The 288358-nt window shown below is 38.4% G+C and overlaps 2 protein-coding genes across 2 annotated transcripts; both read left to right on the top strand.

The window, feature by feature from the left end:
- The first annotated feature begins 66362 nt into the window (after nt 1-66362).
- LOC123946517 (ATP-dependent zinc metalloprotease YME1L1-like) lies at nt 66363-80658 on the top strand. The gene is made up of 12 exons (XM_046011879.1): nt 66363-66426; nt 69604-69756; nt 70310-70442; nt 71769-71831; nt 72822-72838; nt 73083-73178; nt 74701-74856; nt 75410-75561; nt 76233-76359; nt 76643-76716; nt 77779-77865; nt 80515-80658. Exons 1-12 carry the CDS (start codon nt 66363-66365, stop codon nt 80656-80658), a joined length of 1266 nt encoding a protein of 421 aa, XP_045867835.1.
- Nucleotides 80659-85204: 4546 nt separating this feature from the next.
- On the top strand, nt 85205-251527 carry LOC123946516 (ankyrin repeat domain-containing protein 26-like). The gene is given in 37 exon segments (XM_046011878.1): nt 85205-85452; nt 88292-88406; nt 88564-88737; nt 91251-91357; nt 93445-93578; nt 95473-95476; nt 95683-95750; nt 103494-103530; nt 116063-116138; nt 118139-118196; nt 118309-118502; nt 122226-122349; nt 122863-122921; nt 126536-126629; nt 129314-129353; nt 129355-129410; nt 130261-130289; nt 130381-130446; nt 135045-135075; nt 135286-135368; nt 137880-138028; nt 153713-153880; nt 155765-155798; nt 156151-156292; nt 157445-157658; nt 159523-159706; nt 160442-160576; nt 161920-162072; nt 176328-176480; nt 190722-190874; nt 205117-205269; nt 219513-219665; nt 234240-234509; nt 235350-235564; nt 236800-237028; nt 250257-250302; nt 251388-251527. Coding segments are annotated over 37 exon segments (4488 nt in total).
- The last annotated feature ends 36831 nt before the right edge of the window (nt 251528-288358 follow it).

The following is a 288358-nucleotide window of genomic DNA, read 5'->3' as shown; positions in this document are numbered from 1 at the left end:
GGAGACTAGTTTCTACTGTATAAATTATGTATCTTATTAACTCTTCTTGTCATCCGTTTTTCTATCTGTTTGTTTTTTCTTAACGAACTCCCCAACGTTTAGTGGCTTAAATAAATAACATTTATTTTGTTGACAAATCTACTGTTAGGAAAAGCGTGGCCAGGACAGCTTGTTTCTCTTCCCCTAGCTTCAGGTGGGGCAGCTGAAAGGCTTGGGGCTGGACCTGTTTGAAGATTTGTTCACTCACATCTGGTGGTGTTGATGCTGGCTATTGCCTAGGGCTATCGTTGGGGCAGGCACCCGAAACACCCGAAACACTGAAGGCACACCTGGACTCTTTGTGGCCTGAACTTTCTTACAAGATGGGGGGCTCAATTCCAACAAAGCTGCCTGAGCTGCAGAGCAAGGCAGAAGCTCTATTGTCTTTTGCAACCTAGCCTTGGAATACACATTGTGATGCTCACAATTCACCATATTGTGTTAGGAGAAAGTCACTAAGATAGGCCCATGGTCTTTTTTTTTTTTTTTTTAATGGAATGAATATGTAAAACCTATGAGATTAAGAGTCATTTATGGTTTTTCTCCCTCCCAATCCCATCTTGTTTCATTTATTCTTCTCCTATCCCCCTAACCCCCCATGTTGGGGGTTGCTGGGGGGAGGTGGGGTTGGGAGAGGGGGAGGGGGTTATGGACATTGGGGAGGGTATGTGCTATCGTGAGTGCTGTGAAGTGTGTAAACCTGGTGATTCACAGACCTGTACCCCTGAGGATAAAAATACATTATATGTTTATTAAAAAGAAAAAAAAGGACAGATGAATACCCAACTTTTGGAGCAACATGGACGGGACTGGAAGTGATTATGCTGAGTGAAATAGGTCAAGCAGAGAGAGTCAAGTATCATATGATTTCACTTATTTGTGGAGCATAACAAATAACATGGAGGACCTTGGGAGATGGAGAGGAGAAGGAAGTTGAGGGAAATTGGAAGGGGAGGCGAACCATAGGCGACAATGGACTCTGAAAAACAACCTGAGGGTTTTGAAGGGGCAGGGGTGGGAGGTTGGGGGAACCAGGTGGTGGATAATAGGGAGGGCACGTATTGCATGGAGCACTGGGTGTTGTGCAAAAACAATGAATACTGTTACGTTGAAAAAATAAATAAGTTAATTAAAAATAGGTAAAAAGAAAACACAAAAACCTATGCACACATTTAAAAAGCAGCGTGATTTACCCACTAGCCACAATTTTTTATATTCCTCCCACATGAAAAATACACTCACCTCCCCACCATACCTCCCATAAATCTCAGTTCTCCTGGCACTGGGTTTAGGCCTGAGTCCAACATCTTATCATCTTAGTCAGGTACAGCAGGGATAAGGTGCCTGAAGTATAGTCCCTTGAGTGCAAGTGAACCCTTGTGAATTAAGGAAGACAGTTCTCTACCACTCAGAATGGAACACTCTGGTAACCTGCTGAGGACTCTCCCATTGAAAGCAGATGGGAGGCACACTAGTCCATAGCAGTTTGGAAACACACCCTGAAGCATGCTGTCAGTTCTTCAGTTAGGACTTGGTCCTAACCACCCGAATGCTTCTCCATGGCTGTTTGCTTTACTCTTTGAGCTCTTGGTTCTGTCCTTTTCCTAAGGAATGACCTGTGTTTGTAGCTGCTTTTTCAGCCTGCTTCCTCCTGGTGGGACTTCTAAGACTCAATGGCCTATTTTTAGTTTGTACTATCTTGGTCTCTTTTAGTCCAAGCTCGCAAACACTGTTTTTGCTACTATAATTCTCTTCGTTTTTTGAGTTTTCCGTGAATATGATTGGATTTCATGCCATTAGAAAAGCCATTCTCCTGGGTCTTTTTGAGATAAGCTTTTCACCTCAGGTTTCCTGTGCAGCTCTCATTTGACAATGCCTTTCAAATTCTCATACTCTTAAGATCCTTAAAGAAATTTGAGGCACATCTTAAATCCTTCTCAAGTCTTAATAAAGGGTTTATAGTTTTGGCTTCACCCATAGGCCGTGTCTTCCAGGATTTGCTTTTATCTCAGAAGCCATTTCTTTATTTTAGCGTTATTTGACAATACAGCATGTGGAGAGGCTGTAAATGAGGAACAGGTAGATGAACCCAGTAAGTCCTGGTTCCTTCATATTGAATAGTCTTTCTTTAGCTTCTCTCTCCTGTCAGTTTTACTTTCAAGTGGTTTGTGGCACGAGTTCCTTTTCCCTCTAGTGTCATTTTCTTCACTTGTCTAGAAGCCTTTGCTGTAAGCCTCTTCAAGGGCCGTCAGGTTTCCGCAAACAGTCATTGGAAGCCCTTTTGGTTTTCATTCTTACTCTTCTCTGCTTCTCACTCTTAGTTTTCTTTCAGGTTCCACCCACCACCTGGTTCAAAGAAGGTTTAGTTTTAGTTTTTTGGGTTATTTTTAATGGCAGCATCCCATTTTAATATCAGTGTCTGTTTCAGTTATTTATTGCTGTATAATAAACCATCTCATAACCTAGTGGCTCAAAACAGCATTTATCTTGTTCACAAATCTTTGGACAAGGCTGAGTAAGGCCAACTCATTTCTTCTTCATTTGGCATCACCTGGGATGACTGGAAGCTGGGAACTAGAATCTTCTAAAACCTCGTTCATGCACATGTTGGGCTATTGAGGCTGGCTTTGGGCTAGGATGTTATCCTAGGATGTACAGTATCTCAGTACTTTTTATACATATATACATAAGTATAAGTATATATATATATATATATAAGCATAAATATATGTATATATACATATACATATATACTTTGAAACATTTATACATTTATACAAACTATACATGGTAGCTTTATATACATTTTAGGCTGGCATAATTTTATTCCTATTTATATAAATTTGAATTTTTAGTCTGAAATCATGTATTCTTATGACCTTTTAATCCTTTGAAGGCCCTTACTTTTCATTAAATCATAATTTGGGACAACTGTGATGAGCTTTAGCAAAACTATATTTGATTTAATCTTCCCACTGCTATTTATAATTTTTTAAGCAATTTTACAAATAATTTGCTCATTTCAAAGCTCAATTACTATCATTTGGGCATAAGTTTGTCCAACACAAGGAGAATTGTAGCTCTGTAATTTATTAATTGGGCATTGGATCTCCATTTTCAGATTAATGAGGGGTGGCAGGATTCTTGTGTAGCAGGAATGGAGGTCAGGGGGAGAGGTGAAAGCCAGGTCATCTAGGGTCTTGAAGGCCATTAGAATGACTTCACTTATGTTCTGAGATAGTTATCTGTTAAAAGGGTTTGAGCAGAGGATTGAACATGTGAGGAACTCTGACATTAACTGAAGCCTCTAATAAAGAAGAGGGAGAACATTTCATACGGTAGAATTTACCAGTGTTAGTCCCACCTATATACCCATTTGTTCTTGAGACTTCAGTCGATTGGGAAGCTTTGCGAAAATTCATCCACAAGGAATGGATAGTGGGGCTGAACTAATTATCTCAGTAACATAATACTGACTAGGCAGGATAACATCTTTTTGTGTCTTTAACCAAATTCATTAAACAGCCATAATGTGTACATGATAGGAAAAGGAGATGAACTGATGTTTGTACTGAAATTTTCCGAGTACATAGGTTAAAGTTATATGTTGTTAACATAATTTAATAGTAAGATGATTTATAAAACCAGTAACAGAAATGTCTTATTAGGTCGCTGTGAGACAACTTCAAGAAGAACTGGCCGATACCCTAAAAAAACTATCTATGTCAGAGGCTTCACTGGAGGAGACATCACGTTGTCGTACGAATTTAGAAGATGAGGTACAGGACTTAAAGAAAAAACTGGCTCAGAGTAGGAATCAGGTATGTATGAAATGTCACATGTCAAGTTAATCTGTAGTTGGTTAAATAATATGAAGTGTTTTAGGATGCTTATTTCCATGGACCACTTCCTTCTGTATTTTCATTATAATTAATTTAATATAATTTTAGTATCCCCACAATGTACTTATTTCTTAAACTTTGACTCTCATTCTGTTATTTGTGTTATACATTTTTCTCTTATAGTAGTTACCCTTAGGAAAGTTGAAACTTACACGTCATTCCTCACAGAAATTGGGACTTTTTTCCTACTAAATAATTTTTCTAAAAGACTTATTTATTTATTTGTGGTGGGGGTGGGGGTCGGAGAGGCAGAGGGAGATGGAGAGAATTTCAAACAGACCCCTTCCCAGAAAGAGCCCCATGCTGGCTTGATTCCATGACCCATAAGATCATGACCTGAGCTAAAATCCCCAGTTGGATGCTTAACCAACTGAGCCACCCAGGTGCGCTAAACAATGTTTTTTAATGATATCTCTGTTATCGTGATGAGCTAAGCCGTGTAAAAGCAGAAGATAATGTTTAATAGAATGTTCCAGAAACTTGTCTTATTTTTCATCTCCACTCTTTTGAATGGATACAGAATCTGTACTGATTTCAGGATAACTTGTATAGAAAAGTGATTTCCCAAACCAGTTGAACTTAGACATTTCCTTTGTTTTCTTTTCCTCTTCAATATATAATAAATGCACAGAAATATTTAGATCATGTATACACCCAAAAGAGAGAATTAAGAAAATTATCTAGGTGTTGCCATTGGATTTTTTTTAAAGCTTTATTGAGATAGAATACACATTCCATACAATTCACCCATTTAATATGTGTAGTTCAATGTTTCTGAGTATATTGATAGAGTTGAGCAACCATTACTGCCATCAAGTAGAACATTTTAATGACCCTGAAAAGAAACCCTTAATCGTTGCCCCCAGGCTCAGGCAACCACCAGTCTACTTCCCGCCTCTGTAGAGTTGCCCATTCTGAATATTTCTTATGTATAGGAATCACACAGTGTGTGGTCCTTTGCGACTAGCTTCCTTCGCTTAATGTTTTTGGGGTTCATCTGTGTCATAGCATATATCAGTGCTTCATTCCTTATTATCAAACAGTACTCCACTGGGGGCTAAAACCCTTGATCATTCATCATTTGATGCACCTTTGGGTTGTTTCCACTTTTTGGCCATTAACAATGCTGCTGTGAACGTTCATTTAGTTCTTGTCTAGACATCTGTTTTTATTTCCCTGCCATCACATTTGTATCCTCTCAGTTAATTGGGTTGATTTCACCATCTCTCAGTCTTTTTTTTTTTTTTAAATTAACATATAATGTATTATTTGTTTCAGGGGTACAGGTCTGTGATTCATCGGTCTTCAAGAATTCACAGCCCTCAGCATAGCATATACCCTCCCCATGTTCATCACCCAGACACCCCATCCCTTGCACCTCCCCCGCTCCAGCAACCCTCAGTTTGTTTCCTGAGATTAAGAGTTTGTCTCCCTCCCCAGTCCCATCTTGTTTCAATTTTTCCTTCCCTACTCCCCCAAACCCCCATGTTGCCTCTCAAATTCCTCATATCAGAGAGCGCATATCATAATTGTCTTTCTCTGATTGACTTGTCTCACTCAGCATAATACCCTCCCTTTAGTTCCATCCACACATCATTGCAAATGGCAAGATTTCGTTTCTTTTGATGGCTGCATAGTAGTCCATTGTGTATATATACCACATCTTCTTTATTCATTCATCTGTTGATGGACATCTAGGTTCTTTCCATCGTTTGGCTATTATGGACATTGCTGCTATAAACATTCGGGTACACGTGCCCCTTTGGATACCTACATTTGTATCTTTAGGGTAAATTCTCAGTAATGTGGTTGCTGGGTCATAAGGTAGCTCTATTTTCAATTTCTTGAAGAACCTCCATGCTGTTTTCCAGAGTGGCTGCACCAGCTTACATTCCCACCAACAGTGTAGGAGGGTTCCCTTTTCTTCACATCCTTGCCAACACCTGATGTTTCCTGACTTGTTAATTTTAGCCATTCTGACTAGTGTGAGATGGTATCTCAGTATAGTTTTGATTTGTATTTCCTTGGTGCCAAGTGATGTTGAGCACTTTTTCATCTGTCTGTTGGCCATTTGGGTGTCTTCTTTGCAGAAATGTCTGTTCCTGTCCTCTGCCCATTTCCTGATTGGATTATTTGTTCTTTAAGTGTTGAGTATGATAAGTTCTTTATAGATTTTGGATACTAGCCCTATATCTGATATGTCATTTGCAAATATCGTCTCCCATTTTGTCAGTTGTCTTTTGGTTGTGTTAACTGTTTCCTTTGCTGTGCAAAAGCTTTTGCTCTTGACGAAGTCCCGATAGTTCATTTTTTGCCCTTGCGCCCCTTGCTTTTGGGGATGTTTCTAGGAAGAAGTTCTTGCGACTGAGGTCAAAGAGGTTGCCGTCTGTGTTCTCCTGAAGGATTATGATGGATTCCTGTCTCTCACATTGAGGTCCTTCATCCATTTGGAGTCTATTTTTTGGGTGTGGTATAAGGAGATGGTCCAGTTTCATTCTTCTGCTTGTGGCTGTTCAATTTTCCCGGCACCATTTGTTTTTTTTTTTAAGATTTTATTTATTTATTTGATAGACAGAGATTACAAGTAGTCAGAGAGGCAGGCAGGGAGAGAAGAGAGGAGGAAGCAGGCTTCCTGCTGAGCAGAGAGCCCGATGTGGGGCTCGATCCCAGGACCCTGGAATCATGACCCAAGCCGAAGGCAGAGGCTTTAACCCACTGAGCCACCCAGGCGCCCATGGCACCATTTGTTGAAGAGACTGTCTTTTTTCCATTGGGCATTCTTTCCTGCTTTGTTGAAGATCAGTTGACCATAGACTTGAGGGTCCCTTTCTGGGCTCTCTATTCTGTTTCATTGATCTATGTGTCTGTTTTTGTGCCAGTACTACACTGTCTTGATGATGACAGCTTTGTCATAGAGCTTGAAGTCTGGAATTGTGATGCCTCCAGCATCAAGCCTTGCATTAGGCTCCCTGCTCAGCAGAGGGCCTGCTTCTCCCTCTCCCTCTGCAGCTCCCCCTGCTTGTGTTCTCTCTGTCTGTCAAATAAACAAATTAAATGTAAAAAAAAAAACCCACAAAAATTTAATTATGTTGAGTTGAGCATCTCATCTTTTTACGTGTGTTATTATCCATTTCTATATCTTCCTTAAAGACCGAATCAATTATTTTGTCCATTTCTTTATTGGATTGTCTTTTCATTATTGTAAGAGTTATTTGCGTATCCTAAATACAGATCCCTTATCAGATATAAGATTTTCAAATCTTTTCTCTTATTCAGTAGCTTGACTTTTCGCTTTATTGATGGTGATGTTTGAAGCAAAGACGTGTTTAATTTTGATGAAGTATACTTAATCATTTTTGTCTTTTGGTGTCATATCTAAGAAACTGTTGCCAAATCCAGTCACAAATGATACACCTATGTTTTTTTTCTAAGAGTTTTATAGTTTTACCTCTTATGTTTTGAGTAAATTTTGTATATATGCCATGAGGTAGAGGTCTAATTTTATTACTTTGCATGTGGATATCCATTTGTCCTAGTACCATTTGTTAAAAAGACTATTCTTATTCCATTTAATGTTTTTATACCCTCGTTATACGTCAGTTCACCATAATGTAGCATTTTCTTTTTAGATTGTCAGTTCTAATACATTGATCTATATGTCTATCCTTATGTCACTGTCCAATCAAATTTTATGAGACATCTTCCCTAGTCCTCTGGTGAATTACCACTCACTTATGTAATAATAAAAGTCACTGTAGTAGAGCTTAACCTTACTCCTGTAGACATTTTTTGCTTCTTAAAAAGGAGACTTTTACCAACTTATGCCTTGCTGACTCCCTGATCCAATGAGAAATTAGGCTCAAAAAGCTAGAGTCCTATTTCTTTTCTCCATTCATATCTCTAGTCTCTCACTCAGTGCCTCGCATATCCATTTTCATCAGATCTTGGTTGTAGGATCTGCTGTCTACTATTTACTTCATTATGTTTTATGAACTTGTTATAAAGTGTAGACTCATCCGTAAATTTCACCATCTAGGACGGAAAAGTTGAACTCTGGGCCTTCAGCTTTCCTGTTTTGAAATCTTGCTAATCCAAAATTGCAACTCACAATTCGATACTCTTTTGACCTGGTTCTTGTGTATAGCACTCGTGTTGATCCTATTCTTGGCACAGATCCTACATTCTCAGAAAACTCAGTTGTCTTTATCCATCTTCTTTTAGTTTAAATAGAAAGATATGTACTTCAATAGCTCAATACATAATTAATGGAATAAACATTTATTACATTATTTCCAGAATACAGCTGTAAATTATCAGGTTTTATTTAATGGAGTTATCAGAGACAAGTAGTAGATAATCAGTTTAAGTTCCAAAAAAAAAAAAAAAATTTCAAAGCCTGTTTGTATGATATGGGAAAGCTTTGTGGCACAACGTAAAGACGAGGTGGTCTTACTTATCTGCCCACATAAACAAGCTTGGAGTAAGATAAAGGAGAAGGTTATATTCAATTTAAAGAATGCCAAAGGATAGTACATTTGGTTTTCTAATGAAAAGATTAAAAATGATTCCATAATGTTCTCTTTATTTCCTCACTGATGAAAACAGAATAAAGATTGAGTGTTAGATTGATTAAAAAATACTCAAAGCTGCCTATTTCTTTAAGAATTTCAGTTAATGGAGATCAGGTAAAAGGTCAGATTTTGGTTATTAAACTATTTCTAATTTTTCAGCTATTATACTTCAAATCACATTGTCTCTCTGCTTGCAAGTTTTTCTTTTCCCCTAGCTTGAGGGGAAATTCTGAAAAGGCGTTCCTGCCAGTTGTAATAATTTGTAATTGAAGGGAATCTTAGAAAAATATCTTAAGAGAAAGGAAGACGGTGGCAGAGTAAGAGGAGCCTAGGTTCACCTAATCCCTGAAGACTAAGAGAACAAAGTCCACTAATAGAGAGAAGAGGCCACATCAAAGAAGGTAGGAAGTACAGAGATGTCGTTAAGGAGAGAAACAGGTCCTGGCTGCTGCAGAGGAGAAGGGAGTCTTGGTCATGGAGAAGGGCAGGAGCGAGACATGGGACTGCACAAAGAGAACATTTCCCTGTAGCCACTGGCTACACTGGAAAGTGAAAGGAGCTTAATTTCATGAGTTCTTACAACCAGGGGGACTTAAAACCTGGACTTATAAAGGTCACTGGGCTTGGCTGGGATAGAGCCTGTAGGGCGCTGTGCTGCTCTTGGAGAGAAGGCAGGCAAACAACCCGGGAACATACAGCATGGAAACAGTGATCTGAATGCTGTCTGGGGCATACAGTAGGGAAATTACTCTTCTCAGAGCATTTCCCTGAGAGGCAGTGTTCACAGAGACCCCTCTATGGGAACAAAGGCCATTTCCCTCCACTGCCTCTCAGCACAAGCAGAGAGCCATCTGTGGGAAGCAGTGCAGCTCGGACACTGGCTGCCTAATCTGCTTACACCGAGCACCCTCGCTTTGCACTCCAGTGGAACTGCCCTGCTCAATCATTCTTGCCTCAGTTCCACCACAGCAGGCCTTTCCCCCAGAAAATCAGCACAAGCCCCTGCCCACACCACATCTGACCAGATTCGGGAGGGCCTCAGTTCCAGTGGAGGTGGTGACAGGTCTCATTTCACAAGCACACCAGAGCACACCTAGTTCAAAGTTGCTACCTTCAGGCCAGGTACCAAACACTGCCCACAGCGCTTAGGGAGAGCCTCTGCAGATATCTGGCCTGAAGGATAGAGCAGCCAGAACACAACAGCAGAGTGCATGCAGCACACACTAGATACTCCCCTAAGCACGAGACCCTGGGCACTACATGATGTCTTTTTACATAAGTCCATTACTTTTGGGAGCAGATGATGTAACTGGCTTTTCTAACACAGAGAAGCTGGTAGACACTTAGATAAAATGAGAAAACAGAGGAATTTGTCTCAAATGAGAGAACAGGATAAGGCCACGGGTCCAGAGATTTAAGTGAGACAGACGTAAATATCATGGCTGATGGAGGATTTAAAGCAGTGATCATAGGGATACTCACCGGACTTGAGAAAAGGATGGACAACATCAGTGAGACCCTTACAACAGAGATAAAAGAGTTAAAAAAGAATCAGAGATGAAGAATGGAATAAATGAGACAAGAAGCACACCTAATGAAATGAACAGCAGGCTGGAAAAAAACAGAGGAACAAATTAACAACTTAGAAGTCAAATTAATGGAAAGCAATGAAGCCAAAGAAGGGAGAGAAAGAAGAATTATGCAAAATGAGACCAGACCTAGGGAACTCAGTGACTCCATCAAATATAATAACGTTCATGTTATAGGAGTCCCAGTAGAAGAAGGGAGAAAAAAGGTGTAAGAAAACTTGTTTCTAGAAATAATAGCAGAAAACTTCCCTAATCTAGGGAAGGCAACAGACATCAAGATCCAGGAGACACCGAAAACTATCAAAATCAACAATAGTAGGCCAACACCAAGACCTACTGTAATTGAATTTTCAAAATATACTGATAAAGAAAACATCTTAAAAGCAGGAAAGCAAGTCAGTAACTTCCAGGGGAAACCCCTTAAGGCTAGCAGGAAGTTTTTCAGCAGAAACTTTGCAAGCCAGAAGGGAGTGGTATTATCTATTCAATGTGGTGAATGGGAAAAATCTGTAGCCAAAAATACTCTATCCAGCAAGCCTATTACTCAGAATAGGAGATATAGAGTTTCCCGGATTAAAAACTAAAGGAGTTTGTGACTGCCACAAGAACTATTAAAGGGGACTCTTTGAGTGGAAAGAAGAGACCAAATGTGACAGTATAAGGCAGGAAACACAAAAGTAGCAAAAAATGAACATTTATATAAAAAATAAGGAACTCAGGAAAGAAGGATATAAAATATAATACCTTACCTAAATCATGGGGAGAAGAGAAAAGAATGGGCTCAAACTGAAAGACCAGCAGCTTAATATAGACGGCTATATGCAGAAGTGGTTATATACAAATTATATATCAGAAACCACTAATAGTGGTGCCTGGGTGGCTTAGTTGGTTAAGCATCTGACTTGATTTCAGCTCAGGTCATAATCTCAGGGTTGTGAGATTGATCCCTGCACTGCACTCTATTCCGGCCATGGAGTCTGCTTAAGATTCTCTTTCCCTCTCCCCACTCCACTTGTGCCCTCTCTAAAAAGAAATCAAAACCACTGATAAACACTCAAAGAGGAGAAAGAAATCCAAATATATCACTAAAACCAGTAAAACATCGAAGACACAAAAAATGATCAGAGAAAATCTCCAGAAACAACCACAAAGCAAGTAGTAAAATGACAAATACATATCTATCGATAATTACTTTGGATATAAATGGGGTAAGTGCTCCAATCAAAAGACACAGGATGTCAGAGTGGATTAAAGAAGAAGGAGAAGGAGAAGGAGAAGGAGAAGGAGAAGAAGAAACAAGACCCATGTATAAGCTGCTTGCAAGAGTTTTATTTTTGTCATAAGGACACTTGCAGATTGGAAGTCAGGGGATGGAAAAAACATGTATCCTGCAAATGGATATCAGAAGAAAGTCAGAATAGTAAGACTTAAATTGGACAAAAGAGAGTCTAAAAGAAAGACTGTAGTAAGAGACAAGAGCACTATATCATAATAAAGAGGACAGTCTGACAGGAAGAAGAGCTATGAATTGTAAATATTTATGCACCCAACATGGGATCACCCAAGTACATAAAACAATTAATGACTAACATAAAAGAACTAATTGATAATAATACAATAATACTAGGGCCCTTTAATTTTATTATATATGTTTTAAATGAAATTCATTGCTTTTATTCCTAATTGCAAAGGTATCCATGAAGACAATGTACAATTCAGATATTTTAGGAAGGAATAGAAATAACCAATAGTTGCGTACTTTCACACACCACTTACATCAATGGACAGATCAGAAATTCAACAAGGAAACGGTGGCTTTATATGATGCACTGGACTAGATGGACTAAAGAGATATATTCAAAATATTCCATCCTTAAACAACAGAATCCACATTCTGGAACATTCTGTAGAATAGATCACATATTAGGCCACAAAATAAGTCTTTTTTTAAAATTTAACTTTATTTTTTTTTTCAGTGTTCCCAACTTCATTGTTTATGCACCACACCCAGTGCTCCATGCAATATGTGCCCTCCATAATCCCCACAACACCGGTCTTAATAAATACAAGAAGACTGAAGTCATACCATGCACCTTTTCTGATCACAATACTATTAAATTAGAAGTCAGCCACAGGAAACACTCTGAAAGACCACAAATACATGTGGGTTAAGTAACATTCTACTAAACAATGAATGGACCAAAAGGAAATAAAAGAATAAATTTTTAAAAAATACATGGAAGCAAATGAAAATGAAAACACAATTGCCCAAACTTTTGAGATACAGTAAATATGGTTCTAAGACGGAAGTATATAGCAATACAGGCCTACGTCAAGAAAGAAGAAAAATCTAAAAACAGCCTAACCTTCACCTAAAGAAGCTAGAAAAAGAACAAGAAATGAAGCCTGAAGTCAGCAGAAGGACGGAGATAATAAAAATTAGAGCAGTAGTAGTAGTGGGTAGCTCAGTTGGTTAAGCAGCAGACTCTTGATTTCAGCTCAGGTCGTGATCTCAGAGTCCTGGGATTGAGCCCTGCTTTTGGCTCTGTACTTAGTGGGGAGTCTACTTGAGGATTCTCTCATTCCCTCTCCATTTGACCCTCTCCCCACTTTCTCTTTCTCTCAAATAAATTTTTTTTTTTAAAAATTAGAGCAGAAGAAAACACTATAGAAACTTTAAAAAGACAAAAATAGAAGAGATCAATGAAACCAGGAGCTGGTTCTTTGAAAAAATGAATAAAACCGATAAAGCTTTAGCCAGAGCTATCAGAAAGAAGAGAAGAAGGACCCAAATAATATCACAGATGAGAGAGGAGAAATAACAACCAACACCACAGAAATGCAGACAATTATAAAAGGATATCATGAACAACTATATGCCAGCAATGTGGACAATGTAGAAGAAATGGACAAATTCCTAGAAACATATAAATTACCAGAACTGAAACAAGAATAGAAAATTTGAACAGACTGAAAACCAGCAAAAAAATTGAATCATTAATCCAAAAACTATGAACAAACACAAGTCCAGGACCAGAGGCAAATTCTACCGAGCATTTAAAGGAAGAGTTAGTATCTATTCTCAAACTATTCAAAAAAACAGAAAAGGAAGGAAAAACTCCAAATTCATTCTATGAGGCCAGTATTACCCTGATACCAAAATGAGACAAAGACACCCCAAAAAGAACTCTAAGCCAATCTCTTTGGTGAACATGGACGCAAAAATCCTCAACAAAATACTCGCAAACGGAATCCAACAATACATTAAAAAAATCATCACGATGATCAAATGGGATTTATTCCTAGGTTATGGGGGTGTTTTAATATCAGCAAATCAATCATTGTGATACACTAAATTAATAAAAGGAGAAGAATCATCTGATCATTTCAAAAGATGTAGAAAAAACATTTGAGGGGCACCTGGGTGGCTCAGTGGGTTAAATCCTCTGCCTTTGGCTCAGGTCATGATCTCAGGGTCCTGGGATCAAGCCCCACATCGGGCTCCCTGCTCGGCAGGGAGCCCGCTTCCCCCCCACCTCTCTGCCTGCCTCTCTGCCTACTTGTGATCTCTGTCTGTCAAATAAATAAATAAAATCTTTTAAAAAAAATAGCATTTGACAAAGTGCAACATCTATTCATGATAACAAAGTAAAACATCAATTCATGATAAAAACCCTCAACAGGGGCGCCTGGGTGGCTCAGTGGGTTAAAGCCTCTGCCTTCAGTTCAGGTCATGATCCCAGGGTCCTGAGATCGAGCCCCACATCGGGCTCTCTGCTATGCAGGGAGCCTGCTTCTTCCTTTCTCTCTCTGCCTGCCTCTCTGCCTACTTGTGATCTCTGTCAAATAAGTAAATAAAATCTTAAACAAACAAACAAACAAACAAAACCCCTCAACACAGTAGGTTTAGAAGGAACATACTTCAACATAATAAAGGTCATATATAAAAAATGCACAGGTAATGACATCCTAAATGGGGGAAAACGGAAAGAAAAACCTCTTAGATCTTGCTTCTGGTTATGGGCTTCTTCTGATTAGCACTGTTTGTCATTATTAAATTAAGCTTAGGAGCACCTGGGTGGCTCAGATGGTTAAATGTCTGCCTTCGGCTCAGGTCATGATCTCCAGGTCCTGGGATCGAGTCCCATGTCAGGCTCCCAGCTCAGCAGGGAGTCTGCTTCTCCCTCTCCTCTGCCTCTCCCCCTGCTTGTGCTCTGTCTCTCCATATCTCTCCCAAATGAATAAATTTTAAAAAATTAAAAAAAATTAATCTTAACATTTATTACTTCCCACTTTAATGGAGACTAGTTTCTACTGTATAAATTATGTATCTTATTAACTCTTCTTGTCATCCGTTTTTCTATCTGTTTGTTTTTTCTTAACGAACTCCCCAACGTTTAGTGGCTTAAATAAATAACATTTATTTTGTTGACAAATCTACTGTTAGGAAAAGCGTGGCCAGGACAGCTTGTTTCTCTTCCCCTAGCTTCAGGTGGGGCAGCTGAAAGGCTTGGGGCTGGACCTGTTTGAAGATTTGTTCACTCACATCTGGTGGTGTTGATGCTGGCTATTGCCTAGGGCTATCGTTGGGGCAGGCACCCGAAACACCCGAAACACTGAAGGCACACCTGGACTCTTTGTGGCCTGAACTTTCTTACAAGATGGGGGGCTCAATTCCAACAAAGCTGCCTGAGCTGCAGAGCAAGGCAGAAGCTCTATTGTCTTTTGCAACCTAGCCTTGGAATACACATTGTGATGCTCACAATTCACCATATTGTGTTAGGAGAAAGTCACTAAGATAGGCCCATGGTCTTTTTTTTTTTTTTTTTTAATGGAATGAATATGTAAAACCTATGAGATTAAGAGTCATTTATGGTTTTTCTCCCTCCCAATCCCATCTTGTTTCATTTATTCTTCTCCTATCCCCCTAACCCCCCATGTTGGGGGTTGCTGGGGGGAGGTGGGGTTGGGAGAGGGGGAGGGGGTTATGGACATTGGGGAGGGTATGTGCTATCGTGAGTGCTGTGAAGTGTGTAAACCTGGTGATTCACAGACCTGTACCCCTGAGGATAAAAATACATTATATGTTTATTAAAAAGAAAAAAAAGGACAGATGAATACCCAACTTTTGGAGCAACATGGACGGGACTGGAAGTGATTATGCTGAGTGAAATAGGTCAAGCAGAGAGAGTCAAGTATCATATGATTTCACTTATTTGTGGAGCATAACAAATAACATGGAGGACCTTGGGAGATGGAGAGGAGAAGGAAGTTGAGGGAAATTGGAAGGGGAGGCGAACCATAGGCGACAATGGACTCTGAAAAACAACCTGAGGGTTTTGAAGGGGCAGGGGTGGGAGGTTGGGGGAACCAGGTGGTGGATAATAGGGAGGGCACGTATTGCATGGAGCACTGGGTGTTGTGCAAAAACAATGAATACTGTTACGTTGAAAAAATAAATAAGTTAATTAAAAATAGGTAAAAAGAAAACACAAAAACCTATGCACACATTTAAAAAGCAGCGTGATTTACCCACTAGCCACAATTTTTTATATTCCTCCCACATGAAAAATACACTCACCTCCCCACCATACCTCCCATAAATCTCAGTTCTCCTGGCACTGGGTTTAGGCCTGAGTCCAACATCTTATCATCTTAGTCAGGTACAGCAGGGATAAGGTGCCTGAAGTATAGTCCCTTGAGTGCAAGTGAACCCTTGTGAATTAAGGAAGACAGTTCTCTACCACTCAGAATGGAACACTCTGGTAACCTGCTGAGGACTCTCCCATTGAAAGCAGATGGGAGGCACACTAGTCCATAGCAGTTTTGAAACACACCCTGAAGCATGCTGTCAGTTCTTCAGTTAGGACTTGGTCCTAACCACCCGAATGCTTCTCCATGGCTGTTTGCTTTACTCTTTGAGCTCTTGGTTCTGTCCTTTTCCTAAGGAATGACCTGTGTTTGTAGCTGCTTTTTCAGCCTGCTTCCTCCTGGTGGGACTTCTAAGACTCAATGGCCTATTTTTAGTTTGTACTATCTTGGTCTCTTTTAGTCCAAGCTCGCAAACACTGTTTTTGCTACTATAATTCTCTTCGTTTTTTGAGTTTTCCGTGAATATGATTGGATTTCATGCCATTAGAAAAGCCATTCTCCTGGGTCTTTTTGAGATAAGCTTTTCACCTCAGGTTTCCTGTGCAGCTCTCATTTGACAATGCCTTTCAAATTCTCATACTCTTAAGATCCTTAAAGAAATTTGAGGCACATCTTAAATCCTTCTCAAGTCTTAATAAAGGGTTTATAGTTTTGGCTTCACCCATAGGCCGTGTCTTCCAGGATTTGCTTTTATCTCAGAAGCCATTTCTTTATTTTAGCGTTATTTGACAATACAGCATGTGGAGAGGCTGTAAATGAGGAACAGGTAGATGAACCCAGTAAGTCCTGGTTCCTTCATATTGAATAGTCTTTCTTTAGCTTCTCTCTCCTGTCAGTTTTACTTTCAAGTGGTTTGTGGCAGGAGTTCCTTTTCCCTCTAGTGTCATTTTCTTCACTTGTCTAGAAGCCTTTGCTGTAAGCCTCTTCAAGGGCCGTCAGGTTTCCGCAAACAGTCATTGGAAGCCCTTTTGGTTTTCATTCTTACTCTTCTCTGCTTCTCACTCTTAGTTTTCTTTCAGGTTCCACCCACCACCTGGTTCAAAGAAGGTTTAGTTTTAGTTTTTTGGGTTATTTTTAATGGCAGCATCCCATTTTAATATCAGTGTCTGTTTCAGTTATTTATTGCTGTATAATAAACCATCTCATAACCTAGTGGCTCAAAACAGCATTTATCTTGTTCACAAATCTTTGGACAAGGCTGAGTAAGGCCAACTCATTTCTTCTTCATTTGGCATCACCTGGGATGACTGGAAGCTGGGAACTAGAATCTTCTAAAACCTCGTTCATGCACATGTTGGGCTATTGAGGCTGGCTTTGGGCTAGGATGTTATCCTAGGATGTACAGTATCTCAGTACTTTTTATACATATATACATAAGTATAAGTATATATATATATATATATAAGCATAAATATATGTATATATACATATACATATATACTTTGAAACATTTATACATTTATACAAACTATACATGGTAGCTTTATATACATTTTAGGCTGGCATAATTTTATTCCTATTTATATAAATTTGAATTTTTAGTCTGAAATCATGTATTCTTATGACCTTTTAATCCTTTGAAGGCCCTTACTTTTCATTAAATCATAATTTGGGACAACTGTGATGAGCTTTAGCAAAACTATATTTGATTTAATCTTCCCACTGCTATTTATAATTTTTTAAGCAATTTTACAAATAATTTGCTCATTTCAAAGCTCAATTACTATCATTTGGGCATAAGTTTGTCCAACACAAGGAGAATTGTAGCTCTGTAATTTATTAATTGGGCATTGGATCTCCATTTTCAGATTAATGAGGGGTGGCAGGATTCTTGTGTAGCAGGAATGGAGGTCAGGGGGAGAGGTGAAAGCCAGGTCATCTAGGGTCTTGAAGGCCATTAGAATGACTTCACTTATGTTCTGAGATAGTTATCTGTTAAAAGGGTTTGAGCAGAGGATTGAACATGTGAGGAACTCTGACATTAACTGAAGCCTCTAATAAAGAAGAGGGAAAACATTTCATACGGTAGAATTTACCAGTGTTAGTCCCACCTATATACCCATTTGTTCTTGAGACTTCAGTCGATTGGGAAGCTTTGCGAAAATTCATCCACAAGGAATGGATAGTGGGGCTGAACTAATTATCTCAGTAACATAATACTGACTAGGCAGGATAACATCTTTTTGTGTCTTTAACCAAATTCATTAAACAGCCATAATGTGTACATGATAGGAAAAGGAGATGAACTGATGTTTGTACTGAAATTTTCCGAGTACATAGGTTAAAGTTATATGTTGTTAACATAATTTAATAGTAAGATGATTTATAAAACCAGTAACAGAAATGTCTTATTAGGTCGCTGTGAGACAACTTCAAGAAGAACTGGCCGATACCCTAAAAAAACTATCTATGTCAGAGGCTTCACTGGAGGAGACATCACGTTGTCGTACGAATTTAGAAGATGAGGTACAGGACTTAAAGAAAAAACTGGCTCAGAGTAGGAATCAGGTATGTATGAAATGTCACATGTCAAGTTAATCTGTAGTTGGTTAAATAATATGAAGTGTTTTAGGATGCTTATTTCCATGGACCACTTCCTTCTGTATTTTCATTATAATTAATTTAATATAATTTTAGTATCCCCACAATGTACTTATTTCTTAAACTTTGACTCTCATTCTGTTATTTGTGTTATACATTTTTCTCTTATAGTAGTTACCCTTAGGAAAGTTGAAACTTACACGTCATTCCTCACAGAAATTGGGACTTTTTTCCTACTAAATAATTTTTCTAAAAGACTTATTTATTTATTTGTGGTGGGGGTGGGGGTCGGAGAGGCAGAGGGAGATGGAGAGAATTTCAAACAGACCCCTTCCCAGAAAGAGCCCCATGCTGGCTTGATTCCATGACCCATAAGATCATGACCTGAGCTAAAATCCCCAGTTGGATGCTTAACCAACTGAGCCACCCAGGTGCGCTAAACAATGTTTTTTAATGATATCTCTGTTATCGTGATGAGCTAAGCCGTGTAAAAGCAGAAGATAATGTTTAATAGAATGTTCCAGAAACTTGTCTTATTTTTCATCTCCACTCTTTTGAATGGATACAGAATCTGTACTGATTTCAGGATAACTTGTATAGAAAAGTGATTTCCCAAACCAGTTGAACTTAGACATTTCCTTTGTTTTCTTTTCCTCTTCAATATATAATAAATGCACAGAAATATTTAGATCATGTATACACCCAAAAGAGAGAATTAAGAAAATTATCTAGGTGTTGCCATTGGATTTTTTTTAAAGCTTTATTGAGATAGAATACACATTCCATACAATTCACCCATTTAATATGTGTAGTTCAATGTTTCTGAGTATATTGATAGAGTTGAGCAACCATTACTGCCATCAAGTAGAACATTTTAATGACCCTGAAAAGAAACCCTTAATCGTTGCCCCCAGGCTCAGGCAACCACCAGTCTACTTCCCGCCTCTGTAGAGTTGCCCATTCTGAATATTTCTTATGTATAGGAATCACACAGTGTGTGGTCCTTTGCGACTAGCTTCCTTCGCTTAATGTTTTTGGGGTTCATCTGTGTCATAGCATATATCAGTGCTTCATTCCTTATTATCAAACAGTACTCCACTGGGGGCTAAAACCCTTGATCATTCATCATTTGATGCACCTTTGGGTTGTTTCCACTTTTTGGCCATTAACAATGCTGCTGTGAACGTTCATTTAGTTCTTGTCTAGACATCTGTTTTTATTTCCCTGCCATCACATTTGTATCCTCTCAGTTAATTGGGTTGATTTCACCATCTCTCAGTCTTTTTTTTTTTTTTTAAATTAACATATAATGTATTATTTGTTTCAGGGGTACAGGTCTGTGATTCATCGGTCTTCAAGAATTCACAGCCCTCAGCATAGCATATACCCTCCCCATGTTCATCACCCAGCCACCCCATCCCTTGCACCTCCCCCGCTCCAGCAACCCTCAGTTTGTTTCCTGAGATTAAGAGTTTGTCTCCCTCCCCAGTCCCATCTTGTTTCAATTTTTCCTTCCCTACTCCCCCAAACCCCCATGTTGCCTCTCAAATTCCTCATATCAGAGAGCGCATATCATAATTGTCTTTCTCTGATTGACTTGTCTCACTCAGCATAATACCCTCCCTTTAGTTCCATCCACACATCATTGCAAATGGCAAGATTTCGTTTCTTTTGATGGCTGCATAGTAGTCCATTGTGTATATATACCACATCTTCTTTATTCATTCATCTGTTGATGGACATCTAGGTTCTTTCCATCGTTTGGCTATTGTGGACATTGCTGCTATAAACATTCGGGTACACGTGCCCCTTTGGATACCTACATTTGTATCTTTAGGGTAAATACTCAGTAATGTGGTTGCTGGGTCATAAGGTAGCTCTATTTTCAATTTCTTGAGGAACCTCCATGCTGTTTTCCAGAGTGGCTGCACCAGCTTACATTCCCACCAACAGTGTAGGAGGGTTCCCTTTTCTTCACATCCTTGCCAACACCTGATGTTTCCTGACTTGTTAATTTTAGCCATTCTGACTAGTGTGAGATGGTATCTCAGTATAGTTTTGATTTGTATTTCCTTGGTGCCAAGTGATGTTGAGCACTTTTTCATCTGTCTGTTGGCCATTTGGGTGTCTTCTTTGCAGAAATGTCTGTTCCTGTCCTCTGCCCATTTCCTGATTGGATTATTTGTTCTTTAAGTGTTGAGTATGATAAGTTCTTTATAGATTTTGGATACTAGCCCTATATCTGATATGTCATTTGCAAATATCGTCTCCCATTTTGTCAGTTGTCTTTTGGTTGTGTTAACTGTTTCCTTTGCTGTGCAAAAGCTTTTGCTCTTGACGAAGTCCCGATAGTTCATTTTTTGCCCTTGCGCCCCTTGCTTTTGGGGATGTTTCTAGGAAGAAGTTCTTGCGACTGAGGTCAAAGAGGTTGCCGTCTGTGTTCTCCTGAAGGATTATGATGGATTCCTGTCTCTCACATTGAGGTCCTTCATCCATTTGGAGTCTATTTTTTGGGTGTGGTATAAGGAGATGGTCCAGTTTCATTCTTCTGCTTGTGGCTGTTCAATTTTCCCGGCACCATTTGTTTTTTTTTTTAAGATTTTATTTATTTATTTGATAGACAGAGATTACAAGTAGTCAGAGAGGCAGGCAGGGAGAGAAGAGAGGAGGAAGCAGGCTTCCTGCTGAGCAGAGAGCCCGATGTGGGGCTCGATCCCAGGACCCTGGAATCATGACCCAAGCCGAAGGCAGAGGCTTTAACCCACTGAGCCACCCAGGCGCCCATGGCACCATTTGTTGAAGAGACTGTCTTTTTTCCATTGGGCATTCTTTCCTGCTTTGTTGAAGATCAGTTGACCATAGACTTGAGGGTCCCTTTCTGGGCTCTCTATTCTGTTTCATTGATCTATGTGTCTGTTTTTGTGCCAGTACTACACTGTCTTGATGATGACAGCTTTGTCATAGAGCTTGAAGTCTGGAATTGTGATGCCTCCAGCATCAAGCCTTGCATTAGGCTCCCTGCTCAGCAGAGGGCCTGCTTCTCCCTCTCCCTCTGCAGCTCCCCCTGCTTGTGTTCTCTCTGTCTGTCAAATAAACAAATTAAATGTAAAAAAAAAAAACCCACAAAAATTTAATTATGTTGAGTTGAGCATCTCATCTTTTTACGTGTGTTATTATCCATTTCTATATCTTCCTTAAAGACCGAATCAATTATTTTGTCCATTTCTTTATTGGATTGTCTTTTCATTATTGTAAGAGTTATTTGCGTATCCTAAATACAGATCCCTTATCAGATATAAGATTTTCAAATCTTTTCTCTTATTCAGTAGCTTGACTTTTCGCTTTATTGATGGTGATGTTTGAAGCAAAGACGTGTTTAATTTTGATGAAGTATACTTAATCATTTTTGTCTTTTGGTGTCATATCTAAGAAACTGTTGCCAAATCCAGTCACAAATGATACACCTATGTTTTTTTTCTAAGAGTTTTATAGTTTTACCTCTTATGTTTTGAGTAAATTTTGTATATATGCCATGAGGTAGAGGTCTAATTTTATTACTTTGCATGTGGATATCCATTTGTCCTAGTACCATTTGTTAAAAAGACTATTCTTATTCCATTTAATTTTTTTATACCCTCGTTATACGTCAGTTCACCATAATGTAGCATTTTCTTTTTAGATTGTCAGTTCTAATACATTGATCTATATGTCTATCCTTATGTCACTGTCCAATCAAATTTTATGAGACATCTTCCCTAGTCCTCTGGTGAATTACCACTCACTTATGTAATAATAAAAGTCACTGTAGTAGAGCTTAACCTTACTCCTGTAGACATTTTTTGCTTCTTAAAAAGGAGACTTTTACCAACTTATGCCTTGCTGACTCCCTGATCCAATGAGAAATTAGGCTCAAAAAGCTAGAGTCCTATTTCTTTTCTCCATTCATATCTCTAGTCTCTCACTCAGTGCCTCGCATATCCATTTTCATCAGATCTTGGTTGTAGGATCTGCTGTCTACTATTTACTTCATTATGTTTTATGAACTTGTTATAAAGTGTAGACTCATCCGTAAATTTCACCATCTAGGACGGAAAAGATGAACTCTGGGCCTTCAGCTTTCCTGTTTTGAAATCTTGCTAATCCAAAATTGCAACTCACAATTCGATACTCTTTTGACCTGGTTCTTGTGTATAGCACTCGTGTTGATCCTATTCTTGGCACAGATCCTACATTCTCAGAAAACTCAGTTGTCTTTATCCATCTTCTTTTAGTTTAAATAGAAAGATATGTACTTCAATAGCTCAATACATAATTAATGGAATAAACATTTATTACATTATTTCCAGAATACAGCTGTAAATTATCAGGTTTTATTTAATGGAGTTATCAGAGACAAGTAGTAGATAATCAGTTTAAGTTCCAAAAAAAAAAAAAAAATTTCAAAGCCTGTTTGTATGATATGGGAAAGCTTTGTGGCACAACGTAAAGATGAGGTGGTCTTACTTATCTGCCCACATAAACAAGCTTGGAGTAAGATAAAGGAGAAGGTTATATTCAATTTAAAGAATGCCAAAGGATAGTACATTTGGTTTTCTAATGAAAAGATTAAAAATGATTCCATAATGTTCTCTTTATTTCCTCACTGATGAAAACAGAATAAAGATTGAGTGTTAGATTGATTAAAAAATACTCAAAGCTGCCTATTTCTTTAAGAATTTCAGTTAATGGAGATCAGGTAAAAGGTCAGATTTTGGTTATTAAACTATTTCTAATTTTTCAGCTATTATACTTCAAATCACATTGTCTCTCTGCTTGCAAGTTTTTCTTTTCCCCTAGCTTGAGGGGAAATTCTGAAAAGGCGTTCCTGCCAGTTGTAATAATTTGTAATTGAAGGGAATCTTAGAAAAATATCTTAAGAGAAAGGAAGACGGTGGCAGAGTAAGAGGAGCCTAGGTTCACCTAATCCCTGAAGACTAAGAGAACAAAGTCCACTAATAGAGAGAAGAGGCCACATCAAAGAAGGTAGGAAGTACAGAGATGTCGTTAAGGAGAGAAACAGGTCCTGGCTGCTGCAGAGGAGAAGGGAGTCTTGGTCATGGAGAAGGGCAGGAGCGAGACATGGGACTGCACAAAGAGAACATTTCCCTGTAGCCACTGGCTACACTGGAAAGTGAAAGGAGCCTAATTTCATGAGTTCTTACAACCAGGGGGACTTAAAACCTGGACTTATAAAGGTCACTGGGCTTGGCTGGGATAGAGCCTGTAGGGCGCTGTGCTGCTCTTGGAGAGAAGGCAGGCAAACAACCCGGGAACATACAGCATGGAAACAGTGATCTGAATGCTGTCTGGGGCATACAGTAGGGAAATTACTCTTCTCAGAGCATTTCCCTGAGAGGCAGTGTTCACAGAGACCCCTCTATGGGAACAAAGGCCATTTCCCTCCACTGCCTCTCAGCACAAGCAGAGAGCCATCTGTGGGAAGCAGTGCAGCTCGGACACTGGCTGCCTAATCTGCTTACACCGAGCACCCTCGCTTTGCACTCCAGTGGAACTGCCCTGCTCAATCATTCTTGCCTCAGTTCCACCACAGCAGGCCTTTCCCCCAGAAAATCAGCACAAGCCCCTGCCCACACCACATCTGACCAGATTCGGGAGGGCCTCAGTTCCAGTGGAGGTGGTGACAGGTCTCATTTCACAAGCACACCAGAGCACACCTAGTTCAAAGTTGCTACCTTCAGGCCAGGTACCAAACACTGCCCACAGCGCTTAGGGAGAGCCTCTGCAGATATCTGGCCTGAAGGATAGAGCAGCCAGAACACAACAGCAGAGTGCATGCAGCACACACTAGATACTCCCCTAAGCACGAGACCCTGGGCACTACATGATGTCTTTTTACATAAGTCCATTACTTTTGGGAGCAGATGATGTAACTGGCTTTTCTAACACAGAGAAGCTGGTAGACACTTAGATAAAATGAGAAAACAGAGGAATTTGTCTCAAATGAGAGAACAGGATAAGGCCACGGGTCCAGAGATTTAAGTGAGACAGACGTAAATATCATGGCTGATGGAGGATTTAAAGCAGTGATCATAGGGATACTCACCGGACTTGAGAAAAGGATGGACAACATCAGTGAGACCCTTACAACAGAGATAAAAGAGTTAAAAAAGAATCAGAGATGAAGAATGGAATAAATGAGACAAGAAGCACACCTAATGAAATGAACAGCAGGCTGGAAAAAAACAGAGGAACAAATTAACAACTTAGAAGTCAAATTAATGGAAAGCAATGAAGCCAAAGAAGGGAGAGAAAGAAGAATTATGCAAAATGAGACCAGACCTAGGGAACTCAGTGACTCCATCAAATATAATAACGTTCATGTTATAGGAGTCCCAGTAGAAGAAGGGAGAAAAAAGGTGTAAGAAAACTTGTTTCTAGAAATAATAGCAGAAAACTTCCCTAATCTAGGGAAGGCAACAGACATCAAGATCCAGGAGACACCGAAAACTATCAAAATCAACAATAGTAGGCCAACACCAAGACCTACTGTAATTGAATTTTCAAAATATACTGATAAAGAAAACATCTTAAAAGCAGGAAAGCAAGTCAGTAACTTCCAGGGGAAACCCCTTAAGGCTAGCAGGAAGTTTTTCAGCAGAAACTTTGCAAGCCAGAAGGGAGTGGTATTATCTATTCAATGTGGTGAATGGGAAAAATCTGTAGCCAAAAATACTCTATCCAGCAAGCCTATTACTCAGAATAGGAGATATAGAGTTTCCCGGATTAAAAACTAAAGGAGTTTGTGACTGCCACAAGAACTATTAAAGGGGACTCTTTGAGTGGAAAGAAGAGACCAAATGTGACAGTATAAGGCAGGAAACACAAAAGTAGCAAAAAATGAACATTTATATAAAAAATAAGGAACTCAGGAAAGAAGGATATAAAATATAATACCTTACCTAAATCATGGGGAGAAGAGAAAAGAATGGGCTCAAACTGAAAGACCAGCAGCTTAATATAGACGGCTATATGCAGAAGTGGTTATATACAAATTATATATCAGAAACCACTAATAGTGGTGCCTGGGTGGCTTAGTTGGTTAAGCATCTGACTTGATTTCAGCTCAGGTCATAATCTCAGGGTTGTGAGATTGATCCCTGCACTGCACTCTATTCCGGCCATGGAGTCTGCTTAAGATTCTCTTTCCCTCTCCCCACTCCACTTGTGCCCTCTCTAAAAAGAAATCAAAACCACTGATAAACACTCAAAGAGGAGAAAGAAATCCAAATATATCACTAAAACCAGTAAAACATCGAAGACACAAAAAATGATCAGAGAAAATCTCCAGAAACAACCACAAAGCAAGTAGTAAAATGACAAATACATATCTATCGATAATTACTTTGGATATAAATGGGGTAAGTGCTCCAATCAAAAGACACAGGATGTCAGAGTGGATTAAAGAAGAAGGAGAAGGAGAAGGAGAAGGAGAAGGAGAAGAAGAAACAAGACCCATGTATAAGCTGCTTGCAAGAGTTTTATTTTTGTCATAAGGACACTTGCAGATTGGAAGTCAGGGGATGGAAAAAACATGTATCCTGCAAATGGATATCAGAAGAAAGTCAGAATAGTAAGACTTAAATTGGACAAAAGAGAGTCTAAAAGAAAGACTGTAGTAAGAGACAAGAGCACTATATCATAATAAAGAGGACAGTCTGACAGGAAGAAGAGCTATGAATTGTAAATATTTATGCACCCAACATGGGATCACCCAAGTACATAAAACAATTAATGACTAACATAAAAGAACTAATTGATAATAATACAATAATACTAGGGCCCTTTAATTTTATTATATATGTTTTAAATGAAATTCATTGCTTTTATTCCTAATTGCAAAGGTATCCATGAAGACAATGTACAATTCAGATATTTTAGGAAGGAATAGAAATAACCAATAGTTGCGTACTTTCACACACCACTTACATCAATGGACAGATCAGAAATTCAACAAGGAAACGGTGGCTTTATATGATGCACTGGACTAGATGGACTAAAGAGATATATTCAAAATATTCCATCCTTAAACAACAGAATCCACATTCTGGAACATTCTGTAGAATAGATCACATATTAGGCCACAAAATAAGTCTTTTTTTAAAATTTAACTTTATTTTTTTTTTCAGTGTTCCCAACTTCATTGTTTATGCACCACACCCAGTGCTCCATGCAATATGTGCCCTCCATAATCCCCACAACACCGGTCTTAATAAATACAAGAAGACTGAAGTCATACCATGCACCTTTTCTGATCACAATACTATTAAATTAGAAGTCAGCCACAGGAAACACTCTGAAAGACCACAAATACATGTGGGTTAAGTAACATTCTACTAAACAATGAATGGACCAAAAGGAAATAAAAGAATAAATTTTTAAAAAATACATGGAAGCAAATGAAAATGAAAACACAATTGCCCAAACTTTTGAGATACAGTAAATATGGTTCTAAGACGGAAGTATATAGCAATACAGGCCTACGTCAAGAAAGAAGAAAAATCTAAAAACAGCCTAACCTTCACCTAAAGAAGCTAGAAAAAGAACAAGAAATGAAGCCTGAAGTCAGCAGAAGGACGGAGATAATAAAAATTAGAGCAGTAGTAGTAGTGGGTAGCTCAGTTGGTTAAGCAGCAGACTCTTGATTTCAGCTCAGGTCGTGATCTCAGAGTCCTGGGATTGAGCCCTGCTTTTGGCTCTGTACTTAGTGGGGAGTCTACTTGAGGATTCTCTCATTCCCTCTCCATTTGACCCTCTCCCCACTTTCTCTTTCTCTCAAATAAATTTTTTTTTTTAAAAATTAGAGCAGAAGAAAACACTATAGAAACTTTAAAAAGACAAAAATAGAAGAGATCAATGAAACCAGGAGCTGGTTCTTTGAAAAAATGAATAAAACCGATAAAGCTTTAGCCAGAGCTATCAGAAAGAAGAGAAGAAGGACCCAAATAATATCACAGATGAGAGAGGAGAAATAACAACCAACACCACAGAAATGCAGACAATTATAAAAGGATATCATGAACAACTATATGCCAGCAATGTGGACAATGTAGAAGAAATGGACAAATTCCTAGAAACATATAAATTACCAGAACTGAAACAAGAATAGAAAATTTGAACAGACTGAAAACCAGCAAAAAAATTGAATCATTAATCCAAAAACTATGAACAAACACAAGTCCAGGACCAGAGGCAAATTCTACCGAGCATTTAAAGGAAGAGTTAGTATCTATTCTCAAACTATTCAAAAAAACAGAAAAGGAAGGAAAAACTCCAAATTCATTCTATGAGGCCAGTATTACCCTGATACCAAAATGAGACAAAGACACCCCAAAAAGAACTCTAAGCCAATCTCTTTGGTGAACATGGACGCAAAAATCCTCAACAAAATACTCGCAAACGGAATCCAACAATACATTAAAAAAATCATCACGATGATCAAATGGGATTTATTCCTAGGTTATGGGGGTGTTTTAATATCAGCAAATCAATCATTGTGATACACTAAATTAATAAAAGGAGAAGAATCATCTGATCATTTCAAAAGATGTAGAAAAAACATTTGAGGGGCACCTGGGTGGCTCAGTGGGTTAAATCCTCTGCCTTTGGCTCAGGTCATGATCTCAGGGTCCTGGGATCAAGCCCCACATCGGGCTCCCTGCTCGGCAGGGAGCCCGCTTCCCCCCCACCTCTCTGCCTGCCTCTCTGCCTACTTGTGATCTCTGTCTGTCAAATAAATAAATAAAATCTTTTAAAAAAAATAGCATTTGACAAAGTGCAACATCTATTCATGATAACAAAGTAAAACATCAATTCATGATAAAAACCCTCAACAGGGGCGCCTGGGTGGCTCAGTGGGTTAAAGCCTCTGCCTTCAGTTCAGGTCATGATCCCAGGGTCCTGAGATCGAGCCCCACATCGGGCTCTCTGCTATGCAGGGAGCCTGCTTCTTCCTTTCTCTCTCTGCCTGCCTCTCTGCCTACTTGTGATCTCTGTCAAATAAGTAAATAAAATCTTAAACAAACAAACAAACAAACAAAACCCCTCAACACAGTAGGTTTAGAAGGAACATACTTCAACATAATAAAGGTCATATATAAAAAATGCACAGGTAATGACATCCTAAATGGGGGAAAACGGAAAGAAAAACCTCTTAGATCTTGCTTCTGGTTATGGGCTTCTTCTGATTAGCACTGTTTGTCATTATTAAATTAAGCTTAGGAGCACCTGGGTGGCTCAGATGGTTAAATGTCTGCCTTCGGCTCAGGTCATGATCTCCAGGTCCTGGGATCGAGTCCCATGTCAGGCTCCCAGCTCAGCAGGGAGTCTGCTTCTCCCTCTCCTCTGCCTCTCCCCCTGCTTGTGCTCTGTCTCTCCATATCTCTCCCAAATGAATAAATTTTAAAAAATTAAAAAAAATTAATCTTAACATTTATTACTTCCCACTTTAATGGAGACTAGTTTCTACTGTATAAATTATGTATCTTATTAACTCTTCTTGTCATCCGTTTTTCTATCTGTTTGTTTTTTCTTAACGAACTCCCCAACGTTTAGTGGCTTAAATAAATAACATTTATTTTGTTGACAAATCTACTGTTAGGAAAAGCGTGGCCAGGACAGCTTGTTTCTCTTCCCCTAGCTTCAGGTGGGGCAGCTGAAAGGCTTGGGGCTGGACCTGTTTGAAGATTTGTTCACTCACATCTGGTGGTGTTGATGCTGGCTATTGCCTAGGGCTATCGTTGGGGCAGGCACCCGAAACACCCGAAACACTGAAGGCACACCTGGACTCTTTGTGGCCTGAACTTTCTTACAAGATGGGGGGCTCAATTCCAACAAAGCTGCCTGAGCTGCAGAGCAAGGCAGAAGCTCTATTGTCTTTTGCAACCTAGCCTTGGAATACACATTGTGATGCTCACAATTCACCATATTGTGTTAGGAGAAAGTCACTAAGATAGGCCCATGGTCTTTTTTTTTTTTTTTTTAATGGAATGAATATGTAAAACCTATGAGATTAAGAGTCATTTATGGTTTTTCTCCCTCCCAATCCCATCTTGTTTCATTTATTCTTCTCCTATCCCCCTAACCCCCCATGTTGGGGGTTGCTGGGGGGAGGTGGGGTTGGGAGAGGGGGAGGGGGTTATGGACATTGGGGAGGGTATGTGCTATCGTGAGTGCTGTGAAGTGTGTAAACCTGGTGATTCACAGACCTGTACCCCTGAGGATAAAAATACATTATATGTTTATTAAAAAGAAAAAAAAGGACAGATGAATACCCAACTTTTGGAGCAACATGGACGGGACTGGAAGTGATTATGCTGAGTGAAATAGGTCAAGCAGAGAGAGTCAAGTATCATATGATTTCACTTATTTGTGGAGCATAACAAATAACATGGAGGACCTTGGGAGATGGAGAGGAGAAGGAAGTTGAGGGAAATTGGAAGGGGAGGCGAACCATAGGCGACAATGGACTCTGAAAAACAACCTGAGGGTTTTGAAGGGGCAGGGGTGGGAGGTTGGGGGAACCAGGTGGTGGATAATAGGGAGGGCACGTATTGCATGGAGCACTGGGTGTTGTGCAAAAACAATGAATACTGTTACGTTGAAAAAATAAATAAGTTAATTAAAAATAGGTAAAAAGAAAACACAAAAACCTATGCACACATTTAAAAAGCAGCGTGATTTACCCACTAGCCACAATTTTTTATATTCCTCCCACATGAAAAATACACTCACCTCCCCACCATACCTCCCATAAATCTCAGTTCTCCTGGCACTGGGTTTAGGCCTGAGTCCAACATCTTATCATCTTAGTCAGGTACAGCAGGGATAAGGTGCCTGAAGTATAGTCCCTTGAGTGCAAGTGAACCCTTGTGAATTAAGGAAGACAGTTCTCTACCACTCAGAATGGAACACTCTGGTAACCTGCTGAGGACTCTCCCATTGAAAGCAGATGGGAGGCACACTAGTCCATAGCAGTTTTGAAACACACCCTGAAGCATGCTGTCAGTTCTTCAGTTAGGACTTGGTCCTAACCACCCGAATGCTTCTCCATGGCTGTTTGCTTTACTCTTTGAGCTCTTGGTTCTGTCCTTTTCCTAAGGAATGACCTGTGTTTGTAGCTGCTTTTTCAGCCTGCTTCCTCCTGGTGGGACTTCTAAGACTCAATGGCCTATTTTTAGTTTGTACTATCTTGGTCTCTTTTAGTCCAAGCTCGCAAACACTGTTTTTGCTACTATAATTCTCTTCGTTTTTTGAGTTTTCCGTGAATATGATTGGATTTCATGCCATTAGAAAAGCCATTCTCCTGGGTCTTTTTGAGATAAGCTTTTCACCTCAGGTTTCCTGTGCAGCTCTCATTTGACAATGCCTTTCAAATTCTCATACTCTTAAGATCCTTAAAGAAATTTGAGGCACATCTTAAATCCTTCTCAAGTCTTAATAAAGGGTTTATAGTTTTGGCTTCACCCATAGGCCGTGTCTTCCAGGATTTGCTTTTATCTCAGAAGCCATTTCTTTATTTTAGCGTTATTTGACAATACAGCATGTGGAGAGGCTGTAAATGAGGAACAGGTAGATGAACCCAGTAAGTCCTGGTTCCTTCATATTGAATAGTCTTTCTTTAGCTTCTCTCTCCTGTCAGTTTTACTTTCAAGTGGTTTGTGGCACGAGTTCCTTTTCCCTCTAGTGTCATTTTCTTCACTTGTCTAGAAGCCTTTGCTGTAAGCCTCTTCAAGGGCCGTCAGGTTTCCGCAAACAGTCATTGGAAGCCCTTTTGGTTTTCATTCTTACTCTTCTCTGCTTCTCACTCTTAGTTTTCTTTCAGGTTCCACCCACCACCTGGTTCAAAGAAGGTTTAGTTTTAGTTTTTTGGGTTATTTTTAATGGCAGCATCCCATTTTAATATCAGTGTCTGTTTCAGTTATTTATTGCTGTATAATAAACCATCTCATAACCTAGTGGCTCAAAACAGCATTTATCTTGTTCACAAATCTTTGGACAAGGCTGAGTAAGGCCAACTCATTTCTTCTTCATTTGGCATCACCTGGGATGACTGGAAGCTGGGAACTAGAATCTTCTAAAACCTCGTTCATGCACATGTTGGGCTATTGAGGCTGGCTTTGGGCTAGGATGTTATCCTAGGATGTACAGTATCTCAGTACTTTTTATACATATATACATAAGTATAAGTATATATATATATATATATAAGCATAAATATATGTATATATACATATACATATATACTTTGAAACATTTATACATTTATACAAACTATACATGGTAGCTTTATATACATTTTAGGCTGGCATAATTTTATTCCTATTTATATAAATTTGAATTTTTAGTCTGAAATCATGTATTCTTATGACCTTTTAATCCTTTGAAGGCCCTTACTTTTCATTAAATCATAATTTGGGACAACTGTGATGAGCTTTAGCAAAACTATATTTGATTTAATCTTCCCACTGCTATTTATAATTTTTTAAGCAATTTTACAAATAATTTGCTCATTTCAAAGCTCAATTACTATCATTTGGGCATAAGTTTGTCCAACACAAGGAGAATTGTAGCTCTGTAATTTATTAATTGGGCATTGGATCTCCATTTTCAGATTAATGAGGGGTGGCAGGATTCTTGTGTAGCAGGAATGGAGGTCAGGGGGAGAGGTGAAAGCCAGGTCATCTAGGGTCTTGAAGGCCATTAGAATGACTTCACTTATGTTCTGAGATAGTTATCTGTTAAAAGGGTTTGAGCAGAGGATTGAACATGTGAGGAACTCTGACATTAACTGAAGCCTCTAATAAAGAAGAGGGAAAACATTTCATACGGTAGAATTTACCAGTGTTAGTCCCACCTATATACCCATTTGTTCTTGAGACTTCAGTCGATTGGGAAGCTTTGCGAAAATTCATCCACAAGGAATGGATAGTGGGGCTGAACTAATTATCTCAGTAACATAATACTGACTAGGCAGGATAACATCTTTTTGTGTCTTTAACCAAATTCATTAAACAGCCATAATGTGTACATGATAGGAAAAGGAGATGAACTGATGTTTGTACTGAAATTTTCCGAGTACATAGGTTAAAGTTATATGTTGTTAACATAATTTAATAGTAAGATGATTTATAAAACCAGTAACAGAAATGTCTTATTAGGTCGCTGTGAGACAACTTCAAGAAGAACTGGCCGATACCCTAAAAAAACTATCTATGTCAGAGGCTTCACTGGAGGAGACATCACGTTGTCGTACGAATTTAGAAGATGAGGTACAGGACTTAAAGAAAAAACTGGCTCAGAGTAGGAATCAGGTATGTATGAAATGTCACATGTCAAGTTAATCTGTAGTTGGTTAAATAATATGAAGTGTTTTAGGATGCTTATTTCCATGGACCACTTCCTTCTGTATTTTCATTATAATTAATTTAATATAATTTTAGTATCCCCACAATGTACTTATTTCTTAAACTTTGACTCTCATTCTGTTATTTGTGTTATACATTTTTCTCTTATAGTAGTTACCCTTAGGAAAGTTGAAACTTACACGTCATTCCTCACAGAAATTGGGACTTTTTTCCTACTAAATAATTTTTCTAAAAGACTTATTTATTTATTTGTGGTGGGGGTGGGGGTCGGAGAGGCAGAGGGAGATGGAGAGAATTTCAAACAGACCCCTTCCCAGAAAGAGCCCCATGCTGGCTTGATTCCATGACCCATAAGATCATGACCTGAGCTAAAATCCCCAGTTGGATGCTTAACCAACTGAGCCACCCAGGTGCGCTAAACAATGTTTTTTAATGATATCTCTGTTATCGTGATGAGCTAAGCCGTGTAAAAGCAGAAGATAATGTTTAATAGAATGTTCCAGAAACTTGTCTTATTTTTCATCTCCACTCTTTTGAATGGATACAGAATCTGTACTGATTTCAGGATAACTTGTATAGAAAAGTGATTTCCCAAACCAGTTGAACTTAGACATTTCCTTTGTTTTCTTTTCCTCTTCAATATATAATAAATGCACAGAAATATTTAGATCATGTATACACCCAAAAGAGAGAATTAAGAAAATTATCTAGGTGTTGCCATTGGATTTTTTTTAAAGCTTTATTGAGATAGAATACACATTCCATACAATTCACCCATTTAATATGTGTAGTTCAATGTTTCTGAGTATATTGATAGAGTTGAGCAACCATTACTGCCATCAAGTAGAACATTTTAATGACCCTGAAAAGAAACCCTTAATCGTTGCCCCCAGGCTCAGGCAACCACCAGTCTACTTCCCGCCTCTGTAGAGTTGCCCATTCTGAATATTTCTTATGTATAGGAATCACACAGTGTGTGGTCCTTTGCGACTAGCTTCCTTCGCTTAATGTTTTTGGGGTTCATCTGTGTCATAGCATATATCAGTGCTTCATTCCTTATTATCAAACAGTACTCCACTGGGGGCTAAAACCCTTGATCATTCATCATTTGATGCACCTTTGGGTTGTTTCCACTTTTTGGCCATTAACAATGCTGCTGTGAACGTTCATTTAGTTCTTGTCTAGACATCTGTTTTTATTTCCCTGCCATCACATTTGTATCCTCTCAGTTAATTGGGTTGATTTCACCATCTCTCAGTCTTTTTTTTTTTTTTTAAATTAACATATAATGTATTATTTGTTTCAGGGGTACAGGTCTGTGATTCATCGGTCTTCAAGAATTCACAGCCCTCAGCATAGCATATACCCTCCCCATGTTCATCACCCAGCCACCCCATCCCTTGCACCTCCCCCGCTCCAGCAACCCTCAGTTTGTTTCCTGAGATTAAGAGTTTGTCTCCCTCCCCAGTCCCATCTTGTTTCAATTTTTCCTTCCCTACTCCCCCAAACCCCCATGTTGCCTCTCAAATTCCTCATATCAGAGAGCGCATATCATAATTGTCTTTCTCTGATTGACTTGTCTCACTCAGCATAATACCCTCCCTTTAGTTCCATCCACACATCATTGCAAATGGCAAGATTTCGTTTCTTTTGATGGCTGCATAGTAGTCCATTGTGTATATATACCACATCTTCTTTATTCATTCATCTGTTGATGGACATCTAGGTTCTTTCCATCGTTTGGCTATTGTGGACATTGCTGCTATAAACATTCGGGTACACGTGCCCCTTTGGATACCTACATTTGTATCTTTAGGGTAAATACTCAGTAATGTGGTTGCTGGGTCATAAGGTAGCTCTATTTTCAATTTCTTGAGGAACCTCCATGCTGTTTTCCAGAGTGGCTGCACCAGCTTACATTCCCACCAACAGTGTAGGAGGGTTCCCTTTTCTTCACATCCTTGCCAACACCTGATGTTTCCTGACTTGTTAATTTTAGCCATTCTGACTAGTGTGAGATGGTATCTCAGTATAGTTTTGATTTGTATTTCCTTGGTGCCAAGTGATGTTGAGCACTTTTTCATCTGTCTGTTGGCCATTTGGGTGTCTTCTTTGCAGAAATGTCTGTTCCTGTCCTCTGCCCATTTCCTGATTGGATTATTTGTTCTTTAAGTGTTGAGTATGATAAGTTCTTTATAGATTTTGGATACTAGCCCTATATCTGATATGTCATTTGCAAATATCGTCTCCCATTTTGTCAGTTGTCTTTTGGTTGTGTTAACTGTTTCCTTTGCTGTGCAAAAGCTTTTGCTCTTGACGAAGTCCCGATAGTTCATTTTTTGCCCTTGCGCCCCTTGCTTTTGGGGATGTTTCTAGGAAGAAGTTCTTGCGACTGAGGTCAAAGAGGTTGCCGTCTGTGTTCTCCTGAAGGATTATGATGGATTCCTGTCTCTCACATTGAGGTCCTTCATCCATTTGGAGTCTATTTTTTGGGTGTGGTATAAGGAGATGGTCCAGTTTCATTCTTCTGCTTGTGGCTGTTCAATTTTCCCGGCACCATTTGTTTTTTTTTTTAAGATTTTATTTATTTATTTGATAGACAGAGATTACAAGTAGTCAGAGAGGCAGGCAGGGAGAGAAGAGAGGAGGAAGCAGGCTTCCTGCTGAGCAGAGAGCCCGATGTGGGGCTCGATCCCAGGACCCTGGAATCATGACCCAAGCCGAAGGCAGAGGCTTTAACCCACTGAGCCACCCAGGCGCCCATGGCACCATTTGTTGAAGAGACTGTCTTTTTTCCATTGGGCATTCTTTCCTGCTTTGTTGAAGATCAGTTGACCATAGACTTGAGGGTCCCTTTCTGGGCTCTCTATTCTGTTTCATTGATCTATGTGTCTGTTTTTGTGCCAGTACTACACTGTCTTGATGATGACAGCTTTGTCATAGAGCTTGAAGTCTGGAATTGTGATGCCTCCAGCATCAAGCCTTGCATTAGGCTCCCTGCTCAGCAGAGGGCCTGCTTCTCCCTCTCCCTCTGCAGCTCCCCCTGCTTGTGTTCTCTCTGTCTGTCAAATAAACAAATTAAATGTAAAAAAAAAAAACCCACAAAAATTTAATTATGTTGAGTTGAGCATCTCATCTTTTTACGTGTGTTATTATCCATTTCTATATCTTCCTTAAAGACCGAATCAATTATTTTGTCCATTTCTTTATTGGATTGTCTTTTCATTATTGTAAGAGTTATTTGCGTATCCTAAATACAGATCCCTTATCAGATATAAGATTTTCAAATCTTTTCTCTTATTCAGTAGCTTGACTTTTCGCTTTATTGATGGTGATGTTTGAAGCAAAGACGTGTTTAATTTTGATGAAGTATACTTAATCATTTTTGTCTTTTGGTGTCATATCTAAGAAACTGTTGCCAAATCCAGTCACAAATGATACACCTATGTTTTTTTTCTAAGAGTTTTATAGTTTTACCTCTTATGTTTTGAGTAAATTTTGTATATATGCCATGAGGTAGAGGTCTAATTTTATTACTTTGCATGTGGATATCCATTTGTCCTAGTACCATTTGTTAAAAAGACTATTCTTATTCCATTTAATTTTTTTATACCCTCGTTATACGTCAGTTCACCATAATGTAGCATTTTCTTTTTAGATTGTCAGTTCTAATACATTGATCTATATGTCTATCCTTATGTCACTGTCCAATCAAATTTTATGAGACATCTTCCCTAGTCCTCTGGTGAATTACCACTCACTTATGTAATAATAAAAGTCACTGTAGTAGAGCTTAACCTTACTCCTGTAGACATTTTTTGCTTCTTAAAAAGGAGACTTTTACCAACTTATGCCTTGCTGACTCCCTGATCCAATGAGAAATTAGGCTCAAAAAGCTAGAGTCCTATTTCTTTTCTCCATTCATATCTCTAGTCTCTCACTCAGTGCCTCGCATATCCATTTTCATCAGATCTTGGTTGTAGGATCTGCTGTCTACTATTTACTTCATTATGTTTTATGAACTTGTTATAAAGTGTAGACTCATCCGTAAATTTCACCATCTAGGACGGAAAAGATGAACTCTGGGCCTTCAGCTTTCCTGTTTTGAAATCTTGCTAATCCAAAATTGCAACTCACAATTCGATACTCTTTTGACCTGGTTCTTGTGTATAGCACTCGTGTTGATCCTATTCTTGGCACAGATCCTACATTCTCAGAAAACTCAGTTGTCTTTATCCATCTTCTTTTAGTTTAAATAGAAAGATATGTACTTCAATAGCTCAATACATAATTAATGGAATAAACATTTATTACATTATTTCCAGAATACAGCTGTAAATTATCAGGTTTTATTTAATGGAGTTATCAGAGACAAGTAGTAGATAATCAGTTTAAGTTCCAAAAAAAAAAAAAAAATTTCAAAGCCTGTTTGTATGATATGGGAAAGCTTTGTGGCACAACGTAAAGACGAGGTGGTCTTACTTATCTGCCCACATAAACAAGCTTGGAGTAAGATAAAGGAGAAGGTTATATTCAATTTAAAGAATGCCAAAGGATAGTACATTTGGTTTTCTAATGAAAAGATTAAAAATGATTCCATAATGTTCTCTTTATTTCCTCACTGATGAAAACAGAATAAAGATTGAGTATTAGATTGATTAAAAAATACTCAAAGCTGCCTATTTCTTTAAGAATTTCAGTTAATGGAGATCAGGTAAAAGGTCAGATTTTGGTTATTAAACTATTTCTAATTTTTCAGCTATTATACTTCAAATCACATTGTCTCTCTGCTTGCAAGTTTTTCTTTTCCCCTAGCTTGAGGGGAAATTCTGAAAAGGCGTTCCTGCCAGTTGTAATAATTTGTAATTGAAGGGAATCTTAGAAAAATATCTTAAGAGAAAGGAAGACGGTGGCAGAGTAAGAGGAGCCTAGGTTCACCTAATCCCTGAAGACTAAGAGAACAAAGTCCACTAATAGAGAGAAGAGGCCACATCAAAGAAGGTAGGAAGTACAGAGATGTCGTTAAGGAGAGAAACAGGTCCTGGCTGCTGCAGAGGAGAAGGGAGTCTTGGTCATGGAGAAGGGCAGGAGCGAGACATGGGACTGCACAAAGAGAACATTTCCCTGTAGCCACTGGCTACACTGGAAAGTGAAAGGAGCTTAATTTCATGAGTTCTTACAACCAGGGGGACTTAAAACCTGGACTTATAAAGGTCACTGGGCTTGGCTGGGATAGAGCCTGTAGGGCGCTGTGCTGCTCTTGGAGAGAAGGCAGGCAAACAACCCGGGAACATACAGCATGGAAACAGTGATCTGAATGCTGTCTGGGGCATACAGTAGGGAAATTACTCTTCTCAGAGCATTTCCCTGAGAGGCAGTGTTCACAGAGACCCCTCTATGGGAACAAAGGCCATTTCCCTCCACTGCCTCTCAGCACAAGCAGAGAGCCATCTGTGGGAAGCAGTGCAGCTCGGACACTGGCTGCCTAATCTGCTTACACCGAGCACCCTCGCTTTGCACTCCAGTGGAACTGCCCTGCTCAATCATTCTTGCCTCAGTTCCACCACAGCAGGCCTTTCCCCCAGAAAATCAGCACAAGCCCCTGCCCACACCACATCTGACCAGATTCGGGAGGGCCTCAGTTCCAGTGGAGGTGGTGACAGGTCTCATTTCACAAGCACACCAGAGCACACCTAGTTCAAAGTTGCTACCTTCAGGCCAGGTACCAAACACTGCCCACAGCGCTTAGGGAGAGCCTCTGCAGATATCTGGCCTGAAGGATAGAGCAGCCAGAACACAACAGCAGAGTGCATGCAGCACACACTAGATACTCCCCTAAGCACGAGACCCTGGGCACTACATGATGTCTTTTTACATAAGTCCATTACTTTTGGGAGCAGATGATGTAACTGGCTTTTCTAACACAGAGAAGCTGGTAGACACTTAGATAAAATGAGAAAACAGAGGAATTTGTCTCAAATGAGAGAACAGGATAAGGCCACGGGTCCAGAGATTTAAGTGAGACAGACGTAAATATCATGGCTGATGGAGGATTTAAAGCAGTGATCATAGGGATACTCACCGGACTTGAGAAAAGGATGGACAACATCAGTGAGACCCTTACAACAGAGATAAAAGAGTTAAAAAAGAATCAGAGATGAAGAATGGAATAAATGAGACAAGAAGCACACCTAATGAAATGAACAGCAGGCTGGAAAAAAACAGAGGAACAAATTAACAACTTAGAAGTCAAATTAATGGAAAGCAATGAAGCCAAAGAAGGGAGAGAAAGAAGAATTATGCAAAATGAGACCAGACCTAGGGAACTCAGTGACTCCATCAAATATAATAACGTTCATGTTATAGGAGTCCCAGTAGAAGAAGGGAGAAAAAAGGTGTAAGAAAACTTGTTTCTAGAAATAATAGCAGAAAACTTCCCTAATCTAGGGAAGGCAACAGACATCAAGATCCAGGAGACACCGAAAACTATCAAAATCAACAATAGTAGGCCAACACCAAGACCTACTGTAATTGAATTTTCAAAATATACTGATAAAGAAAACATCTTAAAAGCAGGAAAGCAAGTCAGTAACTTCCAGGGGAAACCCCTTAAGGCTAGCAGGAAGTTTTTCAGCAGAAACTTTGCAAGCCAGAAGGGAGTGGTATTATCTATTCAATGTGGTGAATGGGAAAAATCTGTAGCCAAAAATACTCTATCCAGCAAGCCTATTACTCAGAATAGGAGATATAGAGTTTCCCGGATTAAAAACTAAAGGAGTTTGTGACTGCCACAAGAACTATTAAAGGGGACTCTTTGAGTGGAAAGAAGAGACCAAATGTGACAGTATAAGGCAGGAAACACAAAAGTAGCAAAAAATGAACATTTATATAAAAAATAAGGAACTCAGGAAAGAAGGATATAAAATATAATACCTTACCTAAATCATGGGGAGAAGAGAAAAGAATGGGCTCAAACTGAAAGACCAGCAGCTTAATATAGACGGCTATATGCAGAAGTGGTTATATACAAATTATATATCAGAAACCACTAATAGTGGTGCCTGGGTGGCTTAGTTGGTTAAGCATCTGACTTGATTTCAGCTCAGGTCATAATCTCAGGGTTGTGAGATTGATCCCTGCACTGCACTCTATTCCGGCCATGGAGTCTGCTTAAGATTCTCTTTCCCTCTCCCCACTCCACTTGTGCCCTCTCTAAAAAGAAATCAAAACCACTGATAAACACTCAAAGAGGAGAAAGAAATCCAAATATATCACTAAAACCAGTAAAACATCGAAGACACAAAAAATGATCAGAGAAAATCTCCAGAAACAACCACAAAGCAAGTAGTAAAATGACAAATACATATCTATCGATAATTACTTTGGATATAAATGGGGTAAGTGCTCCAATCAAAAGACACAGGATGTCAGAGTGGATTAAAGAAGAAGGAGAAGGAGAAGGAGAAGGAGAAGAAGAAACAAGACCCATGTATAAGCTGCTTGCAAGAGTTTTATTTTTGTCATAAGGACACTTGCAGATTGGAAGTCAGGGGATGGAAAAAACATGTATCCTGCAAATGGATATCAGAAGAAAGTCAGAATAGTAAGACTTAAATTGGACAAAAGAGAGTCTAAAAGAAAGACTGTAGTAAGAGACAAGAGCACTATATCATAATAAAGAGGACAGTCTGACAGGAAGAAGAGCTATGAATTGTAAATATTTATGCACCCAACATGGGATCACCCAAGTACATAAAACAATTAATGACTAACATAAAAGAACTAATTGATAATAATACAATAATACTAGGGCCCTTTAATTTTATTATATATGTTTTAAATGAAATTCATTGCTTTTATTCCTAATTGCAAAGGTATCCATGAAGACAATGTACAATTCAGATATTTTAGGAAGGAATAGAAATAACCAATAGTTGCGTACTTTCACACACCACTTACATCAATGGACAGATCAGAAATTCAACAAGGAAACGGTGGCTTTATATGATGCACTGGACTAGATGGACTAAAGAGATATATTCAAAATATTCCATCCTTAAACAACAGAATCCACATTCTGGAACATTCTGTAGAATAGATCACATATTAGGCCACAAAATAAGTCTTTTTTTAAAATTTAACTTTATTTTTTTTTTCAGTGTTCCCAACTTCATTGTTTATGCACCACACCCAGTGCTCCATGCAATATGTGCCCTCCATAATCCCCACAACACCGGTCTTAATAAATACAAGAAGACTGAAGTCATACCATGCACCTTTTCTGATCACAATACTATTAAATTAGAAGTCAGCCACAGGAAACACTCTGAAAGACCACAAATACATGTGGGTTAAGTAACATTCTACTAAACAATGAATGGACCAAAAGGAAATAAAAGAATAAATTTTTAAAAAATACATGGAAGCAAATGAAAATGAAAACACAATTGCCCAAACTTTTGAGATACAGTAAATATGGTTCTAAGACGGAAGTATATAGCAATACAGGCCTACGTCAAGAAAGAAGAAAAATCTAAAAACAGCCTAACCTTCACCTAAAGAAGCTAGAAAAAGAACAAGAAATGAAGCCTGAAGTCAGCAGAAGGACGGAGATAATAAAAATTAGAGCAGTAGTAGTAGTGGGTAGCTCAGTTGGTTAAGCAGCAGACTCTTGATTTCAGCTCAGGTCGTGATCTCAGAGTCCTGGGATTGAGCCCTGCTTTTGGCTCTGTACTTAGTGGGGAGTCTACTTGAGGATTCTCTCATTCCCTCTCCATTTGACCCTCTCCCCACTTTCTCTTTCTCTCAAATAAATTTTTTTTTTTAAAAATTAGAGCAGAAGAAAACACTATAGAAACTTTAAAAAGACAAAAATAGAAGAGATCAATGAAACCAGGAGCTGGTTCTTTGAAAAAATGAATAAAACCGATAAAGCTTTAGCCAGAGCTATCAGAAAGAAGAGAAGAAGGACCCAAATAATATCACAGATGAGAGAGGAGAAATAACAACCAACACCACAGAAATGCAGACAATTATAAAAGGATATCATGAACAACTATATGCCAGCAATGTGGACAATGTAGAAGAAATGGACAAATTCCTAGAAACATATAAATTACCAGAACTGAAACAAGAATAGAAAATTTGAACAGACTGAAAACCAGCAAAAAAATTGAATCATTAATCCAAAAACTATGAACAAACACAAGTCCAGGACCAGAGGCAAATTCTACCGAGCATTTAAAGGAAGAGTTAGTATCTATTCTCAAACTATTCAAAAAAACAGAAAAGGAAGGAAAAACTCCAAATTCATTCTATGAGGCCAGTATTACCCTGATACCAAAATGAGACAAAGACACCCCAAAAAGAACTCTAAGCCAATCTCTTTGGTGAACATGGACGCAAAAATCCTCAACAAAATACTCGCAAACGGAATCCAACAATACATTAAAAAAATCATCACGATGATCAAATGGGATTTATTCCTAGGTTATGGGGGTGTTTTAATATCAGCAAATCAATCATTGTGATACACTAAATTAATAAAAGGAGAAGAATCATCTGATCATTTCAAAAGATGTAGAAAAAACATTTGAGGGGCACCTGGGTGGCTCAGTGGGTTAAATCCTCTGCCTTTGGCTCAGGTCATGATCTCAGGGTCCTGGGATCAAGCCCCACATCGGGCTCCCTGCTCGGCAGGGAGCCCGCTTCCCCCCCACCTCTCTGCCTGCCTCTCTGCCTACTTGTGATCTCTGTCTGTCAAATAAATAAATAAAATCTTTTAAAAAAAATAGCATTTGACAAAGTGCAACATCTATTCATGATAACAAAGTAAAACATCAATTCATGATAAAAACCCTCAACAGGGGCGCCTGGGTGGCTCAGTGGGTTAAAGCCTCTGCCTTCAGTTCAGGTCATGATCCCAGGGTCCTGAGATCGAGCCCCACATCGGGCTCTCTGCTATGCAGGGAGCCTGCTTCTTCCTTTCTCTCTCTGCCTGCCTCTCTGCCTACTTGTGATCTCTGTCAAATAAGTAAATAAAATCTTAAACAAACAAACAAACAAACAAACAAACAAAACCCCTCAACACAGTAGGTTTAGAAGGAACATACTTCAACATAATAAAGGTCATATATAAAAAATGCACAGGTAATGACATCCTAAATGGGGGAAAACGGAAAGAAAAACCTCTTAGATCTTGCTTCTGGTTATGGGCTTCTTCTGATTAGCACTGTTTGTCATTATTAAATTAAGCTTAGGAGCACCTGGGTGGCTCAGATGGTTAAATGTCTGCCTTCGGCTCAGGTCATGATCTCCAGGTCCTGGGATCGAGTCCCATGTCAGGCTCCCAGCTCAGCAGGGAGTCTGCTTCTCCCTCTCCTCTGCCTCTCCCCCTGCTTGTGCTCTGTCTCTCCATATCTCTCCCAAATGAATAAATTTTAAAAAATTAAAAAAAATTAATCTTAACATTTATTACTTCCCACTTTAATGGAGACTAGTTTCTACTGTATAAATTATGTATCTTATTAACTCTTCTTGTCATCCGTTTTTCTATCTGTTTGTTTTTTCTTAACGAACTCCCCAACGTTTAGTGGCTTAAATAAATAACATTTATTTTGTTGACAAATCTACTGTTAGGAAAAGCGTGGCCAGGACAGCTTGTTTCTCTTCCCCTAGCTTCAGGTGGGGCAGCTGAAAGGCTTGGGGCTGGACCTGTTTGAAGATTTGTTCACTCACATCTGGTGGTGTTGATGCTGGCTATTGCCTAGGGCTATCGTTGGGGCAGGCACCCGAAACACCCGAAACACTGAAGGCACACCTGGACTCTTTGTGGCCTGAACTTTCTTACAAGATGGGGGGCTCAATTCCAACAAAGCTGCCTGAGCTGCAGAGCAAGGCAGAAGCTCTATTGTCTTTTGCAACCTAGCCTTGGAATACACATTGTGATGCTCACAATTCACCATATTGTGTTAGGAGAAAGTCACTAAGATAGGCCCATGGTCTTTTTTTTTTTTTTTTTAATGGAATGAATATGTAAAACCTATGAGATTAAGAGTCATTTATGGTTTTTCTCCCTCCCAATCCCATCTTGTTTCATTTATTCTTCTCCTATCCCCCTAACCCCCCATGTTGGGGGTTGCTGGGGGGAGGTGGGGTTGGGAGAGGGGGAGGGGGTTATGGACATTGGGGAGGGTATGTGCTATCGTGAGTGCTGTGAAGTGTGTAAACCTGGTGATTCACAGACCTGTACCCCTGAGGATAAAAATACATTATATGTTTATTAAAAAGAAAAAAAAGGACAGATGAATACCCAACTTTTGGAGCAACATGGACGGGACTGGAAGTGATTATGCTGAGTGAAATAGGTCAAGCAGAGAGAGTCAAGTATCATATGATTTCACTTATTTGTGGAGCATAACAAATAACATGGAGGACCTTGGGAGATGGAGAGGAGAAGGAAGTTGAGGGAAATTGGAAGGGGAGGCGAACCATAGGCGACAATGGACTCTGAAAAACAACCTGAGGGTTTTGAAGGGGCAGGGGTGGGAGGTTGGGGGAACCAGGTGGTGGATAATAGGGAGGGCACGTATTGCATGGAGCACTGGGTGTTGTGCAAAAACAATGAATACTGTTACGTTGAAAAAATAAATAAGTTAATTAAAAATAGGTAAAAAAAAACCACAAAAACCTATGCACACATTTAAAAAGCAGCGTGATTTACCCACTAGCCACAATTTTTTATATTCCTCCCACATGAAAAATACACTCACCTCCCCACCATACCTCCCATAAATCTCAGTTCTCCTGGCACTGGGTTTAGGCCTGAGTCCAACATCTTATCATCTTAGTCAGGTACAGCAGGGATAAGGTGCCTGAAGTATAGTCCCTTGAGTGCAAGTGAACCCTTGTGAATTAAGGAAGACAGTTCTCTACCACTCAAAATGGAACACTCTGGTAACCTGCTGAGGACTCTCCCATTGAAAGCAGATGGGAGGCACACTAGTCCATAGCAGTTTGGAAACACACCCTGAAGCATGCTGTCAGTTCTTCAGTTAGGACTTGGTCCTAACCACCCGAATGCTTCTCCATGGCTGTTTGCTTTACTCTTTGAGCTCTTGGTTCTGTCCTTTTCCTAAGGAATGACCTGTGTTTGTAGCTGCTTTTTCAGCCTGCTTCCTCCTGGTGGGACTTCTAAGACTCAATGGCCTATTTTTAGTTTGTACTATCTTGGTCTCTTTTAGTCCAAGCTCGCAAACACTGTTTTTGCTACTATAATTCTCTTCGTTTTTTGAGTTTTCCGTGAATATGATTGGATTTCATGCCATTAGAAAAGCCATTCTCCTGGGTCTTTTTGAGATAAGCTTTTCACCTCAGGTTTCCTGTGCAGCTCTCATTTGACAATGCCTTTCAAATTCTCATACTCTTAAGATCCTTAAAGAAATTTGAGGCACATCTTAAATCCTTCTCAAGTCTTAATAAAGGGCTTATAGTTTTGGCTTCACCCATAGGCCGTGTCTTCCAGGATTTGCTTTTATCTCAGAAGCCATTTCTTTATTTTAGCGTTATTTGACAATACAGCATGTGGAGAGGCTGTAAATGAGGAACAGGTAGATGAACCCAGTAAGTCCTGGTTCCTTCATATTGAATAGTCTTTCTTTAGCTTCTCTCTCCTGTCAGTTTTACTTTCAAGTGGTTTGTGGCACGAGTTCCTTTTCCCTCTAGTGTCATTTTCTTCACTTGTCTAGAAGCCTTTGCTGTAAGCCTCTTCAAGGGCCGTCAGGTTTCCGCAAACAGTCATTGGAAGCCCTTTTGGTTTTCATTCTTACTCTTCTCTGCTTCTCACTCTCAGTCTTCTTTCAGGTTCCACCCACCACCTGGTTCAAAGAAGGTTTAGTTTTGTTTTTTTGTTTTTTTTTTTTTAATGGCAGCATCCCATTTTAATATCAGTGTCTGTTTCAGTTATTTATTGCTGTGTAATAAACCGTCTCATAACCTAGTGGCTCAAAACAGCATTTATCTTGTTCACAAATCTTTGGACAAGGCTGAGTAAGGCCAACTCATTTCTTCTTCATTTGGCATCACCTGGGATGACTGGAAGCTGGGAACTAGAATCTTCTAAAACCTTGTTCATGCACATGTTGGGCTATTGAGGTTGGCTTTGGGCTAGGATGTTAGCCAGGGCAGTCTCAGCTGGAATATTTGCATGAAGACTCACTAGGTAGCCTGGGCTTTCCCGCAACAGCTGGATTCTAAGGGTGAGGTTTCCCAGAAGAGGAAAGTCAGATGGAAGCTTTATCACATTTTCTAACCGAGCCCTAAAAATCACACAGCAGCTCTGCCATATTCTGTTCACTAGGAACCAGTTTCTAAGGCCAGCACATATGAAGGGGAGCGATTGTCATGGGAGAAGTGTCAATTTATAAAACCACCACATCCACTCACCTTGTCTTTCCAATCCTATCTAAAGGAAAGGAGTTCTTCCCAACTCAGCATCACCGAAACTCCTGCAAGTTTTTTGGTTGTTTTTATTGCTTAGCATATTCTCTTATTTTGTGGGAAGTAACAAAGGATTGTAACACTGTCGAGTTAAGGAATTTTTTTTTTGGTCCAAAAATATATGGATTATCTCACTAAATTTTTCCCCACTAATTTTTTTTTTTTATTGAGAGATGTGATTTCTTAACCTTGTGAATCATTTCTCCTTAGAATGCAATTCAAATTAGCATTAAACATTTGTTAATTCAGAAAAAGGCTGATGGCATTAGAATCAGTATTTATAGATTCATTAATTAGAGTCTTATTTTCAAAGTCTTATTTTGGTAAGCATTTACTGGCTCAGACCTACATAAGTCTACATGGTATTCCTAAAACTTCTTTAAAAATTATGGAGTATGAGGGCACCTGGATGGCTCAGTTAAGTGCCTTTGGCTTGGGTCATGATCCTGGGAAGCTGGGATTGAGCCCCATGCTGGGCTTCCTGATCAGTGGGGAGTCTGCTTCTCCCTCTCCCTGCTCTTGCCCTCACTCTCTTGCTCTCTCTCCCTCTCAAATAAATACATAAATAAAATCTTTAAAAAATTTTGGAGTGTTAAGATGAGGCAAGGGTTCAGAGACTTTCTACTAAGATGTGACTTACAGTTATTTTATGGAGGAAAAATCTGAAACAATCATAGAAAAAGAAAAGTATAAAAATATAATACAAATGTGTGGTAAAGAGGATGATAGCAGAGATTGATTTTAGCAACTCCTAGTGGTTGTAATTTTGTTCTTGATTTTCTGAGTTATTTGAGGTTCCACATTCCAAGACTGTACTACGATATAGATAACATTTTGTTGAAAATGAACTTATTTTAAAATCTGAGCACCTGGCTGGAGCTGTCAGTAACGTATGTGACTCTTGATCTTGGGGTTTTGAGTTCAAGCCCCATGTTTGGTGCAGAGATTTAAAATCTTTAAAAAAATTTTGGGTCTTAGCTTTGCATTAGACTCTTTTCACTCTACTTCCAAACTGTATTATTTTATTCATGCAGGTTGATGACCTTACAGTAAAACTGGAAACTGTGTCTTCAAAAAACCAGGTTCTTACTCAGGAATTATCATCTATGAAAGAAATACAGACGAAATGTGAAAAACTAGAGAAGAATACAAAGATGTTGGAACAACAAGTAGTAAACCTCAGAAGTTGTGTAGAAGTCAATATAGTAGAATACAGTAAAATAGAACAATATAAACTGGAGTTCGAAGAAAGGACAAGATTGAACGTAAAAGAAAAATTAAAAGAAGTGGATCTATTTTTAGAGGTTAATTTATTTGTCTATAAAATGCTTTAATTCATTTCACTGCAAATTACATTTTGGTTATATGCACTGGAGATTTTTCCTCTACTTCCTTTATGGCCATTTGGTAAATTTCTGGAAACATTTGTTCCTTCCCTTTAAAAATTTCAGTTTTCATCATTATTCACACTAAATTGATCTTTCAGAATGATTTACAGTAGAAAGTCATTTTATTTTTTAAGACCAGTTAGTATAAAACAAGGTTATTGAGAGGAAAAGAAAAAATTGTGCTTTAAAATTTTTTACCATGGGGTACATGGGTGGCTCAGTTGGTTGCTTGTTTGGGCTCCATTCTGGGCATGTCTACGTAAAAGAAATTGTATCATACTTAGATCATTCCTTTTTTTATATTAAATATCTTATTTATTTATTTGGAAAGCACAAATGGAGGATGGACAGGTAGAGAGAAAATTCCAGGCATACCTCATGCTGAGTACGCCACAGGGCTTTATCCCAGGACCCTGAGATCACTATCTGAGCAGAAACCAAGAGTCAGGCACTCAGTTGACTAAGTCAGCCAGGCACCCCATGTACCTCGATTATTCTTAAGTTGTATTGCTCACTTTTTAAAAATTTAAATGATTTTATTATTCTTTGAATTGTTTTTTGATAGGAATGTGTTAAATGTGTAGATTGTTTTTGGTATCAAAGGCATTTTAACAATATTTGTTCTTCCAATCCATGAGCGTGTGATGTCTTTCCATTCTTTGTGTCATCTTCAGTTTCTTTCATCAGCTTTTTATAGTTTACAGAGTACAGACCTTTCATCTCTTTGGTTTATTTCTAGGTATCTTCTTATTTTCATTGCAATTGTAAATGGGATTGTTTTTTAAATTTCTCTTTCTGTTGCTTCATTTTTGTTGTATAGAGATACAACAGATTTTTGTGCATTAATTTTGTATCCTGCAACTTTACTGTATTTGTTTATCAGTGCTAGCTGTTTTGTGGGGAGTCTTTTTGGTTTTCTATATATAGTATCATGTCATCTCCAAATAGTGAACGTTTTAATTCTCCCTTACCAATTTGGATACTTTTTATATGTTTTTGTTGTCTGATTGCTGTGGATAGAACTTCCAGTAATATGTGTAAAAAAGGTGGTAAGTGGACATCCTTGTGTTGTTTCATAGCTTGCCTTTTGTTTTGTTGTGGTTTTCTCTGCTGCACAGAGCTTTTTCTTTTTTGATTCTTTAGAAAAGATTTTATTTTTAAGTAATCTCTACACCCAAAATGGGGCTCAAACCTACAACCCCAAGATCAAGAGTTGCATGCTCTACTGACCAAGCCAGCAAGACACCCTTGCACAGCGTTTTCTGGTGTGATGCATTCCCATACATATATTTTTCATTTGTTGCCTTTGCTTTTGGTATTAAAAAAAAAAAGTCGTTGCCAAGACATTAAAGAGCTTACCTCTTATACTTTCTTCAAAGAATTTTGTTGTTTCAGGTCTTACCTTCAAGTCCTCAATATTTTTTGTGTTGATTTTTGTGTATGATGAAATGAGTCTAGTTTCATTCTTTTGCATATGGATATCCAGTTTTCCCAGTATCATTTATTGAAGAGACCATTTTCCACTATTGTATATTCTTGATGTTTTGTCATAGTTAGTTGACTCTAGGTGTATGGGTTTATTTCTGGGATCTCTTTTCTGTTCCATTTAAATGCCCATTTTTATGATAATACTACACTGTGTGATTACTATAGCTCTATTACTACATATAGTTTAAAATCAGAAAGTCTGATGTCTCCAGCTTTGTTCTTTCTCAGGATTGCTTTGGCTATTCACAATCTTTTCACCTCCTTAGTTAAATATATTTCTAAGTATTTTATTGTGCTTGATGTTATTGTAAATGGGATTTTTAATTTCTTTTTCAGATAATTTGTTGTTATTGTATAGAAACACTACTGGTATCAGTATGTTGATATTGTATCCTGCAACTTTCTTGAATTTGTTAGTTACACTTAACAGTTTTTTTGTGGAATGTTTAGGATTTTCTGTATATAAAATAATGTCATCTGCAAATAGACAGATCTTACTTTTTCCTTTCTGATTTAGAAAACTTTTAGGTTTTTTTTTTCTTGCCTGATTGCACTGACTTTGTGTGGTGAGAGTGGGCATCCTTGTCTTGTTCCTGATCTTAGAGGAAAAGCTGTCAAGCCTTCCTCATTGAGTATGATATATGGGCGCTTATCCCATATGGCTTTTATTATTATGTTGAGGTATGTTTCTTTGTCTAATTTGTTGAGGGTGTTATCATGAATGGATGTTGAATTCTGTCAATTGCTTTTTATGCATCTACTGAAATTATCATATGACTTTTATCTTTTATTCTATTAAAGATGTTATTTATTATCTATTCTTCTTATTATTATGTTTTTTATTGATTTCTATGTATTGAACCATCCCTGTATCACAAGGATGAATCCTGCCTGATCATAGTGTATGGTACTTTTATTGTGATTTGAATTTGGTTTGCTAATATTTATTGAGAAATTTTCATCTATGTTCGGAGAGGATATTGGTTGGTGGTTTTTTGGTTTCTTTGCTTTGTTTTGTTTTTCCTTGTAGTGTCCTTATCTGGCTTTGGTATCAGGACAATGCTGGCCATGTAAAATGAATTTGGGAGTGTTCCTTCCTCTTCAATTTTTTGGACGAGTTTGATAAGGATTGTTGTTAATGCTTCTTTAATATTTGGTAGAATTCAACCAATATAATTATCTGGTCCTGGTCTTCTTGTCATTGAGAGGTTTTTGATTAATGATTCAATGTCTTTACTTATTATTGATCTGTTCATATTTTCTATTTCTTCATGATTCAGTCTTTACAGGTTATATGTTTCTATGAATTTATATATTTCTTTTTGGTTTCCAATTATTGCCATATAATGGTTCGCAGCAATCTTTTATGATATTTGTATAGTTGTGGTGTCCGTTATGTCTCCTTTTGCATTTCTGATTTTAATTGTTTTTTTCTGGTTGAGTAGAGTTAACACAATGTTCCATTAGTTTCAGGTGTACAATATAGTCATTGAATTTCTCTATACGTTATGCTATATTCACCACAAATGTAGCTACCATGTTTTTTTAAAACCACTTAAAAAAGAAAAGATTATTTATTTATTTGAGAGAGAGAGTGAGAGCATAAGCCAGGAGGGAGGGGCAGAGGGAGAGAGGGAAGGAGACTCCCTGCTGTGTAAGGGAGCCCAATGCAGGTCTCAATCCCAGGACCCTGAGATCATGATCTGAGGCGAAGACAGATGCTTAACTGATCGAGTCACCTTGGTGCCCCTGTAACTTTCATGTTTCACTATACAATACTATTACAATAACAGTGACTATATTCCCTATGTTGTGGCTTTTATTTCCATGACTGATTTGTTCCATAGCTAGAAGTCTATATCTTCCACTCCCCTTCATACATTTTTGCCCATCCCTTCACTCCTACTCCCCTGGAAGCCATCAGGTTATTCTCTGTACTTATAGGTCTGATTCTGCATTTGGTCTGTTTATTCATTTGAGTTTTTTAGATTCCACATTTGTCTTTCTCAGTATGACTTAATTCACTGTGCATAATACCATCCAGGTCCATCCATTTGGTTGCATATGGCAGGATCTCATCCTTTTTAAGGCTGCATAAAATTCCATTTTCTGTCTTTCTTTCTTCTTCCCTCCCTTCCTTCTTTCCTATCTTCTTTCCTCCCTCCCTCCCTCTCTTTCTTTATTGCTTTTTTCTTTATTTCCTTCCTTCCTTTTTCCTTTCATTCTTCTTTTCTTGTCTCGTCTTTTCTTTCTTCCTTCCTTCCTATTATGTTGTGTTAGTCACCATACAGTACATCATTAGTTTTTGATGTAGTGTTCCATGATTCATTGTTTGTGTATAACACCCAGTGTCCTCCTTAATACCCATCACCATTCCCCCACCCCCTCTCCTCTAAAACCCTAAGTTTGTTCCATTTTCTACTTCTTCCTTATCCATTTGTCTATTGATAGAAATGTAGGTTGCTTTCATATCTTGGCTATTGTCAATAGTGCTGCAATAAATATAGGGATGTATATGTCTTTTCAAAATTAGCATTTTTTTGGGTAAATAGTAGAGGAATTATGGGGTCATATGGTATTTTCATTTTTTAATTTTTTGTGGAACCTCCATATTGTTTTCCACAGTGTCTGTACCAATGTGCACTCTCACCAACACTACCCAAGAATTCCTTTTTCTTCACATCCTTTCCAACACTTGTTATTTCTTGTGTTTTTGATTGTAGCAATTCTGACAAGTATAAGATGATACGTAATTGTCATTTTGATTTGCATTTCCCTGATGATGGGTGATGTTGAGCATCTTTTCATGGTCTTTGGTCATCTGTATGTCTTCTTTGAAAAAGTCCTTTTCAGGTCTTTTGCCCATTTTTAAACTGGAATTTTTTTAAGTGTTGAGTTATAGAAGTTCTTTATGTATTTTATTTTATTTTTTTTAAGATTTTATTTATTTGACAGAGAGAGATCACAAGTAGGCAGAGAGAGAGAGAGGAAGGGAAGCAGGCTCCCTGCTGAGCAGAGAGCCCGATGCGGGACTCGATCCCAGGACACTGAGATCATGACCTGAGCCGAAGGCAGCGGTTTAACCCACTGAGCCACCCAGGCACCCCTTCTTTATGTATTTTAGATATTAACCCTTTATTGGATATGTCTCTTGGAAATATCTTCTCTTATTCTGTAGGTTGTCTTTTTGTTTTCTTTATGGTTTACTTTGCTGTGCAAAAGCTCTTTATTTTGATGTAGTCCCAATAGTTTATTTTTGTTTTTGTTTCCCTTGGCCTAGAGAATATATATAAAACATATCTAAAAAAATGTTGATATGGCTGATATCAGAGAAATTACTGCCTGTGTTCTTTTCTAGGATTTTTATGGTTTCAGGTCTCACATCTAGGACTTTAAGCCATTCTGAGTTTGTGTGTGTGTGTGTGTGTGTGTGTGTGTGTGTGTGTGTGTGTGTGTGTGGTTTTAGAAAGTGGTCTATTATTCTTTTATAAGCTGTCCTGTTTTCCTATACCATTTATTAAAGAGACTGTCTTTTCCCCATTTGTAGTCTTGCCTCCTTTGTCATAGGTTAATTGAGCTAATAAGTATAGGTCTATTTTGGAGCTCTCTTCTGTTCCATTGATCTGTGTGTCTATTTTTGTGACAGTACCATAATGTTTTGATTATGGAAATCTGGAATGGTGATATCTCCAGCTTTGTGTTTCTTTCTCAAGATTGCTATGACTATTTGAAGTATTTTGTGACCAAGAAAAAAGAGAAAGGACCCAAATAAACAAAAACAGAAATGGAAGAGGAGAAGTAACATCTGATACCACAGAAATACAAAGTATTATAAGAGAATACTGTGAAAAATTATATGCCAACAAATTGGACAACCTGGAAGAAATGGATAAAATCCTAAGAACATATAATCTTCCAAAACTGAATCAGGAAGAAATAGAAAATCATTTCTGATTTTATTTATTTGAGTCTTCTTCTCTTTTAGTCTTAGTGTAGCCAAAGTTTTGTTCAGTTTTTTATTTTTATTTTATTTTTACTTATCTGAATGAGAGAGATCACAAGGAGGCAGAGAGGCAGGCAGAGAACTGGGTGGGGGGAGCAGGCTCCCTGCTGAGCAGGGAGCCTGATGTAGGGCTCTATCCCAGGACCCTGCGATCATGATCTGAGCAGAAGGCAGAGGCTTAACCCACTGAGCCACCCAGGCAACCCTGGTTTAGTTTTGTTAATTTTCTCTATTATTTTTCTGGTCTCTGTTTTATTATTTCTGTTCTGATATTTATTATTGCCCATTTTACTCTAACATTTATTCATTTGTTGATTTTCTGTCTGGATGGTTTATCTACTATTGAAAATAGGGTATTAAAGTCTTCCACTCTTATGGTTTTGTCTCTTTCTCTCTTCAGACTTTTTTTTAAAGATTTATTTATTTTAGAGAGAGAGCATATGGTAGGGGCAAAGGCAGAGGTGACAGGGAGTCTTTTTTTTTTTTTAAATAAACGTATAATGTATTATTAGCCCCAGGGGTACAGGTCTGTGAGTAAGTCTGATTGACAAGGAAAACTCTCCACATGAACAATATTCTAAAGGAGGAATAAAGAGGTTTTATCTGGGAATTTCAGAACACTGAGGGAAATGATTGTTTAAGGTGGGCTTGATTTTGGCAATGATTTTTTAATATATTGAAAAAGTGAGATAAAATTTTTATTTTTACTTCTTTGTAACCACAAGATGGCACCAGTTTCCTATTTTTAAAAGTTTGACACTGCTGTTTTCCATTTTTTACTTTTTTTAAAGATCACAAGCTGTTTGGGGACATGTGGTTATAACTTTCCCTCAAATACGGGCTCATAGACTATAAGGCTGGAGTTATGGTGTTAAATAAGAATTTGTAGGTGGAATAAGATTTATAATATGTATCGCATATGCATAGGATTTAAATGGTTTAAATGGTTGGAATCTCAGCCCAAGGGAAAGGAGTTTCTGGGAGTTTTGTAAGTGAAAAGGGCATTGGGCAACTTAAACTGGGTTACACCATGAGAAGTCAGATGTGAAGTCGTCTTGGCCAGGAGTTCCCTGTCTGGTCCAAGGCTATGAGCTGGCAGAGAATATAGTCAGGAGGAGAAGGAGGGTAAGAATGTCAGCTGTGCTGAGAGTTGAACTCTCCTAGAAATGATATTTTGAAGTGAGGGGAGTACTGAGGTTGTGTTTGAGGAAGGAGAAGGAAGAGATCAGAGGAGAAGCGTGCCTAAGGCAGAAGCAAAAAGTAGAAGGCAATTCCACCCACTTCTCAGCTCTGACCTAACTCTGTTAACATATTCTGGTTTAGCAAACTGTCCTGGGCCTACAAAAGACAAATGAAGGGAACCAGTGGGGAACCAGCCCCCTTCCTGTCATAAATGCTTTTGTAAGGCTGTTGTCTAGCTATAGTCATAAGACCTTCCTGTCCTCACCGTCCCTTCATTCCCTGTTCTCCTTCTCTTCATCAGTCCAATCTCTTTTGGTTATAAGTAGTAGAAACCCAGTGCAAAGTAGCTTAAACAAAAGGGAATTTATCCACACATGAGACTTAAAAGTTCAGGGTTTGAATAACTTCAAACAGCTGCATATAGCTGGTCCACTGTTGGTTCTGTTGTTGTTGTTGTTGTTTTCCCCATTGTCTTCATCCTTCCTCACATCTGTCCAGATTGCAGGAAAGATTGCCCCAGCAGCACTAGACCTTCATGATTTTCATAGCCATCAATCTCAGAAGCCATTAGTTTCTCTCCCAGTACTCCTACAAAGACCCTCAATGATGGGTCTGGGTTGTGTGTCCACTTGGCATAAGAATTATATGGACCACACAAGGTGCAATACCGAAAAGAAAAGGTTTATGGACTGATTTTAAATATAATCCATGTCCATTACATCTTCCTAAGAAAGTATCTGATAGTAACATGGCCTCAGGCCAATGTTCCCAATGCAGTAAGAACTAATCTACTAAATGCAGGGAAAATGCACAGCTTATAATTATGGATAAGGACTAGATCTATGTTTGGAGATCTTCAACCTAGGAGGAAAGTCTCTCAGAGAGAATTAAAGGTTTGATCTGTTGTTACTCTCTAGTATTTCCTGTTCTTTTTAGCCGTTTACTTCTATGGGTAAGCATAATGGTGGGCAGGTTGACTCGAGAAGAATTTCTGGTCTCAGAGTCTCCTGAACTAAAATCAGTCTTTTTCCCTCACCCTCCTTCTATCCCTCCCTCTGTACCTTCCCACCCCATCACCAAATGTGACTGGATTTCCTTTGACCCATTGTATGTAGGACTTGTTCAGAATCCTAAAATGAGACATTCAACAGAAATCTTGGGACTAAAATCTTTGTGTTCAAAGCAGGGAATTGGAGATGTTTCCTTATACTGATGTGTGGTCATGTAATTGTGCCAATAATGAAAGTCTAGATGTAGTTACTTTCATTAATTTCCATCTCACAAAGGTAATAAGTGTTCTGTAGTGAGTGCCAGGGAAGATGGCTCTTGACCAATTTGGAGAATATAAGAAAAGAAGAGGGGCGCCTGGGTGGCTCAGTGGCTTAAGCCTCTGCCTTCGGCTCAGGTCATGATCTCAGGGTCCTGGGATGGAGCCCCGCATCGGGCTCTCTTCTCAGTGGGGAGCCCGTTTCCTCCTCTCTCTCTGCCTGCCTCTCTGCCTACTTGTGATCTCTGTCTGTCAAATAAATAAATAAAATATTAAAAAAAAAAAAAGAAAAGAAGAGTTCTTCTGGGTCAACATTCTTGGTACCAGGTATTAGAAGCTTTTGTAGAGCTCTATAGCATACTGAGAAGTTTAATTATATACTCATATATTTTAGGCTAAGTTTATTTTGTAAAGGGTCGACCCATTATATTAACATGTTGACTGTGCTTTTCTTGTGGAAAACTTGGAAACAGACTAATAATAAAATGTCCCTCTGCCCCCCCCACTATGAAAACTAGATTGTTTAGTTTGAGAGAATTGATCATAGTCTTAACAATGACAGTTTCTACACTATTTTACACAGCATTCTCAGAGTATTTAACATTTACTTTGACAGCAAATCTGTGGAAAGAAAGGTTCTGTATGAGTGGTAATGAACCAAAAACCAGGTAAGAAGCCTGACTTTAAGGAATAATTTCTACCCTGTTAATTGTTCTATGGGTCTTAAGGAAATGAGATAGACAATCATCCATTCTTAGTGGGCTAACGGGGCACAACATCTGAAAAGTTGGCACGTATATTGGAAGTTCCTTGATGGTGAAAGATGTCGAACATCTTTTCAAGTACCTGTTGGCCATCTGTATGTCTTCTTTGGAAAAATGTCTATTCAGAGCCTCTACTCATTGTAAAATCAGACTGTGTTTTGTTTTGTTTGGCTATTGAGTTGTATGAGATCTTCATGTATTTTTGGTATCCACTCTACTCCAAGTCCTATTTCTATGGTCTGTTTTCATTGACTGGCACCACCATTCATTTGGACAGGCTAGTTTATCTCTCATCCTATCAACCACTGAATTCTGAAATTTTTACCTTCAAAATATCTTTTGAATTCTTCTGTCAGTTTCCACCATAGTCTGAACAACATTTTTTTTTTAATGTGGAATACTGCATCATTAGCCTTAAAAATGGCTTTCTTGTATGCAACCTGACCTTCACCCTGGCAGAATAACCCTTTCAAATATGAATCTGTTGATACCACCACTTAGACAAGACACTTCAGAAATTCCCCTTTACGTTTAGGATGAAGACTCTATTTCTAAACATAAGTCCCCAGTGCCTGTATGATCTGGCCCCTCGCTTAGACTCTGGCTTTCTCCTGCACCACTTCCCTCACTCCTCTATGCTCCAACCTCTCTGGCCATGTTCTCTCTTGCCACAGAATCTTCTCACACGAGGCTCCTTCTGTCTGGTCACTCTTCTACCTCTCCACTACTTACCAAGTGGACTCCTGTCTTCCCGCAACATAAGCTCAAGCTTTAGCTCCTCAAATCTGCCTTTGTGGACCTGCCTTGCAGCTCTTTCTTGGCGCTTATCACTGATAATTTTACATTTGCTTCTATTATTATTGTTAGCCAATAATGCCTGTCTTCCCTACTGGACTCAAGCTCTACAAGGTCATGATTATTTGTCTGCCAATCATTAATTGCGTAGTCCCAGGTAAGAGAATGTAATAGGAGCTCAATAAACAGTTGTTCGATGAAAGATTGCTTATATTGCTTTACGACTTACTTTTCTATCTAAAAGAAAGTGGTGTGTGATTACTGTTAGGTTTGGGTTGTCTTGAGCGTTGTTCTGAAGTGGCCAGCAGAACCTTCAATGGCATACATGAAAGGGATGTAGCAGGCTACTGCGTATGTTCTTTCAGAGGAGGTTGTGGATAGAGTAGCACAATTTCTCAGAAGAAATAGATGTTGCTCCTGCCTTATTTCCTCTCTAGCCACCTAAAAAGCCGACTAAATGGAGCAAGTTAATTTAGCACAGTTTCAGATGAAGTCTCACACTATTCCTGGGATGGGATAGCATTATAGGATAGTCAAGGTGGTCTGAGATTGGCTGTGGACCGTTGCAATTGGTGTTCTTCCATACACGTTGGGAAGCATGTCGAAGTTTCCGGAAGTGTTACCCAAGATAAAAATCTTGTTTGCCTACCTACAAGCTGTTCCCACCTTTTCTCGGGATGTAGAGCCTTTATTACATTCCAGTGTGTAACCCTAACTCATGCGTGTTGAGAAAGATATAGTATCCAGACCCCAGCAAGAAATCCTAATAGATCTAAGCCAGTCATTGTGACCCAGTTCCCTTGTCAGTTATTGAATCGGATGCGGGTATGCCACTGCATGTGAGAGGCCTTCGTGTTCTTGGAGAAAAGGCTCTTCTCTTGTTATCAGAGGCACGTGGATAAGCAGTCCCCCTCCTTCTGCTCAATGCTGTTGTGTCTGAATGGGGTCCTGAGAAGGCTGCAGCCAGCTTGTGACATGGGAACTAGTCTGCAGACGAGAGACATGCTGAGCCTGGCAGAGAGGCAAGGTCAAAAGCTCTGAGCTGCAGGCTAGTTCTTCAGACTCCAGCCTCCAGACTGCCACCAACCCACCATCTATCTGTCTAAAATGTTTTAATGTAATAATTGTATTCCACTGCTTTCTTGTCAGTTTCCTGCTGTAGTATCCATTTGGCCTCTGCCAACCATTTTTCTGTTCTCCTCTTTCAATACGGCACCCCCTCTGAACCTCTACTCCGCTTGTTTCTTGGCATTTAAAGTCCTGTCATTACAAGATCGCTTGCCGTTCCTGAGTGTTAAGGCCTGTTATTTCATGGCTCTGTCAGATTGTTTATGCTTTGTGTTCCCTGTGGTTTAGAAATCCTGTTCTCTGTGATGCCTCTCTTGACTTCTGAGGTAGCATTTATAGTACCACCAGACCTAGAACCTCTTTTTTTTTAAGATCTTCTTTATTTGAGAGAGGGAATGCATGCGACCAGAGGAAGAGCAAGGTAGGGGAGGGAAAGAGGGGAAAGAATCTTCAGCAGACTCTTTGCTGAGCTCAGAGCCTGATGGGCTTGATCCCATGACTCCGAGACGATGACCTGACCTAAAACCAAAAGTCGAATGCTTAACCGACTGAGCCACCCAGGTGCTCCCAGACCTAGAACTTCTAACATAATATCAAATGATTTCAAAAAATTAGTTATTTGTTCATCTCTCCCCAGTAGACTGAGAACATTCTTTCTGATCATTGGTTATTTATCTTTACATTTTCACAACCTATACAAGTCCAAGTTTGTAAAAGGTACTCAGTAAACATTTAATAAATTAATGAGGTTTTTCCTCTAGTAGAGATAAAGGAGTGTGAACATCAAACCACTGGAACCCTAAGTCCACATGCGACCTACTGTTTTCAGTATAGTGTTCTTACAGAGAGTTTCTTTCTTAATCAATGGATGGAAGTGTAAGTTCCAGAGTTAGTTTCCTTGCCATTGATTAAATAATTTATTTATTTATTTATTTATTTTTAATATTTTATTTATTTGACAGAGAGAAATCACAACTAGGCAGAGAGGCAGGCAGAGAGAGAGGAGGAAGCAGGCTCCCTGTGGAGCAGAGAGCCTGATGTGGGGCTCGATCCCAGGTCCCTGGGATCATGACCTGAGCCGAAGGCAGAGGCTTTAACCCACTGAGCCACCCAGGCGCCCCAAGTAATTTATTTTTGAGTCAGCGTAATTCTTCTAATGGTCAGCAAAAACTAGAAATTATAGAATTTTTGAAAGGATATTTTTGTAAGTGATCATTATATTATTGGGCAGTGTTATCTATATAGTAAGTCAGTACTGATGCCTTGTTTGTGTACTTAGGGGTTCCTGTTGCGGGACAGGGGATCAGATGTTGAGAGTTTGGACAAACTCATGAAAACCAATAATATACCTGAAGCTCACCAAGATGCATTTAAAACTGGTTTTGCAGAGGGTTTTCTGAAAGCTCAAGCCCTAACGCAAAAAACCATCAACCAATGGTAAGTTGATTAGACACCATCCATATTTGGGAATAATATCTAAAAGGAAGTCCTAGTCCTACCTTTAAGTGATTACACATATTTTTTCTAACACATATGCACCTTTTCATTGGTTATATTCCATTATATTTGTAACTTAAGCTGTGTCAAAATGGAAATAACTGTTGACATTCTCCCTTTTCTCAAATGAGAACCAAAGTCAAGGACAGAAGCATGAGTGCCTTCATGAGGTTTTTGATAATAGGGTGCTGAAAGGAAATCATGGAAATTATACAAAAGAATGTCAGGTTTCAAAATTGCATTTGATGGAATATGGTTACCGTCAATAACCTAATTGCTTCATCAAGGTATCATTTGTCACTGTTGTTATTTGATTTAAGTTTTTTTTTTTTCTTTTCCTCCTCCAGATTCTCTGAGACGAACTCGTCTGATTCTCTTTGTTCTGCTGCTGTTTGGCATTTATGGACTCTTAAAAAATCCATTTTTGTCTGGTAAAGGCTCTTTTTATTTATCTGACTTTTATTTTTAATCTTTTAAATACTCGACTTTTTTTCATAGTCTGCCTTAGACAGGAGAGAAGAAGCATTTCCTGTTTTGTTTTTGTTTTTTTAAAGATTTTATTTATTTATTTGGCAGAGAGAGAGAAAGATCATAAGTAGGCAGAGAGAGCGGGGAAAGCAGGCTCCCTGCTAAGCAGAGAGCCTGATGTGGGGCTTGATCCCAGGACCCTGAGACCATGACTTGAGCTAAAGGCAAAGGCTTAATCCACTGAGCCACCCAGGTGCCCCAGCATTTACTGTTCTGGTGTCTAGGCCTTTCTTTCCTAAGTCAACACTTCACAGATTGGGTCAATTTGAGGTGGTTTTTTGCATTGAAATAGAAACGTTTTAATCTGTTACGGTTACATGCCAACTGCATTATCAGGGCTCATTATATTTACATTGCTTTGTGGGTTACAAGAAAAGTTCCTTCAGACACTACAAATTTCAAGTTTTATTTTGAGAAAATAATTAATATTTTGTTAATGTTCCAAGGATTATGTTATAGCAAAAATGTTAGCTTAGCTTCCGTTAATGGTTGGTTTTCCAGACTTCTAGAAAGTTACATCTGTCCAATTATAAAATTTAAAAACATGTAGAATAATCTTATAATAATAATACAAAATGAAATAGTCCCCTATTTCAAAGACACACTAATAAATTTATGAAAAATTTATATATAATACATAAGTATATAAAAATCTGGGGCTCCTGGGTGGCTCAGTTGGTTAAGCATCTGCCTTCAGTTCAGGTCATGATCTCGGGGTCCTGGGATCAAGGCGTCTGCGCCTTCCCCCACTTGTGTGCTTTCTCTCTCCCTCCTCAAATAAATAAAATCTTAAAATACACACACACACACACACACACACACACACACACATATAAATATAGTATATAATTAAGAATTGCCTCAAGAGATTCTCGTAGTTCTCAGTTTGCCAGTCTAAAATGCAGTAATAATGCCCATCCTAAGTAGTTCCTGTTGCTTTCTCAGCTATTCAGTTTTTACCTCATGTTTTCTATGTTCTTTATGATTTGTTACCTTGAGAGAAAAAAAACCGGTAACAGTTAAAGAATAACAGTGGGTCTGGATCAGGACTTCATCCCAGAACTTTCATGTTACCCCAAATATTTTAAGTTTTTGTGTCATCAAACCTTAGATGAGATTTAACATCCAGGAATATTCTTTTTTTTTCTTAAGATTTTATTTATTTGACAGAGAGTGAGTGCAAACACGGGGAGCAGCAGGCAGAGGGAGAAGTAGGTTCCCCTTTGAGCAGGGAGCCAGATGTGGGGCTCAGTTTCAGGACCCTGAGATCATAACCTGAGCCGAAGGCAGATGCTTAACCCACCATCCAGGCGCCCCCAGAATATTCTTTTTATAGCTAGGTCATCTTCTTTTGTCTCCTCATTTTCAAAACACAACCAGTGTAGGGACACCATATGATTGATATTGGAGGGGTGGGGTTAGTTCTGGCTATTGTTTTATGTTTCTTAATTTCTTATATTAAACAAAAAATATATCAAAATATGAAATGCATTGCCTTGTAATTTCTTATAAGGTTCAAGTGGTTTGGCTATAAATTTAGTTTGCATAATTGATAAAGTCCCTCTGTGTAGCTCCTTAAATAATAAACAATGTAGTGGGCTAAAACTGTTAGTGTCCAATGTAGAATTACTATATTACATTTGCTCTGCCAACTTGTGTATTCTTGGTATGTTAAGTGTTTTCAACAAAACTCTAGTTTTGCTTACTGATCTTTTTTTTTTGCATCTAAATTTCTGTCTTAAAGACAATAGTTTTGTCTTCTTCTGAGGAAATTAGGAATTGTTCTATTTACTCACTTACATCTGTTCAGTAGGGAAGTTTAACCAAAGGGGAGAGGTTTTAAGAAAGTTTTGTAATAGTTCCCTGTAGTTGGTCTGAAGTATTTTACTGTCTTTCCAAGCTTTCACTTCTTTCTTAATGATGCCATTACTGATATATAGCATCTGAGGGCAAGTAATAACAGTTGCTAGAGGAGGAGGCTGCATGAAAAGTGAAATAATCTCTTTTAAGGTTTACCCTTTTAAAAAATGCTAATGCCAGTTTTTATGCTAGGTTTAAGGCAGTGTATTTCATGGTGTGCGTCCCTGACCAGTTGTATCAGGATAATTTAGGGTGATGGTTAAAAATGCAAACTCTCCTGGACCTTTTTCTAAAACTACAAACCAGAAGTTCTGGGCCATGGCCTGGGAACTTGCATTTGTACATTTCTCAAGTGATTTTTATGCAGAATTGAGTTTGAGAATGATTGGTTTAAATTTCTCTTGTTAGATATATAGGGGAAGAGGGAAATAATTTTTAATTTTAAAATATTTATTTATTTGACACAGAGAGAGAGAGATCACAAGCAGGCAGAGAGGCAGGCAGAGTGGGAGGGAGAAGCAGTCTCCCTTTCTGAGCAGAGAGCCTGGTTCAGGGCTCAATCAGGACCCTGAGATTATGACCTGAGCCGAAGGCAGAGGCTTAACCCACTGAACTACCCAGGCACCCCAATTTTTTATTTTAATTGGAAGGTATAAAGATGTTATTTTAGGGGCACCTGGGTGTCTCAGTCGTTAAGTGTCTGCCTTCAGCTCAGGTCATGATCCCAGAGTCCTGGGATCGAGCCCACATCAGACGCCCTGCTTGGCGGAAGACTGTTTCTCCTCTCCCACTCCGCCTACTCGTGTTCTCTCTCTTGCTGTGTCTCTCTCTGTCAAATAAATAAAATCTTAAAAAAAAAGATGTCATTTTAATGTGAGTCATTTATTCCTTGAACATGGTCTAGAAATCTGGAAGATGTAGTTTCTTTACTTCACTATGAATTAATGTATGTAAACTTAGATATAATTTTCTGTACTTTCTTACATCTGAATAATAGGGTGGTTGAAATTTTATGAAACTATCAAATATATAAATAAATATTTTTTTTTTCTCTTTAGTCTGCTTCTGGACAACAACGGGGTTTGACTCTGCAGTAGATCCCGTCCAGATGAAAAATGTCACCTTTGAACATGTTAAAGGAGTAAATTAAAAAGTTTACCCTGCACTCTTCAAATATTATCTAATTATATAAGGCCAGTATTTGATTTTAAAGGTATAAAATAGAAAATATATATATTGGTCTCTACCTCTAATTCCAGGTGCTAAAACTCTTGTAATTCCCTAAATGCCAAGAGTACTAAGTGCATCTTTGCTTCTGCAGTTCGGTCTTTGATGCTGATGTCTGACACAGAGCTTCTAAATCCTTAGGAATTTCCTGGGCGATGGCACTGTCATTTGTATGAGGCCACTCTGGTGGGGTCCTGGGTGGGGCTGGACACTAGAAAAAAACGAAGCCATGATTAGAACCTTGGAAGTTTTAGCTTCACTGCGTATTCTCCAGCCCTTTTTTAGGTATTGGGACAGAAGAAATAAGTCTCTGCTGTCATTTCTAACAGAAACTAAACCATGATATTGCATATAAGGAAATAATAGAGTATATTCAAATGTGATGAAATCTTACGGGAAAACTATGGTATGGCGTGAAGAAGATTGGGAGTTTTGAGAGAAAGATCACAGTTTTAAATGGGGATATTCAGTGTCTGATTGACTGAGAAGGTGACATTTGAGTGAAGATTTGAAGATGATGGAGTAAACCATGCATTTTTTTTTAAATTTTATTTTTAAGTAATCTCTACACCCAACATGGGGTTCAGACTTAACCCAGAGATCGAGAATCACATGCTCTACTGACTGAGCCATGCAGGTGTGCCTAAACCATGTATGTATTTGAGCAAAGGACACTTCTAGCCGGAGGAAGAGAGAGAGAGCAAAGATCCTGAGAGTTAATGTGCCTGACTTGTTTGACCAGTCAAAAGTTCACTTTAATATGGAGTAGAATGAGAGCACCTACTCTTTCCACACTCTGTTCCCTCTCTATGCATAAATATTTTTCACAGCCTCGACTATTAGGGAATAAAGTATCAGGAGTCACTATGATAATTTTATACCAAGTAGTTCTTCCCTTCCATTGGCAATTTAAACAGCTGTGAACCCTGTTGGAATTGCGAAAAGAGAATAACTGAGGAAGAGGTTGGTGCGGTGAGTATTTGAAAACTGATTAGTGCAGAGGGCCCTGCCCATTTTAAGATGCGCAGTCAGCCTGCTCTACATTGAACCTGTGCTGAGACTATGGTCAGCGAGGCGTTCTTCCTTTCTCCCTGCAGTGTCTATACTCAGTACTCAATAGGCTACACTTCTTTTGGAATGCGTCCAATTCTGATTATGAAGCTAAAGAAGACGTATTGATAATACTAGAAAGGGGTCATCACAAAGTTTGTAGATTATCACAAAGTTTTCTGTGCTAATCTAAACAAATATTATAATTATTTTTTAAATTTTATATTACTATCATCACTATAGAATCTAAATTTATATAGACCAATGTAATTTATAACATTTACCAAAATAGGTGGGTCAGTAGGTGGTACCTGTGATCAGTTTTACCGACTCTTAAAGAGCTAGTATAGGAATTTCATTTCCTTGCCTAGAATTTCTGGTTCTGTAGGAATAATTTTACATATAATTGCTATAAAAATACTAATAAAGGCTTTTATAACTTCATTCATTGTCTTGATCCCTAAACTCTATTCTCTGTAGATTTTATATACCTCAGTTGGGAATTTTCTTGACACAAAGTTTGAGCAGAGGAAATGTAGCTTTAGCAGTAGATTCCATCTAATCTGTTTCCCTTTTTCCTACAGTTTAAAGTTGTTGATTACCTTAACCAAATGTCTTTTGGCCTTCTTTTAGTATATGGATATCTTTGAATATTTAAAAAATGTATTTTAATAGATAAAGGGCTAGATCTCTTTTTATATACATATATTTTTTTTAAGTTTTGGGGGAAATGCTATTTCTTTTCCAAGATTGTATTTATTTATTCAAGAGAGAGAGCATGCCAGAGAGCACAAGCAGAGGGAGTGGCAGAGGGAGAGGGATGAGCAGGCTCGTGACCTGAGCCAAAGGGAGCTGCTTTACTGACTGAGCCCCCCAGATCTCTTTATAAACATAAATTTTGAAGCTTAGCATTCACACAAAACTGTACAAATCACAAATCTGTACCTTAGTAAGTTTTCACACAGTGAAATCAGTATATTATTGGCACCCAGCTCAAGAAGTGAAATATTATCAGAAACTTCCTAGTGTCCCTTTCTTCCCACCGCAAGCATATCGTTGTTCTGACTCATAACATATACATTAATTGGCCTGTGTTTGAATTTTACATAAACAGAATACATGTAGTGTATATGGCTTCTTTCATTCAACATGATGTTTATGAGATCCATCCATGTTTTTACATGAAGTTTTACTTCATTCATTCCCATTGTGGATTATTCTATGGATCACAATAGTGTGTATGTTCCACTAGGTAGACATTGGGTTGTTTCTAGTTTTGGCCTAAAGAGTGCTCTTATGAAGATCTCTTATGTTTCTTGGTGAACATATGTATGCGTTTCTCCTTAGGGGTGGACAGAGCTTTACATACAATTGTTAACTTTACAAACATTTTATTTAGTTTTAATAATTTAATCAGTAACTTTCAAAGACCATTCTAAGCCTAATTAAAAAAACTTGTTTACTCTGTAACGATTGTATACTTCCTACAGAAAGTCCTAGAAAATCTGAGTCATGAGTTTAATTCTAAATTTTCATTTAGAAAATCTAAGAGAGTCATGAGTTTAATTCTAAATTTCCATAATGCCCTTCAGCCCAGAGATGTTTCATGTTTTAGTATACTTCTTGTCAGGTAGTTTCTTTTTAACCCTGACCAATGTACTTGAGTTCTTTTTTTCCCCTCTGAGAACTATTTAAAGTTGTCTAATACAGGGTGGCAAATTGGCTGCAAATGTATTATTAGACCAGTGTAATTTAAAATAAATACATAAAATTACACACATAAATGCGCTTCTAATTTAAATTGATAGCTAACTTTTAAAAAAAAATTTATTTATTTTTATTTATTTGACAGACAGAGGTCTCAAGTAGTTGGAGAGGCAGGCAGAGAGAGAGAGAGGAGGAAGCAGGCTTGCTGAGCAGAGAGCCCAACGTGCGGCTTGATCGCAGGACCCTGGGACCATGACCTGAGCTGAAGGCAGAGGCTTAACCCACTGAGCCACCCAGGTGCCCCGATAGCTAACATTTTTAATGATGTCTGTTGAATTCTTGACAAATTCACAAAAATTTACTGTGCTTGGAGGTAAACTTCCAAAAGGTAAGGTACCTTCCCTTTACCATGACTTGACATTTAAACAAACAATAATCTATTGCTAATTTAATTTTTACCGATTTAAAAGCTTAAGGTTTAGTTATTAAAGGCTATTTTACAAATAAGTGTTCATTCCGAACATACCATTGTATAAACTTTTTTTGAGAGGAAGGGGATTTTGAATTTTATTACATTTCAGATTTTAAATGGTGAGAATAGTGCAGAGAACTCTCTGTACTCTTAACCAAACTCAGTGGTTTTTTAGCACTTTGTCCCATTTGCTCACATTCTTTACATAAATGTATTTTAAAACTGTTTAAGAGTAAATTGTAGATATCATGCTCCTTTAACCCCAAATACCTCGTTATATATCTCCTAAAGTATAAGAATATTCTATTACATAACTCCAGTATAGTTATTAAAGTCAGGAAATTTCACACAGTTCCAGAACTAATTATGGAATTTAGTTATATTCAAATTTCTGCATTTCTCTTATTAATACCCTTTGTAGTGAGGTCCTCCCATCCCCCACCCCAAATCCAGGTTTAGGACTCAATCCAGGTTTATACATTTAGATTTTTCTTTAATCTTTTTTTAAAAACTATTTTAGAGAAAGAGGGAGGGAGAGCACGCAGTGGGGAGGGACAGAGGGAGAAAGAGAATGAGAATCTTCAAGCAGACGGATCATGACCTGAACCAGAATCAGGAGTTGCTGCCTAACTGACTGAGCCACCCAGGCACCCCTTGATTTTTCTTCAGTCTGAAAAAGTTGTTTAGCCTATTTATTTATTTATTTGAGAGAGAGAGAGAGAGAGAGAGAGAGAGTGAGCACACATGCAAGTGCAGGAGCCGGACGGGGAGGGCAGAGGGAGAGAATCTGAAGCTGACTGTGCACTGAGTGTAGAGCCCCATGCAGGGATCAGTCTCACGACCCTATCATGAGGTGAGTCGAAGTCACATGTTTAACTGATTGAGCCACCCAGGCTCCCCTCCTCACTCTGTTATTGTGGGAGTGGGTGTGGATCTTTCATGACCTTAAAACATACTAATTTGTGGAATAGTCCTGTTTGTCTTTGACGTTTTCTCTTTTAATGACTGTTGTGATTTATAATTAGAAATACATATATAGGGGTGCCTGGGTGGCTCAGTGGGTTAAAGCCTCTGCCTTCGGCTCAGGTCATGATCCCAGGGTCCTGGGATCGAGTCCCGCATCGGGCTCTCTGCCCGGCAGGGAGCCTGCTTCCACCTATCTCTCTGCCTGCCTCTCTGCCTAGTTGTGATCTATGTCTGTCAAATAAATAAATAAAATCTTTAAAAGAAAAGAAATACATATGTCTTAGTCCCATTTCTTGTAGTTTTATAGTGATGACAGGAATAGATTTGTCTTCTGTTAATGAGTCAACTTTTAGGGCACACCTAAGGTTAGCAGCTGGTTGCCAGGAGAATCAACCATGTGATAAGAGGGCTGGAACTTTCCACAAGTTAGTATGTATTCTGCAGTCTTTGGGGACAAAGTCCTTAACTTACAGTATTTGATGCTGTCTCCACGTGGGTAGCATCAGAATTGATTTGAATGTTAGTGTGCCGACTGGTATTGGTGAATTGTTTGTTGGTGTGAGGGAAAACCATCTGCTAGAATTGGGTACAAGATTGTAATGACTTTGGGTGTCCTTGGACTATATGATCATGCTATGCTGTAATCACATTAAGCTTTTATGGTTTCTAGTGTTTTGTGGTTAAAATTAGCAGTGTGTGGGCTGGGCAAAATGTATGAAGAGGAAAGAGAGAAACATGCTTTCAGTTGTCGAATGAGTAAGTCAGAGGTGTAAAAGGCATATAGTCAGTGATACTGTAATAGTGTTGTATGGTGGCAGGGTAGCTACACTTGTGAGCACAGCATAATGTTGAAACTTGTCAAATCACTATGTTGTACACCTGAAACTAATGTAACTGTGTGTCAACTATACTCAGACATTTTTAATTAAAATAATAAAATCAGCACTGTGATGATCATCTTATTATCTCAAGGCTTTGCCTACGTCCTTAATTATCTCTTTAGAATAAATTCTAGATTTACTCATTTATTTATTCGTTATTCTTGATTCTAATTCTAGTGGTGGAATTGGTAAGTTAAATGGGGCACTCATATTTAAGGTTTGTTTCTACACCGCCCACTATTTCTACTGACAGTGTTCAGCAGTATATAAAACTGTTCGCATGAATCTCTGCTAATTTAGGATTCATTTATTAAAATCAGTACTATAACATCAGAAAGTTTAAAGTTTAAAGTCATAGAATAGGTAAACACTTTTCTTTCTAATCACAAGAGATATTTTGTAAAATTGTGGGAAAATTCTCAGTTACAAAAATATATTCTACCGTTTAAACCAGTTAAGAATAACAATAACATGGCAATACAAGGGGGTAGTCTTAAGGGTATTTTTCAACAAATTTCCTTTAATAGTTTTTTATATTAAAATATAGCATTAATAAAGGGTTTTTTGCCTTTTTATTTTTTATTTTTTTTGTTTTTTTGCCTTTTTAAATGAAAAATGAAAAGTCGTGGAGACCAGAGAAATCTGTTATTCCAACTTATGAAAAGTACTGCTGTTAAGAAAGTTTTCGAACACAGGAAGAGTTACAAAGCTGTAGACATGAACTACTTTACCTCTCCGTACTTTGTTATGTGTCACCTAAGACTAGGGACATTATCCTAAAGAGAATAATTTATCCTACCAAATAAAATTGAATACTATTTCCTTAATATCTTGTACTCCGGAATTTTTTCAAATCTTCATCAGATGTCCAAATCAAATTTTCATCAGTTTCTTACATATGTGTTTTATGGAAGAACATGAAGTCAAGGGTTCATGTGCCACATTTGGTTGCTTAATCTTTTAACCTGTGTTTATGTGAATTTTATCGTACTTGTTTAATGACAGATAAGTTTATTATGTTCCATTCTCTCAAGATATGAATGGTAGAGGGAAATTAGTTTCGAAGAAGTTCCTGTAGTGAATCATTACCAGAGACATATGTTTTGCTTTGTTTCAAAATAATAGTCATGTGCTTTCCACCTCAAAACTATGTATGCATTAATTAATAACTATTTGTTTCATAGGCTCACGTCAGGTTTTACTTTCATTTTTTAAGTTGAATCAGTGAATTTGTTTTCTCTTTTAGGAATACTTTTAGTTGGACCACCAGGGACAGGAAAGACGCTTCTTGCTCGAGCTGTGGCTGGAGAAGCTGATGTTCCTTTTTATTACGCTTCTGGATCAGAATTTGATGAAATGTTTGTGGGTGTGGGAGCCAGCCGTATCAGAAATCTATTTAGTACGTTTTAATGTATCTTTCATACAATACGAAATTTTGTTAATTTTAGGGGAAGAGGGATTCTTACCCTTTATTTCCTATTCAATTATGATTGATAGCTGACCTCACCATTGTGGGGTTTTGGTTTTAGGTAATTTAATGTGTGACCTAAACAGAACTGTACTTTCCCAAATAGAGGAGCTAGAAGTGTTAGGTGAGGTTGGGGCCTGTTGAAAAGCTGGGTTTTCTGTTGTTGTTGTCCTTTTTATCTTATTCATTAATTCAGTAGTATGTAATTAAGGAATAGTTAGCCTCAAATCTGACTGTGGCTTGTACAGTCAGAAGAATGAATACTCAGTTTTTATTATGTATCATTTTGTATGGTACAGTTTTTTTCCTGAGGATACTGTTCTTAAATCAGTTTTAAACGAAAGAGATCTCATTTTATGTACTCTCTCCTTAATGAATGTCTTTGGTTGCCTTTGACAGTCTTACAGGTTTTTAATACTTACATGATTTTGTTCAAAAAACATTGATTTCATTAAACTTATTTGTATCTTTTCTCTTTTCCTAGGGGAAGCAAAAGCAAATGCTCCCTGTGTTATATTTATTGATGAATTAGATTCTGTTGGTGGGAAGCGAATTGAGTCTCCAATGCATCCATATTCAAGGCAGACTATAAATCAGCTTCTTGCTGAAATGGATGGGTAATTGAATCTTCGTCTGTCTTTGGGATGTGGTAATATATTTGGGAACATTCGAGAAATAGCGGGGCATCTGGCTAAGTCAGTGGAGCATGCAGCTCTTCCTCTTGGAGTTGTGCATTTGAGCCCCACATCGGGTATAGAGATTACTTAAAAATAAAATCTCAAAAAAAAAAAAGAAAGAGGAAAAACATGTAGGCAACAGAGTAGTCCCTGTGCATGAAGTCAAGACAAGCTGGATTCTCTGTATTGTGTTCTTTCCATTACTAATGGGGTGACTGAGGTATCAGCTCTTCTTAACTGCTGATCTCTATACCTTTTTTCATTGATTGTAGCATGACAGGAAAGTGATGGTTCCTATTGAGAATACTAGTTTGGAGACTTAAAGAGTGTTTGCTTGTTCCTACAGTTTGTGACTCGATTTTAGTGTTGTGGTAGATTAAAAGTTTGCATCAGGGGCTCCTGGGTGGCTCAGTGGATTAAAGTCTCTGCCTTGGGCTCAGGTCATGATCTCGGGATCCTGGGATCGAGCCCTGCATCGGGCTCTCTGCTCAGCAGGGAGCCTGCTTCCCCCGCCCCGCCCCGCCCCGCCTGCCTCTCGGCCTACTTGTGATCTCTCTGTCAAATAAATAAATAAAATCTTTAAAAAAAAAACTCTAAAAAAAAATAAAAGTTTGCATCAGTTTTTTTTTTTTTCTTAGTATTTATTTGACAGAGAGAAATCACAACTAAGCAGAGAGGCAGGCAGAGAGAGAGGAGGAAGCAGGCTCCCTGCAGAGCAGAGAGCCCAATGCGGGGCTCGATCCCAGGACCCTGGGATCATGACCCGAGCCGAAGGCAGAGGTCTTAACCCACTGAGCCACCCAGGCGCCCCTGCATCAATTTTTAAAATATAAAGAGCAAGAGGTGGGGTTGCTTTGATAGAAGGAAGGACTTCTTAAAACCGTCTATGACCTTTTGGAACCAAATGGGAAGTCTAGGAGCAAATAATTTGAATTGGTTAGCTTGAGAATAATTTTTCACAAATTAGTCAGGTTCCCTAGCCTTTTCTGTCAGGTCATGTCTTCCTAAGTAGAACAAGTACTATGAAGGCATGTAATCATAGATGACTTTGTGATGTATTGTTAGCAGTTTTATTGAAGTGTACTAGCGTAATAACATTTGTTCTTTTTAAAAAATGATAGAGAATGTCTTATCACTTTGAGTGTAAAAAGCGTCAGTCCCTTTTCTTTACTGTTACTAAGTTTAATGATAGTTTTGTGTAGAGCATATCTATATGTGTGTTGTTTTAATTTTCAGTGAAATGTTGTTTTTCTTCTTTTTTACTAGCTTTAAACCCAATGAAGGAGTTATCATAATAGGAGCCACAAACTTCCCAGAGGCATTAGATAAGTACGTATTAAAAGACTTTTTTTTGACAAGTACCAATACGTACTGAAACGTAGATGAACTTTAAAAGAGAAGGAAGCCCATCACTGAACATCACATATGATTCTGTTTATGTGAAATGTCTAGAATAAGTAAATCGATAGCAACAGAAAGTAGATTAGTGGCTGCCAGAAGGAGGGAAGAATGGAGAGTGACTGTTGGTGGCTATGGGGTTTCTTTTTGGAATGGGGGAATAAAAATATTTTTAAGTTAGAGTTCTCTGAGTATATTAAAAACCACTGGATTATCTACTTTGAAATCTGTGATGTGTGAATTAAATTTCAGTAAAGTTGTTAAAAGAATCTTCTGACAACTTTATATCACAAAAGTTTGGGGGTGATGGGAGAACATTTTTAAAATAAAATTACAGTTTTAAATTTTTGATTTTGTCATAGAAGGTATTCATATTTTAATTTGATCTAATAGTTTTTTTTAATCTTTGCCTAAGTCTGTGGTTTAACATTTTATACTTACAGCAGTTGTGATAGGAAGCTATCACAGAGTAGCTCTCATAATAGACTGCTGTAGAATTATTGTTCCTTGATTGACTAGCTTGCATGTTTTTGTTTATGAGGGTTGCGTACCATCTATCTCCTATCAACCTTTGTTCTGCCTTCTGGTTATTGAAACTGTTACTTGAGCCATGTTTTAAAGGAGTCCTGTGAATATTTATATTCAGAATTCCAGTCCAGGGTGGAATAGGTGATGGGGATTAAGGAGCGCACTTGGGATGAACAGTGGGTGATGTGTGGACTTGTCGAATCACTGTATGGTACACCTGAAACGAACATAGATGTTGGCTGTCCTGGAATTAAAATAAGAAACAAAACTCCATCCATGGTTTTTGTTGCCATGGTTGTCATTATCTTTCCATCTTGTCTTCAGAGTGTCCTATTTAACTTGACCTTCAGTACTCAGATTAATTTATATTTTCTTCTCATATTGTCCCTTTAGTGCCTTAATACGTCCTGGTCGTTTTTTTTTTTTTTTTTTTTTTTTTTAGAGCTTTTTTTTTTTTTTAAGATTTTATTTATTTATTTGACACAGAGAAATCACAAGTAGACAGAGAGGCAGGCAGAGAGAGAGAGAGAGGAGGAAGCAGGCTCGCTGCTGAGCAGAGAGCCCGATGCGGGACTCGATCCCAGGACCCTGAGATCATGACCTGAGCCGAAGGCAGCGGCTTAACCCACTGAGCCACTCAGGCGCCCCGTCCTGGTCGTTTTGACATGCACGTTACAGTTCCAAGACCAGATGTAAAAGGTCGAACAGAAATTTTGAAATGGTATCTCAATAAAATAAAGTTTGATCAGTGTAAGACTCATTCTAGAAACAAACTTTATTATTATCTCTGTGTAATGGTAATATTTCATTCCACCCTATTTGTGGTCCTTACTTGATAAATGTCTCAGAAGACCAGTTTTTTCTATGTCCTCTTTTCTCTCCATTTGTATTTCCTTTTTAAAAAGTTTATTTCTTGATAATTACATATGTAGGACATTCTGTCGTTTGAATCCCTAAAGGATGTTTTCCTGGGGCTCCCAGGTGGCCTAGTTGGTTGAGTGGTTGCCTTTGGCTCAGGTTGTGAGGGTCCTGGGATCAAACCCCGCCATCAGGCTAATGCTCAACAAGGGAGTCTTTTTGTCCCTCTCCTTCTGCTCCTGCTCATGTGCTCTTGCTTGCTCACTCTCTCAAAAATATTTAAAAATTTTAAAATTTAAAAAGAAATCTAATATTAAATAACTAAGTTAATAATAAATTAATTAATAATTTATTAAAGAAATAATAAATAATAAATTTAAAATGATTAGATATAAGTAATTATAAATAAAATTATTATAAATGAATAATTAGATATAAAACAATACAATAAATTAAACATAATTAAAATAATAAATTTAGTGAATTTAATTAATTTAAATTTTTAAATTTTAAAAAATTCCTTTTTTAAAAAAAGAATGTTTTCTTGAGAGTTTTCAGATAATACTTGCAGATAAATATAAGTGTTTTTAGATGAATGTAAAATATGAAATAGTAGAAAAAGCACATAAAATATCATCACTTTGGGCCCAAAAGAGGCAAACTGTAAAACAAAACATATGAAAATATTATGGACCCACTTGAGTAATAAATGCAGCTATTAAATTAAGCTGTAGTATTTTCAAGGATAGGTGAATCAATTCATAAAACCTGATATGTTGGGGCGCCTGGGTGGCTCAGTTGGTTAAGTGACTGCCTTCAGGTCAGGTCACAATCCTGGAGTAACAGGATCGAGTCTCAAATCGGGCTCCCAGCTCCATGGGGAGTCTGCTTCTCCCTCTGACCTTCTTCCCTATCATGCTTTCTCTCACTCTCTCTGTCTCAAATAAAAATAAATAAAATTTTAAAATAAAAAACCTCTGATATTTCCTCTAATAAGGGGAGCTTTTATTAATGTACATATAATACTAAATACTTATGTATAAAGTATTTCAAGATGAAATTCAGAAAACAAAATGTTATCTACGAGTATACATTCTCAGTTGTGCTTAGGCTAGTAACAGTTTAGGTCATAATTTGAAGGTTTATCAGTCATGTCTGGCAACTCTGCATTTTTTTTATTTTTCACAAAGTTATTTAAATTCAAGAACTTTTGTGATGTGTCCCAGTGGGATTTTAATGATCTATTTAATGGTAGTTTTGGTTTTCCTTTAGAAAAAGTAAGTTTATTTTGTAGTTACAGTGATATAAGTATTTTAAGTTCTCGTTCAGGATAGCTGTTTTCTTTTTTCTCTTGGAATATGAGTCATTTGTGAAGAGTCGTTTTGGAATTTTAATATTGTGTTTATCTACGTAGCTGTGGATCCAGAAATTATAGCTCGAGGTACTGTTGGCTTTTCTGGAGCAGAGTTGGAGAATCTTGTGAACCAGGCTGCGTTAAAGGAAGCTGTTGATGGAAAAGAAATGGTTACCATGAAGGAACTAGAGTTTTCCAAAGATAAAATTCTAATGGGTAGGTTTTCTCTCTCTTTTCTTTTCCCTGTCTTACACTGTTCGTTATGTTAGAGAATACATTATTTTTGAGAAAAATGTTACAAGAAAGAAAGGTACAGGAGCAAGAAAATATTTACTCAAAAGTAGCCACACATTTGGGCCTCTTACAGAGCAAATACAGTTTATATGATTATACTGTTTGGGCGCAGGGGGTACACTGTTTACTCTTATCTGGTATTGCTGATAAAAGAATAATTGTACAGATAAAAGAAATTTTGCTAATTTTCAGTATTTGATTTTAAATCTTGAATTGGCTTCAGAACAATTTAGCTGTGACATTTCTTTAAATTTATTTTCTGGAAATAGAATTAAACTTTCCTGGTTGATAGTAAAGAGTAAGAGGACAGCTCTTACAAGTTTGTTGTCAGTTCGCAAGTTATTTTGGTTTAAAATAACTTAATAACGATATTAAGTCATGTCACTCTTAGAATTACTTAAAGGCAAGTGGGTTTCATGCATCTAAATATGCCTTGCTAACGGAATAATTTTATTCAATACATTTTTATCCTTAGGGCCTGAACGTCGAAGTGTGGAAATCGACAATAAAAACAAAACCATCACAGCGTATCATGAATCCGGTCATGCTATCATTGCATATTACACTAAGGACGCGATGCCTATCAACAAAGCTACAATCATGCCAAGAGGGCCAACACTTGGACATGTAAGTATCTTGTTTTTTTTCTTTTCTTTCAAATAACACTCTCCAAAAGCTTATGTAGGAAACTGTTGAGGAAAATACTTAAAAAGAACATTCAACTAAGTTCTAAGTTTGCTGGTAACTTTCTTCTTTAATGTTCTGAACCATTGTGAGATCAGAGATACTCGTGAAACTTACCTGCTAATAAAGAATACTAATATTTCAAATATTATATATTTACATGATGAAATTTAAGTCTGGAATGACAACAAAGTATTATTCTTAAATATGTCATTGCTTTTTTCCCTCCACAAAGAAACTAGGTTAGTGGTTCCATAGTCTTTCTAAGATTTTTCTCACTGAGTACAAGTTTCATTTTCTTATCTTTCTAACGATAGACATTTTAAGCCTTTTTTGGCACCTGGGCACAAATCCATCCTATTGCAGCATTATCCTATTGCAGGATTATATAGCTATGACATGTAAATTGAACTTTTGCTTTATAAAGAATTTTTCTTCCTTTGCATAATGCCAGTTTTGTCATTAGTCGCCTGAGACCATCTCTCTACTAAATGTCTTTGAGCTGTCAGCATCATGACATTAAGTGCTATAGCAAGAGCCAGACGGTAATTCTGATCATTAATAGAAGCATTTCCAACTGTGTCTGGAGTTTTTCTTTGTTTCCAGTTGTCCAGGTGTCCCTCTTGCCTGAGAATGACAGATGGAATGAAACTAGAGCTCAGCTGCTTGCACAGATGGATGTTAGTATGGGAGGAAGAGTGGCTGAGGAGCTTATATTTGGAGCTGACCATATCACAACAGGTTGGCTGTAAAGAATGGCCTTAGGTCAGATTGTGCTTGCTGATTTAAAAATATTTTTAAGGGGCGCCTGGGTGGCTCAGTGGGTTAAGCCGCTGCCTTCAGCTCAGGTCATGATCTCGGGGTCCTGGGATCGAGTCCCACATCGGGCTCTCTGCTCAGCGGAGAGCCTGCTTCCCTTCCTCTCTCTCTGCCTGCCTCTCTTGTGATTTCTCTCTGTCAAATAAATAAATCTTAAAAAAAAATATTTTTAAATATTGAGTCTATGTATATTTTTAAATTTTAGGTGCTTCCAGTGATTTTGATAATGCAACCAAAATTGGAAAGCAGATGGTTACCAAATTTGTAATGAGTGAAAAGGTAATAGCTAATTTTATCCCCCTTCATATATCAAATGATGATTTGCCAAGTGTCTCCTTATGAGACAGGGTTCTTTTTTCTAAGACTTTATTTTTCTTTTTATTGGAGAGAGCGAGCATGAGAGGGGGGATGGTCAGAGGGAGAAGAAGACTCCCGGCTGAGCAGGGAGCCCAGTGCAGTGATCCTAGGACTCTGGGACCGTGACTGGAGCTGAAGTGAGTCTCTTTTTAGAATGAATTTGGAAGTTTTCCTTCCTTTTCTATTTTTTTTTTAAGATTTTATTTATTTATTTGACAGACAGAAAGCACAGGTAGGCAGAGAGGCAGGCAGAGAGAGAGGAAGGAAAGCAGGCTCCCTGCTGAGCAGAGAGCCCGATGCGGGGCTCGATCCCAGGACCCTGGGACCATGACCTGAGCCGAAGGCAGAGGCTTTAACCCACTGAGCCACCCAGGCGCCCCTGAAGTGAGTCTCTTAACCCACTGAGCTACCCCAGGCACCGTAGGGGAGAGGGTTCTCATTATAAATTGCTAACATTTACTTTCCCCCTGTCTCATTCCGAGTAGATTTGTCACAGCTCATTCTAAACTTTTTTTTTTTTTTTTAAGCACGAAAACATAGTATTCACTTTCCATTCTGGCTGCTTGGACAATAATAGTATGTCATGAGTTAAGCAAATGAGAAGATACTCTGTTTCTGTTCATATGACCTAAAGCTTCTGTTTGCCAAGCTTGTTTACTTTACCCTTCCCAGTATTTCACTCTCCTACGTTATCACTGTGGCTTCACACAGCACTTCTAATACACTACATTGTGGATTTCTGGATTTGGAATAGTGGCAAAGGTTTTCTAAGAAGGTACTCAGAACCATCCTTAGGATTTTAAAGTTTCTCTCTTGTTCATACTTTTTAGTCTTACACTTTTAGAAGAATGATGAAATTTCTATACTGAATTTCTTTCTTGCCCTTGATGAGGTTTCCTTAAGTATAGGATAATACTTCCTCTGTTAACATTTTTAGTGGTTTGATGTGTTTCTGTTCAATTCCTTTCTTTTCGTTTGTTTTAGCTTGCAGTTATGACCTACAGTGATACTGGGAAACAGAGACCAGAAACTCAATCTGCTATTGAACCAGAAATTAGAATCCTTCTAAGGGTAATGCTGTTTTTCTGTGCTTATTCATCTATCTAGTCATTAATGTGCCTAAATAGTTAGGTGCTACCAGAAGATAATGGTTATCCCCTGCTTAAAACTGTCGCTATATATAATCAAGAGAATGAGTGCACCATTGAAGCCATGATTTCAGTATGTAGTTGGGAGCCTCTGGTCATAGACTGAATCTTTATTTTATTCTGACCATAGGCTAGGAACAGTTAATATCAGTAATTATAAATATTCTACTTCATCTGTAAAACCATAGTGTTGTTAGAATAGGGGGGGTATTTGATTATTTGAGTCTTTATTGGTTTTTCACTCTGACATAGATTATATTCAACAAATATTAGTCGCTTTGTGCCTCACTGTATATATATGCTGAGAATGAAGCATAAAGGTCTTTGAAAACAAAAGTCTTTTTGATTGTAGGGTCCAGTACGGAATATGTGAGCGTCGATTCAGTGAGATGAGTTAGTAGGTTCTGCGGAATCTCCTTAAGGCACCGCAGATGCTTGGATTAGGGCAGTGAGAGGGGAAATTGAGAAAAGTGAATGCATTCAAGAGATGCTGATCTAGTGGAATTGAATGCCTTTCTGAGGTTTGGGTGAGAGAGCAGCTAAATTAAGTAACAAAGCTGTGTTCTCAATTTCTGCCTGGTGCCGCCATCTAGCTGTGTGTGCTGTTGACTGAGAAAACACTGATGATGGTCTAAGGTGGGGAAGTGTGTAGATTATGAGCTGAGTTTTTATACATACTGAATTTGAAGTGATTTCTTTTTTCAAGGTTTTCATTTGTTTATTTGAGAGAGAGCGAGAGAGCATGAGCATAAAGTGGGGTGGGTGCAGGGCAGAGGGAGAAGCAGACTCCGGGTTGAGCCGAGAGCCTGATGTGGGGCTTGATCCCTGGACTCTGGGATCATGACCTGAGCCGAAGGCAGACACTTAACCAAGTGAGCCGCCCAGGCGCCCCTGAATTTGAGGTGTCTTAGTGAAGATTTCACATGGGGAGGGATACGTGGGTCTGGTGCTTAGTGCAGAGGTTGGATATGTGCATTCCATTTGGATGTACACGAAGGTGGGTCTTGGAATGGAAAAGACTGAGCTAAATGGCAGAAAGTCTAGTGAACAAGAACTGGAATTAGGGTTGTAGGTGGCAGAATGAAGGATGTTGAAGTCAGATGGTGTTAACTTCAAAGGAATCATGCTTTATAGAAGAGGGTCATAAAGTAATAGTCTGTCAGCGGTGAGGGGAGCGAAGGTCCCCTCTTTACCCTGAAATATCTGGGATAGGCGTGAATCAGTAGCTGTCACTTGAGGGATTTGGAGTCTCCCCAGGAAGGCCTGGTTTTGATTAACTCAAGGAGGTAAAAGCTTTAAAGTCATTAAGTTTATGAAAAGTTTATATGATGGAAAGGTTTAGAAGGTGTTTCAGAAGAGGAATTCTCTCTCCCTTGCCTGAATCTTCATTCTTTTTTACTATTTTGTTATTTTGAGTAAATTTTCTCTTCTAGTATTAGAGCATTGGAAATACTTTCTTTGCTCTTAATACTCTTCTGAAATGTTAAGCTTGCGAGGGTGGTAGATACTCTTTCCACTAGATGGCACACTTAGGTTGTTATTAAGGAAAATTATGATTAGCTAGTATACATTTTAGGTTCAAGTGTGTATGAAACTTAGAAATATAAAAACCTTATCATAGTCTTACTTGTTACAGTGTAAGGATTTCATTCCAATGGAGTTTTTAAAGTTAATACTAATTCATCCTAGGTTATTAGTTTCAATATTCCATGACATATTTATAATACTTTATATGTTTTCTTTAATTTGATATTTCACTTGACCATAACAGTTTTGTTCAGAATGTCTAATGATGTTTATTTTTCATAATTGTGTTATTTTTATATGACGTATGCTTCTTGGTATTGGTAAACTCATTTTACAGAGGTATAGTCACTGACTGACAGGTAAGTTGTTACCAAATAAGAATAGAAAAGTAGATCTTTTCTCACCCTTTAAAGTGAATAAACTGGTGAAATCTCACAAGGCAAAAGGAGCAAACCTGCCTTTCCTTTTTAACATGTATATTGAATAGAGAAATAGATTTCTTTGTTCTCAGACCTTATTTAAAAAGCAGATAAGTATAGTATATACTTATATATCTTTAAGTATAACTACCTAAGTAGTCCTCACTTATCCATGTGATACGTTTTGAGGTTAAAAATAGAATGTTTGCAAGTATGAAACTAATCTTTGAGAATCAAGCTTGCCTTATCAATCAATCAATTAATCAATCAATCAAATAGGCTGGGTGTTTAAAAGCTCCATGCCTTAAGAGACTCTTAATCTCACTCAAACTGGGGGTTACTGGGGGGAAGAGGTGGGAGGGAGGGAGGTGGCTGGGTTATGGACATTGGGGAGGGTATGTGCTGTGGTGAGTGCTGTGAAGTGTGTAAGCCTGATGATTCACAGACCTGTACCCCTGGGCAAATAATACATTCTATGTTAATTTTAAAAAAGAGCTTCATGCTTTTATCTTTTATAAATAGAAATGAATATAGTTCACATTTTTTATATACATTTTTTTCTTATTCATGATTTTAGCTTCTACTAAGTTTTCTGTCTCTTAGATACCTCCTTTTTTTCATTTCAGGACTCATATGAACGAGCGAAACATATCTTGAAGACTCATGCAAAAGAGCGTAAGAATCTAGCAGAAGCTTTACTAACCTATGAGACTTTGGATGCCAAAGAGATTCAAATTGTTCTTGAGGGAAAGAAATTGGAAGTGAGATGATAACTCTTAAAGTGGACGCATTGCTGGTTTTGCTGCAGGAATATATAAGTAGCGTTTCGGTAGTCTCCTTTTGCGATGCTTTTCTCCGATTCTTGCCTTGGTATCACTCAAGAGTGTGAAACACTTTGTCTCTCTTTTGTCACATTTAATCTAATTCTGGTTATTCTCATGATGACACCTATGGCAAATTATCAGCCCATAGCAAATATGTTAAAGAAAATAAAGAACTATTAGGATTGGAAACAGCTTATTTGAGAAATGTTAATCAGTTATTCAGTTGAAAATAAGTAATGATTTTATGGTTGGTTCCTCTACTAGATGTGAATAAAAATTGTGCCTTTAGGGCGCCTGGGTGACTCAGGTGGTTAAGCAACTGCCTTTGGCTCAGGTCATGATCCTGGAGTCCCAGGATCGAGTCCCACATCGGGCTCACAGCTCCAAAGGGAGTCTGCTTCTCCCTCTGACCTTCTCCTTTCTCATGCTCTCTCTTACTGTCTCTCCTTAAATAAATAAAAAAAAAATTTAAAAAAATTGTGCCTTTAGCTCTTGGAAAGTACTTTTACTTGGCAATGTAAAATTATCAAAGGATTATCTTTGTTTTTAGATAGTACCATTTATCTTTGATGAAGAAATGCTGCCATTTGGCTCATGTGAAGTATATTTCTACATAGGTCGGTGGAAACTTCATTAAGATGCACTTAATTATTGTGCTCCAGATTGTCCATATATAAAATAGTTCTGTTTTTGTCTAAGAGAGAATTGTAAATGTACAGATTTATCAGAATTTAAATGATTACAACCTTTTAGAAATGCAGCTTGCATTTTCATGGTCTTTTTTTTTTTTTTTAAAACATCATCATTCTTACTAATGAAATTTATTTCAGAGCAGCAAATATTTTGTTAAATAAAAAGTGAGTCACTTCAAAATCCGAATAACTATATAATTATGCTTGGTATTAAAAGAGAGATTAACCCCAAGTCTCAGTCCTTTCAAAGTGAACTTTGAATTACCCTCCTGGTTATGGAAAGTCATGTTTGCTTTTCATTCAGATTTTGTGAATATGAACATGTTGTTACAGGGTTTACAGATGACTTTATTTAACTGAATAGAGAATTATTTTAGAGCTCATTGTATTGGCTTTACAACCAGATTATATTCTTGAAGTGATTTTATTAAAATTACCTACAATTTTCTAATAACTTTTAAGCTGTATATGGTCTTCATTGAAGAAGTTGATAGAGGGAGTTTGCTATACAGTATCTTGCCCTTTTTTTTTTGTAGCTTTAAATTTTGATCTAATTTCAAACTTACAGAAATGTTACTTGAATAATACAAGGAACCCCTGTATACCCTTGGTCCAGATTCATTGTCCCATTTTTTAATTGCCCACTTCCCTTTCCCTTTTCTCTTCTCTTTCATCCTTCCCTGTCCCTCTCTCCTTCCTTCCTTCTCCCTGTGTGTTTACATGTCTTTGTGTGGATGCATGTTTTTATTTTTCCTAGGTACACTTCTGGGGTAGAAATTGCTGGGTCATGTAGTAAGTTTCAGTTTACCTTTTTACGGACCTGATGAAATGCATCATTCTCTGTATCTTCTACAGCATATTCTTAGAGTCTTTTTGATAAAGTCATTCTGGTGTGAATGAAATAATATCTCATAGATTAACATACGTTTATCTACACTAGTGATATCCTCTCCTATTTTATTGGCCATGTGTATATTTTCTTTGGAGAAACATCCATTCACAGCACCCTCACTGTCCCTTTTGCATTGTTTTATTATGTGGTGTAAGAGATGATATATTCTGAACACAAGTTCTTTATCAATCTTGCTTTTTTTAATCTCTGTTGAGTGCAGTGTTTAGTTAATTCAGATTTAGTTTTGATGTACTTGTTTCTACACGTCCCATTTTGCTTTTTCTTTTCTGTTTTTCTCATATCTCAAGAGATCCTTCTGTTTCTCCTTTTTTGAGTTACATCTTAGTGATTGATCTAGGTGTGACTTGTGCATCTTATCAGTCTACTCTAATTCTGGTCAAATGTAGGAACTTTGTTTCAGTATATCTCATTTTCTTCTCTGTGCTCCCAGTGTCATATGTTGTATCTGTGCATGTTACAGCAACTCAACAATACAGTGACATAACTCGTGCTTTATATAATCTTATTTCCACAGTCTTTCTCTGGGAATATCATTTATTTTTGCCTTTGTTTTTTTAAGAATCGTTTTGCTGGATAAAGAATACGCGGTTGCCTTTTTAAAAAATCTTTAATCATTTAGATTATGTTATCCCATAGACTTCTAGCTTCCATTATTTTTTTTCATTTGGATTATGTTATCCCATAGACTCCTAGCTCCCATTATTTTTTTGTAAGAAGTCAGCTGTTAATCATAATTTTGGTCTCCTTTTGTGATAGGTTGGTTTTTTTCTCTTGCAGATTTCAAGGTTTTGTTTTTGTTTGCTTATCCTTGACTTTTAGCAGTTTGACCCCATGATGACTTGTTTAGGTGTGGATGTCCTTGTCTATTTCCTAGTTAGGATTTACTGAGCTTCACAGATCTGCAGATTAGGTTTTCATCAAATTTAAGCAATTTTTGGCAATTACTTCTTCAAATATATTTATTAATCCTTTTCTGTCTTCCTTCTGGGGGTCTCCTTACATATGTTTTGGTACACTTATCATTGATCTGGTCTCAGGCTTTGTTCATTTTCTTCATTTTTTTTTTCTCCCTCTCTGCTTGAGATTGAATAATTTCTGTTGATTCTTCATGTTCACTGATTTTTCTGTCATCTCAAATCAGTTGAATTTTCCATTTCAGGTTCTATATTTTTCAGCTGTAAGTTTCCATTCAAATCTTTAATTTACTTTGTATCTTTTTATTTATTTATTTTTATTTTTTAAAGATTAATTTATTTGACAGAGAGATCATAAGTAGGCATATAGACAGGCAGAGAGAGAGGGGGAAGCAGGCTCCCTGCTGAGCAGAGAGCCTGATGTGGGCCTCCATCCCAGGACCCTCAGATCATGACCTGAGCTGAAGGCAGAGGCTTAACCCACTGAGCCACCCAGGCACCCCTGTATCTTTTTATTGAGACTCTTCATATGTTGTGTCATTTTCATCATGGTTTTCAACACTATTTCCATTAGTCTTTGACCATGTTCATGTAGCTGCTTTTAAATCTTTTAAATCTTTGCTGAATCTACCATCTGGAAATACTCAGATGGTTTCTCCTTAATGCTTTTCGTAGTAGGGTCATCTTTCTTGTCTCTTTGTTTTATAATCTTGTTGAATTTCAGGTAATGTAGCAATTATGGGTTCTTATTTCCTCCCCAGGGGGTTGTCTTGTTTAGTAACTTGCCTCCAGTAAATTTATGAAGTCTGTCTCTCCTGCAGTGTGCAGCCATTGATGTCTCTGTTCATTTCTTAAATTTTTAAGTCTTGCTTCCTACATGTTGCTGCTGTGCCTGCATCCTTTAGCATTTAGCCAAAGATTGGGCAGATGTTGTGTGCAGACCTCATTATTCATGCTTTCTCCTCTGCTGAGGGATCTGTGTGGGCTTATTAGCTTATTAGTCCATTCAACATTTGGGTCATTTTCAAGGCTACCTGGTTTCTGCTTTCTAACAAGTTTTTTGCTTTTTTGCCTGTATGTGCATGGCTTGGCAACCATGGGCATGTGGGTGGCTTGAACCAGCTTCAGTTTCTACTGCATGCCTCGGGTAAACCTGGAGTTTATGTGGAGTGCTTATCACATCCAGATGGCTCTCTGACCTCTCAGAGCTCACAGTTAAATACCTTCCTACTCTTATATTGTTTCCCCCAAACAGCATTGCAACCTCAGGTTAGAGAACTCTGTGTGCTTAGCATGGAGGCCACACCTCTTTGACTTACTCTGCCTCAGGTCAGGCAAGTCCCTTTTCTAAGTGACAAGTTTCTGGCATGGGAAGTGAGAGCACACCACAGACTCACACAGCTCTAACCAAACTTTAGTAATTTTCATGAATAAACATTTCTTAGTTTCTTGTAGGTCTTCAGAGTCTTTAAAATAATACTATCCAGATTTATAGCCCCGGAGCTGTGAGCCGAGCGGAGGCCCCGCCACCCGCCACCCCCCCCTCCCCCCGCCACCCCCCCCTCCCCCCGCCACCCCCCCTCCCCCCGCCACCCCCCCCTCCCCCCGCCACCCCCCCCTCCCCCCGCCACCCCCCCTCCCCCCGCCACCCCCCCTCCCCCCGCCACCCCCCCCTCCCCCCAGTGGCGAGCCCAGCAGAGGCCCCGCAGCACTGAGATGTGAGAGGGTTGGGCCTTGCACATGCGCTTTGGGTACCTTTAGTCGCTGGCCCTTTATGCGCAGACGCAGCCACGCGGGTTTCAGAGGTGCGCAAGCGCATTTGTGCTTGGCATCATGGTTACGGTTGTTAGGTGCTCCAACATTCCAAACCATTGTGAGTCGGTTGGGCTTATCTCTAGTGCTAGTGTTGGTGTCTAGAAGTGGCAAAAAGCCCAGTGGAAGGTGAAGTGTTGGTGAATCCTCTAGGCTTTGCAATGAAGAAGTTTTTTTCTTTCGGGATGGGGAAGGTGTGTTCATCCCTGACCTTTCGCAGGGAGGTGGTGAATGGCTTGGGGGCCCCGGTTGACAAGAATGAAGAAGACAACAAGCCCCAGCGCCGGTATAACATCCGAATGAAACATCTCAAAAAGATCCACAGAGCTGCTGTCATGGGCAACATATTGAGATTGCAGCAGTTGCTACTGCTTGGGAAAGACGTGAATAAAAGAGACAAGAAGAAACGGTAATAGGGATGTAAGGGCATGGTTAGCCAGAGGGAGTCATTTTGTGTTTATGTAGTGAACTTAGATTTACCCTGCCCCCCCCCCAAGAGGAACTCACTTGCAAAGCCTAGATACAAGGGCGGGTCAGGCCAGGTGAAGACATCCAATCAGTGGGGCCCTACTGTATATCTACAAGGGTAAATTGAAATTCAATTGGCTACCCGTGTGTAATCTAGCAGTTTTCTCTGTGTGTGCAGACCTAGCATGACTGTGCAGTTTTCTCTGTGTATTGCAATCTCATTGGCCACCTGTGTATAGCCCAGCTAAACTACCTCTATAGAAGTTAGTCTGTGAGGCTGGGAGGGGTCGCTTTTTTTCCAAGAGACAGCCCTGATCAGTCAGTTTGGTTCTTGATGCTTGGCATGAAATAAAGCTTTGCTTGACCTTCGCTTTGTACCAGTCTCGTTCCTTTGATTACGGACCCTAACATTGGGAGCTCATCCGGGATCAAATGATGAGAACTGAGCCAGCATCAGAATTTCTGGGAAAAGCCTCCGGACGTAAGATCACGGGATCCTGTCTGTCTGGTTGCGGAGCTCCAGGGTATGGCCCACCGGGGAGAAGCTGGACACAGCCGTGCTCCCCAGGGCTGGAGTGGATGCAGGGACACTCCTTCCCTCCACTGGTAGATCGCCAGGGAGTTCGAGTCCCCCTAGGCAGTCAGGGGGTTCGAGTCCTCTTAGGCAGGTGGTCAGGGGGTTTGAGTACCCCTAGAAAATCCTCACCTGTGGCAGGACCGCTGGGCCTGCAGTTGTCTTTGTCTTGTCTTTTTGTTGTCTGTTGTGTTGTTTTCTGTGTTTGAAGAAATGGGGCAAGCAGAGAGTGAGGGGATTCTGACTTTTAATGGCTATAACTCGAGCCAACTGGGGTTAGTCTAACTCAAGACAGAGACTTTAAGGAGTATCCCCAAGCAGCTGCTGAAACTCTTTTTGTTTTGGGGACGTTCCTGTCTTCTCTGGCCCGATGTGGACTGCCTAGCCCCTCCCCGTTGCTGGCAGGAGAGCATGGCGTCTAAAGTGGAGTGGGCCCAGATGGAACGTGAAATCTGATAGCAAAGAGGTGACTAAACTGATGGCTAATTGTCTGTCTCAGGGTATTAATGGGTAATTGTTAAAGTAGCTCTCAAAGTCTTTGGTAACCTGAAACTGTGAAGGTTTGAAGGTTTGCTTGAATGGCAAATGGAATTAAATTTGTTGGTCATCTAGGTCTTAACCAAATGGGATAAAATGCTAGAGCGTTGGTTGCTGGAACTGGGTTTGTGCTTTTGAAATCTGCTGGTAAACATGTTTTGTACTTAACTGATTCATAAATTTGCCTTCTAAGCATTATCTTGTAAAATGACTTCTGCCTTAAAGGAAATTCATATGGGAAGACTTTCAGGACAAATACAGGTCTTTGATATGTTAAAATCCTGGAACTGAAATGGGTAAGAATTTCCAGAAGTAAAAGCTGCATTGGGACTAAACCAGAATTAGTAACATGGAACTAGATGAACTGAAAGATTGTAATGTTGTATCTCTTGATGTTTTGTCTTATTTTAAACATTACTGGTTCTGTAATGTTTGCTCTTCCAGGCTAGGGAAACTTTTTCTTAAGTTTCCTGTAACTTACAGAGATGTAAAAGTAGTCATTTGTAAACAAATCAAGGTATTCAACTCTTTCTATCGGAACCCTCTGAAACCAAAAGGTCTCAGTCAGTATTCTTTCTTCCATGGCAATCAGTCATTTGCATAAGTTCAGTAAGAATCTGTTCTCCTTGTAACAGGACACCATTGGAAACACTGGTTATTTTACCAAGGCTTTGACTGGAATGTCATATTTGAAAAGACTCAGATATGACTAGACAGCTTAAAAGAACTAAAGTTGACTTTATAAAACTTGGAACCGAAAAGCCTTCATTATTTTAGTCCTTTTTCCCCATAATGCTTTCAAGAACTAAAATTTATTGAAATGCCAACCATGTGACTAGAACTGCAGTATAATTGTTGTATGTATATACCATTATTTCATTTAACGTAAGGCACATTGATTGTGTGATGCCCCACCATTTTATATACCAATAAGAAATCTTAAAAAATTCTGTCAATTATAGTTGTAAGACATTTTGAATTATAAATCACATTCCAATGTCAGAGATACTAAAAGGTGACAAAATGAGCCTCCTAGAATCATTGAGATATAGTATTCTTGTGAATATTTAAAACATATCTGAGAAGTAGGCATAATTGTATCACTTTACCTAATGGGAGTGTTGTCTTTATATAATAGTAGCAATAGTAATAGTTATAATAATAATATGTAACAAACTTTGCATAGATCTTCATTTAAGCATGGTGACGAGGTCCTGTGAGATAACTATTCTTTATTTATTTTTTTAGTTTTTAGTAATCTCTATAGCCAACATGGGGCTTGAATTCATGACCCTTGAGATCAAGAGTCACATGACCTTCAAACTGAGCAGGGCAGGGGACATAAGATAACTATTTTTATCTCCATTTTTTTTGATGAGGAAATTGAGGATAAGGCTGAGCCATAACTATGAAGTGACAGAGTTAAGTAGGATTAAACCCAGGTTGAGCTGAACCCTGAGGTCACGCTCTACCAAGTCAGATAGCCGCCTCCTCTACTAGTATGGTGAATAATCACTGATAAATATTGTACTTTCTTCAAAAGAAAACTAAATGTTTGTTTTTGAGTCAAAGGAATAAGATGCTATTTAATGTTTACAATTACATGAATTAATTGCATGTTTTGAAATAGTGCACTATAATTTCCTAAAACGTTCTTTCACTTTCATAGGACTCCTCTTCATCTGGCCTGTACCATCGGCCATGCCGACATAGTGACTCTTCTTGTAGAGAAGAAATGCCAGCTTGACCTCTATGATAGAGAATGTAGGACTCCTCTAATGAAGGTGTGTGGTAGCAGCTGTGTCTGCCTGCGATGGATTTGATTTAGTTACTTAGAATGAAAATTTATTGCAATTAAATGTAACTAATTGGTGAAAACTATGGCATGCTTGCTTTAAATTCCTAGAATTTACACTCTGTTTCTTGGTATACTACTGACAGGCTGTACAATTTCAAGAAGAGCCATGTGTAACTATTCTTTTAGAACACGGTGCTAATCCAAATCTTACTGATAATTTTGGCAATACTGCCCTCCACTATGCTGTTGCTGGTGAGGACACGTCAATAGTAGAGAAGCTGATTTTATACCATGCAAATATTGAAGCAAGAAACAAGGTACGTCAACTTTATTTATAAAGTATTTGAAATTTTAAAACCTGTATATAAATTTTTTAGCCACAAAACATTTATTTACATATTTATTCATATATGTAATAAATACTAAATACTGAATTTTATACATCAAGTCCTGTCACCATGGAAACAACTCCAAAACCAGGGTAGGGAGGACTAGAGAATGACGATGCCCACAGAAAGGGCAGAGTTCTGTTTCCCAGCCACCCTTCCACCCCAGAAGGAGAATCTTCCCATTAGTTCTTGGGAGTGGCTGGTGGGCTCAGAGCCCACAAAGGATTGAAGGCCTGGAGGGGAGTGAGGTGATGATGGAGGCTGGGTGCTGTGCAGGGACTTAGGAAATGAGTGCTGCTGGGAATGGGTGGGAGACCATGACCCAGGAGGGTAACTTGGGTGAGTGCAAGTGGGAGGAGAAAGCAGCAGGTTGCAGTCCCTGGGCATTCCAGGCCCCAAGGTTCTGAAGATGAGAGCAAGGGGATCGGGTCATGACATCCTACAGCGGCATCTAGTTGTGCTCATAGCCACTCTGCCTGCCATGCACCGCATTGGGGTCTCCCATTTCCCAGAGTAGTTCCTGCTCAGCATTGTGTAGGTCCTCAGGGGGGTAGTAGCTGTGCGTGGGGAGTAGTGGAGGACCGCGCTCACTATTGCACTTGTTATTTCTTTGACATGCATTACGTCCTACCACTCTCCTTAAGGAAGCACTGTTGGTTGACATAGGTAGGGTCAATTTTTTCATATGTAGAAGCTCGAGCATTCCCTGAATGAAAATATTTTGAAATAACTTAATTGTCTAAGATTTCACTTTTTTTAAATTTTTTTTTCTTGAGTGTACTTTTTAGAAATACATTTTTGTAGGGACTGTAAAGAAAGAAAGCAGGAAGAAAGCACATATACAGACTTATAAGAAGAGAAGCATGTTCTTTACATAGCAAGAATTTTCATGCCTTGACTTCTAACCCAAGTAGTAATTCTGAGTAATTTTACATGGAATATGCCTTATTCTGCTCTAAGACCATGATCTAGTTATAGAGATAGAGAAGTGATCTTTGTCTCTATGATTCAGTTGATATTGATACTAGTTTTGATACATTTTCATTCTTAAGTGCAGCAATTATCTACAATTGATTATAGTTATTAAGTTTTAGTTGACCCAAGTGTTGGTTTTCTTCAAGTTTTGAAAAAAGCCGGCTTTGGCTAACAGTGCTGTAAACTGTCAAGTCAGTTATTCAGTTTTAAGATTTCACTTTAATGAACTTTTTTTAAAGAAAGATTTTATGTATTTGAGAGAGAGAATGAGAGAGAACACACATGAGTAGGGAGGAAGGGCAGAGGGAGAGGGAAAAGTAGGGAAGCCTGATGCAGGGCTGGATCCCAGGACCCGGAGAACATGAACTGAGCCAAAGGCAGACGCTTAACTGACTGATCCACCCAGATGCCCCAGAGCTGCTGTTTTAATTCAGAGTCCATCTCCTTAGTGACCCATTTGGAGCAAGAGTGCTTTATGTTGACATCTGGGATCCTGATACCGTTGATAGAAGAGAATCAAGCATGTTGGTATAACCTGGAGAAAACCTTCACCTTTATTGGAAACTCTCAACACTGTATCCCTGAAACTCTAATTTCTAAAATGTTAATGTTTGCCATGAGAAGTATTGTCAAATGGGGATAAGCAAATTTAAACAGATTTCTTTTGCGCTAGAGATATAGTGCAGTTCTGTAATATTTCTCAAACACAGAGGATCATTGAATCTTTCTATTGAGGCAGAATCCTCACTTTCCAGCAAAGTATCTATTCTTTGGGATATAATTTAAGAAACACTACTCCAGAGATAATCATTTAGGCTGTTAACTCAGTAAAAGTACTTTAAGCTTTTAAAGCTATATTTTAGAGTTTGGAGGTATAGAGATAAAAAGTAGTCCCATCCCTCAAGAAGCTCTTGGTCTCGATGGGTGCAATAAAATAAGTGGAGTATACAACGATAAATGCTGTGATCGAAGCCGAGATTCTTGGAACCAGTCGATGTTTGAAGTAAGTTTTGGAGAATGAGTACAGTTAATCTGTTGAAGAGGTGGAGGAGGGCTATTTAACTTAATTTAATTTATTTTATTTTTAAAAAAATTTATTTATTTGAGAGAGTGAGAGTGGGAGAGAGAGCAGGAGCAGAGGGGTGGGGCAGAGGGAGAAGGAGAAACTGACTCCCCACTGAGCAGGGAGCCTGACCTGGGGCTGGATCCCAGGGCCCTGGGCTCATGACCTGAGCTGAAGGCAGAAGCTCACACTGAGCCACCCAGGCCCCCTGAGAGGGGCTATTGTAAAGAGAAGGAGCAGCTGTGAAAGCAGGGGGTTAGGGGACGTGGGGGGGGGTGGGGAAGATGGGGGAGTGAGAGTATTTATATATGTGTTTAAGGTTAGAGGATCCTTTATAGGTTTTAAAATTCAGTATGGAAATACGTAATTTTGTAAATTATAAATTGTTTTTACACTTTAACAGTTCAAACTCACACCGTTTTTACTTGCTGTAAATGAAAACAAACACCAAATGGTGGAATTGTTAATTGGAATAAAAGCAGATGTACACGTGGTTGATGAGTCGAAAAGGTACAGTAGTTTTTTTTTAAACCTTATATTGTTCTAGTGTGGTAACATTAAGTCAGATTAACTTAATAAGAAGAAGATTAATTTATAATTATATAGTGAGAAATGTCGACATGTCATCAGTTAGGCCTAAAACAATTATTCTGACAGGGCAACATGAAGAACAGTATGCGGCAGAATTTATATTCCTTCATATCATTGATTGATGTGATCTGTAGGCTTTTATTTTTCTGCCATAGGATTTTATGTTAGTTAAATGGGTTTCATATTAGTTTTATTATAAAGTGTAGACTCCTTTTATTTTATGACACAATACTGAACTTCTTAACCCTTTTGTATTTTTTTGGAAACTTCTACTTCATATATATTTTCCTTAAAAGATGCATATTAAACATAAATAGGAGTTGTTTTATCTTTTGGATGACTCGTTGCTTTAAATTTTTTTTTTTAAAGAATACTGATGTTAGATGATCCCTAAGTGATTATTAATTACTATTACCAGATAGTGTGGGCTTATCATCCTTTTTCATGTTCAGTATATATATATATATATATATATTTTGTTTGTTTGTTTGTTTGTTTGTTTTTATTGGTAAGGGTCGAAGGATGAAAGATAACTTTAATTGAATAGATTTTTCTTTTAGTGAGGACAAATCATAGGTTGGTGATAAAGAGAAAAGAGATGGACTTTAGATAGACACAAGACTAGGTCTAATTCCTTTCCTACTTGCTGGGTATGTGACTTTGGGAACATTACTTATCATCACCAGCTACGTTCTCTGATATGAGAAGGAGGATAATATATCCTTCAAGGGTTGTTGTGTGTAAATAATATCTTATATATATAGTATTTAATTTAGTGCCTAATACATGCTTATCTTAGTATCATTAAATGCAACTATGACTCTTTTATTACTATTAGTATGAATGCTGTTATTTTAAGCCTGCAAGTAGCTTTTATTTTTGTATTTTTTTGTATTTATTTATTTATTTTCAGGGTAACAATACTCACTGTTTTTGCACCACACCCAGTGCTCCATGCAATACGTGCCCTCTCTATTACCCTCCACCTGGTTCCCCAACCTCCCATCCCCCACCCTTTCAAAACCCTCAGGTTGTTTTTCAGAGTCCATAGTCTCTCATGGTTCATCTCCCCTTCCAATTTCCCTCAACTCCCTCTCCTCTCCATCTCCCCATGTCCTCCATGTTATTTGTTATGCTCCACAAATAAGTGAGACCATATGATACTTGACTCTCTCTGTTTGACTTATTTCACTCAGCATAGATGTGGTACATATACACGATGGGGTATTATGCCTCCATCAGAAAGGATGAATACCCAACTTTTGTTTTTTTATTTTTAAAGATTTTATTTTTTTGAGAGAGAGAGCGCACACGAGCATGAGCAGGGGAAGGGGTTAGAGCAGGGAGCCAGATGTGGGGCTCAAATCTAGGACCCCAAGTTCATGACTGAGCTGAAGGCAGATGTTTAAATGACTGAGCCACCCAGGCACCCCTGCAAATAACATATTCTTAAAAAAGATTTTATTTATTTATTTGACAGAGGGATCACAAGTAGGCAGAGAGGCAGGCAGAGAGGGAGGGAAAGCAGGCTCCCCACTGAGCAGAGAGCCCGATGTGGGGCTCAATCCCAGGACCCTGAGATCATGACCTGAGCCGAAGGCAGAGGCTTAACCCACTGAGTCACCCAGGTGCCCCCCTGCAAATAACTTTTTATACAGACCTGTCCTCTAGAAGGCTTGGGAAGTACACTGAATCAGCTTAAGGAAGAAATGGGGAATTCTTTTTTAAAATCTTCACTTCTTCAGTTAAGTGACCTCAGCACAATTTCTTGTTCATCAAATGACTTTAAACTAGCAATTTCTACTATCATACCCAGGTGGGACAAGAGGCTTCTTTTTTGTCCTTTAATTTTAGCCATGGATGTAATTTACAAAGATAAACACTTGACTGTGTTAGTGGTCAATTCTGTACCAACAGGCAAGATATTAACCTGGTAAAGTATATGAAATTTGCTGTTTAGATAACTCTGAGTTCCTAAGGGTGAAGTTATGTCTCTGTTATTTTAGAACAGCCCTCATGCTTGCTGCAACTTTTAAATCTCCAGATGTAGTCAGGCTTCTTCTTCAGAAAGGTGTTAATCCCTCTTCTTGAGATGAATGTGGATGGACGGCAGAAGACTATGCTGTTCTTGGGCGCCTGGGTGGCGTACATTAAAATGTTAGCTATCACTAAACTGAAGTTTGAAATAATTTAACTCTTAGTTCTTATGCAACGGATGAGAGTTCGTAGTTTGATTCTGGCAATTTTGGGACCGCAGTGAGTTAGCCCACATCACTTGCCAGAAACCAAGACAAAGGCTAGACTAGTCAGCATTAGAAATGAGTGCAGGATATTTTTTTTTTTTTTTTTTTTTTTTTTTTTTTTTTTTATCTCAGGACTATTGAGACCTTTATCTTTAGGGATCCTAACTGTATCTGTTTCATTCCAAGGATAACTGTTATACATGGGGTACAAAGAATGTTACATTCGTGTTTTTTTCCTTCCTGCCTCCCTGCCTCCCTCCCTTCCTCTCTTCCTCCTTTCCTTTCTTTGTAGATTTTATTTATAATTATTTCAGAGAGGGACAGAGTAGTGACAGAGGAGGAAGCAGATTCCCTGCTGAGCAGGGAGCCTGACGTGGGGCTCAATCCCAGGACCCCAAGACCGTGACCTGAGCTGAACGCAGATGCTAAACCAAGTGCCAAGTGAACCACCTAGGTGCCCCAACATCACCTCTTCCCCCCCCCCCAACTAGTTACTTGGGTCCCAAGATGTTCAGTTTAGTAGCAAACCTTATACTTTCTCTTGAGAGTTGTCTCCTATTCTTTCCCCCTTGAATTTTCCAAGAACCTAGGGAGTTCCCTAAGACCAAAGAGACCATCCTCTTTTGCAAGTCATTTGGAGGGGAGAAAGGACATTCTTATCATTCCCTTGTTTCCTTTGATTCTATTGGTGCAACATTGCTGTGTGGTGCCTTGGTGACTCAGTTGGTTAAGCAACTGTCTTTTGCTCAGGTCATGATCCTGGAGTCCCAGGATTGAGTCCCCCATCTGGCTCCCTGCTCAGTGGGGAGTCTGCTTCTCCCTCTGACCCTCCTTGCTCTTATGTTCTCTCTCTCCCTCTCTCATTCTCTCTCTCAAATAAATAAATAAATAAATAAATAAATATCTTAAAAAAAGAAAGAAATAAAAATAAAGAATTTACTTTTTGAGAGAGAGAGAGTGAGAGCATGAGCAGGGGGAGGGGTTAGAGCAGGGAGCCAGATGTGGGGCTCAATTCCAGGACCTCAAGATCATGACTGAGCTGAAGGCAGACGCTTAAATGACTGAGCTACCCAGGCACCCCTGCAAATAACATTTCATACAGACCTGTCCTCTAGAAGGCAATTTTATTTTTCTGCAGTCTGGTTATGATTGACCTTTGCTCCCAGGATGCCCTTGCTGATCCACATTCCTCAGTCTTCATGGTGATCCACAATGAGACTTCAAAGTTACAACATTTTTTAGTTTACGACATATGCTTGTATGTTCAGCTGCTATTCCAAGGTACCAGCACCCTGTTCTGGCCGCTAGGCCCCCTGGCTTTAGCCACACACACCCTTCCCTTCAGTCAAAAGCCTTACATGAAGCCCATATGTTAGCACAGACCTTCATAATGAAGTATCCCTTGAGGATTTCGCTTGTCTATCCTGCTAGCAGATGGTAGTTGGGACCCTTCTAAGCTGTTAAAGAGGTTCAAATAATGCTACAGGAAGAGCCTGGACTTTCCTTTCTCCTTTGTTACTAGGCCTATATCTCAAGCCTGCTTTAAATTCCGGGGAGTGCCTTTTCTTATGAGGTGATGAAAGGTCTCATACTGCGCTTCCCAGAGTAGTGGGCATCACCTTTCCTGAGAGGCCATGTTTTGGGTATAATATTTCATTAAATCCCTTAACAACCTTGTGAAATAAGGCAGAAAGATGCCTGTTTTATAGAGGAAGACTTGGAGCCAGAGAGAAGTGGCTCGTCCGAGAGCAAATAGCTGTGGTTATAGAGTTAGGACCACTTGAGTTCAAGACATGTTCCATTATGGCAAGCTAACACTACTAATTGCTCAGTTACTACTTCAGACTGGTTCACCTTACTTTGAAGTATATGGGGTAATTTAAGTTTTGATATTAGCTCTGATATTATTCAAAATGCTCTTATGAATTTGATATATTTGGTAAATGTTTTTCATATCAGTATTAAAATAGTAACATTGTTTATCACCCTTTTTATATGTAGCAATCACCAAATAATTGCCAAATATACAGAAGGAAGACTTACAAATTTTTCGCAAAATAGCAATCCAGGTAAGACTTTTCAGAGTGAAGTGCTTTTGGTGGACACATAGATGAAGTCAGAGTAAGGAAGTTTTGTTATGAAAGAGCAGTGGGAAAAAAACCCCAATGTGTAAATTGTATAAGCTCACTTTCTTGCTTTCTTCCTTTCTCTTTCTCTCTCTCTCTCTTTCTCTCTCTTGCTCTCTTGATTTTACTTATTTATTTGACAGAGAGAGAGAGAGTGGGAGAGCACAGGCTCTCCTGTGGGACAGGGAGAAGCAGGTTTCCCACTGAGCAGGGAGCTCAATGTGGGACTCAATCTCAGAGTCCAGGGATCTTTACCTAAGCTGAAGGCAGGTGCTTACCCAACTGAGCCACCCAGGGGCCCCTATTTTTTTTTCTTTCTTAATATCTTTATTTTTTAAATTTCTTTTCAGTGTAACAGAATTCAATGTGTATGCACCCCACCCAGTGCTCCATGCAATACATGCCCTCCATAATACCCACCACCAGGCTCCCCCAACATCCCACCCCTGCCCCTTCAAAACCCTCAGTTTGTTTCTCAGAGTCCATAGTCTTTCCTGGTTCATCTCCTCCTCCAGTTTCCCTCAACTCCCTTCTCTTCTCCATCTCCCCATGTTCTCCATGTTATTTGTTATGTTCCAGAAATAAGTGAAACCGTATGATAATTGACTCTCTCTGCTTGACTTATTTCACTCAGCATAATCTCTTCCAGTCCCGTCCATGTTGCTACAAAAGTTGGGTGTTCATCCTTTCTGATGGAGGCATAATACTCCATAGTGTATATGGACCACATCTTCCTTATCCATTCATCCATTTAAGGGCATCTTGGTTCTTTCCACAGTTTGGCGAACGTAGCCATTGCTGCAGTAAACACTGGGGTACAGATGGCCCTTCTTTTCACTACATCTGTATCTTTGGGGTAAATACCCAGCAGTGCAATTGCAGGGTCATAGGGAATCTCTCTCTTAATTTCTTAAGGAATCTCCACATTGTTCTCCAAAGTGGCTGCACTAACTTGCATTCCCACCAACAGTGTAAGAGGGTTCCCCTTACTCCACATCCTCTCCAACACACGTTGTTTCTTGTCATGCTAATTTTGGCCATTCTAACTGGTGTAAGGTGGTATCTCCATGTGGTTTTAATTTGAATCTCCCTGATGGCTAGTGATAATGAACATTTTTTCATGTGTCTGATAGCCATTTGTATGTCTTCATTGGAGAAGTGTCTGTTCATGTCTTCTACCCATTTTTTGACAAGGTTTTGTGTGTGCTGAGTTTGAGTTCTTTATAAATCCTGGGTACTGTCATTTGCAAATATCTTCTCCCATTCCATGGGTTGCTTCTTTGTTTTGTTGACTGTTTCCTTTGCTGTGCAGAAGCTTTTGATCTTGATGAAGTCCCAAAAGTTCATTTTCGCTTTTGTTTCCTTTGCCTTTGGAGATATATCTTTTTTTTGTTGTTGTTGTTTTTTTTTGGTTTTTTTTTCCATTTTATTTATTTTTTCAGCGTAACAGTATTCATTCTTTTTGCACAACACCCAGTGCTCCATGCAAAACGTGCCCTCCCCATTACCCACCACCTGTTCCCCCAACCTCCCACCCCTGACCCTTCAAAACCCTCAGGTTGTTTTTCAGAGTCCATAGTCTCTTATGGTTCGCCTTGGAGATATATCTTGAAAGAAGTTGCTGTGGCCAATGTCGAAGAGGTTACTGCCTATGTTCTCCTCTATGATTCTGATGGATTCCTGTCTCATGTTGAGGTCTTTTATCCAATGCGAGTTTATCTTTGTGTACGGTGTAAGAGAATGGTTGAGTTTCATTCTTCTACATATAGCTGTCCAGTTTTCCCAGCACCATTTATTGAAGAGACTGTCTTTAAGCCAGCATTAACCTGATCCCCAAACCAGGCAAAGACCCCACCAAAAAAGAGAATTTCAGACCAATATCACTGATGAATATGGATGCTAAGATTCTCAAAAAGATCCTAGCAAATAGGATCCAACAGCACATTAAAAAGATTATCCACCATGATCAGGTGGGATTCATCCCTGGGTTGCAAGGATGGTTCAACATTCGCAAATCAATCAATGTGATAGAGCAAATCAATAGTAGAAGAGAGAAGAACCACATTTTATTTATTTATTTGACAGAGAGAGAGAGACAGAGAGGGAATACAAGCAGGGGAAAGCGGCAGAGGGAGAAGCAGGCCTCTTGCTGAGCAGGGAACCTGACGTGGGGCTGGATCCCAGGACCCTCGAATCATGACCCGAGCCGAAGGCTGATGCTTAACAACTGAGCCACCCAGGCACCCCTCTATGTTTCTTTTAAATAGGAAGAAAACTCAGAGGCTTGCAGTAATTTCCTCTAACATCTTATAAGCTAAGTTATATCTCATGCTTGTTCCTAAACCAGCCACTGGTAAATCAGGTACTGTGATTAGCTTAGAATAATCATTTCTCCTTTTGAAGCTAGGGTAAGGCCACCTTCTTTGTGTTTGGGACAATAAATATCCAAATGAAGTTGTGGTTCTCCAGCAAGAATCAAAACTATGGCATGGTTATCGGGGAGGGAGCCAGCAGTACTTGATGCAGGGATTCACTGGATAATGTGAAGCAGAAGGGTAACAAGATTAGATTTGAATTAGGGCCGTCTGGTTGTGGCACAAAATAGGGATCACCAAGCTTTTTCTCTCAAGGGCCAGGTAGTGACTATTTTAGGCCCTGTGGTTTCCCAACTACAAGTACCATTATAGTGTGAAAGCAGCCATAGCAATACGTAGGTGAATAGCAAGAACCAACCATCTGGTTCTGTAAATAAAGTTTTATGGGAGCACAGTCACATGTGACTGGTCCGACTTGGCCTGTGGCCATAGTTTGGTCACCCTTCATGTGGCGGGTAGATTGGAAAAAAACCATGTAAAGAGACTGGAAGAAAAAGGACGCTTATATTTCCTCAGTCTAGTATCAGTCCATTATGAAATGTTCACTCCTCTATACTGAAAAAGTCAGGAGGCTCAATTTATTCAATTTACAATGTTGTTCTTTTTCTAGGCCTTATGTCTTTCTCATTTTTTAAATTTAAAACTTTTTAAAAGATTTTATTTATTCGAGAGAGAGCACAAGTGGGGCAGAGGGGCAGAGGGAGAGGGAGAAGCAGACTCCCCATTGAGCAGGGAGCCTGATACGGGGCTTCATCCCAGGACCCTGAGACCATGACTTGAGGTGAAGGCAGACGCTTAACTGAGTCACCCAGGTGCCCCCTTTCTCATTTGTTTTGCTTAAAATTTTTTTATTCATTTAAGAAATAACAATATTAGTTGGTGGCTTTTTTTTTTTTCCTTCTGGAAGTCATCAGTTAAGAGTTCATGTTTGCATAGGGCAGCGGCAGAGGAAATATAAAGCAGAGATAGAAAAGAGGTATAGTTAATACGATTTCATGATTATTGAATGTAGAAAGGGGAGAGAGGGGATGCCTGGGTGGCTCAGCCATTTAGTGGCTGCCTTCAGCTCAGGTCATGATCCCAAGGTTCTGGGATAAAGCCCTGCATTGGGCTCCCTACTCCATGGGAAGCCTGCTTTCTCCCTCTCCCACTCCTCCTGCTTGTGTTCTCTCTCTCTGTCAAATAAATAAATAAAATCTTAAAAAAAAAATGGGGGGGTGGGGAGAGGAAATCTTAGAAGAGTCATACGTTCCCAGGTTGTGCACTAACATTTAAACTGGACATGAAGAATGAGTAGGACTTTATCGGAGTGCCGTGGGAATAAGGAAGACCAAGTATTTTCTGTATATGTTGAATTTGATGGAATATCCATTGTAGTATATTTTCAGTAATTGGATAATCGAATACTAGGAGTTTCTAGCTGGAGATAGAGCATCAAGTTTGGAGGTGCTGATTTGAAATAATCTGATTAGAATTATTAGGCAAAGTCATAGCTTGGACAAAGATTGAGCTTGTCCATGATGGAAAACATATAGAAATAGACGAAGGCGAGTGAACAAACCCTGGGACTACCAATATATAAGGGGTGGACGGAGGTGTAAGACTTAGTAGAGAAGACTGAGAAGTGGCTGGGGAAAAGGAGAGGAATTAGAGGAAATGTTGTTGAAAAACTTAAAAAAATTTTTTTCAAGGAGTATTATTTGTATCAAATAAAATCACTAAAAAAAGTTAGATTTAATTTTTAAAAGCTCTTTGGTGGTAACCTTTTCAAAAGAACAATTTTTGAGTTGACAGGTCTGTTATTTACACGATTGGTACACTCTGTGTCCAAATATGGAAAAATAACACATCAAGTAAGGTCTTCCCTAACTTTTTTGTAACTTGCAGTATCTACCTGGATAGGGTCAAGGGGAAATGGTCCACCCTGGTGAGTAGACTGGCCAACATTTTTCCATAACTGTCAAAATATAGGGGTCAAGTGTGAGGAAAAGTGTTGTCTTTCTTACCTGTTTCGTGTAGAGATACTTGAGCTTTTCTTCAAGTCCCTGGTACACTCTCCTGGATGAATACCAGAACAAAAATCTGGAAGCAATAGGCAGGAAGCCACTGTCAGGCCCTATCTCTGATATGGAATCATGATGCAGCTGTATTTTGACAGTTTTAAATTTTGATCAGAAAGAGTTTATACAGACCAGCAGTTTGGGAGAAACTGGCCACTTTTAAGTATTTTATTGCAGAAAACTAGTATAATACCAAGGAGAAAATATAAGGTGATATGTTGAATATACTGTTCTCACTTGCTAGGGTTCTATGTCAGTAAAAAAAGTCAACACTGGACTATTTTTGTTGGTGCTGTCTCTCTCCATCCTCTTCCATTTGCCTTCTTCTGATATCTCCACTTTTACCGCTCCTTGCTGAATTTCATCTCTAAAGAAAGCTTTAAGGAAAACTGTCTTGGAATCTATCACTATTGGAACACATTTCTACCAAATGTGTATTTCCTTCTAAGGTAACAGGCTACCCCATCTAAAATGTATTTCATATTTTGTTGTTTCTTATGCTAAACTTCTTTGTACCTGTACCACAGTGACAGGATTAGTGATGATGTTTGGCCAAGATTGAAGGCATTTTCTGGACGGTCAGAAATTTTTACCTGATAACAGTTTTAATGTGACATGCTTTTATATTTTTTCAGAAATTGGTAAACTGTGGCTTAACAAGAATATGTGGCCAATTAGATTGACAAGTTTTTAACCATCTATGTAATATAAGATAACTCACTTTGTTTTCCCCCAAATGAATCCTGTTGATCTTTAAGGATCAAATCCACTATTTTCAGGATGGAGTGGCTGACTCATCCTACATTTTAAATGTAGTATTTCTGACTTTTTGATCAGTTTGTCAACAACTGCCTTTAATAGGTGAACTATGTTTATAATTCTATAAGAAATTAAGAAAATGAGTGGAAACAAAAAACCTCTATAATCAATAGTGTGTTATTATACTGTGTACGATAGTTATATATTTTTCTATAATTATCCCAGTTACCTTATTGATTCATAACTACAAAAAAGTGAATTAAGCCCTATTTAGGTGGAGAAAATTTATGTGACCTTTTAGTGTTTTTATAGGAACTTTTATACTGTAGAACATACTGATAATCATCAGAATTCTTTTTTTCCCCAATTAAAATATGATTGTTGCTTGTTTCACATTATTTTCTGACATTATTTCGTCTATTCCTTTTATGCCTTTATTCAAATGGATGTAGAAATACAGGAATCTCCCAGGCAAATACTAAAAACAGAGGAAAGGTGTTCTGTGAAATAACCTTCTAACTGTAATTGTGTGTTAAAACATCAACCTTAATCATAAAAATTGCATATGATGCATTTGTATAAGAGGCTCCCAAAATAACACCCAGATTTGGTTATTCACTGGAAGAACTCACACGTCTCAGCATATTTGTACTCATGCCTGCAGTTTATTATGGTGAAATGATAACAAAGCAAAATCAGCAAAGAAAAGGTGCATGGAGTGAAGTCTAGACGAAGCCAAGTGCAGGCTTCTAAGAATCCACTGCCTATGGGTGTGCTTAATTCCTCCAGCATCAAATCATGACAACTCATGTGAGATGTTGTCTGCCAATACAAGAATCTTACAGATGCTCAGTGCCTGAAGTTTTCTTTAAGGCATCTTCTCCCTAGCATATATCAAAATTCCAGGTTCCCAGAAGGAAATCAAGTTGTAAGTACTTGATAATTCACCTGGTCTGTACCAACACTTAACAGTCTCAATGGATACTTTTTTTTCCCCTTCACAGTAAATAGGCCTTATTTTTTACAGCGTTTTAAAGTTCATTGCAAAATATAGCAGAAAGTACAGTTAGTTTCCATTTACCGCGTGTTCCTCTACACACGTAGCCTTGTTGTCAACATCCTGAACCACAGTGATACATTGTTATATTTATATTGACTCATCTTTATCATCCAAAGTCCATAATTTACATCAGGCTTCAGTCTTGGTGTTGTACATTCTATGGGTTTTAACAAATGTGTGATGACATGTATCTGTCATGTGCTGTCACATAGAATAGTTTCACTGCCTTAAAAGTACTCTGTGCTGTGCCTGTTCATCCCTCCCTTTGCCGTAACCCTTAACTCCTAACTTAAAAAGTTTTACTTTTTGGGGCGCCTGGGTGGCTCAGTGGTTTAAGGCCTCTGCCTTCGGCTTGGGTCATGGTCTCAGGGTCCTGGGATCGAGCCCCGCATTGGGCTCTCTGCTCAGCGGGGAGCCTGCTTCCTCCTCTCTCCCTCTGCCTGCCTCTCTGACTACTTGTGATCTGTCTGTCAAATATATAAATAAAAATCTTAAAGAAAAAAGTTTTACTTTTACCAGAATGTCATATAGTTGCAATCATACAGTGGATATCTTCTTGAATGTTTAAAAAATTAAAATTCCGAGGTAATTGAATATAGTGATTCAAGATAATCTCTGTCCTTTGTTATGTTCATCAGTGTAGGATCTGATGACATATGCCTTACTGACTGAAAACGTGTGATTTCTACAGACATTCATCACATAGTGGGGAGGGTTGAGAACAATGACATCATATCCTACTACCCAGTGCTAATCATTGGTACCATTGTCGTCTAAGAGGTGGATCCAGATAGACTCTCCAGCAATCAAAGTAGGTCGTCTCAAGAGGTTTTACTTTATAGAACCAAAATCACTAAAATCACTAAAAGCTTTGATACTTATCTTGCAATTGGAAATAAGGCCAGAGAGAGTCTGTTTGCTCTGTTTTGCCATGCTGCAAAGTACAGTGGCTGTAGACCAAACTTTGTGATGAGGTGTTTCACCCCAATCTTAACAGCCCCTGCTGGAGATCTGGAGAAGTTCTGTTGTGTTACAGCAAAATAAGTACAGTCTTTTTAAACTGCGCCTCATAGTGAAAGTCCTGAGGAATCCAGAAGAATCCCGACATTGTCAGTCTATGATGATGATTCTGCTAATGACACCATTTTCTGTCAGTCTCAAGGGTTTGGTTAAAATTGTGGTCATTATAAAATCTCCTTGGTAGGTATCAAATTCTGATGGATACCATTCTTTTCTTGCATTTGGTAAATGTAGAGGAGAAAGTAAGATTTCTTAGTGAGTTAACTGCCTACCAATAGTATAATTAATATTCACTCCAGTGTGGTTGCCAGGTGTGGTCCCGAAGAATACTTTTTAACACATCATCAGTCTTACACTTTGAATATTCTGTATTTTTCTGTTGATTCAAAATGTATTTTGCTCTTTTCTTTAGTGGCGAATAAGACTTCTGAAGAAGACTCTTTAAGCAGGTAGGATTTTTATGGATTTTTAAACAAATTCTGTGTTAACAAGGGAATGCAGAGAAAAGCATTTATTGAGAGTTCTGCTGTGCGCTAGGCACTATATTATGTGCTTGACATTTATTACTTATATAGTCATTACAATAGCATCACAAAGTAGCTGTGCTGTTACAGCCAATTTTTTTGTTAATTAGTCAGCTGTGGTTCAGGAACGTTGATTAATTGACCTATGATTCCATAGCTAAAGAGTAGCAGACCCAGAAACCACCACTGCTGCTAACAAGAGCTTGAACGCTGCGAATTTTCCGTCTTGGAGGGGGCCGTGGTGCCCCCTGTGAGGCATAAGAAACTAGTCAGTTACTCACAGTTTGAAAATTCTGGCAGCGATGAGGACTTTGTTTCTGCAACCACACCTTTGAATAAGAAGCCCAGAACAACACCAAAGGAGTTAATACTAGAAACAAGGAAACCTAAACTGAAGAATCTCCAGAAAGAAGATATCCCACTACAAGAGAAAACCCCTTAAAAAGGATGGCTTTAGGTGACGAACTCTACCAGCGAGACTTGGAAGTGGCGCTAGCTTTATCCGTGAAGGAACTTCCAGCGGTCACCATCGATGTGGGAGAGGCTCCAGATAAAAGCACCAAAAAAATGTGGCAGCAGTGAAATTGGGACAATGACTAAGGCTCCCCATCTCTCCGATTGCAGTGTAGCCAGTGATGATTTAGATTTGGATTAGCTTACCGAGGAAGATGATGTGTACGGTGCTCAAGGGAAAAGAAAAGCAGCATCAACAGCTGTGGTAGGACAGAGGAAGATTCTTTGGGAAGGCAGTGATGGCCGTAGTGCTGACGACTCTGAACCAGCCACCTGGTGGAGAGTCTGAGGATGACTCTGATTTTAGGGAGAGCGAAGATGATGGTGCGAACGTCACTCTGGGAAAAAATAAAGTGGAAGAAATTAAAAAGAAAGAAATGAAGGTAAAATCCCCAGTTGGAAAAAAGGTGAAGAAACCTAAATCCAAACGTGATACTTTGGAAGTGACTTCAAGAGACTGTGCTCCAGCTGCCTGGAAATCAGAATCTCAGCTTTCACCAAAAAAGGCTTCCCTTTCTTCAGAGGCCACTTGGAAATCATTACAAATATGCAAACCTTCAGCTGGAAGCAGAAAACCTAAATAGATGCCACCAGCGCTATCTGGAAGCAGCAGCAGCAGCAGCAGCAGCCGCAGGAGCCCACTGGCAGGGGTGTCTGTTAAGTCTCCAAATCAGAGTCTCTGCCTTGGCTTGTCCAGATTAGCACAAGTGAAACCTTTGCATCCAAATGCCGCTAGTAGCTGAGTGTGGTAGTAAATGAAGGTTTGATTAAGAGAATAAGAGTTTTACAAGTGTGTTTCTATTTGAATTGTGTTTCTGTTTAAGGAGGGTATCATAATATAAAGGCATCCTTCAATGTAAAAAAAAAATGAGTAGTAGACCCATGATTTGACTGTCAGCCTGCGTGATTCCCACATCCATTCTTCTGTCCCTCAGCAGCACTGGGGTTAATTAAGGTACAGATTCTAGTCAGATCAACTCAGAGAGTCAAATTTAGTTATGTGTTTACATTTAGAGTTTTCTTAAGAAACCAGGTTAGTCCAAGAATTTGTCCTAATATATTTGACAACTAGTGATAACTAGGGGTAAATAGTGCAATGGTAACTAGTCTCTTGTTTTTACTGTCAAAGATTTTAGGATGGCTCTCATTACCCTGGCCATAGTACATAGCTTTTACATAAGCAAGACCTAATCAGGCAAATTCTTAGATATAGAGATGTCTGCTCTCCTTGAGATGAATGATTTTTCCAGAAGTGATGGATATGTAATCTAGGTGTAGGCCATGATACGTTAATTAATTTTATAATCTATTTAGAGGATATTTCTAAATGATTCTCTGTTTACTGACTTCCCACTCTAGTTTTCCCTTTAGGCTACTTCCCTTGACCAGTTCCTTGAAGCTTTTCCTTTTTTCTGTAGACTTTTTTCCTTTTCTCCATTGACTTTTCTCTAATCTTTTCTTGTTTTTTTTTTTTTTTTCCTTTCTTCTCTGCTTTTCTTGGTGTTGCTTTTATTCTATTAATTTTTTCCCTTTCTGCCAGCTAAGTATTCTCTGTTTTTCTATAGACAAAATCAAAAGCACATAGAATTTCAGGATTTTAGGGCATCTTAGAGATGAATTAATCAAAATACCCTCTGGTACTACAACCTGTGTTTAACATCCTCACCAAGTGATTATTTAAATGGAGAATTTGAAACGCAAAAGAGATTTAAGTGACTTATTTGGATATGATAAGTGACAGAAATGAGATTTACATTCAGGTTTTTTCCTTTTTTTCTCATCTTAATAGGTGAATGTTTTAATAATAGAAAGATGGGAGTGGGTCCAGTGAACACAGTGAAGGTGCGTAAGGAAGGAATTGGCATGAGAGGTCAAGTTTCAAGAATAACGACACTGGGTTGGATAGGAATAAGAGTTTTAGTAAAGATGTCAGAATATTTGGACTTATGATAAGTTAGATAAAGACGGATTACAGAAGTGAAGGACACACACACACACAGTAGAATGAAGGACACAGGATATTGGGAGTTGTTTAGAAAAGCATATTAAAATAGAGGGTTCAAGAAAATCATGAGCAGTTTTTTTGTTTTTTGGTTTAATTGAATGAACTGGCATACCTCAGGTTTTCTGTTGAGAAGTATTAAAATCATTTGAGCCATGGGGAAGGCTTTTTACAGCATATAGGAAAGTGATATCATCTACTTCCACCCCAATCTTGGCTTAGATCCTCTCGAGTAATGGGGGAATGGAGATTCTGAACTACACAGATGTATGGCCAAGGTAGTGGTCTCCTCACTCCACCTCTTTTTCTAATTCTTTGATGTCCTTCCCATGTACAGGTAGGATTTGGTGGGCTAAGACTGGCTGTCAAATCAGTAAAAGAGCTTCATTTGGGTAGTTGGTAACATGTCTACATTGAGATGATCAAATGGATGAAAATTCTGTTTAGCTTGTCCTCCAGGAGCAGGAAATGGCTCCTGCTCTTGGTCATTTGATGCTATGCTTGTTTTGGGAATCTGGTTTCATAGGCTAAAGATTTAAAAGGTTGGAGGGTACCACTGAGCCCTATAAAAGAGTGATCTAAGAGCTCACAGAAAGAAAATATTAGGCAGTGTATAGGGAAATAGAGGCACAGCTAGCTACCAGGACTCTATTTTTATAGCAGTCTCTCTTCTTGGGTGTCTCAGTGCTTTTGATGGTGTTTTGTTTTTTTTTAAAATTATTTATTTATTTATTTTATAAACATATAATGTATTTTTATCCCCAGGGGTGCAGTTCTGTGAATCACCAGGTTTACATACTTCACAGCACTCACCATAGCGCATACTCTCCCCAATGTCCATAACCCCACTCCCCCTTTCTGAACCCCCTCTCCCCTCAGAAACCCTCAGTTTGTTTTATGAGATTGAGAGTCACTTATGGTTTGTCTCCCTCCCAATTACATCTTGTTTCATTTATTCTTCTCCTATCCCCCTAACTCCCCATGTTGCTTCTCCATGTCCTCATATCAGGGAGATCATATGATAGTTGTCTTTCTCTGATTGACTTACTTCACTAAGCATGCTACCCTCTAGTTCCATTCAGTTGGTTGCAAATGGCAAGATTTCATTTCTTTTGATGGCTGCATAGTATTCCATTGTGTATATATACCACCTCTTCTTTATCCATTCATCTGTTGATGGACATCTAGGTTCATTCCATAGTTTGGCTATTGTGGACATTGCTGCTATAAACATTCGGGTGCACATGCCCCTTCGGATCACTATGTTTGTATCTTTAGGGTAAATACCCAGTAGTGCAATTGCAGGGTCATAGGGTAGTTCTATTTTCAACATTTTGAGGAACCTCCATGCTGTTTTCCAGAGTGGTTGCACCAGCTTGCATTCCCACCAACAGTGTAGGAGGATTCCCCTTTCTCCGCATCCTCACCAGCATCTCTCATTTCCTGACTTGTTAATTCTAGCCATTCTGACTGGTGTGAGGTGATACCTCATTGTGGTTTTGATTTGTATTTCCCTGATGCCGAGTGACGTGGAGCACTTTTTCATGTGTCTGTTGGCCATCTGGATGTCTTCTTTGCAGAAATGTCTGTTCATGTCCTCTGCCCATTTCTTGATTGGATTGTTTGTTCTTTGGGTGTTGAGTTTGCTAAATTCCTTATAGATTTTAGATTTCATTTCTTTTGATGGCTGCATAGTATTCCATTGTGTATATATACCACATCTTCTTTATCCATTCATCTGTTGATGGACATCTAGGTTCATTCCATAGTTTGGCTATTGTAGACATTGCTGCTATAAACATTCAGGTACACGTGACCCTTCGGATCACTATGTTTGTAAGTTTAGGGTTAAATACCCAGTAGTGCAATTGCTGGGTCATAGGGTAGTTCTATTTTCAACATTTTGAGGAACCTCCATGCTGTTTTCCAGAGTGGTTGCACCAGCTTGCATTCCCACCAACAGTGGAGGAGGGTTCCCCTTTCTCCACATCCTCACCAGCATCTCTCATTTCCTGACTTGTTAATTTTAGCCATTCTGACTGGTGTGAAGTGGTATCTCATTGTGGTTTTGATTTGTATTTCCCTGATGCCGAGTGATATGGAGCACTTTTTCATGTGTCTGTTAGCCATCTGGATGTCTTCTTTGCAGAAATGTCTGTTCATGTCCTCTGCCCATTTCTTGATTGGATTGTTTGTTCTTTGGGTGTTGAGTTTGTTAAGTTCCTTATAGATTTTGGACACTAGCCCTTTATCTGATACGTTGTTTGCAAATATCTTCTCCCATTCTGTCAGTTGTCTTTTGGTTAACTGTTTCCTTTGCCGTGCAAAAGCTTTTGATCTTGATGAAATCCCAGTAGTTCATTTTTCCCTTCCTTCCCTTGCCTTTGGCGATGTTCCTAGGAAGATGTTGCTGTGGCTGAGGTCAAAGAGGTTGCTGCCTGTGTTCTCCTCAAGGATTTTGATGGATTCCTTTCTCACATTGAGGTCCTTCATTCATTTGGAGTCTATTTTCGTGTGTGGTATAAGGAAATCGTCCAATTTCATTTTTCTGCATGTCTCTGTCCAGTTTTCCCAGCACAATTTATTGAAGAGGCTGTCTTTTTTCCATTGGACATTCTTTCCTGCTTTGTCGAAGATTAGTTGACCATAGAGTTGAGCGTCTATTTCTGGGCTCTCTATTCAGTTCCATTGATCTATGTTTCTCTTTTTGTGCCAGTACCATGCTGTTTTGATGATGACAGCTTTGTAATAGAGCTTGAAGTCTGGACTTGTGATGCCATCAACTTTGGCTTTCTTTTTCAGTATGCCTTTGGCTATTCGAGGTCTTTTCTGGTTCCATATAAATTTTAGGATTATTTGTTCCATTTCTTTGAAAAAAATGGATGGTATTTTGATAGCGATTGCATTAAATGTGTAGATTTCTTTAGGTAGCATAGACATTTTCACAGTACTTGTTCTTCCAATCCAGGAGCATGGAACATTTTTCCGTTTCTTTGTGTCTTCCTCAATTTCTTTCATGAGTACTGTATAGTTTTCTGCATATAGATTCTTAGCCTCTTTGGTTAGGTTTATTCCTTGGTATCTTATAGTTTTTGGTGCAATTGTAAATGGGATGGACTCCTTAATTTCTCTTTCTTCTGTCTTGTTGTTGGTGTAGAGAAATGCAACTGATTTCTGTGCATTGATTTTATATCCTGAAACTTTACTAAATTCTTGTACAAGTTCTAGCAGATTCGGAGTGGAGTCTTTTGGGTTTTTCACATATAGGATCATATCATCTGCGAAGAGTGATCGTTTGACTTCTTCTTTGCTGATTTGGATGCCTTTAATTTCCTTTTGTTGTCTGATTGCTGAGGCTAGGACTTCTAGTATTATGTTGAATAGCAGTGCTGATAATGGACATCCCTGCCGAGTTCCTGACCTTAACGGAAAAGCTTTCAGTTTTTCTCCATTGAGAATGGTATTTTCAGTGGGTTTTTCATAGATGGCTTTGATAATATTGAGGTATGTGCCCTCTATCCCTACACTTTGAAGAGTTTTGATCAGGAAAGGATGCTGTACTTTGTCAAATGCTTTTTCAGCATCTATTGAGAGTATCATATGGTTCTTGTTCTTTCTTTTATTAATGTGTTGTATCACATTGATTGATTTGTGGATGTTGAACCAACCTTGCAGCCCTGGAATAAATCCCACTTGGTTGTGGTGAATAATCCTTTTAATGTACTGTTGAATCCTATTGGCTAGTATTTTGGTGAGAATTTTTGCATCTGTGTTCATCAAGGATATTGGTCTGTAGTTCTCTTTTTTGGTGGGATCCTTGTCTGGTTTTGGGATCAAGGTGATGCTGGCCTCATAGAATGAGTTTGGAAGTTTTCCTTCCATTTCTATTTTTTGGAACAGTTTCAGGAGAATAGGAATTAGTTCTTCTTGAAATGTTTGGTAGAATTCCCCTGGGAAGCCGTCTGGCCCTGGGCTTTTGTTTGTTTGGAGATTTTTGATGACTGTTTCAATCTCCTTACTGGTTATGGGTCTGTTCAGGTTTTCTATTTCTTCCTGTTTCAGTTGTGGTAGTTTATATGTCTCTAGGAGTGCATCCATTTCTTCCAGATTGTGAAATTTGTTGGCATAGAGTTGCTCCTACTATGTTCTTAAAATTGTCTTTATTTCTTTGGTGTTGGTTGTGATCTCTCCTCTTTCATTCATGATTTTATTTATTTGGGTCCTTTCTCTTTTCTTTTTGATAAGTCTGGCCAGGGGTTTATTAATCTTATTAATTATTTCAAAGAACCAGCTCCTAGTTTTGTTGATTTGTTCTATTGTTTTTTTGGTTTCTATTTCATTGATTTTTGCTCTGATCTTTATGATTTCTCTTCTCCTGCTGGGTTTAGGGTTTCTGTCTTGTTCTTTCTCCAGCTCCTTTAGGTGTAGGGTTAGGTTGTGTACTTTTGAGACCTTTTTTTTTTTTAATATTTTATTTCTTTGACAGAGAGAAATCACAAGCAGGCAGAGAGGCAGGCAGAGAGAGAGGAGGAAGCAGGCTCCCTGCGGAGCAAAGAGCCCGATGCGGGGCTTGATCCCAGGACCCTGAGATCATGACCTGAGCCGAAGGCAGAGGCTTTAACCCACTGAGCCACCCAGGCACCCCGAGACCTTTCTTGTTTCTTGAGAAAGGCTTGTACTTTCTCCAGCTCCTTTACGCGTAGGGTTAGGTTGTGTACTTGAGACCTTTCTTGTTTCTTGAGAAAGGCTTGTACCGCTATATATTTTCCTCTCAGGACTGCCTTTGCTGTGTCCCACAGATTTTGAACTGTTGTGTTTTCATTATCATTTGTTTCCATGAATTTTTTCAATTCTTCTTTAATTTCCTGGTTGACCCATTCATTCTTTAGAAGGATGCTGTTTAGTCTCCATGTATTTGGGTGCTTTCCAAATTTCCTCTTGTGATTGAGTTCTAGCTTCAGAGCATTGTGGTCTTAAAATATGCAAGGAACGATCCCAATCTTTTGATACCGGTTGAGACCTGATTTAGGACCCAGCATGTGATCTATTCTAGAGAATATTCCATGTGCACTAGAGAAGAATGTGTATTCTGTTGCTTTGGGATGAAATGTTCTGAATATATCTGTGATGTCCATCTGGTCCAGTGTGTCATTTAAGGCCTTTATTTCCTTGTTGATCTTTTGCTTGGATGATCTGTCCATTTCAATGAGGGGAGTGTTAAAGTCCCCTACTATTATTGTATTATTATTGATGTGTTTCTTTGATTTTGTTATTAATTGGTTTATATAGTTGGCTGCTCCCACAATAGGGACATAGATATTTTAAATTGTTAGATCTTCTTGTTGGACAGACCCCCTGAGTAGGATATAGTGTCCTTCCTCATCTCTTATTATAGTCTTTGGCTTAAAATCTATTTGACCTGATATAAGCATTGCCACCCCACCTTTCTTCTGATGTCCATTAGCATGGTAAATTGTTTTCCACCCCCTCACTTTAAATCTGGAGATGTCTCCGGGTCTAAAATGAGTTTCTTGTAGGCAACATACAGATTTTTTTTAAAAAAGATTTTATTTATTTATTTGACAGAGAGAGATCACAAGTAGACAGAGAGGCAGGCAGAGAGAGAGAGAGAGAGAGAGAGAGAGAGAGGGAAGCAAGCTCGCTGCTGAGCAGGGAGCCCGATGCAGGACTCAATCCCAGGACCCTGGAATCATGACCTGAGCCAAAGGCAGCGGCTTAACCCATTGAGCCACCCAGGCGCCCAGGTTTTGTTTTTTTATCCATTCTGATACCCTGTGTCTTTTGATTGGGGCAGTTAGTCCATTAACATTCATGTTAACTATTGAGAGTTTAGTGCCATTGTATTGCCTGTAAGGTGACTGTGACTGATTGTCTCTGTTCCTTTCTGATCTACTACTTTTAGACTCTCTCTTTGTTTAGAGGACCCGTTTTAATATTTCCTGTAGAGCTGGTTTGGTGTTTGCAAATTCTTTCAGTTTTTGTTTGTCCTGGAAGTTTTTATCTCTCCTTCTATTTTCAATGATAGCCTAGCTGGATATAGTATTCTTGGCTGCATGTTTTTCTCGTTTAGTGCTCTGAATATATCACACCAGCTCTTTCTGGCCTGCCAGGTCCCTGTGGATAAGTGTGCTGCCAATCTAATATTTTTACCATCGTATGTTACAGACTTCTTTTCCTGGGCTGCTTTCAGGATTTTCTCTTTATCACTAAGACTTGTAAATTTTACTATTAGGTGACGAGGTGTGGACCTATTCTTGCTGATTTTGAGGGGGGTTCTCTGCACCTCCTGGATTTTGATGCTTGTTCCCTTTGCCATATTAGGGAAATTCTCTCCAATAATTCTCTCCAATATACCTTCTGCTCCCCTCTCTCTTTCTTTTTCTTCTGGAATCCCAATTATTCTAATGTTGTTTCGTCTTATGTTATCATTTATCTCTCGAATTCTCCCCTTGTGGTCTAGTAGTTGTTTGTCCCTCTTTTGCTCAGCTTCTTTATTCTCTGTCATTTGGTCTTCTATATCACTAATTCTTTCTTCTGCCTCATTTATCGTAGCATTGAGAGCCTCCATTTTTGATTGCACCTCATTAATAGCTTTTTTTAATTTCAACTTGGTTAGATTTTAGTTCTTTTATTTCTCCAGAAAGGGCTTTTATATCTCCAGAGAAGGTTTCTCTAAATCTTCCATGCCTTTTTCAAGCCCGGCTAGAACCTTCAGAATCATCACTCTGAACTCTAGATCTGACATATTACCAATGTCTGTATTGATTAGGTCCCTAGCCTTTGGTACTGCCTCTTGTTCTTTTTTTTGTGTTGAATTTTTCTGCTTTGTCGTTTTGTCCACATAAGAGTATATGAAGGTAGCAAGTAAAATACTAAAAGGGTGGCAACGACCCCAGAAAAATGTGCTTTAACCAAATCAGAAGAGACCCCAAATCTGGGGGGGTGAAAGGGGATAAAAAGAGGTTCAGGAAAAAAAAGAAAAAATTAAAAAATGAAAACAAAGAAAAAATATAAAAAAGAAAGAAAAAATATATATATTATATAAACTGTTAAAAAAACGTTAAAAAAGAGAAGGGTAAAAGTTAAAAAAATTTAGTAGAAGAAGAAAAAAAATTTGAAAAAAAAATTAAATTAACTGCAAGTCTAAAGAATCATGGGGAGAAAGCCATGAGTTCCGTGCTTTGCTTTCTCCTGTGGAATTCCGCTGTTGTCCTTGGTATTGAACCTGCTTTCCTTGGTAGACGAACTTTGTCCTGGCTGGTTTTTTTGTTGATCTTCTTGGGGAGGGGCCTGTTGTAGTGACTCTCAAGTGTCTTTGCCTGAGGTGGAATTGTACCGCCCTTACCTGGGGCCGGACTAAGTAATCCACTAAGGTTCCCTTTTGGGAGCTTCTGTTCCCTGAACGCTTTCCATGGAGTTCTGGAGGACGGGAATGAAAATGGCGGCCTCCCAGTCTCCGGCCCGGAAGAACCAAGAGCCCAGGGCCCCACTCCTCAGTGCGCCCCCAGAGAACAGCGCCCAATCTCTCCCGTATCCCCGGTCTCCAGCCGTGCTCTGAACTCACCCAGCCTGCAACTGGTTCAAGGTAACCCCAAGCTGAGAGCTCACTCCTCGGCTCTGTTTCTGTAGCCGGCTTTCCCGTTCTAATACCTGCAAGCTCTGCGGCACTCTGACACCCCCGATCCTCTGTGACCCTGCGGGACCTGGGGCCACGCTGACCCCGTGTGGGCTTCACCCTGGTTTAGCCTCTGGAGCAATATCCCTCAGTGGAGCAGACTTTTTTTTTTTTTTTTAGATTTTATTTATTTATTTGACAGAGAGAGAGATCACAAGTAGGCAGAGAGGCAGGCAGAGAGAGAGGAGGAGGCAGGCTCCCTGCTGAGCAGAGAGCCCAATGCGCGGCTCGATCCCAGGTCCCTGAGATCATGACCTGAGCCGAAGGCAGCGGCTTAATCCACTGAGCCACCCAGGCGCCCCAGTGGAGCAGACTTTTAAAAGTCCTGATTTTGTGCTCCGTTGTTCCGCCGCTTGCCGGGAGTCGGCCCCTCCCCCCCGCGGTCTATCTTCCTGTGGTTTTGGATTCACTTCTCCACCAGTCCTACTTTTCAGAAAGTGGTTGATTTTCTGTTTTTAGAATTGCTGTTCTTCTCTTCGATCTCCTGTTGGATTTTTAGGTATTTGCAATGTTTAGATAAGCTATCGAGCTGATCTCCTGCTACCTGATGTAGTCTCAGCCTGCTACTTCTCCGCCATCTTGACTCCTCCCTCACTTATGATGATTTTTAAGGTGTTGCTAGTTCATATACCTAAATAAGGCAGGACCTGTGTAGGGAAAAAGTTGGACCTTATAGTTTTTAATCTCTCTGGGAACAGTATTCCCACTAATGACATAAATTTGTTCTTTAACATTTGTATATTTGTTTGCTTATTTTTTAAAATTGAAGCATAGTTGACACATAATGTTATGTTGTGTTTCAGGTGATTTAAGAGCTCTGAATGTTACACCATGCCTACTACAAGTGTAGCTACTCTCTCTTACTGCATGATGCTATTACAATACCCTTGACTGTATTCCCTATGCTGTACTTGGATCCCTGTGACTTACTCTAACTGGAATCCTGAACCTCCCATTCCCCTTTACCCATTTTGTCCATCCCCCACCCCCCTCCCTTCTGGCAATATAGAATTCTCTGTATTTCTGAGTCTGTTTCTGTTTATTTTTGCTTACTGCTCTTGCCTCAGGAGCAGTAAAAGCAAAAAGAAACTGTTGGGACCACATCAAAATCAAAAGGTTTTGCACAGTGAAGGAATCAATCCACACAACAAAAAGGAAACCTATGGAATAGGAGTAAATATTTGCAAATGACATAGCCAATAACGGGTTAGTATACAAATAAAAAGAATTGATAGAACTCAGCACCCAAAACACAACCGAATTTAAAAATGATCAGAAGACACGAACAGACATTTTTCCAAAGAAAACACACAGATGACCAACAGGCACCTAAGAAGATACTCAGCATCACTCATCATCAGGGAAATGGAAATCAAAACTATAATGAGATACCACTTCCTACCTGTCAGAATGGCTAAAATAAAAAACATAAGTAACAATGTTGGCAAGTATGTGGAGAAAAGGAATCCTCTTGGATTATTGGTGGGAATTCAAGCTAATGCAGCCACTGTGGAAACAGTATGGAATTTCTTCCAAAAGGTAAAAACTGAACTACCCTACAATCCAGTAATGACACTATTGGGTATTTACTCCCCAAAATACGAAAATACCAATTTGAATGGATACATGTACCCCTGTGGTTACTACAGCATTAGTTACAATAGTCAGCCCGAGTGTCCATTGATAGATGAATGGATAAAGAAGAAGTGGCATATATATACAATGGAATATTCAGCCATAGAAAAGAATGAAATTTTGTGATTTGCAGTGAAATGGAGGGAACTAGAGAGTATTGTGCTAAGTGGAGTTAAGTCAGCGAAAGACAAATACCATATGATTTCACTCATATGTAGAATTTAAGAAACAATAGAAATGAGCAAAGAAAAAAACAACAAGAAATGAGAGACAGACAATGAAGAAACCGACTCTTAACTATAGAGACCAAGTTGATGGTTACCAGAGGGGAGATGGGTGGGGGAATGGGTGAAATAGGAGCTAAGTGTTAAGGAATGCACTTGTCGTGATGAGCACTGGGTGATAGAATTTCTAAATCATTATACTGTGTACATGAAACTAATATAGCACTGTGTGTTAATGATACTGGAATTAAAATAAAAACTTAATAAAAAAAACAGAGGCCAAAGTTCAATTACATCAAGAAACTTTATTCAATAAATAAATAGATGAACTTTCACTCGATTTTTCTTTTTCATGAACTTGTTTTTGTTGTATATTTTGCTCTAAAGTATTTCCATTAAACCTGGTGATGGTAACGCTTCATGGCCTACATCAGATGATGAAGACTTAAGTTTGACTATGAAGGTAATGTACACTCTTGTGAAATTAATTTTCCTGCTCTGAATTTAGTTTTGTGTATTATTTACTCTTAAAATTTAACAGTGGCTTGCCTATCATCATTTTATGTTTGAAGTAGAATGTTGGTCAGAACAAACCATTTTATAGAAATATGAGAAGTTGAATTTTTTTTTTTTAACTCTGTTAAATATCGAAGGTGGAAAAAATGGGCTGGAAATATATAATAACAGGAAAATTATATTGGGAAAAGCTTTCCCATGATGGAGGAAATATGACATTTGGTCAAGGATAAGGATTCTTACTGTGAGTTTTAAATTATCTTATCATGACTTTTCTTTTCCTTTCTCTTTCTCTCTCTCTCTCTCTTTCTAACATGACTTTTATAGTATTCATGCCTCAATGAGTCTTTAGTGGACCCAGTTTTTTATTGCAGATTGCTTTTTCTTGGACATTTTTTATTTTGGTAGCATGTAGTTTTATGAAAGAAGATTTTTTTTCGCTTTTTCTATCCCTTGTTTTACATTTAGACCAAAATAAGTTTGGAAATTGCAGAAATTCAGAAATTTAAACTGCCTCTCAAAATTTATATTGCAAAGGCATTCTACTGTGTTTTCAAAATAATTCCATAAAGAGTATAGTTAAAACTCTTTAAGGGAAGAATACATGTTTTGCCTAAAATAATAATTAACACTAGAAGGACAGGCTTTTCATATCCATATGGTAAATTGTCTAATTTCAGAAACCTTTTATATTATAGTTTTTAAAAATATTTACTCATAATCTTTGTATCAGATTCTAAGATTTAAACTTTCAGTCACTTTATATTTATTTGAATATTCATGTTAAAGCTCCTGCATCATGATAAGCTATTGGATGTTAGGAAACATAATTGCGCATCTCCTGGAACACCTAGAATAAAACCTTGCCTGAAGAAGCAATTTTAATATTTTTTGAATGTGAATTAATGAGCAGACAGATGGAATTCTGTATAATGGAATGTTATAAGTAATGTAATGTGCATAATAAGTTATAATTAAATATTAAAATTTTAAAAATACATAATTAAAAATTTATATTTCTTTTTCATGTTTAGTATTTATAAGTGCAAATGAATTATGTTGAGGAAATAAATAAATAAGAAAGAAGGTTACAGTATATTTTTTACTATCCTCTAATTGTGAGCTTAGAATTTTAGATAGACTGTCTTTTTTCTCCTGTATTTTTTTTCCTGCTTTGTTGAAGATTATTTGACCATAGGTTGAGGGTTCATATATGGAATCTATTCTGTTCCACTGGTCTGTGTGTCTGTTTTTGTGCCAGTTCCATGTGTTCATCATCATTAGTCATCAGAGATATTCAAAGCAAAAACACATTGAGATACCACCTTACACCAGTTAGAATGGCCAAAATCAACAAGACAGTAAACAACAAGTGTTGAGAGGATGCGGAGAAAGGGGAACCTCCTTACAGTGTTGGTGGGAATGCAAGCTGGTGCAACCACTCTGGAAAACAGCAAGGAAGTTATGTTGAGTGAAATAAATCAAGCAGAGAGAGTCAATTATCATATGGTTTCACTTACTTGTGGAGCATAAGGAATAACATGGAGGACATAGGGAGATGGAGAGGAGAAGGGAGTTGAGGGAAATTGGAAGGGGAGAAGAACCATGAGAGACTATGGACTCTGAAAAACAATCTGAGGGTTTTGAAGGGGCGGGGGGTGGGAGATTGGTTGAGCCTGGTGGTGGGTATTAAGGAGGGCACGTATTGCATGGAGCACTGGGTGTGGTGCATACACAATGAATTTTGGAACACACACATCTCTCATAATCCTCACCCCATGAGAAAATGTAGGCTAGTAAATGGCAGAACAGATTTGAATCTACATTTGAATGATTCCAAAACCCATGTTCTTTGTGTAGTGGTGCTCATTTGACAATGGTGAATATTACAATTATTTTACCAAATGTGTTATTTGTAATCCTTAATACTATTAATTTTTTTTCTAGAATACCTCAAAACCAAACTTAAGACAACTAATGATTGATTCTCAGCTTTTCAAGAACTGTAAGCTCTTTGAAGACTTGTGTTATTCACTGATTTTTGTCCGTTCTTGTGTTAGTCAGTAATTCGAAATTACAGATATTTTCATATACTCTTTATTTTGTTTTTTACTAAGTGGAAACAAAACCTGGCCTTGTATCACCGGGAGATAAAACTGTATTTGAGGATGATAATTCTGATAACAAATGTGAAGATACGGTTGGCGTTCCTTCCAAACCATCAGTCGACGTCTGTGACTCTTCTGCTTTGCCATCACCAGATTCTATTCTAAAACCTCCTTTCACATTGTTAGGCCTTGGTCTTACAAAGGTACGTTGTTTCATTTTAAACTTTTCCCGATGTTTTTTTCATATTTCATCCTCTTGATCCTTATAATGAAAAGAATCGTAGGAAGAAAGGGAAGTCCTCGAGATCATAAGAGAAAACAGTGTCATAATGGTAGAGAGGTAATTGGATTGAGATTTATAAAGGTTGGTGGGAGTAAACAGTTCTTAGGGATGCCATTATGGAAGGACAGAATTAGAAAGCAACTGGAAAGAACAGCTGTAGGTGGATGTGAAGATGCGGGAGGACACGAAGGGAAAGAATTCATTTAAGAAGGGTGAGATGAATGTAAACTTGCAGAGTTGAGAGAGATTATGATAAAAACACAATAGCAGTAGTGGGGCTATGGGAGAGCAGATACTCTACATTATAAAATATGGTAGAAATTATTTTAAGTTTCTGATTTATTTTTAATTGTATCTGCATATACATACACACACATCAAATGAATGAACTCACAGTTTATAGTTTTTTTCCTAATATGAACTATTTGTCATTATAGAATCATAAGGAAGGAAAGGTTGCTAATGGAGTATACAGAATTATTTCTGGGAGATGATTTTTACTTTTTCAAATATCTCCAATAGTGGAAACATTTTATATTACTAGGAAACATTAGTATTCATAGCTATTAGTTTTGGGGGGTTCTTTTTAGATTTAAAAAATTTTAAGTAATCTCTATACCCAGCATGGGGCTTGAACTCACAACCCTGAGATCAAGAGTCACACCCTTTTCCCACTGAGCCAGCCAGGAGCTCCCACAGTTGTTAAATTTAACATGTGAATTCTTTTATATCTGAAATTCAGAAGTACTGGTGATTTTATTTATTTATTTTTTTGTCCCTTTCTTCTTTCCTCATGTGAATATTGGGTCCTGCTTGATAATGACACATGTATTTGGAGGCTTTAAAACCTTTAACTTGGATGATCATGATTATTTTTTAATACTAGATTCTTTCTCTGGTCCTTAACTACTGGTGAAATATGCTGCTCATAGTGGAATAAGAAAACCATGTGAATTTTAAAATAGAGTTTTATATTTTTCTCATATATCGTAGTACTTAAAAATGCCTCAGAATTCTAAAATCCCATATTTCTCTTATTAATATAAATCTTTTAAGATTAATTTTTAAAAATGAGTATTCTTACAAAAATCTTGAATTGGTGTTTTGCAGTTAAATCTTTATTAATCTTAAAAATGGTATTCATTACAGAAATGAATCTTGCTTATGTATATATTTTTTCTAAAGATTTATTTCAGAGCAAGGGAGAGACAGAGTTGGGGGGGAGGAGGGACAGAGGGAGAGGAAGAGAGAAGGAAAGAAGCAGACTCCCCGCTGAGCAGGAGCATGATGTGGGACTCAGTCTCACAAACCTGAGATCCTCACCTGAGGATCTCACCTGACCACCCAGGTGCCCATTAACTTGCCTACATTAATAAAAATATATTTTCTATCCTTGAAACTAATGTTGAAGTATGTAATTGAGATATTGAATCCCATGGTTTTCCCCCTCTGCTTTTATTTTTGTTCTGAAAATTTCAAGAGTTCTGTGTAGGTTTACATTATTTAATAATATCAGGTTGGTATATTTTAGTATATATATTTATCTTTTTTTTAAAAAAGATTTTTATGTTTTTATTTGACAGAGAGATCACAAGGAGGCAGAGAGGCAGGCAGAAAGAGGGGGGAAGCAGGCTCCCCGCTGGGCAGAGAGCCCGATGTGGTCCTGGATCCCAGGACCCTGAGATCATGACCTGAGCTGAAGGCAGAGACTCAACCCACTGAGCCACCCAGGCACCCGATATTTATCTTTTTAACCATAAGTAATGTCATTTTTCCTACTCCAAATGTATTTGTCTAGAATTTTCTTCTTAAGTCTTCTGGGTGCTTTGGGATGTCTGGGTGGCTCAGTCAGTTAAGCATCTATCTTTGATTCAGGTCATGATCCCAGGGTGCTGGGATTGAGTCCTGCATTGGGCTTCTTGTTCAGCGGGGAGCCTGCTTCTCCCTCTCCCTGCCCTCCCTCTACTTGTACTCTCTGTCTCTGACAAATAAATAAATAAAATCTTTAAAAAAAAAGTCTCCTGGGTGCTTTAAATTTGGTATGTCCCAGATTGAAGACATTGTTTCTGACCCTTTCTTCTTCCCTGACTTTTTGTAATCTGCTCTGTCATTTGTTTTCCCCATCCTAGTAGATAGCACCACTGAAACACTGAAGTAGGAAAAATCCTGGACTCCAAACTTCCCTGAAATTACTACATCCAGGGGTACTTGGGCGGTTTGCTCAGTTAAGCATCCGACTGTTGGTGTTGGCTCAGGTCATGATGTCAGGGTCTTGGTATGAAGCCCCGGGTCGGGCTCCATACTGAGTAGGGAGTCTACTTGAGGATTCTCTCTCTTCCTCTCCCTCTGCCCCTTTACCTGCATGCACACACCCTCTCCTTCTAAATATAAATAAATTAAATCTTTTTAGAAAAAAAATCATCACATCTCTACCTCTGAAAACAATAATACATTATGTTAATTAATTGAATTTAAATTAGAAAAAGGAGTGCCTAGGAGGCTCAGTCGGCTAAGCATCTGCCTTCAGCTCAGGGCATGACCGTAGGGTTCTGGGCTTGAGTCCCTTGTTGGGCTCCTTGCTCAGCGAGGAGTCTGCTTCTCTCTCTGCCTGCTACTCTTCTTGCTTGTGCTCTCTCTCTGACAAATAAATATAAAACCTTTAAAAAATATTAAAAAGCAAAAAAAGAAAAAAAAATCACCACATTCAGTCACTCTCCATTCATTATTTTGTACCTGCTTCCCATTTTTCATATCTTACTATAATTCCCTCTCTCACCTACAATTTTGAAATCCTCTTCTGGTTTCTGGTTTGGGTTCCTTTTTTTTTTTTTTAAAGATTTTATTTATTTACTTGACAGACAGATCACAAGTAGGCAGAGAGGCAGGCAGAGAGAGAGGAGGAAGCAGGCTCCCCGCTGGGCAGAAAGCCCGATGCAGGGCTCGATCACCTGCATCAGGGATCATGACCTGATGCTCCCTGATCACCTGAGCCGAAGGCAGAGGCTTTAACCCACTGAGCCACCCAGGTGCCCCTTTGTGCCTCATTGCTGTCAGAGTGACCTTTCTAGAATATATTTGTGGTGATGTAACTCCTCTGCTTCTTTAGTGGATACCCATTACCTGAAGGAGAAAGTCCATATTCCAGCATGACACTTGCCTTTTTTGTTTCAGTCCTGGTTTTCCGATTCTGTCTCTATCCCACTCCCAAAAATTGTGTTCCAGTTTTGCCACCTTCCGTAGCTATCGTCAATTACTGTGTTATTCCATACGTCATCCTTTTGCTCATTCTACCTTTTCTAGAATGCCCTTCACACCATCTTTGTGTATCTCTCTCTCAAGATACAGCCCTACCTTTGCAGCATTTCCCGAGCTTCCCATATACAACTGTTTTCCCCTTTGTGCCTTCACTGTGCTTTATTCTCTTCACCTGTAGATCTAGTAAATGATACTCTTCTGTTCTTGTTTTTGTCCATCTCTACCCCTACTAGTATATATGGCAGTCTCTTTTATTTGTTTTTCCAGCTTCTCCTAGGACAGTGCCCATGACTTGACAGATTTGTCTTTGTGAGTGAGTGAGTGATGAGCACGTGAATTGATGTGATGATTTCTGAAGTTGGGTTTTTGTTTTGTGTTGTTTTTATAGGAAGGAGAGGAGCAGCCAGCAATTGGAACAAAGGACGATGGTATTACTGAAAGTGTTCCACACGAGCAAACAGTTAATGACTGTTTGACTTCTGCTGATGGGGCAGATAAAAATGATAGACATGGTAAGTTAGTGAACATCGATGCATTTTTTTCTAGGCTTAAATGCTAGTATAAAAAATATCACAGTATGTAGATCCAGTTATGTTACCCATTTCTTTTTTTTTTAAATGTTTTATTTATTTGACAGAGAGAAATCACAAGTAGGCAGAGAGGCAGGCAGAGAGAGAGGAGGAAGCAGGCTCCCTGCTGAGCAGAGAGCCTGATGTGGGGCTCGATCCCAGGACCCTGGGATCATGACCCAAGCCGAAGGCAGAGGCTTTAACCCACTGAGCCACCCAGGCGCCCCGTTACCCATTTCTTTAAGATATTTTTCGTGTCTTTTTTTTTTTTTTTTTGCTGTCTTTCTATTTAAGTAAACCAGCTTTTTCTTCCTGAAAATTCTTCAACCCTCTGAAAATCTTTACTGCTTTGACTTTTATTTTATTGAAGTATTCATGAAGGGGGATAGGCTTGTATATACATTTAAAATTCATAATACATGTTCTCATTAATGTATCTGTGACTATATTTTATAGTGACGCTGTCAGCATTAGGATTGGCAGAACAAAATGAAGAATCACCTTGGGATTCTGAGGTACTGTTTTATTATTATTTTAAAATGAAAGCATGGAGTGATTTTAAAACGTAAAAGGGAAGCTTAGACTTTACTCTCTCATCTCTGCATTTGCCCATACAAACTATTTCCTTATGCTTTTTACCTGTAATTGATAAAATATTTATGTGCTAAATATAATAATTCAGCATAATACAGTTCTATTAATTTACAAACTTAACCTAATGAAAGCTGTGTAATATTATTGCAGAAAACGGAGGCTTAGAAGTGATAAGGAATTAGTTTGTGTTTTGAAATTATCTAAATAACCAAATAATTACTCCAGGCCAGCTTATGGCCAGATATATGATTCTGTGGTGTATATGGATGTGCAAAACTCCTAGTGAGATCTAGAAAGAGTTCGGATTTTAGTTTTTTACAAGTTGGAACTTGAAAAGATAATGCCTGGGACTTGAAAGTGTATCTCTCTCTCTCTCTATCTATCTGTATGTATATGCATATGTATATGTATATTTTTAAAATATTTTGTGTATTTATGTATTTGAGAGAGAGAGTGAGTGAGTGGGAGGGAGAGGGAGAATCTGAAGCAGACCCCAGTCTGAGCACAGAGCTCAACTGAACCATTGCGGGACCCTGAAACTCTTATATTTGGATTGTGAAGTAGATTTACAAGGAGCATTGGGATTATAATAAAAATTGTAATAATATAATGGTATTAGTGGTATTATTACCACTGGTTTAGTGGTGTTTTGTTTATTTTTTAAATGATTTTATTTATTTATTTGAGAGAGAGAGAGAGAGAGAGAGAGAGCATGAGCGGGGAGAGGGGCAGAGGGCGAGGGAGAAGCAGGCTCCCCAGTATCATATGGGGCTAGATCCCGGAAATGCCCAGGCACCCCCGGTTTAGTGGTGTTTTCAACAGGTAAAAACTATTTCGGATCGTTAAAATAGTATGCCTCGGGTATCTTTGTGGCAGCCGTACTTGTAGAAGCGTAAGTGTAAGGTAATGATGACCTTTTCTAAGGTGTCACACTGTGGAAGGAGGTAAGAAGGGCCTGATCTCTTAGCACAAGGAGGTGCTCCACAGCGCTGCAAGCACCGTGTTTGAGTCAAAAGATAGGGTAGCATCCAGGTTCTGTCACTCGGTAGCTGTGGGATCCCAGAAAAACTTGTTTAACCTGTTTGAATGTCACAGACCTCATTTATAAAAATGGTTCTAATACCTACCTCTCAGGTATGTGTAATGAACAAATGTGAAAACACTTTGTAAACTGTTAAGGGCGCTGTAGAAATACAAGACAAAAATGATCACAGCAGTATTTAGTGGTTTACTAAATATCGAGGACACTTTTTTGAAATGTGAAGATTTTTGAAGGGCAATAAAATAAATGGCAGTAGTGTCAAAAGAAGAGGAAAGTTAGAATGGGCAGGTGGGTTTCTAGTTTGGGGTGTGTTAAATTTCAGTGACATTGTGTGGTATACAGTTGACCCTTGAACAAGATGGGTTTGAATTGTTTGTCCACTTACACTCAGATTTTTTTTGATACAGGACAGTACTGTTAATGTATTTTCTCTTCCTTATGATTTTCTTAATCATATTGATTAAACATTTTCTTTAGTTTATATTGTAGGAATAGAGTATATAATATATAGGACATACAAAATGTGTTAATTGACTTTACGTTATTGGTAAGGTCAGCTTTAGGTTATAATTTACTCTGACCTTCCGTGCTCAGTTTACAGAGTCAATGGTCAAATGAGGATTAAGAAATAGATTAGATCTAGAGATCTAATGATCTCTACTCTAGAGATCTAAGGTCCTCTATTTAAATATTTTGGTTTTTAATATACACTTTTGCTATATTTTTTTAAATATTTTATTTATTTATTTGACAGAGAGAGGTCACAAGTAGGCAGAGAGGCAGACAGAGAGAGAAGGAGAAACAGGCTCCCCACTGAGCAGAGAGCCCGATGCGGGGCTCGATCCCAGGACCCTGGGATCATGACCTGAGCCGAAGGCAGAGGTTTAAACCACTGAGCCACCCAGGCGCCCCCACTTTTGCTATTTTTAAGTATAATTGCTTTTGAAGTAGGAAGTTCAATAGGAGATTAGTAAAGTTTTTGGGGAATCCAAAGTTAGATGTGGAGTTTGGACTGCATGGCTATCAATGCCCTTAAGCCTTGCATTGTGCAAGGGTTCGATACCTAGTATGGTGACTTGGTACTTGAGACCTTTTCAGTGAGCTTGTTGTTATTATTTTTTAGAGAAAAAGAGAGAGAGCATGTGAGAGGGGTGGGGAGGGGCAGAAGAAGAGGGACAGAGAGATTCCCAAGTAGGCTTCATGCTCAGCGTGGAGCCCAACATGGGGCTTAATCTCCCAACCCTGAGATCATGAACTGAACTGAAATCAACAGTCAGTTGCTTAACTGACTGAGCCATATAGGCGCCCCCTCTGTGACATTATTTTAAGTTTTTTGACCTTAAATACATTTGTTATTGAATACCAGCTATGTACCAGGCTGTACAAGTTGAGGGGTTAGGCTGTAGTGGTAGGAGCAGAAAAATAAGGAAACAACAACCCACTGTAAGTCACTGTTAGTGGTTCATATAAAGAAAATGGAAATGTTAGGTTAGGGAATATTGGGAGAGTTTGTAGTTAGGATGGGGATGAGAATGCGAATGGAATTTTGTTGGTCAGAAATGATCTCTCTGAGTGTGGCAAGAGCTGCCCAGTGAAGGATGAGAAGGACCAGCTGTTTGAAGGTCTTGGAGACCTTCTAGACTTTCTAGACAGAGAGAACCGTGGATCACACCTGTTCATCATTTCACTCTAATGTCTTGGAATGACCAGGAGGCAGGAAGATCCACCCCATTGTCATAGCCACTGGTATTATTGTTGTTTGTAGAAAAGAAAATGTTTATACTAAAATAAGTGCCTGGTACCTTTTAGGTAATTAATAAATACATATTCTTCTTATTCCCTTATGAAAGCTTATTATACTTTTTGGAGAGTTTCATACCTATATCTAAAATTTTTTGCTATTATTTAAACATAATTCCAAGAAAAGTGTTTCTTCCTCCTTTGCCATTGCATCTAACCATCATCCTGTCAATAAAGTTTCCAAGCCTTTGTTTATCCAAATGAAGCAGCAGTAACCACACTGTACTCTTTATAGTCAACATGACCTACTCCAAGGTTTCTTATGTCAGGTGTCCTATTTTAACATGGAAAAAGGTTCTGCTGTTAGGAACAGTTTAAATTTGTAGGAAATACACTTATTAAAGAATTTATTTAAATGCATATTTTTAATGTCCTTTTATTTTGGGGGGGGAATGCAAAGGAGAGTTAGGTGTTTTTGTTAGTTCCTGTTGAAATGTACATATAAGTCAGTGTTCTGTCCAAGAAAATATTTACTCTGGCATTTGATGTTCAGTTTACAGTCAGTGGCCAAATGAAGGTTAAACGTTCCACTTAATTTAGAAAGCATATATGAAGTTTTTAAATGTTTCAGTTTCCAGTACATGCTTTTTTATTTGTGAGTCTGATTACTATCAAAGTAGAAAATTCAGATATTTTCTTAGAAAAGGATTAGGAAATCTTTATACAACTCATTTTTGTTGTCCATTTTAACAGAGTAATTCTGAGAGTCTTCCAAAGAAATACACTGATCATTTATCAGGAAATGCAGATCAGAAAGGGACAAGTACATTAAATGAACAACTAGAAGGTAAGAATTGGATTTTATTAGAAAGTCACTTGATAAAATATTGATGTAAAATGGGAATACTGATATATTTAAATATCCAAAGAAAATCACCTATTGAATAGATAGGAGAAAGACTGAAAAGGAGATAAGTTGAAGTCTTATCAGGTGTCAGGAACAGGTGAAACCGAGGGTGCCACGAAGGAGCTAAATCAGTGGTTCCATTTCAAGATACTCTAAGACCAAAGGAACGTCAGGAAATAAGTGGAAACGATCGAAAGAGTGACTGATGAGAAAGTCAGAGAATATAGGGAGTAAATGAAGGACAATAAGCAGCTCTTAGAGTGGAAGGTGGTAAAATAAAGAAATTCTTTTATTTTTTTAATTTTCTTTTTAAAATTTTTATTAACATATAATGTATTAGTAGCTGCAGAGGTACAGGTCTGTGAATCTCCAGGTGTACACATACCCTCCCCAATGTCCATAACCCCACCAAAATAATTCTCTTAAATGAGGAGCCGACTATTTGAAATGCAGGAATAATATCAGGTGAGCTTCTGGTACCAAAACCTGTCAGAGTAGGATACCAAAATTTTCCTGCTCTTACTGCTTTCCTTATGGTTGGGAAGACATTCAGGACTGCCATGGCTGATGATGCAGAGCTATGTTCTCGTCAGCGATGAGTGTGTGTATCTTAATGGCATAAAAATGGTGGTACTGGGGGGGTAGGAGATAGGAGAAGAATAAATGAAACAAGATGGGATTGGGAGGGAGACAAACCATAAATGACTCTTAATCTCACAAAACAAACTGGGGGTTGCTGCGGGGAGGTGGGATTGGGGGAGGGGGAGCGGGCTATGGACATTGGGGAGGGGAAGCGAACCATAAGAGACTATGGACTCTGAAAAACAACCTGAGGGTTTTGAAGGGTCAGGGGTGGGAGGTTGGGGCAACCTGAGGGTTTTGAAGGGTCAGGGGTGGGAGGTTGGGGGAACAGGTGGTGGGTAATGGAGAGGGCACGTTTTGCATGGAGCACTGGGTGTTGTGCAAAAAGAATGAATACTGTTACGCTGAAAAAATAAATAAAATGAGAAAAAAAAAATGGTGGTACTTCATAAATAGTATCATTGAGTGCAAAGTAAGAGTATTGGAATGAAGAAGGGAGGAGGGCCAGTGCGGGGGAAATCAAGGAAACTTTAGCCGTGATAAAAAGTCCTTTCGAAAGCTTATGACTTTTTTTTTTAAAATATTTTATTTATTTGACAGAGAGAAATCACAAGCAGGCAGAGAGGCAGGCAGAGAGAGAGGAGGAAGCAGGCTCCCTGCGGAGCAGAGAGCCCGATGTGGGGCTCGATCCCAGGACCCTGAGATCATGACCTGAGCTGAAGGCAGAGGCTTTAACCCACTGAGCCACCCAGGCTCCCCAGCTTATGACTTTTAAGACATTTCAGTTTCGAAGAGTTGATAGTGACGAACGTGAGGCTTGCTTCTAGAGGGTTAAGTTAAGGTAAAGGAATGTGGTAGTAGACACAGTATGGACTAGTATTTCTCCAACTTTAGTAAATCATTGGAAACATTGCTAAAAATGCAGATTGTGAGCAGCAGGTCTGGGATTCGGCATTCTGACCTCTCAGGTGATGCCAATGTCTGTGGTCCCTATGTCATGTGCTCTGTAGCAAGGGATTTCTGTAGAGAAATCTGGAAGGGCCAGTGGATAGTTCAGGACACCATGGGATCAAGGAAAAGTATTTTTTTTTTTATTTGTGAGCATGTTTTTTAGCTAGAGGGGTGCGAGGAGATGCAGAAAGAGGTTATAGATGTGAGATATCAGTGCTAAATAAAGAGGAAAGAATTGGTGAGGATAAACCCTAATAAAAGGGGTATAAAAGCAGAGCAACAAGACCATAGATCCAGAAATAACTCTGTTTTAAGAATTTCTTTATTTATTTTAGGGAGAGAGAATTAGAGAGACAGTGAGTGATTAGGGGGATGGGCAAAGGCAGAGGCAGAGAGATGCCTCAAACAGGCTCACTTCTGAGTCTAGAGCCCAATGCGGAGCTCAATCCCAGGACCGTGCCATCATGACGTGAGCCAAAATCAACAGCCAGATGGCCCATCCACTACTCCAGCCAGGTGCCCCCTGAAATTACTTTGAAGAAGGGGGATAGTGACGGAACAAGGGAAAAAGAAAGGCACGTCAGCTGAGAATTTTTGGAGTTGAGGAGGAAACTCCAGAGAATTCACTTGAGATGGCTTGAGGGTTTTTGCACTAGAACAGATTCAATCACAGCTGCTCTACAGAGAATACTGAAAGCAGATGGAGTGCTAGACATGGGGTAAATCATAGCCATGTAATCATCCTCCTCAGATCTACTGGACATCAAAGATATATGTTAGATCGGTATTCATTATTTAAATGAGATACGGAAGCTATAGCTTTTTTTTTTTAATGTAGTAATTTATTGATACTATCGCTGATTCCAAAAACCCTTTAAAAACTGACCTTGTCTACCAAATCAAACTACTTTTGGAAACAAAAGAAATCATAGGGTTGGTTCCCTACATGCTAAAATTGTTAGTAAGTATGACATTGATTCTGAAATACAAAAGATTTTCAGTGCCTAAGTATTCTGAGGCAATTAAATAGAATTCTTCCATTTTGATATTCATATTTCCATATTGAAAGCTTATTGTACATTATTTCTTAGATGTGTTTTATATATCTTCTTGCATGAGTGGATCGAGAAACTAAGATGGCTAAACTAGAGGATACCAGAAATGTAGGCATACAAGTAGCCCACATGGGTATGGACAAAATGAGTACTTTTATTTTATTTTATTTTATTTATTTTTTTTAAAGATTTTATTTATTTATTTGACAGAGAGAGATCACAAGTAGGCAGAGAGGCATTCAGAGAGAGAATGAGAGGGAAGCAGGCTCCCCGTGGAGCAGAGAGCCCGATGCGGGACTCGATCCCAGGACCCTGAGATCATGACCTGAGCCGAAGGCAGCGGCCTAAACCACTGAGCCACCCAGGCGCCCAAAATGAGTACTTTTATTAACCATTATCCTACAAGTGTATATCCAAGCCAATAAATTCATAATGTTTCTCTGATGAAAACTCAACTATGCATTCAGTTGAGCTATCATTACAAACGTGGACTGCCTAAATTACAGGACAAAATGGAAGAACGTTGTTAATACTTGTAGTATAATGGTAAAAAGGATTCTGCTGTACTGCATTAAGGATGTGCTGTTGCATTCTGCCATTGGCTTTCATGTTTGTCCACTCAGGGTCATGATTTATTCCTCTCATTAAAAGTTGCTTCTCTCCCCATCAGTCAGCATGTTCACATTGGTATACGTGCAGTCTTCTATATTAGTTATGCTCCTTTGAAACATCATCTGACTTTTGAAATCCTAACTGCATGTTCTGTTGAGCTTATATTTTGTATTTTTCTTCAGTACTTATAATGGGTTCATATTTCTGTCTTGTCACTGTCCTAACCCACCTTCCTATCTCTAGAAACAGAAAATGAAAACCTAATGTAATCACAGCCAGGCATGAGGATTCATCTTAGTACTAACTGTATGAATATTTAGTTGGCTTTCATATGTACATATAATTAACTATATGTCCCTTTTGCATTTTAGACTCTCCAGGAAAATATTCTTTTTTGAAGGTAAAACTTATATTTTTATTTTGAATTTTTAACTACAGATTGTATGAAATGTACATTACGTACTAATCATATTGTTTCAATACCTCTTCAGCCTACTGTCGAGGAGAAAGATTCTGTTCCTAAGAAAGGAGGAGAAATGGAGGAAAAACAAACATCCAAATCAGGTTTTTTTAAATAGAAATATAATAATGGAAAGAAGTATATTTAAATATTTGAAATGCTCACAGTCTTCTTCTGAATTATTATTTTTTTTGGCTAAGTTTAAGTGAAGGATTGTATATAAATAAGGTCAATGTTATTGCTGATAACCATGTTAGAACAAAAGATATTTACAAGCCTAAGAAAAAGAGCTTTTGAAAAATGTAAGCTTTAGCTCAATTCTTTTAAAAGGAAGAGCAGACTATTTGAAATGCAAGAATAATATCAAGTGAGTTTCTGGTACCAAAACCCGTCAGAGTAGTGTACCAAAAATTTCCCCCTCTTCCTGCTTTCCTCATGGTTGGGAAGACATTAAGGACTGACATGGCTGATTATTCAGAGCTATGTCCTAGTCAGCAATAAGTGTGTCTGTATTAATAGCTTATAAAATGGTGGTACTTCATAAATAGTATCATTGAGTGCAAAGTAAGGGAATTGGAAGGAACAAAAGAGCAGGGTCAGTTCAGGGGAATCAAGGAAGCTTTAGCCATGATTCAAAGTCCGTTAGAAAGTTTATGACTTTTAAGACATTTCCAGTTTTGAAGAATTGATAGTGACGAACGTGAGGCTTGCTTCTGGAAGGTGAAGTTAAGGTGAAGGATTGTGGCAGCAGACTCAGTATAGACCAGAATTTCTCCAATTTTACTGAATCATTGGAGACCTTGTTAAAAATGCACATTGTGAGGGACGCGTGGGTGACTCAATGTGTTAAGCGTCTGTCTTGTGCTCAGGTCATGATCTCACGATCCTGGGATTGAGCCCCATATCGGGTTCTCTACTCAGCAGGGAGCCTGCTTCCCCCTCTCTCTCTGCCTGCCTCTCTGCCCACTTGTGATCTCTCTTTGTCAAAGAAAGAAATAAAATCTTTGAAAAAATTAAAAAAAAAAATGAACATTATGAGCAGCAGGTCTGGGATCCTGCATTCTGACCTGTCAGGTGATGCGAATGTCAAAGGTCCTTGGGTCATGTGCTCCGTAGCAAGGGTGTACTTCCACACAGAGACATCTGGAAAGGCCACTGGATACTTCAAGACACCATAGGATCAAGGAAAACCCATTATTTTGTTTTTTATTGTGAGCATGTTTTTAGCTAGAGGGGCGCGTGGAGATGCAGAAAGAGAGGTTATAGATGTAAGATCCTAGTGCTAAATAAAGAGGAAAGAAGTGGTGGAGATAATCCCTAATAAAAAGGGTGTAAAAGCAGAGCAATCAAGACCATAGATCCACAAGTAAGTCTTTTATTAGGATTTATTTTCTTTATTTGTTTTAGGGAGCCAGAATGAGAGAGACAGTGAACGATCAGGGGGAGGGGCAAAGGCTAAGGGAGAGAGATTCCTCAAACAGGCTTACTTCTGAGCCTGGAGCTCGATGCAGGGTTCAATCTGAGGACCCTGCCCTCAAGACCTGAGTCAAAATCAAGAGCCGGATGCTGAATCCACTATTCCATCCAGGCACTCCCAGAAATTACTTTTTGAAGGGGCATAGTGAAGGGGGAATGAGGGAAAAGGGAAAGGCACCTTAGCTGGTAAATTTTGGAGTTGTGGAAGAAACTCCAGGAATTCACTTGAGATGGCTGGAGGGTATTTGCACTAGAACAGATTCAATCACAGCTGCTCCACGAAGAATACTGAAAGCAGATGGAGCGCTAGACATGGGGTCAATCATAGCCACGTATTCATCCTCCTCAGGTCTATTGGACATCAAAGATACAGGTTACGTCGGTATTCATTATTCAAATGAGATACGGAAGCTATGGCTTTTTTTTTTGGAAAGATATTTAATTTTTTGATACGATAGCTGTTTCCAAAAACCCTCGAAAGACTGATATGATCTACCAAATCAAACTACTTTTGGAAACTATAGAAATACGGGATTGGTTCCCTAAATGTTAAAATTTTTATTATCAGTAAGTGTGACACTAATTCTGAAATACATATTTTTTATTTTAATAAATAGAATCTTTTTTTAAAAAAGAATTAGGAGAAAATAATTTCTTTTAGGCTGTTTTTAGCATTCACTTGAGAGTGGGTGGCAGGATTATATTTAGAAGTTTGTGCCCAGTTAGGAATACTAGGTAGAGGTCTAAAGATTGCTTATTTAAAACACAGTTTCTTAGCTTTATTTTTATAGCTTTAAATTCACAAGTATTGGTCAAATTATATTCAATGTAACTAGAAAAAGCAACTTCCCAAACCAAATATTAAAATATTTCCTACATTCTCTATGACTTCATTTTAGAGTTGGTTTTCCCAGCAATAATGGGAATCATTGATAATTTACTATATAGTACCATCTTCTCAACTATGTACGCATAGTCTATCTCCTTGTTTTATTATTTTTATTTTTTGTTTTAGAGAGCAAGAAAGTGGGGAGGGAGGGAGGGAAGCAGAAGGAGAGGGAGGGAGAGAGAACCCCAAGCAGCAGGCTTCACACTTAGCATAGGGTCTGATGTGGGGCTCGATCTCATGACCCTTAGATCATGACCTGAGCTGAAATCAAGAGTCAGACACTTACCACAATGAGCCACCCAGATGCCCTTTATTATTATTATTGTTGTTGTTGTTATTTAAAGATTTTATTTATTTGAGAGAGATTGAGAGAAAAAGTGGGAGGAGGGGCAGAGGGAGAAGCAGACTCCCCACTGACCTGGGAGCCTGATGCCGGAATCCATCCCAGGACCCTGGGATCATGACCTGAGCTGAAAGCAGCCGCTTAACTGACTGAGCCACCCAGGTGCCCCCCTTCATTAATTTTGATGAATAGGTGGAATATTGGTTTTAAGGTGTACTATATCATTTAAAAATAATATTCTCCTGATCTACTCCATCTATTGATTAACCATATCTAATGTGTGCTCTACTTAATGTACCAGTTAACTCAGTGCCTTTCGTCAGTCATATGATCAGGTTGGTACTAATAAATTGTACAGTATTTTTTTCACCCCTGTAGTTTTAAGTTCTTTCTTTACTTGTCAAATTAACACTATATTTTCAAAAGATTTTAAATTATCTCCTAGAGTAGTGAATGCAGACAATGAATTAAAAGTTATTTACCTCTGCAAGTGACTTGTTCCTGTTACTTCCTCATGAGCTTGGTGGATCCAAGAAGCAGGACTTTTAAAACAAAGTACTCACAGGCTCCTGTAACACAGGAAGACATGGAGCAGAAAAATTATAAAATAAATACGTGCAACTTAAAACAGTTCATGTAGAATAATTCCCACTTGATGCCTTTCATAAAGTAATGAGCAAAGTTGGTTGCTAGGGATCCAAGATTGTGTGTTTATTCATTTAATGTAGATTTGTTCGGTACCAGCCCTGATAATTTTATATCCTCAATATTTCTAGAACCATCTGTCAGTTCAGGTGTGCTTCATCTTTATTTTGCATCAGTGCCTTCTAATTCATCTCCCGTCTTTTGTTACAATGCCCCTCAAATTCATCCCTCTCCACAGCATTTAGAGTGATCTGTCTCAAATGCAAATATGATTGTGAACCATTGTTGAAAACATGTTTGTGTCCAGGTATCTTAAAATTACATACAAAGCTTTCATAATTTTGAATTCTGCTAAGCTCTCTAGCCCTTTCTATTTTCTGCCCTTTTCTCTGGCATTCTGAACTGCTCTTTGATTCCTATATTGTAGACAGATATTTATCCTGTTGTGTGTTTCTCTCCCTTGTCTTACAACAGGCTTCTATACTCCCCCCATTTTCTGCCCTCTAACCCCTTTGAATCCGGCTGACCTCAGTGTTGCTGTCTCAGTTCAGGCATTATCTCTACAAAATCCATTCCTGACACCTTTTATCTACATGCTTCTTTAAACCTGTGCCTAGCACTTACTGAGAACTCAGTAAATAATTACTGAGTAAAATAAAGATGATTTAAGAGATTGTCTTAACAGAGAGATGATTTAAGAGATTGTCCCATACAGGGGCCCCTGGGGGGCTCAGTCGGTTGAATGTCCAACACTTGATTTTGGCTCAGGTCATCATCTCAGAGTTGTGAGATCAAGCCCCATGTGGGCCTCAGTGCTGGGCGTGGAGCCTGGTCAAAATTCTCTCCCCCTCTTCTCCTCCCCCCCCTTAAAAAAAGAGAGAGAGAGAGGTTGTTCCATACAGTCTAGTAACAAAAGGGATATATATACATAAAGAAATAACTTACAGTTCTGGTGGTGAAGATGCACTAGAAAAATCTGTATAGTACTAATGTAGCCCCAAAGAAAGAGATCTGTTTATCTAGGGAAGGGTAGCCTTAATCAAGGATGACTTTACGTAGCAGTCTGTGTCCTACGAGATGTGAAGAAATTTGTCAAGTAGTGGAGGAAAACATTTTAGGAAGGTTTACATTCATCAGGGAAATACACCTGTAGGAAGGTTGTACACTGATAAAGGCATAAAAAATACTAGTAATTTTGGAAACCATGAGTAATGTTGTAGTTGAAGCTTAGGGTGTTGTTTAAGAGGTACTGTAACAAGGTAAAGAATAGTATGTTGTGATTTTATATCTTTCTGATGCATTTTAAAATTTTGCTTCTGATTGTTTTGTTCCTTGGTGTTAGGTGGATGAATTTGTGAGTGATTCTTTCAGATGTTTGTATGCTTTCAACCTAGTGACATTTAGTATTTCCCAAATGGTTTGTTGAAGTTTTTGATAATTAAAAGTATTTCTTAAAGTAAATATTCAGCTAAAGATTAAGTTTAATTTAAACTCTTAATTGATAAGATGTTGTTTTCTATTTTTATGAAGGTTATAGCTTTTATCTAACCATTCTAATTTGTCCATTTTAATTACACATATAGGTTTTTCAGCAGAATTAGACTTAGAAATGACAACAGAAGAAGAGGAAGAAAGTCTTAGTGAAAGTGAAAATAAACACCTGCAGGTATATACAAATTTAAATTTCAATTTCCAATTTTATATTGTTTTCCCTGCTTTAAGAATGTAAAATAGTTCAATTGAAATTATCTTCTGAAGAGAACGTATTGAAGTTGATAGATTATAATTTAATATTTATATTAATTTATAATTTAATATTTAAATTAATTTATAAGTTAATATTTAATATTTTTGTAAAATTTTATAATGTTACCAAATTTAAAATATTGTTATAATTTATAGTAACTTATAGCTAAACTTTATCCTTGGAATTGGACCAAAAAAATTCCTGAATATTGCTTGCTTCTTCCATTTTTGTAAGTTTTTACATGCTGAAAAGGTAACATCAAATACTGAACTGTTTGTTTAAGCAGTTGAAATTATGAGCAGTACAACAATGATGACTACTGACCTAGATTCATGTAGAAGGAATGGTTCTTAGTGGTTCTTAATGTGCAGTTCTCAGTGGTTCAAAATGTGCACTTCTGTATTGCCAGTCACTAATGCCAAGACTAAAGATTTATTTTGCCTTGTGATCTCTGTGTAGTTGACTTCAGAGCGTAGGGGTCATAAAATCAACATAATTGCCTGTTGTAGAATCAAACCTTCCAGAATGGGACTTTTGTGTTTGGGTAATAAACTGACACTTTTTCAGTTATTTCATTTCCGTATAGGGAATCTGTAGATGTTATTAACATTTTTCTTATCCACTCTCGGTGGACGTTACAATAGCTGGATACAGGCAGATAATTTATAGTGATGTATGAAACTATCATAGTATGTAATTTGCATTAAAATTTAGGAATTTATTTTTCTTTCTGATTGATGTTTATTGATTTTGGCTCCTAATAATAAGTTTGCCTGTTCTCTAGTTATTAATCTTTAAAAAAATCCTCAAATGCACTATTGGGGCTCACTGTTTAAGGTATGGTAAGATAAAATATTTTTAAGTTTGTAACATTGGAAATCATCTAATTCATTTTTTGGTAGCTGTAACATGTAATGAATTGTTTAGTTTAAAAAAACTGACAAAGTTAAGTTTATGGATTTGTGTTTTTCTTCTGTCTCAGGCTAGGGCAAGTTATTTTCGCTTCTTAGTTACAATCCAGTGACTTGGGAGCAGCTTAACATAGATTAAGAAATTTAACAGTTAAATTTTAATTATTTTCTAATTTTTTCTTTGTCCATACTTGATTACTTAAGGATAAAGTTATTTTACAAACACGTATGCTGACAGAAAGGACATCTGAAAATCAAATACAGCATTTTAACTTTCCATTTTTGTATCTATCAAAAATGGCTCAAGAACCCAAATGATTAAGGAATGTGATAGAAAGGATGATATATTTTTATATTCAGAACACCCCTCTGTTCAAAAGTGTGAGGACATGTAGACCAAACAAGACAAATTAGAGTGGAAAAATAAGTTAAAACTCATCACCAGAGAGTTAAAGCAGAAGTTTGGTGAAATTTGTGGAAAAAAAAAACACAAAAAACAAAATTACTGCTTATCCTAAGGAAGAGTCACTAAATAGTCACTTTAAAGAAGGAGCAAACCTAATGGAAATACCTTCTAATTTGACAAATGATAGACTTGATTGTGAAAAAAGAGTTGCATCTGCAGTGCCTGTCTTTGTAGCATTTCAGGCATTACCTGAACAGAAAGAGTCTAGACCCGAAAATGTTGTTCTTTCCCATTCATCCTCAGATCATAGTTGCCAGTCATCTTCTGATCTTTCTTTAAGTGAAAATAAATCAGACTATGAAAATGATAACAAATCAGACTTTGAGCATATTTTTAACAAAAATGAGTTTTGATAGTGACAGAGAAAATAAAAAAGTAAGGAACCCACGGGTTACGTTTGAAGTGAAAGAAGACCAAGAGTTTGACATGCAAATGGCAAAAAGTATAAACCAAACTAGTTATTTTAAAGATTTTATTTATTTGTCAGAGAGAGAGAGAGCGAGACAGTGTGTGCACACAAGCAGGGGGAAGTACTGGCAGAAGAAGGAGGCCTGAACTCTGTCCCAGGACTCTGGGATCATGACCTAAGCCCAGGGCAGATATTTAACCAACAAGGTACCCATGGGTCCCAATTCCTCTCTTTTTATTGAAACAGAAATGAAGCAGAATTTATAAAAATTGCAGTTACTTGTAATGATAAACACAAAATATTTTTATCAATTAAAATTATGAAAAGCTAAGAGTCAAATGATTGATTTTGATTGAAATTATTGAAAACAGTTCTGGGATGACTGGGTGGCTCAGTTGGTTAAGAGTCTGCCTTTGGCTCGGGTCATGATCCCAGGGTCCTGGGATGGGGTCCTGCATTGGGCTCCCTGCTCAATAGGGAGTCTCCTTCTCCCTCTGCCGGCACCTCCTCCTGCTTGTGCTCTCTCTCTCTCTCTCTGATGAATAAATAAATAAAATCTTTAAAACATGTATAATTAATGAAAAAAGTTCTTTTTAATGAATAAACTAGTAACGATTATCCTTTGTATCAAACTTCCATTAAAGATTGAAGAAACGGAGAAGCACCAAAATGATGAAATGGCAGTGTTAGAAAGCGTATATGCTTCTGCTGCTGCTGGACTAATGCATCCAATAGCGAGTGGAAAAACTGATAACAACCTATGTCCTATTACGGAAAATGAAGATTCTGATGGGTAAGCCTATAGCAATATTAAATAGTAAGTAATTATTATTTTCCTATAAAACAAATTCTAGTTGGAGCTAACATTCATGATTAACAAATTTTATGTTTTTTAGTAAGGCTATTTCATCTTGGGTGCTAATCAGAAAAATTTAAATAATGAGATAGCATTTTTTGCAATCATAATGATAAATATTTTATTAAAAAATTAACAACCAAAGTTAGCAGATGTGAAGAAAAGGGAATTCTTATACACTGTTGTTCAATAAAATTGGTAAACTCTTTCTGAAGGATGATTTAGCAGTGTGTTTCAAAAACTTTAAATATTCTGTCCCTTTACCCCAAGAGCTTCATTGCCAGGACTAGATCCTAGAGGAAAACATGAATTGTGTAAACACACACACACACACACATATTCTAAGGATATTTATTATACATTTTTATAGATATAAAATATGACATATGTTAAGGATATTTATTATAGCATTATTTTCATATAAAAAAGTTGAAGATAGTCTAAGTATCTGTCAATAGGGAAGTAAATTTTCACCCCTGTAAAACAATGTAGTATGTGACTGTTTGAAAAAATGAGTTTAGGTCTATAAGGTACTGATTGTTTAACAAAGTATATTTAAAATTTTTGGTTTGATGTCATGTTTTATGCAAATTTTAGAATACTTTTATTTACTCATTTATTTTTCTATCCCAGCATTTCTTTTTCTTTTTCTTTTTTTTAAATTACGTTATGGTAGTCACCATACAGTCCATCATTAGTTTTTGATGTAGTGTTCTGTGATTCGTTGTTTATAACACCCAGTGCTCCATGCAATATATGCCTTACTTAATACCCATCATTGGGCTCATTTAACTCCCCACCCCATTCCCCTTTAAAACCCTCAGTTTGATTCCCAGAGTCCGTAGTCTCTCATGGTTCTTCTCCCCCTCTGATTCTCCCCACTTCATTTTTCCCTTCCTTCTAATTCCTCCATGCTATTCCTTATGTTTCACAAATAAGTGAAACCATGTCATAATTGTCTTTCTCTGTTTGACTTATTTCACTCAGCATAATCTCCTTCAGTTCCATCACATTGATGCAGATGTTGGTGTTCATCCTTTTTGATGCCTGCAGAATATTCCATTGTATATATGGACCATATCTTCTTTTTCCATTCATCTGTTGAAGGGTACCTCTGCTCCTTCCACAGTTTGGCTATTGTAGACATTGCTGCTATGAACATTGGGATGCATATGGCCTTTCTTTTCACTACATCTGTATCTTTGGGGTAAATACCCAGTAATGCAATTGCTGGGTCTTAGGGTAGCTCTGTTTTTAACTTTTTAAAATATATATATAGGTGTGTGTGTGTGTATTAGATTTTTGTTTATCTATTTGAAAAAGAGAGATCACAAGTAGGCAGAGAGGCAGGCAGAGAGAGAGAGGAGGAAAGCAGGCTCCCTGCCAAGCAGGGAGCCCGATGCAGGACTCGATCCCAGGACCCTGAGATCATGACCTGAGCCGAAGGCAGAGGCCCAACCCACTGAGCCACCCAGGTGCCCTGTTTTTAACTTTTTGAGGAACCTCCGCACTATTTTCCAAAGCGGCTACACCCACCTGCATTCCCAACAGTGTGAAAGGTTTCCCCTTTCTCACATTCTCTCCAACACTTGTTGTTTCCTGTCCTGTTAATTTTGGCCATTCTAACTGGTGTAAGGTGGTATCTCAATGTGGTTTTGATTTGAATTTCCCTGATGGCTAATGATGATGAACATTTTTTCATGTGTCTTTTAGCCATTTGTATGTCTTCTTTGGAGAAGTGTCTGTTCATGTCTTCTGCCCATTTTTTTAACAAATTTTTTTTTATTAACATATAATGTATTATTAGCCCCAGGGGTACAGGTCTGTGAATTGCCGGGTTTACACACTTCACAGCACTCACCATAGCATATACCTTCCCCAATGTCCATAAGCCAAGCACCCTCTCCCTCCTCCCCTCCCCCTGGCAACCCTCAGTTTGTTTTGTGCGATTAAGAGTCTCTTACGGTTTGTCTCCCTCCTGATTCCATCTTGTTTCATTTATTTCTTTCCTACCCCCCAAGTCCCTGATGTTGCCTCTCAACTTCCTCATATCAGGGAGATCATATGATCATTGTCTTTCTCTGATTGACTTATTTCACTCAGCATAATACCCTCTAGTTCTATCCAAGTCATCGCAAATGGCAAGATTTCATTTCTTTTGATGGCTGCATAGTATTCCATTGTGTATATATATATATATATATATATATATATATATATACCACATCTTCTTTATCCATTCATCTGTTGATAGACATCTAGGTTCTTTCCATCGTTTGGCTATTGTGGACATTGCTGCTATAAACATTCGGGTGCCCGTGCCCCTTCGGATCACTATATTTGTATCTTTAGGATAAATACCCTGTAGTGTGATTGCTGGGTCATAGGGTAGCTCTATTTTCCACTTTTTGAGGAATCTCCATGCTGTTTTCAGAGTGGTTGCACCAGCTTGCATTCCCACCAACAGTCTAGGAGGGTTCCTCTTTCTCCACATCCTCACCAGGATTTGTCATTTCCTGACTTGTTAATTTCAGCCATTCTGACTGGTGTGAGGTGGTGTCTAATTGTGGTTTTCATTTGTATTTCCCTGATGCCGAGTGATGTGGAGCACTTTTTCATGTGTCTGTTGTTCTGCACATTTTTTGACTTGATTATTTGTTTTTTGGGTGTGGAGTTTGGAAGTACTTTATAGATCTTGGATATCAGCCCTTTATCTGTAGTGTCAGTTGCGAATATCTTCTCCCATTCCGTGGGTTGTCTCTTTGTTTTGTTGACTGTTTCCTTTGCTGTGCAGAAGCTTTTTATCTTGAGGAAGTCCCAAGAGTTCATTTTCACTTTTGTTTCCCTTGCCGTTGGAGACATGTTTTGAAAGAATTTGCTGTGGCTGATGTCAAAGAGGTTACTACCTATGTGCTGCTCTAGGATTTTGATGGATTCCTGTCTCACATTGAGGTTTTTCATCCATTTAGAATTTATCTTTGTGTATGGTGTAGGAGAATGGTCGAGTTCTGTGGAAAATGGAATACTTTTAAAATCTGCTGTGTTGCAAAAAGAAGTTACCTGCTATACTGGCACTCTTATTTCCAACAAAATTGCTAGTCACTAGGTTTTGGTTTTTGGTTCCTAATGTACGAGTGCTCAAATGTTGGACCCTCAAATTGATCTGAGTATTACCAAGAGATTTCATATGGCAACTTGTCCCATGTTCTATACAAACATTTGATTTGATCCCTGTGCTATAAACCAAGATGTCTCTAATGCGTTGAATCTTCTTAAGGTACCATGCATGTGTGCTATTATCCTTCCTTTTTAAAGAGAATCTATTTCTACATGCACCCCACCAAAATTTTCAATAGTGACTTCATATTATAGAATTTATGAGAATTCAGTTTACAAAATAGGAATATTTTCTACATTCTAAACCCCTTGTACTTTACTTACAGAATTTTAATATGACTAATGATTTTGGATAGTAGAAGATATCCTAGAGTTCGATGATTTTTATCAAGCATGAAATACTGCTGTTGGAACTTAGAGTTTTTCTGTGGTCTTTCTAAGCATGAGAAAAATGATAATCAGGTTATATAATATTATATATCTAGAAAAAATTTTAAGGAGTCTTTTGCTTGTATAATTTCATGAATTTTTAATGCCTTGGTCTGGCTTTTTAAAAAGATTTTATTTGTTTATATTAGAGAGAGAGTGGGGGTGAGGTGCGGTGGTGGGGAGAGGGACCGCTTGGCACTGAGAGCAGAGCCCTGTGCAGGGCTTGATCCCACAACCCTGAGATCATGGCCTGAGCCAAAACAAAAGAGTCGGAGACTTAACCGACTAAGCCATTCAGGCGTCCCCTTGGTCAGGCACTTAAAAAAAAAAAAATTAGTGCTACATGTATGCAATTTAAAAAATTTCAAAATATTACAAAAATACTACATCACCATTGTGTAAGGATTGAACTAAACAAGAAAATTAAGTCATCTATGATCATTCCACTTAGCTATGAAATCCTTAAAAGAACCATGTACACTCAATGATCCTTATTTCCCTCCCATTCACTCTTGAATTCTCACTAGTAATTTTTACTCCCATTACTCCAGAATTGATTTTTCAAAGGTTACCACTGATGTTCATTTTAATACATCTAGACATAATTTCTTAGATCTCATTTTTTTTAACCTATCAGCAATATTTGACCCATTGGAAAACTCTCTTCTCCAAAATTCTATCTTCATTTAGCTTTCAGGATATCACTCACTCACCTGGTTTCCCCCCTGCCTTTCTAGTCTGTGCATCTCAGCCTGATTTGCTTCTTTCTCCTCATTCTCCTGATTCTCCTTCCAGGAATCAGTCCTTGATCTTCTTTCTCTTGACTTTTGCTATCTTGTATATTCTAATAATCCTCAAGTTTGTATCTCCAGTCCACATCTCTCTGTGGAATTCCAGACGTACATATAAAACCACCTATTTGATATTTCTTTGGGATAGTTATTAGGTATTGCAAACTTAACATGTCCAAAATTGAACTACTGATATTATTTCTTATACCTGCCCTTCTTGTCTTTCCTAATTAAGTTAATGACAATTCTTCTAGTTGCTCTGCCAAAAAACTTGGTATCATCTTTGACTCCTGTCTTTTTCTCTTTCACACACATCCCATCTAATCTGTCAGCCAGTCTCATCAGGTCTTCCTTCAAAATATATCCAGAAGCCAAACACATCCTCCATGACCAAGCCACTGTCATCTGTTGTCTGTATAAGTGTAATAATTAACTAATTGGTCTTCTTGTTTGTTCTTTTGTCTTTTCTTTTTCCATTAATTCTAAACACAGTGGGTCTTTTAAAACATAAATCAGATTATGTCTTCCTCTGCTCAAACCCCAGTTGCCTCCCATTTCACTCAGAGTATATGCCGAAGTTCTTTCTAACACCTACAAAGACTTGTATGATCTATTCATCTCGGGTCTTTCCCTATTGCTTACCACCTCTCCTTGATTTGAACTCCTATTTTCTGTCCTTTTCACTCTGTCGAGGCACACTGAATGTTTCGCTTCTTTTTTTTGCTCACTATAAACACTTTGAGCATACCTCTCTACTTGCTGTTGACTCTGTCGGGAGTGATTTTCCCATCAATACTCTTATGGCTTGCTTGCTCCTTGCGCCTTCCTTTTTTAAAAAAAATTTTTGCTTAAAAATTAAGGCCTTTCAGGTGCTTGGGTGGCTCAGTAGGTTGAGCCTCTGCCTTCAGCTCAGGTCATGATGTGTGGGTCCTGGGATCAAGCCCTACATCGGGCTCTTTGCTCCCCCCGCCCCCGCCTGCCTCTCTGCCTACTTGTGATCTCTCTCTCTGTCAAATAAATAAATAAAATCTTAAAAAAAATTTAAGACTTTTCTTGGTTATCCCGATTTCTTGGTTATCCTATATTTTGGGAAATGTCCTGATTTCTTTCTTATCCTAGAGCACATCAAAATTTGATTTCTCTGCTTTAGTTTTTCTCCTCTATTACTGGCTATTTTGCCTGTGTAGTTTATTTTTTTTGTGTGTTTACTTCACTCATGAGTAGGATTTTTATCTGTTCATTGCCATGTTCTTGGTGCCTAGAAAACGTTCTAGCATATATAGTTTTATCCAATAAATATATATTGAGAGAATGGAGTTTAACCTGCATGTATTGTTTTTAACATAATACTAATTCTCACTTAAACAAAAGGAAAGTTTGACATGGGTCCCTTCTACCAATTTAACCTGTCAGTTGTATACATTTTTTTTTTTAAATTTTTGGGGGGCCCAATATTGTGGTTACTTGCTACTTATTCTTTTACTGGTATTTATGTTAGTTTTAATTATAGTAAAATGGATCAAAGGAATCACAAACTTCATTTATATTTTATTAGGGAAAATGAAATATGATGGTAAATTATTATAAGACTTTAACAATTCTTGCGAACGGATAATGAGCCCTCAATATGTAAAATAAAAAGATGAAGCTAATTTATTGCCTGCTAGTAAGTGAGAACTATGCTGGTCAGTCTTTTCTGACAGAGCAGTCTGTTATTATATAAGGATTTGGGAAGAGTAGAGTTTAAGGTTTGGGGGACTGTCAGAGAATTAAGTGGTTTGTCATCATCTGAAACACCATGGTAATTTGGGTGAGACTGTTGTTGGTTGGCTGGCACTCAGGGCATGTGTATTGGAGTGATTTTGTTCCATCTTGGCTTTCTTTTAGAAAGGAGGAGCTGACATTGCCTGGTTGGCGAGTGAGGCCAGTAGGCCTCGATCAATTACACACATTTAAAACTGCATCTGGTGGCTTCTTGTTACTATCGCTTCAGAGTTGGGTTCCCCCCACCCTAAGTTTGAGGCGACTTTAACTAGATTTTTTCTATTTAAAAGTTGCTTCTATCAACTGTGTTCAAAATGAAAGCTATTTCATATTCTGTAATTATAGATTTATTTTTGAAATTTAGGTCGAGAAAGATTGTTTAATAATTGCTTTCAGTAAGATCCTTCTTTTTTGAATGTTAAATTTTAACTAAAATAATTATCTAACAGTTTTAACAAAACAATAATTGCTAGCTTTGTTTTTGTTTTCAGTGCTCTTAGGGGCTCATGTTCAATTCCTAAATTAATAATCTCTTGTGGGAAATTTAGTCTTTTTGTGAGTTTATGTAGCTATATGCTAATAATATTCTCTTGCATGCATTTAGTACATGAAAAAGTAATTATAATTTTATATTAGTAAATCTAGCTTTTTATATTAGGATTAAATAGTAAGCTAAAAGTATACAAAAGTTACCAAATCATTTTATTTAAGAAAATTAAAAAGAAATTATTTGTGAGAGAGAGAGAGTATGAGCAGGAGGGAGGGGCAAAGGGAGAGGGAGAAGCTCAGTAGGAAGCCTGATTTGGGGTTTAATCCCAGGACCTAGAGATCATGACCTGAGCAGAAGGCAGACCTTACCCGACTGAGCCACCCAGGCACCCCTGAATTGGCTTTTTGTGTTTTCTTGTAGCTCACTGAGTTTACTTAAAACTGCTATTTTGAATTCTTTTTTGGATAAACTACTGATCTTCATGTGTTTGAAATCAATTACTGGAAGATTATTGTGACATTTCGTGGTATCATATTTCCTTGACTTTTTATATTCTTTGAAGTTTTACATTGCTGTCTTTGCATTTGAAGTAGTCTTTAATGACTTCCTTTCCAGTGTATCCAAACCCGATTTTGTTTTGTTTTGTTTTGTTTTGTTTTTGCTCCAGTGGTGTGCTGGAACTTTACTGTAGGAAATCTAGTTTTCTAAAAATGCTCTTTTTGCCCCATTTTATTTATTTTTTTTCAGCATAACAGTATTCATTGTTTTTGCACAACATCCAGTGCTCCATGCAAAACGTGCCCTCCCTATTACCCACCACCTGTTCCCCCAACCTCCCACCCTTGACCCTTCAAAACCCTCAGGTTGTTTTTCAGAGTCCATAGTCTCTTATGGTTCGCCTCCCCTCCCCAATGTCCATAGCCCCCTCCCCCTCTCCCAATGCCACCTCCCCCCAGCAACCCCCAGTTTGTTTTGTGAGATTAAGAGTCATTTATGGTTTGTCTCCCTCCCAATCCCATCTTGTTTCATTTATTCTTCTCCTATCCCCCTAACCCCCCATGTTGCTTCTCCATGTCCTCATATCAGGGAGATCATATGATAGTTGTCTTTCTCCGACTGACTTATTTCACTAAGCATGATACGCTCTAGTTCCATCCACGTCGTTGCAAATGGCAAGATTTCGTTTCTTTTGATGGCTGCATAGTATTCCATTGTGTATATATACCACCTCTTCTTTATCCATTCATCTGTTGATGGACATCTAGGTTCTTTCCATAGCTTGGCTATTGTAGACATTGCTGCTATAAACATTCGGGTACACGTGCCCCTTCGGATCACTACGTCTGTATCTTTAGGGTAAATACCCAGTAGTGCAATTGCTGGGTCATAGGGTAGTTCTATTTTCAACATTTTGAGGAACCTCCATGCTGTTTTCCAGAGTGGTTGCACCAGCTTGCATTCCCACCAACAGTGGAGGAGGGTTCCCCTTTCTCCGCATCCTCGCCAGCATCTGTCATTTCCTGACTTGTTAATTTTAGCCATTCTGACTGGTGTGAGGTGATACCTCATTGTGGTTTTGATTTGTATTTCCCTGATGCCGAGTGACGTGGAGCACTTTTTCATGTGTCTGTTGGCCATCTGGATGTCTTCTTTGCAGAAATGTCTGTTCATGTCCTCTGCCCATTTCTTGATTGGATTGTTTGTTCTTTGGGTGTTGAGTTTGCTAAGTTCCTTATAGATTTTGGATACTAGCCCTTTATCTGATATGTCGTTTGCAAATATCTTCTCCCATTCTGTCAGTTGTCTTTTGGTTTTGTTAACTGTTTCCTTTGCTGTGCAAAAGCTTTTGATCTTGATGAAATCCCAATAGTTCATTTTTGCCCTCGCTTCCCTTGCCTTTGCCGTTGTTCCTAGGAAGATGTTGCTACGGTTGAGGTCGAAGAGGTTGCTGCCTGCATTCTCCTCAAGGATTTTGATGGATTCCTTTCTCACATTGAGGTCCTTAATCCATTTGGAGTCTATTTTCGTGTGTGGTGTAAGGAAGTGGTCCAATTTCATTTTTCTGCATGTGGCTGTCCAATTTTCCCAGCACCATTTATTGAAGAGGCTGTCTTTTTTCCATTGGACATTCTTTCCTGCTTTGTCGAAGATTAGTTGACCATAGAGTTGAGGGTCGATTTCTGGGCTCTCTATTCTGTTCCACTGATCTATGTGTCTGTTTTTGTGCCAGTACCATGCTGTCTTGATGATGACAGCTTTGTAATAGAGCTTGAAGTCCGGAATTGTGATGCCACCAACTTTGGCTTTGTTCTTCAATATTCCTTTGGCTATTCGAGGTCTTTTCTGGTTCCATATAAATTTTAGGATTATTTGTTCCATTTCTTTGAAAAAAATGGATGGTATTTTGATAGGGATTGCATTAAATGTGTAGATTGCTTTAGGTAGCATAGACATTTTCACAATATTTATTCTTCCAATCCAGGAGCATGGAACATTTTTCCATTTTTTTGTGTCTTCCTCAATTTCTTTCATGAGTACTTTATAATTTTCTGTGTATAGATTCTTAGTCTCTTTGGTTAGGTTTATTCCTAGGTATCTTATAGTTTTGGGTACAATTGTAAATGGGATGGACTCCTTAATTTCTCTTTCTTCTGTCTTGTTGTTGGTGTAGAGAAATGCAACTGATTTCTGTGCATTGATTTTATATCCTGACACTTTACTGAATTCCTGTACAAGTTCTAGCAGTTTTGGAGTGGAGTCTTTTGGGTTTTCCACATATAGTATCATATCATCTGCGAAGAGTGATAGTTTGACTTCTTCTTTACCAATTTGGATGCCTTTAATTTCTTTTTGTTGTCTGATTGCTGAGGCTAGGACTTCAAGTACTATGTTGAATAGCAGTGGTGATAATGGACATCCCTGCCGTGTTCCTGACCTTAACGGAAAAGCTTTCAGTTTTTCTCCATTGAGAATGATATTTGCGGTGGGTTTTTCATAGATGGCTTTGATAATATTGAGGTATGTGCCCTCTATCCCTACACTTTGAAGAGTTTTGATCAGGAAGGGATGCTGTACTTTGTCAAATGCTTTTTCAGCATCTATTGAGAGTATCATATGGTTCTTGTTCTTTCTTTTATTAATGTGTTCTATCACATTGATTGATTTGCGGATGTTGAACCAACCCTGCAGCCCTGGAATAAATCCCACTTGATCGTGGTGAATAATCCTTTTAATGTACTGTTGAATCCTATTGGTTAGTATTTTGGCGAGAATTTTTGCGTCTGTGTTCATCAAGGATATTGGTCTGTAGTTCTCTTTTTTGGTGGGATCCTTGTCTGGTTTGGGGATCAAGGTGATGCTGGCCTCATAAAATGAGTTTGGAAGTTGTCCTTCCATTTCTATTTTTTGGAACAGTTTCAGGAGAATAGGAATTACTTCTTCTTTAAATGTTTGGTAGAATTCCCCTGGGAAGCCGTCTGGCCCAGGGCTTTTGTTTATTTGGAGATTTTTGATGACTGTTTCAATCTCCTTACTGGTTATGGGCCTGTTCAGGTTTTTTATTTCTTCCTGGTTCAGTTGTGGTAGTTTATATGTCTCTAGGAATGCATCCATTTCTTCCAGATTGTCCAATTTGTTGGCGTAGAGTTGCTCATAGTATGTTCTTATAATTGTCTGTATTTCTTTGGTGTTAGTTGTGATCTCTCCTCTTTCATTCATGATTTTATTGATTTGGGTCCTTTCTCTTTTCTTTTTGATGAGTCTGGCCAGGGGTTTATCAATATTATTGATTCTTTCAAAGAACCAGCTCCTAGTTTCATTGATTTTTTCTATTGTTTTTTTGGTTTCTATTTCATTGATTTCTGCTCTGATCTTTATGATTTCTCTTCTCCTGCTGGGTTTAGGGTTTCTTTCTTGTTCTTTCTCCAGCTCCTTTACGCGTAGGGTTAGGTTGTGTACTTGAGACCTTTCTTGTTTCTTGAGAAAGGCTTGTACCGCTATATATTTTCCTCTCAGGACTGCCTTTGCTGTGTCCCACAGATTTTGAACTGTTGTGTTTTCATTATCATTTGTTTCCATGAATTTTTTCAATTCTTCTTTAATTTCCTGGTTAACCCATTCATTCTTTAGAAGGATGCTGTTTAGTCTCCATGTATTTGGGTTCTTTCCAGCTTTCCTCTTGTGATTGAGTTCTAGCTTCAGAGCATTGTGGTCTGAAAATATGCAGGGAATAATCCTAATCTTTTGATACCGGTTGAGACCTGATTTGTGACCCAGGATGTGATCTATTCTGGAGAAGGTTCCATGTGCACTAGAGAAGAATGTGTATTCTGTTGCTTTGGGATGAAATGTTCTGAATATATCTGTGATGTCCATCTGGTCCAGTGTGTCATTTAAGGCCTTTATTTCCTTGTTGATCTTTTGCTTGGATGATCTGTCCATTTCAGTGAGGGGAGTGTTCAAGTCCCCTACTATTATTGTATTATTATTGATGTGTTTCTTTGATTTTGTTATTAATTGGTTGATATAGTTGGCTGCTCCCACGTTAGGGGCATAGATATTTAAAATGGTTAGATCTTCTTGTTGGACAGACCCTTTGAGTAGGATATAGTGTCCTTCCTCATCTCTTATTATAGTCTTTGGCTTAAAATCTAATTGATCTGATATAAGGATTGCCACCCCAGCTTTCTTCTGATGCCCATTAGCATGGTAAATTGTTTTCCACCCCCTCACTTTAAATCTGGAGGTGTCTTCGCGTCTAAAATGAGTTTCTTGTAGGCAACATACTGATGGGTTTTGTTTTTTTATCCATTCTGATACCCTGTGTCTTTTGATTGGGGCATTTAGCCCATTAACATTCAGGGTAACTATTGAGAGATATGAATTTAGTGCCATTAGTAGCCTGTAAGGTGACTGTTACTGTATATTGTCTCTGTACCTTTCTGATCTACTACTTTTAGGCTCTCTCTTTGCTTAGAGGACCCCTTTCAATATTTCCTGGAGAGCTGGTTTGGTGTTTGCAAATTCTTTCAGTTTTTGTTTGTCCTGGAAGCTTTTGATCTCTCTTCTATTTTCAATGATAGCCTAGCTGGATAGAGTATTCTTGGCTGCATGTTTTTCTCGTTGAGTGCTCTGAATATATCATGCCAGCTCTTTCTGGCTTGCCAGGTCTCTGTGGATAAGTCTGCCGCCAATCTAATATTTTTACCATTGTATGTTACAGACTTCTTTTCTCGGGCTGCTTTCAGGATTTTCTCTTTGTCACTAAGACTTGTAAATTTTACTATTAGGTGACGGGGTGTGGACCTATTCTTGTTGACTTTGAGGGGGGTTCTCTGCATCTCCTGGATTTTGATGCTTGTTCCCTTTGCTATATTAGGGAAATTCTCTCCAATGATTCTCTCCAATAGACCTTCTGCTCCCCTCTCTGTTTCTTCTTCTTCTGGAATCCCAATTATTCTAATGTTGTTTCGTCTTATGGTGTCACTAATCTCTCGAAATCTCCCCTCATGGTCCAGTAGCTGTTTGTCCCTCTTTTGCTCGGCTTCCTTATTCTCTGTCATTTGGTCTTCTATATCACTAATTCTTTCTTCTGCCTCATTTATCCTAGCAGTGAGAGCCTCCATTTTTGATTGCACCTCATTAATAGCTTTTTTGATTTCAACTTGGTTAGATTTTAGTTCTTTAATTTCTCCAGAAAGGGCTTTAATATCTCCAGAGAGGGTTTCTCTAATATCTTCCATGCCTTTTTCGAGCCTGGCTAGAATGTTCAGAATCGTCATTCTGAACTCTTGATCTGACATATTACCCATGTCTGTGTTGATTAGGTCCCTAGCCTTTGGTACTGTGTCTTGTTCTTTTGTTTGTGGTGATTTTTTCCGCCTTGTCATTTTGTCCAGATAAGAGGGTATGAAGGAGCAAATAAACTACTAAAAGTGTGGCAAAGACCCCGGAAAAATGCGCTGTAACCAAATCAGAAGAGACCCCAAATTGTGGGGGGGAGAAAGGGGATAAAAACAGGTTCTGAAAAAAAAAAAAAAAAAGAAAAAAATTTAAAAAATAAAACAAAATAAAAAAATATAAAAAAGAAAGAAAAAATATATATATTTAGATGAACTAGTCAAAAAACGTTAAAAAACAAATGGGTAAAAGTTTTAAAAAATTTAGCAGAAGAAGAAAAAAGAAAAAAGAAAAAAATTGAAAAAAGAAAAAAAATTGAAAAAAGAAAAAAAATTGAAAAAAGAAAAAAAAATTGAAGTAGCCGCAAGACTAAAGAATCATGGGGAGAAAGCCATGAGTTCCGTGCTTTGCTTTCTCCTCCTCTGGAATTGCTCTGCTGTCTTAGGAATTGAATCTGCTTTCTCCTTGATAGATGAACTTCGTCCTGGCTGGATATTTTGTTGATCTTCTGGGGGAGGGGCCTGTTGTAGTGACTCTCAAGTGTCTTTGCCCGAGGCGGGATTGCACCGCCCTTACCGGTGGCCGGACTAAGTAATCGTCTCGGGTTCGCTTTTGGGAGCTTCTGTTCCCTGAACGCTTTCCGTAGAGTTCCGGAGGACGGGAATGAAAATGGCGGCCTCCCAGTCTCCGGCCCGGAGGAGCCGAGAGCCTGGGGCCCCACTCCTCAGTGCGCCCCCAGAGGACAGCACCCAATCACTCCCGTATCCCCAGCCTCTAGCCGCGCTCCGAGCTCACCCAGCCTGCGACCAGCTCAAGGTAACCCCGAGCTGAGAGTTCAGTCCTCGGCTCTGTCTCTGCAGCCGGCTTCTCCGTTCTAATGCCTGCGAGCTCTCCGACACTCCGACACCCCCGATCCTTCTGTGACCCTGCGGGGCCTGGGGCCACGCTGGCCCCACGTGGGCTTCACCCCGGTTTAGCCTCTGGAGCAATGTCCCTCAGTGGAACAGACTTTTAAAAGTCCTGATTTTGTGCTCCGTTGCTCCGCCGCTTGCCGGGAGCCGGCCCCTCCCCCCGCGTTCTATCTTCCCGTCGTTTTAGATTCACTTCTCCGCCAGTCCTACCTTTCAGAAAGTGGTTGATTTTCTGTTTCTAGAGTTGCTGTTCTTCTTCTCTTTGCTCTCCCGTTGGATTTGTAGGTGTTTGCAATGTTTAGATAAGCTATCGAGCTGATCTCCTGCTACCTGATGTAGTTTCAGACTGCTCCTTCTCCGCCATCTTGACTCCTCCTCACTCAAAATGCTCTTTTTTTAATAGGTGATTATCTAAGTGTTTTCCAGGGGCTGCTAGATGTGGTTGAGAGGAAGGGGCTGGAGCCAGTGTATGAGCTATTGCTGGATCCACAGCTGGGACTGTAGTGAGTGTGCCTGTTGTCTGATACATGGGTAGGCAAGAGTTTTCCTAGGTCCCTTGGTTTATGGTGCTTGGTTCCACAGCTCCTACAAAGAGGTCCACAGCTGCTTTGTCACCACAAAGACGTTGTACTGTAATTGCATATTTATCAGTCTTTGAAGCAAGGGATGTGTATTTGCTTATATATGGTTGGACTTCATAACTGTTCTGTGAAGTAATAAAGGAATTGAGATGGGTAGCAGAATTTTACAAAAAATTGTTTTTTTTTATTCTTTACCAGTAAAATTATTAGAAAACATTGGCTTTTTAAATCTTCTAAAAATTTTTTAAAAGATTTTTTAAATTAAATTAAATTTAATTTTTTCCCAGTGTTCCAATATTCATTGTTTATGCACCACACCCAGTGCTCCATGCAATATGTGCCCTCCTTAATACCCACCACCAGACTCAACCAACCCACCACCCCCACCCCTCCAAATCCCTCAGTTTGTTTCTCAGAGTCCATCACTCTCATGGTTTGTCTCCCCCTCCGATTTCCTCCAAATCACTTTTCCTCTCCATCTCCCAATGTGCTCCGTGTTATTATTTGCTCCACAGATAAGTGAAACCATATGATAATTGACTCTCTCTGCTTGACTTATTTCACTCTGCATAATCTCCTCCATTCCCATCCATGTTGATACAAAAGTTGGGTATTCACCCTTTCTGATGGAGGTATAATATTCCATTGTATATATGGACCATATCTTCTTTATCCATTCGTCTGTTGAAGGGTATCTTGGCCCTTTCCACAGTTTGGGGATTGTGGCCATTGCTGCTATGAACATTGGGGTACCGATGGCCCTTCTTTTCACTACGTCTGTATCTTCGGGGTAAAAACACAGTAGTACAATTGCAGGGTCATAGGGAAGCTCTATTTTTAATTTCTTAAGGAATCTCCATACTGTTCTCCAAAGTGGATGCACCAACTTGCATTCCCACCAATAGTGTAAAAGAGTTCCCCTTTCTCCACATCTTCTCCAACAGTTGTTGTTTCCTGTCTTGTTGCTTTTGGCCATTCTAACTGGTGTAAGGTGGTATCTCAATGTGGTTTTGGTTTGAATCTCCCTGATGGCTAGTGAAGATGAACATTTTTTCATGTGCCCATTAGCCATTTGTATGTCTTCTTTGGAGAAGTGTCTGTTCATGTCTCTGCCCATTTTTTTGATGTGATTTTCTGTTTTGTGTGTGTTAAGTTTGAGGAGTTCTTTATAGATCTTAGATATCAGCTTTTTGTTTGTAGTGTCATTTGTGAATATTTTCTCCCATTTCATGGGTTGTCTCTTTGTTTTGTTGATTGTTTCCTTTGCTGTGCAAAGGCTTTTTATCTTGAGAAAGTCCCAAAAAGTTCATTTTTGCTTTTGTTTCCTTTGCCTTTGGAGACATGTCTTGAAAGAAGTTGCTGTGGCCTATGTCGAAGAGGTTACTGCCTATGTTCTCCTCTAGGATTTTGATAGATTCCTGCCTCACATTGAGGTCTTTTATCCATTTCGAGTTTATATTTGTGTATGGTATAAGAGAATGGTCGAGTATTTATTTGAGAGAGAGGGATAGAGAGTAAGAGAAAGCATGAGAGGGGAGAAGACCACTGAGCCAAAGGCAGTGGCTTAACCAACTGAGCCACCCAGGCTCCCGAAAACATTAGCTTTTTAATGGATATTTTAAATGGATTTTTTAAAACAGTGATCCTGCTTTGGATATAAAGGAAGTAAGGAAAGGGGATAAAGAAAAACAAATATCACAAGAATCTGTGATTACATCAAGGTTTGCAAAAGCCCCTTCTCTAATTTCTCGTCCACTACAAATGAATGATGACAGCACTTCAAGTGGAACGGATCAGGATGAAGGAAGGTAAAATCTATAAATTCTTTATTTCCCTCTGAAGGAATTTTAACAGTGATTACTTTTTATGGAAATAAAATGCTGTAGTGTAGGTACAGGAGAAGACAAGAAATACTCAAGTATATTAGACACACTGCTTGAAAGGTTAAGATGAGGACAAGTGACTTTGACAAGGAGCAGTTTGGACAGTCACCATGGAAGTTGAACTGTAATGAATAAGTATAAATAACTCCTTAGAGAATTTTTTCAGGGAAAGGTAATAGAGAAATGGATGATACCTGAAAAAGAATGTGGAGTTTAAAAGAATTTTTTTTATTTTTGAATTTTAAGATGGGAACTTTTAGAATACCTTTGTATGCTCCCAGCAATGATCCAATAGAGATAGACATGGTTATTTATTTTAATTTTGTTCATATTTCCAAATGTTAGAAAGCTTATTGATTGTATTACATTCTTTTAAAGATGATGTAGTAATTGTCCTTAGTACTCCTATTCATGTAGTTTTGTGTCAAGAAATTGTTTATTCAGAATTGCTTCCACAGTGGAGTATTGTCATATAATTGAATATGCAGATACTATCATTCATTGATTTAAAACAATACGTATAATAGTAAATATACAAACCTTAGGCCATTGTGAATAGAACTAATCATTCCTTGATAATTTTTTTAGATTTTATTTATTTATTTGACAGACAGAGATCACAAGTAGGCAGAGAGGCAGGCAGAGAGAGAGGAAGGGAAGCAGGCTCCCTGCTGAGCTGCAAGCCAATGTGGGGCTTGATCCCAGGACCCTGGGGTCATGACCTGAGCTGAAGGCAGAGGTTTTAGCCCACTGAGCCACCCAGGTGCCCCCATTCCTTGATAATTTTAGATATTCAGTGCCTTTGACAGTATCATGAATAGCTATGGTTTTTATTAGGGACTTTGAGTTATCTGGTTATATTTACTTAATATTTGTTTAGATTCTGGGGGAAGGGGAAAGATTTTATTTATAATTGAAAAATAAACTATCAATCTATCATAGATTATTACTTTTGGTTTATAAAGTTCTAAATTACAAAAGCTGAAGATTCCTGTACCAACAGTGTCATTGACACATATATAGTGTGCTCAATAAGTGTCTGTGAATAAACAGTTGAATGAATAAATGAATGCCCATTGATCAACTTATTTAGAGGAAGCAAATCTTGAGTTGTTTGAAAGTAGATTTTCAATATTGCCTACATATGAAGTCTTTTTATTTAAAAAAAGATTAAGATTCATGAATTAATATTTACAATTATAGCTAAAACTGGAATACTAATAGATTCCTTTGCTATCAGATAACTTAAAAACACTTAAATATTACTTTCACCATATACTGTAAAACACATGTTTTGAAGGCACATTTCCTGGATTTGATGCTGGGTCTACTCCTGACCCCCTGTACCAGCTTTCGGAAGTTACTTTTTTCTGTGCCCCATTTTCTTCCTGTGTAAAATACCTAATATGATTACCTATGTTTATAAGATTGTTGTGAGGCTTAAAATACCTTTAAAACATGCGAAGTTTTCATAATAATGCATAGTATTTACACAGTAGATCCTCAAAACACTAATATCATGATTATTAAAAAAGGGTTTCTTTCATTTAAGAACTTAACTTGCACTTTCCAAATAGTTTTTAGAACCAGTAAAAGCTTGTTTTTATTGAAAATGACAACAAAAAATGTGGTATGTTTCTTCGTATCAAATAATGCAAGTAACGTTATGATTTTCCTTTGCTTTTTGTCAGTTTGATCTAAATTTAATGCTTTGTTAAAATTATTAATAATATAATTTAGATATGATTTAGATATTATTTGTATTTTAAGTATTTAATATTTGCCTGAAAAGACTTGTTTTTTTTTTAGATCTATAAAGAAAATATCTAGTGATTTGGAAGAGGTAAATATATATATATAAATTTTTTTCCATTTATTAATTTTAAAATTTTTATTTTATGATGTTATTTTGATAAATAATGTTTATCAGAAATATTATTCCATGATAAAAAATTACTTTAGGAAAAGTATAGTGAAAAAATAGAAAATCTGCCTTTGTTGTACAGACATATACTTTGAAAAAGTTGTTCAGAAACACTAGTTATTGATAAAGGTCATTTTGATAAAAATCAGTCCTTTTGAAAGTACCTTTTTTTTGCTCTTATAAAAAGATATGGGTATTTATCATCTCTCTACACTTAGTATATTTTATCAATATTTAGGGGACATTTTGAAGTAGTATTATTTATTTGTAGGTCAAAAAGAAACTTGATTCTATGGATGATCTTGATGACTTAACTCCATCTTCTGAAACAATTTTGGAGGATTTCCACATGCCTTGCTCTAATCATAAGATTTGCATGTCGCTAATTGAACAACATGGCATGCATTGTAAAGGTAAGACCATTGTGTAAATATGAAGCCTTTGTATGTACATTACTATAGTAATATGTGAACTTCTTGTCTCGTGCTGTACCGTACAACACTGATGTGTTATAGAGCTACTCATCTCAGAAATATGTTTTGTATGAAAATAGAGAAATGTTGAATACTCTTAGCCAAAGAGCTGTAATTTCCACTATGCTTTTCGTCATGGGAATGGCACACCTGATGTGTGTTAACTCTCCTCTTCCGTGCCCTCACCCAAGGTCAGGTTACTACTATATTTGTCCTAGAATACTGAAACGACCTCGGACTGTTTTCCCTGTCATTCCACCTCCCAGGATCTTGGTCTACACTGCAACCATAGTTACCATATATTTTTAAAAATTTATATTTCATCACGTGACCCCCTTGCTTAAAGCTTAGCTATTACTTCTCATCGTTTTGGGGTGAAAGACCACAGTCCTCAGCTTCATCTTGCATTGTGTCATATCCTTCTTTCCGTGTCTCAGCCACTGTTTTAGATATTTTTCCTTACAATAGAGATTTTTCCCCCTCAACAGCTTAAGTTAGGGCAACTGCACATGTATGAAGTGTATGATTTGATAGTTTTGACATATATATATATGCATATGAAACCATAACTGTAATTCAGGCAGGTAATAACCCTTTATATGCAAAAAGTACTCATATATTTTATTTCTTTTTCTTTTTTTAATATTTAATTAATTTATTTGAGAGCAAGCATGACTGGGGGTGTGGAAAAGAACAGAGGGGGAGGGGTGCCTGGGTTGCTCAGTGGGTTAAAGCCTCTGCCTTCCGCTCAGGTCATGATCCCAGGATCCTGGGATCGAGCCCCGCATCAGGGCTCTCTGCTCAGCAGGGAGCCTGCTTCCTCCTCTCTCTCTCTGCCTGCCTCTCTGCCTACTTGTGATCTCTGTCTGTCAAATAAATAAATTAAAAAAAAAAAAGAACAGAGGGGGAGAGAGGAAGGGTAGAAAGAATTTTAAGCAGACTCCATGCTGAGTGGAGCCCGATGTAGGGCTCGATCCAACGACTCTGGGATTATGTATGACCTGAGCTGAAACCAAGAATCAGATGCTTAACCAGCTGAGCCACTCAGGTGCCCTATATATTTTAATTGTTTTTGTTTTTTTTCTGATGTAGATTCTGTCAGTTTATTGAAAATCCAGGATGCGGTTCTTTCATATGAAAGATTAATAGAACGTAAAAAATATCACTGTGGACAACTTAAAAGAAAAAATGAAAAAATGGAAAATAAGGTTAAGGGACTACAAAAGGAGCTATTAGAAACAAAAGAAATGATATCGAAGTTGGAGCTTCAAAAAATAGAATGGGAACAAGAACTCTGCAGTTTGAGGTATGATAATCTTGGTTTTAAGGAAATACTTGAACTATTTACCTTTTTTTTTTTTTAAATAGGCTCCACACACAATATATGTGGGGCTTGAACACACAGCCGTGAGATCAAGAGTCACATGCTCTACCAGTTGAGTCAGCCAGGCACCCCTTGAATTATTTACTTTTATACTACAGATGTGTACAAGTTTTAAAATTGCCAACTTACTTTCTGGGATTTTATAGGGAAGAAAACTTATTTAGTATTGTGAAGTATGAGATTCTTCAAAATAATACAGCAAGTTCTTAACAGTAAATACTTTTAATAATTTAATGAATATTCCAAATCATAATTTTAATGACCGTATAGAAATCCACCATGTGGAAACCTCATTATTTAACAAATTGAATTTTGGGTTTTTTACCCCCATTTTTCTATACTTTAATTAATGCTGTAAGGAATGTTTTTTATATAAATCTGTTTCTACATTTCTGGTTACTTGGAATAAATTCTTCAATGTACTGTTGTTTACTTGAAGTATAAAAATTTTTTAAAAAGTTCTTTGATCCTGGGGCGCCTGGGTGGCTCAGTGGTTTAAGCCGCTGCCTTCGGCTCAGGTCATGATCTCAGGGTCCTGGGATCGAGCCCTGCATCGGGCTCTCTGCTCGGCAGGGAGCCTGCTTCCCTCTCACTCTCTCTGCCTGCCTCTCTGCCTACTTGTGATCTCTCTCTGTCAAATAAGTAAATAAAATCTTTAAAAAAAAAAAGTTCTTTGATCTTATTTTTAAATTGGACCCATCAATAGGGTATAAAATGGCCATTTTTCTCGAGACAGAAAAATTTTTAAAAACTAGTTTTTTTAAAACTAATTTTGGTGTGACTAAAAAGTAAAATGGAAAATGATTACTGCTATGTTTTTTCAGCATCTCTCTTATATGTTGATAAAATTAATTGAAAAGTCTGTCCTGCAAGCACATATTACTCTTTATTGTTTACTTAATATAGATCCTGTGTTGTTATAAAAGGGGTTTTCAAATGATTTATTAAATGGATAATAGGGGAATCAAATAATAAATTATGTGTTAATTAAAAAAAAAACTGATAAGGGGCACCTGGATGGCTCAGGTGTTTAAGTGTCTGCCTTTGGCTTGGGTCCTGATCCCAGGGTGCTGGGATTGAGTCCCCCATTGGGCTTCTTACTCAGCGGGGAACCTGCTTTTCCCTCTCCCTCTGCCTGCTACTCCGAGACCTTTTTGTGCTCTCTCTATGAAATAAATAAATAAAATCTTCAAAAAAATGAAATGAATAATAATCAGCAAGGTAAATTGAGAGTATTGCAGAAGAAGAAACGTAAAAATCGTAGGGCAACAGATATTCGACTCCCTAGCCTCGTCCTGGATCACAGCAGTCTGCGGGTGACCTGTAAATGCATCTGCAGATGCTGTCTTACACGCCGTACCTGTGATATTTCGTGAAGTAGCAATTTACTTTAAGTGAATTATAACTTCTTTATGAACAGCAACTTCTCTTTTTAAATAATAACTACAGTATCTCTTCTAATGGAGGAGTAATTATGACTATGTGGAAAAAACAATAATCTTCCATTCTTTCTTGAATAATTTCAAAATTCCTTTCCCTACAATGTCTCCCAGAGATATTAGTACTAAGCAGCATAATGCTTTTCATTGCTTCTTTTCAACTACATGTATCTTTTGGAGAAGATTGAAGTGAGAAATTAAAAACATGAGCCCTAGAAAGGAATAAAAATTGAGAACGTAGAAATTTCATTTGGATAAAAAAAAAACAGCATATGTGGAAGCAGATCATAACATGAGCTTTTTATTGCTTACAAAACAAATTTTAAAATACGCACATTTATTTGCAGATTTACTTTACAACAAGAAAAGGAGAACAGAGCAATTGCTGAAACGTTATATAAAAAGACTCGGGAGCAACTAACAAGAAGAGACAAGCAATATAATAAAGAAGTTAAAATGAAACAAGAACTTGAACTTAATCTTAGAACACTAGATATGGAATTGAGGACTGTAAGATATGATTTCAATCAGGTAAGTCTTTGATAAAAGTTGCGTATTTCCATCAGTATTATTTATAATATCCCTTTGATTTAATGTATATTACTTAGGTATAAAATAGATAAAAAATTTAGTTTTATACTAATAGGAACTATGATATTTATAGCTAAAATCATTAATTTATTGTAATTCTTGGCTTCTCATATAAACCCTATGTATATTTTCTGAATGAAGGGATGGAGGGTAAATTGAGATAAATATGCATGTTGGCTTTTTTTTTTAAAGATTTTATTTATTTTAAGAGAGAGAGCATGAGTAGGGGAATGTGTAGAGGGGGAGGGAAAGGGAGGGATAAGAATCTCATGCAGACTCTGAGTGCAGAGCCTGACTCAGGGTTGGATCTTAAAAGCTTGAGATCATGACCTGAGCTGAAACCAAGAGTAGGACACTTAACCAACAGAGCTACCCAGGCACCCCAGTTTTGGATTTTTTATATTAAAATACAGGCTAAATCACCTTGAGACTATGATGGAATTAGTTAAATGTTTTGTAAAGAAATTTTATTTCACATACTATATCTTCCTGTATTTTTACTCTATGACAAATTTAGCTGTCATTTAAATTAAAATATGAGTTATTTATGTAGGATAAAAATCCTTGTACTTAAAAAGGCTTCTTCTTTTGAACATTTTTTTTTAAGTTCTCTTAAGCTTTTGACTTTTTTTTTTTAACGGTGTCATCCAAAATCCTAATGAAATATGTCTTTAGGTTGTGGAAGAACGGAATGATGTTAAGAAACAACTTTGTCGAGAACAGGATGCCAGAATATTACAAATTGGAATTCTAAACAATCACCTTTGCAAACAAAAGGAGATAGAAATGGATAACAAAAGTAGTTCTGTGGTATTTTCTTTAGTTATTTTGAAGTACACGTTTGTATGTATTTGTATGTATATATATTTTAGTTTCTGAAATTATTATTTTTTCTCCATATGTGTGTGTGTGTACATATATATATATATATTCTCCATGTGTATATATATATATGTATAAATATATATGTATATATATGTGTTTGTATATATATATTTTCTCCATATATATGTGTATATATATTTTAAAAGCCAACACTGCAAGTATAGAGGATTTTTAAAGCATGCATATTTTTGAAATTGAGATTCAGTTAAGTGGATTAACTTGAGAGTTAGCTCCAGATTTCCCAAATGAACTGAATAAAAAGTACAGTATCTCAGTATTTTTATACATATATACATAAGTATAAGTATATATATATAAGTATAAATATATGTATATACATATATACATATATACTTTGATACATTTATACATTTATGCAAACTATACATGGTAGCTTTATATACATTTTAGGCTGGCATAATTTTATTCCTATTTATATAAATTTGAATTTTTAGTCTGAAATCATGTATTCTTATGATCTTTTAATCCTTTGAAGGCCCTTACTTTTCATTAAATCATAATTTGGGACAACTGTGATGAGCTTTAGCAAAACTATATTTGATTTAATCTTCCCACTGCTATTTATAATTTTTTAAGCAATTTTACAAATAATTTGCTCATTTCAAAGCTCAATTACTATCATTTGGGCATAAGTTTGTCCAACACAAGGAGAATTGTAGCTCTGTAATTTATTAATTGGGCATTGGATCTCCATTTTCAGATTAATGAGGGGTGGCAGGATTCTTGTGTAGCAGGAATGGAGGTCAGGGGGAGAGGTGAAAGCCAGGTCATCTAGGGTCTTGAAGGCCATTAGAATGACTTCACTTATGTTCTGAGATAGTTATCTGTTAAAAGGGTTTGAGCAGAGGATTGAACATGTGAGGAACTCTGACATTAACTGAAGCCTCTAATAAAGAAGAGGGAAAACATTTCATACGGTAGAATTTACCAGTGTTAGTCCCACCTATATACCCATTTGTTCTTGAGACTTCAGTCGATTGGGAAGCTTTGCGAAAATTCATCCACAAGGAATGGATAGTGGGGCTGAACTAATTATCTCAGTAACATAATACTGACTAGGCAGGATAACATCTTTTTGTGTCTTTAACCAAATTCATTAAACAGCCATAATGTGTACATGATAGGAAAAGGAGATGAACTGATGTTTGTACTGAAATTTTCCGAGTACATAGGTTAAAGTTATATGTTGTTAACATAATTTAATAGTAAGATGATTTATAAAACCAGTAACAGAAATGTCTTATTAGGTCGCTGTGAGACAACTTCAAGAAGAACTGGCCGATACCCTAAAAAAACTATCTATGTCAGAGGCTTCACTGGAGGAGACATCACGTTGTCGTACGAATTTAGAAGATGAGGTACAGGACTTAAAGAAAAAACTGGCTCAGAGTAGGAATCAGGTATGTATGAAATGTCACATGTCAAGTTAATCTGTAGTTGGTTAAATAATATGAAGTGTTTTAGGATGCTTATTTCCATGGACCACTTCCTTCTGTATTTTCATTATAATTAATTTAATATAATTTTAGTATCCCCACAATGTACTTATTTCTTAAACTTTGACTCTCATTCTGTTATTTGTGTTATACATTTTTCTCTTATAGTAGTTACCCTTAGGAAAGTTGAAACTTACACGTCATTCCTCACAGAAATTGGGACTTTTTTCCTACTAAATAATTTTTCTAAAAGACTTATTTATTTATTTGTGGTGGGGGTGGGGGTCGGAGAGGCAGAGGGAGATGGAGAGAATTTCAAACAGACCCCTTCCCAGAAAGAGCCCCATGCTGGCTTGATTCCATGACCCATAAGATCATGACCTGAGCTAAAATCCCCAGTTGGATGCTTAACCAACTGAGCCACCCAGGTGCGCTAAACAATGTTTTTTAATGATATCTCTGTTATCGTGATGAGCTAAGCCGTGTAAAAGCAGAAGATAATGTTTAATAGAATGTTCCAGAAACTTGTCTTATTTTTCATCTCCACTCTTTTGAATGGATACAGAATCTGTACTGATTTCAGGATAACTTGTATAGAAAAGTGATTTCCCAAACCAGTTGAACTTAGACATTTCCTTTGTTTTCTTTTCCTCTTCAATATATAATAAATGCACAGAAATATTTAGATCATGTATACACCCAAAAGAGAGAATTAAGAAAATTATCTAGGTGTTGCCATTGGATTTTTTTTAAAGCTTTATTGAGATAGAATACACATTCCATACAATTCACCCATTTAATATGTGTAGTTCAATGTTTCTGAGTATATTGATAGAGTTGAGCAACCATTACTGCCATCAAGTAGAACATTTTAATGACCCTGAAAAGAAACCCTTAATCGTTGCCCCCAGGCTCAGGCAACCACCAGTCTACTTCCCGCCTCTGTAGAGTTGCCCATTCTGAATATTTCTTATGTATAGGAATCACACGGTGTGTGGTCCTTTGCGACTAGCTTCCTTCGCTTAATGTTTTTGGGGTTCATCTGTGTCATAGCATATATCAGTGCTTCATTCCTTATTATCAAACAGTACTCCACTGGGGGCTAAAACCCTTGATCATTCATCATTTGATGCACCTTTGGGTTGTTTCCACTTTTTGGCCATTAACAATGCTGCTGTGAACGTTCATTTAGTTCTTGTCTAGACATCTGTTTTTATTTCCCTGCCATCACATTTGTATCCTCTCAGTTAATTGGGTTGATTTCACCATCTCTCAGTCTTTTTTTTTTTAAATTAACATATAATGTATTATTTGTTTCAGGGGTACAGGTCTGTGATTCATCGGTCTTCAAGAATTCACAGCCCTCAGCATAGCATATACCCTCCCCATGTTCATCACCCAGCCACCCCATCCCTTGCACCTCCCCCGCTCCAGCAACCCTCAGTTTGTTTCCTGAGATTAAGAGTTTGTCTCCCTCCCCAGTCCCATCTTGTTTCAATTTTTCCTTCCCTACTCCCCCAAACCCCCATGTTGCCTCTCAAATTCCTCATATCAGAGAGCGCATATCATAATTGTCTTTCTCTGATTGACTTGTCTCACTCAGCATAATACCCTCCCTTTAGTTCCATCCACATCATTGCAAATGGCAAGATTTCGTTTCTTTTGATGGCTGCATAGTAGTCCATTGTGTATATATACCACATCTTCTTTATTCATTCATCTGTTGATGGACATCTAGGTTCTTTCCATCGTTTGGCTATTGTGGACATTGCTGCTATAAACATTCGGGTACACGTGCCCCTTTGGATACCTACATTTGTATCTTTAGGGTAAATACTCAGTAATGTGGTTGCTGGGTCATAAGGTAGCTCTATTTTCAATTTCTTGAGGAACCTCCATGCTGTTTTCCAGAGTGGCTGCACCAGCTTACATTCCCACCAACAGTGTAGGAGGGTTCCCTTTTCTTCACATCCTTGCCAACACCTGATGTTTCCTGACTTGTTAATTTTAGCCATTCTGACTAGTGTGAGATGGTATCTCAGTATAGTTTTGATTTGTATTTCCTTGGTGCCAAGTGATGTTGAGCACTTTTTCATCTGTCTGTTGGCCATTTGGTTGTCTTCTTTGCAGAAATGTCTGTTCCTGTCCTCTGCCCATTTCCTGATTGGATTATTTGTTCTTTAAGTGTTGAGTATGATAAGTTCTTTATAGATTTTGGATACTAGCCCTATATCTGATATGTCATTTGCAAATATCGTCTCCCATTTTGTCAGTTGTCTTTTGGTTGTGTTAACTGTTTCCTTTGCTGTGCAAAAGCTTTTGCTCTTGATGAAGTCCCGATAGTTCATTTTTTGCCCTTGCGCCCCTTGCTTTTGGGGATGTTTCTAGGAAGAAGTTCTTGCGACTGAGGTCAAAGAGGTTGCCGTCTGTGTTCTCCTGAAGGATTATGATGGATTCCTGTCTCTCACATTGAGGTCCTTCATCCATTTGGAGTCTATTTTTTGGGTGTGGTATAAGGAGATGGTCCAGTTTCATTCTTCTGCTTGTGGCTGTTCAATTTTCCCGGCACTATTTGTTTTTTTTTTGTTTTTTTTTTAAGATTTTATTTATTTATTTGATAGACAGAGATTACAAGTAGTCAGAGAGGCAGGCAGGGAGAGAAGAGAGGAGGAAGCAGGCTTCCTGCTGAGCAGAGAGCCCGATGTGGGGCTCGATCCCAGGACCCTGGAATCATGACCCAAGCCGAAGGCAGAGGCTTTAACCCACTGAGCCACCCAGGCGCCCATGGCACCATTTGTTGAAGAGACTGTCTTTTTTCCATTGGGCATTCTTTCCTGCTTTGTTGAAGATCAGTTGACCATAGACTTGAGGGTCCCTTTCTGGGCTCTCTATTCTGTTTCATTGATCTATGTGTCTGTTTTTGTGCCAGTACTACACTGTCTTGATGATGACAGCTTTGTCATAGAGCTTGAAGTCTGGAATTGTGATGCCTCCAGCATCAAGCCTTGCATTAGGCTCCCTGCTCAGCAGAGGGCCTGCTTCTCCCTCTCCCTCTGCAGCTCCCCCTGCTTGTGTTCTCTCTGTCTGTCAAATAAACAAATTAAATGTAAAAAAAAAAAAACCCACAAAAATTTAATTATGTTGAGTTGAGCATCTCATCTTTTTACGTGTGTTATTATCCATTTCTATATCTTCCTTAAAGACCGAATCAATTATTTTGTCCATTTCTTTATTGGATTGTCTTTTCATTATTGTAAGAGTTATTTGCGTATCCTAAATACAGATCCCTTATCAGATATAAGATTTTCAAATCTTTTCTCTTATTCAGTAGCTTGACTTTTCGCTTTATTGATGGTGATGTTTGAAGCAAAGACGTGTTTAATTTTGATGAAGTATACTTAATCATTTTTGTCTTTTGGTGTCATATCTAAGAAACTGTTGCCAAATCCAGTCACAAATGATACACCTATGTTTTTTTTCTAAGAGTTTTATAGTTTTACCTCTTATGTTTTGAGTAAATTTTGTATATATGCCATGAGGTAGAGGTCTAATTTTATTACTTTGCATGTGGATATCCATTTGTCCTAGTACCATTTGTTAAAAAGACTATTCTTATTCCATTTAATTTTTTTATACCCTCGTTATACGTCAGTTCACCATAATGTAGCATTTTCTTTTTAGATTGTCAGTTCTAATACATTGATCTATATGTCTATCCTTATGTCACTGTCCAATCAAATTTTATGAGACATCTTCCCTAGTCCTCTGGTGAATTACCACTCACTTATGTAATAATAAAAGTCACTGTAGTAGAGCTTAACCTTACTCCTGTAGACATTTTTTGCTTCTTAAAAAGGAGACTTTTACCAACTTATGCCTTGCTGACTCCCTGATCCAATGAGAAATTAGGCTCAAAAAGCTAGAGTCCTATTTCTTTTCTCCATTCATATCTCTAGTCTCTCACTCAGTGCCTCGCATATCCATTTTCATCAGATCTTGGTTGTAGGATCTGCTGTCTACTATTTACTTCATTATGTTTTATGAACTTGTTATAAAGTGTAGACTCATCCGTAAATTTCACCATCTAGGACGGAAAAGATGAACTCTGGGCCTTCAGCTTTCCTGTTTTGAAATCTTGCTAATCCAAAATTGCAACTCACAATTCGATACTCTTTTGACCTGGTTCTTGTGTATAGCACTCGTGTTGATCCTATTCTTGGCACAGATCCTACATTCTCAGAAAACTCAGTTGTCTTTATCCATCTTCTTTTAGTTTAAATAGAAAGATATGTACTTTAATAGCTCAATACATAATTAATGGAATAAACATTTATTACATTATTTCCAGAATACAGCTGTAAATTATCAGGTTTTATTTAATGGAGTTATCAGAGACAAGTAGTAGATAATCAGTTTAAGTTCCAAAAAAAAAAAAAAAAATTTCAAAGCCTGTTTGTATGATATGGGAAAGCTTTGTGGCACAACGTAAAGACGAGGTGGTCTTACTTATCTGCCCACATAAACAAGCTTGGAGTAAGATAAAGGAGAAGGTTATATTCAATTTAAAGAATGCCAAAGGATAGTACATTTGGTTTTCTAATGAAAAGATTAAAAATGATTCCATAATGTTCTCTTTATTTCCTCACTGATGAAAACAGAATAAAGATTGAGTATTAGATTGATTAAAAAATACTCAAAGCTGCCTATTTCTTTAAGAATTTCAGTTAATGGAGATCAGGTAAAAGGTCAGATTTTGGTTATTAAACTATTTCTAATTTTTCAGCTATTATACTTCAAATCACATTGTCTCTCTGCTTGCAAGTTTTTCTTTTCCCCTAGCTTGAGGGGAAATTCTGAAAAGGCGTTCCTGCCAGTTGTAATAATTTGTAATTGAAGGGAATCTTAGAAAAATATCTTAAGAGAAAGGAAGACGGTGGCAGAGTAAGAGGAGCCTAGGTTCACCTAATCCCTGAAGACTAAGAGAACAAAGTCCACTAATAGAGAGAAGAGGCCACATCAAAGAAGGTAGGAAGTACAGAGATGTCGTTAAGGAGAGAAACAGGTCCTGGCTGCTGCAGAGGAGAAGGGAGTCTTGGTCATGGAGAAGGGCAGGAGCGAGACATGGGACTGCACAAAGAGAACATTTCCCTGTAGCCACTGGCTACACTGGAAAGTGAAAGGAGCTTAATTTCATGAGTTCTTACAACCAGGGGGACTTAAAACCTGGACTTATAAAGGTCACTGGGCTTGGCTGGGATAGAGCCTGTAGGGCGCTGTGCTGCTCTTGGAGAGAAGGCAGGCAAACAACCCGGGAACATACAGCATGGAAACAGTGATCTGAATGCTGTCTGGGGCATACAGTAGGGAAATTACTCTTCTCAGAGCATTTCCCTGAGAGGCAGTGTTCACAGAGACCCCTCTATGGGAACAAAGGCCATTTCCCTCCACTGCCTCTCAGCACAAGCAGAGAGCCATCTGTGGGAAGCAGTGCAGCTCGGACACTGGCTGCCTAATCTGCTTACACCGAGCACCCTCGCTTTGCACTCCAGTGGAACTGCCCTGCTCAATCATTCTTGCCTCAGTTCCACCACAGCAGGCCTTTCCCCCAGAAAATCAGCACAAGCCCCTGCCCACACCACATCTGACCAGATTCGGGAGGGCCTCAGTTCCAGTGGAGGTGGTGACAGGTCTCATTTCACAAGCACACCAGAGCACACCTAGTTCAAAGTTGCTACCTTCAGGCCAGGTACCAAACACTGCCCACAGCGCTTAGGGAGAGCCTCTGCAGATATCTGGCCTGAAGGATAGAGCAGCCAGAACACAACAGCAGAGTGCATGCAGCACACACTAGATACTCCCCTAAGCACGAGACCCTGGGCACTACATGATGTCTTTTTACATAAGTCCATTACTTTTGGGAGCAGATGATGTAACTGGCTTTTCTAACACAGAGAAGCTGGTAGACACTTAGATAAAATGAGAAAACAGAGGAATTTGTCTCAAATGAGAGAACAGGATAAGGCCACGGGTCCAGAGATTTAAGTGAGACAGACGTAAATATCATGGCTGATGGAGGATTTAAAGCAGTGATCATAGGGATACTCACCGGACTTGAGAAAAGGATGGACAACATCAGTGAGACCCTTACAACAGAGATAAAAGAGTTAAAAAAGAATCAGAGATGAAGAATGGAATAAATGAGACAAGAAGCACACCTAATGAAATGAACAGCAGGCTGGAAAAAAACAGAGGAACAAATTAACAACTTAGAAGTCAAATTAATGGAAAGCAATGAAGCCAAAGAAGGGAGAGAAAGAAGAATTATGCAAAATGAGACCAGACCTAGGGAACTCAGTGACTCCATCAAATATAATAACGTTCATGTTATAGGAGTCCCAGTAGAAGAAGGGAGAAAAAAGGTGTAAGAAAACTTGTTTCTAGAAATAATAGCAGAAAACTTCCCTAATCTAGGGAAGGCAACAGACATCAAGATCCAGGAGACACCGAAAACTATCAAAATCAACAATAGTAGGCCAACACCAAGACCTACTGTAATTGAATTTTCAAAATATACTGATAAAGAAAACATCTTAAAAGCAGGAAAGCAAGTCAGTAACTTCCAGGGGAAACCCCTTAAGGCTAGCAGGAAGTTTTTCAGCAGAAACTTTGCAAGCCAGAAGGGAGTGGTATTATCTATTCAATGTGGTGAATGGGAAAAATCTGTAGCCAAAAATACTCTATCCAGCAAGCCTATTACTCAGAATAGGAGATATAGAGTTTCCCGGATTAAAAACTAAAGGAGTTTGTGACTGCCACAAGAACTATTAAAGGGGACTCTTTGAGTGGAAAGAAGAGACCAAATGTGACAGTATAAGGCAGGAAACACAAAAGTAGCAAAAAATGAACATTTATATAAAAAATAAGGAACTCAGGAAAGAAGGATATAAAATATAATACCTTACCTAAATCATGGGGAGAAGAGAAAAGAATGGGCTCAAACTGAAAGACCAGCAGCTTAATATAGACGGCTATATGCAGAAGTGGTTATATACAAATTATATATCAGAAACCACTAATAGTGGTGCCTGGGTGGCTTAGTTGGTTAAGCATCTGACTTGATTTCAGCTCAGGTCATAATCTCAGGGTTGTGAGATTGATCCCTGCACTGCACTCTATTCCGGCCATGGAGTCTGCTTAAGATTCTCTTTCCCTCTCCCCACTCCACTTGTGCCCTCTCTAAAAAGAAATCAAAACCACTGATAAACACTCAAAGAGGAGAAAGAAATCCAAATATATCACTAAAACCAGTAAAACATCGAAGACACAAAAAATGATCAGAGAAAATCTCCAGAAACAACCACAAAGCAAGTAGTAAAATGACAAATACATATCTATCGATAATTACTTTGGATATAAATGGGGTAAGTGCTCCAATCAAAAGACACAGGATGTCAGAGTGGATTAAAGAAGAAGGAGAAGGAGAAGGAGAAGGAGAAGGAGAAGAAGAAACAAGACCCATGTATAAGCTGCTTGCAAGAGTTTTATTTTTGTCATAAGGACACTTGCAGATTGGAAGTCAGGGGATGGAAAAAACATGTATCCTGCAAATGGATATCAGAAGAAAGTCAGAATAGTAAGACTTAAATTGGACAAAAGAGAGTCTAAAAGAAAGACTGTAGTAAGAGACAAGAGCACTATATCATAATAAAGAGGACAGTCTGACAGGAAGAAGAGCTATGAATTGTAAATATTTATGCACCCAACATGGGATCACCCAAGTACATAAAACAATTAATGACTAACATAAAAGAACTAATTGATAATAATACAATAATACTAGGGCCCTTTAATTTTATTATATATGTTTTAAATGAAATTCATTGCTTTTATTCCTAATTGCAAAGGTATCCATGAAGACAATGTACAATTCAGATATTTTAGGAAGGAATAGAAATAACCAATAGTTGCGTACTTTCACACACCACTTACATCAATGGACAGATCAGAAATTCAACAAGGAAACGGTGGCTTTATATGATGCACTGGACTAGATGGACTAAAGAGATATATTCAAAATATTCCATCCTTAAACAACAGAATCCACATTCTGGAACATTCTGTAGAATAGATCACATATTAGGCCACAAAATAAGTCTTTTTTTAAAATTTAACTTTATTTTTTTTTCAGTGTTCCCAACTTCATTGTTTATGCACCACACCCAGTGCTCCATGCAATATGTGCCCTCCATAATCCCCACAACACCGGTCTTAATAAATACAAGAAGACTGAAGTCATACCATGCACCTTTTCTGATCACAATACTATTAAATTAGAAGTCAGCCACAGGAAACACTCTGAAAGACCACAAATACATGTGGGTTAAGTAACATTCTACTAAACAATGAATGGACCAAAAGGAAATAAAAGAATAAATTTTTAAAAAATACATGGAAGCAAATGAAAATGAAAACACAATTGCCCAAACTTTTGAGATACAGTAAATATGGTTCTAAGACGGAAGTATATAGCAATACAGGCCTACGTCAAGAAAGAAGAAAAATCTAAAAACAGCCTAACCTTCACCTAAAGAAGCTAGAAAAAGAACAAGAAATGAAGCCTGAAGTCAGCAGAAGGACGGAGATAATAAAAATTAGAGCAGTAGTAGTAGTGGGTAGCTCAGTTGGTTAAGCAGCAGACTCTTGATTTCAGCTCAGGTCGTGATCTCAGAGTCCTGGGATTGAGCCCTGCTTTTGGCTCTGTACTTAGTGGGGAGTCTACTTGAGGATTCTCTCATTCCCTCTCCATTTGACCCTCTCCCCACTTTCTCTTTCTCTCAAATAAATTTTTTTTTTTAAAAATTAGAGCAGAAGAAAACACTATAGAAACTTTAAAAAGACAAAAATAGAAGAGATCAATGAAACCAGGAGCTGGTTCTTTGAAAAAATGAATAAAACCGATAAAGCTTTAGCCAGAGCTATCAGAAAGAAGAGAAGAAGGACCCAAATAATATCACAGATGAGAGAGGAGAAATAACAACCAACACCACAGAAATGCAGACAATTATAAAAGGATATCATGAACAACTATATGCCAGCAATGTGGACAATGTAGAAGAAATGGACAAATTCCTAGAAACATATAAATTACCAGAACTGAAACAAGAATAGAAAATTTGAACAGACTGAAAACCAGCAAAAAAATTGAATCATTAATCCAAAAACTATGAACAAACACAAGTCCAGGACCAGAGGCAAATTCTACCGAGCATTTAAAGGAAGAGTTAGTATCTATTCTCAAACTATTCAAAAAAACAGAAAAGGAAGGAAAAACTCCAAATTCATTCTATGAGGCCAGTATTACCCTGATACCAAAATGAGACAAAGACACCCCAAAAAGAACTCTAAGCCAATCTCTTTGGTGAACATGGACGCAAAAATCCTCAACAAAATACTCGCAAACGGAATCCAACAATACATTAAAAAAATCATCACGATGATCAAATGGGATTTATTCCTAGGTTATGGGGGTGTTTTAATATCAGCAAATCAATCATTGTGATACACTAAATTAATAAAAGGAGAAGAATCATCTGATCATTTCAAAAGATGTAGAAAAAACATTTGAGGGGCACCTGGGTGGCTCAGTGGGTTAAATCCTCTGCCTTTGGCTCAGGTCATGATCTCAGGGTCCTGGGATCAAGCCCCACATCGGGCTCCCTGCTCGGCAGGGAGCCCGCTTCCCCCCCACCTCTCTGCCTGCCTCTCTGCCTACTTGTGATCTCTGTCTGTCAAATAAATAAATAAAATCTTTTAAAAAAAATAGCATTTGACAAAGTGCAACATCTATTCATGATAACAAAGTAAAACATCAATTCATGATAAAAACCCTCAACAGGGGCGCCTGGGTGGCTCAGTGGGTTAAAGCCTCTGCCTTCAGTTCAGGTCATGATCCCAGGGTCCTGAGATCGAGCCCCACATCGGGCTCTCTGCTATGCAGGGAGCCTGCTTCTTCCTTTCTCTCTCTGCCTGCCTCTCTGCCTACTTGTGATCTCTGTCAAATAAGTAAATAAAATCTTAAACAAACAAACAAACAAACAAAACCCCTCAACACAGTAGGTTTAGAAGGAACATACTTCAACATAATAAAGGTCATATATAAAAAATGCACAGGTAATGACATCCTAAATGGGGGAAAACGGAAAGAAAAACCTCTTAGATCTTGCTTCTGGTTATGGGCTTCTTCTGATTAGCACTGTTTGTCATTATTAAATTAAGCTTAGGAGCACCTGGGTGGCTCAGATGGTTAAATGTCTGCCTTCGGCTCAGGTCATGGTCTCCAGGTCCTGGGATCGAGTCCCATGTCAGGCTCCCAGCTCAGCAGGGAGTCTGCTTCTCCCTCTCCTCTGCCTCTCCCCCTGCTTGTGCTCTGTCTCTCCATATCTCTCCCAAATGAATAAATTTTAAAAAATTTAAAAAAATTAATCTTAACATTTATTACTTCCCACTTTAATGGAGACTAGTTTCTACTGTATAAATTATGTATCTTATTAACTCTTCTTGTCATCCGTTTTTCTATCTGTTTGTTTTTTCTTAACGAACTCCCCAACGTTTAGTGGCTTAAATAAATAACATTTATTTTGTTGACAAATCTACTGTTAGGAAAAGCGTGGCCAGGACAGCTTGTTTCTCTTCCCCTAGCTTCAGGTGGGGCAGCTGAAAGGCTTGGGGCTGGACCTGTTTGAAGATTTGTTCACTCACATCTGGTGGTGTTGATGCTGGCTATTGCCTAGGGCTATCGTTGGGGCAGGCACCCGAAACACCCGAAACACTGAAGGCACACCTGGACTCTTTGTGGCCTGAACTTTCTTACAAGATGGGGGGCTCAATTCCAACAAAGCTGCCTGAGCTGCAGAGCAAGGCAGAAGCTCTATTGTCTTTTGCAACCTAGCCTTGGAATACACATTGTGATGCTCACAATTCACCATATTGTGTTAGGAGAAAGTCACTAAGATAGGCCCATGGTCTTTTTTTTTTTTTTTTAATGGAATGAATATGTAAAACCTATGAGATTAAGAGTCATTTATGGTTTTTCTCCCTCCCAATCCCATCTTGTTTCATTTATTCTTCTCCTATCCCCCTAACCCCCCATGTTGGGGGTTGCTGGGGGGAGGTGGGGTTGGGAGAGGGGGAGGGGGTTATGGACATTGGGGAGGGTATGTGCTATCGTGAGTGCTGTGAAGTGTGTAAACCTGGTGATTCACAGACCTGTACCCCTGAGGATAAAAATACATTATATGTTTATTAAAAAGAAAAAAAAGGACAGATGAATACCCAACTTTTGGAGCAACATGGACAGGACTGGAAGTGATTATGCTGAGTGAAATAGGTCAAGCAGAGAGAGTCAAGTATCATATGATTTCACTTATTTGTGGAGCATAACAAATAACATGGAGGACCTTGGGAGATGGAGAGGAGAAGGAAGTTGAGGGAAATTGGAAGGGGAGGCGAACCATAGGCGACAATGGACTCTGAAAAACAACCTGAGGGTTTTGAAGGGGCAGGGGTGGGAGGTTGGGGGAACCAGGTGGTGGATAATAGGGAGGGCACGTATTGCATGGAGCACTGGGTGTTGTGCAAAAACAATGAATACTGTTACGTTGAAAAAATAAATAAGTTAATTAAAAATAGGTAAAAAAAAACCACAAAAACCTATGCACACATTTAAAAAGCAGCGTGATTTACCCACTAGCCACAATTTTTTATATTCCTCCCACATGAAAAATACACTCACCTCCCCACCATACCTCCCATAAATCTCAGTTCTCCTGGCACTGGGTTTAGGCCTGAGTCCAACATCTTATCATCTTAGTCAGGTACAGCAGGGATAAGGTGCCTGAAGTATAGTCCCTTGAGTGCAAGTGAACCCTTGTGAATTAAGGAAGACAGTTCTCTACCACTCAAAATGGAACACTCTGCTAACCTGCTGAGGACTCTCCCATTGAAAGCAGATGGGAGGCACACTAGTCCATAGCAGTTTGGAAACACACCCTGAAGCATGCTGTCAGTTCTTCAGTTAGGACTTGGTCCTAACCACCCGAATGCTTCTCCATGGCTGTTTGCTTTACTCTTTGAGCTCTTGGTTCTGTCCTTTTCCTAAGGAATGACCTGTGTTTGTAGCTGCTTTTTCAGCCTGCTTCCTCCTGGTGGGACTTCTAAGACTCAATGGCCTATTTTTAGTTTGTACTATCTTGGTCTCTTTTAGTCCAAGCTCGCAAACACTGTTTTTGCTACTATAATTCTCTTCGTTTTTTGAGTTTTCCGTGAATATGATTGGATTTCATGCCATTAGAAAAGCCATTCTCCTGGGTCTTTTTGAGATAAGCTTTTCACCTCAGGTTTCCTGTGCAGCTCTCATTTGACAATGCCTTTCAAATTCTCATACTCTTAAGATCCTTAAAGAAATTTGAGGCACATCTTAAATCCTTCTCAAGTCTTAATAAAGGGTTTATAGTTTTGGCTTCACCCATAGGCCGTGTCTTCCAGGATTTGCTTTTATCTCAGAAGCCATTTCTTTATTTTAGCGTTATTTGACAATACAGCATGTGGAGAGGCTGTAAATGAGGAACAGGTAGATGAACCCAGTAAGTCCTGGTTCCTTCATATTGAATAGTCTTTCTTTAGCTTCTCTCTCCTGTCAGTTTTACTTTCAAGTGGTTTGTGGCACGAGTTCCTTTTCCCTCTAGTGTCATTTTCTTCACTTGTCTAGAAGCCTTTGCTGTAAGCCTCTTCAAGGGCCGTCAGGTTTCCGCAAACAGTCATTGGAAGCCCTTTTGGTTTTCATTCTTACTCTTCTCTGCTTCTCACTCTTAGTTTTCTTTCAGGTTCCACCCACCACCTGGTTCAAAGAAGGTTTAGTTTTAGTTTTTTGGGTTATTTTTAATGGCAGCATCCCATTTTAATATCAGTGTCTGTTTCAGTTATTTATTGCTGTATAATAAACCATCTCATAACCTAGTGGCTCAAAACAGCATTTATCTTGTTCACAAATCTTTGGACAAGGCTGAGTAAGGCCAACTCATTTCTTCTTCATTTGGCATCACCTGGGATGACTGGAAGCTGGGAACTAGAATCTTCTAAAACCTCGTTCATGCACATGTTGGGCTATTGAGGCTGGCTTTGGGCTAGGATGTTATCCTAGGATGTACAGTATCTCAGTACTTTTTATACATATATACATAAGTATAAGTATATATATATATATATATATAAGCATAAATATATGTATATATACATATACATATATACTTTGAAACATTTATACATTTATACAAACTATACATGGTAGCTTTATATACATTTTAGGCTGGCATAATTTTATTCCTATTTATATAAATTTGAATTTTTAGTCTGAAATCATGTATTCTTATGACCTTTTAATCCTTTGAAGGCCCTTACTTTTCATTAAATCATAATTTGGGACAACTGTGATGAGCTTTAGCAAAACTATATTTGATTTAATCTTCCCACTGCTATTTATAATTTTTTAAGCAATTTTACAAATAATTTGCTCATTTCAAAGCTCAATTACTATCATTTGGGCATAAGTTTGTCCAACACAAGGAGAATTGTAGCTCTGTAATTTATTAATTGGGCATTGGATCTCCATTTTCAGATTAATGAGGGGTGGCAGGATTCTTGTGTAGCAGGAATGGAGGTCAGGGGGAGAGGTGAAAGCCAGGTCATCTAGGGTCTTGAAGGCCATTAGAATGACTTCACTTATGTTCTGAGATAGTTATCTGTTAAAAGGGTTTGAGCAGAGGATTGAACATGTGAGGAACTCTGACATTAACTGAAGCCTCTAATAAAGAAGAGGGAAAACATTTCATACGGTAGAATTTACCAGTGTTAGTCCCACCTATATACCCATTTGTTCTTGAGACTTCAGTCGATTGGGAAGCTTTGCGAAAATTCATCCACAAGGAATGGATAGTGGGGCTGAACTAATTATCTCAGTAACATAATACTGACTAGGCAGGATAACATCTTTTTGTGTCTTTAACCAAATTCATTAAACAGCCATAATGTGTACATGATAGGAAAAGGAGATGAACTGATGTTTGTACTGAAATTTTCCGAGTACATAGGTTAAAGTTATATGTTGTTAACATAATTTAATAGTAAGATGATTTATAAAACCAGTAACAGAAATGTCTTATTAGGTCGCTGTGAGACAACTTCAAGAAGAACTGGCCGATACCCTAAAAAAACTATCTATGTCAGAGGCTTCACTGGAGGAGACATCACGTTGTCGTACGAATTTAGAAGATGAGGTACAGGACTTAAAGAAAAAACTGGCTCAGAGTAGGAATCAGGTATGTATGAAATGTCACATGTCAAGTTAATCTGTAGTTGGTTAAATAATATGAAGTGTTTTAGGATGCTTACTTCCATGGACCACTTCCTTCTGTATTTTCATTATAATTAATTTAATATAATTTTAGTATCCCCACAATGTACTTATTTCTTAAACTTTGACTCTCATTCTGTTATTTGTGTTATACATTTTTCTCTTATAGTAGTTACCCTTAGGAAAGTTGAAACTTACACGTCATTCCTCACAGAAATTGGGACTTTTTTCCTACTAAATAATTTTTCTAAAAGACTTATTTATTTATTTGTGGTGGGGGTGGGGGTCGGAGAGGCAGAGGGAGATGGAGAGAATTTCAAACAGACCCCTTCCCAGAAAGAGCCCCATGCTGGCTTGATTCCATGACCCATAAGATCATGACCTGAGCTAAAATCCCCAGTTGGATGCTTAACCAACTGAGCCACCCAGGTGCGCTAAACAATGTTTTTTAATGATATCTCTGTTATCGTGATGAGCTAAGCCGTGTAAAAGCAGAAGATAATGTTTAATAGAATGTTCCAGAAACTTGTCTTATTTTTCATCTCCACTCTTTTGAATGGATACAGAATCTGTACTGATTTCAGGATAACTTGTATAGAAAAGTGATTTCCCAAACCAGTTGAACTTAGACATTTCCTTTGTTTTCTTTTCCTCTTCAATATATAATAAATGCACAGAAATATTTAGATCATGTATACACCCAAAAGAGAGAATTAAGAAAATTATCTAGGTGTTGCCATTGGATTTTTTTTAAAGCTTTATTGAGATAGAATACACATTCCATACAATTCACCCATTTAATATGTGTAGTTCAATGTTTCTGAGTATATTGATAGAGTTGAGCAACCATTACTGCCATCAAGTAGAACATTTTAATGACCCTGAAAAGAAACCCTTAATCGTTGCCCCCAGGCTCAGGCAACCACCAGTCTACTTCCCGCCTCTGTAGAGTTGCCCATTCTGAATATTTCTTATGTATAGGAATCACACAGTGTGTGGTCCTTTGCGACTAGCTTCCTTCGCTTAATGTTTTTGGGGTTCATCTGTGTCATAGCATATATCAGTGCTTCATTCCTTATTATCAAACAGTACTCCACTGGGGGCTAAAACCCTTGATCATTCATCATTTGATGCACCTTTGGGTTGTTTCCACTTTTTGGCCATTAACAATGCTGCTGTGAACGTTCATTTAGTTCTTGTCTAGACATCTGTTTTTATTTCCCTGCCATCACATTTGTATCCTCTCAGTTAATTGGGTTGATTTCACCATCTCTCAGTCTTTTTTTTTTTTAAATTAACATATAATGTATTATTTGTTTCAGGGGTACAGGTCTGTGATTCATCGGTCTTCAAGAATTCACAGCCCTCAGCATAGCATATACCCTCCCCATGTTCATCACCCAGCCACCCCATCCCTTGCACCTCCCCCGCTCCAGCAACCCTCAGTTTGTTTCCTGAGATTAAGAGTTTGTCTCCCTCCCCAGTCCCATCTTGTTTCAATTTTTCCTTCCCTACTCCCCCAAACCCCCATGTTGCCTCTCAAATTCCTCATATCAGAGAGCACATATCATAATTGTCTTTCTCTGATTGACTTGTCTCACTCAGCATAATACCCTCCCTTTAGTTCCATCCACATCATTGCAAATGGCAAGATTTCGTTTCTTTTGATGGCTGCATAGTAGTCCATTGTGTATATATACCACATCTTCTTTATTCATTCATCTGTTGATGGACATCTAGGTTCTTTCCATCGTTTGGCTATTGTGGACATTGCTGCTATAAACATTCGGGTACACGTGCCCCTTTGGATACCTACATTTGTATCTTTAGGGTAAATTCTCAGTAATGTGGTTGCTGGGTCATAAGGTAGCTCTATTTTCAATTTCTTGAGGAACCTCCATGCTGTTTTCCAGAGTGGCTGCACCAGCTTACATTCCCACCAACAGTGTAGGAGGGTTCCCTTTTCTTCACATCCTTGCCAACACCTGATGTTTCCTGACTTGTTAATTTTAGCCATTCTGACTAGTGTGAGATGGTATCTCAGTATAGTTTTGATTTGTATTTCCTTGGTGCCAAGTGATGTTGAGCACTTTTTCATCTGTCTGTTGGCCATTTGGGTGTCTTCTTTGCAGAAATGTCTGTTCCTGTCCTCTGCCCATTTCCTGATTGGATTATTTGTTCTTTAAGTGTTGAGTATGATAAGTTCTTTATAGATTTTGGATACTAGCCCTATATCTGATATGTCATTTGCAAATATCGTCTCCCATTTTGTCAGTTGTCTTTTGGTTGTGTTAACTGTTTCCTTTGCTGTGCAAAAGCTTTTGCTCTTGATGAAGTCCCAATAGTTCATTTTTTGCCCTTGCGCCCCTTGCTTTTGGGGATGTTTCTAGGAAGAAGTTCTTGCGACTGAGGTCAAAGAGGTTGCCGTCTGTGTTCTCCTGAAGGATTATGATGGATTCCTGTCTCTCACATTGAGGTCCTTCATCCATTTGGAGTCTATTTTTGGGTGTGGTATAAGGAGATGGTCCAGTTTCATTCTTCTGCTTGTGGCTGTTCAATTTTCCCGGCACCATTTGGTTTTTTTTTTTAAGATTTTATTTATTTATTTGATAGACAGAGATTACAAGTAGTCAGAGAGGCAGGCAGGGAGAGAAGAGAGGAGGAAGCAGGCTTCCTGCTGAGCAGAGAGCCCGATGTGGGGCTCGATCCCAGGACCCTGGAATCATGACCCAAGCCGAAGGCAGAGGCTTTAACCCACTGAGCCACCCAGGCGCCCATGGCACCATTTGTTGAAGAGACTGTCTTTTTTCCATTGGGCATTCTTTCCTGCTTTGTTGAAGATCAGTTGACCATAGACTTGAGGGTCCCTTTCTGGGCTCTCTATTCTGTTTCATTGATCTATGTGTCTGTTTTTGTGCCAGTACTACACTGTCTTGATGATGACAGCTTTGTCATAGAGCTTGAAGTCTGGAATTGTGATGCCTCCAGCATCAAGCCTTGCATTAGGCTCCCTGCTCAGCAGAGGGCCTGCTTCTCCCTCTCCCTCTGCAGCTCCCCCTGCTTGTGTTCTCTCTGTCTGTCAAATAAACAAATTAAATGTAAAAAAAAAAAACCCACAAAAATTTAATTATGTTGAGTTGAGCATCTCATCTTTTTACGTGTGTTATTATCCATTTCTATATCTTCCTTAAAGACCGAATCAATTATTTTGTCCATTTCTTTATTGGATTGTCTTTTCATTATTGTAAGAGTTATTTGCGTATCCTAAATACAGATCCCTTATCAGATATAAGATTTTCAAATCTTTTCTCTTATTCAGTAGCTTGACTTTTCGCTTTATTGATGGTGATGTTTGAAGCAAAGACGTGTTTAATTTTGATGAAGTATACTTAATCATTTTTGTCTTTTGGTGTCATATCTAAGAAACTGTTGCCAAATCCAGTCACAAATGATACACCTATGTTTTTTTTCTAAGAATTTTATAGTTTTACCTCTTATGTTTTGAGTAAATTTTGTATATATGCCATGAGGTAGAGGTCTAATTTTATTACTTTGCATGTGGATATCCATTTGTCCTAGTACCATTTGTTAAAAAGACTATTCTTATTCCATTTAATTTTTTTATACCCTCGTTATACGTCAGTTCACCATAATGTAGCATTTTCTTTTTAGATTGTCAGTTCTAATACATTGATCTATATGTCTATCCTTATGTCACTGTCCAATCAAATTTTATGAGACATCTTCCCTAGTCCTCTGGTGAATTACCACTCACTTATGTAATAATAAAAGTCACTGTAGTAGAGCTTAACCTTACTCCTGTAGACATTTTTTGCTTCTTAAAAAGGAGACTTTTACCAACTTATGCCTTGCTGACTCCCTGATCCAATGAGAAATTAGGCTCAAAAAGCTAGAGTCCTATTTCTTTTCTCCATTCATATCTCTAGTCTCTCACTCAGTGCCTCGCATATCCATTTTCATCAGATCTTGGTTGTAGGATCTGCTGTCTACTATTTACTTCATTATGTTTTATGAACTTGTTATAAAGTGTAGACTCATCCGTAAATTTCACCATCTAGGACGGAAAAGATGAACTCTGGGCCTTCAGCTTTCCTGTTTTGAAATCTTGCTAATCCAAAATTGCAACTCACAATTCGATACTCTTTTGACCTGGTTCTTGTGTATAGCACTCGTGTTGATCCTATTCTTGGCACAGATCCTACATTCTCAGAAAACTCAGTTGTCTTTATCCATCTTCTTTTAGTTTAAATAGAAAGATATGTACTTCAATAGCTCAATACATAATTAATGGAATAAACATTTATTACATTATTTCCAGAATACAGCTGTAAATTATCAGGTTTTATTTAATGGAGTTATCAGAGACAAGTAGTAGATAATCAGTTTAAGTTCCAAAAAAAAAAAAAAATTTCAAAGCCTGTTTGTATGATATGGGAAAGCTTTGTGGCACAACGTAAAGACGAGGTGGTCTTACTTATCTGCCCACATAAACAAGCTTGGAGTAAGATAAAGGAGAAGGTTATATTCAATTTAAAGAATGCCAAAGGATAGTACATTTGGTTTTCTAATGAAAAGATTAAAAATGATTCCATAATGTTCTCTTTATTTCCTCACTGATGAAAACAGAATAAAGATTGAGTATTAGATTGATTAAAAAATACTCAAAGCTGCCTATTTCTTTAAGAATTTCAGTTAATGGAGATCAGGTAAAAGGTCAGATTTTGGTTATTAAACTATTTCTAATTTTTCAGCTATTATACTTCAAATCACATTGTCTCTCTGCTTGCAAGTTTTTCTTTTCCCCTAGCTTGAGGGGAAATTCTGAAAAGGCGTTCCTGCCAGTTGTAATAATTTGTAATTGAAGGGAATCTTAGAAAAATATCTTAAGAGAAAGGAAGACGGTGGCAGAGTAAGAGGAGCCTAGGTTCACCTAATCCCTGAAGACTAAGAGAACAAAGTCCACTAATAGAGAGAAGAGGCCACATCAAAGAAGGTAGGAAGTACAGAGATGTCGTTAAGGAGAGAAACAGGTCCTGGCTGCTGCAGAGGAGAAGGGAGTCTTGGTCATGGAGAAGGGCAGGAGCGAGACATGGGACTGCACAAAGAGAACATTTCCCTGTAGCCACTGGCTACACTGGAAAGTGAAAGGAGCTTAATTTCATGAGTTCTTACAACCAGGGGGACTTAAAACCTGGACTTATAAAGGTCACTGGGCTTGGCTGGGATAGAGCCTGTAGGGCGCTGTGCTGCTCTTGGAGAGAAGGCAGGCAAACAACCCGGGAACATACAGCATGGAAACAGTGATCTGAATGCTGTCTGGGGCATACAGTAGGGAAATTACTCTTCTCAGAGCATTTCCCTGAGAGGCAGTGTTCACAGAGACCCCTCTATGGGAACAAAGGCCATTTCCCTCCACTGCCTCTCAGCACAAGCAGAGAGCCATCTGTGGGAAGCAGTGCAGCTCGGACACTGGCTGCCTAATCTGCTTACACCGAGCACCCTCGCTTTGCACTCCAGTGGAACTGCCCTGCTCAATCATTCTTGCCTCAGTTCCACCACAGCAGGCCTTTCCCCCAGAAAATCAGCACAAGCCCCTGCCCACACCACATCTGACCAGATTCGGGAGGGCCTCAGTTCCAGTGGAGGTGGTGACAGGTCTCATTTCACAAGCACACCAGAGCACACCTAGTTCAAAGTTGCTACCTTCAGGCCAGGTACCAAACACTGCCCACAGCGCTTAGGGAGAGCCTCTGCAGATATCTGGCCTGAAGGATAGAGCAGCCAGAACACAACAGCAGAGTGCATGCAGCACACACTAGATACTCCCCTAAGCACGAGACCCTGGGCACTACATGATGTCTTTTTACATAAGTCCATTACTTTTGGGAGCAGATGATGTAACTGGCTTTTCTAACACAGAGAAGCTGGTAGACACTTAGATAAAATGAGAAAACAGAGGAATTTGTCTCAAATGAGAGAACAGGATAAGGCCACGGGTCCAGAGATTTAAGTGAGACAGACGTAAATATCATGGCTGATGGAGGATTTAAAGCAGTGATCATAGGGATACTCACCGGACTTGAGAAAAGGATGGACAACATCAGTGAGACCCTTACAACAGAGATAAAAGAGTTAAAAAAGAATCAGAGATGAAGAATGGAATAAATGAGACAAGAAGCACACCTAATGAAATGAACAGCAGGCTGGAAAAAAACAGAGGAACAAATTAACAACTTAGAAGTCAAATTAATGGAAAGCAATGAAGCCAAAGAAGGGAGAGAAAGAAGAATTATGCAAAATGAGACCAGACCTAGGGAACTCAGTGACTCCATCAAATATAATAACGTTCATGTTATAGGAGTCCCAGTAGAAGAAGGGAGAAAAAAGGTGTAAGAAAACTTGTTTCTAGAAATAATAGCAGAAAACTTCCCTAATCTAGGGAAGGCAACAGACATCAAGATCCAGGAGACACCGAAAACTATCAAAATCAACAATAGTAGGCCAACACCAAGACCTACTGTAATTGAATTTTCAAAATATACTGATAAAGAAAACATCTTAAAAGCAGGAAAGCAAGTCAGTAACTTCCAGGGGAAACCCCTTAAGGCTAGCAGGAAGTTTTTCAGCAGAAACTTTGCAAGCCAGAAGGGAGTGGTATTATCTATTCAATGTGGTGAATGGGAAAAATCTGTAGCCAAAAATACTCTATCCAGCAAGCCTATTACTCAGAATAGGAGATATAGAGTTTCCCGGATTAAAAACTAAAGGAGTTTGTGACTGCCACAAGAACTATTAAAGGGGACTCTTTGAGTGGAAAGAAGAGACCAAATGTGACAGTATAAGGCAGGAAACACAAAAGTAGCAAAAAATGAACATTTATATAAAAAATAAGGAACTCAGGAAAGAAGGATATAAAATATAATACCTTACCTAAATCATGGGGAGAAGAGAAAAGAATGGGCTCAAACTGAAAGACCAGCAGCTTAATATAGACGGCTATATGCAGAAGTGGTTATATACAAATTATATATCAGAAACCACTAATAGTGGTGCCTGGGTGGCTTAGTTGGTTAAGCATCTGACTTGATTTCAGCTCAGGTCATAATCTCAGGGTTGTGAGATTGATCCCTGCACTGCACTCTATTCCGGCCATGGAGTCTGCTTAAGATTCTCTTTCCCTCTCCCCACTCCACTTGTGCCCTCTCTAAAAAGAAATCAAAACCACTGATAAACACTCAAAGAGGAGAAAGAAATCCAAATATATCACTAAAACCAGTAAAACATCGAAGACACAAAAAATGATCAGAGAAAATCTCCAGAAACAACCACAAAGCAAGTAGTAAAATGACAAATACATATCTATCGATAATTACTTTGGATATAAATGGGGTAAGTGCTCCAATCAAAAGACACAGGATGTCAGAGTGGATTAAAGAAGAAGGAGAAGGAGAAGGAGAAGGAGAAGGAGAAGAAGAAACAAGACCCATGTATAAGCTGCTTGCAAGAGTTTTATTTTTGTCATAAGGACACTTGCAGATTGGAAGTCAGGGGATGGAAAAAACATGTATCCTGCAAATGGATATCAGAAGAAAGTCAGAATAGTAAGACTTAAATTGGACAAAAGAGAGTCTAAAAGAAAGACTGTAGTAAGAGACAAGAGCACTATATCATAATAAAGAGGACAGTCTGACAGGAAGAAGAGCTATGAATTGTAAATATTTATGCACCCAACATGGGATCACCCAAGTACATAAAACAATTAATGACTAACATAAAAGAACTAATTGATAATAATACAATAATACTAGGGCCCTTTAATTTTATTATATATGTTTTAAATGAAATTCATTGCTTTTATTCCTAATTGCAAAGGTATCCATGAAGACAATGTACAATTCAGATATTTTAGGAAGGAATAGAAATAACCAATAGTTGCGTACTTTCACACACCACTTACATCAATGGACAGATCAGAAATTCAACAAGGAAACGGTGGCTTTATATGATGCACTGGACTAGATGGACTAAAGAGATATATTCAAAATATTCCATCCTTAAACAACAGAATCCACATTCTGGAACATTCTGTAGAATAGATCACATATTAGGCCACAAAATAAGTCTTTTTTTAAAATTTAACTTTATTTTTTTTTCAGTGTTCCCAACTTCATTGTTTATGCACCACACCCAGTGCTCCATGCAATATGTGCCCTCCATAATCCCCACAACACCGGTCTTAATAAATACAAGAAGACTGAAGTCATACCATGCACCTTTTCTGATCACAATACTATTAAATTAGAAGTCAGCCACAGGAAACACTCTGAAAGACCACAAATACATGTGGGTTAAGTAACATTCTACTAAACAATGAATGGACCAAAAGGAAATAAAAGAATAAATTTTTAAAAAATACATGGAAGCAAATGAAAATGAAAACACAATTGCCCAAACTTTTGAGATACAGTAAATATGGTTCTAAGACGGAAGTATATAGCAATACAGGCCTACGTCAAGAAAGAAGAAAAATCTAAAAACAGCCTAACCTTCACCTAAAGAAGCTAGAAAAAGAACAAGAAATGAAGCCTGAAGTCAGCAGAAGGACGGAGATAATAAAAATTAGAGCAGTAGTAGTAGTGGGTAGCTCAGTTGGTTAAGCAGCAGACTCTTGATTTCAGCTCAGGTCGTGATCTCAGAGTCCTGGGATTGAGCCCTGCTTTTGGCTCTGTACTTAGTGGGGAGTCTACTTGAGGATTCTCTCATTCCCTCTCCATTTGACCCTCTCCCCACTTTCTCTTTCTCTCAAATAAATTTTTTTTTTTAAAAATTAGAGCAGAAGAAAACACTATAGAAACTTTAAAAAGACAAAAATAGAAGAGATCAATGAAACCAGGAGCTGGTTCTTTGAAAAAATGAATAAAACCGATAAAGCTTTAGCCAGAGCTATCAGAAAGAAGAGAAGAAGGACCCAAATAATATCACAGATGAGAGAGGAGAAATAACAACCAACACCACAGAAATGCAGACAATTATAAAAGGATATCATGAACAACTATATGCCAGCAATGTGGACAATGTAGAAGAAATGGACAAATTCCTAGAAACATATAAATTACCAGAACTGAAACAAGAATAGAAAATTTGAACAGACTGAAAACCAGCAAAAAAATTGAATCATTAATCCAAAAACTATGAACAAACACAAGTCCAGGACCAGAGGCAAATTCTACCGAGCATTTAAAGGAAGAGTTAGTATCTATTCTCAAACTATTCAAAAAAACAGAAAAGGAAGGAAAAACTCCAAATTCATTCTATGAGGCCAGTATTACCCTGATACCAAAATGAGACAAAGACACCCCAAAAAGAACTCTAAGCCAATCTCTTTGGTGAACATGGACGCAAAAATCCTCAACAAAATACTCGCAAACGGAATCCAACAATACATTAAAAAAATCATCACGATGATCAAATGGGATTTATTCCTAGGTTATGGGGGTGTTTTAATATCAGCAAATCAATCATTGTGATACACTAAATTAATAAAAGGAGAAGAATCATCTGATCATTTCAAAAGATGTAGAAAAAACATTTGAGGGGCACCTGGGTGGCTCAGTGGGTTAAATCCTCTGCCTTTGGCTCAGGTCATGATCTCAGGGTCCTGGGATCAAGCCCCACATCGGGCTCCCTGCTCGGCAGGGAGCCCGCTTCCCCCCCACCTCTCTGCCTGCCTCTCTGCCTACTTGTGATCTCTGTCTGTCAAATAAATAAATAAAATCTTTTAAAAAAATAGCATTTGACAAAGTGCAACATCTATTCATGATAACAAAGTAAAACATCAATTCATGATAAAAACCCTCAACAGGGGCGCCTGGGTGGCTCAGTGGGTTAAAGCCTCTGCCTTCAGTTCAGGTCATGATCCCAGGGTCCTGAGATCGAGCCCCACATCGGGCTCTCTGCTATGCAGGGAGCCTGCTTCTTCCTTTCTCTCTCTGCCTGCCTCTCTGCCTACTTGTGATCTCTGTCAAATAAGTAAATAAAATCTTAAACAAACAAACAAACAAACAAAACCCCTCAACACAGTAGGTTTAGAAGGAACATACTTCAACATAATAAAGGTCATATATAAAAAATGCACAGGTAATGACATCCTAAATGGGGGAAAACGGAAAGAAAAACCTCTTAGATCTTGCTTCTGGTTATGGGCTTCTTCTGATTAGCACTGTTTGTCATTATTAAATTAAGCTTAGGAGCACCTGGGTGGCTCAGATGGTTAAATGTCTGCCTTCGGCTCAGGTCATGATCTCCAGGTCCTGGGATCGAGTCCCATGTCAGGCTCCCAGCTCAGCAGGGAGTCTGCTTCTCCCTCTCCTCTGCCTCTCCCCCTGCTTGTGCTCTGTCTCTCCATATCTCTCCCAAATGAATAAATTTTAAAAAATTAAAAAAAATTAATCTTAACATTTATTACTTCCCACTTTAATGGAGACTAGTTTCTACTGTATAAATTATGTATCTTATTAACTCTTCTTGTCATCCGTTTTTCTATCTGTTTGTTTTTTCTTAACGAACTCCCCAACGTTTAGTGGCTTAAATAAATAACATTTATTTTGTTGACAAATCTACTGTTAGGAAAAGCGTGGCCAGGACAGCTTGTTTCTCTTCCCCTAGCTTCAGGTGGGGCAGCTGAAAGGCTTGGGGCTGGACCTGTTTGAAGATTTGTTCACTCACATCTGGTGGTGTTGATGCTGGCTATTGCCTAGGGCTATCGTTGGGGCAGGCACCCGAAACACCCGAAACACTGAAGGCACACCTGGACTCTTTGTGGCCTGAACTTTCTTACAAGATGGGGGGCTCAATTCCAACAAAGCTGCCTGAGCTGCAGAGCAAGGCAGAAGCTCTATTGTCTTTTGCAACCTAGCCTTGGAATACACATTGTGATGCTCACAATTCACCATATTGTGTTAGGAGAAAGTCACTAAGATAGGCCCATGGTCTTTTTTTTTTTTTTTTTAATGGAATGAATATGTAAAACCTATGAGATTAAGAGTCATTTATGGTTTTTCTCCCTCCCAATCCCATCTTGTTTCATTTATTCTTCTCCTATCCCCCTAACCCCCCATGTTGGGGGTTGCTGGGGGGAGGTGGGGTTGGGAGAGGGGGAGGGGGTTATGGACATTGGGGAGGGTATGTGCTATCGTGAGTGCTGTGAAGTGTGTAAACCTGGTGATTCACAGACCTGTACCCCTGAGGATAAAAATACATTATATGTTTATTAAAAAGAAAAAAAAGGACAGATGAATACCCAACTTTTGGAGCAACATGGACGGGACTGGAAGTGATTATGCTGAGTGAAATAGGTCAAGCAGAGAGAGTCAAGTATCATATGATTTCACTTATTTGTGGAGCATAACAAATAACATGGAGGACCTTGGGAGATGGAGAGGAGAAGGAAGTTGAGGGAAATTGGAAGGGGAGGCGAACCATAGGCGACAATGGACTCTGAAAAACAACCTGAGGGTTTTGAAGGGGCAGGGGTGGGAGGTTGGGGGAACCAGGTGGTGGATAATAGGGAGGGCACGTATTGCATGGAGCACTGGGTGTTGTGCAAAAACAATGAATACTGTTACGTTGAAAAAATAAATAAGTTAATTAAAAATAGGTAAAAAAAAACCACAAAAACCTATGCACACATTTAAAAAGCAGCGTGATTTACCCACTAGCCACAATTTTTTATATTCCTCCCACATGAAAAATACACTCACCTCCCCACCATACCTCCCATAAATCTCAGTTCTCCTGGCACTGGGTTTAGGCCTGAGTCCAACATCTTATCATCTTAGTCAGGTACAGCAGGGATAAGGTGCCTGAAGTATAGTCCCTTGAGTGCAAGTGAACCCTTGTGAATTAAGGAAGACAGTTCTCTACCACTCAAAATGGAACACTCTGCTAACCTGCTGAGGACTCTCCCATTGAAAGCAGATGGGAGGCACACTAGTCCATAGCAGTTTGGAAACACACCCTGAAGCATGCTGTCAGTTCTTCAGTTAGGACTTGGTCCTAACCACCCGAATGCTTCTCCATGGCTGTTTGCTTTACTCTTTGAGCTCTTGGTTCTGTCCTTTTCCTAAGGAATGACCTGTGTTTGTAGCTGCTTTTTCAGCCTGCTTCCTCCTGGTGGGACTTCTAAGACTCAATGGCCTATTTTTAGTTTGTACTATCTTGGTCTCTTTTAGTCCAAGCTCGCAAACACTGTTTTTGCTACTATAATTCTCTTCGTTTTTTGAGTTTTCCGTGAATATGATTGGATTTCATGCCATTAGAAAAGCCATTCTCCTGGGTCTTTTTGAGATAAGCTTTTCACCTCAGGTTTCCTGTGCAGCTCTCATTTGACAATGCCTTTCAAATTCTCATACTCTTAAGATCCTTAAAGAAATTTGAGGCACATCTTAAATCCTTCTCAAGTCTTAATAAAGGGTTTATAGTTTTGGCTTCACCCATAGGCCGTGTCTTCCAGGATTTGCTTTTATCTCAGAAGCCATTTCTTTATTTTAGCGTTATTTGACAATACAGCATGTGGAGAGGCTGTAAATGAGGAACAGGTAGATGAACCCAGTAAGTCCTGGTTCCTTCATATTGAATAGTCTTTCTTTAGCTTCTCTCTCCTGTCAGTTTTACTTTCAAGTGGTTTGTGGCACGAGTTCCTTTTCCCTCTAGTGTCATTTTCTTCACTTGTCTAGAAGCCTTTGCTGTAAGCCTCTTCAAGGGCCGTCAGGTTTCCGCAAACAGTCATTGGAAGCCCTTTTGGTTTTCATTCTTACTCTTCTCTGCTTCTCACTCTCAGTCTTCTTTCAGGTTCCACCCACCACCTGGTTCAAAGAAGGTTTAGTTTTAGTTTTTTGGGTTATTTTTAATGGCAGCATCCCATTTTAATATCAGTGTCTGTTTCAGTTATTTATTGCTGTATAATAAACCATCTCATAACCTAGTGGCTCAAAACAGCATTTATCTTGTTCACAAATCTTTGGACAAGGCTGAGTAAGGCCAACTCATTTCTTCTTCATTTGGCATCACCTGGGATGACTGGAAGCTGGGAACTAGAATCTTCTAAAACCTCGTTCATGCACATGTTGGGCTATTGAGGCTGGCTTTGGGCTAGGATGTTATCCTAGGATGTACAGTATCTCAGTACTTTTTATACATATATACATAAGTATAAGTATATATATATATATATATAAGCATAAATATATGTATATATACATATACATATATACTTTGAAACATTTATACATTTATACAAACTATACATGGTAGCTTTATATACATTTTAGGCTGGCATAATTTTATTCCTATTTATATAAATTTGAATTTTTAGTCTGAAATCATGTATTCTTATGACCTTTTAATCCTTTGAAGGCCCTTACTTTTCATTAAATCATAATTTGGGACAACTGTGATGAGCTTTAGCAAAACTATATTTGATTTAATCTTCCCACTGCTATTTATAATTTTTTAAGCAATTTTACAAATAATTTGCTCATTTCAAAGCTCAATTACTATCATTTGGGCATAAGTTTGTCCAACACAAGGAGAATTGTAGCTCTGTAATTTATTAATTGGGCATTGGATCTCCATTTTCAGATTAATGAGGGGTGGCAGGATTCTTGTGTAGCAGGAATGGAGGTCAGGGGGAGAGGTGAAAGCCAGGTCATCTAGGGTCTTGAAGGCCATTAGAATGACTTCACTTATGTTCTGAGATAGTTATCTGTTAAAAGGGTTTGAGCAGAGGATTGAACATGTGAGGAACTCTGACATTAACTGAAGCCTCTAATAAAGAAGAGGGAAAACATTTCATACGGTAGAATTTACCAGTGTTAGTCCCACCTATATACCCATTTGTTCTTGAGACTTCAGTCGATTGGGAAGCTTTGCGAAAATTCATCCACAAGGAATGGATAGTGGGGCTGAACTAATTATCTCAGTAACATAATACTGACTAGGCAGGATAACATCTTTTTGTGTCTTTAACCAAATTCATTAAACAGCCATAATGTGTACATGATAGGAAAAGGAGATGAACTGATGTTTGTACTGAAATTTTCCGAGTACATAGGTTAAAGTTATATGTTGTTAACATAATTTAATAGTAAGATGATTTATAAAACCAGTAACAGAAATGTCTTATTAGGTCGCTGTGAGACAACTTCAAGAAGAACTGGCCGATACCCTAAAAAAACTATCTATGTCAGAGGCTTCACTGGAGGAGACATCACGTTGTCGTACGAATTTAGAAGATGAGGTACAGGACTTAAAGAAAAAACTGGCTCAGAGTAGGAATCAGGTATGTATGAAATGTCACATGTCAAGTTAATCTGTAGTTGGTTAAATAATATGAAGTGTTTTAGGATGCTTATTTCCATGGACCACTTCCTTCTGTATTTTCATTATAATTAATTTAATATAATTTTAGTATCCCCACAATGTACTTATTTCTTAAACTTTGACTCTCATTCTGTTATTTGTGTTATACATTTTTCTCTTATAGTAGTTACCCTTAGGAAAGTTGAAACTTACACGTCATTCCTCACAGAAATTGGGACTTTTTTCCTACTAAATAATTTTTCTAAAAGACTTATTTATTTATTTGTGGTGGGGGTGGGGGTCGGAGAGGCAGAGGGAGATGGAGAGAATTTCAAACAGACCCCTTCCCAGAAAGAGCCCCATGCTGGCTTGATTCCATGACCCATAAGATCATGACCTGAGCTAAAATCCCCAGTTGGATGCTTAACCAACTGAGCCACCCAGGTGCGCTAAACAATGTTTTTTAATGATATCTCTGTTATCGTGATGAGCTAAGCCGTGTAAAAGCAGAAGATAATGTTTAATAGAATGTTCCAGAAACTTGTCTTATTTTTCATCTCCACTCTTTTGAATGGATACAGAATCTGTACTGATTTCAGGATAACTTGTATAGAAAAGTGATTTCCCAAACCAGTTGAACTTAGACATTTCCTTTGTTTTCTTTTCCTCTTCAATATATAATAAATGCACAGAAATATTTAGATCATGTATACACCCAAAAGAGAGAATTAAGAAAATTATCTAGGTGTTGCCATTGGATTTTTTTTAAAGCTTTATTGAGATAGAATACACATTCCATACAATTCACCCATTTAATATGTGTAGTTCAATGTTTCTGAGTATATTGATAGAGTTGAGCAACCATTACTGCCATCAAGTAGAACATTTTAATGACCCTGAAAAGAAACCCTTAATCGTTGCCCCCAGGCTCAGGCAACCACCAGTCTACTTCCCGCCTCTGTAGAGTTGCCCATTCTGAATATTTCTTATGTATAGGAATCACACAGTGTGTGGTCCTTTGCGACTAGCTTCCTTCGCTTAATGTTTTTGGGGTTCATCTGTGTCATAGCATATATCAGTGCTTCATTCCTTATTATCAAACAGTACTCCACTGGGGGCTAAAACCCTTGATCATTCATCATTTGATGCACCTTTGGGTTGTTTCCACTTTTTGGCCATTAACAATGCTGCTGTGAACGTTCATTTAGTTCTTGTCTAGACATCTGTTTTTATTTCCCTGCCATCACATTTGTATCCTCTCAGTTAATTGGGTTGATTTCACCATCTCTCAGTCTTTTTTTTTTTTAAATTAACATATAATGTATTATTTGTTTCAGGGGTACAGGTCTGTGATTCCTCGGTCTTCAAGAATTCACAGCCCTCAGCATAGCATATACCCTCCCCATGTTCATCACCCAGCCACCCCATCCCTTGCACCTCCCCCCCTCCAGCAACCCTCAGTTTGTTTCCTGAGATTAAGAGTTTGTCTCCCTCCCCAGTCCCATCTTGTTTCAATTTTTCCTTCCCTACTCCCCCAAACCCCCATGTTGCCTCTCAAATTCCTCATATCAGAGAGCGCATATCATAATTGTCTTTCTCTGATTGACTTGTCTCACTCAGCATAATACCCTCCCTTTAGTTCCATCCACATCATTGCAAATGGCAAGATTTCGTTTCTTTTGATGGCTGCATAGTAGTCCATTGTGTATATATACCACATCTTCTTTATTCATTCATCTGTTGATGGACATCTAGGTTCTTTCCATCGTTTGGCTATTGTGGACATTGCTGCTATAAACATTCGGGTACACGTGCCCCTTTGGATACCTACATTTGTATCTTTAGGGTAAATACTCAGTAATGTGGTTGCTGGGTCATAAGGTAGCTCTATTTTCAATTTCTTGAGGAACCTCCATGCTGTTTTCCAGAGTGGCTGCACCAGCTTACATTCCCACCAACAGTGTAGGAGGGTTCCCTTTTCTTCACATCCTTGCCAACACCTGATGTTTCCTGACTTGTTAATTTTAGCCATTCTGACTAGTGTGAGATGGTATCTCAGTATAGTTTTGATTTGTATTTCCTTGGTGCCAAGTGATGTTGAGCACTTTTTCATCTGTCTGTTGGCCATTTGGGTGTCTTCTTTGCAGAAATGTCTGTTCCTGTCCTCTGCCCATTTCCTGATTGGATTATTTGTTCTTTAAGTGTTGAGTATGATAAGTTCTTTATAGACTTTGGATACTAGCCCTATATCTGATATGTCATTTGCAAATATCGTCTCCCATTTTGTCAGTTGTCTTTTGGTTGTGTTAACTGTTTCCTTTGCTGTGCAAAAGCTTTTGCTCTTGACGAAGTCCCGATAGTTCATTTTTTGCCCTTGCGCCCCTTGCTTTTGGGGATGTTTCTAGGAAGAAGTTCTTGCGACTGAGGTCAAAGAGGTTGCCGTCTGTGTTCTCCTGAAGGATTATGATGGATTCCTGTCTCTCACATTGAGGTCCTTCATCCATTTGGAGTCTATTTTTGGGTGTGGTATAAGGAGATGGTCCAGTTTCATTCTTCTGCTTGTGGCTGTTCAATTTTCCCGGCACCATTTGTTTTTTTTTTTTTTAAGATTTTATTTATTTATTTGATAGACAGAGATTACAAGTAGTCAGAGAGGCAGGCAGGGAGAGAAGAGAGGAGGAAGCAGGCTTCCTGCTGAGCAGAGAGCCCGATGTGGGGCTCGATCCCAGGACCCTGGAATCATGACCCAAGCCGAAGGCAGAGGCTTTAACCCACTGAGCCACCCAGGCGCCCATGGCACCATTTGTTGAAGAGACTGTCTTTTTTCCATTGGGCATTCTTTCCTGCTTTGTTGAAGATCAGTTGACCATAGACTTGAGGGTCCCTTTCTGGGCTCTCTATTCTGTTTCATTGATCTATGTGTCTGTTTTTGTGCCAGTACTACACTGTCTTGATGATGACAGCTTTGTCATAGAGCTTGAAGTCTGGAATTGTGATGCCTCCAGCATCAAGCCTTGCATTAGGCTCCCTGCTCAGCAGAGGGCCTGCTTCTCCCTCTCCCTCTGCAGCTCCCCCTGCTTGTGTTCTCTCTGTCTGTCAAATAAACAAATTAAATGTAAAAAAAAAAAAACCCACAAAAATTTAATTATGTTGAGTTGAGCATCTCATCTTTTTACGTGTGTTATTATCCATTTCTATATCTTCCTTAAAGACCGAATCAATTATTTTGTCCATTTCTTTATTGGATTGTCTTTTCATTATTGTAAGAGTTATTTGCGTATCCTAAATACAGATCCCTTATCAGATATAAGATTTTCAAATCTTTTCTCTTATTCAGTAGCTTGACTTTTCGCTTTATTGATGGTGATGTTTGAAGCAAAGACGTGTTTAATTTTGATGAAGTATACTTAATCTTTTTTTGTCTTTTGGTGTCATATCTAAGAAACTGTTGCCAAATCCAGTCACAAATGATACACCTATGTTTTTTTTCTAAGAGTTTTATAGTTTTACCTCTTATGTTTTGAGTAAATTTTGTATATATGCCATGAGGTAGAGGTCTAATTTTATTACTTTGCATGTGGATATCCATTTGTCCTAGTACCATTTGTTAAAAAGACTATTCTTATTCCATTTAATTTTTTTATACCCTCGTTATACGTCAGTTCACCATAATGTAGCATTTTCTTTTTAGATTGTCAGTTCTAATACATTGATCTATATGTCTATCCTTATGTCACTGTCCAATCAAATTTTATGAGACATCTTCCCTAGTCCTCTGGTGAATTACCACTCACTTATGTAATAATAAAAGTCACTGTAGTAGAGCTTAACCTTACTCCTGTAGACATTTTTTGCTTCTTAAAAAGGAGACTTTTACCAACTTATGCCTTGCTGACTCCCTGATCCAATGAGAAATTAGGCTCAAAAAGCTAGAGTCCTATTTCTTTTCTCCATTCATATCTCTAGTCTCTCACTCAGTGCCTCGCATATCCATTTTCATCAGATCTTGGTTGTAGGATCTGCTGTCTACTATTTACTTCATTATGTTTTATGAACTTGTTATAAAGTGTAGACTCATCCGTAAATTTCACCATCTAGGACGGAAAAGATGAACTCTGGGCCTTCAGCTTTCCTGTTTTGAAATCTTGCTAATCCAAAATTGCAACTCACAATTCGATACTCTTTTGACCTGGTTCTTGTGTATAGCACTCGTGTTGATCCTATTCTTGGCACAGATCCTACATTCTCAGAAAACTCAGTTGTCTTTATCCATCTTCTTTTAGTTTAAATAGAAAGATATGTACTTTAATAGCTCAATACATAATTAATGGAATAAACATTTATTACATTATTTCCAGAATACAGCTGTAAATTATCAGGTTTTATTTAATGGAGTTATCAGAGACAAGTAGTAGATAATCAGTTTAAGTTCCAAAAAAAAAAAAAAAAAATTTCAAAGCCTGTTTGTATGATATGGGAAAGCTTTGTGGCACAACGTAAAGACGAGGTGGTCTTACTTATCTGCCCACATAAACAAGCTTGGAGTAAGATAAAGGAGAAGGTTATATTCAATTTAAAGAATGCCAAAGGATAGTACATTTGGTTTTCTAATGAAAAGATTAAAAATGATTCCATAATGTTCTCTTTATTTCCTCACTGATGAAAACAGAATAAAGATTGAGTGTTAGATTGATTAAAAAATACTCAAAGCTGCCTATTTCTTTAAGAATTTCAGTTAATGGAGATCAGGTAAAAGGTCAGATTTTGGTTATTAAACTATTTCTAATTTTTCAGCTATTATACTTCAAATCACATTGTCTCTCTGCTTGCAAGTTTTTCTTTTCCCCTAGCTTGAGGGGAAATTCTGAAAAGGCGTTCCTGCCAGTTGTAATAATTTGTAATTGAAGGGAATCTTAGAAAAATATCTTAAGAGAAAGGAAGACGGTGGCAGAGTAAGAGGAGCCTAGGTTCACCTAATCCCTGAAGACTAAGAGAACAAAGTCCACTAATAGAGAGAAGAGGCCACATCAAAGAAGGTAGGAAGTACAGAGATGTCGTTAAGGAGAGAAACAGGTCCTGGCTGCTGCAGAGGAGAAGGGAGTCTTGGTCATGGAGAAGGGCAGGAGCGAGACATGGGACTGCACAAAGAGAACATTTCCCTGTAGCCACTGGCTACACTGGAAAGTGAAAGGAGCTTAATTTCATGAGTTCTTACAACCAGGGGGACTTAAAACCTGGACTTATAAAGGTCACTGGGCTTGGCTGGGATAGAGCCTGTAGGGCGCTGTGCTGCTCTTGGAGAGAAGGCAGGCAAACAACCCGGGAACATACAGCATGGAAACAGTGATCTGAATGCTGTCTGGGGCATACAGTAGGGAAATTACTCTTCTCAGAGCATTTCCCTGAGAGGCAGTGTTCACAGAGACCCCTCTATGGGAACAAAGGCCATTTCCCTCCACTGCCTCTCAGCACAAGCAGAGAGCCATCTGTGGGAAGCAGTGCAGCTCGGACACTGGCTGCCTAATCTGCTTACACCGAGCACCCTCGCTTTGCACTCCAGTGGAACTGCCCTGCTCAATCATTCTTGCCTCAGTTCCACCACAGCAGGCCTTTCCCCCAGAAAATCAGCACAAGCCCCTGCCCACACCACATCTGACCAGATTCGGGAGGGCCTCAGTTCCAGTGGAGGTGGTGACAGGTCTCATTTCACAAGCACACCAGAGCACACCTAGTTCAAAGTTGCTACCTTCAGGCCAGGTACCAAACACTGCCCACAGCGCTTAGGGAGAGCCTCTGCAGATATCTGGCCTGAAGGATAGAGCAGCCAGAACACAACAGCAGAGTGCATGCAGCACACACTAGATACTCCCCTAAGCACGAGACCCTGGGCACTACATGATGTCTTTTTACATAAGTCCATTACTTTTGGGAGCAGATGATGTAACTGGCTTTTCTAACACAGAGAAGCTGGTAGACACTTAGATAAAATGAGAAAACAGAGGAATTTGTCTCAAATGAGAGAACAGGATAAGGCCACGGGTCCAGAGATTTAAGTGAGACAGACGTAAATATCATGGCTGATGGAGGATTTAAAGCAGTGATCATAGGGATACTCACCGGACTTGAGAAAAGGATGGACAACATCAGTGAGACCCTTACAACAGAGATAAAAGAGTTAAAAAAGAATCAGAGATGAAGAATGGAATAAATGAGACAAGAAGCACACCTAATGAAATGAACAGCAGGCTGGAAAAAAACAGAGGAACAAATTAACAACTTAGAAGTCAAATTAATGGAAAGCAATGAAGCCAAAGAAGGGAGAGAAAGAAGAATTATGCAAAATGAGACCAGACCTAGGGAACTCAGTGACTCCATCAAATATAATAACGTTCATGTTATAGGAGTCCCAGTAGAAGAAGGGAGAAAAAAGGTGTAAGAAAACTTGTTTCTAGAAATAATAGCAGAAAACTTCCCTAATCTAGGGAAGGCAACAGACATCAAGATCCAGGAGACACCGAAAACTATCAAAATCAACAATAGTAGGCCAACACCAAGACCTACTGTAATTGAATTTTCAAAATATACTGATAAAGAAAACATCTTAAAAGCAGGAAAGCAAGTCAGTAACTTCCAGGGGAAACCCCTTAAGGCTAGCAGGAAGTTTTTCAGCAGAAACTTTGCAAGCCAGAAGGGAGTGGTATTATCTATTCAATGTGGTGAATGGGAAAAATCTGTAGCCAAAAATACTCTATCCAGCAAGCCTATTACTCAGAATAGGAGATATAGAGTTTCCCGGATTAAAAACTAAAGGAGTTTGTGACTGCCACAAGAACTATTAAAGGGGACTCTTTGAGTGGAAAGAAGAGACCAAATGTGACAGTATAAGGCAGGAAACACAAAAGTAGCAAAAAATGAACATTTATATAAAAAATAAGGAACTCAGGAAAGAAGGATATAAGATATAATACCTTACCTAAATCATGGGGAGAAGAGAAAAGAATGGGCTCAAACTGAAAGACCAGCAGCTTAATATAGACGGCTATATGCAGAAGTGGTTATATACAAATTACATATCAGAAACCACTAATAGTGGTGCCTGGGTGGCTTAGTTGGTTAAGCATCTGACTTGATTTCAGCTCAGGTCATAATCTCAGGGTTGTGAGATTGATCCCTGCACTGCACTCTATTCCGGCCATGGAGTCTGCTTAAGATTCTCTTTCCCTCTCCCCACTCCACTTGTGCCCTCTCTAAAAAGAAATCAAAACCACTGATAAACACTCAAAGAGGAGAAAGAAATCCAAATATATCACTAAAACCAGTAAAACATCGAAGACACAAAAAATGATCAGAGAAAATCTCCAGAAACAACCACAAAGCAAGTAGTAAAATGACAAATACATATCTATCGATAATTACTTTGGATATAAATGGGGTAAGTGCTCCAATCAAAAGACACAGGATGTCAGAGTGGATTAAAGAAGAAGGAGAAGGAGAAGGAGAAGAAGAAACAAGACCCATGTATAAGCTGCTTGCAAGAGTTTTATTTTTGTCATAAGGACACTTGCAGATTGGAAGTCAGGGGATGGAAAAAACATGTATCCTGCAAATGGATATCAGAAGAAAGTCAGAATAGTAAGACTTAAATTGGACAAAAGAGAGTCTAAAAGAAAGACTGTAGTAAGAGACAAGAGCACTATATCATAATAAAGAGGACAGTCTGACAGGAAGAAGAGCTATGAATTGTAAATATTTATGCACCCAACATGGGATCACCCAAGTACATAAAACAATTAATGACTAACATAAAAGAACTAATTGATAATAATACAATAATACTAGGGCCCTTTAATTTTATTATATATGTTTTAAATGAAATTCATTGCTTTTATTCCTAATTGCAAAGGTATCCATGAAGACAATGTACAATTCAGATATTTTAGGAAGGAATAGAAATAACCAATAGTTGCGTACTTTCACACACCACTTACATCAATGGACAGATCAGAAATTCAACAAGGAAACGGTGGCTTTATATGATGCACTGGACTAGATGGACTAAAGAGATATATTCAAAATATTCCATCCTTAAACAACAGAATCCACATTCTGGAACATTCTGTAGAATAGATCACATATTAGGCCACAAAATAAGTCTTTTTTTAAAATTTAACTTTATTTTTTTTTTCAGTGTTCCCAACTTCATTGTTTATGCACCACACCCAGTGCTCCATGCAATATGTGCCCTCCATAATCCCCACAACACCGGTCTTAATAAATACAAGAAGACTGAAGTCATACCATGCACCTTTTCTGATCACAATACTATTAAATTAGAAGTCAGCCACAGGAAACACTCTGAAAGACCACAAATACATGTGGGTTAAGTAACATTCTACTAAACAATGAATGGACCAAAAGGAAATAAAAGAATAAATTTTTAAAAAATACATGGAAGCAAATGAAAATGAAAACACAATTGCCCAAACTTTTGAGATACAGTAAATATGGTTCTAAGACGGAAGTATATAGCAATACAGGCCTACGTCAAGAAAGAAGAAAAATCTAAAAACAGCCTAACCTTCACCTAAAGAAGCTAGAAAAAGAACAAGAAATGAAGCCTGAAGTCAGCAGAAGGACGGAGATAATAAAAATTAGAGCAGTAGTAGTAGTGGGTAGCTCAGTTGGTTAAGCAGCAGACTCTTGATTTCAGCTCAGGTCGTGATCTCAGAGTCCTGGGATTGAGCCCTGCTTTTGGCTCTGTACTTAGTGGGGAGTCTACTTGAGGATTCTCTCATTCCCTCTCCATTTGACCCTCTCCCCACTTTCTCTTTCTCTCAAATAAATTTTTTTTTTTAAAAATTAGAGCAGAAGAAAACACTATAGAAACTTTAAAAAGACAAAAATAGAAGAGATCAATGAAACCAGGAGCTGGTTCTTTGAAAAAATGAATAAAACCGATAAAGCTTTAGCCAGAGCTATCAGAAAGAAGAGAAGAAGGACCCAAATAATATCACAGATGAGAGAGGAGAAATAACAACCAACACCACAGAAATGCAGACAATTATAAAAGGATATCATGAACAACTATATGCCAGCAATGTGGACAATGTAGAAGAAATGGACAAATTCCTAGAAACATATAAATTACCAGAACTGAAACAAGAATAGAAAATTTGAACAGACTGAAAACCAGCAAAAAAATTGAATCATTAATCCAAAAACTATGAACAAACACAAGTCCAGGACCAGAGGCAAACTATACCGAGCATTTAAAGGAAGAGTTAGTATCTATTCTCAAACTATTCAAAAAAACAGAAAAGGAAGGAAAAACTCCAAATTCATTCTATGAGGCCAGTATTACCCTGATACCAAAATGAGACAAAGACACCCCAAAAAGAACTCTAAGCCAATCTCTTTGGTGAACATGGACGCAAAAATCCTCAACAAAATACTCGCAAACGGAATCCAACAATACATTAAAAAAATCATCACGATGATCAAATGGGATTTATTCCTAGGTTATGGGGGTGTTTTAATATCAGCAAATCAATCATTGTGATACACTAAATTAATAAAAGGAGAAGAATCATCTGATCATTTCAAAAGATGTAGAAAAAACATTTGAGGGGCACCTGGGTGGCTCAGTGGGTTAAATCCTCTGCCTTTGGCTCAGGTCATGATCTCAGGGTCCTGGGATCAAGCCCCACATCGGGCTCCCTGCTCGGCAGGGAGCCCGCTTCCCCCCCACCTCTCTGCCTGCCTCTCTGCCTACTTGTGATCTCTGTCTGTCAAATAAATAAATAAAATCTTTTAAAAAAAATAGCATTTGACAAAGTGCAACATCTATTCATGATAACAAAGTAAAACATCAATTCATGATAAAAACCCTCAACAGGGGCACCTGGGTGGCTCAGTGGGTTAAAGCCTCTGCCTTCAGTTCAGGTCATGATCCCAGGGTCCTGAGATCGAGCCCCACATCGGGCTCTCTGCTATGCAGGGAGCCTGCTTCTTCCTTTCTCTCTCTGCCTGCCTCTCTGCCTACTTGTGATCTCTGTCAAATAAGTAAATAAAATCTTAAACAAACAAACAAACAAACAAACAAAACCCCTCAACACAGTAGGTTTAGAAGGAACATACTTCAACATAATAAAGGTCATATATAAAAAATGCACAGGTAATGACATCCTAAATGGGGGAAAACGGAAAGAAAAACCTCTTAGATCTTGCTTCTGGTTATGGGCTTCTTCTGATTAGCACTGTTTGTCATTATTAAATTAAGCTTAGGAGCACCTGGGTGGCTCAGATGGTTAAATGTCTGCCTTCGGCTCAGGTCATGGTCTCCAGGTCCTGGGATCGAGTCCCATGTCAGGCTCCCAGCTCAGCAGGGAGTCTGCTTCTCCCTCTCCTCTGCCTCTCCCCCTGCTTGTGCTCTGTCTCTCCATATCTCTCCCAAATGAATAAATTTTAAAAAATTAAAAAAAATTAATCTTAACATTTATTACTTCCCACTTTAATGGAGACTAGTTTCTACTGTATAAATTATGTATCTTATTAACTCTTCTTGTCATCCGTTTTTCTATCTGTTTGTTTTTTCTTAACGAACTCCCCAACGTTTAGTGGCTTAAATAAATAACATTTATTTTGTTGACAAATCTACTGTTAGGAAAAGCGTGGCCAGGACAGCTTGTTTCTCTTCCCCTAGCTTCAGGTGGGGCAGCTGAAAGGCTTGGGGCTGGACCTGTTTGAAGATTTGTTCACTCACATCTGGTGGTGTTGATGCTGGCTATTGCCTAGGGCTATCGTTGGGGCAGGCACCCGAAACACCCCCGAAACACTGAAGGCACACCTGGACTCTTTGTGGCCTGAACTTTCTTACAAGATGGGGGGCTCAATTCCAACAAAGCTGCCTGAGCTGCAGAGCAAGGCAGAAGCTCTATTGTCTTTTGCAACCTAGCCTTGGAATACACATTGTGATGCTCACAATTCACCATATTGTGTTAGGAGAAAGTCACTAAGATAGGCCCATGGTCTTTTTTTTTTTTTTTTTAATGGAATGAATATGTAAAACCTATGAGATTAAGAGTCACTTATGGTTTTTCTCCCTCCCAATCCCATCTTGTTTCATTTATTCTTCTCCTATCCCCCTAACCCCCCATGTTGGGGGTTGCTGGGGGGAGGTGGGGTTGGGAGAGGGGGAGGGGGTTATGGACATTGGGGAGGGTATGTGCTATCGTGAGTGCTGTGAAGTGTGTAAACCTGGTGATTCACAGACCTGTACCCCTGAGGATAAAAATACATTATATGTTTATTAAAAAGAAAAAAAAGGACAGATGAATACCCAACTTTTGGAGCAACATGGACGGGACTGGAAGTGATTATGCTGAGTGAAATAGGTCAAGCAGAGAGAGTCAAGTATCATATGATTTCACTTATTTGTGGAGCATAACAAATAACATGGAGGACCTTGGGAGATGGAGAGGAGAAGGAAGTTGAGGGAAATTGGAAGGGGAGGCGAACCATAGGCGACAATGGACTCTGAAAAACAACCTGAGGGTTTTGAAGGGGCAGGGGTGGGAGGTTGGGGGAACCAGGTGGTGGATAATAGGGAGGGCACGTATTGCATGGAGCACTGGGTGTTGTGCAAAAACAATGAATACTGTTACGTTGAAAAAATAAATAAGTTAATTAAAAATAGGTAAAAAAAAAAAACACAAAAACCTATGCACACATTTAAAAAGCAGCGTGATTTACCCACTAGCCACAATTTTTTATATTCCTCCCACATGAAAAATACACTCACCTCCCCACCATACCTCCCATAAATCTCAGTTCTCCTGGCACTGGGTTTAGGCCTGAGTCCAACATCTTATCATCTTAGTCAGGTACAGCAGGGATAAGGTGCCTGAAGTATAGTCCCTTGAGTGCAAGTGAACCCTTGTGAATTAAGGAAGACAGTTCTCTACCACTCAAAATGGAACACTCTGCTAACCTGCTGAGGACTCTCCCATTGAAAGCAGATGGGAGGCACACTAGTCCATAGCAGTTTTGAAACACACCCTGAAGCATGCTGTCAGTTCTTCAGTTAGGACTTGGTCCTAACCACCCGAATGCTTCTCCATGGCTGTTTGCTTTACTCTTTGAGCTCTTGGTTCTGTCCTTTTCCTAAGGAATGACCTGTGTTTGTAGCTGCTTTTTCAGCCTGCTTCCTCCTGGTGGGACTTCTAAGACTCAATGGCCTATTTTTAGTTTGTACTATCTTGGTCTCTTTTAGTCCAAGCTCGCAAACACTGTTTTTGCTACTATAATTCTCTTCGTTTTTTGAGTTTTCCGTGAATATGATTGGATTTCATGCCATTAGAAAAGCCATTCTCCTGGGTCTTTTTGAGATAAGCTTTTCACCTCAGGTTTCCTGTGCAGCTCTCATTTGACAATGCCTTTCAAATTCTCATACTCTTAAGATCCTTAAAGAAATTTGAGGCACATCTTAAATCCTTCTCAAGTCTTAATAAAGGGTTTATAGTTTTGGCTTCACCCATAGGCCGTGTCTTCCAGGATTTGCTTTTATCTCAGAAGCCATTTCTTTATTTTAGCGTTATTTGACAATACAGCATGTGGAGAGGCTGTAAATGAGGAACAGGTAGATGAACCCAGTAAGTCCTGGTTCCTTCATATTGAATAGTCTTTCTTTAGCTTCTCTCTCCTGTCAGTTTTACTTTCAAGTGGTTTGTGGCACGAGTTCCTTTTCCCTCTAGTGTCATTTTCTTCACTTGTCTAGAAGCCTTTGCTGTAAGCCTCTTCAAGGGCCGTCAGGTTTCCGCAAACAGTCATTGGAAGCCCTTTTGGTTTTCATTCTTACTCTTCTCTGCTTCTCACTCTCAGTCTTCTTTCAGGTTCCACCCACCACCTGGTTCAAAGAAGGTTTAGTTTTAGTTTTTTGGGTTATTTTTAATGGCAGCATCCCATTTTAATATCAGTGTCTGTTTCAGTTATTTATTGCTGTATAATAAACCATCTCATAACCTAGTGGCTCAAAACAGCATTTATCTTGTTCACAAATCTTTGGACAAGGCTGAGTAAGGCCAACTCATTTCTTCTTCATTTGGCATCACCTGGGATGACTGGAAGCTGGGAACTAGAATCTTCTAAAACCTCGTTCATGCACATGTTGGGCTATTGAGGCTGGCTTTGGGCTAGGATGTTATCCTAGGATGTACAGTATCTCAGTACTTTTTATACATATATACATAAGTATAAGTATATATATATATATAAGCATAAATATATGTATATATACATATACATATATACTTTGAAACATTTATACATTTATACAAACTATACATGGTAGCTTTATATACATTTTAGGCTGGCATAATTTTATTCCTATTTATATAAATTTGAATTTTTAGTCTGAAATCATGTATTCTTATGACCTTTTAATCCTTTGAAGGCCCTTACTTTTCATTAAATCATAATTTGGGACAACTGTGATGAGCTTTAGCAAAACTATATTTGATTTAATCTTCCCACTGCTATTTATAATTTTTTAAGCAATTTTACAAATAATTTGCTCATTTCAAAGCTCAATTACTATCATTTGGGCATAAGTTTGTCCAACACAAGGAGAATTGTAGCTCTGTAATTTATTAATTGGGCATTGGATCTCCATTTTCAGATTAATGAGGGGTGGCAGGATTCTTGTGTAGCAGGAATGGAGGTCAGGGGGAGAGGTGAAAGCCAGGTCATCTAGGGTCTTGAAGGCCATTAGAATGACTTCACTTATGTTCTGAGATAGTTATCTGTTAAAAGGGTTTGAGCAGAGGATTGAACATGTGAGGAACTCTGACATTAACTGAAGCCTCTAATAAAGAAGAGGGAAAACATTTCATACGGTAGAATTTACCAGTGTTAGTCCCACCTATATACCCATTTGTTCTTGAGACTTCAGTCGATTGGGAAGCTTTGCGAAAATTCATCCACAAGGAATGGATAGTGGGGCTGAACTAATTATCTCAGTAACATAATACTGACTAGGCAGGATAACATCTTTTTGTGTCTTTAACCAAATTCATTAAACAGCCATAATGTGTACATGATAGGAAAAGGAGATGAACTGATGTTTGTACTGAAATTTTCCGAGTACATAGGTTAAAGTTATATGTTGTTAACATAATTTAATAGTAAGATGATTTATAAAACCAGTAACAGAAATGTCTTATTAGGTCGCTGTGAGACAACTTCAAGAAGAACTGGCCGATACCCTAAAAAAACTATCTATGTCAGAGGCTTCACTGGAGGAGACATCACGTTGTCGTACGAATTTAGAAGATGAGGTACAGGACTTAAAGAAAAAACTGGCTCAGAGTAGGAATCAGGTATGTATGAAATGTCACATGTCAAGTTAATCTGTAGTTGGTTAAATAATATGAAGTGTTTTAGGATGCTTATTTCCATGGACCACTTCCTTCTGTATTTTCATTATAATTAATTTAATATAATTTTAGTATCCCCACAATGTACTTATTTCTTAAACTTTGACTCTCATTCTGTTATTTGTGTTATACATTTTTCTCTTATAGTTGTTACCCTTAGGAAAGTTGAAACTTACACGTCATTCCTCACAGAAATTGGGACTTTTTTCCTACTAAATAATTTTTCTAAAAGACTTATTTATTTATTTGTGGTGGGGGTGGGGGTCGGAGAGGCAGAGGGAGATGGAGAGAATTTCAAACAGACCCCTTCCCAGAAAGAGCCCCATGCTGGCTTGATTCCATGACCCATAAGATCATGACCTGAGCTAAAATCCCCAGTTGGATGCTTAACCAACTGAGCCACCCAGGTGCGCTAAACAATGTTTTTTAATGATATCTCTGTTATCGTGATGAGCTAAGCCGTGTAAAAGCAGAAGATAATGTTTAATAGAATGTTCCAGAAACTTGTCTTATTTTTCATCTCCACTCTTTTGAATGGATACAGAATCTGTACTGATTTCAGGATAACTTGTATAGAAAAGTGATTTCCCAAACCAGTTGAACTTAGACATTTCCTTTGTTTTCTTTTCCTCTTCAATATATAATAAATGCACAGAAATATTTAGATCATGTATACACCCAAAAGAGAGAATTAAGAAAATTATCTAGGTGTTGCCATTGGATTTTTTTTAAAGCTTTATTGAGATAGAATACACATTCCATACAATTCACCCATTTAATATGTGTAGTTCAATGTTTCTGAGTATATTGATAGAGTTGAGCAACCATTACTGCCATCAAGTAGAACATTTTAATGACCCTGAAAAGAAACCCTTAATCGTTGCCCCCAGGCTCAGGCAACCACCAGTCTACTTCCCGCCTCTGTAGAGTTGCCCATTCTGAATATTTCTTATGTATAGGAATCACACAGTGTGTGGTCCTTTGCGACTAGCTTCCTTCGCTTAATGTTTTTGGGGTTCATCTGTGTCATAGCATATATCAGTGCTTCATTCCTTATTATCAAACAGTACTCCACTGGGGGCTAAAACCCTTGATCATTCATCATTTGATGCACCTTTGGGTTGTTTCCACTTTTTGGCCATTAACAATGCTGCTGTGAACGTTCATTTAGTTCTTGTCTAGACATCTGTTTTTATTTCCCTGCCATCACATTTGTATCCTCTCAGTTAATTGGGTTGATTTCACCATCTCTCAGTCTTTTTTTTTTTTAAATTAACATATAATGTATTATTTGTTTCAGGGGTACAGGTCTGTGATTCATCGGTCTTCAAGAATTCACAGCCCTCAGCATAGCATATACCCTCCCCATGTTCATCACCCAGCCACCCCATCCCTTGCACCTCCCCCCCTCCAGCAACCCTCAGTTTGTTTCCTGAGATTAAGAGTTTGTCTCCCTCCCCAGTCCCATCTTGTTTCAATTTTTCCTTCCCTACTCCCCCAAACCCCCATGTTGCCTCTCAAATTCCTCATATCAGAGAGCGCATATCATAATTGTCTTTCTCTGATTGACTTGTCTCACTCAGCATAATACCCTCCCTTTAGTTCCATCCACATCATTGCAAATGGCAAGATTTCGTTTCTTTTGATGGCTGCATAGTAGTCCATTGTGTATATATACCACATCTTCTTTATTCATTCATCTGTTGATGGACATCTAGGTTCTTTCCATCGTTTGGCTATTGTGGACATTGCTGCTATAAACATTCGGGTACACGTGCCCCTTTGGATACCTACATTTGTATCTTTAGGGTAAATACTCAGTAATGTGGTTGCTGGGTCATAAGGTAGCTCTATTTTCAATTTCTTGAGGAACCTCCATGCTGTTTTCCAGAGTGGCTGCACCAGCTTACATTCCCACCAACAGTGTAGGAGGGTTCCCTTTTCTTCACATCCTTGCCAACACCTGATGTTTCCTGACTTGTTAATTTTAGCCATTCTGACTAGTGTGAGATGGTATCTCAGTATAGTTTTGATTTGTATTTCCTTGGTGCCAAGTGATGTTGAGCACTTTTTCATCTGTCTGTTGGCCATTTGGGTGTCTTCTTTGCAGAAATGTCTGTTCCTGTCCTCTGCCCATTTCCTGATTGGATTATTTGTTCTTTAAGTGTTGAGTATGATAAGTTCTTTATAGACTTTGGATACTAGCCCTATATCTGATATGTCATTTGCAAATATCGTCTCCCATTTTGTCAGTTGTCTTTTGGTTGTGTTAACTGTTTCCTTTGCTGTGCAAAAGCTTTTGCTCTTGACGAAGTCCCGATAGTTCATTTTTTGCCCTTGCGCCCCTTGCTTTTGGGGATGTTTCTAGGAAGAAGTTCTTGCGACTGAGGTCAAAGAGGTTGCCATCTGTGTTCTCCTGAAGGATTATGATGGATTCCTGTCTCTCACATTGAGGTCCTTCATCCATTTGGAGTCTATTTTTGGGTGTGGTATAAGGAGATGGTCCAGTTTCATTCTTCTGCTTGTGGCTGTTCAATTTTCCCGGCACCATTTGTTTTTTTTTTTTTTAAGATTTTATTTATTTATTTGATAGACAGAGATTACAAGTAGTCAGAGAGGCAGGCAGGGAGAGAAGAGAGGAGGAAGCAGGCTTCCTGCTGAGCAGAGAGCCCGATGTGGGGCTCGATCCCAGGACCCTGGAATCATGACCCAAGCCGAAGGCAGAGGCTTTAACCCACTGAGCCACCCAGGCGCCCATGGCACCATTTGTTGAAGAGACTGTCTTTTTTCCATTGGGCATTCTTTCCTGCTTTGTTGAAGATCAGTTGACCATAGACTTGAGGGTCCCTTTCTGGGCTCTCTATTCTGTTTCATTGATCTATGTGTCTGTTTTTGTGCCAGTACTACACTGTCTTGATGATGACAGCTTTGTCATAGAGCTTGAAGTCTGGAATTGTGATGCCTCCAGCATCAAGCCTTGCATTAGGCTCCCTGCTCAGCAGAGGGCCTGCTTCTCCCTCTCCCTCTGCAGCTCCCCCTGCTTGTGTTCTCTCTGTCTGTCAAATAAACAAATTAAATGTAAAAAAAAAAAAACCCACAAAAATTTAATTATGTTGAGTTGAGCATCTCATCTTTTTACGTGTGTTATTATCCATTTCTATATCTTCCTTAAAGACCGAATCAATTATTTTGTCCATTTCTTTATTGGATTGTCTTTTCATTATTGTAAGAGTTATTTGCGTATCCTAAATACAGATCCCTTATCAGATATAAGATTTTCAAATCTTTTCTCTTATTCAGTAGCTTGACTTTTCGCTTTATTGATGGTGATGTTTGAAGCAAAGACGTGTTTAATTTTGATGAAGTATACTTAATCTTTTTTTGTCTTTTGGTGTCATATCTAAGAAACTGTTGCCAAATCCAGTCACAAATGATACACCTATGTTTTTTTTCTAAGAGTTTTATAGTTTTACCTCTTATGTTTTGAGTAAATTTTGTATATATGCCATGAGGTAGAGGTCTAATTTTATTACTTTGCATGTGGATATCCATTTGTCCTAGTACCATTTGTTAAAAAGACTATTCTTATTCCATTTAATTTTTTTATACCCTCGTTATACGTCAGTTCACCATAATGTAGCATTTTCTTTTTAGATTGTCAGTTCTAATACATTGATCTATATGTCTATCCTTATGTCACTGTCCAATCAAATTTTATGAGACATCTTCCCTAGTCCTCTGGTGAATTACCACTCACTTATGTAATAATAAAAGTCACTGTAGTAGAGCTTAACCTTACTCCTGTAGACATTTTTTGCTTCTTAAAAAGGAGACTTTTACCAACTTATGCCTTGCTGACTCCCTGATCCAATGAGAAATTAGGCTCAAAAAGCTAGAGTCCTATTTCTTTTCTCCATTCATATCTCTAGTCTCTCACTCAGTGCCTCGCATATCCATTTTCATCAGATCTTGGTTGTAGGATCTGCTGTCTACTATTTACTTCATTATGTTTTATGAACTTGTTATAAAGTGTAGACTCATCCGTAAATTTCACCATCTAGGACGGAAAAGATGAACTCTGGGCCTTCAGCTTTCCTGTTTTGAAATCTTGCTAATCCAAAATTGCAACTCACAATTCGATACTCTTTTGACCTGGTTCTTGTGTATAGCACTCGTGTTGATCCTATTCTTGGCACAGATCCTACATTCTCAGAAAACTCAGTTGTCTTTATCCATCTTCTTTTAGTTTAAATAGAAAGATATGTACTTTAATAGCTCAATACATAATTAATGGAATAAACATTTATTACATTATTTCCAGAATACAGCTGTAAATTATCAGGTTTTATTTAATGGAGTTATCAGAGACAAGTAGTAGATAATCAGTTTAAGTTCCAAAAAAAAAAAAAAAAAAAATTTCAAAGCCTGTTTGTATGATATGGGAAAGCTTTGTGGCACAACGTAAAGACGAGGTGGTCTTACTTATCTGCCCACATAAACAAGCTTGGAGTAAGATAAAGGAGAAGGTTATATTCAATTTAAAGAATGCCAAAGGATAGTACATTTGGTTTTCTAATGAAAAGATTAAAAATGATTCCATAATGTTCTCTTTATTTCCTCACTGATGAAAACAGAATAAAGATTGAGTATTAGATTGATTAAAAAATACTCAAAGCTGCCTATTTCTTTAAGAATTTCAGTTAATGGAGATCAGGTAAAAGGTCAGATTTTGGTTATTAAACTATTTCTAATTTTTCAGCTATTATACTTCAAATCACATTGTCTCTCTGCTTGCAAGTTTTTCTTTTCCCCTAGCTTGAGGGGAAATTCTGAAAAGGCGTTCCTGCCAGTTGTAATAATTTGTAATTGAAGGGAATCTTAGAAAAATATCTTAAGAGAAAGGAAGACGGTGGCAGAGTAAGAGGAGCCTAGGTTCACCTAATCCCTGAAGACTAAGAGAACAAAGTCCACTAATAGAGAGAAGAGGCCACATCAAAGAAGGTAGGAAGTACAGAGATGTCGTTAAGGAGAGAAACAGGTCCTGGCTGCTGCAGAGGAGAAGGGAGTCTTGGTCATGGAGAAGGGCAGGAGCGAGACATGGGACTGCACAAAGAGAACATTTCCCTGTAGCCACTGGCTACACTGGAAAGTGAAAGGAGCTTAATTTCATGAGTTCTTACAACCAGGGGGACTTAAAACCTGGACTTATAAAGGTCACTGGGCTTGGCTGGGATAGAGCCTGTAGGGCGCTGTGCTGCTCTTGGAGAGAAGGCAGGCAAACAACCCGGGAACATACAGCATGGAAACAGTGATCTGAATGCTGTCTGGGGCATACAGTAGGGAAATTACTCTTCTCAGAGCATTTCCCTGAGAGGCAGTGTTCACAGAGACCCCTCTATGGGAACAAAGGCCATTTCCCTCCACTGCCTCTCAGCACAAGCAGAGAGCCATCTGTGGGAAGCAGTGCAGCTCGGACACTGGCTGCCTAATCTGCTTACACCGAGCACCCTCGCTTTGCACTCCAGTGGAACTGCCCTGCTCAATCATTCTTGCCTCAGTTCCACCACAGCAGGCCTTTCCCCCAGAAAATCAGCACAAGCCCCTGCCCACACCACATCTGACCAGATTCGGGAGGGCCTCAGTTCCAGTGGAGGTGGTGACAGGTCTCATTTCACAAGCACACCAGAGCACACCTAGTTCAAAGTTGCTACCTTCAGGCCAGGTACCAAACACTGCCCACAGCGCTTAGGGAGAGCCTCTGCAGATATCTGGCCTGAAGGATAGAGCAGCCAGAACACAACAGCAGAGTGCATGCAGCACACACTAGATACTCCCCTAAGCACGAGACCCTGGGCACTACATGATGTCTTTTTACATAAGTCCATTACTTTTGGGAGCAGATGATGTAACTGGCTTTTCTAACACAGAGAAGCTGGTAGACACTTAGATAAAATGAGAAAACAGAGGAATTTGTCTCAAATGAGAGAACAGGATAAGGCCACGGGTCCAGAGATTTAAGTGAGACAGACGTAAATATCATGGCTGATGGAGGATTTAAAGCAGTGATCATAGGGATACTCACCGGACTTGAGAAAAGGATGGACAACATCAGTGAGACCCTTACAACAGAGATAAAAGAGTTAAAAAAGAATCAGAGATGAAGAATGGAATAAATGAGACAAGAAGCACACCTAATGAAATGAACAGCAGGCTGGAAAAAAACAGAGGAACAAATTAACAACTTAGAAGTCAAATTAATGGAAAGCAATGAAGCCAAAGAAGGGAGAGAAAGAAGAATTATGCAAAATGAGACCAGACCTAGGGAACTCAGTGACTCCATCAAATATAATAACGTTCATGTTATAGGAGTCCCAGTAGAAGAAGGGAGAAAAAAGGTGTAAGAAAACTTGTTTCTAGAAATAATAGCAGAAAACTTCCCTAATCTAGGGAAGGCAACAGACATCAAGATCCAGGAGACACCGAAAACTATCAAAATCAACAATAGTAGGCCAACACCAAGACCTACTGTAATTGAATTTTCAAAATATACTGATAAAGAAAACATCTTAAAAGCAGGAAAGCAAGTCAGTAACTTCCAGGGGAAACCCCTTAAGGCTAGCAGGAAGTTTTTCAGCAGAAACTTTGCAAGCCAGAAGGGAGTGGTATTATCTATTCAATGTGGTGAATGGGAAAAATCTGTAGCCAAAAATACTCTATCCAGCAAGCCTATTACTCAGAATAGGAGATATAGAGTTTCCCGGATTAAAAACTAAAGGAGTTTGTGACTGCCACAAGAACTATTAAAGGGGACTCTTTGAGTGGAAAGAAGAGACCAAATGTGACAGTATAAGGCAGGAAACACAAAAGTAGCAAAAAATGAACATTTATATAAAAAATAAGGAACTCAGGAAAGAAGGATATAAAATATAATACCTTACCTAAATCATGGGGAGAAGAGAAAAGAATGGGCTCAAACTGAAAGACCAGCAGCTTAATATAGACGGCTATATGCAGAAGTGGTTATATACAAATTACATATCAGAAACCACTAATAGTGGTGCCTGGGTGGCTTAGTTGGTTAAGCATCTGACTTGATTTCAGCTCAGGTCATAATCTCAGGGTTGTGAGATTGATCCCTGCACTGCACTCTATTCCGGCCATGGAGTCTGCTTAAGATTCTCTTTCCCTCTCCCCACTCCACTTGTGCCCTCTCTAAAAAGAAATCAAAACCACTGATAAACACTCAAAGAGGAGAAAGAAATCCAAATATATCACTAAAACCAGTAAAACATCGAAGACACAAAAAATGATCAGAGAAAATCTCCAGAAACAACCACAAAGCAAGTAGTAAAATGACAAATACATATCTATCGATAATTACTTTGGATATAAATGGGGTAAGTGCTCCAATCAAAAGACACAGGATGTCAGAGTGGATTAAAGAAGAAGGAGAAGGAGAAGGAGAAGAAGAAACAAGACCCATGTATAAGCTGCTTGCAAGAGTTTTATTTTTGTCATAAGGACACTTGCAGATTGGAAGTCAGGGGATGGAAAAAACATGTATCCTGCAAATGGATATCAGAAGAAAGTCAGAATAGTAAGACTTAAATTGGACAAAAGAGAGTCTAAAAGAAAGACTGTAGTAAGAGACAAGAGCACTATATCATAATAAAGAGGACAGTCTGACAGGAAGAAGAGCTATGAATTGTAAATATTTATGCACCCAACATGGGATCACCCAAGTACATAAAACAATTAATGACTAACATAAAAGAACTAATTGATAATAATACAATAATACTAGGGCCCTTTAATTTTATTATATATGTTTTAAATGAAATTCATTGCTTTTATTCCTAATTGCAAAGGTATCCATGAAGACAATGTACAATTCAGATATTTTAGGAAGGAATAGAAATAACCAATAGTTGCGTACTTTCACACACCACTTACATCAATGGACAGATCAGAAATTCAACAAGGAAACGGTGGCTTTATATGATGCACTGGACTAGATGGACTAAAGAGATATATTCAAAATATTCCATCCTTAAACAACAGAATCCACATTCTGGAACATTCTGTAGAATAGATCACATATTAGGCCACAAAATAAGTCTTTTTTTAAAATTTAACTTTATTTTTTTTTTCAGTGTTCCCAACTTCATTGTTTATGCACCACACCCAGTGCTCCATGCAATATGTGCCCTCCATAATCCCCACAACACCGGTCTTAATAAATACAAGAAGACTGAAGTCATACCATGCACCTTTTCTGATCACAATACTATTAAATTAGAAGTCAGCCACAGGAAACACTCTGAAAGACCACAAATACATGTGGGTTAAGTAACATTCTACTAAACAATGAATGGACCAAAAGGAAATAAAAGAATAAATTTTTAAAAAATACATGGAAGCAAATGAAAATGAAAACACAATTGCCCAAACTTTTGAGATACAGTAAATATGGTTCTAAGACGGAAGTATATAGCAATACAGGCCTACGTCAAGAAAGAAGAAAAATCTAAAAACAGCCTAACCTTCACCTAAAGAAGCTAGAAAAAGAACAAGAAATGAAGCCTGAAGTCAGCAGAAGGACGGAGATAATAAAAATTAGAGCAGTAGTAGTAGTGGGTAGCTCAGTTGGTTAAGCAGCAGACTCTTGATTTCAGCTCAGGTCGTGATCTCAGAGTCCTGGGATTGAGCCCTGCTTTTGGCTCTGTACTTAGTGGGGAGTCTACTTGAGGATTCTCTCATTCCCTCTCCATTTGACCCTCTCCCCACTTTCTCTTTCTCTCAAATAAATTTTTTTTTTTAAAAATTAGAGCAGAAGAAAACACTATAGAAACTTTAAAAAGACAAAAATAGAAGAGATCAATGAAACCAGGAGCTGGTTCTTTGAAAAAATGAATAAAACCGATAAAGCTTTAGCCAGAGCTATCAGAAAGAAGAGAAGAAGGACCCAAATAATATCACAGATGAGAGAGGAGAAATAACAACCAACACCACAGAAATGCAGACAATTATAAAAGGATATCATGAACAACTATATGCCAGCAATGTGGACAATGTAGAAGAAATGGACAAATTCCTAGAAACATATAAATTACCAGAACTGAAACAAGAATAGAAAATTTGAACAGACTGAAAACCAGCAAAAAAATTGAATCATTAATCCAAAAACTATGAACAAACACAAGTCCAGGACCAGAGGCAAATTCTACCGAGCATTTAAAGGAAGAGTTAGTATCTATTCTCAAACTATTCAAAAAAACAGAAAAGGAAGGAAAAACTCCAAATTCATTCTATGAGGCCAGTATTACCCTGATACCAAAATGAGACAAAGACACCCCAAAAAGAACTCTAAGCCAATCTCTTTGGTGAACATGGACGCAAAAATCCTCAACAAAATACTCGCAAACGGAATCCAACAATACATTAAAAAAATCATCACGATGATCAAATGGGATTTATTCCTAGGTTATGGGGGTGTTTTAATATCAGCAAATCAATCATTGTGATACACTAAATTAATAAAAGGAGAAGAATCATCTGATCATTTCAAAAGATGTAGAAAAAACATTTGAGGGGCACCTGGGTGGCTCAGTGGGTTAAATCCTCTGCCTTTGGCTCAGGTCATGATCTCAGGGTCCTGGGATCAAGCCCCACATCGGGCTCCCTGCTCGGCAGGGAGCCCGCTTCCCCCCCACCTCTCTGCCTGCCTCTCTGCCTACTTGTGATCTCTGTCTGTCAAATAAATAAATAAAATCTTTTAAAAAAAATAGCATTTGACAAAGTGCAACATCTATTCATGATAACAAAGTAAAACATCAATTCATGATAAAAACCCTCAACAGGGGCACCTGGGTGGCTCAGTGGGTTAAAGCCTCTGCCTTCAGTTCAGGTCATGATCCCAGGGTCCTGAGATCGAGCCCCACATCGGGCTCTCTGCTATGCAGGGAGCCTGCTTCTTCCTTTCTCTCTCTGCCTGCCTCTCTGCCTACTTGTGATCTCTGTCAAATAAGTAAATAAAATCTTAAACAAACAAACAAACAAACAAACAAAACCCCTCAACACAGTAGGTTTAGAAGGAACATACTTCAACATAATAAAGGTCATATATAAAAAATGCACAGGTAATGACATCCTAAATGGGGGAAAACGGAAAGAAAAACCTCTTAGATCTTGCTTCTGGTTATGGGCTTCTTCTGATTAGCACTGTTTGTCATTATTAAATTAAGCTTAGGAGCACCTGGGTGGCTCAGATGGTTAAATGTCTGCCTTCGGCTCAGGTCATGGTCTCCAGGTCCTGGGATCGAGTCCCATGTCAGGCTCCCAGCTCAGCAGGGAGTCTGCTTCTCCCTCTCCTCTGCCTCTCCCCCTGCTTGTGCTCTGTCTCTCCATATCTCTCCCAAATGAATAAATTTTAAAAAATTAAAAAAAATTAATCTTAACATTTATTACTTCCCACTTTAATGGAGACTAGTTTCTACTGTATAAATTATGTATCTTATTAACTCTTCTTGTCATCCGTTTTTCTATCTGTTTGTTTTTTCTTAACGAACTCCCCAACGTTTAGTGGCTTAAATAAATAACATTTATTTTGTTGACAAATCTACTGTTAGGAAAAGCGTGGCCAGGACAGCTTGTTTCTCTTCCCCTAGCTTCAGGTGGGGCAGCTGAAAGGCTTGGGGCTGGACCTGTTTGAAGATTTGTTCACTCACATCTGGTGGTGTTGATGCTGGCTATTGCCTAGGGCTATCGTTGGGGCAGGCACCCGAAACACCCCCGAAACACTGAAGGCACACCTGGACTCTTTGTGGCCTGAACTTTCTTACAAGATGGGGGGCTCAATTCCAACAAAGCTGCCTGAGCTGCAGAGCAAGGCAGAAGCTCTATTGTCTTTTGCAACCTAGCCTTGGAATACACATTGTGATGCTCACAATTCACCATATTGTGTTAGGAGAAAGTCACTAAGATAGGCCCATGGTCTTTTTTTTTTTTTTTAATGGAATGAATATGTAAAACCTATGAGATTAAGAGTCACTTATGGTTTTTCTCCCTCCCAATCCCATCTTGTTTCATTTATTCTTCTCCTATCCCCCTAACCCCCCATGTTGGGGGTTGCTGGGGGGAGGTGGGGTTGGGAGAGGGGGAGGGGGTTATGGACATTGGGGAGGGTATGTGCTATCGTGAGTGCTGTGAAGTGTGTAAACCTGGTGATTCACAGACCTGTACCCCTGAGGATAAAAATACATTATATGTTTATTAAAAAGAAAAAAAAGGACAGATGAATACCCAACTTTTGGAGCAACATGGACGGGACTGGAAGTGATTATGCTGAGTGAAATAGGTCAAGCAGAGAGAGTCAAGTATCATATGATTTCACTTATTTGTGGAGCATAACAAATAACATGGAGGACCTTGGGAGATGGAGAGGAGAAGGAAGTTGAGGGAAATTGGAAGGGGAGGCGAACCATAGGCGACAATGGACTCTGAAAAACAACCTGAGGGTTTTGAAGGGGCAGGGGTGGGAGGTTGGGGGAACCAGGTGGTGGATAATAGGGAGGGCACGTATTGCATGGAGCACTGGGTGTTGTGCAAAAACAATGAATACTGTTACGTTGAAAAAATAAATAAGTTAATTAAAAATAGGTAAAAAAAAAAAAACACAAAAACCTATGCACACATTTAAAAAGCAGCGTGATTTACCCACTAGCCACAATTTTTTATATTCCTCCCACATGAAAAATACACTCACCTCCCCACCATACCTCCCATAAATCTCAGTTCTCCTGGCACTGGGTTTAGGCCTGAGTCCAACATCTTATCATCTTAGTCAGGTACAGCAGGGATAAGGTGCCTGAAGTATAGTCCCTTGAGTGCAAGTGAACCCTTGTGAATTAAGGAAGACAGTTCTCTACCACTCAAAATGGAACACTCTGGTAACCTGCTGAGGACTCTCCCATTGAAAGCAGATGGGAGGCACACTAGTCCATAGCAGTTTTGAAACACACCCTGAAGCATGCTGTCAGTTCTTCAGTTAGGACTTGGTCCTAACCACCCGAATGCTTCTCCATGGCTGTTTGCTTTACTCTTTGAGCTCTTGGTTCTGTCCTTTTCCTAAGGAATGACCTGTGTTTGTAGCTGCTTTTTCAGCCTGCTTCCTCCTGGTGGGACTTCTAAGACTCAATGGCCTATTTTTAGTTTGTACTATCTTGGTCTCTTTTAGTCCAAGCTCGCAAACACTGTTTTTGCTACTATAATTCTCTTCGTTTTTTGAGTTTTCCGTGAATATGATTGGATTTCATGCCATTAGAAAAGCCATTCTCCTGGGTCTTTTTGAGATAAGCTTTTCACCTCAGGTTTCCTGTGCAGCTCTCATTTGACAATGCCTTTCAAATTCTCATACTCTTAAGATCCTTAAAGAAATTTGAGGCACATCTTAAATCCTTCTCAAGTCTTAATAAAGGGTTTATAGTTTTGGCTTCACCCATAGGCCGTGTCTTCCAGGATTTGCTTTTATCTCAGAAGCCATTTCTTTATTTTAGCGTTATTTGACAATACAGCATGTGGAGAGGCTGTAAATGAGGAACAGGTAGATGAACCCAGTAAGTCCTGGTTCCTTCATATTGAATAGTCTTTCTTTAGCTTCTCTCTCCTGTCAGTTTTACTTTCAAGTGGTTTGTGGCACGAGTTCCTTTTCCCTCTAGTGTCATTTTCTTCACTTGTCTAGAAGCCTTTGCTGTAAGCCTCTTCAAGGGCCGTCAGGTTTCCGCAAACAGTCATTGGAAGCCCTTTTGGTTTTCATTCTTACTCTTCTCTGCTTCTCACTCTCAGTCTTCTTTCAGGTTCCACCCACCACCTGGTTCAAAGAAGGTTTAGTTTTAGTTTTTTGGGTTATTTTTAATGGCAGCATCCCATTTTAATATCAGTGTCTGTTTCAGTTATTTATTGCTGTATAATAAACCATCTCATAACCTAGTGGCTCAAAACAGCATTTATCTTGTTCACAAATCTTTGGACAAGGCTGAGTAAGGCCAACTCATTTCTTCTTCATTTGGCATCACCTGGGATGACTGGAAGCTGGGAACTAGAATCTTCTAAAACCTCGTTCATGCACATGTTGGGCTATTGAGGCTGGCTTTGGGCTAGGATGTTATCCTAGGATGTACAGTATCTCAGTACTTTTTATACATATATACATAAGTATAAGTATATATATATATATAAGCATAAATATATGTATATATACATATACATATATACTTTGAAACATTTATACATTTATACAAACTATACATGGTAGCTTTATATACATTTTAGGCTGGCATAATTTTATTCCTATTTATATAAATTTGAATTTTTAGTCTGAAATCATGTATTCTTATGACCTTTTAATCCTTTGAAGGCCCTTACTTTTCATTAAATCATAATTTGGGACAACTGTGATGAGCTTTAGCAAAACTATATTTGATTTAATCTTCCCACTGCTATTTATAATTTTTTAAGCAATTTTACAAATAATTTGCTCATTTCAAAGCTCAATTACTATCATTTGGGCATAAGTTTGTCCAACACAAGGAGAATTGTAGCTCTGTAATTTATTAATTGGGCATTGGATCTCCATTTTCAGATTAATGAGGGGTGGCAGGATTCTTGTGTAGCAGGAATGGAGGTCAGGGGGAGAGGTGAAAGCCAGGTCATCTAGGGTCTTGAAGGCCATTAGAATGACTTCACTTATGTTCTGAGATAGTTATCTGTTAAAAGGGTTTGAGCAGAGGATTGAACATGTGAGGAACTCTGACATTAACTGAAGCCTCTAATAAAGAAGAGGGAAAACATTTCATACGGTAGAATTTACCAGTGTTAGTCCCACCTATATACCCATTTGTTCTTGAGACTTCAGTCGATTGGGAAGCTTTGCGAAAATTCATCCACAAGGAATGGATAGTGGGGCTGAACTAATTATCTCAGTAACATAATACTGACTAGGCAGGATAACATCTTTTTGTGTCTTTAACCAAATTCATTAAACAGCCATAATGTGTACATGATAGGAAAAGGAGATGAACTGATGTTTGTACTGAAATTTTCCGAGTACATAGGTTAAAGTTATATGTTGTTAACATAATTTAATAGTAAGATGATTTATAAAACCAGTAACAGAAATGTCTTATTAGGTCGCTGTGAGACAACTTCAAGAAGAACTGGCCGATACCCTAAAAAAACTATCTATGTCAGAGGCTTCACTGGAGGAGACATCACGTTGTCGTACGAATTTAGAAGATGAGGTACAGGACTTAAAGAAAAAACTGGCTCAGAGTAGGAATCAGGTATGTATGAAATGTCACATGTCAAGTTAATCTGTAGTTGGTTAAATAATATGAAGTGTTTTAGGATGCTTATTTCCATGGACCACTTCCTTCTGTATTTTCATTATAATTAATTTAATATAATTTTAGTATCCCCACAATGTACTTATTTCTTAAACTTTGACTCTCATTCTGTTATTTGTGTTATACATTTTTCTCTTATAGTAGTTACCCTTAGGAAAGTTGAAACTTACACGTCATTCCTCACAGAAATTGGGACTTTTTTCCTACTAAATAATTTTTCTAAAAGACTTATTTATTTATTTGTGGTGGGGGTGGGGGTCGGAGAGGCAGAGGGAGATGGAGAGAATTTCAAACAGACCCCTTCCCAGAAAGAGCCCCATGCTGGCTTGATTCCATGACCCATAAGATCATGACCTGAGCTAAAATCCCCAGTTGGATGCTTAACCAACTGAGCCACCCAGGTGCGCTAAACAATGTTTTTTAATGATATCTCTGTTATCGTGATGAGCTAAGCCGTGTAAAAGCAGAAGATAATGTTTAATAGAATGTTCCAGAAACTTGTCTTATTTTTCATCTCCACTCTTTTGAATGGATACAGAATCTGTACTGATTTCAGGATAACTTGTATAGAAAAGTGATTTCCCAAACCAGTTGAACTTAGACATTTCCTTTGTTTTCTTTTCCTCTTCAATATATAATAAATGCACAGAAATATTTAGATCATGTATACACCCAAAAGAGAGAATTAAGAAAATTATCTAGGTGTTGCCATTGGATTTTTTTTAAAGCTTTATTGAGATAGAATACACATTCCATACAATTCACCCATTTAATATGTGTAGTTCAATGTTTCTGAGTATATTGATAGAGTTGAGCAACCATTACTGCCATCAAGTAGAACATTTTAATGACCCTGAAAAGAAACCCTTAATCGTTGCCCCCAGGCTCAGGCAACCACCAGTCTACTTCCCGCCTCTGTAGAGTTGCCCATTCTGAATATTTCTTATGTATAGGAATCACACAGTGTGTGGTCCTTTGCGACTAGCTTCCTTCGCTTAATGTTTTTGGGGTTCATCTGTGTCATAGCATATATCAGTGCTTCATTCCTTATTATCAAACAGTACTCCACTGGGGGCTAAAACCCTTGATCATTCATCATTTGATGCACCTTTGGGTTGTTTCCACTTTTTGGCCATTAACAATGCTGCTGTGAACGTTCATTTAGTTATTGTCTAGACATCTGTTTTTATTTCCCTGCCATCACATTTGTATCCTCTCAGTTAATTGGGTTGATTTCACCATCTCTCAGTCTTTTTTTTTTTAAATTAACATATAATGTATTATTTGTTTCAGGGGTACAGGTCTGTGATTCATCGGTCTTCAAGAATTCACAGCCCTCAGCATAGCATATACCCTCCCCATGTTCATCACCCAGCCACCCCATCCCTTGCACCTCCCCCCCTCCAGCAACCCTCAGTTTGTTTCCTGAGATTAAGAGTTTGTCTCCCTCCCCAGTCCCATCTTGTTTCAATTTTTCCTTCCCTACTCCCCCAAACCCCCATGTTGCCTCTCAAATTCCTCATATCAGAGAGCGCATATCATAATTGTCTTTCTCTGATTGACTTGTCTCACTCAGCATAATACCCTCCCTTTAGTTCCATCCACATCATTGCAAATGGCAAGATTTCGTTTCTTTTGATGGCTGCATAGTAGTCCATTGTGTATATATACCACATCTTCTTTATTCATTCATCTGTTGATGGACATCTAGGTTCTTTCCATCGTTTGGCTATTGTGGACATTGCTGCTATAAACATTCGGGTACACGTGCCCCTTTGGATACCTACATTTGTATCTTTAGGGTAAATACTCAGTAATGTGGTTGCTGGGTCATAAGGTAGCTCTATTTTCAATTTCTTGAGGAACCTCCATGCTGTTTTCCAGAGTGGCTGCACCAGCTTACATTCCCACCAACAGTGTAGGAGGGTTCCCTTTTCTTCACATCCTTGCCAACACCTGATGTTTCCTGACTTGTTAATTTTAGCCATTCTGACTAGTGTGAGATGGTATCTCAGTATAGTTTTGATTTGTATTTCCTTGGTGCCAAGTGATGTTGAGCACTTTTTCATCTGTCTGTTGGCCATTTGGGTGTCTTCTTTGCAGAAATGTCTGTTCCTGTCCTCTGCCCATTTCCTGATTGGATTATTTGTTCTTTAAGTGTTGAGTATGATAAGTTCTTTATAGATTTTGGATACTAGCCCTATATCTGATATGTCATTTGCAAATATCGTCTCCCATTTTGTCAGTTGTCTTTTGGTTGTGTTAACTGTTTCCTTTGCTGTGCAAAAGCTTTTGCTCTTGACGAAGTCCCGATAGTTCATTTTTTGCCCTTGCGCCCCTTGCTTTTGGGGGTGTTTCTAGGAAGAAGTTCTTGCGACTGAGGTCAAAGAGGTTGCCGTCTGTGTTCTCCTGAAGGATTATGATGGATTCCTGTCTCTCACATTGAGGTCCTTCATCCATTTGGAGTCTATTTTTGGGTGTGGTATAAGGAGATGGTCCAGTTTCATTCTTCTGCTTGTGGCTGTTCAATTTTCCCGGCACCATTTGTTTTTTTTTTAAGATTTTATTTATTTATTTGATAGACAGAGATTACAAGTAGTCAGAGAGGCAGGCAGGGAGAGAAGAGAGGAGGAAGCAGGCTTCCTGCTGAGCAGAGAGCCCGATGTGGGGCTCGATCCCAGGACCCTGGAATCATGACCCAAGCCGAAGGCAGAGGCTTTAACCCACTGAGCCACCCAGGCGCCCATGGCACCATTTGTTGAAGAGACTGTCTTTTTTCCATTGGGCATTCTTTCCTGCTTTGTTGAAGATCAGTTGACCATAGACTTGAGGGTCCCTTTCTGGGCTCTCTATTCTGTTTCATTGATCTATGTGTCTGTTTTTGTGCCAGTACTACACTGTCTTGATGATGACAGCTTTGTCATAGAGCTTGAAGTCTGGAATTGTGATGCCTCCAGCATCAAGCCTTGCATTAGGCTCCCTGCTCAGCAGAGGGCCTGCTTCTCCCTCTCCCTCTGCAGCTCCCCCTGCTTGTGTTCTCTCTGTCTGTCAAATAAACAAATTAAATGTAAAAAAAAAAAAAACCCACAAAAATTTAATTATGTTGAGTTGAGCATCTCATCTTTTTACGTGTGTTATTATCCATTTCTATATCTTCCTTAAAGACCGAATCAATTATTTTGTCCATTTCTTTATTGGATTGTCTTTTCATTATTGTAAGAGTTATTTGCGTATCCTAAATACAGATCCCTTATCAGATATAAGATTTTCAAATCTTTTCTCTTATTCAGTAGCTTGACTTTTCGCTTTATTGATGGTGATGTTTGAAGCAAAGACGTGTTTAATTTTGATGAAGTATACTTAATCTTTTTTTGTCTTTTGGTGTCATATCTAAGAAACTGTTGCCAAATCCAGTCACAAATGATACACCTATGTTTTTTTTCTAAGAGTTTTATAGTTTTACCTCTTATGTTTTGAGTAAATTTTGTATATATGCCATGAGGTAGAGGTCTAATTTTATTACTTTGCATGTGGATATCCATTTGTCCTAGTACCATTTGTTAAAAAGACTATTCTTATTCCATTTAATTTTTTTATACCCTCGTTATACGTCAGTTCACCATAATGTAGCATTTTCTTTTTAGATTGTCAGTTCTAATACATTGATCTATATGTCTATCCTTATGTCACTGTCCAATCAAATTTTATGAGACATCTTCCCTAGTCCTCTGGTGAATTACCACTCACTTATGTAATAATAAAAGTCACTGTAGTAGAGCTTAACCTTACTCCTGTAGACATTTTTTGCTTCTTAAAAAGGAGACTTTTACCAACTTATGCCTTGCTGACTCCCTGATCCAATGAGAAATTAGGCTCAAAAAGCTAGAGTCCTATTTCTTTTCTCCATTCATATCTCTAGTCTCTCACTCAGTGCCTCGCATATCCATTTTCATCAGATCTTGGTTGTAGGATCTGCTGTCTACTATTTACTTCATTATGTTTTATGAACTTGTTATAAAGTGTAGACTCATCCGTAAATTTCACCATCTAGGACGGAAAAGATGAACTCTGGGCCTTCAGCTTTCCTGTTTTGAAATCTTGCTAATCCAAAATTGCAACTCACAATTCGATACTCTTTTGACCTGGTTCTTGTGTATAGCACTCGTGTTGATCCTATTCTTGGCACAGATCCTACATTCTCAGAAAACTCAGTTGTCTTTATCCATCTTCTTTTAGTTTAAATAGAAAGATATGTACTTTAATAGCTCAATACATAATTAATGGAATAAACATTTATTACATTATTTCCAGAATACAGCTGTAAATTATCAGGTTTTATTTAATGGAGTTATCAGAGACAAGTAGTAGATAATCAGTTTAAGTTCCAAAAAAAAAAAAAAAAAAAAATTTCAAAGCCTGTTTGTATGATATGGGAAAGCTTTGTGGCACAACGTAAAGACGAGGTGGTCTTACTTATCTGCCCACATAAACAAGCTTGGAGTAAGATAAAGGAGAAGGTTATATTCAATTTAAAGAATGCCAAAGGATAGTACATTTGGTTTTCTAATGAAAAGATTAAAAATGATTCCATAATGTTCTCTTTATTTCCTCACTGATGAAAACAGAATAAAGATTGAGTGTTAGATTGATTAAAAAATACTCAAAGCTGCCTATTTCTTTAAGAATTTCAGTTAATGGAGATCAGGTAAAAGGTCAGATTTTGGTTATTAAACTATTTCTAATTTTTCAGCTATTATACTTCAAATCACATTGTCTCTCTGCTTGCAAGTTTTTCTTTTCCCCTAGCTTGAGGGGAAATTCTGAAAAGGCGTTCCTGCCAGTTGTAATAATTTGTAATTGAAGGGAATCTTAGAAAAATATCTTAAGAGAAAGGAAGACGGTGGCAGAGTAAGAGGAGCCTAGGTTCACCTAATCCCTGAAGACTAAGAGAACAAAGTCCACTAATAGAGAGAAGAGGCCACATCAAAGAAGGTAGGAAGTACAGAGATGTCGTTAAGGAGAGAAACAGGTCCTGGCTGCTGCAGAGGAGAAGGGAGTCTTGGTCATGGAGAAGGGCAGGAGCGAGACATGGGACTGCACAAAGAGAACATTTCCCTGTAGCCACTGGCTACACTGGAAAGTGAAAGGAGCTTAATTTCATGAGTTCTTACAACCAGGGGGACTTAAAACCTGGACTTATAAAGGTCACTGGGCTTGGCTGGGATAGAGCCTGTAGGGCGCTGTGCTGCTCTTGGAGAGAAGGCAGGCAAACAACCCGGGAACATACAGCATGGAAACAGTGATCTGAATGCTGTCTGGGGCATACAGTAGGGAAATTACTCTTCTCAGAGCATTTCCCTGAGAGGCAGTGTTCACAGAGACCCCTCTATGGGAACAAAGGCCATTTCCCTCCACTGCCTCTCAGCACAAGCAGAGAGCCATCTGTGGGAAGCAGTGCAGCTCGGACACTGGCTGCCTAATCTGCTTACACCGAGCACCCTCGCTTTGCACTCCAGTGGAACTGCCCTGCTCAATCATTCTTGCCTCAGTTCCACCACAGCAGGCCTTTCCCCCAGAAAATCAGCACAAGCCCCTGCCCACACCACATCTGACCAGATTCGGGAGGGCCTCAGTTCCAGTGGAGGTGGTGACAGGTCTCATTTCACAAGCACACCAGAGCACACCTAGTTCAAAGTTGCTACCTTCAGGCCAGGTACCAAACACTGCCCACAGCGCTTAGGGAGAGCCTCTGCAGATATCTGGCCTGAAGGATAGAGCAGCCAGAACACAACAGCAGAGTGCATGCAGCACACACTAGATACTCCCCTAAGCACGAGACCCTGGGCACTACATGATGTCTTTTTACATAAGTCCATTACTTTTGGGAGCAGATGATGTAACTGGCTTTTCTAACACAGAGAAGCTGGTAGACACTTAGATAAAATGAGAAAACAGAGGAATTTGTCTCAAATGAGAGAACAGGATAAGGCCACGGGTCCAGAGATTTAAGTGAGACAGACGTAAATATCATGGCTGATGGAGGATTTAAAGCAGTGATCATAGGGATACTCACCGGACTTGAGAAAAGGATGGACAACATCAGTGAGACCCTTACAACAGAGATAAAAGAGTTAAAAAAGAATCAGAGATGAAGAATGGAATAAATGAGACAAGAAGCACACCTAATGAAATGAACAGCAGGCTGGAAAAAAACAGAGGAACAAATTAACAACTTAGAAGTCAAATTAATGGAAAGCAATGAAGCCAAAGAAGGGAGAGAAAGAAGAATTATGCAAAATGAGACCAGACCTAGGGAACTCAGTGACTCCATCAAATATAATAACGTTCATGTTATAGGAGTCCCAGTAGAAGAAGGGAGAAAAAAGGTGTAAGAAAACTTGTTTCTAGAAATAATAGCAGAAAACTTCCCTAATCTAGGGAAGGCAACAGACATCAAGATCCAGGAGACACCGAAAACTATCAAAATCAACAATAGTAGGCCAACACCAAGACCTACTGTAATTGAATTTTCAAAATATACTGATAAAGAAAACATCTTAAAAGCAGGAAAGCAAGTCAGTAACTTCCAGGGGAAACCCCTTAAGGCTAGCAGGAAGTTTTTCAGCAGAAACTTTGCAAGCCAGAAGGGAGTGGTATTATCTATTCAATGTGGTGAATGGGAAAAATCTGTAGCCAAAAATACTCTATCCAGCAAGCCTATTACTCAGAATAGGAGATATAGAGTTTCCCGGATTAAAAACTAAAGGAGTTTGTGACTGCCACAAGAACTATTAAAGGGGACTCTTTGAGTGGAAAGAAGAGACCAAATGTGACAGTATAAGGCAGGAAACACAAAAGTAGCAAAAAATGAACATTTATATAAAAAATAAGGAACTCAGGAAAGAAGGATATAAAATATAATACCTTACCTAAATCATGGGGAGAAGAGAAAAGAATGGGCTCAAACTGAAAGACCAGCAGCTTAATATAGACGGCTATATGCAGAAGTGGTTATATACAAATTACATATCAGAAACCACTAATAGTGGTGCCTGGGTGGCTTAGTTGGTTAAGCATCTGACTTGATTTCAGCTCAGGTCATAATCTCAGGGTTGTGAGATTGATCCCTGCACTGCACTCTATTCCGGCCATGGAGTCTGCTTAAGATTCTCTTTCCCTCTCCCCACTCCACTTGTGCCCTCTCTAAAAAGAAATCAAAACCACTGATAAACACTCAAAGAGGAGAAAGAAATCCAAATATATCACTAAAACCAGTAAAACATCGAAGACACAAAAAATGATCAGAGAAAATCTCCAGAAACAACCACAAAGCAAGTAGTAAAATGACAAATACATATCTATCGATAATTACTTTGGATATAAATGGGGTAAGTGCTCCAATCAAAAGACACAGGATGTCAGAGTGGATTAAAGAAGAAGGAGAAGGAGAAGGAGAAGAAGAAACAAGACCCATGTATAAGCTGCTTGCAAGAGTTTTATTTTTGTCATAAGGACACTTGCAGATTGGAAGTCAGGGGATGGAAAAAACATGTATCCTGCAAATGGATATCAGAAGAAAGTCAGAATAGTAAGACTTAAATTGGACAAAAGAGAGTCTAAAAGAAAGACTGTAGTAAGAGACAAGAGCACTATATCATAATAAAGAGGACAGTCTGACAGGAAGAAGAGCTATGAATTGTAAATATTTATGCACCCAACATGGGATCACCCAAGTACATAAAACAATTAATGACTAACATAAAAGAACTAATTGATAATAATACAATAATACTAGGGCCCTTTAATTTTATTATATATGTTTTAAATGAAATTCATTGCTTTTATTCCTAATTGCAAAGGTATCCATGAAGACAATGTACAATTCAGATATTTTAGGAAGGAATAGAAATAACCAATAGTTGCGTACTTTCACACACCACTTACATCAATGGACAGATCAGAAATTCAACAAGGAAACGGTGGCTTTATATGATGCACTGGACTAGATGGACTAAAGAGATATATTCAAAATATTCCATCCTTAAACAACAGAATCCACATTCTGGAACATTCTGTAGAATAGATCACATATTAGGCCACAAAATAAGTCTTTTTTTAAAATTTAACTTTATTTTTTTTTCAGTGTTCCCAACTTCATTGTTTATGCACCACACCCAGTGCTCCATGCAATATGTGCCCTCCATAATCCCCACAACACCGGTCTTAATAAATACAAGAAGACTGAAGTCATACCATGCACCTTTTCTGATCACAATACTATTAAATTAGAAGTCAGCCACAGGAAACACTCTGAAAGACCACAAATACATGTGGGTTAAGTAACATTCTACTAAACAATGAATGGACCAAAAGGAAATAAAAGAATAAATTTTTAAAAAATACATGGAAGCAAATGAAAATGAAAACACAATTGCCCAAACTTTTGAGATACAGTAAATATGGTTCTAAGACGGAAGTATATAGCAATACAGGCCTACGTCAAGAAAGAAGAAAAATCTAAAAACAGCCTAACCTTCACCTAAAGAAGCTAGAAAAAGAACAAGAAATGAAGCCTGAAGTCAGCAGAAGGACGGAGATAATAAAAATTAGAGCAGTAGTAGTAGTGGGTAGCTCAGTTGGTTAAGCAGCAGACTCTTGATTTCAGCTCAGGTCGTGATCTCAGAGTCCTGGGATTGAGCCCTGCTTTTGGCTCTGTACTTAGTGGGGAGTCTACTTGAGGATTCTCTCATTCCCTCTCCATTTGACCCTCTCCCCACTTTCTCTTTCTCTCAAATAAATTTTTTTTTTTAAAAATTAGAGCAGAAGAAAACACTATAGAAACTTTAAAAAGACAAAAATAGAAGAGATCAATGAAACCAGGAGCTGGTTCTTTGAAAAAATGAATAAAACCGATAAAGCTTTAGCCAGAGCTATCAGAAAGAAGAGAAGAAGGACCCAAATAATATCACAGATGAGAGAGGAGAAATAACAACCAACACCACAGAAATGCAGACAATTATAAAAGGATATCATGAACAACTATATGCCAGCAATGTGGACAATGTAGAAGAAATGGACAAATTCCTAGAAACATATAAATTACCAGAACTGAAACAAGAATAGAAAATTTGAACAGACTGAAAACCAGCAAAAAAATTGAATCATTAATCCAAAAACTATGAACAAACACAAGTCCAGGACCAGAGGCAAACTATACCGAGCATTTAAAGGAAGAGTTAGTATCTATTCTCAAACTATTCAAAAAAACAGAAAAGGAAGGAAAAACTCCAAATTCATTCTATGAGGCCAGTATTACCCTGATACCAAAATGAGACAAAGACACCCCAAAAAGAACTCTAAGCCAATCTCTTTGGTGCACATGGACGCAAAAATCCTCAACAAAATACTCGCAAACGGAATCCAACAATACGTTAAAAAAATCATCACGATGATCAAATGGGATTTATTCCTAGGTTATGGGGGTGTTTTAATATCAGCAAATCAATCATTGTGATACACTAAATTAATAAAAGGAGAAGAATCATCTGATCATTTCAAAAGATGTAGAAAAAACATTTGAGGGGCACCTGGGTGGCTCAGTGGGTTAAATCCTCTGCCTTTGGCTCAGGTCATGATCTCAGGGTCCTGGGATCAAGCCCCACATCGGGCTCCCTGCTCGGCAGGGAGCCCGCTTCCCCCCCACCTCTCTGCCTGCCTCTCTGCCTACTTGTGATCTCTGTCTGTCAAATAAATAAATAAAATCTTTTAAAAAAAACAGCATTTGACAAAGTGCAACATCTATTCATGATAACAAAGTAAAACATCAATTCATGATAAAAACCCTCAACAGGGGCCCCTGGGTGGCTCAGTGGGTTAAAGCCTCTGCCTTCAGTTCAGGTCATGATCCCAGGGTCCTGAGATCGAGCCCCACATCGGGCTCTCTGCTATGCAGGGAGCCTGCTTCTTCCTTTCTCTCTCTGCCTGCCTCTCTGCCTACTTGTGATCTCTGTCAAATAAGTAAATAAAATCTTAAACAAACAAACAAACAAACAAACAAAACCCCTCAACACAGTAGGTTTAGAAGGAACATACTTCAACATAATAAAGGTCATATATAAAAAATGCACAGGTAATGACATCCTAAATGGGGGAAAACGGAAAGAAAAACCTCTTAGATCTTGCTTCTGGTTATGGGCTTCTTCTGATTAGCACTGTTTGTCATTATTAAATTAAGCTTAGGAGCACCTGGGTGGCTCAGATGGTTAAATGTCTGCCTTCGGCTCAGGTCATGATCTCCAGGTCCTGGGATCGAGTCCCATGTCAGGCTCCCAGCTCAGCAGGGAGTCTGCTTCTCCCTCTCCTCTGCCTCTCCCCCTGCTTGTGCTCTGTCTCTCCATATCTCTCCCAAATGAATAAATTTTAAAAAATTAAAAAAAATTAATCTTAACATTTATTACTTCCCACTTTAATGGAGACTAGTTTCTACTGTATAAATTATGTATCTTATTAACTCTTCTTGTCATCCGTTTTTCTATCTGTTTGTTTTTTCTTAACGAACTCCCCAACGTTTAGTGGCTTAAATAAATAACATTTATTTTGTTGACAAATCTACTGTTAGGAAAAGCGTGGCCAGGACAGCTTGTTTCTCTTCCCCTAGCTTCAGGTGGGGCAGCTGAAAGGCTTGGGGCTGGACCTGTTTGAAGATTTGTTCACTCACATCTGGTGGTGTTGATGCTGGCTATTGCCTAGGGCTATCGTTGGGGCAGGCACCCGAAACACCCGAAACACTGAAGGCACACCTGGACTCTTTGTGGCCTGAACTTTCTTACAAGATGGGGGGCTCAATTCCAACAAAGCTGCCTGAGCTGCAGAGCAAGGCAGAAGCTCTATTGTCTTTTGCAACCTAGCCTTGGAATACACATTGTGATGCTCACAATTCACCATATTGTGTTAGGAGAAAGTCACTAAGATAGGCCCATGGTCTTTTTTTTTTTTTTTTTAATGGAATGAATATGTAAAACCTATGAGATTAAGAGTCACTTATGGTTTTTCTCCCTCCCAATCCCATCTTGTTTCATTTATTCTTCTCCTATCCCCCTAACCCCCCATGTTGGGGGTTGCTGGGGGGAGGTGGGGTTGGGAGAGGGGGAGGGGGTTATGGACATTGGGGAGGGTATGTGCTATCGTGAGTGCTGTGAAGTGTGTAAACCTGGTGATTCATAGACCTGTACCCCTGAGGATAAAAATACATTATATGTTTATTAAAAAGAAAAAAAAGGACAGATGAATACCCAACTTTTGGAGCAACATGGACGGGACTGGAAGTGATTATGCTGAGTGAAATAGGTCAAGCAGAGAGAGTCAAGTATCATATGATTTCACTTATTTGTGGAGCATAACAAATAACATGGAGGACCTTGGGAGATGGAGAGGAGAAGGAAGTTGAGGGAAATTGGAAGGGGAGGCGAACCATAGGCGACAATGGACTCTGAAAAACAACCTGAGGGTTTTGAAGGGGCAGGGGTGGGAGGTTGGGGGAACCAGGTGGTGGATAATAGGGAGGGCACGTATTGCATGGAGCACTGGGTGTTGTGCAAAAACAATGAATACTGTTACGTTGAAAAAATAAATAAGTTAATTAAAAATAGGTAAAAAAAAAAACACAAAAACCTATGCACACATTTAAAAAGCAGCGTGATTTACCCACTAGCCACAATTTTTTATATTCCTCCCACATGAAAAATACACTCACCTCCCCACCATACCTCCCATAAATCTCAGTTCTCCTGGCACTGGGTTTAGGCCTGAGTCCAACATCTTATCATCTTAGTCAGGTACAGCAGGGATAAGGTGCCTGAAGTATAGTCCCTTGAGTGCAAGTGAACCCTTGTGAATTAAGGAAGACAGTTCTCTACCACTCAAAATGGAACACTCTGGTAACCTGCTGAGGACTCTCCCATTGAAAGCAGATGGGAGGCACACTAGTCCATAGCAGTTTGGAAACACACCCTGAAGCATGCTGTCAGTTCTTCAGTTAGGACTTGGTCCTAACCACCCGAATGCTTCTCCATGGCTGTTTGCTTTACTCTTTGAGCTCTTGGTTCTGTCCTTTTCCTAAGGAATGACCTGTGTTTGTAGCTGCTTTTTCAGCCTGCTTCCTCCTGGTGGGACTTCTAAGACTCAATGGCCTATTTTTAGTTTGTACTATCTTGGTCTCTTTTAGTCCAAGCTCGCAAACACTGTTTTTGCTACTATAATTCTCTTCGTTTTTTGAGTTTTCCGTGAATATGATTGGATTTCATGCCATTAGAAAAGCCATTCTCCTGGGTCTTTTTGAGATAAGCTTTTCACCTCAGGTTTCCTGTGCAGCTCTCATTTGACAATGCCTTTCAAATTCTCATACTCTTAAGATCCTTAAAGAAATTTGAGGCACATCTTAAATCCTTCTCAAGTCTTAATAAAGGGTTTATAGTTTTGGCTTCACCCATAGGCCGTGTCTTCCAGGATTTGCTTTTATCTCAGAAGCCATTTCTTTATTTTAGCGTTATTTGACAATACAGCATGTGGAGAGGCTGTAAATGAGGAACAGGTAGATGAACCCAGTAAGTCCTGGTTCCTTCATATTGAATAGTCTTTCTTTAGCTTCTCTCTCCTGTCAGTTTTACTTTCAAGTGGTTTGTGGCACGAGTTCCTTTTCCCTCTAGTGTCATTTTCTTCACTTGTCTAGAAGCCTTTGCTGTAAGCCTCTTCAAGGGCCGTCAGGTTTCCGCAAACAGTCATTGGAAGCCCTTTTGGTTTTCATTCTTACTCTTCTCTGCTTCTCACTCTCAGTCTTCTTTCAGGTTCCACCCACCACCTGGTTCAAAGAAGGTTTAGTTTTGTTTTTTTGGTTTTTTTTTTTAATGGCAGCATCCCATTTTAATATCAGTGTCTGTTTCAGTTATTTATTGCTGTGTAATAAACCGTCTCATAACCTAGTGGCTCAAAACAGCATTTATCTTGTTCACAAATCTTTGGACAAGGCTGAGTAAGGCCAACTCATTTCTTCTTCATTTGGCATCACCTGGGATGACTGGAAGCTGGGAACTAGAATCTTCTAAAACCTTGTTCATGCACATGTTGGGCTATTGAGGCTGGCTTTGGGCTAGGATGTTAGCCAGGGCAGTCTCAGCTGGAATATTTGCATGAAGACTCACTAGGTAGCCTGGGCTTTCCCGCAACAGCTGGATTCTAAGGGTGAGGTTTCCCAGAAGAGGAAAGTCAGATGGAAGCTTTATCACATTTTCTAACCGAGCCCTAAAAATCACACAGCAGCTCTGCCATATTCTGTTCACTAGGAACCAGTTTCTAAGGCCAGCACATATGAAGGGGAGCGATTGTCATGGGAGAAGTGTCAATTTATAAAACCACCACATCCACTCACCTTGTCTTTCCAATCCTATCTAAAGGAAAGGAGTTCTTCCCAACTCAGCATCACCGAAACTCCTGCAAGTTTTTTGGTTGTTTTTATTGCTTAGCATATTCTCTTATTTTGTGGGAAGTAACAAAGGATTGTAACACTGTCGAGTTAAGGAATTTTTTTTTTTGGTCCAAAAATATATGGATTATCTCACTAAATTTTTCCCCACTAATTTTTTTTTTTCTTGAGAGATGTGATTTCTTAACCTTGTGAATCATTTCTCCTTAGAATGCAATTCAAATTAGCATTAAACATTTGTTAATTCAGAAAAAGGCTGATGGCATTAGAATCAGTATTTATAGATTCATTAATTAGAGTCTTATTTTCAAAGTCTTATTTTGGTAAGCATTTACTGGCTCAGACCTACATAAGTCTACATGGTATTCCTAAAACTTCTTTAAAAATTATGGAGTATGAGGGCACCTGGATGGCTCAGTTAAGTGCCTTTGGCTTGGGTCATGATCCTGGGAAGCTGGGATTGAGCCCCATGCTGGGCTTCCTGATCAGTGGGGAGTCTGCTTCTCCCTCTCCCTGCTCTTGCCCTCACTCTCTTGCTCTCTCTCCCTCTCAAATAAATACATAAATAAAATCTTTAAAAAATTTTGGAGTGTTAAGATGAGGCAAGGGTTCAGAGACTTTCTACTAAGATGTGACTTACAGTTATTTTATGGAGGAAAAATCTGAAACAATCATAGAAAAAGAAAAGTATAAAAATATAATACAAATGTGTGGTAAAGAGGATGATAGCAGAGATTGATTTTAGCAACTCCTAGTGGTTGTAATTTTGTTCTTGATTTTCTGAGTTATTTGAGGTTCCACATTCCAAGACTGTACTACGATATAGATAACATTTTGTTGAAAATGAACTTATTTTAAAATCTGAGCACCTGGCTGGAGCTGTCAGTAACGTATGTGACTCTTGATCTTGGGGTTTTGAGTTCAAGCCCCATGTTTGGTGCAGAGATTTAAAATCTTTAAAAAAATTTTGGGTCTTAGCTTTGCATTAGACTCTTTTCACTCTACTTCCAAACTGTATTATTTTATTCATGCAGGTTGATGACCTTACAGTAAAACTGGAAACTGTGTCTTCAAAAAACCAGGTTCTTACTCAGGAATTATCATCTATGAAAGAAATACAGACGAAATGTGAAAAACTAGAGAAGAATACAAAGATGTTGGAACAACAAGTAGTAAACCTCAGAAGTTGTATAGAAGTCAATATAGTAGAATACAGTAAAATAGAACAATATAAACTGGAGTTCGAAGAAAGGACAAGATTGAACGTAAAAGAAAAATTAAAAGAAGTGGATCTATTTTTAGAGGTTAATTTATTTGTCTATAAAATGCTTTAATTCATTTCACTGCAAATTACATTTTGGTTATATGCACTGGAGATTTTTCCTCTACTTCCTTTATGGCCATTTGGTAAATTTCTGGAAACATTTGTTCCTTCCCTTTAAAAATTTCAGTTTTCATCATTATTCACACTAAATTGATCTTTCAGAATGATTTACAGTAGAAAGTCATTTTATTTTTTAAGACCAGTTAGTATAAAACAAGGTTATTGAGAGGAAAAGAAAAAATTGTGCTTTAAAATTTTTTACCATGGGGTACATGGGTGGCTCAGTTGGTTGCTTGTTTGGGCTCCATTCTGGGCATGTCTACGTAAAAGAAATTGTATCATACTTAGATCATTCCTTTTTTATATTAAATATCTTATTTATTTATTTGGAAAGCACAAATGGAGGATGGACAGGTAGAGAGAAAATTCCAGGCATACCTCATGCTGAGTACGCCACAGGGCTTTATCCCAGGACCCTGAGATCACTATCTGAGCAGAAACCAAGAGTCAGGCACTCAGTTGACTAAGTCAGCCAGGCACCCCATGTACCTCGATTATTCTTAAGTTGTATTGCTCACTTTTTAAAAATTTAAATGATTTTATTATTCTTTGAATTATGAGATTGCATGAGTCCTAATGTAAGAATGAACATTATTTACATTTAATTCAGTTTCACATTAATGATAAATATTTTACATTTCAGCTTTTTTTCACTTTAAAAATTGCTCTCTGAATCATTGACACAAAACTAAAAGAAAGAAATATACTGTAATTACCCAGGTTGTAACACTTTTAAAACTAAGCTTTTAATTTGCTTTAGACACAAGTAGCATTTCAAGAAAGCGTAACACTGTTAAGAGAAAATAATAATGCTTCACTAAGAAGTCAAATGGAACTCAGAATTAAAGAGCTGGAATTTGAATTATCCAAAATGAAAAATTCTAGAGATGTTATTAATACAGAATTGGACAGATACAAGCATCTCTACCTAGAAGAAGTAACACATCGAATGTCATTGACAAATGAACTGAACAAGTAAGTTAAAACAATCATAGGAAGTAGAGTTAGCTTATTAAATTGCCTCTAAACCATAATTTTTATGGAGCCATGTTCATGAGATCAGTAGTAAGTGAAAGCCAACTAGATAGTATAATTTTGAAAAATGATGTTTGTAAATGAACTTACTGTTGAAATGTTAGTCCAAGACAGTTTGCATTTCTCTTTTTTTTGGTTTAAATGATTTTATTTTTTCCCTTGAATATTTTCAGTTAATCTGATCTCCTAGTCTTTAAACTAATTGTTTGAAGGTTTATAATTTAGACAGCGTATTATTATAAAATTGTCAGAATTACACTAAATAGAAATGAGTTTATTAATATTTATTTATTAATGTTAGTTTATTTTTGGAAGAGTGCATCTTTAACCCAAAAGGTCAAGACGGAAAGGGCAGATTCCACCTCCAGTACCCTGGTATCTGTGTTATAACCTAATCGCCTCTGGAGCTGTTTCAGTTCTTTCTGATCACAACTCTGCCATCTACTTCTCCCCTAGCAATTGTTCGTCTAAATCATTCCTCAGTGCCAAATGCTCAGTTTCGCTGAGGTAATGTGTGAAATGTACAAGAGTGGTGAAAGCCAATGCTTGAAAAATGTCTTTGAGAGCTGTTTTTTTTATTTTCATTTTCCTTTCAAGATTTTATATATTTATTTGACAGAGAGAGAGCGAGCAAGTGAGCACAAGCAGAGGGGAGCAGCAGGCAGAGGGTGAGGGAGAAGCAGGCTTCCCGCTGAGCAGGGAGCCCAGTGTGGGGCTCAATTCTGGGCCTCTGGGGTCCTGATCTGAGCTGGAGGCAGATGGTTAACTGACTGAGACAAGCAGACCCCCCAGGATGGTTTATTTTTGCAGCTCTAAACTGGTTTACTAAATATAAGTATGTGTCATGGCCTCCCCAAGAATCTTTTAAGTACAACCATTCCAGAAGGCAGCAGGCATTACCTGTTAAGCCATGGACATCACTGATAGCCATTTCTCTCCCTCCTTAATTTGAATTACTTGCTAGTTAGGAACCCCAGAAATATATGTACTTCTTCAGAACAGTTTTACACCTATAATTATACATAGTAGGTCTGCTCTGTCACATTTACCATGTTAAAACACTGTTTAATGGCACATTCTGTTTACTATTATGGAAACTTTAAAGAATGCAAGTAATTTAGGACTGATTTGGGGAGAAGTGAAATACTAAGCATTGTGTTTTGTAATCTTAACAGGACTCGTGACAGGCTGGCAGAGACTAGTACCAAACTGCTGATGGAGAAGCAGCAGAAGCAAACTTTGCCCGACACTATTAAGATGAGGCCAGCCCCTGATCTGCCTTATGCTAGAAATGTTAATAATAGTTCACTATTCAATAGAAATGTTCCTCTAAGAGAAGTCACGGTGACTCGTACCTTAAACTCACGGCGTTCAAGTAATGACATCGAGTCTTTCTTGACCAAGGTTAGTTATATTATCTTTCTTTTTTTTCCTTGGATTTCAGATTTCTGATATAGTTTTTGTTTTTATTTGGTAAAACTCTGAGTTGTTTAGCTAACTAATACACATTAAGTAAAAGTCATAATTATTTGTGCTAATAAAGAAATGAGACAGAAATTTTAATTTTTTTTCTTAGTTCCTGGAGCTCTTACTTTCAAGAGATACCTATTATTAACTTAATTCAATAAATGTAACTAAACTGACATATTTTTATTTTTTCAAGATTTTATTTAATTTAGAGAGTGTACAAGAGGGGGAGAGAGTATGAGACTCTCAAGCAGACTTCCTGCTGAGTGTGGAACCCCTACATGGGGCCCAGCCTCACAACCCTAAGATCATAACCTGAGCCGAAAACAAGAGTCAGACACTTGACTGAGTTACCCAGGCACTGCAAAACTGACACATTTTAAATTTCTTGAAAACTTACATCTAAATTCGATTTAGAAAGTAAACATTATTGCTCACGAATGAAATCTATATTAGATGCTTTGACTAATTTCCTGGTTTACCACGGTTCATAACAATTTTAAAGTTTGCTGTTACCCATTTTCCCACCCCTATGTATAACTGAACAATAAGAATCCAAACACTTAATCACATATGGATATTTATTATTTAAAAGAATCCATGATAAGTACTTTTTTTTTCTCCTTAATTTATTTATTTTTTCAGTGTAACAGTATTCATTGTTTTTGCACAACACCCAGTGCTCCATGCAGAACGTGCCCTCCCTATTACCCACCACCTGTTCCCCCAACCTCCCACCCCTGCCCCTTCAAAACCCTCAGGTTGTTTTTCAGAGTCCATAGTCTCTTATGGTTTGCCTCCCCCTCCAATTTTTTTTTTTTTATAAACATATAATGTATTTTTATCCCCAGGGGTACAGGTCTGTGAATCACCAGGTTTACACACTTCACAGCACTCACGATAGCACATACCCTCCCCAATGTCCATAACCCCCTCCCCCTCTCCCAACCCCACCTCCCCCCAGCCACCCCAGTTTGTTTTGTGAGATTAAGAGTCATTTATGGTTTGTCTCCCTCCTAATCCCATCTTGTTTCATTTATTCTTCTCCTACCCCCTAACCCCCCGTGTTGCTTCTCCATGTCCTCATATCAGGGAGATCATATGATAGTTGTCTTTATGCTTAGTGAAATAAGTCAATCAGAGAAAGACAACTATCAAAGACATGATAAGTACTTTTTATGAATTAAATAAACTTGTAATGCTAAAGAGATTAATTTTTCTTTTTAAGTTGTAATTGTTGTCATTTTCTTACCTGAGTGTACATCCTTAATTGTTGTCTTACTTGGAGCATTTTTTAAAACTTACAACACTTCTATTTCGGGGCGCCTGGGTGGCTCAGTGGGTTAAAGCCTCTGCCGTCCGCTCAGGTCATGATTCCAGGGTCCTGGGATCGAGCCCCGCGTCAGACTCTCTGCTCATTGGGGAGCCTGCTTCCTCCTCTCTCTCTGCCTGCGTCTCTGCCTATAGTGATCTCTATCTGTCAAATAAATAAATAAAATCTCTAAAAAAAAAAAAAAACTTCGGGGCGCCTGGGTGGCTCAGCGGGTTAAAGCCTCTGCCTTCAGCTCAGGTCATGATCCCGGGGTGCTGGGATCGAGCCCCCCATCGGGCTCTCTGCTTAGCTGGGAGCCTGCTTCCTCCTCTCTCTCTGCCTGCCTCTCTGCCTACTTGTAATCTCTATCTGTCAAATAAATAAATCTTAAAAAAAAAACAAAAAACTATTTCTCAATTTTTACAAAATGTCTTGCTGAGCAATTGTAGAGCATTTTCTAAATTGCTAAATCAAGCAAATACAGAATTGTTTTTTTTAGAGAGAGAGAGAGAAAGGGTGAGAGAGAGTGTGTGCAAGCTGGCAGTGGGGGGTGAGGTGCAGAGGGTAAGCAGGCTCCATACTTAGTGCAGAGCCTGATGCAGTCTCAACAATCCTGAGATCATGACCTGAACCAAAGTCAAGATCAGATCCTTAACTGACTGAGCCACCCAGGTGCCACACAATTAGAGTTTTAAAAATGAAGTTCACATGTATCCACCTTGCCATCACTTGAATGACTGATGACTAAGATGGGAATAATAGGGAGTCTTAAAGTAGCAGCTAGTTTCCATTGTGTATCATTGTTATTAAAATATCCATTTCAATCAATGTACATAGGTTTATGGTTTTGAAGGTATATTCATGGTCTTACTAATGTAGACAAAAGTAGCATAGGCTCATGGTAAATGAGGCCTCAATCTTGTTCTTTCATTTGGTTTCCTTATTGTCTTGCTCTCTTGCCTTCTAATTTGTGGACTTTCTTTAGTGTTATGCTTGGTTGCCTTTCTTTTTCTTTTTTGTATATTATAGATTTTTGTGATCACAATGAAGTTCATATATAACATCCCATGCATATAGAAGTCTATTTTAAGTTGATGGTTACTTAAGTTCAAACACATTTTAAAAGCACTACATTTTTCCACTCCACCTTGTTTTATGTATTTGATGACTTAGTTTATATCTTTTTATTTTGTGTATCCCTGAACTAATTACTGTAGATATAATTGTTGTTACTACTTTTGTCTTCTAACATTCATACTGGCTTTATAAAAGTTATTGATCATTACTTTTATTGTATGTTTGCTTTTACCAATAAAACTCTTTCTTTCATAATTTTCTTATTTCTAGTTATGGCCTTTTCTTTCTTTTTTCTTTCTTTCTATCTATTTTTGAGAGCAAGCAAGAGAGAACACAGATGGGAGGGGAGGGCCACAGAGAGAGGGAGAAGCAGACTCCCTGAGCATGGAGCCTGGTGTGGGGCTTGATCCTAGAAGGTCCCTTAACCTGTCCTCATTTGTAAAATTCTTTTATCTTTTTGTTTTTTTGGCTTGGATGATTTCTGCTACCCTGTCCTGTAGATCACTGATCTGTTCGTCTGCAGATTTTAATCTGCTATTGATTCCCTCTGGTGTATTTTTCATTTCAGTTATTGTATTTTTCAGCTCTGATAAGTTCTTCTTTATATTTTCTCTTTGTTGAAGTTCTCACTGAATCCATCCATTCTTCTCCCAAGTTTGCTGATCATTTTTATGACCATGACTTTGAACTCTTTATCAGGTACATTACTTATCTCTGTTTCATTTAGTTATTTTTCTGAAGTGTTGTATTGTTCTTTCATTTGGAACATATTCCTCTATCTCCTCCTAGACTTTCTGTGTTTATTTCTGAAATTGTTCTTTTCTACTTTTTCCCTCTTGAAAGTATGTTGCTTTGAACAGTGAATGTTAGGTATAAAGTCAAGGAAGAAGAAACCGTTTCCAAGTATCGTCTGATCATTTTTCTTGTTGGAACTGTGGTGGAGTAGGTGGCAGATGACCTTGCTCTTCTCTTTCTGAGTTGAGAACACAGGAGTCAGGCATCCGGAGATTAGCTTAGTGACTTCAATACATACTAACAAATTGGAGGATGTGGCTTAGGTATGTGGCCACAGTGAACTTCCTAGTACTTTACTCCAAATTAGGCACTTCCACACACAGCTGTAAATGGAAGGAACAGATGTTTGATGCCCATCCCACAAAGATGAAAGCAGACCTCAATTCATGTTACTATGGCAGGCATAGCTTTTCAAAGAAGAGATTTGGAAACACGTAGGCACTGCTTAGTGCCTTCTCCCCAATTCACCCATTAGGTGAATCTCGTTTCCTGTCATGAAGAAGGTAGAGAAATGTTCTCACATGGAAATGAAGGTTTACCTATAATTTCTGAGTGGATTTAGTTTATAATTAAAGTTAATCATGTTTTTGTACATATGAACTAATGGAGAGGCTAAATGGCAAAGAGAAATCTGTTCAGTGTTTTAAATTTTGACATAAATAACTCACACCATAGGTAACTCATTTGTTGATTGATTTTGATAAACCAAGTTTTATTTGAAGGAAATGAATAATTCTTTCAAGGAAGAATTTCCTCAGTTTCAGGTCCTTTGGTTCAACTAAAGATTTTCTCCTTCAAGTTCCCTGTCCCTTCAAGTCAAAAAAATTTGTGCTTATAAATTGAGTATATTGACTCTTACTAATAGGAGTTAAGATAAGTTCTCTTCCTTTATTTTTGTTCATGACTGTAAAAATTTATATTTTAGTTAGAAAGCTGTTTTCTGCCTAATGCCTTAACTTCATTGAGCCACATGACAAAGTTTTATGTATTCATTTTCTCTGAGTTCTAGTTAAAATGCATGTATTTTTCCTGAATATGAGGAAGTAACTGGCATAAAACTCTAGGCTCAGTAAGACCTAAAACACATTCCTGGCCTGCAACTAAGTGGTTTTTTGACCTCAGGCAAACTACAGTCTCTCTGAGGCCTTTTTGTCTCTTATGTAAAATTAGGGACTTTGACTAAATTAGTGACTGTTATGCCTCTGGGGAAAAATTTTTTTTCCAAAGAATAGAACTTAACTTTTTTTTTTTTTTTTTTTTGCATTAAACTGTATTATATAAAACAGAGACAAGTAGAGCTGGTTAGCTAAAGGAGAGATGAGACTACACCTGTAGACTTCCTTCTCCTTCAATCCTGCTGTGTCCCAGTGGAACCTTAGATTTCTATGAGCCATAGTTTGAAAACTAACAGTTATGAGAAAATCCTTCTAGTTAATAATTCTTTGAATTAAAATTTGCTGACACATTGTACATTGTTTTTCTGTGTATAATTTTCTTAACCTCCTATTTTTTTGATAAATGGAAAAGTATAAATAAAATTACAAATGCGTTCTCCTTATTAGTGGACTTCAAGCTATTTCTACCATCTAAACACTGTTCTCACCTGGAAATAAAGGTCACAGAAATAAATATTTAGGAAAAGTTTTGGGGAAAAGATAGTAACATTACATTGGTAATTCCTTAAGTCATGTCATATAAAAAAGTGTTTTATATTTTACATAGTATTTATTAATGGTATTATAAAATTGCTTCAATAAAAGTTTCTCTCATCAAGTGGTACTGAGTTATTAATTTTACAAGGCTATCCAATAATGTTGTCAGATTATTAATTTTATAAGGCCTGAATATAATGTTATTGTCAAAAAGTGTTATGATTCCTCAAAAAATTAAAAATAGAAATGCAGTACCATTCAGTAATTCCACTACTTGGTATTTACCCAAAGAAAATGAAAACACTAATTTGAAAAGTTATATGCACCACTATGTTTTTTGAAACATTATTTACAATAACCAAAGTATGAAAGCAACCTCAGTGTCCATCAATAGGTGAGTAGATAAAGAAGATATGTGATACATATACAATGAAATATTTATTCAGCTATTAAAAAGAATGGGATCTTTGTGACAACATTTGTGACAAGTTGTGACAAGATTGATCGACCTAGGATTATGCTAAGTGAAATAATGCAGAGAAAGACATATACCATATGATTTCACTTCTGCATGGAATCTAAAAAACTAAACTACTAATAGCGTACTGGTGACTGGAAGCCTTACTAATAACATAAATAGTCCATTAACACAGGTTTTCTACCTTACATGTATTATATTCTATATTCTCACAATAAAGCTAGAGAAAAAAATGTTAATGAGAAAAACATAAGAGAAAATACACTAAAATACAGTATCAAAAAAAGTGCATGTGTAAGTAGAGTAGACCTGTACCATTCAAACCCATGCTGGTCAAGGGTCAGCCGTATATTACAAGTATTCCCATCTAGAATTTTCTTACTTAGACCTTTCTCATAAAAGGTATCCTCTCACTGAATGCCCCAAATGGGGTCTAATGTAGGGTACTGAGGGTTGCCTGGGTGGCTTAGTTGGTTAAGTGACTGCCTTCAGCTTAGCTCATGATTCCTTGGTCCTGGGATAGAGCCCCACTTCAGGCTGTCTGCTAAGTGGGGAGTCTGCTGTTTCCTCCCCCTCTGCCTCTTCCCTCACTCATGCTCTGTATCTCTCATTCTGTCTCAAATAAATAAATCAATAAAATTGCTGGTATAAACATTGGGGTGCAGGTGCCCCTTTGGATCAATATGTTTATATCTTTGGGGTAAATCTATAGTATTGCAATTGCTGGGTCGTTGGGTAGCTCTATTTGCAGCTCTTTGAGGAACCACCATACTGTTTCCCAGAGCGGCTGCACCAGCTTACATTCCCAGCAACAGTGTAAGAGTGTTCTGATTTCTCTGCATGCCTGACAACATCTGTTGTTTCCTGACTTGTTCATTTTATCCATTCAGACAGGTGTGAGGTGATATCTTATTGTGCTTTTGATTTATATTCATTTCTCTGATGCCAAGCGATGTTGAGCTTTTTTTTTCTTCACGTCTGTTGCCCATTTGTGTGTCTTCTTTGGAGAAATGTCTGTTCATTTCTTCTACCCATTTCTTGACTGGATTGTTTGTTCTTTGGGTGTTGAGTTTGATAAATCCTTTATAGATTTTGGATACTAGCTCTTATCTGATATGTCAATTGCAAGTATCATTTTCCATTCTGTAGGTCATCTTTTAGTGTTGTCCGTTGCTTCCTTTGCTATGCAAAACCTTTTTATCTTGCTGAAGTCTTTGTTTTCCTTGCCTTTGGAGACATGTCTAGCAAGAAGTTGCTTTGGCCAAAGTCAGAGAGAATACAACCTGTGTTCTCTCTTCTAGGATTTTGATGGGTTCCTGTCTCACATGTAGGTATTACATCCATTTTGAATCTTATTTTTGTGTGTGGTATAAGAAGATGGTCCAGATTCATTCCTCTGCTTGTGGCTGTCCAGTTTTCCCAACACCATTTGTTGGAATGACTGTCTTTTGTTCCATTGGACATTCTTTCCTGCTTTGTCACAGATTAGTTGACCATAGAGTTGAGGCTCCATTTCTGGACTCTCTATTCTGTTCCATTGACCTATGTGTCTGTTTTTGTGCCTATACCATATTGTCTTGATGAAGACAACTTTGTCATAGAGCTTGAAGTCCGGAATTGTGATGCCACCAGCTTTGCTTTCCTTTTTCAACATTCCTTTGGCTATTTGAGGTCTTTCCTGGTTCCATACAAATCTTAGGATTATTTGTATCAGCTCTGAAAAAATGTTGATGGTATTTTGATAGGGTTTGTGTTGAATGCATAGATTGCTCTGGGAAGCATAGACACTTTAACAGTATTTGTTCTTCCAATCCATGAGCATGGAAGGTTTTTCCATTTCTTTGTGTCTTCCTCAGTTGCTCTCATGAGTGTTCTATAGTTTTCAGAATACCGATCTCTTGCCTCTTTGGTTGGGTTTATTCCTAGGTATCTTAACGGTTTTTTGTGCAATTGTAAATGGGTTTGACTCCTTAATTTCTCTTTGTTCTATCTCATTGTTGGTGTATAGAAATGCATTGATTTTATATCCTGCCACTTTGCTGAATTCCTGTAGGACTTCTAACAATTTTAGGGTGGAGTCTTTTGGGTTTTCCACAAAGAGTATCACATCATCTGTGAAGAATGAGAGTTTGGCTTCTTGCTGATTCAGATGCCTTTATTTCTTTTTGTTGTCTAATTGCTGAGGCTAGGACTTCTAGTACTATGTTGAACAACAGTGGTGAGAGTAGCCATCCCTACCGTGTTCCTGACCTTAGGGGTGAAACCCTCAGTTTTTCCCCATTAAAAATGATACTCACTGTGGGCTTTTTGTAGATGGCTTTTATGATATTGAGGTATGTTCCCTCTATCCCTGCACCGTGAAGAGTTTTAATCAAGAAGCGATGCTGTACTTTGTCAGATGGTTTTTCTGCATCTATTGAGAGTATCATATGGTTCTTGTCCTTTCTTTTATTAATGTATTGTGTCACACTGATTGATTTGTGGATGTTGAACCACCCTTGCAGACCAGGAATAAATCCCACTTGGTCATGGTAAATAATCCCTTTAATGTACTGTTGGATCCTGTTGGCTAGTATTTTGGTGAGAATTTTTGCATCCGTGTTCATCAGCAGTATTGGTCTGTAATTCTCCTTTTTTGTGGGGTCTTTGTCTGGTTTTGGGATCAAGGTAATGCTGGCCTCATAGAAAGAGTGTGGAAATTTTCCATCCATTTTTATTTTTGGAGACAGCTTGAGAAGAATAGGTATTAATTCCTCTTTAAGTATTTGGTTGAACTCTCCAGGGAAGCCATCTGGAACTGGAGTTTTTTTTGTTGGGAGATTTTTGATGACTGCTTCAGTTTCCTTGCTGGTTATGGGTATGTTCAGCTTTTTCTGTTACCATTTCTTCCAGATTGCCTAATTTGTTGGCAAATAGTTGTTCATTATATGTTCTTAAAATTGTTTGTTTTTCCTTGGTGTTGGTTGTGATCTCTCTTCTTTCATTCATGGTTTTATTAATTTGGGTCCTTTCTCTTTTCTTTTCGCAAAGTCTGGCCAGGAGTTTATCGATCCTATTACTTCTTTCAAAGAGCCAGCTCCTAGTTTTGTTGCCGTGTACTACTGTACTTTTGGTTTCTATTTCATTGATTTTTGCTCTGGTCATTATTAATTCTCTTCTCCTGCTGTATTTAGGCTTTCTTTGTTGTTGTTTCTCCAGGTCCTTTAGGGGGAAGGTTAGGTTGTGTATTTAGGACCTTTCTTATTTCTTGAGAAAGGCTTGTATTGCTCTATATTTCCCTCTTCAGGACTGCCTTGGCTGCATCCCAAAGATTTTGAACCGTTGTGTTTTCATTTTCTTTTGTTTCCATGAATTCTTACTTGTTCGTTAATTTCCTGGTTGACCCATTCATTCTTTAGTCAGATGCTCTTTAGCCTCCGTGTATTTGAGTTCTTCCCAAATTTCCTCTTGTGATTGAGTTCAAGTTTGAAGGGACTGTGGTCTGGAAATATGCAGGGAATGATCCCAAACTTTTGGTACCTGTTGAGACCTGATTTGTGACCCATTATGTGATCTCTTCTGGAGAAAGCTCAATGTGCACTTGAGAAGAATATGTATTCTGTGGCTTTGGCATAGAGTACTCTGAATATATCTGTGAAGTCCATCTGGTTCAGTGTGTCATTCAAAGTCCTTGTGTCCTTGTTGATCTTCTGCTTAGATGATCTGTCCATTGCAGTGAGTGAGGTGTAAAAGTCCCCTGCTATTTATTGTATCATGCTCGATGTGTTTCTTTAATTTTGTTATTAGTTGGCTTATGTAATTGGCTGCTCCCATGTTAGGGGCATAAACCTTGACAATTGTTAGATCTTCTTTTTGGAGAGACACTTTTTGGAGTGTCTTTCCAAATCTCTTATGACGGCCTTGGCTTAAAATCTAATTTGTCTGATAGAAGGATTGCTACCCTGGCTTTCTTTTGATGTCCATTAGCATTGGTAAATGGTTTTCTACCCCCTTGCTTTCAATCTGGAGGTGTCCTTGCATCTAAAATGAGTCTCTTGCAGATAGCATATTGATGGGTCTTGTTTTTTTATCCAATGATACCCTATGTCTTTTGATTGGGGAATGTGGCCCATTGACTTTCAGGGTAACTATTAAAAGATATGAATTGAGTGCCATTGTTTTGCCTGTAATGTCGTTGTTTCTGTATATTGTCTCAGTTCCTTTCTGGTCTATCTCATTTTGGGGCTCTCTCTTTGCTTAAAGGATCCCCTTTAGTATTTCTTGCAGGGCTGGTTTGATGGTCACAGATTTTTTAGTTTCTTTTTGTCCTGGAAACTCTTTATCTCTCCTTCTATTTTGAATGACAGTCTTGCTGAATAACGTATTCTTGGCTGCATATTGTTCTGGCTTCATATTAGCACCCTGACTATACCATGCCAGTCCTTTCTGGCACGTCCTGTGCTGCTTTCTGGATTTTCTCTTTGTCGCTGAAATTTGCAAGAGTCACTACTATATGTCAAGGTGTTGGGCTACCCTTATTGATGTTGAAGGGGGTTCTCTGTGCCTCCTGGATTTGAATGCCTTTTTCCTTCCCCAGATTATGGAGGTTCAGTGCTATAATTTCTCAGATATACCTTCTGCCACACCTCCTTTCCTCCTCTTCTGGGATCCCAGTTATTCTAATATTGTTTTGCTTTATGGTATCACTTATTTCTTGATTTCTCCCCTTGTGATCCAGTAATGGTTTATCTCTCTTTTTTCTCAACTTCTTTATTCTCTATTATTTTGTCTTCTTTGTCACTACTTCTCCTTTCTGTGTCATTTATTCTAGCCATTAGTGCCTCCGAATTTTTTAATTTGAAAAAGTTAATATTTATTAGTTAATTATAGCTCAGTAAGTCTGTAAAAGATAAGTAGTGTTTTATTTCACCATTATCCGTTATGTACGTGATGAATTTTTTAAAAATTTCTATTCAATTAGCTGATACATGATATATCAGTTTCAGATATAGTGTTCAGTTAACCATCAGTTGTATATAATGCCCAGTGCTCTACACATCACATGCCCTCCTTCATGCCCATCACCCCTACCCCATCCCACCTCCCCTTCAGCAAAATTCTGTTTTTTTCCTATAGTTAAAAGTCTCTCATGATTTGTCTCCCTCTTTTATTTCTTCTATTTAGTGTTCCCTCCCTTCCCTTATGATTCTATGCACTGTTTCTCATATTCCCCATATGGATGAAACAATATGTTAATTGTCTTTCTGTGATTGACTTATTTCTCTCAGTATAGAACCCTCCATTTCCATCCATGTTAATGTAAATTGTAAGAGTTCATCTTTTTTGTTGGCTTTGTAATATTCCATTATATTTATATATACACCACATCTTCTTTATCCATTCATCTGTTGATGGACATCTGGGCTGTTTCCACAGTTTGGCTATTGTGGAGATTGCTTCTATAAACATTGGTATCCAGGTGCCCCTTCAGATCAGTATTTTTGCATCTTTGGGGTAAATACCTTGCAGTACAATTACTGGGTCATATTTTTAACTTCTTGAGGAACCTCCATACTGTTCCTGGAGGTAGAGCCTCCATTTTTTTTTATTGCATCTCCTTAATAACCTTTTGATTTCAACTTGGTAATATTTTTGTTCTTTTTTTTTTTCTGCAAAAAGGGATTCTCCAGTGTCTTTTGTGCTTTGTTCAAGTCCAGTTAGTATTTTTATAGTTGTTATTCCAAACTCTAATTCTGCCATCTTACTTATATCCATACTGATTAAGTCCCTGACAGTCAGTAGTACCTCCTGTTCTCTTATTTCAGATGAGTTTTTCCATATAGTCATTCTGTCTAGAGAAGAATAGAAAATGAAAGAACAAAATACTAAAATAACAAAAACAACCCAGAGAAATATAATCTTAAACCAATCAGAAGAGACCAGAAAACAAAATAAATAAAATAAAAATTTAAAATGAGAGAGAATATAATCAGACAGGTGATGAGAACAGAGCAATGCACTAGATTCTGGGAAAAATTTGGTCTGTTTGCTGGAGGGAACTGCATCCCAAAATTGTAAAGAAAGAAAAAAATGTACATATGCAAAAATAAAGTTAAACACTATGAAAGGATAGAATGTAACTATAAAAATTGAAATTTAAAAAAGTTAAAAAAACCTGAGTTGATAAAATGAGAAATTGGTTGAAATGAAAAAAGAAAAATAAAATTAAACTTGAAAGATTAAGGAGCCATAAGTCCTATATAGTATTTCCCCCCAGCACTAGAGCTTTGCACTTCCCTGTGATTGGTTAAACTTGATCCTAGTGGGAAGTTCTTGCTGATTTCCTGGGGGAAGAGCCTTTGAGTTTGAGCTTATTCTCCGAGGTCTTTGCCCTTGTGGTATTGCACAGCCCTTGCCAGGGGGCCAAGCTAAGTAAGGGCTTCCAGATTCCTCTTTGTGGCTTTTGTTCCCTGACGGTTTTCCACAGTGCATGAGAGGATTAGAATGAAAATGTGAGCCTCCCAGTGTCCAGACCTAGAGCTGAAAGTGGGCACCCTCCACTTTCAGTGTGTCCTCACAGAAAATCTGTCAATCACTCTTGTCTCCCTGGTTTCTATATGCACTCTCAGCATTTTTATCTCAGCCATGCAACCCCCTTTGGAGTTTCCGAACTTTGCAGTCTCCTGCAAAGCAGCATTCATGACGCTCCTCCAGGGGGAGGGAGGGAGGTCTTGCCCTGGATTTTCTGCGTGTTTGGCCCCTGCTCTAAGAGCAGTTACCCAATGGGCTGGGGTTTGTGGTTAATGGCAACACTGAGCTGAAAGCCCCCTCCTCTGCTCTCTGATTGCATCTGGTTTCCCTGCTGAAACACCTGGGAACTCTCCCATACTCAGGCACCCCATTCTGTCTGTGACCTCAGGGATCCTGAGATCAGGCAGTTCTTCCTAGGATTCCGACCTACTTCTCCACCTGAATGATTTTCAAGCAGGGATGTCCCTCACCAGATTAGACTTATAAAAGTTCCAGTTTGCACGCCACTGCTATATCACTTTCTGATAGGCGGTTTATGCCTCCCACCCCACCAACAGTTTATCTTCCCATATATCACCTTGGATTCATTTCTCCACACCACACCTCTTACCTTGCAGAACGTGGTCATTTTTCTATTTGTAGAATTATAGTAGTTCTTTTCTTAGATCTCAGGTTGAGTTCACAGGTGTTCAGTATGATTTGAAAACTCTAGCTGAATTCCAGGGACTGGACAAAACTATGGTCCCCTATGCCTCTGCCATATTCCTCTTCTTCTATAAATTTTGTATATTTAATAGACCACTATTAATTGTACTTTTTATCAGATTTATCTAAATAGCATTACACGCATTTCTTCTGTTGCCTAAGATTAAAATAAGTAGGGATTTATTTTATTTATGTGATTATCTTTCTATTTAAGCAATCCCTAACTTAGTTTTAGTCTCTAATAGTGGTTTTTTTATATTAAATTTTTTTATTAATTTCTTTTCAGTGTAACAGAATTCATTGTTTATGTGCCACACCCAGTGCCGCATGCAATCGTGCCCTCCAAAACACCCACCACCTGACACCCCCAGCCTTCCACGCCCGCCCCTTTAAAACCGTCAGATTGTTTTTCAGAGTCCATAGTCTCTCATGGTTCATCTCCCCTTTCAATTTCCTTCAACTCCCTTCTCCTCTTGAGAGTCAATTATCATATGGTTTCACTTATTTGTGGAGCATAACAACATGGAAGACATAATAGTGTTATTTTAAGTTCACATTTCATAAGCTGTATATGATTCCTACAGTAATGTCTCTTGTTTAACTTGAACATTATAAATAATATTTGACTAATTTCAGATGCAACTGGAGTTGGAAAAAAACATAACTAGAGAAGTAGAGGAAGGTATGTTGCCAAATTTCTGAATTAAGATGATCATTGATTTCTGAAATAAACTATGAATGGTAAATGGCATTGATTTCCATTGTTTGGATAATAGGTCCTATGTTAAAATTTTTAATATATATCTAATAAAAATGTAAAACATAAACATAATGAGAAATATACTTATTCCTCATTTAGTCATTGTGTTTCAGACTTTTTTAAAAAAAAATCTCCAAATGCCTATTTATCTGTTATTTCAAGCTATAATCTTCCTTCACTTCTGCCATCCCTCTGGAACTGTCCACCTGAATATGTGGGCTTTCTCAAATCCTTGTTTCTGCTAATGATATACCCCCCCCCAAAAAAAAGCAGTCTTGTCTTAAGTAATAGTTAAGCAATTATAGTTCAAATAGCTGTCACTTGACAAGTGACATTTAAATCTTCAGTCATTGATTTTGTCATTGATTTACCTTTTGCCACTGGGTAAAATTCCAAGCTCCATACATGGAATAAAAACACCCCAATCAGTCTGGTTCTTGCCAGATTTTTCAGCCTTCTCTATCGCTAACGTTTACCCTACTCTGCTGCTTTGCTCTCGCACCTCTTCAGCATTGACTTGCAATTCCACAAGTGTTCTTCCTCACTCTCTGTGTATGTTCTTTGTATATGCGTCTTCCCTCTACCTGGCACACTTCTTCCCTATCCTTCAGGTATCAGCTTACATATCCCCTCCACCAAAAAGCAGACAATATTGATAGAAAACTAGGATTTTCCTTCTGTGTGTTCTTATGTTCAACTCTGAAAGTTGCCTGTTTGATTTTTCAGTCTGTCCTATATGATTGTTCACGGGTGGGCTCTGTTATCATCTTGTAATGAGAAAAACAGAAGCTCTGATATTTATCCACAATAGCAATTACCTCAGTGGGCAACTGTGAGCAAAATATATTTAAAAGTTATCTTGTATTTTATATTGTAGTTTTATTAGATATTTTTCATTCTTCATAATACTCATAAGGCTTCAACTTTGTTTTTTTTTTTTTTTTTTACTAACTTTTAGTTAAGAATGAAGTATTGTAGATAAAGACTGTAATTCTTTTTCTTTTCAGCTCTTGCTGAAATTGAATCAGGCTCATCTGGTGGGGCCACCTCTTTGGAATCTACTTTTGAAGGACATATAAATTGTGATGATGTACAGAAATCATACAGAGAATACTCAGAGTTTCTGAAGAAAAAGTATAGCATCTGAAAGATGAATAGTAAAAATTTATTTACTGGATGTTTATACAACATTTTAATTGTTTCCTATTAAATGGATGATATGCAAAAAATATTTATTAAAGAAAAATATTTCTGGATCATGTGTGTAATGAAAGTTTATATAATATTTTAAGCTATGTTTCTTGGCAGCTAATTGACTTTTAAGGAGATTTTTTATGTGGAAATCAGCATTATGGGTTTTACATGCTTTAGGCTGCCCAAATACCAGCTTTCTAAACAGCACCCAACCAACCAAGTTTCATGACTACTTCAGTAATGTTAATTGGTAACTTTTTGGTATTTTCCTATTTTTATTTCTACATATGAACCTAGAGATTTAGATAGACATTATTTTGATATATTGCTGCTAAGTTTATTGTCAATGTTTGCATGTATTCTAATTTTTATAGTGCCATAAAACCTATGTATAATTTTAGTTTTAAATACTGATTCTGGGGCATCTGGGTGGCTCAGTGGGTTGGGCCTCTGCCTTCAGCTCAGATCATGGTTTCATGATCCTGGGATCGAGCCCCACATCAGGTGCTCTGCTTAGCGGGGAGCCTGCTTCCATCTCTCTCTCCATCTAACTCTCTGCCTACTTGTGATCTCTCTCTCTCTGTGTCAAATAAATGAATAAAATTTTTAAAAAATAAAATAAATAGATATATAAATAAATAAATACTGATGCATAGCTCTTCCCTTCCCTCATGGTGAAATAAGATTTGCGTAAGGCTTTTCACCTTTTCTGTTTATTTACTTTTTGAGAACAGTTTTAAAATTAGAAGAAAAAAATAACTTTTACCCCAGAACCACTTGCAAGACAATTGTTAAATTATGCCTGATTCCCATAGCATTTATATCCTACAAGTCAGTACATCCCACATAACTACTGTACAACCTTGACAATCAGACAGTTAATTCTAATACAGTTGGCCCTTGAATAATGCAGGGGTTAAGGACACTGACCCTTTGCAGTCAGAAATATGTGAATAACTTTTGACTCCCCAAGCGCTTGAGTACTAATAATCTTCTGTTGACCAGAATGCTTACTTGTACAAAAACAATTAATTAGACTTTGTTTTGTATGTTATATATATTCCATACTATATTTTTACAATAAAGTAAGCTAGGGAAAAGAAAATGTTATTAAAATCATAAGGAAGAGGGGGCGCCTGGGTGGCTCAGTGGGTTAAAGCCTCTGCCTTCAACTCAGGTCATGATTCCAGGGTCCTGGGATGGAGCCCCACATTGGGCTCTCTGATCAGCAGGGAGCCTGCTTCCTCCTCTCTCTCTCTCTGCCTGCCTCTCTGCCTACTTGTGATCTCTGTCTGTCAAACAAGTAAATAAATAAATAAATAAATAAATAAATAAATAAATAAATATCTTTTAAAAAATCATAAGAGAAAATACACGTACAGTCCTGTCATGCATTTATTGAAAAAATCTGCATATAAGTGCACCCATTCAAACCGTGTCAACTATACATTTTTTTTAAAGATTTTATTTATTTATTTGACAGAGAGAGAGAGAGACTTGTGAGAGCACAAGTAGGCAGAGTGGCAGGCAGAGGGAGATGGAGAAGCAAGCTCCCTGCTGAAAACAGAGACTGATACAGAACACCATCCCAGGACCTTGGGATCATGACGTGAGCCCAGGGCAGTTGCTTAACCGACTGAGCCACCTAAGCACCCTATACATTCTATCATTTAATCATTTAGTCCTCATGCTCTTTTTAAGTTTTGTCACTTGTCTGTAATACCCTTTACAGCAAGAAAGTTCCTGTTCAGAGCCATGTATTTAATTCAGATGTTGTGTCTCTTAGTCTCTTTCAATTTTGAACAGTTCCTTAGTCAGTCTTTCCTGGATTTTCATGACTTTTAATCTTTTGAAGAGTTAATTCCAGTAATGTAGAATGTCTTTCAGTGCAGGTTTTTCTTATGTTTCCTTATGATAAAATTCAGATCAGAGATGCCCGGGTGGCTTAGGCCATGATCCCAGGGTTCTGGGATCTAGTCTTGCATTGGGCTTCTAACTCATTGGGGAACCTGCTTCTCCCTCTGCCTGCTGCTGCCCATGCTTGTGTTTTCTCTCTCATAATACTGAGTTTTCCAAACACGATTTTAATTAACTCTCAATGTTTAAAAAATTTCTTATAAAGGTCTTGCAGATATTTTTTAGATTTATTCCAGTTATTTGATACTTTTGATCCTACTATAAATATTATTTTAAAAAAATCAACTTCATTTCCTGTTGCTAGGTTATAGAAATAAAATTATTTTGCATATTGAACTTAGATTCACCTATCTTGCTAAACTATCTTATTATATTTTTTCTCACAGTTCTGGAGGCTGGGAAGTCCAAATTCAAGGCACTGGCAGATTCAGTGTCCAGTGAGGGCCTACTTCCTGGTTCATGGATGGTGGTCTTCCTCCTGTTTCTTCGTACTACACAGGGCCATGGGAGCTCTCTCAGGACTCCTTTATGAGGGCACTAATCCCATTCATGAGGGTTCCACCTTCATGAGTAATCACTTCCCAAAGTCTCCACCTCCAAATACAATTATATTGAACACTAAAATTTAACACACTAATTTGGGAGCCAGGGGGACAGAAATATCCAGTCTATAGCAAGGCTGTTCCTTGTTCTTTGCCAGGTAGACCTCTCCAATATGGCTTTTTACTTCATAAGGCCAGTAAGAAGAATTTCCCTGCAGAGAGGGCTCAGTCATCTTTTAAGGATTTCACCTGCTTCAATCAGGCTTACATAGAATAATCCCTTTTTGATGAACTCAAAATTAACAATTATATCTGCAAGATTCCTTTACAGTTGCCATGTTCTAATGGCTAGAGTATAGTCACAGATCTTGGCTACACTTAAGGGAAAAGGATTATAAAAGGTGGGAACACCAAAGAGCATTTATTATGGGGTCACCTAGGGTCTTTATTTTATAATTATATTAACAGATCCCTTATACTACTAGTTTTCTAAGTTTTATCATGGAAAAATGTTGAGTGAATGAACGTTTATTTTGCATATATTGAGATAATTTTTTTAATAATTTGTCAGTGTGATGAATACGTTATGTGCTCGTGTTAAACCAACCTTGCATTTCTCAGGTAAACTGAATTAAGTTGTGATTTCATTCATTTGTTTCATATGCTAATGTTTGATATGCTAATATCTTAGTGAGGATTTTCTCCTGTCCATGGATAATGTTAATACAAGGAATTTTGAATATATTTAACTCAATTTACTTGGCTTTAAACTTATGTGTATTGTTGCTTTGTGTTTTCTGTCTTGTATCTTTAAAAAATAATCGACATTTTTATAACTTTCATATGATACTCTCAATGTTCATTTAAATTGAACTATATATTTAACTTTTTTCCTCTCTTCTTACATCTCAGAATTTCTATTTGGGATTATTTTTCTTCTGTTTGTTTATGTACATATTTCAAAATTTTCATGAGTGAGAACTGCCAGGTAATGAACCTCTATTTAAAAAATGTCTTTATTGGGCACCTGGATGGCTCAGTTGATAAAATGACTGGCTTTGCCTCAGGTCATGATACCAGGGTCCTGGGATGGAGCCCCACTTCAGGCTCACTGCTCAGCCTGGAGTCTTCTTCCACTCTGTCTACCCCTCCCCACCACTTGTGCTCCCTCTTTCACTCCTTTTCTCTCACTCTCTTACAAAAGAAAAAAAAATTTTAAAAATAAGTAAATGTCTTTATTTCCTCTTCCTCTTGATATACATTTTCACTGCATAGAAAATGCTAGGTGAATAGTTATTTTCTTTGATCATACAGAAAATGTCATTCCATTGCCCTTTGTCTTTCATAATTGCTCTTTAGAAATCAGGTGTCTACCTGTTTCCCCTTTGAACATAATCTGTTCCCCACTCTGTTCCTTTTCCCCACAATTTTTGGTTACTTTAAAGATTTTACTCCTGCGGGGGCAACCCCCCTTTTTTTGTTTACTGCAAGTATACTCGTATGTGTCTAGATGTGGATGTCTTATTATTTATCTTAATAATGTTCCATACTTAGAATTGCATTTACAAAAGCTCCAAAAACCATGATATACCTAGGAATATGCCTAACCACAGAGGCAAAGGATCTGTACTCTAGAAACTACAGAATACTTATGAAGGAAATTGAGGAGATGAAATCATATCCCATACTCATGGATTGGAAGAATAATCATCCTTAAAATGTCTATGCTGCCCAGAGCACAAGTGACACTTTCAATACAATCCTATCAAAATACCACAGATATTTTTCCCGAGCTAAAACAAATAATTCTAAAATCTGTGTGGAACCAGAAAAGACCCCAAAGAGCCAAAGGAATGTTAAAAAAGAAAACCAAAACTGAGGCATCACAATGCCTGACTGCAGGCTATATTACAGAGCCACAGTCATCAAGACAGTATGGTATTGGCACAAAAATGGATGCAGAGATCAATGGAACAGAATAGAGAGCCAAGAAATGGACTCTCTGGTCAACTAATCTTCTACAAAGCAAGAAATAACATCCAATGGAAAAAAAGATAGTTTCTTCAATAAATGGTGCTGGGACTACTCTACAACCACATGTAGAAGAATGAAACTAGACCATTCTCTTACACCATATGCAAATATAAACTGGATGAAAGACCTCAACATGAGAGGAATCCATCAAAATCCTAGAGGAGAACAGTGCCTCTTCGACATTGGCCACAACTTCCTTCAAGATGCCTCTCTAAAGGTAGGGGAAACAGAAGCAAAATGAACTTTTGGGACGTACATCAAGATAAGTTTTTGTGACCGTAGTCATTGCTGCAATAAACATTGGGGTACAGATAGCCAAGATGCCCTTCAACGGATGAATGGATAAGGAAGATGTGGTACATATACACAATGGAGTACTATGCCTCCATCAGAAAGGATGAATACCCAACTTTTGTAGCAACATGGACGGGACTGGAAGAAATTATGCTGAGTGAAATAAGTCAAGCAGAGAGAGTCAAGTATCATATGGTCTCACTTATTTGTGGAGCATAACAAAGAACATGGAGGACATGGGGAGATGGAGAGGAGAGGGAGTTGAGGGAAACTGGAAAGGGAGATGAACCATGAGAGACTATGGACTCTGAAAAACAACCAGAGGGTTTTGAAGGGGCGGGGGGGTTGGGAGGTTGAGGAACCAGGTGGTGGGTAATAGGGAGGGCACGTACTGCATGGAGCACTGGGTGTGATGCCAAAACAATGAACACTGTTATGCTGTAAATAAACAAATAAACGAATTTAAAAAAAAAGATAAGTTTTTGCACAGCAAAGGAAACAGTCAAAAAAACTAAAAGGCAATCCATGGAAAAGGAGAAGATATTTGCAAATGACATTTTGGATAAAGGGCTGATATCCTAGATCTATAAAGAACTTCTCAAATTCAACACCCAAAAAACAAACAATCCAGTCAAGAAATGGGCAGAAGACATGAACAGACACTTCTGCAAAGAAGACATCCAAATGGCTAACAGACACATGAAAAAATATTCAACTTCACTAGCCATCAGGGAAATTCAAATCAAAACGACAATGAGATGCCACCTCACACCGCTTAGAATGGCCAGAATTAACAAGATAGGAAACAAGTGTTGGTGAGGTTGTGGAGAAAGGGGAATCCTCTTGTGCTGTTGGTGGAAATGCAAGCTGGTACAGCCACTCTGGAAAACAGTGTGGAGGTTCCTCAAGATGTTAAAAGTAGAGTTACCCTATGACCCAGCAATTGCACTACTAGGTCTTTACCCCAAAGATAAGGATGTAGTAAAAAGAAGGGGCACAGCACCCCAATGTTCATAGCTGCAATGTCCATAATAGCCAAACAGTCGAAAGGACAGAGGTGCCCTTCAACAGATGAGTGGATAAAGAAGATGTGGTTTATATATACAATGGAATATTACTCAGCCATCAGAAAGGATGAATACCCACCATTGCATTGACATGGATGGAACTGGAGGGGATTGTGCTAAGTGAAATCAGTCAGGCAGAGAAAGACAATTACCATATGGTTTCACTCATATGTGGAACATAAAGAATAGAGTTGAAAACCACAGGGAAGGGAGGGAAAATGGAATGGGATGAAATCGGAGAGGGAGACAAACCATGGGAGACTCTGGACTCCGGGAAACAAGGGAGTAACTGGGTGGTGGTATTAAGGCAGACATGTGTTGGGATGAGCACTGGGTGTTATGTGCAACTAATAAATCATTGAACACTTCATCAAAAACTTATGATGTACTATATCCTGTCTAACAACATAAATTTCATTTGGCTTTTTGAATCTATGATTTGGTGTCTCAAAACATATTTAGACTTTCTTATCTAAACTTCATATCTCTTAACCTCTTTTGCATGTTTCGTTGGTTGTTTTTTTGGTGTGTCTCCTTATACTCTCAATTATTTCTTCTATTTTCCTAGTTAATTGTCACCTCTGCCGTATCCAATCTGCTGTCTGACCTAGCTATAGGAATTTAAATTGGGGTAATTGCATTTTAAAATACATTTTCTTTGGGTCTTTAAAAATCTATTAAAATAGTTTTTCATTATTTGAGAATATGGTTTTTTTTTTAATTCATTAACAGGGTTTTTTTTTTAAGATTTTATATATTTATTTGACAGAGACAGTGAGAGAGGGAACACAAGCAGGGGGAGTGGGAGAAGGAGAAGAGGGCTCCCCGTAGTATGGGGAGCCTGATGTGGGACTTGGTCCCAGGACCCTGGAATCATGACCTGAGCTGAAGGCAGATGCTCAATGACTGAGTCACCCAGGCGCCTGAGGATCTGTTTTTAAGAAGAAATAAAAGTTAAGGTTAGGGACCACTAATCAGACAATGGGAATGACTACATTTTTGTTCTTTTTTAAAAATTTTTAACTGTAAAATGTACAATGTGAATGCCAGACAAACACCCCACTAAAAAGGAGAACTACAGGCCAGTGTCTCTGATGAACATGACTAGCAAATCAAATTGAATAATACGTTAAAAGAAGTATTCACCATGATCAAGTGGGTTTTATTCCTGTGTTGCAGGAGTGGTTCAATATTCACAGATAAATGTGATACACCATATTAATAAAAGGATAAGAACCATATGATCCTCTAAATGGAGGCATAAAAAACACTTGACAAAATACAGCATCTGTTCTCGATAAAAACCCTCAACGAAGTAGAAATAGATGGAACATACCACAATGTCATAAAAATCATATAAGAAAGACCCATAGGTAATATCATCCTGAATTGGTAAAAACAGAGCTTTCCCCCTATGGTCAGGAACAAGATGGATATCCACTCTCACCATTACTATTTAACATAGTACTGTCAGTCTTAGCCTCAGTAATCAGAAAACAAAAAGAAATAAAATGCATCCAAATTGTCAAGGAAGAAATCAAGCTTTCACTATCTGAAGATGACCCTATGTAGAAAACTGAAAGACCCCACCAGAAAAAATTGTTAGAACTAATACATGAATTCAGCAAAGTCACAGGACATAAAATCAATATACAGAAATCTGTTGTATTTCTATACACCAATAATGAATCAGCAGAAAAAGAAATCAAGGAAGTGATACGGTTTGCAATTGCATAAAACATAATTAGATACTTGGGAATAAACCTAAACAAAGAGGTAAAAGGTCTGTATTCAGAAAACTACAGAACACTTATGAAAGAAATTGAAGAAGACGAAAAGAATTGGAAAACCGTTCCATGCTCATGGATTGGAACAAATGTTGTTAAAATCTCTATGCTACCAAAAGCAATCTACAGATTTAACACAATCCCTATCAAAATACCACCTGTGTTTTTCACAGAACTAGAACAAACAATCGTAAAATGCATATGAAACCACCAAAGACCTTGAGTAGCCAAAGCCCTCCTGAACAAGGAAAAGCAAAGCTGGAGGCATCATGATTCTGGATATCAAGCTGTATTACAGAACTGTAGTCATCAAACCATATACTACTGGCACAAAAACAGATATGTAGATAATTTAACAGAAGAGAAAACCTGGAAATGGATCCACAACTATGTGGTCAACTAAGCTTCAATAATGCAGGAAAGAATATCCAATGGATATTCAAGAAATGGTTTGGAAAAACTGGACAACAACATGCAGAAGAATGAAACTGGACCATTTTCTTACACCATACATAAAAATTAATTCAAAATGGTTGAAGGACTGAAATGTGAAATAGGAAACCATCAAACTCCTGGAGGAGAACATAAGCAGGAACCTCTTTGACCTTGGCCAGAGCAGCTTCTTACTAGACACATCACCAGAGGCAAGGTAAACAAAACCAAAAATGAACTATTGGGACTTCATCAAGATAAAAAGCTTGTGCACAGTGAAGGAAACAACAAAACTAAAAGGCATCCTATGGAATGGGAGAAGATATTTGCAAATGGCATATCTGGTAAAGGGTTAGTATCCAAAATCTATAAGGAACTTACCAAACTCAACACCCAGGAATCAAATATTCCAGTTAAGAAATGGGAGGAAGATATGAATAGACACCTTTACAAAGAAAACATCCAGATGGCTAAAAGACACGTGAAAAGATATTCAACATCCTTCATCATCAGGGAAATGCGAATCAAAACCACCATGAGATACCACCTCATGCCTGACAGAATGGCTAAAATTAACAACGGACAAAATAATAGGTGTTGGCAAGGATATGGAGAAAGGGGAACCCCCTTTAACTTTTGGTGGGAATGAAAACTGGTGCAGCTACCCTGGAACAGTATGGAGTTTCCTCAGAATGTTAAAAATAAAACTACCCTATGATCCAGCAATTGTATTATTTGTTATTTACCCAATGGATACAAAACTACAGATTCAAAGAGGTGTAGTTCCCCTGATGTTTATAGCAGCTTTATCAACAATAGTCAAACTATGGAAAGAACCCAAATGTCCATCGACTGATGAATGGATAGAGAAGATGTAGTATATATGTACAATGGAATATTACTCAGCCATTAAAAAGAATAAAATCTTACCTGCTGCACAGATGTGGATGGAACTAGAATGTATTATGCTAAGCAAAATAAGTCAGTCAGAAAAAGACAAATACCATATGATTTCACTCATATGTGGAATTTAGGAAACAAAACAGATGAACATATGGGAGGGGAAAGAAGAGAGGGAACCAAACCATAAGAGACTCTATTTTTTTAAAAGATTTTATTTATTTATTTGAGAGAAAGAGAGACAGAGCATGAGCAGGGGGAGGAGGCAGAGGGACAAGGAGAAGTAGACTCCCCACTGGGCAAGGAGCCCAATGTGGGGCTCCATCCCAGGACCCTGAGATCATGACTGGAGCCAAAGGCAGGTGCTTAACCGACTGAGCCACCCAAGTGCACCTCAAACCATAAGAGACTCTTAACTATAGAGAACAAACACAGTGGTGATGGAGGGAGGTGCATAGGGGATGGGCTAGATGGATGGTGGGTATTAAAGAGAGCATTTGTTGTGGTGAGCACTGGGTGTTTTATATAAGTGATAAATCACTGAATTCTACTCCTGAAATCAATAGTCCACTGTATGTTAACTAACTAGAATTCAAACAAAAACTCTAAAAAAAATGTGCAGTGTGACAGGTTGATATATGTATACATTGTGAAAGGATTCTCACAATCTAGTTAATTAATGCATTCTGCTCCCCACATATTTATTTATTTAGTGCAGTTTTAGTTTCTTAGCAAATTTCAATTATACAACACAGAATTATCAACTATAGCCACCATGTTACACATTAGATCTTCAAACCATATTCATGTCATAACTAAAAGCTTACGTCCTTCTCTCAACCTCCACACATTTTCCCACTCTCCAACCTCGACAACCACCATTCTGCTCTGTTTATATGAGTTCAACTTAAAAACAAACAAACAAACTTTTGTAGGTTCCACATATACATGGCATCATGCAGTATTTATCTTTCTCTTGCTTGCTTTATTTAGCATAATGCTTCCCAAGTCTATTCATGTTCTTGCAAATGGTAGGATTTCCTTACTTCAAAGGCTAATTTCCATTCATGTATATATATATATATATACACACACACACACACACATATTTACTTTATCCATTCATCCATCAATGAAAACAGGCTTTTTCCTGTACCTTAGCTCTTGTGAATGCTGCTGTGAATATAGGAAGATAGATATCTTTTTGAGATAATTTAATTTTCTTTGGATACATATACCAGAAGTGGGACTCATGGATCCTATGGTAGTTCTATTTTTTTTCCATTTTATTAATTTTTTCAGCATAACAGTATTCATTCTTTTTGCACAATACCCAGTGCTCCATGCAAAACGTGCCCTCCCCATTACCTACCACCTGCTCCCACAACCTCCCACCCCTGACCCTTCAAAACCCTCAGGTTGTTTTTCAGAGTCCATAGTCTCTTATGGTTCGCCTCCCCTCCCCAATGTCCATAGCCCGCTCCCCTTCTCCCAATCCCACCTCCCCCCAGCAACCCCCATTTTGTTTTGTGAGATTAAGAGTCATTTATGGTTTGTCTCCCTCCCAATCCCATCTTCTTTCATTTATTCTTCTCCTATCCCCCTACCCCCCCATGTTGCTTCTCCATGTCCTCATATCAGGGAGATCATATGATAGTTGTCTTTCTCTGATTGACTTATTTCACTAAGCATGATACGCTCTAGTTCCATCCACGTCGTCGCAAATGGCAAGATTTCATTTCTTTTGATGGCTGCATAGTATTCCATTGTGTATATATACCACATCTTCTTGATCCATTCATCTGTTGATGGACATCTAGGTTCTTTCCATAGCTTGGCTATTGTAGACATTGCTGCTATAAACATTCGGGTACACGTGCCCCTTCGGATCACTATGTTTGTATCTTTAGGGTAAATACCCAGTAGTGCAATTGCTGGGTCATAGGGTAGTTCTATTTTCAACATTTTGAGGAACCTCCATGCTGTTTTCCAGAGTGGTTGCACCAGCTTACATTCCCACCAACAGTGTAGGAGGGTTCCCCTTTCTCCACATCCTGGCCGACCTTGGTCATTTCTTGACTCGTTAATTTTAGCCATTCTGACTGGTGTGAGGTGGTATCTCATTGTGGTTTTGATTTGTATTTCCCTGATACTGAGTGATTAAAAAAAAAAAAAAGAATTGATAAGATGAGTTGGTTGAAAAAAAAAGAGGAAAGAATGTGAGCAGGCTGGAGACTGAAACAAAGCCATGCCCTAGATTTAAGGTATATTTTGATTTGTTAGAAGAAACTGTATCCCAGAAGAAAGAAAAGCCTATATGTATACAAAAAGTAAGGTTAAATACAATGAAGGTCTAGAGTATAACAATGAAAATTTAAAATGATTATTAAAAAAGGTATTGATAAGATAAAATAGTTTAAAAAGGTTAAAATAGAAAAGAGGAAAAATTTTAAAAACTGAATGAGAAAAAAATAAAGTTAAAAATATTTAACTTTGAAAGACTGAAGAATCATGGGGAAAAAGCCATGAATTCTCTGTGTTGCCTTCCCCTAGCTCTGGAGTTCTGCAGTTCTCACTGATCTGTATACTTGGTCTTGGCTGGATATTCTTGCTGATCTTCTGGGGGAGGGGCCTGTAGCTGTGATTCTCAAATGTCTTTGCCCGAGGCGGAATTGCCCTGCCTTTGCCAGAGGCCAGGATAAGTAATCTGCACAGTTATGGTCTCAGGAGATCTTGTTCCCTGAGTGCTTTCTGTAGAGCTTTGGAGGATGGGAATAATGATGCCAGTCTCCCAATCTCTAGCTGAAGGAGCCAAGAGCTCAGGGTCCCACTCCTCAGTGTGCCCTGAGAGAAAAGCAGTCAATCGCTCCCATCTCCCTGGTCTCCAGCCACACTCAAAGTTCACCTAGCCTGTGTCCAAGCATTTCTATCCCTGGTGCAGGGCTCTGTTTGAAGTCTCCAATCCCAGCAAATTCCTGCCATGCTGTTCCTCCTGGAAGAGGAAGGTGAGTCTCCCAGAATCAGTCACTTGTGGGGTCCCTGCTCTTTGAGATCATTGTTTAAGGTAACCCCGAGCTGAGAGCCCCCTCCTCGGCTCCATCTCTGCTGCCAGCTTCCCTGCTCCGAAACCTGGGAGCTCTGCCACACTCAGACACTCCTGGTCTTTCTGTGAGCACACTGTTCCTGCGAGGGCTCTAACCCCTGCTTAGCCTCTGGAGTGACGTCCCTCAGTGGAGCTGACTTCTGAAAGTTCTGATTTTGTGCTCTGTTGCTCCACCTCTTACTGGGAGTCAACCCCTCCCCCCACAGTCTATCTTCCTGTATATCGCCTCGGATTCACTTCTCCATACATCTTACCTTCCACAAAGTGGTTGCTCTTCTATTCCTAGAATTGCTGCTCTTCTCTTTGATCTCCTGTTGAGTCTGGAGGTGTTCAGAATGGTTTGATAACTATCTAGCTGAACTCTTGGGACCTGATGATATTTAGGTCTCCTCCTCCGCTGCCATCTTGCTCCTTCTCCCTCTATATGCCCTTATACTCTCTAGTTTTAACCATGTTTGTTCTTTTTTTTATGGCTGAAAAATATTCCATTTTATATATACCACATCTTCTTTATCCATTCCTCTATCAATGGTCATTTGGTTTGGTTCCGTATCTTGGCTATTGTTAAGTAATTCTGCAGTAAATATAGGCGTGCATGGATCCCTTTGAATTAGTGTTTTTGTAATCTTTGGTTAAAAACTCAGTAGTGCAAAAACAAAAACAAGAACAACCCCCACTGCCCCGCCCCCCAAAAAAAGCCCCAGTAGCACAATTACTAGATTGTAGGGTATTTCTGTTTTTAACTTTTTGAGGAACCTCCATAGTGTGTTCCACAGTGGCTGTAATAGTTTGCATTCCCACCACCAACATTGCAAGAGTTCCTTTTTTCCCACATCCTCACCACTCCTGATATCTGGTGTTTTTTTAGCCATTCTGACAGGTATGTGGTGATATCTCATTGTAGTTTTGACTTGCATTTCCCTGATGATATATGATAATGAGCATCTTTTCAAATGTGTGTGTTGACCATCTGTAAGTCTTTGGAAAAATGTCTGGGTCTTCTACACATTTTAAAATTGGATTATTCATTTTGTGTGTGTTCAGCTTTGTAAGTTCTTTGTAGATTTTGGATTCTAACCCTTTATTAGGTATGTCAATCCTTTATCAGGTGTGTTATTTGTAAATTTCTCCTATTCCATAGTTTACCATTTAGTTTTGTTCATTGTTTCTGTCACTGCACAGATGCTTTTTATTTTCTTTTATTTTTCTTTTATTTCTTTAAATTTATTTATTTATTTTTTCAGCATAACAGTATTCATTGTTTTTGCACAACACCCAGTGCTTCATGCAATATGTGCCCTCCCTATTACACACCACCTGGTTCCCCCAACCTCCCACCCCTGCCTCTTCAAAACCCTCAGGTTGTTTTTCAGAGGCCATAGTCTCTTATGGTTTGCCTCCCCTTCCAAGTTCCCTCAACTTCCTTCTCCTCTCCATCTCCCAATGTCCTCCATGTCATTTGTTATGCTCCACAAATAAGTGAAACCATATGATACTTGACTCTCTCTGCTTGACTTATTTCACTCAGCATAATGACTTCCAGTCCCGTCCATGTTGCTACAAAAGTTGGGTATTCATCCTTTTTTTTTAATAAATATATAATGTATTTTTATCCCAAGGGGTACAGGTCTGTGAATCACATACTTCACAGCACTCACGATAGCACATACCCTCCCCAATGTCCATAACGCCCTCCCCCATGTCCATAACGCCCTCCCCCTCTCCCAACCCCACCTCCCCCCAGTAACCCCCAGTTTGTTTTGTGAGATTAAGAGTCATTTATGGTTTGTCTCCCTCCCAATCCCATCTTGTTTCATTTATTCTTCTTCTATCCCCCTAACCCCCCATGTTGCATCTCCATGTCCTCATATCAGGGAGATCATATGATAGTTGTCTTTCTCTGATTGACTTATTTCACTAAGCATGATACGCTCTAGTTCCATCCACGTCGTCGCAAATGGCAAGATTTCATTTCTTTTGATGGCTGCATAGTATTCCATTGTGTATATATACCACATCTTCTTGATCCATTCATCTGTTGATGGACATCTAGGTTCTTTCCATAGCTTGGCTATTGTAGACATTGCTGCTATAAACATTCGGGTACACGTGCCCCTTCGGATCACTATGTTTGTATCTTTAGGGTAAATACCCAGTAGTGCAATTGCTGGGTCATAGGGTAGTTCTATTTTCAACATTTTGAGGAACCTCCATGCTGTTTTCCAGAGTGGCTGCAGCAGCTTGCATTCCCACCAACAGTGTAGGAGGGTTCCCCTTTCTCCGCATCCTCACCAGCATCTCTCATTTCCTGACTTGTTAATTTTAGCCATTCTGACTGGCGTGAGGTGATATCTCATTGTGGTTTTGATTTGTATTTCCCTGATGCCGAGTGACGTGGTGAACTTTTTCATGTGTCTGTTGGCCATCTGGATGTCTTCTTTGCAGAAATGTCTGTTCATGTCCTCTGCCCATTTCTTGATTGGATTGTTTGTTCTTTGGGTGTTGAGTTTGCTAAATTCCTTATAGATTTTGGATACTAGCCCTTTATCTGATATGTCATTTGCAAATATCTTCTCCCATTCTGTCAGTTGTCTTTTGGTTTTGTTAACTGTTTCCTTTGCTGTGCAAAAGCTTTTGATCTTGATGAAATCCCAATAGTTCATTTTTGCCCTTGCTTCCCTTGCCTTTGCCGATATTCCTAGGAAGATGTTGCTGTGGCTGAGGTCGAAGAGGTTGCTGCCTGCATTCTCCTCAAGGATTTTGATGGATTCCTTTTTCACATTGAGGTCCTTCATCCATTTTGAGTCTATTCATGTGTGGTGTAAGGAAGTGGTCCAATTTCATTTTTCTGCATGTGGTTGTCCAATTTTCCCAGCACCATTTATTGAAGAGGCTGTCTTTTTTCCATTGGACATTCTTTCCTGCTTTGTCGAAGATTAGTTGACCATAGAGTTGTGGGTCTATTTCTTGGCTCTCTATTCTGTTCCATTGATCTATGTGTCTGTTTTTGTGCCAGTACCATGCTGTCTTGATGACGACAGCTTTGTAATAGAGTTTGAAGTCCGGAATTGTGATGCCACCAACTTTGGCTTTCTTTTTCAATATTCCTTTGGCTATTTGAGGTCTTTTCTGGTTCCATATAAATTTGAGGATGATTTGTTCCATTTCTTTGAAAAAAATGGAGGGTATTTTGATAGGGATTGCATTAAATGTGTAGATTGCTTTAGGTAGCATAGACATTTTCACAATATTTATTCTTCCAATCCAGGAGCATGGAACATTTTTCCATTTCTTTGTGTCTTCCTCAATTTCTTTCATGAGTACTGTATAGTTTTCTGCATATAGATTCTTAGCCTCTTTGGTTAGGTTTATTCCTAGGTATCTTATAGTTTTGGGTGCAATTGTAAATGGGATGGACTCCTTAATTTCTCTTTCTTCTGTCTTGTTGTTGGTGTAGAGAAATGCAACTGATTTCTGTGCATTGATTTTATATCCTGAGACTTTACTGAATTTCCTGTACAAGTTCTAGCAGTTTTGGAGTGGAGTCTTTTGGGTTTTCCACATATAGTATCATATCATCTGCGAAGAGTGATAGTTTGATTTCTTTGCCGATTTGGATGCCTTTAGTTTCTTTTTGTTGTCTGATTGCTGAGGCTAGGACTTCTGGTACTATGTTGAATAGCAGTGGTGATAATGGACATCCCTGCCTTGTTCCTGACCTTAGCAGAAAAGCTTTCAGTTTTTCTCCATTGAGAATGATATTTGCGGTGGGTTTTTCATAGATGGCTTTGATAATATTGAGGTATGTGCCCTCTATCCCTACACTTTGAAGAGTTTTGATCAGGAAGGGATGCTGTACTTTGTCAAATGCTTTTTCAGCATCTACTGAGAGTATCATATGATTCTTGTTCTTTCTTTTATTAATGTGTTCTTTCACATTGATTGATTTGCAGATGTTGAACCAACCCTGCAGCCCTGGAATAAATCCCACTTGGTCGTGGTGAATAATCCTTTTAATGTACTGTTGAATCCTATTGGCTAGTATTTTGGTGAGAATTTTTGCATCTGTGTTCATCAAGGATATTGGTCTGTAGTTCTCTTTTTTGATGGGATCCTTGTCTGGTTTGGGATCAAGGTGATGCTGGCCTCATAAATGAGTTTGGAAGTTGTCCTTCCATTTCTATTTTTTGGAACAGTTTCAGGAGAATAGGAATTAGTTCTTCTTTAAATGTTTGGTGGAATTCCCCTGGGAAGCCGTCTGGCCCTGGGCTTTTGTTTGTTTGGAGATTTATAATGATTGTTTCATTCTCCTTACAGTTTATGTGTCTGTTCAGGTTTTTTATTTCTTCCTGGTTCAGTTGTGGTAGTTTATATGTCTCTAGGAGTGCATCCATTTCTTCTAGATTGTCAAATTTGTTGGCATAGAGTTGCTCCTACTATGTTCTTAAAATTGTCTTTATTTCTTTGGTGTTGGTTGTGATCTCTCCTCTTTCATTCATGATTTTATTGATTTGGGTCCTTTTTCTTTTCTTTTTGATAAGTCTGGCCAAGGGTTTATCAATCTTATTAATTCTTTCAAAGGACCAGCTCCTAGTTTCGTTGATTTGTTCTATTGTATTTTTTGGTTTCTATTTCATTGATTTTTGCTCTGATCTTTATGATTTCTCTTCTGCTACTGGGTTTAGGGTTTCTGTCTTGTTCTTTCTCCAGCTCCTTTAGGTGTAGGGTTAGGTTGTGTACTTTTGAGACCTTTCTTGTTTCTTGAGAAAGGCTTGTACCACATATATTTTCCTCTCAGGACTGTCTTTGCTGTGTCCCACAGATTTTGAACTGTTGTGTTTTCATTATTTGTTTCCATGAATTTTTTCAATTCTTCTTTAATTTCCTGGTTGACTCATTGATTCTTTAGAAGGATGCTGTTTAGTCTCCATGTATTTGGGTGCTTTCCAAATTTCCTCTTGTGACTGAGTTCTAGCTTCAGAGCATTGTGGTCTGAAAATATGCAGGGAATGATCCCAATCTTTTGATACTGGTTGAGACCTGATTTAGACCCAGGATGTGATCTATTCTAGAGAATGTTCCATGTGCACTAGAGAAGAATGTGTATTCTGTTGCTTTGGGATGAAATGTTCTGAATATATCTGTTTTGTCCATCTGGTCCAGTGTGTCATTTAAGGCCTTTATTTCCTTGTTGATCTTTTGCTTGGATGATCTGTCCATTTCAGTGAGGGAAGTGTTAAAGTCCCCTACGATTATTGTATTATTATTGATGTGTTTCTTTGATTTTGTTATTAATTGGTTGATATAGTTGGCTGCTCCCACGTTAAGGGCATAGATATTTAAAATTGTTAGATCTTCTTGTTCTACCGACCCTTTGAGTAGGATATAGTGTCCTTCCTCATCTCTTATTATAGTCTTTGGCTTAAAATCTAATTGATCTGATATAAGGATTGCCACCCCAGCTTTCTTCTGATGCCCATTAGAATGGTAAATTGTTTTCTACCCCCTCACTTTAAATCTGGAGGTGTCTTCACGTCTAAATTGAGTTTCTTGTAGACAGCATATTGATGGGTTTTGTTTTTTGTTTTTTGTTTTTTTTTCATTAATAAATTTTTTTATATTTATTTTTATTTATTTACAGCATAACAGTGTTCATTGTTTTGGCATCACACCCAGTGCTCCATGCAGTACGTGCCCTCCCTATTACCCACCACCTGGTTCCTCAACCTCCCACCCCCCCCACCCCCCTGCTGCCCCTTCATAGCCCTCTGGTTGTTTTTCAGAGTCCATAGTCTCTCATGGTTCATCTCCCCTTCCAGTTTCCCTCAACTCCCTCTCCTCTCCATCTCCCCATGTCCTCCATGTTCTTTGTTATGCTCCACAAATAAGTGAGACCATATGATACTTGACTCTCTCTGCTTGACTTATTTCACTCAGCATAATCTCTTCCAGTACCGTCCATGTTGCTACAAAAGTTGGGTATTTGTCCTTTCTGATGGAGGCATAATACTCCATTGTGTATATGGACCACATCTTCCTTATCCATTCATCCGTTGAAGGGCATCTTGGTTCTTTCCACAGTTTGGCGACCGTAGCCATTGCTGCAATAAACATTGGGGTACAGATGGCCCTTCTTTTCACTACATCTGTATCTTTGGGGTAAATACCCAGCAGTGCAATTGCAGGGTCATAGGGAAGCTCTATTCTTAATTTCTTCAGGAATCTCCACACTGTTCTCCAAAGTGGCTGCACTAACTTGCATTCCCACCAACAGTGTAAGAGGGTTCCCCTTTCTCCACATCCTCTCCAACACACGTTGTTTCCTGTCTTGCTAATTTTGGCCATTCTAACTGGTGTTAGGTGGTATCTCAATGTTGTTTTAATTTGAATCTCCCTGATGGCTAGTGATAATGAACATTTTTTCATGTGTCTGATAGCCATTTGTATGTCTTCATTGGAGAAGTGTCTGTTCATATCTTCTGCCCATTTTTGGATATGATTATCTGTTTTGTGTGTGTTGAGTTTGAGAAGTTCTTTATAGATCCTGGATATCAACCTTTTGTCTGTACTGTCATTTGCAAATATCTTCTCCCATTCCGTGGGTTGCCTTTTTGTTTTGTTGACTGTTTCCTTTGCTGTGCAGAAGCTTTTGATCTTGATGAAGTCCCAAAAGTTCATTTTTGCTTTTGTTTCCTTGGCCTTTGGAGACATATCTTGAAAGAAGTTGCTGTGGCTGATATCGAAGAGGTTACTGCCTATGTTCTCCTCTAGGATTCTGATAGATTCCTGTCTCACGTTGAGGTCTTTTATCCATTTCGAGTTTATCATTGTGTATGGTGTAAGAGAATGTTCGAGTTTCATTCTTCTACATATTGCTGTCCAGTTTTCCCAGCACCATTATTGAAGAGACTGTCTTTCTTCCATTGAATATTTTTTCCTGTTTTGTCGAAGATTATTTGACCATAGAGTTGAGGGTCCATATCTGGGCTCTCCACTCTGTTCCACTGGTCTATGTGTCTGTTTTTATGCCAGTACCACGCTGTCTTGGTGATCACAGCTTTGTAGTAAAGCTTGAAATCGGGTAACGTGATGCCGCTAGTTTTGTTTTTGTTTTTCAGCATTTCCTTAGCAATTCGGGGTCTCTTCTGGCTCCATACAAATTTTAGGATTATTTGCTCCAGCTCTTTGAAAAATATCGGTGGAATTTTGATCGGAATGGCATTAAAAGTATAGATTGCTCTAGGCAGTATAGACATTTTAACAATGTTTATTCTTCCAATCCAAGAGCATGGAACAGTCTTCCATCTTTTTGTGTCTTCTTCATTTTCTTTCATGAGTGTTCTGTAGTTCCTCGAGTACAGGTCCTTTACTTCTTTGGTTAGGTTTATGCCCAGGTATCTTATGGTTCTTGGTGCTATAGTAAATGGAATCGATTCTCTAATTTCCCTTTCTGTATTTTCATTGTTGGTGTATAAGAAAGCCACTGATTTCTGTACATTGACTTTGTATCCTGCCACGTTACTGAATTGCTGTATGAGTTCTAGTAGTTTGGGGGTGGAGTCTTTGGGGTTTTCCATATAAAGAATCATGTCATCTGCGAAGAGAGAGAGTTTGACTTCTTCCTTGCCAATTTGGATACCTTTTATTTCTCTTTGTTGTCTGATTGCCGTTGCTAGAACTTCTAATACTATGTTGAACAAGAGTGGTGAGAGTGGGCATCCTTGTCGTGTTCCTGATCTCAACGGGAAGGCTGCAAGCTTTTTCCCATTGAAGATGATATTTGCTGTGGGTCTTTCATAGATAGATTTTATGAAGTTCAGGAATGTTCCCTCTATCCCTATACTTTGAAGCGTTTTCATCAGGAACGGATGCTGGATTTTGTCAAATGCTTTTTCTGCATCAATTGAGAGGACCATGTGGTTCTTCTCTCTTCTCTTATTGATGTGTTCTATCACACTGATTGATTTGCGAATGTTGAACCAACCTTGCAACCCAGGGATGAATCCCACCTGGTCATGGTGGATAATCTTTTGAATGTGCTGCTGGATCCTGTTTGCTAGGATCTTGTTGAGAATCTTTGCATCCATATTCATCAGTGATATTGGTCTGAAATTCTCCTTTTTGGTAGGGTCTTTGCCTGGTTTGGAGATCAGGGTAATGCTGGCTTCATAAAAAGAGTCTGGAAGTTTTCCTTCTGCTTCAACTTTTTGGAACAGCTTCAGGAGAATTGGTGTTATTTCTTCTTTGAAAGTTTGGTAGAATTCCCCAGGGAATCCGTCAGGTCCTGGGCTCTTGTTTTTTGGGAGGTTTTTGATCACTGCTTCAATCTCATTACTAGATATCGGTCTATTCAGGTTGTCAATTTCTTCCTGGTTCAATTTTGGGAGTTTGTAGCTTTCCAGGAATGCATCCATTTCATCTAGGTTGCTTAGCTTATTGGCATATAACTGTTGATAATAATTTCTGATGATTGTTTCTATTTCCTTGGTGTTCGTTGTGATCTCTCCCTTTTCATTCATAATTTTATTAATTTGGGCTTTCTCTCTTTTCTTTTGGATTAGTGTGGCCAATGGTTTATCGATCTTATTGATTCTTTCAAAAAACCAGCTTCTAGTTTCATTGATACGTTCTACTGTATCTCTCGTTTCTACCTCATTGATCTCTGCTCTAATCTTGATTATTTCCCTTCTTGCATGTGGAGTTGGTTTGATTTGTTGTTGATTCTCCAGTTCTTTAAGGTGTAGAGACAGCTGGTGTATTCTGGATTTTTCAATGTTTTTGAGGGAGGCTTGGATGGCTATGTATTTCCCCCTTAGAACCGCCTTTGCTGTATCCCATAGGTTTTGGACCGAGGTGTCTTCATTCTCATTGGTTTCCATGAATTGTTTAAGTTCGTCTTTGATCTCCTGGTTGATCCAAGCATTCTTAAGCAAGGTGGTCTTTAGCTTCCAGGTGTTTGAGTTCCTTCTGAACTTTTCCTTGTGATTGAGCTCCAGTTTCAAAGCATTCTGATCGGAGAATATGCAGGGAATAATGTCAGTCTTTTGGTATCGGTTGAGTCCTGCTTTGTGACCCAGTATGTGGTCTATTCTGGAGAAGGTTCCATGTGCACTTGAGAAGAATGAATGTTCTGTTGTTTTAGGGTGGAATGTTCTGTATACGTCGATGAGGTCCATCTGGTCCAATGTTTCATTCAATGCTCTTATTTCTTTATCGATTTTCTGCTTCGATGATCTGTCTATTTCTGAGAGAGGCATATTAAGATCTCCTACTATTATTGTATTCGTATCAATATGACTCTTTATCTTGATTAATAGTTTTCTTATGTAATTGGGTGCTCCCATATTGGGGGCATAGATATTCACAATTGTTAGATCGTCTTGGCGGATAGTCCCTTTAAGAATTATGTAGTGTCCTTCTGTATCTCTGACTACAGTCTTTAGTTTAAAATCTAATTTATCTGATATGAGAATCGCTACTCCGGCCTTCTTTTGAGGCCCATTGGCATGAAAGATGCTTCTCCATCCCTTCACTTTCAGTCTGGGTGTATCCTTAGGTTCAAAATGGGTCTCTTGTAGACAACATATGGATGGGTCCTGTCGTTTTATCCAATCTGCAACCCTGTGTCGTTTTATGGGCGCATTTAGGCCATTCACATTGAGAGTGATTATTGAGAGATAGGTTTTTATTGACATCGTGTTGCCTTTGAAGTCTTTCTGTCTATAGATTGTTTCTGTATTTCTGTTCAATGATATTCTTAGGATTTTTCCTCTCTTATAGGACCCCCCTTAATATTTCCTGCAGTGTCGGCTTGGTGGTTGCATAGTCTTTTAAGCCTTGCCGGTCTTGGAAACTCTTTATCTCTCCATCCATTTTAAATGTCAGTCTTGCTGGATAGAGTATTCTTGGTTGCATGTTCTTCTCATTTAGTACTCTGAATATATTTTGCCAGCCCTTCCTGGCTTTCCAGGTCTCTGTGGAAAGGTCTGACGTTATTCTAATGGGCTTTCCTCTGTATGTAAGAAGCTTCTTTGTCCTAGCTGCTTTTAAGAGGGTCTCTCTTGAAACAAAATTCCCCATTCTAACGATAAGGTGCCGTGAGGACTTTCGAGAATCTAAAATCTTGGGAGGAAATCTTTCTGCCTCTAGTACATGAACGTTGTTTCCATTCGTGAGATTGGGAAAATTTTCATAGACAACTTCTTCCACTATATCTTCTAGACTTCTTTCTTTTTCCTCCCCTTCAGGGATTCCAATATTTCTGACACTGGAACGTTTCATGGCATCGTTTATTTCCCTGATTCTCTTTTCGTGGCTTCTGAGCTGTTTGTTCCAGGCTTCCTCCTGATCCTTTCTCTCTATCTGTTTGTCCTCCAGATCACTAATTCTATCTTCTGTCTCAGTTACCCTAGCTTTTAGAGAATTTAGATTGGATTGGAACTCATTGAGAGCATTTTGAACATCATCCCTGGTGGCTTTCAGTTCTGCCCTAACATTGTGAACATCATCCCTGGTGGCTTTCAGTTCTGCCCTAATCAATTCTGTTTGGTCATCCATGGCTTTCTCCAACCTAGCTATTGCCTGGATAATTGTTAGTCTGAATTCCTTTTCTGACATATTGTCTATGTCGATAGCCATTAGCTCTGTTGCAGAAGGCCCATCCTCTGTATTTTTCTTCTGTTGGGTATTCCTCCTCCTAGTCATTTTGGTAAGAGATGACTAAACAGATGCAGCTGGACTTATCGATTGTGGTGCAGTCAATGTGCACCCTGGAACGCTTCTGTGCAATCAGGATTCCCCACCCAAATGAGAGAAAAACGAGAAGAAAAAGAAATAGAGAAGAAGAAAGAAAGAAAAGGGGGAAAGAAAAAAGGAAAAAAAAAAGAGAGAGAGAGATAGGAAAAAAAGGGAAGATAAAAGATTAGGTTCAGCCCAAATGGGCCACAAGGTAAGATTTGTGGAGTATACAAACTAAAACAGACAGACAAAAAGAGTGATAAAAGTATATGACAAGAGAAAAAAATATGTATATATAAGCAAAAAAAAAAAAAAAAAGGGAAGAACCTCATCAGAAAGAACCCCAAGTATAAGGTTTATATATTATCAGGACAAACACAAATTCACAGAAACACTGACAGAAGGAAAAATTGGGAGAATGGTTATAGATTCTCAGTGTGGGTGAGGAAGGTTATTTTGATTCTTCCTGAAGGTATCTTGATGTTTTTGTTAAGGGACTCAACTTTCCTAAGTTACAGGGGGATTAGAAACTGGTTTGCCTATAGGGGTAGCATTGATTGGGGAAAGGGGATTACCTTGAAGTTTAACTCTATATGTATAGTAGAAAATAAAAATTAAAAAAGAATAAACTAGACTAAACTAAGTTAAAATTTAAAAAGAATTAAAAAATAGAAAAACAAAAGAAAAACACGGGTGTATGTATCAAAAAGTTCAGGTTAGAAGGTTATTAAAGAATTTGATGTACTGGACATCTCGGTGTGATGGTAAATAGGTTAAAAAATTATCTGTATGTATAAAAAAAAAGAACCAGAATATTGGTAAAGAGTTAAAAATAAAAGTTGTATTTATGAAGTAGTGGTGATTGTTCTCTTGTAGTCTTTTTTTTTTTTTTTCTTCCTTCCTGGTTGGTTTTCTGGGGGAGGGGCCTGCCACGTGGGTTTTCAGACAATGATGTTCCCTGAGTTAGGTCCTCCTGCCCCCCTCAAGGGGGTGAGCTCTTTTTTTTTTTCAGGAAACTGTTTTTTTCAGCCTTTTGTTCTCTGGGGGTTTTTATGTTCTTTCATCTGCTTTCTCTCGCCTTGACAGCTTTTGATGGTTTTTGGAGGTTTAGAGGAGAGCAAACAGCACCCCGACCTCCCTCTCAGAGAGAAGCCTCAGACTGTTTTACAAAAGCTGCTGGCAGAGTCGTTTCTGAGTCACTGTCCCTGGGGATGCAGGAGCTCCTCGTTGTACCCAAAACCAGGGCAGCGGTGGCTGTCTGGGCAGTTCCAGACCGCCAGAGAGGTTCGGAGCAGAGATCGCACACTGAGATTTTCCCGCTGTCCCAGACTGGGAATGTCTGGTTTTTCTGGCTGCCAGAGCTCCAGGCTAGCGCCTAGTAGCACCTATCCCAAGGGAGGGTGTGGGACGCGCGCATTTCAGGATTGCCGTCTGGCCAGGCTCCCAGCCCCTCACAGGAGCCAGACCCCACTCGTTCTCGGGCGCGCTGGCGTTCAGGTGCACTGGCTGCTCAGGGACGGAGACCTGATTTCTCCGCCGCACTCTCTCTGGCTCCGCGCCAGGGGAGGATGTCCTGGGTCCGGGGACTTAGGTCCCTGACCCTAACTGCCCAGGTTCCCACTATTACCCCCCGCGATCCTTTGCTGTTTGTTTTTTGAGTGCTTTCAACCAGATTCCAAGTTAATGCTGGTCCCCAGACGCAGAGCACTCTCGTGTTGGGGTGTTACTTTCCGATCGGTCACCTCTGGTGGCTCCCTCCCCCTTTTGTTTATCTTCCGATATCAGTCGGACGTTCCCAGTCTGCTTTACCTGCCACTGGCGTCTTCTGCTCCTGTAGAGATCCAGACGTGTATAATTCTGATCTCAGGCTGATTTCATGGGTGGTCGGAGTTCTTTGGTAGGTAATCAGCTCACTTTAGGGTACAGGTTGAAATGGTGCCTCCTCCTACTTCCCCACCATCTTCTGCAGCCGGGTTTTGTTTTTTTATCCATTCTGATACCCTGTGTCTTTTGATTGGGGCATTTAGCCCATTAACATTCAGGGTAACTATTGAGAGATATGGATTTAGTGCCATTATTAGCCTGTAAGGTGACTGTTACTGTATATTGTCTCTGTACCTTTCTGATCTACTACTTTTAGACTCTCTCTTTGCTTAGAGGACCCCTTTCAATATTTCCTGGAGAGCTGGTTTGGTGTTTGCAAATTCTTTCAGTTTTTGTTTGTCCTGGAAGCTTTTGATCTCTCCTTCTATTTTCAATGATAGCCTAGCTGGATAGAGTATTCTTGGCTGCATGTTTTTCTCGTTTAGTGTTCTGAATATATCATGCCAGCTCTTTCCAGCTTGCCAGGTCCCTGTGAATAAGTCTGCTGCCAATCTAATATTTTTACCATTGTATGTTACAGACTTCTTTTCCCGGGCTGCTTTCAGGATTTTCTCTCTGTCACTAAGACTTGTCAATTTTACTATTAGGTGACGGGGTGTGGACCTATTCTTGTTGACTTTGAGGGGGGTTCTCTGCACCTTCTGGATTTTGATGCTTGTTCCCTTTGCCATATTAGGAAAGTTCTCTCCAATAATTCTCTCCAATAGACCTTCTGCTCCCCCTCTCTTTCTTCTTCTTCTGGAATCCCAGTTATTCTAATGTTGCTTCATTTTATGATGTCACTTATCTCTCGAATTCTCCCCTTGTGGTCCAGTAACTGTTTGTCCCTCTTTTGCTCGGCTTCTTTATTCTCTGTCATTTGGTCTTCTAGATCACTAATTCTTTCTTCTGCCTCATTTATCCTAGCAGTGAGAGCCTCCATTTTTTATTGTACCTCATTAATAGCTTTTTTGATTTCAACTTGGTTAGATTTTAGTTCTTTAATTTCTCCAGAAAGGGCTTTTATATCTCCAGAGAGGGTTTCTCTAATATCTTCCATGCCTTTTTTGAGCCTAGCTAGAACGTTCAGAATCGTCATTCTGAACTCTTGATCTGACATATTACCAATGTCTGTGTCGATTAGGTCCCTAACCTTTGGTACTGCCTCTTGTTCTTTTGTTTGTGGTGATTTTTCCAGCTTGTCATCTTGTCCAGATAAGAGGAAATGAAGGATCAAATAAAATACCAAAAGGGTGGCAAAGACCCCAGAAAAATGCGCTGTATCCAAATCAGAAGAGACCCCAAATTGTGGGGCGGAGAAAGGGGATAAAAAGAGGTTCAGAATAAAAAAGAAAAAAATTAAAAAAATAAAACAAATAAAGAAAAAATATAAAAAAGAAAAAAATATATTTTAGATAAACTAGTCAAAAAACATTAAAAAAGAAAAGGGTAAATGTTTTAAAAAATTTAGCAGAACAAGAAAAAAGAAAGGAAAAAGAATTGAAAAAAAAAATTGAATTAACTGCAAGACTAAAGAATCATGGGGAGAAAGCCATGAGTTCTGTGCTTTGCTTTCTCCTCCTCTGGAATTCCGCTGCCGTCTTAGGTATTGAACCTGCTTTCCTTGATAGATGAACTTCATCCTGGCTGGATATTTTGTTGATCTTCTGGGGGAGGGGCCTGTTGTAGTGACTCTCAAGTGTCTTTGCCCGAGGCGGAACTGCACCGCCCTTACCGGGGGCCGGACTAAATAATCTGCTCGGGTTCGCTTTTGGGAGCTTCTGTTCCCTGAACGCTTTCTGTAGAGTTCCGGAGGACGGGAATGAAAATGGCGGCCTCCTAGTTTCCAGCCCGGAGGAGCCGAGAGCCTGGGGCCCCACTCCTCAGTGCGCCCCCAGAGGACAGCACCCAATCACTCCCATATCCCCAGCCTCCAGCCGTGCTCCAAGCTCACCCAGCCCGCGACCAGTTCAAGGTAACCCCGAGCTGAGAGTTCAGTCCTCGGCTCTGTCTCTGTAGCCGGCTTCTCCGTTCTAACACCTGCGAGCTCTGCGACACACCGACACCCCCGATCCTTCTGTGACCCTGCGGGACCTGGGGCCATGCTGACCCCGCGTGGGCTTCACCCTGGTTTAGCCTCTGAAGCAATGTCCCTCAGTGGAACAGACTTTTAGAAGTCCTGATTTTGTGCTCCGTTGCTCCGCTGCTTGCCAGGAGCCGGCCCCTCCCCACGCGGTCTATCTTCCCATCGTTTTAAACCACCTTTTAGAAAGTGGTTGATTCTCTGTTTCTAGAATTGCTGTTCTTCTTCTCTTCGATCTCCCATTGGATTTGTAGGTGTTTGCAATGTTTAGATAAGCTATCGAGCTGATCTCCTGCTACCTGATATAGTCTCAGCCTGCTACTTCTCCACCATCTTGACTCCTCCTCCTCGATGCTTTTTATTTTGATGTAGTTTCCATAGTTTATTTTTGCTTTTGTTTCCCTTGTTTCAGGGACCTATCTAGAAAAAAAGTTGCTATAGCCAATGCCAGAGGAATTATTGTCTTTGCTCTTTTCTATGACTTTTGTGGTTTTGGGTCTCACATTTAGGTCTTAATCCATTTTGAATTTGAATTTATTTTTGTGTATGTTGAAAGAAAGTAGTCTAATTTCATTGTTTTGCATGTTACTGTCAGTTTTCCCAACACCATTTGTTGAAAGGACTTTTACCCATTGGTATTCTTTCCTGATTTGTCAGAGATATTTTAATTGGCCATATAATTGTGGGTTTATTTCTGTGTTTTCTACTCTTCAGTTGATCTCTGTGTCTATTTTTGTGCCAGTACCATACAGTTTGGATTGATACAGCTTTGTAATATAACTTGCATTTCAGAATTGTGATGCCTCCAGATTTGGTTTTGTTTTTCAAGATTGCTTTAGCTATTTGAGGTCGTTTGTGATCCCATACAAATTTTAAACCTGTTTGTTCTGGTTCTGTGAAGAATACTATTGGTTTTTTGATAGGAATGTGTTAAATGTGTAGATTGTTTTTGGTATCAAAGGCATTTTAACAATATTTGTTCTTCCAATCCATGAGCGTGGGATGTCTTTCCATTCTTTGTGTCATCTTCAGTTTCTTTCATCAGCTTTTTATAGTTTACAGAGTACAGACCTTTCATCTCTTTGGTTTATTTCTAGGTATCTTCTTATTTTCATTGCAATTGTAAATGGGATTGTTTTTTAAATTTCTCTTTCTGTTGCTTCATTTTTGTTGTATAGAGATACAACAGATTTTTGTGCATTAATTTTGTATCCTGCAACTTTACTGTATTTGTTTATCAGTGCTAGCTGTTTTGTGGGGAGTCTTTTTGGTTTTCTATATATAGTATCATGTCATCTCCAAATAGTGAACGTTTTAATTCTCCCTTACCAATTTGGATACTTTTTATATGTTTTTGTTGTCTGATTGCTGTGGATAGAACTTCCAGTAATATGTGTAATAAAGGTGGTAAGTGGACATCCTTGTGTTGTTTCATAGCTTGCCTTTTGTTTTGTTGTGGTTTTCTCTGCTGCACAGAGCTTTTTCTTTTTTGATTCTTTAGAAAAGATTTTATTTTTAAGTAATCTCTACACCCAAAATGGGGCTCAAACCTACAACCCCAAGATCAAGAGTTGCATGCTCTACTGACCAAGCCAGCAAGACACCCTTGCACAGCGTTTTCTGGTGTGATGCATTCCCATACATATATTTTTCATTTGTTGCCTTTGCTTTTGGTATTAAAAAAAAAAAAAGTCGTTGCCAAGACATTAAAGAGCTTACCTCTTATACTTTCTTCAAAGAATTTTGTTGTTTCAGGTCTTACCTTCAAGTCCTCAATATTTTTTGTGTTGATTTTTGTGTATGATGAAATGAGTCTAGTTTCATTCTTTTGCATATGGATATCCAGTTTTCCCAGTATCATTTATTGAAGAGACCATTTTCCACTATTGTATATTCTTGATGTTTTGTCATAGTTAGTTGACTCTAGGTGTATGGGTTTATTTCTGGGATCTCTTTTCTGTTCCATTTAAATGCCCATTTTTATGATAATACTACACTGTGTGATTACTATAGCTCTATTACTACATATAGTTTAAAATCAGAAAGTCTGATGTCTCCAGCTTTGTTCTTTCTCAGGATTGCTTTGGCTATTCACAATCTTTTCACCTCCTTAGTTAAATATATTTCTAAGTATTTTATTGTGCTTGATGTTATTGTAAATGGGATTTTTAATTTCTTTTTCAGATAATTTGTTGTTATTGTATAGAAACACTACTGGTATCAGTATGTTGATATTGTATCCTGCAACTTTCTTGAATTTGTTAGTTACACTTAACAGTTTTTTTGTGGAATGTTTAGGATTTTCTGTATATAAAATAATGTCATCTGCAAATAGACAGATCTTACTTTTTCCTTTCTGATTTAGAAAACTTTTAGGTTTTTTTTTTCTTGCCTGATTGCACTGACTTTGTGTGGTGAGAGTGGGCATCCTTGTCTTGTTCCTGATCTTAGAGGAAAAGCTGTCAAGCCTTCCTCATTGAGTATGATATATGGGCGCTTATCCCATATGGCTTTTATTATTATGTTGAGGTATGTTTCTTTGTCTAATTTGTTGAGGGTGTTATCATGAATGGATGTTGAATTCTGTCAATTGCTTTTTATGCATCTACTGAAATTATCATATGACTTTTATCTTTTATTCTATTAAAGATGTTATTTATTATCTATTCTTCTTATTATTATGTTTTTTATTGATTTCTATGTATTGAACCATCCCTGTATCACAAGGATGAATCCTGCCTGATCATAGTGTATGGTACTTTTATTGTGATTTGAATTTGGTTTGCTAATATTTATTGAGAAATTTTCATCTATGTTCGGAGAGGATATTGGTTGGTGGTTTTTTGGTTTCTTTGCTTTGTTTTGTTTTTCCTTGTAGTGTCCTTATCTGGCTTTGGTATCAGGACAATGCTGGCCATGTAAAATGAATTTGGGAGTGTTCCTTCCTCTTCAATTTTTTGGACGAGTTTGATAAGGATTGTTGTTAATGCTTCTTTAATATTTGGTAGAATTCAACCAATATAATTATCTGGTCCTGGTCTTCTTGTCATTGAGAGGTTTTTGATTAATGATTCAATGTCTTTACTTATTATTGATCTGTTCATATTTTCTATTTCTTCATGATTCAGTCTTTACAGGTTATATGTTTCTATGAATTTATATATTTCTTTTTGGTTTCCAATTATTGCCATATAATGGTTCGCAGCAATCTTTTATGATATTTGTATAGTTGTGGTGTCCGTTATGTCTCCTTTTGCATTTCTGATTTTATTTAATTGTTTTTTTCTGGTTGAGTAGAGTTAACACAATGTTCCATTAGTTTCAGGTGTACAATATAGTCATTGAATTTCTCTATACGTTATGCTATATTCACCACAAATGTAGCTACCATGTTTTTTTAAAACCACTTAAAAAAGAAAAGATTATTTATTTATTTGAGAGAGAGAGCGAGAGCATAAGCCAGGAGGGAGGGGCAGAGGGAGAGAGGGAAGGAGACTCCCTGCTGTGTAAGGGAGCCCAATGCAGGTCTCAATCCCAGGACCCTGAGATCATGATCTGAGGCGAAGACAGATGCTTAACTGATCGAGTCACCTTGGTGCCCCTGTAACTTTCATGTTTCACTATACAATACTATTACAATAACAGTGACTATATTCCCTATGTTGTGGCTTTTATTTCCATGACTGATTTGTTCCATAGCTAGAAGTCTATATCTTCCACTCCCCTTCATACATTTTTGCCCATCCCTTCACTCCTACTCCCCTGGAAGCCATCAGGTTATTCTCTGTACTTATAGGTCTGATTCTGCATTTGGTCTGTTTATTCATTTGAGTTTTTTAGATTCCACATTTGTCTTTCTCAGTATGACTTAATTCACTGTGCATAATACCATCCAGGTCCATCCATTTGGTTGCATATGGCAGGATCTCATCCTTTTTAAGGCTGCATAAAATTCCATTTTCTGTCTTTCTTTCTTCTTCCCTCCCTTCCTTCCTTCCTATCTTCTTTCCTCCCTCCCTCCCTCTCTTTCTTTATTGCTTTTTTCTTTATTTCCTTCCTTCCTTTTTCCTTTCATTCTTCTTTTCTTGTCTCGTCTTTTCTTTCTTCCTTCCTTCCTATTATGTTGTGTTAGTCACCATACAGTACATCATTAGTTTTTGATGTAGTGTTCCATGATTCATTGTTTGTGTATAACACCCAGTGTCCTCCTTAATACCCATCACCATTCCCCCACCCCCTCTCCTCTAAAACCCTAAGTTTGTTCCATTTTCTACTTCTTCCTTATCCATTTGTCTATTGATAGAAATGTAGGTTGCTTTCATATCTTGGCTATTGTCAATAGTGCTGCAATAAATATAGGGATGTATATGTCTTTTCAAAATTAGCATTTTTTTGGGTAAATAGTAGAGGAATTATGGGGTCATATGGTATTTTCATTTTTTAATTTTTTGTGGAACCTCCATATTGTTTTCCACAGTGTCTGTACCAATGTGCACTCTCACCAACACTACCCAAGAATTCCTTTTTCTTCACATCCTTTCCAACACTTGTTATTTCTTGTGTTTTTGATTGTAGCAATTCTGACAAGTATAAGATGATACGTAATTGTCATTTTGATTTGCATTTCCCTGATGATGGGTGATGTTGAGCATCTTTTCATGGTCTTTGGTCATCTGTATGTCTTCTTTGAAAAAGTCCTTTTCAGGTCTTTTGCCCATTTTTAAACTGGAATTTTTTTAAGTGTTGAGTTATAGAAGTTCTTTATGTATTTTATTTTATTTTTTTTAAGATTTTATTTATTTGACAGAGAGAGATCACAAGTAGGCAGAGAGAGAGAGAGGAAGGGAAGCAGGCTCCCTGCTGAGCAGAGAGCCCGATGCGGGACTCGATCCCAGGACACTGAGATCATGACCTGAGCCGAAGGCAGCGGTTTAACCCACTGAGCCACCCAGGCACCCCTTCTTTATGTATTTTAGATATTAACCCTTTATTGGATATGTCTCTTGGAAATATCTTCTCTTATTCTGTAGGTTGTCTTTTTGTTTTCTTTATGGTTTACTTTGCTGTGCAAAAGCTCTTTATTTTGATGTAGTCCCAATAGTTTATTTTTGTTTTTGTTTCCCTTGGCCTAGAGAATATATATAAAACATATCTAAAAAAATGTTGATATGGCTGATATCAGAGAAATTACTGCCTGTGTTCTTTTCTAGGATTTTTATGGTTTCAGGTCTCACATCTAGGACTTTAAGCCATTCTGAGTTTGTGTGTGTGTGTGTGTGTGTGTGTGTGTGTGTGTGTGTGTGTGTGGTTTTAGAAAGTGGTCTATTATTCTTTTATAAGCTGTCCTGTTTTCCTATACCATTTATTAAAGAGACTGTCTTTTCCCCATTTGTAGTCTTGCCTCCTTTGTCATAGGTTAATTGAGCTAATAAGTATAGGTCTATTTTGGAGCTCTCTTCTGTTCCATTGATCTGTGTGTCTATTTTTGTGACAGTACCATAATGTTTTGATTATGGAAATCTGGAATGGTGATATCTCCAGCTTTGTGTTTCTTTCTCAAGATTGCTATGACTATTTGAAGTATTTTGTGACCAAGAAAAAAGAGAAAGGACCCAAATAAACAAAAACAGAAATGGAAGAGGAGAAGTAACATCTGATACCACAGAAATACAAAGTATTATAAGAGAATACTGTGAAAAATTATATGCCAACAAATTGGACAACCTGGAAGAAATGGATAAAATCCTAAGAACATATAATCTTCCAAAACTGAATCAGGAAGAAATAGAAAATCATTTCTGATTTTATTTATTTGAGTCTTCTTCTCTTTTAGTCTTAGTGTAGCCAAAGTTTTGTTCAGTTTTTTATTTTTATTTTATTTTTACTTATCTGAATGAGAGAGATCACAAGGAGGCAGAGAGGCAGGCAGAGAACTGGGTGGGGGGAGCAGGCTCCCTGCTGAGCAGGGAGCCTGATGTAGGGCTCTATCCCAGGACCCTGCGATCATGATCTGAGCAGAAGGCAGAGGCTTAACCCACTGAGCCACCCAGGCAACCCTGGTTTAGTTTTGTTAATTTTCTCTATTATTTTTCTGGTCTCTGTTTTATTATTTCTGTTCTGATATTTATTATTGCCCATTTTACTCTAACATTTATTCATTTTTGATTTTCTGTCTGGATGGTTTATCTACTATTGAAAATAGGGTATTAAAGTCTTCCACTCTTATGGTTTTGTCTCTTTCTCTCTTCAGACTTTTTTTTAAAGATTTATTTATTTTAGAGAGAGAGCATATGGTAGGGGCAAAGGCAGAGGTGACAGGGAGTCTTTTTTTTTTTTAAATAAACGTATAATGTATTATTAGCCCCAGGGGTACAGGTCTGTGAGTAAGTCTGATTGACAAGGAAAACTCTCCACATGAACAATATTCTAAAGGAGGAATAAAGAGGTTTTATCTGGGAATTTCAGAACACTGAGGGAAATGATTGTTTAAGGTGGGCTTGATTTTGGCAATGATTTTTTAATATATTGAAAAAGTGAGATAAAATTTTTATTTTTACTTCTTTGTAACCACAAGATGGCACCAGTTTCCTATTTTTAAAAGTTTGACACTGCTGTTTTCCATTTTTTACTTTTTTTAAAGATCACAAGCTGTTTGGGGACATGTGGTTATAACTTTCCCTCAAATACGGGCTCATAGACTATAAGGCTGGAGTTATGGTGTTAAATAAGAATTTGTAGGTGGAATAAGATTTATAATATGTATCGCATATGCATAGGATTTAAATGGTTTAAATGGTTGGAATCTCAGCCCAAGGGAAAGGAGTTTCTGGGAGTTTTGTAAGTGAAAAGGGCATTGGGCAACTTAAACTGGGTTACACCATGAGAAGTCAGATGTGAAGTCGTCTTGGCCAGGAGTTCCCTGTCTGGTCCAAGGCTATGAGCTGGCAGAGAATATAGTCAGGAGGAGAAGGAGGGTAAGAATGTCAGCTGTGCTGAGAGTTGAACTCTCCTAGAAACGATATTTTGAAGTGAGGGGAGTACTGAGGTTGTGTTTGAGGAAGGAGAAGGAAGAGATCAGAGGAGAAGCGTGCCTAAGGCAGAAGCAAAAAGTAGAAGGCGATTCCACCCACTTCTCAGCTCTGACCTAACTCTGTTAACATATTCTGGTTTAGCAAACTGTCCTGGGCCTACAAAAGACAAATGAAGGGAACCAACGGGGAACCAGCCACCTTCCTGTCATAAATGCTGTTGTAAGGCTGTTGTCTAGCTATAGTTATAAGACCTTCCTGTCCTCACCGTCCCTTCATTCCCTTTTCTCCTTCTCTTTATCAGTCCAATCCCTTTTGGTTATAAGTAGTAGAAACCCAGTGCAAAGTAGCTTAAACAAAAGAGAATTTATCCATGCATGAGGCTTAAAAGTTCAGGGTTTGAATAACTTCAAACAGCTGCATATAGATGTTCCACTGTTGGTTCTGTTGTTTGTTTGTTTGTTTTCCTCATAATCTTCATTCTTCTCACATCCATTCAGGTTGCAGGAAAGATTGCCCCAGAAGCACTAGACCTTCATGATTTTCATAGCCATCAATCTCAGAAGCCATTAGTTTCTCTCCCAGTATTCCTACAAAGACCCTCATTGATGGGTCTGGGTTGTGTGTCCACTTGGCATAAGAATTATATGGACCACACAAGGTGCAATACTCAAAAGAAAAGGTTTATGGACTGATTTTAAATGTAACCCATGTCCATTATATCTTCCTAAGGAGGTATCTGGATAGTAACATGGCCCCAGGTCAGTGTTCCCAATGCAGTAAGAACTAATCTACTCAATGCAGGGAAAATGCACAGCTTATAATTATGGATAAGGACTGCATCTATGTTTGGAGATCTTCAACCTAGGAGGAAAGTCTCTTAGAGACAATTAAAGGTTTGATCTGTTGTTACCCTCTAGTATTTCCTGTTCTTTTTAGCCATTTACTTCTATGGGTAAGCATAATGGTGGGCAGGTTGACTTGAGAAGAATTTCTGGTCTCAGAGTCTCCTGAACTAAAATCAGTCTTTTCCCCTCACCCTCCTTCTATCCCTCCCTCTGTACCTTCCCACCCCATCACCAAATGTGACTGGATTTCCTTTGATCCATTGTATGTAGGACTTGTTTGGAATCCTAAAATGAGACATTCAACAGAAATCTTGGGACTAAAATCTTTGTGTTCAAAGCAGGGAATTGGAGATGTTTCCTTGTATTGATGTGTGGTCATGTAATTGTACCAATAATGAAAGTTCTAGATGTAGTTACTTTCATTAATTTCCATCTCACGAAGGTAATAAGTGTTCTGTAGTGAGTGCCTGAGAAAACGACTCTTGCCAAATCTGGAGAATGTAAGAAAAGAAGAGTTCTTCTGGGTCAACATTCTTGGTACCAGGTATTAGAAGCTTCTGTAGAGCTCTATAGCATACTGAAAAGTTTAATGATATACTCATATATTTTAGGCTAAGTTTATTTTATAAAGGGTCGACCCATTATATTAACATGATGACTGTGCTTTTCTTGTGGAAAACTTGGAAACAGACTAATAATAAAATATCCCCCTGCCCCCCCCCACTATGAAAACTAGATTGCTTTAGTTTGAGAGAATTGAATCTGGTTTATTACAGTCTTACAATGACTGTTTCTACACTATTTTACACAGCATTCTCAGAGCATTTAACATTTACTTTGACAGCAAAGCTGTGGAAAGAAATGTTCTGACTGAGTGGTTATGAATGAAAAACGAGGTAAGAAGCTTGACTTTAAGGAACGATTTATATCCTGTTAATTGTCCTATGGGTCTTAAGGAAATGAGATAGACAATAATCCATTCTTAGTGGGCTAACGGAGAACAACATCTGAAAAGTTGGCATGTATATTGGAAGTTCCTTGATGGTGAAAGATGTCGAACATCTTTTCAAGTACCTGTTGGCCATATGTATGTCTTCTTTGGAAAAATGTCTATTCAGAGCCTCTACTCATTGTAAAATCAGACTGTGTTTTTTTTGTTTGGCTATTGAGTTGTATGAGATCTTCATGTATTTTTGATATTTGCTCTACTCCAAGCCCTATTTCTATGTCTGTTTTCATTGACTGGCACCACCATTCATTTGGACAGGCTAGTTTATCTCTCATCCTATCAACCACTGAATTTTGAAATTTTTACTTTCAAAACATCTTTTGAATTCTTCTGTCAGTTTCCACCATAGTCTGAACAACATTTTTTTAAAAATGTAGAATACTGCATCATTAGCCTTAAAAATGGCTTTCTTGTATGCAACCTGACCTTCACCCTGGCAGAATAACCCTTTCAAATATGAATCTGTTGACACCACCACTTAGACAAGACACTTCAGAAATTCCCCTTTACGTTTAGGATGAAGACTCTATTTCTAAACATAAGTCCCCAGTGCCTGTATGATCTGGCCCCTCCCTTAGACTCTGACTTTCTCCTGCGCCACCTCCCTCACTCCTCTATGCTCCAACCTCTCTGGCCATGTTCTCTCTTGCCACAGAATCTTCTCACACGAGGCTCCTTCTGTCTGGTCATTCTTCTACCTCTCCACTACTTACCAAGCAGACTCCTGTCTTCCCGCAACATAAGCTCAAGCTTTAGCTCCTCAAGTCTGTCTTTGTGGACCTGCCCTGCAGCTCTTTCTTGGCGCTTATCACTGATAATTTTACATTTGCTTCTATTATTATTGTTAGCCAATAATGCCTGTCTTCCCTACTGGACTCAAGCTCTACAAGGTCATGACTTATGTCTGCCAATCATTAATTCCATAGTCCCAGGTAAGAGAATGTAATAGGAGCTCAATAAAAAGTCGTTCAATGAAAGATTGCTAATATTGCTTTACGACTTACTTTTCTATCCAAAAGAAAGTGGTGTGTGATTACTGTTAGGTTTGGGTTGTCTTGAGCATTGTTGTGAAGTGGCCAGCAGAACCTTCAATGGCATACATGAAAGGGATGTAGCAGGCTACTGTGTATGTTCTTTCAG

This window comes from Meles meles, chromosome 7, assembly GCF_922984935.1.
Source record: "Meles meles chromosome 7, mMelMel3.1 paternal haplotype, whole genome shotgun sequence".
NCBI classification, from domain to species: domain Eukaryota; kingdom Metazoa; phylum Chordata; class Mammalia; order Carnivora; family Mustelidae; genus Meles; species Meles meles.
The sequence above is the reverse complement of the archived record's forward strand: the minus strand, read 5'-3'. Positions and strand labels throughout refer to the sequence as shown.

Excerpts from the sequence above, each read along its gene's own strand:
- LOC123946517 (XM_046011879.1), top strand. The coding sequence starts at position 66,363 with ATGTCTGTTGAATTCTTGACAAATTCACAAAAATTTACTGTGCTTGGA. Across the intron at positions 70,443-71,768 it reads CTTCTTGCTGAAATGGATGG|CTTTAAACCCAATGAAGGAG; the intron begins GTAATTGAATCT and ends CTTTTTTACTAG. Across the intron at positions 77,866-80,514 it reads AAATTAGAATCCTTCTAAGG|GACTCATATGAACGAGCGAA; the intron begins GTAATGCTGTTT and ends TTTTCATTTCAG.